We start from the raw sequence: 278,457 nt of genomic DNA, 5'->3' as shown, positions 1-278,457 counted from the left end.
GACAGAGTTTCTCTGTAGCTTTGGAGGCTGTCCTGGAACTAGCTCTTGTAGACCAGGCTGGTCTCAAACTCACAGAGATCTGCCTGCCTCTGCCTCCAGAGTGCTGGGTCTAAAGGCATGTGCCACCACCGCCTGGCCAAGGACACTTTTTAATGATTTTTTATTCTTTTTATGTATTTAAATTAGAAACAAGCTTACTTCACATGTCAATCCTAACTTCCTTTCCCTCCCCTCCTCCCCTGCCCTCAACCCCCTCTAACCCCCCACCCTATCCCCCCCTCCGCTCCCCAGGGAGGGTGAGGTCCTCCTTGGGGGATCTCCAAAGTCTGTCATATCATCCTGGGCAGGGTCTAGGCCCTCCCCCATGTGTCCAGGCTAAGAAAGCATCCCTTCATGTGGAATAGGCTTCCCAAGTTCATTTGTATGCCAGGGACCCAAGGCCCCAAAGATTGCAAGGCCTCCTCACTGACACCCACATTCAGGGGGTCTGGATCAGTCCCATGCTGGCCTCTCAGCCATCATTCTGGGATCCATGAGTTCCCCCTTGTTCAGGTCAGCTGTCTCTGTGGGTTTCACCAGCCCAGTCTTGACCCCTTTGCTCATCACTCTTCCCTCTCTGCAACTGGGTTCCAGGAGTTCAGTTCAGTGTTTAGCTGTGGGTATCTGCCTCTGCTTCATGGAGTAGGGGGCTCCCAGCCTACAATCCCACCACCAGAGAGTCTGGGAAACCGGGAGGACCCTAAGAGAGACATGCATGGTACCGGAGAAGGGGAATGGGACAGGATCTCCTGAGTAGATTTGAGAGCATGGGGGGGGAGAGGGAGCTGGGAGAAAGAGAGGGGGTAAGAGAAGGGGAGAAGAGGACATGGGGGAGCAGGAAGGTTGAGTCAGAGGAAGAAGAGAGGAGAGCAGGTTTGAGGCAAGATCTGGCACTAGTGAGATTTCCAGAGATCTGCAAGGATGGCACCAACTGGCAATCTAAGCAATAGTGGAGAGGCTCCTTTATAAATGTTCTTCCCTGATAATGGATAATGAGACTGATGACTACCTTATATGCCATCCTAGAGCCTTTATTTTTTATTCTATGTGCATGATTGTTTTACCTGCATGACATGTATGCAGTTCCCACAAAGCCCAGAAGAGGGCATTGGTTCCTCTAGAACAGAGTTAGAGATAGCTGTAAACTGTCTCCTGGAAATAGACTCCAGATCTTTTACAAGAGCAGCAAATATTCCTACCCACTGAGCCATCTCTCCAGCCCAGTCCTAGCTTTGAGACAATCTCTCATTGAACCTGGAGGTCAATGTTTCAGCTAGACTAGGTTATCATTGAACCCCTGGAATCCCCATTTCCATTTACTGCTCTAGGGTTACAGACACATAGTGCCAAGCCTGCCTTCTTTCTTTCCTTTTTTAAATTTTAATGTGGGTGCCAGACATCAGAGTTCAGGTCCTCAAGCTTGCCCAGCTTGCACACCATCACCCACTGAGCCATCTCCTAGCCCCTCAACGTGTATACTTTATTTTTTTTATTTTTTATTTTTTTGGTTTTTCGAGACAGGGTTTCTCTGTAGCTTTGGAGGCTGTCCTGGAACTCACTTTGTAGACCAGGCTGGCCTCGAACTCACAGAGATCTGCCTGCCTCTGCCTCCCAAGTGCTGGGATTAAAGGCGTGCGCCGCCAATGCCCGGCTCGTGTATACTTTAAACATATGAAGTTATTGGATATATTACCTAGATACCCATAAACTTCTTGACAAAGCCAGACAACATAAAAGTGCCTCATACTCTCCCCCCATAAAGAAAAAGGAAGGCACGATGCAAGTTCAGTCACAGGAAAATCAGTCATGGGTGGCACTAGGGATTATGTGGCGAAGCAAGGGACTGTTTGATCATTTCATGAACTCCAATGCAATCCACATGACCCCATTCAGCCACACACACCCCCAGTGTTGACAAGAGGGCCCACTCAGAAGTTGGAAGTCAACACTGTTGAGAACTGGTCCCTGGCCGGGCGTTGGTGGCGCACGCCTTTAATCCCAGCACTTGGGAGGCAGAGGCAGGCGGATCTCTGTGAGTTCGAGACCAGCCTGGACTACAGAGCTAGTTCCAGGACAGCCTCCAAAGCCACAGAGAAACCCTGTCTCAAAAAACCAAAAAAAAAAAAAAAAAAAAAAAAGGAAAAAAAAGAGAACTGGTCCCTGACTCCATAAGAGTACAGACTTAGGGACCATGATCCCCTAGAAAATACAGAATGTGACTTTTACTTTCAGTGCTAGGGATGGAATGCAGAGTCCAGGGCCTCTTGGGTGCTAAGGTACACCCCAGTCCTATGAATGTGGCTTGTGCAAAAGCTCACCTTCATTTGTGTGAGAAGTGCCTCTGCAGCAGAAGCCGTTGTGGTCTTAGCCTGCAAAGGAGCTGCTCTGTGCTTGGGCCCCATACAGATAGATGGTTCTTCAGGTAGATGGCCACTCACCTCTTACTACCAGCCAGCATGATATTAGGGCCACCAAAATGAGTAGGCTACTGAGGCTGTCTGTTCAGGAGCAGAATATATGTGGCCCCTTTGTATCTGGACGCCAGAGTCAACATACCACTGACATCACCTGATTCTTGGATGACTCAGTGTTCTCTCTCTGTGTGTGTCTCTCTTGTCTCTCTCATATAATTCAGGGTTGTTGCAGTTCTTCTGACGTTTCCATGGCAACTTTCACAAGGATTTCATAGAACATAAGGTGTTTGAGCAGGAAGGGCCCTTGGAGATCAACTCCTCCTCCACATTTCACAGAACAGGAAGTAGGTCCAGAGAGGCGATGCCAAATACATGGAGTCAAACAGCAAGAAAGAGACCTCTGCCCTACAGCTTTTAGACAGTCGAGTCCTGCAGCTGACTCCTCGTGAAGTGCTCTGAGAATGCAAGCTTTGGGGGCTCTGCCATTGCTTGCTAGAGAACCCCTGAAGCCCAGTCTAGCTTTCTGCTGCTTAATCACAGCCCATTCCCTTCGGTGCCAGTGAGGACAGGAGCAGGCAGCATAGGATCTATCCTGTCCTCAGAAGGTTTCTGGATGGGCACGGAGGCCACAGAACAATTTTCTAGAGAACCACTGGAGGGCGCTGCAACCATCCAGGGTGCAGGAAGTAGGGGCAGGACGAGCCTGAGAAGCAGGGAAAATGGAAACCCTGAGCCAGGCTGGGCTGGGGACTCATAGCACATGCCACACCAGGGCAATGGGCTCAGACTCCCAGAAGGACCAGTTACAGAAAGCCAGGCCTTTAATCCCAGCACTTGGGAGGCAGAGGTAGGTGGATCTCTGAGTTCGAGGCCAGTCAGGCCTGTTACACAAAGAAACCCTGTTCCTCGTTCAAATAAAAGTGTTAAACTAAAAAATGTTACAGGAACTGAGGGGCATGAGGACCAAAGGTCAGGACTGTAAGAGAACTCAAAGGCAAGATTTCAAGATCTGGGTGACCCCATTCATTTGGGGACAATGATATGTCACACATTCTTTTTTTTTAAGCATAGAGCCATCTTTGCATTCCAAGGTTGAGGGCTGAACCACACTCTTCCCAGGGGCATATAGCCAGTCCTAACTTCCTGCCTTGGGGGCTGATCAGCAGTGCTCTTTCCAAGAGACTGGGGGACTGACTCCTAGTCAGACTAAAGCCATTGTACCTATCCTCCTGACCCTTTCTCACCAAACTGGTCCCTTCCCTTAAGTTTGTTCTGAGCTGTCATTAGCTATTCATTGCTATGTAATAAACATCTCCCAAATGTATAGGAAACTAAGGTTTTAAAAGGCTCATCTCACTAGACGTTGGTGGCACACGCCTTTAATCCTAGCACTTGGGAGGCAGAGACAGGCCTGGTCTACAGAGCGAGTTCCAAGACAGACTCCAAAGCTACAGAGAAACCCTGTCTCAAAAAAGCTAAAAAATAAAAATAAAAAAAGACTCATCTCTAGAAGAGCATGGTGGCTCACTATAATCCCAGCACTTGGAAGGCTGTGATTTTAAGGCCGGTCTGGGCTACATAGCAAAATCTTATTTGACATAGCACCATCCACTGAGCTGTTTCTGTCAGCAATCCGGCTTATTCAGTTTCTGTCCATTGGCTGTGTGGGCGTTTTCTAGTCATGGCAGCCAGATTATGAAAACCACTGTCTCACTTCTGTTTTATCATTGCTATCGCCCAGATTCAAGGGCAGGGGACATAGACCCACTCACTCTATTACTGGAAAAAATAACAAAGAATTAGGCATCTTCTTTTGTTGTTGTTTTGCATTTCGAGATAGAGTCTCAATATAGCCTTGGCTGTCCTGGAACTCACTATGTAGGTCAGGCTGGCCTCAATCCACCTGCTTCTGCCTCCCCAAGTGCTGAGATTAAAGGCATGCCCCCAGCATACCCAACTCTTTATTTTAATTTTAATTATGTAATTAACTTCAAGACAGGGTTTGAGACAGGTTTCTTGGACTGCCAGCCCCTGAAATCATGACATGGAGACAATATTAATTGTAAATGCTTGGTCTTATGTTTGTCCCACTCGCTCTTATCACTTAATTTAACCTGTTTCTCTTCATCTACATTTTGCCTCAGTTTTTTTTTTTTACCTTTCTTTTGTTCTGTGTGTCCTACTTTTCCTGCTTTTTCCTGTTGTGGATGGTTCTTCCCACCAGCCTGGTCCCACAACCACATCAGACCCAAATAAACTCACAGATGCTATATTAATCAGGAAACTGTTGACCAACGACTAGGGCTTCTTATTGGCTAGCTCTGTCTTAATTATTAACTCATTTCTATCAATCTATGTATTGCCACGAGGCTGTGGCTTACCTGGTAATGCCCGGCATGGTTTTACTCCTCTGGCAGCATCGCAACTCTCTCCGGCATGCTCACTCTGCCTACCTTTCCCAGAATCCTCCTCCTCTGGTAGCCCTGCTTATCCTTCCTGCCTGGCCACTAGGCACACAGTATTTTATCCATCAACTAATAAGAAACATATACAGAGGGACATCCCCCATCATCTCCTCTTTTCTGTCTAAATAAAAAGGATTTCAACTTTAACATAGTTTAAAATTATATATAACAAAACAGTTATTAAGCAAGAACCATAATCACAATATTTAGTCTATTAAAATTTAGCAAGATTTGGGCTGGAGAGATGGCTCAGAGGCTAAGAGCACTGGTTGCTCTTCCAGAGGTCTTGAGTTCAATTCCCAGCAACCACATGGTGGCTCACAAACATCTGTAATGAGATCTGGTGCCCTCTTCTGGCCTGTAGGCAGAACATTATATCCATAATCAATAAATAGACCTTTAAAAAATTTAGCAAGATTTAAAGAAAATATTCTATCATCTATCTTATCTTTGTGAATCTGAAGTCTTTTCCAAGTCTGGCTGACTGGCCAGCTCCAGGCTTCTCCCTCTTTTTCTCTGTTCTCTCCTCTCTCTTGAGCCTGTTTATCCTCTGTCCTCCAGCCCCACCTACCCCTCTACTGCCTAGCTATTGGCCATTCAGTTTTTTAAAAGACCAATTAGGTGCTGTATAGACAGGCAAAGCAACACATCTTTACATCATTGAGCAAGTGTAGCATAAACAAATGTAATACACTTTTGCCAGCGATGGTGGTACATGCCTTTAATCCCAGTACTGAGGAGGCAGAGACAGGTGGGTCTCTGTGAGTTCGAAGCCAGCCTGGTCTACACAGTGAGTTCCACCACAGGCTTCAAAGGTGCAGAGAAACCCAGTCTTAAAAAACCAAACCAAACAAACAAAACAAAACGACAACAAAAAACCCAGACCCCCCCCAAAAAAAACAACTGTAATATACTTTTAAATTTTTTTGTTTGTTTGTTTTTTGGTTTTATGAGACGGGGTTTCTCTGTATTGTTTTGGAGGCTGTCAGTCCAGCCTCCTCTGCCTCCCGAGTGCTGGGATTAAAGGCATGTGCCACCACCACCCTGCTAACTTTTACATAGTTAACGAAATGAAATATTCTACAACACAAATAAATGTAACACATCTTTGTCTAAACAAATACCCCACAACAGAGTTTCATTATGTAGCCCTGACAGTCCTGAAACTTGCAATGTAGACCAGGCTCTCACTTTTAACTCACAGAGATCTGTCTACCTTGGCCTTATAAGTACTAGGATTAAAGGCGTGCACCACCATGCCTAGTTTCTAACTTACATTTCTTTCGCCAATTTAGTACTGCTCATTGAGGCAGGGAGCTGGCTGCCAGAGATATGGCAGTGACCAAGACAAGCTGCTTCCTGTGCCCAGAGAGCTTACATTCCGGGGTGAGAAACAGATGGGAACAGAAGAGCCATGAGATATAGTGATCAAAGATGAGAAGAGCTGTGGGGAGGAGAGAGCTGGGACTTGAGGTTTCTCAGGAGACAGCAGAGACCTGGATTTTATGTAAACCCTCGTCATTTTAAAGGCATGTCTGTCTCCTCTGTGCTGGGAGCTCCCTCCTCTGCTGCCCTCCCACCTTTCCTAGCTTGCCTGTTCCTTCTCTCTCTTCCTAATTGCCTGCCCTATTTTCATTACTCACATCCAAAATTCCGCACTCGCAGCCCCTGCCCCAGAGCATCTAAACTTAAACTCTTCGTTCTTATCCCACTTACTGGACACACTCTGGGCAGCAGCAGCTGGAAGGAGGATGTGTGATCTACTTCTTAGAGCAAGGAGGCGCAGCCTGTTGAGGTTCCCAGCTGAGTTCCTGGGCCAGTCATCCTGAGGTTGGCTTTGTGAGTGGGATGTCTGGCACCCTCAGGGGATGCAATGGTGGGGCCCAGTACTCCCACTCAGGGTCAGGACACACAGATCTTGGGACTGGCCTGAAAGAGGTAGGAGGGTCAGTGTAGGGAGTCAGGGAAAGGAGGTCTAAGGCTTTGCTGTGTTTGCTTTACAATAACAGGTCCCTGAGAGGTAAAGTTGTACCAGAGTTCCCAAGAGCAGCCTTATTGGGGCCATATACTAACCTGGTGATCATGGACAGTAGCTCCCTGTTGCCTTCCTGGGCCTCGGTTTTCCCATCTGACCATGGGGAGCAATAGCAATACCCACCACACAGACTAGCATACCTAGCACATGACAGCGGTCAGTGCAGGCCGCAGCAAGGCCCTGTCTAGGAAATACTCTAGACAGAATGCCTCCATCTGGGTCCTTCCAGGCCTTGAGCCCAGAGGCAGTGAATTAATTATTCATGCTCTGGTCATTGCCAGCTTAGAAGGTTCGGGAGGCCTCCAAGAGACCTAGAGTTTTGGTGACAGGAGGACAGCTAGCCACTCCAGAGGAACACCAAGAAATACCCTGTCCCAAGGGCACCCCCTGCACACACTGTCCTCACCTCTGATCACTGAAGTCTCATTCTCCAGACTGGAGTGTCTTGGGTGAGAGGCTTCGGCCAGAGCTCCTCCAGTCAGCGTAGGTCAGGCAATAGAGTCAGTTCCTGGAGGTAGGAAGACCAGGTCCTGGACCAGTTTGGGGTCTAGAGAATTAACACGGACACTTTTGCATGAGAAACTAGGATGGAAAGACTGTGGATCAGTCACTTCTGGGGAAGAAACCGCCTATCTGCTAGGCTCTCAGGTCAGGGGTCTTGCAAGGGCTATCTCAGAGGACCTGATGCTGGCTGTGATACCCACTTCCTTTCCTTCCTCAGATACCCATGCTTCAGCCCAGGTGACAAAGTCTGTGAGGAAAAGCAACATACCCACTATGCCTTTGATCAGCTGAGCCCAGAGTGCTCAGGCATAGCAGGGATTGTTTGTAAAGCCTGAGTGTGGGAGCTTCCTGGAACTGCCTGACTTGGAGGGTACAGCATTGAGAACAAGTGGGTCAGGTGGCTGGCATCTCTTGCTGAGAAGAAACGGAATCTCAGACTGCCTACTCAGCCTTCTGCCCCGTCTCTTCATCTCAGAACACACCCATGTCTCAGGTCTGGAGCTAGGTTACTAAGCTGGAACATTGAAGACTGGGGTATGGAGCAGTGCACCGAGAAGACACAGGATCCTGGGGCTTCTTCACACTAGACGCAGACAGTTGTGGTCCTTGAGTTTAGCAGAGAACCAGAGCACGTTCCTTGGGTGAACCTAGAGCCTTGCTGGGACTCCGCCCCCGGAGCGGCGGGCTTATTTGCAAGGCTCCGCCTCAGAGCGGCCATTGGTTGCGGCGGCGGGAGGCTGGGCCCGAGTGGCTGCACCGCCAAGGAGGCGGGGGCGGGGCGGGCGCTGAGAGCTGGAGATGCTGCTGCTGCTGCTGCTGCTGCTTCTGCTGCTGCTGCGGGACAGGTTCTGGTCCGAGTCTGGCTTGGCGGGCACCGGGCGTGGGACGGCCCAGGGCGCGGTGGCAGCAGCAGGAGCACACTGTGAGAACCATGTCTAGGAAGAAGACCCCCAAGAACAAGGGGGGCAGTGTGCCTGCTGCCTCTACGTTGCCCACCGCCGCCAATCGGTCCCGTCTGGCATGTTCCAGGACGGCGCGTCCCGGCCCTGAGGCGCTGCCCAAAGGGCCCCCGCAGTCCGGCCGGCCCTCACTTGGTGGCACTGGAGACTTCTACGACGTTGCTTTCAAGGTGAGCTAGACACCTCCCCGCCATGGGAGTGCAGCAGGTGGCGTTGGATACTAGACTACCGGGAGGGCCTCTGGGGAAGAGTGCAGGGCCGTGCGGACCTTTGCCGCTGAACTGGCCAGAGCAGCACCTAGCAGCTAGCCAGGCAGCACCTCAGATTGCCGCGCGCACGTGCACGCGCGCGCGTACACACTGACACAAACACACATATTAGGCTTGGGTTTGGGGTATTCAACAGCTGGCAGGGCCTGCCCCTACTCCACCTACTGTAAGACCAAGCAAGGACTTCAGAAAGCTGTCCTACCCCTGCTCCACTCTTGTCAGTTCCCATCCATATGCTGCCTTCCTTCTCCCTCAGGGGCTGTAAATCTCCTTTTTCTGGAAGGGATGAGAAAGTGGCCACCCCCAGACCAAAACTGAAGCTTGTGTGAATTTGACCTCTGAAGGCAGGGCCGTCATTGGGTTTTGGAGCTTTTGGCAGCAGGGCCGGTGGGGGGCAGGGAGAGACTTTGCCGGTCTGCCCCTCAGGCCCACAGATGATCCCTAGCCCCTCTTCACTTCAAACGCTGACTGCTTGGCACACCTCTACTGAGCCTTGCTGCTGAAATTTGTGTCTTTGCTGGAACTGAAGAAGCCCCTGGCACTGAGTCCCCACAGGTCTCTTAGGAGGTCCCAGCTGCCTTCTCATGCTCTGCTCCCCATAGGCCCCAAATGCTGCCCTCCCAGATCAAGCATGATGTCTATGGAGGAGGGGTAGGTAAGACCTTGGATGGGGACAGTGGTCCTCACTCCCCATTGATTAAGGTGGCATTGTTGGAGGGAGAGGTGACACGGGACTACCAGGGGCAGAGAAGCTGGGCATCCAAGCTATTGGGGACTATGGCTGCTGTGTTTCCCCAAGCTATGCTGAACCTACAGGCCTAGAACACTCATTTCCTCTCCTGCCCCTCCCCCATAGCTCAAGGCAGACCAGAAGCATCTCTAGGTGGGCAAGGACCTCAGACCCATACCTGACTCTTTGGACCCTCCTGTTTGCTCTAGGTCATGCTGGTGGGGGATTCCGGTGTGGGGAAGACCTGCCTGCTTGTGCGCTTCAAGGATGGAGCTTTCCTGGCTGGTACCTTCATTTCCACTGTGGGCATCGACTTCCGGGTGAGAATGGAGGCTGATGTCCTGAGCTCTGGCTCGGTGCAGCTGTACTATGGTTCTTATACGTAGTCTTCCCAGTACCCTGGCCAGCTGATTCTCCATCTCCCGATGTGTCCATAGGCTTAGCTGCCAAACCAGCTACCTCCCAACACTCAAGGGTCCTGGGGAAGCTCCTAACACCCAAGGTACCGCCATTCAGCTGCAGCAGAGAGTTCTGTTCTTACCACAGACTGATGCTCTGCTGAGCTACACCTGTGCCCTAGGGTAGTGACAGTGAGAGGGAACTCAAGACCTGTGCGTTCACTCAAAGAGGCCAGGGTTGCTCTCCCACCAAAGAGGGGACCCAAGGCTATGGGAGGTACTGGGAACTCTCTAGTTCCTATAATGCAGTGCAACTTGGAAGAGACCGCCTTAGGAACCCAGGCAGGGCCCTGGGAGCCCCAGCATCACAGCCCTCCCAACCCCCTTGCCCAGTCTGAATCTCATGTGCTGAGGTGCTGGTGTGTTCTTGGCAAATCCTGAATTTGCATTTTTCTCACCCTTTAATTAGACCCAGTTAGCAGGAGGTTGGGAGGAAGACCCACTCTGGGGACAGGAAAGGGGGGGTCCTTCTAGTGGGAAATTTTCTTTATTGAGGGTTGCAGGTCTCCTCAAGCCCTCTAGGTGCTAGAGTTCAGGATGAAGGAAAGGCTGAAGTGCCAGAGGAAGCAGGACAAACTCGACAGGTGTTCCTTGCCTACCCTGTCCCCCTTCCCCCTTCTCTTGGCTCCTGGGTGGAAGGTGAGGGAGGTAGGGCTGTGTGGTTTGCACCCCTGTTCAGGGTGCAGGAAAGGCAAAGTACCCTCCCTCACCAGGCAGATGGCTGAGCCTGGTTCCCTGGAGACCTAGAAGCACTGACAGCGGTTCAGCAGAAAGGGGAGCTAGACCTAGCCTCCCATGGCCCAGCCTGCAGTCAACCCTTCTCTGGGGTGACAGCTGGGTGGGCACTCCAGCCTGGTGTCTAACCTTGAAAGGGACAGGTCTAGATCTGCAGACAGCAAGTTTATGAATATACCCATGTGCCAGCATAGTTCTGGGCTCTGTGGGCACAGTAGAGTCAGTCCTAAATCCATCCCCTTAGAAATGGGTGTCCTAGTGGTGGTGGGGGATGAAATTAGCTTTCCCGGGCAGGATGTAGTTCTCAGTGTACACAGTAGCTCATTAAGTTAAAGTTGCCCTATCTATCCCTATTTACAGGTGGGGGAACTGAGGCATGGTATACCATTTGTACGTGGATGACTTTAAGCTAGTTGAAATCTTTAAGCAGGAGTAGTACACTAGCAGTGCTACTATACTCTTGGCAAGTGGGAACTTGGTGTGCGGGGGTGGGGGTTGTGGTAAGCAAGGCCTCAAAGTCCGGCCATGATAACCTAGTACCAGGCAGCCATCTGAGGAAGGGCCCAGGCAGGGTCATCTGGAGAGGATCCCCCGGGGGTTGATGCTGGCAGGGAGTGCCAGGCAGCTGCTTGGAGCATCTGATTTTAAGCATGTGACTTGTAGGCTGGTTTAAGTTCTCAGAGCAGAACCAGGAGGTGCTGTAGAAATGGAATAGGGATCCCCAACCTCCCGTCAGCAGGGGCTTAGTCATGGCTTGCAAGACTTCCTCTCCTAATTCAACCTCGGGAGCCCCCAGGCCAGAGGATGACAGGCGTCCTTCCTGTTGCCGGCTGGCTCTGTTTCAGAATAAAGTTCTGGATGTGGATGGCACGAAGGTGAAGCTGCAGGTGAGGTGGCAGGAGTGCAAGCTTGGGGCTGGAGACACCAGGGAGAGGTTGGGCAGTATGACCAGTGCCTGTTGCCACAGATCTGGGACACAGCTGGTCAAGAGCGGTTCCGGAGTGTCACCCATGCCTACTACCGGGATGCTCATGGTAAGCCCTTAGAGATGGGCACCAGTTCTCCATAGGGAGTCTGGGTGACCTACTGGCATGGAGGCAGGGGTTGAGCATAGGACAGGAGAGGGTGATGTCATATCCTGTGACTTGTAATGTCTAATTAAAAGTATGTGGGTAGTTAAGGAACCACTTGGGCCCCAGGGATGTCTCATTACTTTCTGTGTCCAGCACTGTTGCTGCTCTATGACATCACCAACAAGGACTCCTTCGACAACATCCAGGTCAGTGGCCTTCCTGGTGGGGGAATGGGCCCAGATTGTCTAGATGGCATCAAGGTCCCTAGAGTTCTAACCCTGCTAATAGTAAGGATAGGAACCGATAAACCTCTCTGAGCTCATGCTGGCCAAGTTGGTTTATTCACTAATCCATCCGGCCTGACATCTGACTCCATTTGCGGGATCACCTGAAGAAGGTACCAGCGAGGTGGGTACCTGTTCCACATGGGAGGGCTTCTAGGAAAAGGCACCCGAAGAGGTGTGGCATAAGAGGACAAGGACCAGCCTTGAAACTGGTCCCAGCTCTCCCCATACAGGCCTGGTTGACCGAGATCCAGGAGTATGCCCAGCAGGATGTGGTACTCATGCTGCTGGGAAACAAGGTGGGAAAGTGAACTTATTCTTTTCAGCCTGGCTTACAAGGGCAAGCCATGGACTGGCACTAACAAAACTTCTGTACCTGGGCCAGGTCGACTCTACCCAAGAACGTGTGGTAAAGAGGGAAGATGGGGAGAAATTAGCGAAGGTGAGTAAAAGCAGGGTGGGTGATGAGGGTGTCCTTAAGGCTGGAATGCTGGGGCTGCTCCCATTCGGCCGGCACCATGCTGGCAGCAGCTGTTTGCAGGAGTTTGGGCTGCCGTTCATGGAAACCAGCGCAAAGACCGGCCTCAACGTGGACTTGGCTTTCACAGCCATAGCTAAGTAAGTCCTGACAGTGAACAGAAATGCTGCCTTTATGTTCCAGGCCATGAAACTGAGGAGGTTGCTCATGCGCTCTATTGTCATCCCTGCTCTGCAGGGAGCTGAAACAGCGATCTACAAAGGTTCCCAGCGAGCCGCACTTCAGGCTGCACGAGTATGTCAAGAGGGAGGGTCGAGGGGTCTCATGCTGTCGACTCTGAATCTGGCTGATACCAGTTCCACTCTTGAGGAAGCAACACTGCCTCGGAGTTGTACCGGAAATCTATGCCCATTGCCAAGACTCTAGAGGCTAAACGCTATCACCCCCTTTGTCCCAGAGGCCGTCACAGAAGTGGTTTTGAAGCATACAAACCACGGCACTCTACTGCCCTCTCCTGGGAACTTGTAGCAGAGACGGCACCACAGAGCCCTGATAGGACCCCACCCAGGGTGTCATTATTGGTCGTTTGATAGTCTCCAGGCCACAGTAGCCTTCTTCCAGCCCTTACTGTGAGGCTTAGAGGAAACTAGCAGGCAGTGAGTGGGATCACAGGATGTCTCGACACGACCTAGTCACCACCCAGCAGGCTGCCCCATTCCTTTCCATGCTGTGCCATCAAGCCCCAAACTTGAGTGAAAACCTGTCGTCAAAATTCCCTATTAATAAAGGTGTTTTCTGGAGCTTCTGTCGTCTGTGGAAAAAAAAAACCACCTTCCAGGGCCAGCAGATTCCTGCGGCTTATTCTGACTTCCTCACCAAAATAAGCCCCCATAGAAACTGGCTGGAGAGATAGCTCAGCAGTTAAGGGCACCGGCTATTCTTCCAGAGGTCCCGAGTTCAATTCCCAGCAAGCACATGGTGGCTTACAAGCATCTGTAATGAGATCTGGTGCCCTCTTCTGGTCTGTTTGCATACATAACAAATATATCTTTAAAAACCAAAACAAGGCCGGGCGGTAGTGGCGCACGCCTTTAATCCCAGCACTCGGGAGGCAGAGGCAGGCGGATCTCTGTGAGTTCGAGGCCAGCCTGGTCTACAAAGTGAGTTCCAGGACAGCCTCCAAAGCCACAGAGAAACCCTGTCTCGAAAAATAAAAAAAAACTGGGTTATCAAATCAAGACCAGAATGCCCAAAACCTCTTACTGACACAGAACAGGCTAAAGGTTCACCCTGGAGCAGAGTTCTAAAAAAACTTTACTTTCATGACTCACGCCGTTACAGACCACGTGAGAAGTTAGGCCCTCGGCAGTACATGAAATAACGACATCTGAAAACGGAGTAAGACTGTACTTTCAATTTTATTCAGATAGATGCCCAGCTTACCAGCAAATCCTTCTGCCCATTGTTGACTGGATGCAAGTCAAGGCGTGCAGCACAACTCACCATGCCCTGAAAGTAAAACAGAAATCTTTACTTTCGGTAACTTTTCATCCTCAGTCCTTCAATTAAAGGTAGAGCTCCCAAGCCTCAGTCTTGCAATGTAATCAGACTGCACATGCAGTTTTCATACGAGGTGTCAGAAATTAAAGCAATTCATCACAGGCTTGGTGCTACAAAGGAAAGCCAGGCCCGACTTATCTTACCTCCAAAACAGGAGTCAGAAGACTGAAGGGATACGTTAAACAAAACGGCTAACGCAGAGCCCAGACTTCCGCAGCAGTCGAGGAAAGGCTGGCCTGCAGTTGAGCGGCCCTACGAATTCCATTTGGCGACCAATGCCGGCAAAAACGTGTCTCACAGACAGACACAAAAACGCCAGCCTGCAACACTCGCTCACTCCCAAAAGACCGGCTGCTGCCGAAGCTTAAGCGTTTATAGAACTGCCCCTTATGTGATTGGACAGTCTCTGAGGAAGTACCCACCTTCTTTCGCTGCTGATAGGTTTCTCAAGCTATCATGCGTTTTTCCACCAATCATACCGTAGACTTTCTTCTGGAGGCGGTATCTTGGATCGCTCGAAGATCCTTCCTTTTGTAGAGCCTTTGAGTACATGAGCGACAAGTGCATTTAGCCAATCAAGTTCCGACCTGCAACATAGAGTGATTCTGAAGCCACCAATTCGGTCCTTTAGTGCCGAGGTCGCCGGAAGTCGTAGTTTATGAAATTCTAAGTGTGAATCAGCCGCCGGAGTTCCAGGAGTCCGTAAACTACGAGTCCCGACGTGCGTAGCGCCCTAGCCCTTCCGGCTCCTGTATCCTGTACCTTTCCGGGCCGAGGGGGCAAGATGATGCCGGAGGGTGTACTCGCTGCTCCCAGGCAGCCGCGGGCAGGTGAGTGTTCTCGCGTCTCGTTCTTCCTGGGTCTCGTTCTTCCGTGCTGTGCGGCAGGGCGCGTGCTGGCATGGGAGCGTCACAAGCGGTCGTGGGCCTAGCCTGGGGGGCGGGACTGAGACAGCTGGGGTCCACTTGACTCTCCGCAGACCGGTCTGTCACTCCTTCCTTTACTCTCTTTCTCGTTCCTTTTGCTCTCCTACGTTTATTGAACGCTGCCTGTGTGCCAGAAAGTATCCTAAGCTCTGGAGAGTCCGCAGAGAGCAGGATTCCAAACTGATAAGCTCATCTGGTACGCGGTTTCGAGACAGAACATTCTGCCTCCAGGGTCCTGTGCATTGTAGGATGTTGAGCAGCATTTCTGGATTTATTCCCTGGATGGTGGTAGTACCCACAGCCATGTTTTGCTACAACAAAAATGTTCCAAGATTTTAATAAGTGTCTCCTTGTGGCAACTCACACTCCAGAACTGTTACTCTTAAAAGGAGCGAGCGACTGACAAAAGAGTTACAAAATCATGAGGAACTGTGATTAAATATTACGGAAAAAAAAAGTCCACAAAAGTGAAAGCAGGTAAAGTGCTTGTTGAGCGTTCTTAAATCGTTTAGTAGGGAGCGCTACAGTTAGCCAAAGACCTAATGGAGAAACAATCTTGAGACATTGCTGGAAGAGCAAGAGGGACAAAGGCCCTGTGAGAAAGGGCTTGGAGCAAGCTAGCAAATTCTATAGGTGAGGTAGGAGGCAGATCAGGGCAAAGTCTGAGAACCTTCTGGTATGCATAATGATGAACTTTATCGTTCATGTGAGTTGCAGGAAGGACTAGGAAGCTGAATCATTGCTTTCTAACCCTCACTTGGCCAGTTGTCCCAGCCTGGACATTTTGAAGCAGGCCAAGATGATCAGATGAGGCTGAGGTGTAGAGATGTCTGCCACTTCAGTCTCATCTCCCCTCAAGGCCCTCATGCGTGCACAGGTCCATTCCTTTGTTCACGCTGGCCTTCATTTAGTAACCATTCAGTCTTTTTCTTCAGTCTTCTTTGGGCCTTGCTGTGCCCAGATACCTTTTTTTTCCTGGGGGGGGGTGTTATGTGGCAGGAACTGTTTCAGTCACAAAGGTACTCCAGGAGACACTGGAGGAAACTCCAGTTCCTGTACCCTGAGGTTCCTGCATCTATTGGCTGGTGTTCCTTCAGGTAGTGAGAATCACTATGTGCAACCTGACCAAGGTGACCACAGACCAGGAAGGAGTGGCCAAGACTGGTGTCCAAGTCCGAGAAGTTCCTTGCTGTAACTTCTTGTAGCTGTATATCAGAGTCTTTCTGGAAATGAATCAAAATGGGCTCTTTAGTTCTGATCTGTGGTAGACAAACAGAAATAAATGGGGTTCTCTGTCATTGCTCCTCAGATTAAACAGTCTTTGGGTATAAATCGTGGATGAAGCAATGCCTGGCGTGGGAAGTAGGAAGAAGGTCAGCTGAAGGAGGGTCTAAGATGGGCTGCCTGGCCCAGCTTAGCAAGGGACTAGCCTGAGGGTGCACTGGGGCTCCTGGGCTCCTGATGGCAATGGAGGGAGCAGAAGGGACAAAGCTTGGGTCAGCTTTTGTGTGCCCACACACTCCCTGGCTTGTTGTGGGCTGGCCTTTTGGCCTTTTCCAGCCTTTACTCCAGTCTCTCAGAGGTACTGCTGCTGCTGGTGTATCTGTAGCTTCTGGTTATGTCTTATCTCTGGCAGCTCCTTTCAGACTTGGATCCATTACTGTGTTTTATAGTGACAAATCCAATCTCTTTCAAAGTCAAGCAACTTGTCCAGTGGTTCCTTTCTGGAGTGGTCAAAGTGGACTTTGAACCCAGGTCTGTCTGAGTTTGTGGCCCATGGTCATGATCACTGCCACAAGTACCATGTGTGTGAAGTGCCAGCCTGTGCCCACCTTTAAAACTGATCAGCTGGTTGTATCTTACTGTGGGCCAGGGTACCTGTAAGCAAGTGGGTACCTAGTACTTTATCAGTTCTCTGATTGGCTTGTTCACGAGGAATCCTTGGAGAGGAACCTACCAACTCCCCTTCAATAGATACTCCCAGTATCCCCAGAACACGAGTCCTAGGGAAGAGTCATATGGCTGAAGGGAAACAGACCACTAGGAATGAGCTGATAATGTAGGACTTGATACTTGAAAGTCCCAAGCAGAGAAAGGTCACAGGGCAGAAACCGAGAAATAGGGTCATCCAATCCCAAGAGATGCAGGGGGATACCTGTTGTTTGGGGAGTTACAAGAGGGAATAACCCTGAAGAAACCCAGGTTTGAGGGTTGGAGCTGCTGTGAGTACCAGAAACAGGGGTGTAGTATGGGATGGGGCTGGGCGGGTCAGTGCCCTCTACCTTCTGTCTCGTCAGGGAGTTAAGTGACTGTACCCCAGCTTCTGTGGGTGGGAAGAAGAATGCACCAGGGAATCAAAGCCACAAGAGAAGCAGGTAGTCACACCTGTTACAAGTTTGACAGCAGTTGAATTTGTTTGAGATAGCAGGACACTCAAATGAGATGACATATACCTCAGAAGTTCTGTCTGCTCTGGGTCTGGCCAGTCCTCTCCTCTGGGAACCTTTGCACTTCTAGACAGAGCCTCATCCCTTTACCACAGACGTGGGAAGGAAGGACAGTAGGTGAGACTAGTGCCACGGGCAGGAGGGGTGTTGCAGTTCACTCTCTGAACTCTGAAGAAGTTCAGCCCGGCCAGGGAAGGTGCAGAGGCTGGATTGTGGGGGGGAAGCAGGCACAATGCTGGGAAGGAAAAGCTAGATAAGGGCCCAATGCAGAGTTTGAGCAGCAGGAAAACTGAGGGTAGAAGTCAGGCTGGGGTGCAGGGAGGGAAGGAAGCAGAATGGGCTTCTGCCCAGGGCTTTTAGAGATTCTGGGAGGTCCTCACTGAGGCAAGTAAAGGCACTCGAGGGGCGCTGGCTGTCATAGCCTGCCTGTTTGGGATGGAAAAGATGTGCTAAGGGGACATCAAGGGAAAAACCAAGGGCTTTGCTATGGCAACCAAGTCTGTTTCTATAGGATTTGGCAGCCAGATCTGGTTTTGAGCCAGAGGGAGCTGACGTAGGGCCTGGACATTCTTCAGGTCCCTGCCCTGGCTTTCTTACACCAGGAGATATGCTTGTTACTCTGGCAAATATAACCAGAGGGAGCTCTGGCTGAAGTCCAGCCAGCTCAGACAAGCCTTGAGCTACTTGTAAAGCCAAGGTAGATAGTGCCCTCCCCCATTGAGAGAGAGAGAGAGAGAGAGAGAGAGAGAGAGAGAGAGAGAGAGTCTGTCTGTCTGTCTCCAAGACTCCAAGACTGAGAGTGTCACTGTGTATTGAAGGCTGACCTTAGCCTTAGAGCAATCCTCCTGCCACAAGCTCTCAACCTTTTTGTCTTTAAAAGGACTAAATTGGAGCTAGAGAGGCGGCTCAGCAGTTAAGAGCACCTGCTTTTGCAGGGGACCCAGGTTCCGTTCTCAGCTCGCAGCTCTTTGTAACTCCAGTTCTAGGGGACCCAATATTCTCTCTTGGCCTTTGTGAGGACTCTGTTTATGGTGCCCAGACATACATCTAGACAAAACATTCACACCCATAAAATTAAATAGTTTTTTTGTTTTTGTTTTTCAAGACAAGGTTTCTCCTCTGTATTGTTTTGGAGGCTGTCCTGGAACTCACTCTGTAGACCAGGCTGGTCTCAAACTCACAGAGATCCACCTGCCTCTGCCTCCCAAATGCTGGGATTAAAGGCATGAGCCACCAATGCCTGGCTAAAATTAGATAATTTTTAAAAAAAAAAGATAGAATCTTGGGATTTTGGTTAAGAGCACTTACTGTTCTGGGATTTTGGTTAAGAGCACTTACTGTTCTGGTAGCAGTCTGGAGTTCAGGTCCTCGTGTTTAGAGTGGGTGACTCACAACCAGCTAAAACTCCAGGGAATCCAACACTCTTCTTTTTTTGTTTCTGTATCAGTACACATGCACACTTACACACACGCACGCGCGCGTGATTTTTTTTTTCTTTTTAAGATAACTTTGGTGGGGGGCGGGGTTGGAGAGTTGGCTTAGTGGCTTAGAGCACATGTTGTTGTTACAAAGAACTGGGTTTGATACCCAGCACCCACATGGAGGCTTACCATCTCCTTAAGCACCAACATGAATGTGGTACACAGACACACATGTGGGCAAAACACTCATACACATACACATAAAATAATAAAAGTAAATCTAAACAAAGTTTTGTTTTGTTTTTAAGAAAAATCTTTGGCTGGTGAGATGGTTCAGCAGATAAGGGAACTTGCTACCAAAGGTGACCTGAGGTCAATTCCTGGTACCCAGATAATAGAAGGAAGAGAACCAGCCTGTCCAGGTTGTCTTCTGACCTCCACATGTGTGCCATAGCACATGCACTCGCACTCACACACACACAACAAACAAACAAACAAATAAATGCCATCTTGTGGGGTAGATGACAACCTGAGTGGAAGGAGCACCTACTTCTGTCTACACACTCATGGTAGGAACTGTGGCACATACATACAAATGCACAAACAGAAAAATAAGTGGGGTAAAAAAGAATCTGAAAATGGAAAACATTAAAGTAAGATTCTGTTTCTCAAGGGTTTATGTCGTGGCCTCCACAGACAAGCAGAGCCTTCTTGAGCTTGGGAAAGAGGCAAGGGCGCTTACGTGGCAAGTCCCGGCTTAACCCACAGCACATAACTTTTTCTAGCTTGAGAATGGGCTGCCAACCTTGTAGAAAGCTGTCCTTCCAACCCTGGGAATTAGAGGCCAGTCGTGATCAGGCTTCTAGGACACATAACCCCTAAGGAGTTCCTACTCGGGTTGACAGCTTTCTTCCAGAGTGCCTTGGCAGGGTGTAGTTTCCAGCTTCTGGTGTGTTTGGCCTGCGTGACACTTTCCCTGATGTCTCAGCCTGCCCCCACCAGCTGGGGAATCCTGTTATTGCAAAGCTCAGGCCCTGGGGAACTGACCTGAAGAGCGCCTTCAATGTGTTGCTCAATCCTGTAGTGGCTGCCTTGGGGGTGGTGCACAGATGGGGGCTCTGGACTCTAGCCTGAGGTTAGCTTATCCTCTGTCCCTGAAGGAGGCTGAACCCACATGAACTGGGAAGCTGCTTCTCAGGCCAGAGCAGTCTGCCTCCCTCCTTTCCAGCTCAGTTTAGGGCTATGCTTCTCGCTAGTTCTGATCCTCGTACTGCCTCTGTGGACTGGCCACTGATTTGCATGTGGCCAAGTATACTTTTTTGACCTTACAATAGAACCAGAGAGAAGCCAGGCACTGTGCTCCTGGGCTCACAACGCAAAGCAACAGGTGCTAGGAAACAACTCTGTGGAATGTAGTCCTGTCTCTTACTTCTACCCTGTGAGCCCACCTCCTGAGTTTCTCCAAAGGGTTACATCTTTCACACTGATGGAGCAAGTCTGAAGCCCCCACGTTTAGTCTGGTTGGAAGTCCCTGTGGCAAAGGTGTTTTCATCTAAGTTATTTGACAAGCAAGACCCTGGCAGCTATCAAGGACCTTCCTGCTCAGGGAAGAGACTGCTGGGGGAAGGGGTAGAAGATGCAGAGTTGCCTACAGGCCTACCTCCTCTGAGAACACACTCAGAAATACACAGAGCCAAACCCTGGCGCCACAGGTGGGCCTGGGGGTATCTGGCGGTTTTGAGGTGGGTGCGGTGGGAGGGAGGAGGTGACTACCATAGAAGCCTCTGGTTTGCATGGGCAACTGTCATGGCAGCTGTGTGGCATGAAGCTAAGGTCAGAAGAGGTAGGCCTTGGCCTGCCTTTTAGAGAATTCCGCCTACCTGTACCTGAGGATGTTTAGAGTGACAGCTGGCAAGTGCCTGACAGTACCAATCACGGGCCAGAATCGACCCTGACTTGTGAGGTGGAGGGTTGAGGCCTGAGGCCCAAAGGCTAAGTGGGTCCATGTCAGGTAGATGGAATTGCAGGTGGTAGGTAAGGCTGAGCAGAAACAGGAAAGGATCAGGGATCAGCAGGGGTTGTAGACAGGTTGGGAGCCACTGCTTCCTCGGGGCTCCCTGGGTGGGACTGAGCAACTCTGAGTAAAGCAGGACAGACTGTGGCCTTCTCGTGTTTGTATGGAAGAGACCACGTCAGGAGGACTGGTGGAGACAGTGGCAGAAGCCGCCCATGTGCAGTATTCCTAGGGAACTGGGATCTGTCTCACCTTGATCTAGGGCCTAGGTTAGCACATGATTCACCTGGACCCCTCTGCGCTCCCTCCCTTCCTGTCCCTTTTCTGTCCTCAACAGCCTTGGCACAAACCAAGCCACCCTGTGGTGTGGTCCTGGCATGTGGAATGGATACTCCCCTGCCATGTCTCCCTAGAAGATGGCTTCAAAGGCTCCACTTGGGCAATGAGCCTATGGTATGAATCACTAGGTGGCCTCATGATTGTGACCCATGTGGCAGGCTTTCTTGGAGTGCCAGCCCCCAAATCATGACATGGAGATTTATTAATCGTGAATGCTCAGCCTTATCTTGTTTCTAGCTGGCTTTCCTTAAATGTAAATTAACCCACTTCTATTCATCTCTGTGCTGCCCTGAGGCTTGTTTACATCATCTCTGTGCTGTCAATCCTGCTTTCCTGCTTCCTCCATGCCTAGCTGGCAGGCTCCCCTTTTCTCTCTGCCCACCAGCCCTGCCTGTTTCCCCTCTACCAAGCTATTGGCCGTTATTCGTTATTCTTATTAAACCAGTCAGGTGCCTTAGGCAGGCAAGGTAAAATAGCAACACATTAAATAAATACACAAACATTCTATTCCACAACAACCCTGCTCCTTGCAGGAAGCTCTCCGGGGCATAAGTAAGGCTGCTGCTTGCTTGTTTACTGAATAGTGGTGCCCTCTTTGCTCTATCCTTGCAGCATCCTGAGAAGGGGGAACCCCTGAGGGGATGCCTTCTGACATGGCTGTGTCCCTGCAATGTATAAAGCTGTAGTGTCGCAGGGTGGGTGTTGTCCTGGACCTGTCCTGAGTATGACCTGGTGACTGGGTCTCTTTCTAATCTTCCCTTTCCTGTAGACTCCAAATGCCCACCCTTTCTCTTGCCCCCTCTTCTGGGCAGAGCAGGGACACTGCCCTTGCATGCTTCATGCTTCCCTTGTGCCGTCTGCTACCCACAAGTTGGTATGGGTGACCACCGTTGGTTGAGATCTAGGGTTCTCTTTTTCCCGTGACTTGCCCTATATGACCACAGTTGGGAGACAGGCTCAAGTGACTTTGCCCATGGGTTCTTGGTGATCCTGGCTGGATCCTGATAGCATCTGCTGTGGCAGAGAACATATTCATGTTGCTCTGGTCCTCGTGTGATTAAATCCTGTCTAATGGATGGGTAGAAAGCAAGACCTAGCCTTAGCCAATAAGGACATTTGGCCTGCAAAGGGGCAGGCCTCAAAGTGATGAGCTGTGATCAGGACCAGCGGATCAGCCAATACAGATGGGGTTTTTCACATCAGTGCTAGAGCTGAGTGGGTTTCTCAGAAGGTCCAGGCCTGAAGGGATGGTACCACTAAAGGTCGCCTGTCCTCAGGGGCCTCCTTTCCTGTACCTGGGGCCTTTGCAACTTTAAATGAGGGGCAGAAACCCTCGCCCATTGCGCACCTACCAACAGAGGTGGGAAGAAGTTAACACCTGCCCTGTGATGGACTGGCTAGAGGGCCTACCAGGTGGGGATGCTGGGCTGACTTCTAGGTACCTAGGATGCCACCTCCGAAGTCCTTCATTTGTATTCTGCCTATAGGGGACACTGCCCAAGGAACCTGGATGCCTCTCTAGAGTATGAGCTCAGCCAAGAGTGCCCGCTACAACCGCTTCTCTGGGGGGCCTGCCAGCCTTTCCTCCCCAGACAGCAGTGGGGTAAGAGAGGTCCTGAGGGTGAGGGTCTGCCCTCTGCATACCATACCCAAGGCCCTCAGCATGCTATGTATATATAACCTGCAACTGAGGGCAGAGCTACTAGCAGTCCTTTTCTTCCCTGGAGGGTCCCCCAGGACAACCTGTGCCTGTTGATAGTGTGTCCCTGTATATGCGTGCAGGCGAGCCACCAGCAGGTAAGCATGTCAGTATATGTGACCCTGTGCAAATTGCATTAAGTCTTTTCCATTGTCTATTAGACCAGAATGGAAACGACCTTTGGGCCTACCTTTTCGACCGTCACCACCATCACCAAAGGTGAGCCTGTGATCAGGAGGAATCGGTATTCTACTGGGTTCTACGGGTACTTCCTGGTGGGTGCGCACTAGGTACTTTTGTTGGTGAAGGAGCATTGTTGTCTCCTGGCCTCTTTTTCTTGCCATGTTTCCACTACCAGCTGGGCAGAGTTAGGCAGTCCCGATCCTGTGCCTCACCTTAGTTATTAGCTGCCCCCACACCTCCTCCTTCCTGAAAGCTTACCCATCCCCTCTGGGGGCAGCTGTCCTGACTTCCCTGGCACCACCAGGTATACTTATATCTTACCACAGTGACTCATGCCTCATCCCAGCCATGGGGTCCTAGTGTTCAGGAGGGTGTGATTGGCATAGCATCTTTTCTAGGGTGGAATCTAGTGCTGTCAGACATTGTGCTTCAGAGATCATAGCCCAGGTTGGCAGTGGGGCAGCATCCTTGCTGAAGGCTGGGGACAGTCAGGGTTCTGGGGCGTTATGTTCTGCTTTTCAGTACTCACTCCACTGCAGGAGTGCACCACCTACTAATTGGTTTTTTAATTGCCTTCCCATGGCTGAAGGCACAGGCCTACCAAGTGCATACCAGTGTCTTTTAATTCTGGATGACCTGGGGGGGGGGCTCTGAAAGAGTCTCTTGTTCCACACAGCCTACCCAGGAAGCTGTTGCTTAATGTCTCATCTATCTTTAGAGACTACACAGTATCTGTCACTACTGTTGAGGGCTCCATGTGGTCTGTTGTGCCCTGGCTTCTGGTGGCTAGGGGTCATCAGCTAGGCAATGAGGTACCAGTACTTGCCTCGTCTGGCCTTTCTCATTACAGATGGAGAAACTGAGGCCCAATCACAGGACAGACATTCATATTCCTGGTCTTGAGTGGAGGCATTTAGGATTGTGGTTGCTTTGACATCTGGATCTGTTTGAACCTGGGCTAGTTGTAGCCTGTCCCCAGTGCTATAACCTATAGGGTCTATGAGTTGTTTCCCTGGTTCCCATGTGGACCCTTGACATTTATTCTCCAGGAACCCTTCCCTACCTTCTGGCCCAGACTGGGCAGGGTATTCTGTGGGCAAGAGGAGGGAGGCCAATAAGACTAGCTAGCCCTAGTTCCTGAATCTGATTGTGCCAGGGAGGAGGCAGGAGAACCAAGGCTACCATAAGCGGTATAGGATTGGCCATATATTAGCCAAGGTCCTTCAGTCTCTTTGTGCCTCAGTTTCCTTTTCTGAACCAAGGCTGTCAGAGAACTCAACCTTGCAGAGTTACCTTGAAGGTCAAAGGGATGTCCCCAAATGATCTACCCTAAAAAGATGCCATGCCACTCCTGCACAATTGGGGTTGATTATATACCCAGCTAGGCACAGAGGCCCCCTTGTCAGGCTGAAGAATAGAACCTTGCAGGGGCTCTGAAAGAAAGGTCTTAGCTTAAAAAGAAAGAAAGAAAGAAAGAAAGAAAGAAAGAAAGAAAGAAAGAAAGAAAGAAAGAAAGAAATAAAGGTATGCACTTGGTAGGCCTGTGCCTTCAGCCATGGGAAGGTCTTAGCTGAGTATGATGTTGCTTGCCTATCATCCTAGCACTCCAGAGATGGAGGCAGGAAAATAATGCATTTGAAGTAACCTTGAGCTACATGGAGAGATCCTGTCTTAAAACAAGGGTTGAGCCAGGCATGGTGATGTACACCACTAATTCCAGCCCTTTGGGAGACAGAGTCAGGTAGATCTCTTTTGAGTTCCAGGCCAGTCAAGGCTACATAGTGAGACTAGGTCTCAAAAAACAAACTCAGCAAGAGCTGGATCTAAAAAGATGTCTTAGGGGTTCTTCAAAGGACCCAGATTCAGTTCCTAGCACCCACATGGTATTACATGGCAACTAGCAACTCCAATTCTAGATCTGATACCATCTTCTGGCCTCCATGGGTACCAGCACATATGTGGTGCACAGATGTACATGTAGGCAAAACACTCACACACACAAAATTTAAAAGGAAAAACAAGGCTGAGGATGTATGCTCTTGCTTAGTATGAGCTGGTTTCTGGGTTCTCCACACCAGACAAGGGAAATAAACCATTTAAAAGTCTCCAGTTGGTAAGCAGGGTTGGGCAGCTAGCAGTACCCATCCTCAGTTATCTGCAGGACCAGGCTGATGAGCCAGTAAAGTACTGGTCTTACCTCGGGAGACAATCTCAGATACCATGACCCATTCCAGGACCCTCTTGCTGCTGGGGAAGCTGAAAACTAGAGAGAATCCAAAGGGTCCCATAGACGTAGACTCTGCCAGCAGAGCGCTGTTCCTCCAGTGACGGTCGTGTCACCAGCCTTCCCCTCTCTTTTAGCAGCCGATGGGAGCAGCACATACAAACAGCATCGCAGGACACCTTCCTCCTCTAGCACCCTTGCCTATTCACCACGGGATGAAGAGGACAGCATGGTAGGTCCTCGCCATGCAGGAACCCAGTACGAGTCCTAACCCTTCTACCAGGTCCTCCACTCTGACAGGAGAGCAGAGAAGTGGGAAGAGTGAACCCCTTGAGGCCTAAGCACTTGTCACATTCCTGAGACTAAGAGGAAGCTCTGTAGCTGGATGGTGGCAGGAAGCAGCCAGTTTGTGGGACTGGGCTTTAGAGCATGGCCCCTGAAGGCCAGGTCTGGCGGTTTTAGTTCTAAAGTGAAGTGGGAGCCACGAAGTGCTTTCTCAAGTGAGTCTGCCGTGGGACAGAGGGCAGCGGGTAGAATTGGAGTCCTTGCTTGGAGGGCAGGCCAGGCCAGGCAAGAGGCACCAGACTTTTTTCCCTTTTTGCTTTTACTTTTTTTACTTTTAGTAGTTTTTTGTTGTTGTTTGTTTGTTTTCATTTTTGTTTTTTGAGGCAGGGTCTTTCTACATTGCCCGCACTGTCCTAGAACTCACTGTGTAGACCAGGATGTCCATGAACTTAGAGATCTGCCTATCTTTCTCCCGAGTGCTGAGATTAAAGGCATGTGCTGCTATTCTCAGCCCCTTTCCCCTTTTCAATAGGAAGATAAATTCTGAATAGGCATATTATGGACCTGGCACAGCATTGAGCCCAAGGATGTACCTATCTCCTCTAACTGCAGCTATCCTGGGCCTTGGAAGTGAATTCTTTGTGCCTTGGTTTTGGATACTCTATTCTGGGGCATCTGACAGGTTACAGTATCTTTAAAGATGTACTGGAATCTTCTGTTTGCTGTGGGGTGATAGGCAGCCATGCCTACCCCATCTCACTAACCTGGCCTCAGTTCTTGTGATCAGGGTGGGAGCCTAAGAGCTGGCCTGGCCAGTAGGCAGAGGAGAGTGCAGCTCTGTACCTGCGTAGTGCTCCTTGCTCCACTGCCTACCACTACTACCTCTGGGGATGTTTGACTCACTTCCTTTAACTTTGCCCTCTGGGCCTCACATGGTATTCCCATGCAAGCTGTCACTTGGGACATCAGAGTTAAAGGAGATGGGCACTGACCTGGTGAATGAAATACATGTCCAGTCTCTGCCTCCTGTTTAGGGACACCCAGAACTGGGATTGGCTGCATCTCTGTTCTCTAGCACTCTTCTCTGTTCTGGACATAGGCTCAGGAGTGACAGGTGGGCCCAGGACATTGGGTCCAAGACAGATCATTGCTCACAAATGAGGCTGCAGGTGTCTGTCAGCCTGCAGGGAGGAGCTACAGCAGCGGCGACTCTTGGATACTGTGCCTCTCTCTCCCGGGGCCTCATCAAAATTTGCTTCCCTCCGGTCTCACGAGGCTAGGTCAGCCTCTGGTAGAACATTCCTGCTGGTACAATGAGCCTTCTTGGCTGGGGCTAGTGTCTCCTGGCCAAGAAGGCCACTTAGCCCATGGCCATGTCTCCTTGACCAGGCTTTTACTCTTTTCTGGTCAGTAATCTGGGGTCTTAACTGCTCCAGGATTGGCTGGTGGGTGCAGCCTCTCTGCAGCCCACATTCCCTCACGGGAAGCAGGAAGAAGCCTGAGCATGTCCTGTAGAATTGAATAGCAGGAAATCTCTCCATTTACACAAAGAAAATTGGCAAGCAGGAACGGGCAGCCCAGCACCAGAGGCCAGGGCTGGCCACCACAGTAGCAGGGACTGAGGCCACACCAGCCTCCCACACACAATCCACAGCCACAGCTTTGTGGGTTTGTTGGAAGTGGGGTGGCTTAGGGACACCCTGCCTGCACAGGGCTCAACCCCTGATAAGCTGCCTCCATCTACGCAGCCCCCTATCAGCACTCCTCGCCGCTCTGACTCAGCCATCTCTGTCCGCTCCCTACACTCCGAGTCCAGCATGTCCCTGCGCTCCACGTTCTCGCTGCCTGAGGAGGAGGAGGAGCTGGTAGGTGTGGTAGGCTTGACAGGAACCATCTTCCAGGATTGTCACTGCTGCTGTGGCATGGGCACTTTCCCCTCAGGCCACACCAACACAGCACACAGTGAGGGTAGGTCAGACCTGGTTAGGGCCTCTGGTCCACATTGAAGCTCAGGGTTCCATCTCCCACTCCTGTCTGAAGGCTGCCTGGGGATGAGTGGTGGGAGGGTGGGGCTCAGATAGGGTACTTTTCTAGTCTGTGTGCCAGGAAGAGGGCCCAGTAATGCTGGCTGAGACTATGTGCAGATGCTGTATGTGTGTTCGTCACTGCGTGCGGCCTGCCTGAGTCACACCCCTTGCTTTTGCTCCTCTCTTGGTTCTCTAGTTCAACAGCACCTTCAACATGATAAGCCCAGCCCTAGAGAGCAGCTCTGGACAGGGTGGGTGCGCAGGGAGCTTGGGCAGTTAATGTTACTGAGGGTTTGTTCCCCACCTCCTGATCATCTGACTTTGTTCTCTCTGTCTAGGAACCGTTGGTATTTGCTGAGCAGCCCTCAGTAAAACTGTGTTGCCAACTCTGCTGCAGTGTGTTCAAGGATCCTGTGATCACTACATGTGGGGTAAGGTCACAGACACTCCCCAATCCCAGGTGCTCCCCTTGACGCTCAGGCCAGCGAACTGCTGGCCTTGCTCATAGTCCTAAACTGGCTGTCAGGAACGTGCTCTTTGCACCTTGTGGGATGGTGTGAGCTCTGGGTTATCACAAACCTTGACTTAGAGGGAAGACAACTACAACATCCTCCAAGTCCACTTTTTGTCCCCACAGCACACGTTCTGTAGACGATGCGCCTTGAAGTCAGGTAGGTCTGTGCCTCTAATCCAGACCTGGGGAGGGCGGTAGGTGGTCCCCACCCTGCTACTTCCCAGGCTGCTCGCAGGGCTGAAATAGTGTTGCAAGGGCTCAAGCCCATCAGGCAAAGGCCTCTATAGCAAAGCAGACTGCAAATTCCTGATGTCTCTAGACTCAGAGCCTTTGCTGTGGTGGACATGGGATGGGTCCCAGGGTGAGAGCTTGGGCACCAACAGATGCTGTTGTTCCTGGCAACCCCTGCTTCTATCTCACACCAAGCTAGCTGCCTTTCCACTATCTGCCCACTCACCACCCCTTGACTCTGTCCAAGACTACTGGGTCACCTAAGAGGCCTCTGTCACCTGTTCACCCTCTGGGAGGTCTGCTGTGCAGCTTTCCTGTATAGGCACCTTGGGGCTGATGGAAGAATGGACACGGCACCTGCTGGGCTTCTGTTGACCTGTCCTGTCATTGCACCTCCCTTTCCCAAGACTTAGCTTCCCACTGGGCAAGGCTGCCAGGTTGAGAGGTGGCTGGGCAGGTGGTGGGCTCAGCATGTCCTCCTCTCCCAGAGAAGTGTCCTGTGGACAATGCCAAGCTGACAGTGGTGGTGAACAACATTGCAGTAGCTGAGCAGATCGGAGAGCTCTTCATACATTGTCGGCATGGTTGCCATGCAGTAGGCACTGGAAAGCCTGGCGTCTTTGAGGTAGACCCAAGGGGCTGCCCCTTCACCATCAAGCTTAGTGCCCGGAAGTGAGTACCTCCTGATTCTCCATCTCTGTGGGGTTGCTGACCATGTTTACCTCTCTGGGGCTACACTGTGGGACACTCAGCTCATCCTTATGTCCTGCATATGCACAGGGACCACGAGAGTAGCTGTGACTACAGGCCTGTGCGCTGCCCCAACAACCCCAGCTGCCCTCCCCTTCTCAAGATGAATCTAGAGGCCCACCTGAAAGAATGCGAGCACATCAAGTGTCCCCACTCTAAGTACGGGTGAGTGGGCGGGGGTGGGCTGTGGGCTGGTGGGTTTGAGTTCATCAGGTGAGGGCTTCTGGGAGCTGGTGCCTGGGAGATGGACCAGAGCTGGGAGCCACACCAATGACTGCCATCACAGCCCACATATCCAGTGCCTAGGAGAACACAGGACTGAACAGGTTGGAAGTGGGGTATCAGGGAAGGTGGGTAAAAGGCATAGACTTGAACAAATGGCTGAAATGGGAATGGAGGGGAGGCAGGGACAGAAGGAAAGGAATATTCTGCCTAGCTGTTAAGAGCAGGGAGGGTGTTGATGGGCAGAAATTTTATTCTGAGGGAGGGAGGGATCCTTGAGGCTTTCTGGAAGTATGTGATAAAATTTCATTGGCGAGGGGCTGGAAAGATAGCTCAGAAGTTAAGAACACTAGCTGGTCTTCCAGAGGTCCTGAGTTCAATTCCCTCACGACCAACTGTAATGAGATCTGGTGCTCTTTTCTGGCCTGCAGGGATATGTGCAGACAGAACACTGCATACATAATAAATAAATAAAATCTGGATCTGGGGGTAATGACTGTGATGACTTGAGAGATTTTTTTTGTTTGTTTGTTTGTTTGTTTTGTTTTTGTTTTTTGGCTTTTCGAGACAGGGTTTCTCTGTATTGTTTTGGAAGCTGTCCTGGATCTAGACTGTAGACCAGGCTGGCCTCGAACTCACAGAGATCCACCTGCCTCTGCCTCCTGAGTGCTGGGATTAAAGGTGTGCGCCACCAACGCCCGGCTTGTTTGTTTGTTTTTTCAAAACAGGATTTCTCTATGGCATTAGAGGGTGTCCTGGAACTAGCTTTTGTAGACCAGGCTGGTCTTGAACTCACAGAGATCCACCTGCCTCTGCCTCCTGAGTGCTGGGATTAAAGGCGTGTGCCACCAACGCCCGGCTGACTTGAGGGATTTAATTAGGTTAGGGAGGCTAAAGGTCAGTTTTGCCAGGCAGGCAAGTGGGCAGCTGTCCTGTTCCCCCAGGTGCACATTTATCGGGAATCAGGACACATATGAGACACACTTGGAAACATGCCGCTTTGAGGGCCTGAAGGAGTTCCTGCAGCAGACTGATGACCGCTTCCATGAGATGCATGTGGCGCTGGCCCAGAAAGACCAGGAGATCGCCTTCCTGCGCTCCATGCTGGGCAAGCTCTCAGAGAAGATCGACCAGCTGGAGAAGAGCCTTGAGCTCAAGTTTGGTAGGGTCTAGTCCAGAGAACCTGGGGTTCAGCACTGCTCTGGACCCCAGTAATACCTTTCTTTTCTTGTTTCTCAGATGTCCTGGATGAGAACCAGAGCAAGCTCAGTGAGGACCTCATGGAGTTCCGGAGGGATGCATCCATGTTGAATGTGAGTATGTGAGGGTTGCAGTGGTGAGACACAGGAGGGCAGATTCAGGTTCCTCCTCTGGCTGTTGGCTGTTGCCCTTAGTGCTCAGGGTTTAAGGCTCTATGTTCCAGTAAGAATTGACCTTATGCCTGGGGCTTCATAGTGTCACCAGAGGTCATCGTCTGTTCCACCCAACCATTCTCTACTCTGTTCTTGGCCTTGCAGGATGAGCTGTCTCACATCAATGCACGCCTGAACATGGGTATCCTTGGATGTGAGTATAGTCCACTGCTGCTAACATTGTCCCCAGAGCCCTACCAGTCCCTCACTAACTTCTTCCTTTGCAGCCTATGACCCTCAGCAAATCTTCAAGTGCAAAGGGACCTTTGTGGGCCACCAGGGCCCTGTCTGGTGTCTCTGTGTCTATTCCATGGGTGACCTGCTCTTCAGTGGTTCTTCTGACAAGACGATCAAAGTGAGTGGGGTTCTGGTCCACAATCTCTGCAGCATGACTGGGCTCAAGTGGGCACTGCATGCCAGCCTGTGCTGCCTCCTATCTATCCATAGTTGGGTCTTCTCCCTTAATGGCTGTTATCTTGTCATTTTGGCATCGGACTGACCCTGTGGGGACCTTGTCTGGCCTGATCTCTGCAGGTGTGGGACACATGTACCACTTACAAGTGCCAAAAGACACTGGAGGGCCATGATGGTATTGTGCTGGCGCTCTGCATCCAGGGGTGAGTCTTGATATTATACCCACTGACCACAGGGCCAGGGCCAGGATATGCTATACTGACACCCTGGCCTGTATTTGAGCCTGTGTAGCTTGTGTCTGTTCCACCTATGGAAAACTCACACCTGAGCAATACTTGGGTCCTAAATGACAGTCTATGAACACCTGCCCTAGTATGTCAGGTGGCTAGAAGCCAGAGGTGACACTCTTAGAGGGTAGGACAGCTCAACTGTCACCAGGATGACAAGTACCTTGGACTTAACTCTGGTTATAGTACATGTGGCAGCTTCTTAGTAGGCTCTTTCCTAGCCTGGCCCTCCTTTCTTGTGTTGTGTTGGGCTGTAGTCATGCTAGGTGTTGATGGCAAGGGCCATGCTCAACTTACTGGTGGTGGTAGCCTCCTTGGGACTTGGGATTCAAGATGGCTGAGCTTGCTCGGCTCAGCCATCAAATGTTTCCCAGACTGGTTGTTCATATCCAACTATGCAAACTGAGAATGGGCTCAGCAGTGGGGAAAAGCCATGCCCCTGGGACCAAGTCAGGTTGGTTCCTGGGCAGCCAGGGTATTGTGCCCAAGAATGGTAGCTTCTCTTGCGTCCATATGTTGACTTTGCTTCCCCAGGTGCAAACTATACAGTGGGTCTGCGGACTGCACCATCATTGTGAGTGGAGCACAGGAGTCGGGGTGGGGGGCAAAGAAAGCCCAGTGTTCTTCCTTTCCTCACCAACCCTGAGTCCTGGGGTTTACTGTTACCCCCTACAGGTGTGGGACATTCAGAACCTGCAGAAGGTAAACACCATCCGGGCCCATGACAACCCTGTGTGCACACTAGTATCCTCCCATAACATGCTCTTCAGCGGCTCCCTGAAGGCCATCAAGGTATGGGCAAGGGGTGCCCAAGTGTGTGGGGGTACTGGGGCAGTGGATTATTTCTAGCCCAGGCTCATGTCCATCCCTACAGGTTTGGGACATCGTGGGCACTGAGCTGAAGTTGAAGAAGGAGCTCACAGGCCTCAACCACTGGGTGCGGGCCCTGGTGGCAGCACAGAGCTATCTGTACAGTGGTTCTTACCAGACAATCAAGGTGTGCCGAGCCATCCCTCGTGGCAGGAACTTGCCCTCTGTTGCACTTCTTAGGGTGTTCTAGAGCTCCTTCTGCCCCTTTTCTACCCTCCTACATGTTCTGAGCCTGTCTCCTGAATTCTAGAGGCCCAAGGTAAGTAAGTGCCTGGCCTGAGATTAAGTGACGTACTTTTCCCTAGATATGGGACATTCGGACTCTCGACTGCATCCATGTCCTGCAGACATCTGGTGGCAGTGTTTATTCCATTGCTGTGACAAATCACCACATTGTCTGTGGCACCTATGAGAACCTCATTCATGTAAGGGCTAGGCAACCCTGTAGCAGGCCTCCATCTCTCCTGCCCTTGTTTTGGGTTCCTATCTCTTAACTTACTTAGGCCTGTCTCCTTCCAGGTATGGGACATTGAGTCCAAAGAGCAGGTGCGGACCCTAACGGGCCATGTGGGCACAGTATATGCCCTGGCAGTCATTTCAACACCAGACCAGACCAAAGTCTTCAGTGCATCCTATGATCGGTCCCTCAGGGTATGTGCTGCCCAGGAGCAGGAGGCGGCCTAGAAGTGGCTGGGCCAGGGTAGGTCCTTACAGCTCTCGTGTCTCCCTCCCCAGGTCTGGAGTATGGACAACATGATCTGCACACAGACGCTGCTGCGCCATCAGGGCAGTGTAACTGCACTAGCTGTCTCCCGGGGCCGGCTCTTCTCAGGGGCTGTGGATAGTACCGTGAAGGTCAGTGCCTGTGGCTCAGGCTGTTGACGGGTTGCATAGGATCGAGCTCTGAGAGTGGGTGAAGGGGAGGTGGCTGAGGCAGGTAGAGGATTGGGAGACCAGCCTGAAGGGGATCCTTGTGCCACAGGGGATCTGAAACAAAACCCTTTCTTTGCAGGTTTGGACATGCTAACAAAATCCAGACCAAGCTTTGACTCCCTTTGGGTCTGTCAGTCAGGCTGGTCCTACATGATGGCCTTGGAATTTCTGCCTGTCTTGTGGAGACAGACAGGCTCAAACAGCTAGGCAGTGTCATCTCTGCCCTATGGCTGGTGAGGGATCTTTCTTTAGGCCCTGCTCTTAACTTTTACCAGAGAAATGTCCATCCCTTCTCTGGGCGCCAGGTACGATGCTTGCCCGGCCCACCGTTCATTTCACTCCACAGAGTTTTGTTTTGAGACAGAGTCTCACTATGTAGCTCTGGCTGTCCTGGAACTCACCATGTCGACCAGGCTGGCCTCAAACTCACAGATCCACCTGCCTCCACCTCCCAAGTGCTGGGATTAAAGGCGTGCGCCAGCACTCCTGGCAGGACCCAGATGGACCATGGGTCTTTTTACTCCCCTTTTCTACTGGTTTTAGACTGTATATAGATTTTATTACTTCCCTGTTGAAATAAAAGCTTCACAGACTGTGCTTGTGAGTGGAGATAGCTTTTGGGATCATGATTCACATGGCCTCAAGCATGTGAACCTGGTGAGCCTGGGGAGGATGTGGGGAGGAAGGGAGGCTGGGTGGACTTTTCTCCCCTGCAGAGGCAGTTGTCATTCTTTGGCTCCCAGCTTCCAGTTTCTGAGCTTTGTTTTTCCCGCCACACATGCCCCCAAAGAGTGAGCCAGGCAGCTCTGTTTTCTGCTGTTTATTGACAGCTGACAGCAGCTCTCTGTCCAGACCCACCCTCCCCACTTCCTAGAGCCCTAGCCTGGGCTACCTGTACAGAGGCTGATAATGGCCAGCATGTTTACTGATAAGGAAGCGCCAGGAATGACAGCTGGAAGGGGCCCTGTGTCCACATTACCTTAATTGGCCCCCTCCACCAGCCTATACCACAGTTACAGTTTTGGCAAGTTATTTTTTGTTTTTTTTTGTGTTTTTTTTTAAGAAATGTCAATGTTATGCCCAACACTTGTGGATCAGCAAACACGAAAGAGGAGACCAGTCAGTATTTTTGTGGGGAGGAAAAGAGGGTGAGAAGTACTACACAACACAGCCTCAGACCATGAGCAGAGCTGTCCATGGGATTCAAGATGGGTAGGTTGGCTGCCTGTACAAGGCTGCCTTGGGAGAGGCGGGCAGACACAACCTTGAATACACATCTGCCCACAGTATGGCATGCATGCCCTTGCACTCACGCCCACGTTCACGCAGGGCTCACGCTGGGTGTACCCTCACACTAGCACCCCAAGGGCATGGTCACACCCAGAAGGAAGAAGCCCTCCCCACTGTGTATGGGGTATGGAGAGGAACAGGTGAGAGCAAGGCACATCCTTCAAGTTCTTCAGACTCTCAGAAGCTAGAAGACTGGAGGAGAGGCCCTGGGCAGAGCCGCCCCTCCAGACTGTGCCTCCCAGGTGTGTGTGCTCGTGATCAAGGGCAAGGCCATTCCTGGATGAAAGAAGAGAAGGGCAGACAGGTGGCCTCAGCTCCTGACAGCTTTAGCATCCAGCTGGACATGTGTCCTTTCTGTTGGTAAATGGTTTCTATAGAATCAATAATATTTCTTCTCTTTAAATATATATTTGTTAAAGTTATCTTTTTGTTTCTCTGGGGAAATCTGCCTCGGCTCATTCCCAATAAATTAATACTCTTGATAGCTTATATTCTGGGGTGCAGTGGGGCAAGCCCAACCTTGGCCCCCTGTCCCTTGTGCTGTGCCAGAGCGGCTGGCAGAGGTTCCCCAATGGGCAGTTCTGTGCTGGGCATAAGCCTGTGCTCTGCCACAGATTGGGGAGAGGGCCACAGTGGCCACCCCCCTCATCTTCCCTTGGTGCTCAGTCTGCCTAGGGCAAGGGAGGAACAGCCCTCTGAAAGCAGAGCAAAACCTGCAAGGGTAGGGCCCAGCAGTTGTTGCACAGGGAACAGCAGACAGGAATGGGCACCAGCGGACAGCACATCTGCCCAAAGCCCTTGGAGCATCCCCCACCCCCATGCCAGGAAGCTGACAACTGACCCGGGCCAGGAATGGGAGTTGTGCTTGTGCAGAGCTGGGCTGCCCCGCCCACTCGGCTCCCGCCCACCACTTGGAGGTGCCCGCCCTGAGGTAAAGGTCAAAGTGCGGGCCAGAGCTGCGAGTACGATGGGCCCATGTGGGTGGCCGTCTCACTCCAGCATGGCGTCCAGCTGGTCGGCCAGGTCGTCGAACATGCTGCCGATGTCTTCCAGGATGCTGCCAGTGCTCTTCTCCTCGATGGAGGAGGGGCTAAGAGTGGGCATGCATCAGTGGGGTGGGGCAGCACAGGCCCCCTTACTCTAGGTTAGGTGGCTCCACAGCAACCCACTCTTAAACCCGGTTGGATGGCTCCGCCTATCCCTACCAATCCACCCACAAGAGCCACGCCCTGTGCTGGACCAGAACGACCCATACCAGGCCCCGGGTACTTACCGAGGGCCTTGCCCATCTTCCTGCCGGATCTTCTCCTCCACTGCCTGCAATGCTGCAGCCAAACACGCACTAGTCTCCTCCAGCTTCTGCCGAGCACTGTCCCCGGGAGAAGCACAGTCTGTAGCTACTGGGGGTCCGGAAGCCACCGAAGCGGCAGCGCGAGGGGGCTTGGCGGGTACGTGCAGCGCAGGTGTCCCTGGGGAAGGGGGCTTGGCGGGGCTGGCACTCTGCGAGGGCGGGGAGCTGGCCGGCTTGACAAGGGCTGCTGGCGGCTGGCGTGCCGGCGAGGGCACAGGCGAGGTGGTGGCGCTGCTGGACTGTAGTCCCGCCACAGCCTTAGCTGGCTTGGGGGCTGTGGGTGGCGGCGGAGGCTTGGGGGACACAGGCGGTGGCGTGCCATGGGCACGCTTTACTTCTGCAGGAAAGAGGACAACGCTGGTACCCACGGAATAAAAGCATCCCTCCATCTAGCAGGACAGATGCTGTACTCGGCCCTATTCTCACCGCAGCCGCTAGGGTATGCACTTCCCTAGCATGTCATGCTTCCTAAACTCCTTGAGATGTGGCCTGAAGTCTCCAGCCACAATGGTTGTCTCAGCACCTTTGCACTGCTGTCCTCTCTGGAGAGCCGCCCTCTCCTGTATCAGGGGACTCCAGCTGGGTCTCCCTGCATCTGTGCCACTACTCTGGGTCTTCTGCACCTCCCTCATGAACAGAGGCTTGTCCACTATAGGGGGGAGAGTTGTCCCACAGCGGATAGATAGGAGATCTGTAGACAGTCTTATCCTACACCACATGGGATTCATCAAACCCAGAAGGGGAAATCAGACTATGAGATAGGGTAGCAGGCAAGGGGTCTGTCCTGAGATCCTGTGTTCTTTCTTAGCTGGCTCTCTGTACCTACCTGGGCTGCCAGGGCCTGGCAGTGGCACCTTCTTGGAGGCAGGTGTAGGTGAGCCCTGGATCTTAGTCACAGGCTGAGCCAGGATGGGCTTGGGAGAGACAGGTGGCTTCACAGGCTTCCGGGCATTGCCATCAGGCAGGGGCAGTGGAGGCAGCTGCATGAGGTCAGCAGGCGGGGGCTCGGCAGGTGGAGGAGGAGGGGGCAGCTCTGGGGGCCCAGCCTGTTCTGAGGCTGGCCGTCGGCGAACGGTGGCTGTGCCATTCTGATACACAGACAGTGGTGGGTGTGGTTCAGGCCCAGTGTCACGATCTTTAGCCTTAGGCCTGCGCTTGACTGTGTCGGATTCTGTCAGGATGAACTTGACATTTTCTTGCTGGCTCTGTTTGGCCCGGATGCGCCTCTTGAGTGTGGCACTGGCCTCTACCCGGGCAAGGGGAGGGCCCTCCACACTTGCCTCCCCCTTGGCTGGACCTCGAGGCCGCTGTCGGGCTGTGCCGTCCTCCATAAAATGACTCTGCTCAGCTGGTTCCCCAGGTCCCCGGCGAGCAGCAGCCAAAAGTCCAGTGACTGGGCCACTGAGTGTGCGGCGCCGGTTCACCACTTCACCATCGGGCCCAATGGCCTCTTTGTGCTTCACAGAGGCCAACACAGTAGCTACCCGACCCGGTTCTGGACTGGCAGGCCGAGGGGTGGGGTGACCTTCAGGGGGCCTGCGGATAGCCCGCCCCCCGCCCCCAATGGAAGACAGCTCCAACATGGCTGCAATGCTCTTTACGCTGCCAGCACTGCCTGTGTCCACACTGCCTGTCAGATCACTAGCCCGCCGGCGCTGTGCCCGTACCCCCAGCCGGCCATCTTCTGTCTCAGCATCTGGAGGCGGCTCATCAGCTAAGTTGGCACTGGCCATGGCTGAGCTGGAGCGCTTGGGTGGAGGTGGCGGGGGCCCCTTCTTACGTGGCCGCACAGCAAAAGACTGACTGCGGTTAACATTCTTGTCAGTGCCAGCAGGAGCCCTCACTGAATGGCTCCTGCCCACGCGCCGCTGGACTGTGGCATAGGGTCCAGCAGCGGCGGGCACCAGCAGCTCATCCCGCTCCGGCTCGCTGTCAGATGCTGCATAGCGATTCAGGCTGTGGGCACGTTTCTTGGGTCGCCCAGGCTCCACATCAGCTTCTGGGGGCAGGCAGAGTGTGGGCACAGCTGCTGGAACTGGTGGGAGGGCAGGTCCTGAAGCAGCTGCTCCTGCCTCACCCTCAACTGGCTGGGGCAGCACATAGGCAAAGCCACGGTGTGTGGGTGACTGAGGCAGGGAACGGGGCGACATGGGTCGGTCTGCTGGTGGCAGAAGCTGTGGGGTGGGCTTCACCTTGGCTGTGGCTGGACCGTGAGGTCCTCCGAGAGCCTGAGGGGAACCTGGCTGAGCTTTGGTGGGTGTCTGTGGGGGTGTGAAGTGACTAGCCCCTGATGGAAGGACCTGCCGTGGCTTGCCAGGCACAGGAGGCACACTGGCCCTCTTGACGCTGTGGCCATGGCGGCCAGACCGCACCTCCTTGGGTGGTGTGCCAGGGGCTGGTCCCTCATCCAGCAGGTATTCCTGACTTCGTGACATAGGGCTGCCAGGCCCTTGGGGACCGTCACCCAGCAGCTCCTGAGAGCTGCTAATGTGCCGAGCCCGTCCACCCAGGCTGGACTCCTGTCGCAAGGTGGCCCTTGAAATAGGTGGCAGGTGGTTGGAGGACTTCTCAGCAGCAGCTGCACCTGCTTCGGCTGGGCCAGACAGGGCAGCCTGCAGCTCGCCACTGAGTTCACTGTCCTGGAAGGTGGTCATCTTAGGAGATTGGCAATCTGCTGCAGCAGGCTCAGATGGGGGTGGTGACTCAATAGCCATCATTTCAAGTGACTGGGGTGCCTTTCGGCGCAGGGGCCCCCCCTCATACTTGGAATATTCTGCCTTTTGCAGCTCTGCCAGTTTCCTCACAGCCAGCATCAGCTTCTTTTGGTGTCCTGAGTCAGGGATAGGGAAGAGGCTGGTCAGGAGGACCTGTAGGTACAGGCAGATATGGAGGGGCAGGCTAGAACCTTACCCAGCTTGGTGATGCCAATCTCCTGAAGATCCTCCCAAGTGATATCAGTGATGAAATCAATGTTCTCATAGCCGTTGTCCACCAGCACCTTGTAATACTGTGCCAGACCGATCATGGACAGCCACACGGCCAGGTTAGCCTATAGAGAGGGGGACAGAGAGGGGCAGCCCAAGCCGGCTGCTCACACCATGACCACCTACTTGGAACTATTAGAAGATGGGCCTGTTGGTCACAGACAGACAGAGGACAAACAGACAGGCCTGAAATGTCAGTATTGCAGACAGCCTAGGCACAGCCTTGGTAGGAACTGAGGCCAGCTCCTCAACATGCCAACCGTACACTAGGATACACACAGGTTAACACATGCAAACATACTTGGGAGACCTATCATCTGGACACAGTTTCAGGTACAATAAAGTGCTTCTTTGCCTAATCAGGTGGCCACAGGCATTGTCCTGAGGAGACGCACCCATACACCAGACACAGATACACACACACAATGCCACATAAGATACATGTACACACACTGCACACCCTGCATGCTGCTGCCAGCTATACAAAACACAGGCACTCTCTCTTGATCACCCTGACAGTGCTTCCCACCCACAGCAGATGCATGGTCACGCACCTGTTACACATTCACCACACAGCCGTACCAGGAATGTGCAGATATGCAGTGTCCACCAAGAACTGCCCAATCGTCCCAAGCTCCCAGCTGATGCCACTCTTGCACCCACACTCAGCACCTTCAGTCATGCAGGTGACAGAGTGAGGCGAGGTCCATGAGACCCAAATGTGCTCCTGGGAGGATCCCTGAGCTGCTGACTGAACAGCAGGTGGGTAGATGAGTGCAGCCCTGCCTGCCGACAGATCCAGGGCCCTGAGAGGGCGGGCCTTGCACAGCCAGCAACACCTCTCCCGTGGACAGATGGGAGAGCAGAGCTAGCGTGCAACCCAAAGGGCCAGTATCAGCCCAGAAGCCCATATATAGGCATCTCCGCATAAGAGCAAAGGCCACTGTGTGCAGAAGCCATTAGAGGAGGGCTGTCAGCCATCAGCACACGCCAGCACATGCGGTGGGACCCGTGTGCATGCATGTGGCAAGCATGTTCGACAGCAGCCCATCTGCAGTCCACATGAGTAAAAGACAGTGCTATTGGGGTGCTTGCCATGAATTGAGAAGGCATACATCCTCCTGGCTTCAGGTTCCCCTCACAGCCCCTAGTCTTAGCCATGAGCCTCCCTAGGGAGTTTGCCCCCATAATGGACAAAGAGGCTCCAAACAGCTCCCTGCTAGTAGGCTACCTCACGATCCTCCTGCCTCAGCCTCCCCGAGTGCTGAATCCCTGTACCACCAGGCCTGGTTCCATCTCAACTCCACTTCCTAGGACGCCAGAAGGCAGATGAGGGTTATAGCCAGGGAGGCAGCCTGTCTGTCTGTCTGTCTGTCCATCTGCCTGTCGGTCCTGGCTCGGCCACCAGGGCACAAGGAGCCTTACGGGTTTGTGTTCAGGCAGCCAGTCAGGAATGTTCAGGCCGCTGATCTCTGCTGTGATCTTCTTACGATGGCCTGGCTTGGTAACACCAATGGCTGTGAGGTCCTAGGCAAAGAGGAGGCCCATTAACTAGCAGGTAGATGGAATCTGCCTTTTGAAAGGGAAGCAATTGGCAACAAGCCCATAGCAGCTCACCTCGGGGGTCATACGACTGATGGTGGGCAGGTCATAGCCAGCACTGGTGAAGTTGGGGGCATAGAGCTGTAGCTGGAATGTGGCAAGCCACTGACTGACCACCTCAGCACTCTGCAAGACACAAGGCACCAACTGCAGCCTGTCCACTACCGGGCTGTGCCCCAACCTCCACTGTGCCTCCTTCTCTGCTTGGTTCACGGCCAAAGTGCTGGGTCCGCCGTTGTGTCCACTGCACCAGTACTCCGTGATCTGTCATCCTGGATACAGCATCTGCAGCCCTCCAGCCTTCTTCTGTGAGCTCCACCAGGAAGGTCCTGCTGAGTCTGTGCCATGGCCTCCCCCCACCCCGTGTCTGCACCAAAGATACCCATACCACCTCAGAGATGCAGATGTGGTCCCATAGGAGGGGACTCTGGGGGAAGGGCTTCAGGTAGGGCTGCTCCCTGGAAGGTGGGCTCTGTGCCCTAGTCAGAAGTCCCTCGCCTCCTCTGCTGTGTGGAATTCAGCCGTCAGATCATGCCTCACACCCACACAGGTGCATACACACACGAGCCACTGCACCCACGTACCCATTATGTGTCTCACATCCATCTCCTTCCATCTGTGCAACCACACACATGTATGCCCAGCTCATAACTGACCATTCCACATCCACACAACACCCTGCATACTTCTACAAGTGTGCACACACTAGCTCACAGCCTACACGATAGACAACACCTGTACACTTGTGTGTGCGTGCACATATGACACAGAGACAGACAGAAGGACAGAGTCTGGTCTGTCAAGGCCTGCAGAAACTGCTGTGGCCAGGTATGCCTGTCAGACTGTTAGCCCCATCCCTCCCAAGTCCAGGCCTGGAGCTGACCAGGCCCTGTACCTTGCCCTCTGAGGCTGAGGCAGATTCCAGCTTCTTGGGAGGCTGCTCCCCATATACTTGCCCAGCATGGGCTGCTGGAGGCTGGGACCGAGCAGCACCTGGTGATGAAACGGAATGCAAGGACAAGGGCTATATAGGGGCCACCTGCCTGCCAGACTAGCATAGCTGGGTCCTTGCTCTTACCTGTAGAGCCCTCTGGAGGCTTGACGGGGCTATCTCCTGGGCTGGAATCAGAGGCTGACTTCTGAGAAAGCACTGTTGCCAGGAGCTGGAACCCAGAAAGGCCACTTGCTATCACTGCTCCAGGTCTGACCAGCCCAACCTGACCAGCCCTCCCTGGTCACTCACCTTCACTCCTTCAGAGCCTGCATGCAGGGCATGGCCCCCACCACTTCTGCCCCCAGCCACATTGCTCAAGCTGCCACTGCGATCTCCACCTGCCAGGACAGAGATCATGAAGTATGCTGGCCCCGTAGAGGAATCCAGCAGCAAAACTACTGCTCCAGTGCTCTGGAGGGCCCTGGCCTACCTGCAAAAGGCTTCCTCAGTACCCAGATCTCCTCCGAGGGTGCAGAGGGCCCCAAGGAGCCACTTCCCTGGGGTGGGCTTGGCTCACTGCCTGTTCGGGAACCTGCAGGCCAGACACAGTCTTCCTGAACCCTGGGTAGCCCAGGCACAGTCATACACAGAAAGGAAGCAGTATAGAGGTCATTCCACCTCCTTCTGCCTTGCTATCTCCAGTAACCTGAGAGACCCTGAATGCCTGAGACCAGGTCAGAGCAGCAGAGACCCGGGGTCCTATAGGCAAAGGGGCTGTGGATAACTGAAGGCTTGACTTGCTCTGTGCTAAGGGACAGGTAAGGAGCCACGCAATGGCCTGAGACCAAATCTATCCTAGGAACCAGAAGACCACAGGCTCTACCAAGCTGGCCTCCTCACCATAGAGGTGCTGAGATCCTGCCCCACTGTCCTTGCACGTATGCTTCGTGTTGCCCGGACTGTGTTGCTCATGACCCAGCCTCTACCATCCTTCAGAGCCTCCTCTGGTCTCACTGACGAAGGTGAGCCTTGCTTCGCTTTCTCTGTGAGATGGTTTGTTCAGTGGTTGGTTCTTCTCCTGTGTTAACGTTAATGATCCCTGCTCCTTTCCACCTCAGGACTAGACCACTGTCTGTTCTGACCCTGTGTGTTTAGTGGCTACCTAAGAATTGGTGGCACATGCCTTTAATTCCAACTCAGGAGGCAGTCAGTGGCAGGTGAATCTGAATTTGAGGACAACCTGATCTACAAAGCAAGTTCCAGGACAGCCACGGCTATACAGAGAAACCCTGTCTCAAGATACACACACTCGCACACTCATACACTCATACACACACACACACACACACACACACACACACACACACACACACAAAAGGCGGTGGGCAAAATGCAGGCATGCACATGGTACTCGGCTGAGAGGGGCCAGAAGGAGGGGTTACTGGATGCCAGTCTGACTCTGCCACCAACTGAAGTATACTTCTTTCCAGTTCCCAATCTCAGGCTGACTGACCCTTGATTGCTTCCCTCCAGGGGGTAGGGAGTGAACCTACCTGCTCGTTTGACAATAGCCTCGCCCAGGGAGGATGGAAAGTAGCCCACCCTGTCATTGCCTGTCCGGTTGTCATGGATACAGCCTTTCCACCGGCCATCTGGATGCTGTTCAAGTACCTGACCAAACAAATGAGGTGTGTTCAGGGAGACACCTCCTCAGGTGAGGCCTGCTGCCCTGCACCCTCCCCCAACTGCTGCAGGATGATGGTCAAAGCATGCCAGAGTCCCTCGCATCCCCGCCACAGCACCTAGGAACTGTCCTTACCGTGATAATGTCCCCAGCCTTCACATTGAGACTGGTCAGGTCATAATTGTTACAGTAATCCTTGGTCGCCCGGACCTGCAGAGCTGCTGAGGCCTCTGGAGATACAGGGAGTAGATCCCCAGTCCTGGGAGCTGCCCTCCCTGGCCCTATCCCAGCCCTCAGCCTCACCCAGGCCCACCTCGAAGCAGTTGCTTGATCTCCTTGCTGGCCTGGGATGTAGTAAACTGGTGTACAATGTCCAGTGCTGTCTGGCTGTAGGTATTCCTCACCTGGGCATTGATCCCACTCTGCATACACCAAAGGTCTTGTCAGGGGTTCCCATGCCCCCCACTTGGTCCCAACATTCCTTTCTGTGTCCTGGGTCACCAGACTCACATCCAACAGCAGCCGAACCACTTCTGTCTTCCCACAGAGTGCAGCCTCATGGAGGGCCGTGCCAGACTTGGTCTGGCGGTTAATGTCAATGCCAGCCTGAAGAAGGAGTCTAGTGCAAAGGCAGAGAGAGCAGGCAAGGCCCTTTAGCCGAAGCCCCTCCCCTCAGTACCCTCAAACCAGACATTGGTTCTAACTAACTGTCTGGGCTGGATGGCAAGTCTCCCCGCCCTTGTGTAATGATATGATGTCCAGTATTTCTGACACTTTGTAGCAGGCCTGTCCACAACTGAATTTTCACAGCTGTTAGCTGAAGCTTGGGGAAGTTAAATGCGGCTACAAGATTTCAGCAGTCAAGGCCAAGACTGAGGAGGTACAGAAGCATCTTCCCCAGCCACTCTGGTCTTTCCTTTCTCTGGGCACACTCAGGTGACCACAGCTCTGCACCTCCCTTCAGGTATCATGTGTGTACGTGCATGCATGCATGCGTGTGTGCGTATGTGCATGCATGCGTGGGTGTGTTTGCTAGGGATCGAACCTAGGGCCTCATGCATGCTAGGCAAGCACTCCACCAGAGCTATAGTCCCGCCACTTTTTGGTGTCCATACATGTCCACTTGTAATGTGCAAGCGTATGAGTGCACATTCACACGTGTGCACATGTGTGTAGAGACCAGAGATTGATGCTGGGTGTCCCCAATCACTCTTCATCCTTTAAAGTTTTTTTTAAATTTATATGTATGTGTGCATGTATCTGCAAATGAGTATGTGCAAGTGCGTGAGTGCGTGCTTGTGAGTGTAGCGGGGTTCCCTGGAGCTGGACTTAAAGGTTGTAAGCTGCCCAAAATTGGGTATTCTGGAGGAGTAGCAAGTCTCTTAACTGCTGAACTATCTCTCTAGTCCCTCCACCTTATTGTTGGAGACAGGATCTTTCACAGAAACCTGAGCTCTCTGGTTCAGCTACACTGGCTGACCAGCAAAAGCCTGAGAGATCCTCTTGTCTCTCCCTCCCCAGTAATGAGATTATAGGCATGGGATGTCATGTCTGGCTTTTACATGGAAAACTCAAGTCTTCGCGATTGCATGACAAGCACCTTACTGTAGAGCCACCTCACCAGCATAGCAACCCCCATTTAGACAGAGTCTCATGAAGCTCAAGCTGCCAACAAACTCATTATGTAGCAGAGGATGACCCTGAACCTTGGATCTTTCTGGCTCCACCCCCCACCTTAGTGCTGGGATTAGAGATATGCACCTGACTCAAGGCCTTTATTTTTCATTTTTAGGCAGGATGTTGCTATGTTGCCTAGGTTAGCTTTGAACTCTCTATCCTCCTGCCTCAGGTGACGGGCATGACAGACCTGTGCCACCATCCTGGAGGCTCCGTTCTTATTCCCAAGCCAAGAACAGGAGTCTTGTGCCCCTGGATACCGCTATGCCCCAGAGGCCTGAGGCTGGCCCCATTCCTGTTCCTGGCTGTACCTGATGATGTCGATGTGGCCATTCTTGGCTGCCAGGTGCAGGGGGCTGGTGCCGTTGGGGTCAGTGGTGTCCCCTGGTCGGGGCTCCAGCAAGGCTGCACACATGTTGCTACTTAGTAGCAGCTGGACCACCTTGAAGGAAGGATCAGGGTAGGGTGGCACTGGCTTGGAACTGTCCCTGGCCCCACCACAAAGTGAGGACAGGCAGGAAGTGCCCCACCCATCTCTGGGGGAAACTTACCCCTACTCGGCCGAACTCACAGGCCAGGTCCAGAGGTGTCTTTCCAGAGTTGTCTACCATGCAAGGGTTGGACTGATGCTGCAATAGCATCTCTGACTGCAGGACAAGGGTCTGGTTATCCCTGGGACTACCCAACCCTCTGCCTGACTGCCCACCCAGACTCCCCATGAGGCCTCACCACATCGTAGTGACCATGCTGGGCAGCCAAATGCAGGGGTATGTGGCCCTCGTCGGATGGGACATTTACTGCTGAGCCTGCCTTCAGCACCAGCTTCATGGGCTCCTTCCGGCCCTGCCAGGCTGCATAGTGCAATGGCCGCATGCCTGGGGACAGGTATAGTTCGTTGGGAACTAAGTCCTGACCCTGAATCCAACCCTCACTAAGAATATGTCACCATCTCCAAGGTTCTGTCTTAACCCAGTTGGATACCTTAGGCTGAAGGCTGCCAGGATTCTCTACCTTTGGTCTTGTCCCCTGCCCTTGGCTTCAACGCCCCCCAGACCAGGCTTGCCTTTGTTGTCCTTGATGTCTACAGCAGCCTGAGCCTCCAGCAGAAGAGAGATCAATTCTGTGTTGCCATTCAGGGCAGCATGGTGCAGAGCTGAGAAGCTGGGTAGATGAAGGACAGGTCTAGGAGTGAAGCCAATGCCCAGCCGTCCCTGGGGCCCACCTACACTTGGGATCCATGCTGCTACTGCCCAAACTGATAACTCACCCGTCTGGGTCCTGGAAGTTGACATTGATCTTCTTGGTAGAGCCCAGGAGCTCTGTGGAGGGAGGGAGACCCATTGAGGACAGGTGGTCCAGACCCTCTTAAGAGCAGGGAAGGGTGGTAGTGATCTGCCTGCCTGTTGAAGCAAGGTCTTAGTCTATAGTCATGCATCCAGCTCAGCAGGGACTCAGCTCTAGGTGCTCAACCAATCCACATCTGGGAATGCGAGGTCAGACCATGCACACACATGTGCACATGCACCCCTCCCTTGGGACGCTGGCTCAGCACCTGCCATTGGTGGGAGGGAGAGAGCCGGCCCCATCTGTCTCTCAGAAGGACCCAGATGGGACCGGGGGTGGTTGAGGAGGCTGGAACACCCGGAAATGGGGTATTTCTGGGGGAAAGGACTACATCTTCAAGTCCTCTGCTGCCAGCTCTGGCTGACATGTGGATAAACCCCACAGCCCTGCAAGGAGAGGGAGAGGTTGGCTTGTGGGCAAGGGCCTCCAGGTGACCCATGCCAATGGCCACCTTACCCACAAAAGCCATGTTCAGACTCCATGTTCAGACTGACTAGAGCACCAGGGTGCATCCTGTGTTCTCCCTCACCATGGCCTTCTCTAGAGCTTTCAGAAGAGGGAGCCCACCAAAGCCATCCCAGTGGGCCCTTGTCCACCGGACTCTTGCCAACCCCCTGCCTGTCTGGGCCATGGTTATATAACCCATTTGTGGGTCAGTCACTCTGTGAGGGGAGGGGGCTAGAAGGACAGAAGCCCCTTTGTCCAGGCTCAGGACAGGGGCGGGGGTGGCGGACGGGGACCCAAAGGCAGGGGAGCCAAGAGAGTAGAGTCACAGTGGGCTGGCTGTAGGGCTCAGCTTGGATTGGCTCAGCCTCAGTCACTGGGCACAGCATGTGGGTCTCTTGACAATCCCTGAAGCCCAGGAAGCCAGCTGCACCTAAATTTGAATCTTTGTTCTGACACTTCCTATCCCTGTGGCCTTGGCCACTTGTCTCTTCCCTGAGATAGAGAAGGTGGTATCACCTGAGCGGGTGAGACAGGGAGTATTACTTGAACACTAGGCCCTACTAACACCAGCTGAGCAGGCCCCCCCCATATTGCAGTCTCTCCTGGCTAGAGTGAAGGTACTGCCACCTACTGGTTGCTCCCATGTTCTCAGATACTACTGGTAGCAGTTCATCAACTGTATACCATTTGCCCAGTGGTCAGCCAGACCAAGCCTTGGCATCAAGAGTCAGCCCCGGGAGCCAGTTGTAGTGGCACATGCCTTTCTTTAAGCGCTTGGGAGGCAGAATCAAGCGGATCCCTGTGAGTTTGAGGCCAACATGGTCTACAGAGTGAGTTCTTGGACAGCCAGAGCCACATAGTGAGATCCTGTCTCCAAAAGTAAAAAAATAAAAAATAAAAAAAAGAGTCAACCCTGGGGGTCTTTCTCATGGACTTAAGTCGTGTTCTCAGGCAAATCCCCCTGACTCTACCTGGAGATACACTCAAAACACATCCAGGTTCCATGCTTTTCACCATGCCATGGTTGTCACCATGGGTCTGACTGGCACTTTAGGCAGGAGCCCCGTCGTTGCATTTCCATTACTGTCACCACTGACTCCTTGCACCCCTTGGTTTGTTCTTTGCACAAATAAGTCAGAGCACTGTTAAAATGCAGGTCACAGCCAAACATAGCGGCATACGCTTTTAATCTCAGCACTCAGGAGATAAAGAGAGGAGAATCAAGAGTTCAAGGCCAAACTTGACTACACAGTAAGTTTTAGGCTGACATGGGCTATGTAAGACGCTGTAACAAGAAAGGGAAAAAGGGAGAAGGGAAAGCAGGCAAAACAAAACTTCCAAACCCACAAGTTACAGCCAGATAGATGTACTTCGTGTGCCTGTCACCGCAGCACTTTGGCGGGGACGGGCAGAAGGGTTCCGAGTTCCAGCTAACCTGGAGCTGCAGATGAGATCATGTCTCAAAAAAAGAAAAAAAGAAAACAAACTCTGGGGTGTGGGGTCACACCAGTGAGATGGCTCACTAGGTAAAGGTGCTTGCCAGCAAGGCTAACAACTTGAATTCAGCCTCGAAACCCACCTGGCATAGAATGAAAATTGATTCATGCAAACTGTCCTATGACAAATGATGACAAATGCACCATGGGACACGCATGCACACATAAATAAATAGTACATACATACAAACATGAATGCTTTTTAAAAAACAAAAACAAAAAAGGAGCCAGATATGATGGTACCTGCCTTTAATCCCAGTACGTGGGAGCAAGGGCAGCTGGAGCTCTGCAAGTCTAGCCTGGTCCAGTGAGACAGTGAGCCCCTGTCTCAAAGCAAAACCCCACAAACAAATGACCACCAAAGTGGGAAACAACAGCACAGACCTCCTGGAAACCCTCCAGTGCTATTTCCCTGGGGTGGAGGCTGAGGCTGCAGTGTCTCACGTGACTGGGCCCTTGGTTTTGCTCTGACCTCCTCTTCCCTCTCCTCTGTTCTCATCATCCCTGCTACAGCTGCACAGCCTCCTTGATTATAGGCCACCATGGCCACAGGACCTTTGCACAACACCCTCCTTCACACACTTCAGGGCTGTTCAGATGCAGTCTATTCTCCAAGGTCTTGCACCCAGAATTCTGCCCTTCCCTTCCTGGATTAGTTGTGTTTTTCTCCCTAGCCCTCTTCACCACTGTTTCCTTCACGGTTTTGGTGGCTAAACAATTGCCATCTCCGTCCTACATGCTGTCTGTCCACCTTCAGGGCCAGCTGCATGGGTAGGTGACCTGTGCAGTTACTCAGAAAGGTACCCTATTTAAATACTTGGATTTCAGATAAGGGTCCTACATTATCATCTTACACAAGGCCCTGAAAACTACATTGACTGGAACTGATGCAGCCCCTGCTATGAATTGATGTCATAGCCTCCCGGGCCATGCTCAAGACCCTTTACCCCATTCTTCTCAACTGTAGTGCAGTCAGGTCTCAGAGTCTCCGAGGCGTCCCAAATTCCTGTTCTCCCTCCACCATGGGGCTTCCAGGCAGCTACAGAGTCAGGCTTAGGGAATGGAAGCCCCAGGCAAGCTGCTCCGAGGTCAGAGAAGCAGAAGCCAATGTTTTAGAGGGGTATAGAGGTCAAGACTCAAAAGACTCAAGGGAGGAGGGAGGGCTCCATCCAGAATGGGACTGCCATCAGGGCGTAATGTTGTACACCTTTAATTCTAGCACTTAGGAAGCAGAAGTAGATAGATCTCTGTGAGTTCAAGGCTAGCTTGATCTTGATCTATGTAGCCAGCTAGCCAGTCAAGATTACACAGTGAGAGTGTTTCAAAAGAAAGTTAGTTAATTTTTTTTTTGTTTTTTTTGTTTTTTCGGTTTTTCGAGACAGGGTTTCTCTGTGGCTTTGGAGGCTGTCCCTGAACTCACTCTGTAGACCAGGCTGGCCTCGAACTCACAGAGATCCGCCTGCCTCTGCCTCCCGAGTGCTGGGATTAAAGGCGTGCGCCACCAACGCCCGGCTGAAAGTTAGTTAATTTTATTTAAAAAAAAAAAAAACAAGGAGGGGGAACTGCTCCCCTTGTGGGGAGGGTTACCTTCCCAAGGACACAAACTCACAGTCCCATAGGGAGGGGAGTAGTGTAAACTGCTTGGAAGGCAGTTTGAGGCCTCAGGGCATCCCCAGTGCCTGCCAGAGATACAGAAGAAGGTATAGGGCTGGGGTGGCCATCAAACAGCAGGACAGGCTCTCAGAAAGAATGAGGAGCAAAAGGCAGCTGGAGGAGGCCTGGGAACTGAGGAGGGGGCAAGTGGTGACCAAGCTGACAGCCTCAGGAGCCCCTTTCACTTTTTGTTTGTTTTGGTTTTTGAGACAAGGTTTCTCTGTATTGTTTTGGAGGCTGTCCTGGAACTCACTCTGTAGACCAGGCCGGCCTCAAACTCACAGAGATCCGCCTGCCTCTGCCCCCACCTCCACCCCCAGTGCTAGGATTAAAGGTGTGGGCACTGCCCTGCCCCTTTCCCTTTTAATAGGTGTCTGCACTGGTACAGAACATGGCATGGGATGTGGCTTCCTGGCAGAGAGCTTACTTAGCATTCATGAAGCCCTGGATTCCATCCCAGGTGCCACACACAAACACAAATAGTGCACAAACCTTGCCCCTGTTTCTTGTGACCCCAGACCTCAAGTTGCTCTCCAGAGACCAGCCTGAGGCCAGATCCACACCTGGGCTGGAAGGATTTTTTTTAAAAAACACATATCTCGCTGGGCGGTGGTGCCGCATGCATTTAATCCCAGCACTTGGGAGGCAGAGGCAGGTGGATCTCTGTGAGTTCGAGACCAGGCCTGGTCTACCGAGTGAGTTCCAGGACAGGCTCCAAAACAATACAGAGAAACCCTGTCTCGAGAAAAAACAAAAAAACAAGAAAACACATATCTCACTATGCTACCTTGGTTAGCCTGGAACTCACTATGTAGATGAGTGTGGCCTAGAACTCACAGAGAATCTCCTGACTTGGTCTCCAAAGTACTGGGATTAAAGGCATGTGCCACACACCCTGCCAGAAGGGAATTCTTAGTGGGCCAAGGAGAGGGGTCGAGGGGCAGGCTCTGGGAATTCCTACTGGTGTCCTCAGCCTGCCTTGGGGAGGGAGGCTATGCCACAAAACTAGACAGGACCCCTTCTCAGTAGCGGGACAGCCCTTACCAACATTTTCCCTGCAAAGCTGTCTCTTTTTCCCTCAAGGACAGTGCTGCATGTGCATGCATGTGCAGGCTCCCTTGGAGGTGAGGTGAGGTGAGGGTGGGGCTAACAGAGCCATGGGCTGGGGGGAAGAGCTGAGCACCCAAAAAGGCTCAAGACCAAAACTGTGGGAAAGTCTCCAGGCTGGGTTGGGGACACTCCCTTTTTGTTTCATTTTTGTTTATTGAGACAGGGTCTCTAGAACGGTAGACCAGGCTGGCCTTGAACTCACAGAGATCTGCCTGTCTCTGCCTCCCAAACACTAGAGGATCAAGGATGTGAGCCACTATGCCTGGCTGGTGTGTGAGGGAACACATTCTTGAGGATGCTTATGGACACCCCTCACCCTATGGCCCAAACTCCAGCTGTACTTTGCTAAATCAAAATACATCTTACTCCAAAGCAGGCCAGCGTTGCCATGACAACCGAGCTAATTCATGGAGGGATTCTCTGTCTGATTTATTACACCGCCCCTCTGACTCAGAGAGTACAGACATTAAGGGCCAAGACAGGTGCCTCTGCTGTCTCTGAGGCCACACCAGTCAGAGGCAGAGGTGGAGACCCAGGTACCTCTCACCTCCCCACAACAGCCAAATAAGGGAAGAGGAACCCCGTATTTGTGGTTCCCACTGGCTGGCAGCAGAAAAAAAGCCAGCACCATTAGCAATTACTGAAGTGTCTCCTCTTCATCAGTGACTTCTTACTGTTTTCATGATGTTGTGGGGTGACAGGGATCACAGCTATTCCATCCCACAGAAAAGGTCATTAAGGTCTAGAGAGTCAGTATGACCAAGGACACCAGGCCACTAGGTGGAAAGTGGTGCCTAACCCTCTTCCATCTGCCTCTCCCCAGAAGCTCTTCCACTCCACCTTGAGGTCCTAAAGCCAGCCCTAGTAAATGGAGCTTCCCAGCCAGACCATGCCCTGGAGCAAAGTGGCCATTCCAGACAGTCCAAGTCTCAGCAGCCCCCTGGAGAAATGGGATTCCCCTTCCCCCAGCTAATACACAGTCTCGGTGGTGGGTAGGGAGTGAAGGCACCCATGTCCCAAGTGCTGACCTACAGAGCCCGGTTCGTGTCTGCACAGGTGCCCTGACACACTGACACGGTCATACGTGCGCAGCTGCACACTCGGCGAGTTCACTCACCCCTCCATCCATCTCCAGAGGCCCCTAGGGAGGCTCCAGGATGAGCAGGGTTGAGAGCTGGAATCAAAGCTCCTAGCTCCCAGTCCTTCCTTCCCTGGACCCCAGGGCAAAAGCTAGGGATGTGTGCAAGCTCCTTTACTGATCCTTGGCCCCCTTTCCTAGCAGAGAAGCCAGGGATGACCAAGGTCTATAGAAACCTGCATAAGCAGTGAGTCCAGAGTTCTTATCCCCCAGGCTATCCCTGCCTGAAGCCCAGCCTGCCCCAGGGCTGGGCGACCTTGGGCCTCTGCTGCACTCCCTCATCAGTAAATGGCCCCCGCTGGCCATGCCTGGGCAGCCACACCCCCAGCGTGGTCCTGTCCCCCACCCCCCTTCACTGCAAAGCCTGTTATTAAACATAGGGTGGGGAGGAGAGGTCTGACAGAGATTGTTAGCCTCTGGGTCGCCCCTTACTGTAAGGGCCCCTCCCTCTCTCCACAGTGTGTCTTGGGGGGGAAGGGGGAATCTGCCTCGCCCTTAAAAAGCCCAAGTAGAAATCAGCAGCCCGCAGCCTGGGAAGGGAGGGGGTCCGAGAGAAGAGGTGATCGCCAGCGGCCTCAAGGGACCGTGGGTGCTGCAGGTGCCCGCAGGGGGCTGGGCGGAGGGTCGGGCGCTCGTTGCCGCCCCTCCTCCAGAGCTGGGGCGAGAAGGGGGGGGCGCGGACCAAGGGTCTGGGCGCTCCTGGCCCCGCCCCACCCCCGGAGACCCACAGCATCCCTTCCCCGCCCTGCACCCCGGCGGTGGGGGCCCCGCCCGCGCCCCGCACTCACTGGCCTTCCCCGGCCGCGGCCTCTGCAGCAGCCTCTGCGCGGTCCCCACGTCCTCCGCCTTCACCGCCTGCACCAGCTCCTGCTCCTTCCCCATGGCGCCGCCGGGCCCGCAGCGACGCGGCGCTCGGTGCTCTCGGCGGTTCAGACGCAGCGGCAGCCCCGCGTCTCCGATCGCATCCTTTCCAGCCCGCGCTGCCTGCGCCGCCCGCCGCCCGCCGCCCAGCGCCGTCCGCGGGTTCGGGTTCGGGCTCGGACTCGGGCTCGGGCTGGGGTTTCGGGCTCGGACTGGGGCTGGGGCTCCGACGCGGAGGGACGGATAGCGCGTCACGGGCGGGGGGCGGCCCGGGGGCGGGAGCCGGCGACGGTGGCGGGCACCCGGTGGCGCGCCGCGTCTGAGCCGCCTCCCGGACGCCTGGGTCCGCTCCCGCGGCCGCTGACCTCCGTCAGCCCGCGCCGGCCGCGCGCCCGGCTCCGAGGCTCCGCCCCCGCATTGGCCCTACCCCCTCCCGACGCCCCCTCCCCACGTTTGGGTGCGCGGGTCAGGCTAGGCCTCTGCGGACAGCGGGGTACCGAGGACGACCGCCGGGGACAGAGGACAGTGCGCCGGGGGGCGGAAGGGGGGCTGGCCACGGAGCACCGACACGGCGGCGACGCAAGGCTAAACCTAGGAGAGGTTTCTCGAGGCTGCGGGACCTGAGGGGGAGGGACTCGAGACAGTGGGCGGGCGGGGAGCCGGGCACCAGTGCCACCGGTGCCGGCCCTCCAGAGGCTGTCAGACATTTCTGGCCCGTGGATCCTGTGGGAGGTGTTGAGGGATTGCGAAGAGGAATCTCCCAATAATGAATTCGGTGTCAGGGATCCCGTACCCCCTCCCCCCCAACTACACCTTCTTCCCTGGCAGCCTCTGGCTTCTCTCTACAACAATGCAGGATGACAGTTCTCCTTCGAGGACAGCCTGGAAGGGAGCTTGACTTCGCCACTCTCAGTAATTCTGTGTTCACCAAGAAGGAAATTAGCCTCCCATCCTCCGCACCACCTAAGGCCCAGCCCTGCCCCGTACCATTCTATCCCAACCTAAACAATCTCCAGCCACAGGTTCCCAGTCAGGATCTTCCTGCTTGGCCAACACCTCAAGGGGTCTCACCTTTCTCCTGCCTGCCAGAGGCCTCTCCTTATCTTGCCTGCATCATTGTGAACACACATCAGTTGAGCTCCATATCTTGGCTGAGGTACTACTGCTGCCTCGGCTTCCTTATTTACAAGCAGGAGCAGAGCATCATCCCAACCCAGCAAGACAGTAGAGAGAATGCGCTGAGGATTCACATATGCACACCTGACACAATGTTCTTGTGGTTCTGGACCATGCAGCAGGTCCAGAAGGGCAGGGGAGAAGGGAGAAGCAGCAGGTACAAGGATTTCCGGGATCATGTAACTCTGATCATGGTAGAATCTCTCGTGAGGTTCAGGGAATGTGCCTGGGTCTTATATGTGCTATGCTCTCAGAATACAAAAATCCTTCCCTTCATCCTTTACAGTGACCAATTTGAGGTTACTCGAAGGGTCAGGTGCTGTGCTGCTCATCTGGGATAAAGCTGAATTACTGTCCCCATTTACAGAAAAGAAACAACAAAGCTTTAGAAATGCTATGAATTCCTGAGTGTGTACTACAAGGGCCCTGGGTCTCAAGGTCATGAGTCTGGACTTGGAACCTACATTGATTCCTGTCTCAGTTTTTCTTACTGGTTTTGTCATCTTGAACTGGTCACAGTCTTTCTGAGTCTGTTATCTACCCTCCCTGTCAAAGATGTTTTTTTTGTTGTTGTTGGTTTTTTTGTTTTGTTTTGTTTTGTTTGGCTTTTTGAGACAGGGTTTCTCTGTATTGTTTTGGAGGCTGTCCTGGACCTCACTCTGTAGACCAGGCTGGCCTTGAACTCACAGAGATCTGCCTGCCTCTGCCTCCTGAGTGCTGGGATTAAAGGCGTGCACCACCAATGCCCGGCTTCCCTGTCAAAGATGGGTTAGCAGCGTGTCCCCTCTACCTACTACAGGGTTAATTGTGATGCTGTCCCCGCAATTAATCTTGGATATAGTAAAGGCTCAGCAGATAGCTGCTGTGAGTATTGTGACGTTCTTGGGCCTCCCTGCAGGGACTGCAGCTGTATTAGTATTAGATTCATCTTCACATGATACAGTGCCAAGCACACAGGAAGCACTGCAAAAATAAGTAAACATGTAAAAAGAAAACGACTATTATCATGACTATTATTGCTATGTTTGGAGCTTCTAAGGTAAATAATCTTTGTAGGACCTGGGGCAAAAATACAAACAGAAGCCCACTCACCAAATGTCTATTTCAATGTTGTAACTCATACTAATAACCTGTTAATAAAATATGTTCTAGCCTCCCACCTTAACAAATATACCTTCACCAAGACCTGAAAGGGCAAGTTTAAATTTAGAATCCCTGAACTGCTTTTGGGTAATGAACTGGTTCTTGTCTGTAGCTGTCATTCCTGTTCTCTGTCCAGCTCCAGCATCAGCTCACCCCATAAACAAGCATCCCTGGACACTCCTCAGGCCAGGGGTGGACATCCCATTGTGTAGCCACCCAGGAGGAGGGATGTGCAGACCAGAAGAATGAACTAGATCCTTTTGGACAGGAAATCCAAGGGTCCCAGGTAAATATGCCTATTGTAGTCTGGACGGGGCATCTGGACTCTAGGTGGGCTTCTGGATCCACGATTCCTTACTTCAAATGGTTGGTAGTAGCAGAAGGAAAGCCAGAGGCTTCCCCTGCTAGGTCAGACTAGAGCCCAGAGGGGGTTCCAGAGACCAAAGTACTGCTAACGAGTGACCATGTTGGACAAGCTCCTGACACTCAGCTGCTTCATCTGTGAAATGGGATAGCAATTCTCTCAGGAGGGACGATGGGAAGGTCTGCATGGATACAAAGATGTTCACCTGCTTGGGTCCCCTCCCCATGCACCTGGGGATGAGGGCAACATAGCAGACTGTCATCTATCCCTGCTGAGGCAAAGGATGCAGATTTGCGGGTCTGGGGCAGCCCTCCAGGGTGTCAGGCTTCTGAAGAAGATCCTGGGAGGAGGAGCCGCTGAGCCAGCAGAATTGCTGAGCTGATGGCAGCCTCACTGCAGCCCTGACTGGCTTTCTTCCCGGATGCTTAGCTGCCACCAGCCCGCCAGCCCACAGCCCCTGCCTCTGCCTATCAGCTGTGTACCTGCTCTGGGCATTCCCCAAGCACTGGTACCCAGCCCTCATGAATACAATGTCGATGTTGAATGTGCCTTCCCATGGGTTGTTGGGAGCATATGTCAAGTGTCATTTCTGTGAGCACCATCTCTGTAAAGTGCTGTGCTGGTGAGTAGTATCTCACAAAGGCTCAAAAGCCACACGTGTGCTCCAGATTTCTTCCACCCCCACAGAGATGCTGGAGCTGCTCAGAATGCTCAGGGCCACGCCCAGTTTAACAGCTATCTCTGAGCTGAACCATCTGCAGCATCCCAGTCTTTAGCTCCTGGCCCCACCCAAAGTCCCAAAGAAAGGGCAACAGCTCAGGAAACAGGTGACACACATCTGGCCACTCTTCTGTGTTCTTAGGTCCCATCATGATTACTACTGATTTAAACATCCTTTTTTTTTTTTTTTTTTTTTTTTGGTTTTTACGAGACAGGGTTTCTCTGTATTGTTTTGGAGGCTGTCGGTCCAGCCTGGCCTCGAACTCACAGAGATCCACCTGCCTCTGCCTCCCGAGTGCTGGGATTAAGGGTGTGTGCCATCACTGCCCGGCTTAAACATCCTTCTTATGCTGTCTCTCCTCTTCACCCAGCACGCCCAGGACTCTGAGCCTTGAGTAGAACTGCTTTTGGGGGAGCTTATGCTTCATCAAAAGGAAGATAAATAAGGTGCAGGGTACTTGTGCATCAGTCTCCTCAGCTGGCCAGAAAGGATGAGGTCAGGAGAGAGTGGGGTCTTAACTGCAGCTGGGTCAAACTGGGATCCACCATCTAGCTCTAAGCTTTCAATGGCAGTTCTGCAGCTCTGAGCCTGTTTTCTGACAAGATGTCCCCAGATAGAGACTGATCCTCCTGAGCAAACTCCCTGCAGAACACTAAGATTGATGCAGTGAAAACACTCATGATGTTTTGGCAGTTCCTCAAAAAATTGAACATAGCAGGCTAGAGAAATGGCTCAGTGGCTGAACACAGAGTGAACGTGACCCAGTAATTCCATTCCTAAGGTAGTTCTAAGTCAAATTAAAACACGCATGCAAATAAATGCTTGTACATAAACATTTATAGTAGTAGCACTATGTCACAATATAGAAGGAAATAACTCAGATGCCCATCATGAATGAACAAATAAAATGAAGTCCATGCATACAATGGGACACTGTTAGCCACAGAAAGGAATGACATAGTGACCCATACCACTGAATAAACCTTGAAATCACAATACTAAGTAGAGAAACAAAATACAAAAGGCTATAAATTTGTAATCCCATTGATATTAAATGTCCAGCCAAGGCCAATAAAAGATAAGATTAGTGGTTTCCAGGGCCTGGGTTGGGGAAGGAGGGTGGGGAATAACTACCTAGTCCCCCTCCCTTTAAATCAAGGTTTCTCTGGGTAGCCCTGGCTAACTTGGAACTCACTCTGTAGGCTGGGCTGTCCTAACTTGGAACTCACTCTGTAGGCTGGGCTGTCCTCGAACTCACAGAGATCTGCCTGCCTCTGCCTCTCAGATGCTGGGATTATTTCAAGAGCTGCTGGGCGGTCGTGCACGCCTTTAATCCTGGCACTCTTGGGAGGCAGAGGCAGGTGGATCTCTGTGAGTTCAAGGCCAGAGCCTGGTCTACAGAGCGAGTGCCAGAATAGGCCCCAAAGCTACAGAGAAACCCTATCTTGGGGAAAAAAAAAAACCCAAAAAACAAAAACACTGCCCATCCCCCAAAGAGTAAAAGTCACCATACCCTGCTCTGCCTATCTGCCTGGTCTCTCTGTCTCTGTCTCTGTCTCTGTCTCTCTCTGTCTCTACCAGGACCGCCTGCCTCTGCCTCCTGAGTGCTGGGATCGAGGGTTGCACTGCTGCTGCCATGCCAGCCAGCTCTGTTCAGTCTCTTAAGAGGAGGATGTAAACATCTGGGTAGCCACAAAGAGGTAGTAGTTGCACAATGTCAATGCACTAAATGTCACTGTGCCATTGAGTTGATTCTTTTTCTTTCTTCCTTCCTTTCTTTCTTTTTTTTAAGATTCCTGCAGGCCAGACGAGGGCATCAGATCTCATTATAGAGGGTTGTGAGCTGCCATGTGGGTGCTGGCATTTGAACCTGGGTCTTCTGGAAGAGCAGCCAGTGCTCTTAACTGCTGAGCCATCTCATCTCTCCAGTCCCGATTCTTTTTTAAATACAGGATCTCATTATGTAGCTAAGTGAGACTGGTCTTGAACTCAAGATCCTCCTGACTCAGGATCCCAAGTGCCAGGATTATAGATGTGTCATATTGACTAAATTGTTCACTCTGTTTTTATTTATGTATTCCTGGGCCAGCCTAGAATGTACCAGGCAGTCTCTCTACTACTGATCTGCATCCCTTGTCTGAACTGTTCAATTTAAATTGCCAATTGTGGGACTAGAGAGATGGCTCATTAGTTAGGAGCAATTCTGTTTTTATAGAGAATCTGAGTTCCCAGCACCCATATCAGGTAGCTCACAACCACCTGTAACCCCCAGAGACAGAGACGGGCAGATCTCTGAGTCTAAGGCCAGCCTGGTCTACAGAGTGAGTTCCAGGACAGCCAGGGCTACACAGAGAAACCCTGATTTGAAAAACAACAAACAAAAAAGATGTGAGGAGGTGGGTTATCAGGTGAAAGTATTGGCTAAAAATGACAAGGATGAGGGATGTACGCAGATTCTAGCCAGTTATTACATGTAGCTGAACACTGCTCACACAGGGGCATCTGATGGTCAGTGAGGAATTACCTTAGGCAGGAAAAGTGTGGTCCTCTGTGAGGCAATTTGTGTGCCATATATATATATATATATATATATATATATATATATATATATATATATTTTTTTTTTTTTTTTTTTGGTTTTTACAAGACAGGGTTTCTCTGTATTGTTTTGGAGGCTGTCGGTCCAGCCCGGCCTTGAACTCACAGAGATCCACCTGCCTCTGCCTCCCGAGAGCTGGGATTAAAGGCGTGCACCACATCTGCCCGGCTTTGTGTTCCATATTTAACAGAGAGCTGAACGTGCTTTGAGGGCCCGGGAATTGGAGATGAGAGTGGCGAAACACCAGAGCAAAGAGAGCATGGGAAGCCACAGAGCCTCTGGGTAAGACGAAGAGTAAAGGGAGAGTCTCAGGAGGGGACCGGGGAGAGAGCCCATTGAGGTCATCTGCTACTGGCACTAGGGCACAAAGGAAGAAATGAGATTTTCTGCCATCCACAGCACACAAGGGTCAAGAGGTAGAAAGAAAGTATCTATTGGGTTTGGCAGATTAAGCTGGGCAGTGGCCTTGAGGAATTTCCCCAGAGAACTTGGGTAAAGCTGAGGAATGAGGGGGGAAGTGGACGGTGAGGACAGCTCTTTGGGGGAGAGAGGTTAGCTGGGAAGAGAGTATTGGGGTTGTTTTTTTGGTTTTAAAACCCAAAGGGGAGGCTGGAGTCAGCACTGAAGCTCAGATGTAGTGTACTTGCCTAGTGTGTACAAAGCCCTGACATCTTCAAGTGTCAGAGACAGGGGACTTGAAGTTCAAGGTCATCCTTGCCTACATAATAAGTTTGAAGGCTCTGTAGAATACCAAACCAATCCCAGTTGAAAAAATTAAGTCGGTCGGTGGTGGTGCACACCTGTAGTCCCCGGAGGCAGAGGCAGGCTGATCTCTGAGTTCAAGGCCAGCCCATTCTACAGCATGCTTTCCAGGATAGCCAGAGCAACACAGAGAAACCTTGTCTCTAAAAACAACCCCCCCAAAAAAAGGAAAAAGACAAACCAAACAACAAAAATACACTAAGGAGGTAAAGATAAAGAGGGCCTGGGGGAAGGTTCCGGGGAGAGGGGTGTCTATGATCAAGGACCCGGGTGCATGGACAGGAACTGGCCTTGGTCAAGGATCTGGACTCACCTTCTCTGTGACCAGAGGAAAAAGGGGTTTGCAGTGGGAAGAAATCATGGGAAAACAAGACTAACTTTGTGAAGTTCGGAGGGCTGTAATAAAAAATGGAGGCGCGAGAATCTGCAGTTTTTAAAAACCTTTTTTTTTTTTTTTTTTTTTTTTTTTTTTGGTTTTTCGAGACAGGGTTTCTCTGTAGCTTTGGAGGCTGTCCTGGAACTCACTTTGTAGACCAGGCTGGTCTTGAAGTCACAGAGATCCGCCTGCCTCTGCCTCCCGAATGCTGGGATTAAAGGCGTGCGCCATAAAAACCTTTTTTAAAAAGTATTTATTATGCATACAGCTTTTTTTTAATTTTTATTTTTTACGAGACAGGGTTTCTCTGATTGTTTTGGAGGCTGTCGTCCAGCCTCTGCCTCCCGAGTGCTGAGATTAAAGGCGTGCGCCCGGCGCATAGAGTTTTTTTGTTGTTGTTTTTTTTTTGTTTTTCGAGACAGGGTTTCTCTGTAGCTTTGGAGGCTGTCCTGGAACTCACTTTGTAGACCAGGCTGGCCTCGAACTCGCAGAGATCTGCCTGGCTCTGCCTCCCGAGTGCTTGCGCATACAGTTTTTTATCTGTATACATGCATGTACCCCAGGAGAAGGCATCAGACCTCATTATAGATGGTTGTTGTGAGCAACCACATGGCTGGGAATTGAACTCAGGTCCTCCGGAAGAACATGCAGTGCTCTTAACCTCTGAGCCGATCATCTCTGCAGCCCTGAGAATCGGCAGGGTTTTTTTTTGTTTGTTTGTTTTTTTTTGTTTTTTTTTTGTTTTTTCGAGACAGGGTTTCTCTGTATTGTCTTGGAGGCTGTCCTGGAACTCGCTCGGTAGACTAGGCTGGCCTCGAACTCACAGAGATCCGCCTGCCTCTGCCTCCCAAGCGCTGGGATTAAAGGCATGCGCCACCAACACCCGGCGAGAATCTGCAGTTTTAAAGTGGTTTCTAGGCTAACTTGTGTGCACTGTGGATCAGGCTGGGGCTGGACAGGTCTGAAAGGGCCCAGACTAGACTAGGGTTACCAGATAAAACAAATCGGCTTTAATCCCAGCACTGGGGAAGCAGAGGCTCTATGAGTTCGAGGCCAGCTTGGTCAACAGAGCGAGTTCCAGGACAGCCTCCAAAGCTACACAGAGAAGCCCTGTCTCGAAAACAAAACAAAACAAAAACCAAAAAAAAAAAAAAAAACTAACAAAAAAACCCCCAAAACAAATAGGAGAGAATGCCTAGTTGCATTTGAACTTCTTGTAAGAAAGTAATTCTTTTAGTGCAACGTTTGAGATATGCTATACAAAAACAACAAGAACAACTGCCCCCACCACCACCACTTTAAAAAAATCTGTAAATTTTGTATTTGCTGGAATTCTAGCTTGGTAGGTAGGGTAGGGTACTGTGTATGTGTGCAGGGGTGGGGGGGACAACGACAATGCAAACCTTCCTAGGAATCAAGTCTGGAAAATAGGCAGCCGCACAATGTCTGTCCAGTGAGGACAAGGCTGGGGTCGCGGCTGACGCCCACTCCGCGCGGGACCGCTTCTGCAGTTCCACCTCTCAGAACTTTGGAATCACTGCAAACTCACTCCCCCACTCACCGGACTCATGGTCTCGCCCTGAGCGGCTATCGATAACTCTACACTCGGCCCGGCTTCTATCGATTCGCTCCTACTCGCCTCGCCGTCCTGGACCAAGGCAGAGTGCTGAGCGTGTGTAAGGTACGGAGGCCGCGGGATAAGGGCTGTATATCAGCTGCTGGGTGGCTAGAAGGATGCGGTCGGGGTAATCAGGTTGGTAGGACAGAGCCAAGTCGGTCTGCAGAACACAGGGGACCTCGGGGGTCCTGCCACACAGCGCCCCCACCCATCAGATCTCAATGCCGGGCAGCCACGCATGCGCAGCAGCATTGGTGCCCGGCTTTCCCCAATCGCCTTGCGCATGCGTTGCCTACCCTTGCGGCAGATGGCGCCCCTGTGATTGCCCTCTGTGTGTTACTGCCTCCTGCTGACTGCAGGCGGGGTGGCGTCTCCGTCGGTGCTGGTGAAGCTGAAGGAACAGGTGCCTGGAAGCAGAGGCGCTGAGTCGCCTTTCATGTGACTGCCAGCGTGACCCTAAAGACTCATTTTTCTTATCTTTAAAGTGATGCTACTCAGCGTAGTGTGGATTGTTTTCTCATACATCCGTTTTTTCCTCTAGATGTTTTGACCTTTGGACCTTGCGTATCACCTAGCTCTTGTCCCAGTGCAGGCCTCATTTTTCCCAGCCGTCAGACAATGAACACCACCCCAGGCACAGTGGGCAGTGACCCTGTCATCTTGGCAACTGCAGGCTATGACCACACTGTGCGCTTTTGGCAGGCGCACAGTGGCATCTGCACCCGAACCGTGCAGCATCAGGACTCTGTATCCTCCACTTGGGAGCAGGCAGGGTGGTGCTGGCCAGGATGAAGTATGAATGACAAGTGCCCTGGGAAAGTCAGGCCAGGTGGTGTCGGTCCTGATGGCCCGTGGCCCCAAGGCCTTCCTTTCCAGGGTTCACTTCCCATCATCCTTAACAGATTCAGCAGGTGAATGCCTTGGAGATCACACCAGACCGAAGCATGATTGCTGCCGCAGGTACCTGAGACTCTGACCTTTGCCCTTGACTGGTGGCAGGACTACCTGGCCCCCATGCTTTATCTGTATTTATTTATTTATTTTTGGTGTTTTCGAGACACGGTTTCTCTGTATTGTTTTGGAGGCTGTCCTGGAACTAGCTGTTAGACCAGGCTTGGTCTCGAACTCACAGAGATCCGACTGCCTCTGCCTCTTGAGTGCTGGGATCAAAGGCGTGCGCCACCACTGCCTGGTCCCCCCATGCTTTAATTCAGCCTGTGTCCCTAGGTTACCAGCATATCCGCATGTATGATCTCAACTCCAATAACCCCAACCCCATCATCAGTTACGACGGAGTCAATAAGAACATTGCATCTGTGGGCTTTCATGAGGATGGCCGATGGATGTACACGGGCGGGGAAGACTGCACAGCTCGCATATGGGACCTCAGGTGTTGAGTGCTGGGCTGGAGAGGAGGCTGCCTGGGGAGAGGGCAGCCAGGGAAATGTGTGTGTGTGGGGGGGGTTGAGTGGGTATTTAGAGGAAGGAGGAAAGCAGCAGGATTTACATCAAAGCCACCCCGCCTTGAGGCCTGGGGCCAGACTTTCATTCCCTTTTAATGACCTAACACTGCCACCTGTGGGGAAGAGCCAACCTCTACAAGCTCCTAAGGTAGAAGCAACTCTTATTAGCAGAGAATGGGAGCTTTTTGTGGGATACCAGTAGCATACATTAGACACCATGTGTGACCCTAACTCCCCACAGATCCCGGAACCTGCAGTGTCAGCGCATCTTCCAGGTGAATGCACCCATTAATTGTGTGTGTCTGCATCCCAACCAGGTGAGGAGGACTCCTGGGGCCAGGTACCTGGGGGCCTTGGAAGGCAGAGGTACTGCCACATCTTACTCTCACTATATCCCAGGCAGAACTCATTGTGGGTGACCAGAGTGGTGCCATCCACATCTGGGACCTGAAGACAGACCACAATGAGCAGCTGATCCCTGAGCCTGAGGTTTCCATCACATCTGCCCACATCGACCCTGATGCCAGCTACATGGCAGCAGTCAATAGTGCTGTGAGTACAGGGACTGGGTCCAGGGGCATGTCAGCTCCTAGCCCCCTATCTTCCGCAGATGCCCTGGTTGTTCCTCAGGCCTCTCTAAGTTTCCATCCAGCTCCCAAAGTCAGGCACTTGAGTATCACTCCTCATGTCCACCTTGCTGTCTGCCATGGCCCACCCATCAGACTGAGCACCTAGCCAGGATTTCTCAGGGCCAGTTATTTCCTCCTTTTCTTTCATGTTCTAGTCCATGACTGATCTTCCCTGATATTGACAAACTTCTCTGTGGCCTTCCTGGAATGCCTGATCTATTCTCCTCCAACTGTACAAGTACCCTTTAGCCTTATGGCAGGCTGCGCTCTTCTGAGACCTTAAGATGCTCTGGCTCCTTTTCTTTTCTTCTTTTTTTTTTTTTTTCTTTTTTGGTTTTTTGAGACAGGGTTTCTCTGTATTATTTTGGAGGCTGTCCTGGAACTCACTCCTAGACCAGGCTGGCCTTGAACTTACAGAGATCCGCCTGCCTCTGCCTCCCGAGTGCGCCACCAATGCCCTGCCTGCTCTGGCTCCTTTTCATGGACTGTAGGATGCTTCAGTTTGGTCCCTGCTTTCATCTCTAGTCTCATTTTCTCCTTTTAAATCTTAGAATATCACTTGTTCTACATACTTGCATTCCCTCCTTCCAGCCTTCGGTTGTTACATCGTCTGTCTGGGTACCCTCCTTACCACCTCCCTTCCTGCACATCTCTATTGGCCAACAGCAGCCTCTAGGGAGCTGTATTTGAGTCCCTGGCCAGTGTGGTCTCCTGCTTTTGGCTGGCTGGGCATGGTTCCGTGTTAGGGCCAAGCTTCCTATAGACATGACCCCAAGATGCCAGCCTTCCTGCCCTGGCTCAGGTGTCCTTGGGTCTAGGTTTTAAATGACTGCCCTCCTGTTCTATAGGGGAACTGCTATGTCTGGAATCTGACTGGGGGCATTGGTGACGAGGTGACTCAGCTTATTCCCAAGACCAAGATCCCAGCCCACACACGCTATGCCCTGCAATGCCGCTTCAGCCCTGACTCCACGTGAGTGTTAGGGTCCTGCCGGAAGAGGGCATCTTCAGGGGCTGGGGGCACTACCTGGTGTGTGTTAAGCAGATACAAGGTAGTAGTAGCTGCTGAGATACCCATTGTCCAACCCCAGGCTCCTTGCTACCTGTTCAGCTGACCAGACATGTAAAATCTGGAGGACATCCAACTTCTCCCTGATGACAGAGCTCAGCATCAAGAGTAGTAACCCTGGAGAGTCATCCCGTGGTTGGATGTGGGGCTGTGCCTTCTCAGGGGACTCCCAGTACATAGTCACAGGTGAGCCCTATCTCCTATCTCTTCTACATTGCCTAGGCCTCTAGAGAGGCCATTCATGGGCTGCTTCTCTTCTGCCTGATCCCTCCTGCAGCTTCCTCTGACAACCTGGCCCGGCTTTGGTGTGTAGAGACTGGAGAGATCAAGAGAGAGTATGGTGGCCATCAGAAGGCTGTCATCTGCTTGGCCTTCAATGACAGCGTGCTGGGTTAGCCTCTACCCGTTGAGGCTGCATTGGGCAGTCAGGACTGCCTGGTATAGTGGCTCTAAGTGGACATACCTCAACAATATCCTGGCCTAAGTGACTCTCAGGTCAGCCTCTGCATGCCAGGCCAGCTGGACCTGACCAGACTGCCATGGCCCCTGTACTTTGGGACTTTCTTCATTGTCAGAAGGCTCACTAAGCCAGGGACATGTGCCTGGGCTGGGAGTCATTTCTCAGTTCAGAAAGGCTAGACCCAGAGGGATTGAACTGTTGAGGTTTCCCAAGTATGTTATCCCCACTTGCCCCTCTTTACCCCTGTACAGGTACTGAGGCCCCCCAAAAATTACCACTATGGCCAGGTAATATGGGTTTATTTGTCCCTACTGTCAGCTGCCCTTTATTGGTGCTGGTGACCTGACCAGCTTGCTGACCTGTGGGGACAGGACTGGCCTGTGGGACCAAAGGCAGGTCAGTAGGGGACTTAGTCTGGAAGGTAATAAAAGCAGACAGACACACAGATGTTGCTCGGGAAGCAGATGTCAATGCAGAGGTAGATCAGCCGCTGTCTCTGGGGCCCTGGGGAGAAGGGTACTCATGAATCATAAGGGCTCCCACCTAGTACTGTCCTGCATGAGCCACAGGCCTCTTCACTCAACCTACCCCAACTCACCCTCTGCCCGTTGGGCCCAGTAGATGGGAGTGTCCATGCAAAGGTGTCGCACCGAAGCTCCTGCTTGGGCAGGGTCCACAGTATGACCCCCCAAAACTGCCAGCAGCTCCTGAATATAGTGGGTGTCTTGGCCAGGTACATGGGACTCTTGGGCCTGCAGAAAGACTCTGGTGGGCCACCATATAGTACTTCCTGGATCCTGGCTGGGTAGGGCATTCATGTCCCACCCCAGCCTGATGGCCCTTCCACCTGCTCTTGTCAACAGCCTTAGTCAGGAGAAGATAGAGCTTTCTGTTCCCCTGAAACCAGAGCCTTGGCTGGCCCAGCTGGGCTGCACAGAAGACCTTTTGTTTTTCCCCTGGCCTTGGGGGGGTGGGGGTGATTGGCAAGCCAAGTAGTACCGCTCACCCTGGAAGTGTTCACCAGCAGCCGTAAGGTCTCCCAATCTTGGGCTTCCATCAGACGGAGGAAGCAGGCCTGGTGCTCTGCCGGTCGGTAACAGATGTAGCCCTGGGGAGGCAGATGGGTAAGTCAAGGCCACCCCTGATACTTCCACTCTGCCCTGCTCCCAAGCTCACTCACATTTTGTCCGTCAAACAGTACGGCCCAGCTGTGGTTGCTCTGAAGTGGAGTCACCATGATAGTTGCCGTGTTCTGGGCCACGTCCACTAGAGTGGTTTGGTTGGACCAGGGTACCCTGGAGCTTGAGGTCTTTCGGAGCATCTGCAGCAATGTCTAAGGGGTATTGGAATTCCGCCCTGATATCTGTATTTGCTTATCACCATAGTAGGCTTTGTTCCTTCTGGTTCTCTGGCTATCTGATGAAGGCCAGCGTTAAGGCCTGGCCCCGTGGGAGGGCTAACAGGTACTAGCTTTCCTACCCCCTTCCCACTCTGTATATCCCTGGGCTTGAGGAGCAGCTCACCTTGGGGGGGGGCTGTACATGAAGCCAAGAAGCCCTCCAGCCACGGCCCCAGCAGTGACCAGTGTAAGCAGCAGGCCTGCTGCTCTCCAGCCCCTATGGCAGGGTTTGGTCTTCACCTAGGGGCATATTACTGTCAGTGGGGCTTCTGGGTTAGAGAGCTGACTTGCTCAGGGAAGGGGCTGATGGCAGGTGGTGACACTCCGGACTCTTGTATCCCTGTGTTCTTTGGGGGGGGGGGGAGCAGGAAGAGAGACCTTACCTCAACAGGCCTGGACCTGAGGCGCTCAGTGTGGACGTGCCCTTGTTCCATGCTGCAGCCCCTGCTGACAATGCACTGATTGTCTACAGCCCCTTGGAGGAGTCAGCCAGGGAAACCTCAGGATGCCTTTGATGAGTCAAACTGTATCCTCCCCCTCCCAATCCCACTGCTTCCTTCCCAGCCAGTATCTGATATCCAGGGTCAGAGCCAGGACAGCCTTCTCCCCCACTGTGATTACTCGGCACCAGGCATGTCTCTGGACAGTTGACCTGTGCAGAACAGTTTCTGGGAGCAAGTAAAAACAGGACCTTGGTGGGAAGTCAGAACTGGGTAGGTCTTAGCCAGGATAATTTTGTCTGGTTGGGCATTTTTTTCTTGGAGTCTTTTATCTCTAGACTCCTGAACTAGACACAGGAACCATCAATAAATGTTCAGTGAACCATCAGTGTGAGGCCAATTGCTTTTTTACTTTCCCTGCAAACTCCCAAGCCTCTTTCTAGACCCCATTAACACTAGATGAGGCTATGGATATTTCCATGTGCACCAAGAGGGCTTCAGCTGGACTGGACAAACCAGCTTGCTGGATGGCTAAGCTAGCCTGTACCCTAGCTTGTTTTTTTCTAACCAAGCTGTTAACTTCTCTGGTCTCTGACATGGTAGCTCAGCTATACTCACATCCACATATTTTACCCAGTAGCTTTATTCTCTGGTTTTATGCTACATACTTCCTGTTTCTTAGGACCTGTTCCTCTCAAGGGTGGGGCAGCAGTGGTCACACCACTGTGTTAAGATTTTGGAACTGGAATCCCAGCCTGCCTTGTATATACTCTTGCCTTGCCCCCCACCCATAGCTAGACAGCTGCTACTCAAAGTATAGAGGAAGGCAGACCTAGTCACTGTGGTTTGAGAGTTTAATGTGCATTTGAGTTCACACAATCAAACAAGCTGGAAATGTAACACACAGGTTCTCGGGCTACTGCCCGGTAGAAGAGGGGGCATCCCTTGCTGCTGCAACTGCAAAGTACTCCTATGTGGGTGATAGTGCCAAAACAGGTCTGTTCATTATCCAGACTCAGAGGATCAACATCACCAGTGTCACAGGCACTGCCACCTTCATGGTGAATTATGGCACCATTCCACTCCCAGCTACCCCTGGCCTGGGAGCAGCTTCAGGCATGGGATACATTTTATTGCTCTGAGAATCTGAACAGGTGAAGTGCTGCGACCACAAGAGTAGCCACTTGGTACAGGGCAAGGTGCCAGGAAGGAAGGAGTCAGCTAAAAGCAATAGCTTCCTGGTTTTGACCCATGAATACTGCTGCTAAAGGTCAGAGCAGAGCAAAACGCCAGAGATGCTTAGAAGCCAACTGTTTGGCAGGGTGGACCTTCCGTCTGGCCACCAACAAGGAAGTCCAGGATGGAAATAGATGGCTTCATGGAGCACCAACATATGACCCAGCCACAAATGCAAAGGACATAGGCAAGGGAGGTTAGATGTGTTGTTAGAAACAATTATTTTCAGGACTCCTCTTTCCTTCCATACCCAGAGGGTACTCTGGGAAACAAGGCAATCCTTAGCTTGCACATTGGCTATACTGCTGACAGGAGCAATGGGTTTCTTCCGTAGGGTTTATCCTTAAGACAGCACAGCTATAAATCCATACCCTTTAAAGTTCCAATTCCACACTTGACAATTTTGTTCAGTAGTTTTAAGATTTTTTTTTAAATAAACACTGTTCTAAGGTCCCTGTACAGCAGTATGGAGTTCATACCCACTCTGCTGCTCAGCAGACCACTCAGTGAAACACATAGGTTTCAATTCACACAAGGAAGCCCAAGTTTATCTAGGCTGTTGGTGTGCATGAGGGGCTGTAGTGCTGGGCATCTGAAACAGAACAGACAATTGTGACATCAAAGTGGCTTTCAAGGAAGCGGGATGAGTGGAAGTTGTCAAGGGCAGTATTCTAAACCCCAACAACAGAAATCCCACCTGGGAGTGGCCTCCTCCACTCATACCCTATAGGTAAGGAACACATAGCAGGCTTCTCTGCTGTATGATCACACCGGGGGAAACCCTGGGTTTTGGTCTGCACAAGTGTCTCGTAACAGCCCTTCCTTTCCTCGAGCCCAACCGAGGGTCTGATCCCTGAATACATCTTTTCAGTAAAAAGCATGACACACAACCCTTGACCCACTTCAGGCTCATCAACAGGGCCTAAGGTTACCTGAATCCTGGGCAGATGCTATGCCCATCCCTGTAAACACATACAAAGCCCATGGCCCACCCCATAATGCCTTCCAAGTTTAAAAGTGCATCTTAAAATATAATCATCTGTAAACAGCACCCCCCAACGTTTACGTACAAGGTTAACTACTGCCTTTGCTTAACTCCAATTAACCTGCAGCCACCTAACTGAGCCCCACCTATTAATTTAGGTAACTGATTTTCATTTTTTTATTCCAGAGATTAAAGACACTAAATCTTTAACCTTGAAGGGCAGGCAAAAGGTCGGCTATACTGTCAACATAAAAGTCAGGGACCATTTTCTTCTTGTACATGCAGTCACTTTCCTGATTAATCTTCACATCCTCAAGAGTGGAGACTCCGGTGAGGGTCAGGATAGTCTTCAGGCTACAGGTGGCGCCCAGAAGGATGTCTGTGTCCAGGCGGTCTCCCACCATAACGGTGCGCTCCGGGTTGATACCATACTCTTGGGACACGCAGTCGAAGATGAAGCGGCTAGGCTTCCCGATGATATCCGCCTGGCGCTGGGTGGCCATCTCCACGGCTCGCACCAGACAGCCGGTACCTGCGGGGCGAGGGAGGGAAGGGGACGCTGGGAGTCAGAAGACACGGAAGGGCTGAGCCCGCCCTCCAACCTCCAGCCCCTAGGCGCACGGACCCGCAATGAAACGGCCGTTCTCTAGCGGGAGCCGGTTGTCCATGTTGGTGCCCACGAGCAGGCAGTCGGGCTGCTGCAGGTACCGCACGGCCTTGGTGAGTTTCATGTAGCTGAAGTGTGGGTCGAAGCCCACCACTACCGCGCGCACGCCGGGTTCGAGCGGCACCGCCAGCCAGTCGCTCGGGCCTTCGCCGCACAACGCCTCCGGACCCACACCCACACTGGCGACACCCACGGCCTCCAGCTCGGCGGCTAAGGCCGGACTGCCCAGCACGTAGGCCTTGGGGTCCGGCACGCCGGCCAGGCGCTGGCGCAGATAGAGCGCGCTGCAGTAGGCCGTGCCGAAGACCTCGAGGCCCGCGTCGGGCCCCACCGGACCGCCGAAACCCAAGCGCCTTAGCTTCTCCGCGTAGGCCGTGCGAGTCTTGCTGCTGTTGTTGGTGATGAAGCCCAGTCGCTTGCCGCGGGCCCGCAGCGCCCGTAGAGTCTCCGGCGCCCCCGGCACAGCCGTCTCACCGCGCCACAGCACACCATCGCAGTCGAACAGCAGCGTGTCCACATCGGCCAGCAGCACCTTGGCCCGCTCGGCACTCAGTCGCACGCAGCGGGCTTCGTCGCCGCCGGCCTCTGCCTCCGCCATGGTCGACCGCTGACCGCTGCAGCCACCCACCGGCGCCACCGCCACTACCGGCCGATCCTCACAGCCGCCCGCCGCGGCGCCCGCCCCGCCTCTGGGACGCTCATTGGACCCGCTCCTCGCGCGCACCGCCCATTGGCTCCTGCTTGCGCCAATCCATCTCCGTTTCCCGCGAGCTGCAAGGCGCACAGCTGCAACTGTCGCGAGCCCGGCGCGCGGAGGCGGGCAGCCATTGGCCGTCTGGTCGGGATACGCCAATGATTGGCTGGCAGAGCTCCAACCGGCAAGGGTAAAGCGTACGCTGCGGAAACGCTGCGGGCCGCGAAAGGCACGGGACGTAAGGCGGCTGATCATGGATGGCAGCGGGGGTAGCTCGCTCATTGGAAACTGGTGGTCAGCCTAGGTGTCGGAGACTCCAGGTCAGTGACCCCGGGCCAGGCCGGCTGCTGATTGGCTACCTCTTCTGGAGGCCTTGGTTGGGCGGGGCTATCTGCAGGAGCACGGCGGGAGGGGCCACCAGCACCGCAGTCACGTAAGCATCTTAGATGTGATGAATTTGGCGGCGCTTGAACCGTGTACCTTTCAGTCTTTGAAACCAGCCCGGAACTTCCTTTGCCTGGTACTTGAATTCTCACCTTCAGTTCTTCCAAACGGTTTCCCAGGACCACCAAGTGACATGAACACATAATGGCAAAGCAGGGGCACATTGTCTCCGGTATGATATTGCAGCAATTGGTTGCGCTTACCGTCCTCATCAACTATTAACACTTTTATTGAGGCATAGTATACAATGATGGGCTTAAGTCTTAAGTATAGATCAATGCAGTTTTTGCACAGTAATATCGTCATATATCAAATATCAGTTATACCGTAATTCCAACATTTCACAAAAAATTCGCTTATATTAATATCCGGCCAATAGGGGCTGGAGAGATAGCTCAGAGGTTAAGAGCACTGATTGCTCTTCCAGGGGTCCTGAGTTCAATTCCCAGCAACCACATGGTGGCTCACAACCATCTACAATTCAATCTGGTGCCCTCTTCTGGCATGTAGGCAGAACACTGTATATGTAATAAATAAATAAATCTTTAAAAAAAATATCCGGCCACTAACGGATATCCATCCCTCCCCAACCACGTTTCTGGCCTTGATTATACATTCACTCTAATTTGCTTGTTCTAATCTTCTTAAAATTCTCACCTCTGGGCCGGGCGGTGGTTGCGCACGCCTTTAATCTCAGCACTCGGGAGGTAGAGGCAGATGGATCTTGGTGAGTTCGAGGCCAGCCTGGTCTACAAAGAGAGTTCCAGGACAACCTCCAAGACAATACAGAGAAACCCTGTTTCGAAAAACAAAACAAAACAAAATTCTCACTTTTGGACTAGAGGAATTTCTATTGAAAATCTTACTCTGTTAATCCCAGAGACGGGAAGAGACAGACCACCGACCCAAATCATCATGGCCCAATTAATTAAAGCAAACAATTAAACCGAGTAGTTTTGTTTTGATTCATGTACATGTGCTGCCTCCTCCCAAGCTGAGGTTCAGAGGTCAGCATTGGCTGTGAGGAAAACGAAGTTTTTATAAAGTTCAGGGGCAGGTGGCTTCTAAATGGAGGCGTTTGGGCAGGCAATAGGAGCAGAACATAAGGTCGAATGACCGCCTGAAACAAAGACATGGTTGCAAGGTGGGCATAACAAGGTAGTTAAAGTGGTCATATAGCCTTTTGAAACAAAGGTAGGTTTGCAAGATGGTTATAAATAACTTTTTGAAACAAAGACTTGATTACCATTCCTGGAACAGGTAGTACAGAACCATTTGTAGTTAAGGTCACAGGCAGGGCATAGCTCAATCCTTGAGAGGTTTAATCATGAACAAGAATGAACCTTGTTTTTCTTTAAGATGGCTTTTAAGCCTAAGATGGAGGCAGGCTGGTTTTTCACTCCTGCAAACCTCCCTGGTGAGTTCATATCCTAAGCACTCAAGTTGGGCAGTTCACAAGTGCCTGTAACTCCAGCTCCACGGGAGTTTCTTCTGACCTCTGTGGATACCTACATACACATGCACATACCCACATGTACTTTAAAATAATATTTTTAAATATTTCTTTTTTATTTTATGCGTAAGAGTATTTGCTTGCATTTGTGGTGACCTTGGAGACCAGGAGTGAGATCCTCTGAAACTGGAGTTACGGGCTGTTGTGAACTCTCACTTGTGTACTAAGAAAGGAATGGCCAGTATGGTGACCCACACCTTTAATCCCAGCACTCAGAGGCAGAGGTAGATGGATCTCTGAGAGTTTGAGGTCATTCTGGTCTACAAAGCAAGTTTCAGAAAAGCCAGGGCTGTTACACAGAGAAACCCTGTCTCCACAAACATAATAATGTGATGTGTGTAAAATCTTTTGAAAACTTATCATTCTTTTCTTTTCTTTTTTATTTGGTTCATGTGTGCCTGTGTCATGGCATGTGGAGGTCTGAGCACACCTTGCAGGAGTCAGTTCTCTCCTCCTACCCAGTGGGCCCTAGAAATCCAACTCAGGTTGACAGGCTTGGCAACAAGTGCCATCTCACTGGCCCTGTTTGTTTGTTCGTTTTGAGGCAGGGTTTTATAAATTGAGGCCATCCTCAATTCAATATGAAACTGAGGATGACCTTGGTTTATTTTGTGTCTCCCAAGTATTGAGATCACAGATAATGTACCACCATGTCCAATCTGTTTATGCTAGGCAAACAAACCTCTATTCATGAGCTACTTCCCCAGATGACTTTTGTTTGATTGTTTTTTCAAGACAGACTTTTTACTCTGTATTCTGGGCTGGCCTGGAACTTTTGGCACACCTCCTGCCTCAGCTTTCTAAGTGCTGGGATTACAGGCATGAGCTTCCGTGATCACTGTAGGACCATCTTATAAACGAGACCCTTGCTTATCATGCTTCCTTAACATAATGCCTGTGAAATCCATCCTCAGTTTATTTTTTTTATTTTTTATTTTTTGGTTTTTCTGTGTAGTTTTGGAGCCTGTTTTGGCACTCCTTCTGTAGATCAGGCTGGCCTCAAATCCCCAAGTGCTGGGATTAAAGGCGTTTGCCACCAATGTCTGACTTGAATGATCTCTTGCTGATGAACACTGGGCCATTTCTAGTTTAAGACTCTTGTAATGTCCATGTGAAGATTCTTGTTCTTATGTATGAATATATGGACATTTGCTCCCACATCTGGGGTGTATCATTTGGAGTGGAATTGCTAGGACATAGGGGAGGTGTGTGTTTATCAGTATCATTTTGACTAGAGCTAGGTGTCAGAATAACAGTAGTTCCCAGTTTTCTGACAGCCTACCCTGTGCCATGTAGACACCAAATTCCCAATGTGTTATTCTCTTGTTTTGCTTTTGAACCCCAGTTCTCCATAAAGTTTTTTTTTATCATTTCTACCTTCAAACTCATCAGACAAACCCAATGACCTCAATATCCTTTTTTTTTTTTTTTTTTTTTTTTTGTGGATACAGTCTTCTTCTGCCTGCGTGCCAACAGAGGGCACCACATCTCACTCAAGGTGGTTGTGAGCCACCATGTGGTTGCTGGGAATTAAACTCAGGACCTCTGGAATAACAGTCAGTGCTCTTAACCCCTGAGCCATCTCTCCAGCCCCGACCTCAATATTCTTAAGGGTCCTATTTATGGAACATCCCCTCTCCACTGACTTGGAAAACCTGAAGGACAAGGACCACAGCCTTGGAGAGCAGGGACTGCAGGGTTCCTGCTTGGATTACATACTGCCTAGGAGAATTCCTTCATTTCCCTGACTTCATATTTAGTTTGGGGAACTGAGCTGAGTTTGAGAGGACCTGCACTTGAGAAAAAATTACAAATGCTGATTTTATCACTTAGCAACTAGGAGTTGACTTGGTATACAGGCCACAATGGAGAATGCCAGTTGTGTTCAGATGTGACCAGACTTCTGAAACCTGACCTGATTGTCTTGGTTTACACTTGGTACTCAGTAAGTATACAGACAACAACATCACTCCTGTTGTGAGACTCACAGGACCATCCTGAGAAGGAGGTATGGTTAGTACACCTGTGTTACAGTGAGGACATTGACCTGCAAAGAGTAGATAACGAAGAACAGGGATGAAACTCATTTTCTCCAGAACTGAACACTGCCACATCTGCTGAGGGCACTGGTGTGTCTGTTGTTGAAAGGGACAGCCTTCGTAGTGGGAGAAGTACAAAGGAGAGAAGATGGCTGTGGATAAGGTCCTGGAGGCATCTTAAGGGGACAGTGGCATTCATGGTGGAGTGGGCCTGTGGATGGGCAGGAACCCATTTTGATATGTTCCTCATGCACAGTTGGCACTTAGTATATATCTTCTAGTAGGTGGCACTAGTGTCATGTCTTCCCAAATGAGGAACGTCCTGTAAGTGGCTCAGTCAATGGTACGGGATACACTGTGGTTGATCTTCATTGTCATTGCTGGGTTTTAGTTTTTTCTTTTTCTTTTTTTTTTTAAAGATTTTTATTTATTTATCATATATACAGTGTTCTGCCTACACGCCAGAAGAGGACACCAGATTGAATTGTAGATGGTTGTAAGCCATCATGTGGTTGCTGGGAATTGAACTCAGGACCCCTGGAAGAGCAATCAGTGCTCTTAACCTCTGAGCCATCTCTCCAGCCCCCTCTTTTTTTTTTTTTTTTTTTGAGACAGGGTTTCTCTGTGTAGCCCTGGCTGTCCTGGAACTCACTCTGTAGACCAGGCTGGCCTCAAACTCACAGAGATACACCTGCCTCTGCCTCCCAAGTGCTGGGATTAAAGGCATGCACCACTACTGCCTGGCTCTTGTTTTTTATGTTTTTGTTTTGTTTTGTTTGTTTGTTTGTTTGTTTTGAGACAGGGTTTCTCTGTGGCTTTGGAGGCTGTCCTGGAACTAGCTCTTGTAGACCAGGCTGGTCTCAACTCACAGAGATCCACCTGCCTTTGCCTACTGAGTGCTGGGATTAAAGGCATGCGCCACTACCGCCCAACTGTTTTTTATGTTTTTGAGACAGGGTTTCTCTGTGTAGCCCTGGCTGTCCTAGAACACGCTCTATAGACCAGGCTAGGCTTGAACTCCTAGAGATCCACTTGCCTCTTCCTTCTGAGGGTTGGTATTCAAGGCTTTCAGCACTACATGAGCTGGTTTTATTTTAGACAGAATCTCATGTATCTAAGGCTGTTTTAGAGCTTACTACATAGCTGAGGATAATCTTCAGTTTCTGATCCTCTTGCCTTCCTGCCTCATTTTCCTACTGCTAAAATTGCCGGCATATGACAGCATGCCTGGTTTACCCAATGTTGGATATTGAATCCAGGGCTTTTGCATTCTAGGAAAGCATTCTACCAACTGAACTATACCACCAACCATTTCTGCTGCTATTCCCTTCCTTTTTTAAAATATTTATTATTTATTATGGATATAGTATTTTGTCTGCATGTATCTGTGCAGGCCAGAAGAGGGCACCAGATCTCATTATGGATGGTAGTGAGCCAGTGATTGCTGGGAATTGAACTCAAGACCTTTGGAAGAGCAGCCAGTGCTCTTAACCTCTGAGCCATCTCTTCAGCCTCCAAAGTAAACCCTTTTTACCGTAAATTATGCTAGTCAGGTATTGATCACAGTGATGAAATTAAGTACTAGTATAGAGATATTAATTGTTTTGGTTTTTGTTGTCGTGTTTTTTGATTTTTTGAGACAGGGTTTTTCTGTATAGTCCTGGCCGTCCTGGAACTCACTTTGTAGACCAGACTGGCTTTAAACTCACAAAGATCCACCTGCCTCTGCCTCCCAAGTGCTGGGATTAAAGGCTTTTGCCACCACCACCCAGCTTCAAGGCCCTCCCAATTGTTTTTTGTTTCTTTTGTGAGATAGGGGCTTCCTATATAACCCAAGTGCTAGAATTATAGGTGGGCACCCCCATGCCCCACTCACCCTCTCTCTCTCTACAGTTTTCCCTCCTATATTCAGTACATCTTTGAGGAAAATAGTCCATGATTCTGGGCTCATCACCAAACCAAACCATACCAACCACCCATCCATATCCACCCATCCTACCAACTAACTGAACGAAAACAAATATAAACCCAGCCCAACCTGCTACTTCTCTCACTTGCCCTTCTCAGATAGATCTGATGTCCTGAGCTCAGTTCCTCCGTTGGCTAGGCCCTAAAATCCTTTGGGTGGCAGGCAGACATCCTTCCGAAATGCACACTCTGGTAAAATGTAACAATGGTGAGTGATTTGCCTGCCAAAGGCAGCTCCACCATTAGTCTATCGCCTTAGCTGTTTCTTTTTTTCTTTTTTCTTTCTTTTTTTTTTTTTTTTTGGTTTTTCGAGACAGGGTTTCTCTGTATTGTTTTGGAGGCTGTCCTGGAACTCTGTAGACCAGGCTGGTCTCGAACTCACAGTGATCCGCCTGTCTCTGCCTCCCGAGTGCTGGGATTAAAGGCGTGCGCCACCAACGCCCGGCTTCTTTCTTTCTTTTTTAATTTACTTATGAATCTAGTGTTCCTGCCTGTACAACAAAAGAGGGCACCAGATCTGATTATTTCATCATTGATGGTTGTGAGCCCCCATGCAGTTGCTGGAATTTGAAGAGCAGCCAGTGCTCTTAATCTCAGCCATGTCTCCAGCCTCACCTTAACTTTCTTTTTGTTTGTTTTGTTTTTTCGAGACAGTGTTTCTCTGTGGTTTTGGAGGCTGTCCTGGAACTCGATCTGTAGACCAGGCTGGCCTCGAACTCACAGAGATCTGCCTGTCTCTGCCTCCTGAGTGCTGGGATTAAAGGCATGGTGGCTTGGGCTTCTTATTGGCTAGCTCTGTCTTAATTATTAGCCCATAACTACTAACCTATGTATTTTCATGTGGTCCTGGCTTACTGGAGAATGCCAGACTTGTAACTCCTTTGCCTGCTACATGATGAGTACTCAGTGTCTCTGCAGAGAAGAGAGTGATTTCCTGTTTGTCCCTGTCTATATCCTGCTTCTGCCCAGCTATGCCACTTCCTGTCTGACCAATCAGCCAATCAGTGTTTTATTCATTATCCAGTAAGAAAAACATATATACAGAAGAACATTTCCCATCATATTCCTCCTCCTGGGAATGTGGGTGTTGCGTTCTCTAGACTGCTTCCTGTTATCTGGGGGTACTGGCATCTTCGGGGACTCTGAGAAAGTTAGGATAATGGTCAAGTCTTGGCTAGAAGAGTCTGTGAGGCTGGATCATCTCAGCCAGCAGCCTGGAAGCTGTTCTGGATGCAGAACTCCGAGGAAACTGCAACAGAGGCTCTCTGAGAGGCTAGATAACCGGAGCCACCCGTTTTCATTGGTGTCTGGTCTCCTTCCCGGACAACATGGACTTTCAAAGGTAACATACACATCTACATTAACATTGTGCATAAGCCAGCCAAAGATGATTTTTATTTGTTTTATGTTTGATCTACCTTGTAGTTTTTCTAGGTTTGTTTATGTCTGTAGCCAGGATTTTCAGTGAGCCTCCCTTGATCAAACATGATCCTCTTTAACTTTGAATGAAACCACAGCCTTTGTTTTCTGTGGAAACAAAAACATAACCGCTTCTCCAACACACACACACACACACACACACACACACACGGATTTTCAGGACAGGGTTTCTCTGTATAATAACATTGGCTATCATGGAACTCACTCTGTAGACCAGGCTGGCCTGGAACTCACAGAGATCAGCCTGCCTCTGCCTCCCCAGTGCTGGGATTAAAGGTCTGCACCGTTGGTGGTGCTGGCGCAGCTGTTGCCACTGCCACAGCCACTACCACCTGGCCACTTCCATTTTGAAGTTAAGACTTTTTAAAAATATATAGGTTGTATGTAGCCGGGTAGTGGTGATGCACACCTTTAATCTTGCAGCCAGGAGGCAGAGGCAGGTAGATCTCTGTGAGTTTGAGGTCAGCCTGGTCTACAGAGTGAGTTCCATGGCAGGCTCTAAAGATACAGAGAAACCCTGTCTTGAAAAACCAATCTCTGTAAACAATGTCCGGATTGGGGTTAGAGACAGTTGTGAACTGCCATGTTTGTGCTGCGAATTGAACTCAGGTCCTCTGGAAGAGTAGCCCATGTTCTTAACCATTGAGCTATCTCTCCAGCCCCTAATACTATATGTTTCTTCTTCTTTTTTATATTATATGCTTACATTTTTGTTTTTTGTTTTGTTTTTGAGACAGGGTTCCTTTGTGTAGTCTTGACTGTCCTGGAATTCGCTCTGTAGACCAGGCTGTCCTTGAACTCACAGAGATCCACCTGCCTCTGACTCTTGAGTGCTAGGATTAAAGGTGTGCCCCACCAATGCCTGGATCTTCTTAAGTTTTTAAAAATTACATTTATTTATTTACTTATTTGTGTGTTTGTATATATGTGTGGGCCTGAGTCCCATGACACGTGTGGAGGTCAGAGTATAACTTGTGGCCTTTGGTTCTCTCCTTCTATCATATGGGTCCCAAAGATTGAATACAAATGTTCAGTCTAGGAGGGACATACTTGATGAGCCCTCTGATAATTGGTATCTTAAAACAAACAAACGAAAAGCTTAACATGTTATTTTTGTGTGTATGTGTGTTCATGTGCAAGTGAGTGTTGTATATTTATTTGTATGGGTATCTGTGCACCTCAGGGTGTGTGTGAAGTTAAGAAGCCCAACTCCTCTTTGTTGGTCCTGGGGATCAAATTCAGGTTCTTAGGCTTGGTGGCAGGTAGCAGGTGGCAGATATCTTGCCAGCCCAATGACTGCTAACTTAAAAGGATTAATCCAATAAAAATAGTTTCATGAGGCTACTCAAATATCTTATAAAAATAAAAGGAACTAGGAAACAAAACAAAAATATAAAAAAGGAACTTATTTAAGAATGTTCAGAGCATCAACCAATGACTGATGGAAGCAGAGGCAGACACTCACAGCTAAACACTGAACTGAACCCATGGAACCCAGTGACAGAGAGGGAGGACAGGTGAGCAAAGGGGTCAAGACTGGGCTGGTTTTACCCACAGAAACAGCTGACCTGAACAAGGGGGAGCTCTTAGACCCCAGATTGATGGCTGGGAGGCCAGCATGGGACTGACCCAGACCCCGAATGTGAGTGTCAGTGAGGAATCCTAGGCAATCTACGGGGCTTTGGGTAGTGGGTCAGTATTTGTCCCTGGCATACAAATGGATTTTGGGTGCCCCTCCCACAATGATGGATACTGTCTCAGCCTGGACTCTTGCGGGTAGGGTCTAGGCCCTGTCCTGAACAAAATGACAGACTCTGGAGATCCCCCACGAAGGGACTCACTCTCCCTGGTTTAAGGAGTGGGGATTGGGTGGGGAATTGGAGGGGGTGTTGAGAGGATGTGAGAGGAGGGGAGGGGAGGGAGAGGGAGCTGGGATTGACATGTGAAGCTATCTTGTTTCTAATTTAAATAAAAAGTTAAATAAAAAAGAAGTGTTTAAAAAAAAAAGAATGTGGGGCTGGAAAGATGGCTCATCGGTTAAGAGCACTGTCTGCTCTTCCAGAGGTCCTGAGTTCAATTCCTGGCAACCACATGGTGGCTCACAACCACCTTGAATGAGATCTGGTGCCTTCTGCTGGCATGCAGGCAGAGGACTGCATACACAATAAATAATAAAATAAAAAAAATGTTCAGAACAGCCGGGCGGTGGTGGTGCACGACTTTAGTCCCAGCACTTGGGAGGCAGAGGCAGGCGAATCTCTGTGAGTTCGAGGCCAACATGGTCTACAATGTGAATTCCAGGATAGCTAGGGCTACACAAAGGAACCCTGTCTCCAAAAAAATAAAAAAACAAGTCTATTGTGATGAATGAAATATAAATACATTGTCATACAGTCAGTAATTTTATGAATTTGTTGAGACAGTCTCAGGTGTCCCAAGATGGCCTTGAACTCTCTAGTCAGCCAACAGTGATTGTGAACTTCTGATCCTCTTTCCTCTGCTTCCCCCCAATTACCTGAATTAAAGGCCTGAGGCACTCTGCTCATTTTTTTTTTAATTTCTTTTCGAGACAGGGTTTCTCTGTATTGTTTTGGAGGCTGTCCTGGAACTAGCTCTGTAGACCAGGCTGGCCTCGAACTCACAGAGATCCACCTGCCTCTGCCTCCCAAGTGCTGGGATTCAAGGCATGCACCACCACTGTCCGGCTTTAGGTGTACTTTTCAAAACTTAAAAACTATATGAAAGAATGAAAGTCATTGGAAAGTGGCACATGAATTATCTCCAACTGAAGTTCTTTTTTCATGACCAGAGTAATCACCAGGGAATTCAACCCAGGATTCCCTAATCCTAAAGAGTCTGGAGAGATGGCACAGAGGCTAAAAGTGCACTGTCTCTTAGCCAGAGGACCCAGGTTCAATTTCCAACTCCTACACGTAACTCCATCTGTAATTCCAGTTCCAGGAGATCAGACACTTCTTCCGGTCTCCGCGGGCGCCAGGCATGCACATGGTGCAGACACACATGCAGACAGTGTGTACACGCAGGGTTCGAGGTCTACAGAGCAAGTTCCAGGACAGGCTTCAGAGCTACAGAGAAACCCTGCTCGAAAACAGCACACCACACACCAAAAATCCATACACATTTTTTTTAAGAAAGAGAGGGAAGTAATTCAAACTCTTTAGTCCACGGCTAGCAACCTCCCCACCCCCAATGTCCAGCCAACGAAACACAACACGCCACGCCCATTTCCGCTCTTAACAAAGTCCGGCTCTCGCGGTTCTGAGAGCCAGGCTCCACCTCTACCGAATGAAGCTCTATGTCGCAACCTGCAGCTCCCACCCCCTCTGCCTGTCTGTCAAACTCATCCAGGTCCCGCCCTCTGCCTATGCTCCACGCAGACCTCGGTGCGGCCCGTTGTTATGACGACACGGTCGTAAATCCGCCATCTTCCTGCGGCGCGTTGCGACATGGAGGGCGCGATGGCAGTGCGGGTGACGGCCGCTCATACGGCAGAAGCCCGGGCCGAAGCCGGGCGTGAAGCGGGCGAGGGCGGGGTTGCGGCGGCGGCGGTGGCCTTGTCCTCCGGCGGCTTTCTTGGCCTCCCAGCACCCTTCAGCGAGGAAGGTAACGAGGCCACGGAAGCCTGGAGCGGCCAGGGTACGGGAGGCTCTGCCCGGGCTGCGGGGTGCAGACTCACCAGAATCCAGGCTTCTCGAGTGTCTGCAAACCTTCACAACTCTCACGGGCTTCCCTGAGGGCCACCTCTAACTCGCTGGGCCCAGTATAGGGCCTCACAGGGAGCCCATTTCTCCAGCCCGTTGGAGTAGACCTGGCTAAACATCGCTCGCACCTCGTAAGCGCTCACCAGCCCTAGCTCCAGGGTCCCCTCCTTTGCCACTGGGGCCTTGCTAGCCCTGGGAGGAGCTGGAGACTGGGGGCGGGGTCGTCGGGCTCTGCCAGAAAGGGACCCGACTAGGGGCGGCAGCACCGCCCCACTGAGGACCTGGATCTCCCCTACAGGGTGGAGCAACGACTCCAGGGATGTGCAGGACACTCCCGACTTTTACCATTGCTTAAACCAACCTCGAAAGGCGAACTATTATTACTACTCTTCACTTCAGAGATGGAAATAATTGGGGTCCAAGGATTGTAAAATGGTTGAATCACTCATCTCGATCAGATTGGAGCCGGGACTGTGTAACTCCTCCTAAACCCTTTAATTTCTCCTAGGAGGACGGGGAAGAGTTAAAAGCATGTCTGTATGCCGAAGGCTGTGTTGGGTACAGTAAGGATTACTGGGTACTGATCTGATGGTTCAGGTATCTACTCTGAGTTCCATGGAGCTGTAGATTTGATCAGACAGGAAGTGGTTTGGCAAGTAATATTGTCATCAGGGTGCTGTTCTTTATTCCCATAGGATTCAGTTTCACTGTAATCGTTTTTTCTCCCTTATTCCAGTTTGGAGAGGATCAGTTACAGTCTCAGAGTGAGCACTCTAGAGATTCTGGTTTTTTTTTTTTTTTTTTTGAGGCAGGGTTTCTCTGTGGCTTTGAAGGCTGTCCTGGAACTAGCTCTTGTAGACCAGGCTGGCCTCGAGCTCACAGAGATCCGCCTGCCTCTGCCTCCCGAGTGCTGGAATTAAAGGCGTGCGCCACCAACGCTGCGCTCTCTTTCTGTAATTTGATTATTTGAGACAAGATCTCAATAGAGGACTGGCTGTCCTGGAATTCTCTCTGTAGACCAGGCTGGCCTTGAACTCACATCGATCCACCTGTCTCTGCCTCCCCAGTGCTGGGATTAATGGCATTTGCCACCATATCTGGTTTATAGATTCTTGGGTTCGTTTATAGCAGTGGTTCTCAACCTCCTTAATTCTGCAACCCTTTAATACAGTTCCTTGTGTTGTGGTGACTCCCACCATAAGATTTCGTTAGGGCCGGGCGTTGGTGGCGCACACCTTTAATTCCAGCACTCGGGAGGCAGAGGCAGGCGGATCTCTGTGAGTTCGAGGCCAGCCTGGTCTACAAGAGCTAGTTCCAGGACAGCCTTCAAAGCCACAGAGAGAGACCCTGTCGGGGGGGGGGGGGGGGGAGATTTCGTTATTATGGGCGGTGGTGGCGCACGCCTATAATCCCAGCACTGGGGAGGCAGAGGCAGGTGGATCGATGTGAGCTCGAGGCCGGCCTGGTCTACAGAGCGAGTTCCAGGACAGCCAGGGCTACACAGAAAAACCCTGTCTTGAGCCCCCCCCCCAAATTATTTCTTTGTTACTTCACAATTGTAATTTTGCCACTGTTATGAATTGTAATGTGAGTATCTGATAGCTAAGCCCAGAGGGGTCATGACCCACATGTTGAGAACCCCCCTGGTAAGCTCTGGTATGGCCTTTTCTCTGTGAAATGGGGTAGGTGTGCCCTTTTCTGGGTCAGGGGCTCTTTCAGTAGCAATATGTTTTTTTTTAATTTTTTTTTTGAGACAGGGTTTCTCTGTGTAGCTTTGGCTATCCTGAAACTCACTCTGTAGATCAGGCTGGCCTTGAACTCACAGAAATCCAACCGCCTTTGACTCCTGAGTGCTGGGATAAAAGGTATGTGCTTCCACTGCCTGGCCACTAGCAATATTTTGTTGCTGAGTCAGACTGTAAATGAGAAGGATAAAACTTCAGTGTTTGCTTGTGACTGTGAGCCATGTGCAGGACACCACCCTCTTACAGGTGGCCTGTGTGCCAGTCATAGCTTGGGTTTCCCCTTTTATTTGATGGTTAATTTGTGATTGACTTTACTCCTCCCTTTGTACCAGGCTGGGTTTGACTTTGATGTGGGGCTGAGTGTAAGATAGTGGAAATAGCAGACTGTTTTGGAACCTGAGTCTGGCTGGTTCAGCTGCGTGACCTTGAACCTTAGTAATTTTTTTAGGATGGACTTAGTCATATCTTTCCCCAGGTGCTGGAATGAATTGATTAAATTCTTAGGGGCCTGAGCTGAAAGGAAGGCTCAGTGGTTAAGAGTACCTGTTGTAGCTAGGTGGGGGTGAGTTCACAAGCATACATACAGGTGAAACATGCACACTTGAAGTAAAACTAAACAAATCTAAGAGAAAAAAATGGCGGGGGTGGTGGTGCACACCTGCACTGGGGAGGCAGAGGCAGGTGGATCGCTCTGAGTTCGAAGTCAATTTGGTTCTCAATAGTGAGTTGCAGGACAATCAGGGCTGTGTAGAGAGACCCTGGAGAGGGAGAGAGGAAGAGAGGAGAGAAGGAAAAATGAAAAACAGTTATTTTTTTTTTCTTTTTTGGATTTTTAGAGACAGGGTTTCTCGGTGTAGCCTTGTAGACCAGTGCTGGGATTAAAGAAAGGCATGTGCTATACCACTGCCTGGCCTTACTTATTTTTAATTTTGTTATTATTTTTTTGCTGTTGTTTTTTCTGTATAGCTTTGGAACCTGTCCTGGAACTCACTCTGTAGATCAGGCCGGCTTGGAACTCACAGCCTCCCAAATGCTGGGATTAAAGGCGTGTGCTACCAATGCCCTGGAAAAGCATCGTGTAACTCCTGCAGGTCTAGGAACAGATGCAGTGATAGTGAGGGGCCCAGATGCAGTATATGGGAAGTGTAACCTCTCTTTACACTTTATCTTTGGAGTATGCTCTGGGTCAGGATGCTACCAATGGGGTCCATCTATCCCACTGGTAGAATATTTGCTTAGCATGTTCAAGGCTCATTTTTAGCACTGTATACACATGTGCACAAAATTGTAAGATTGGTTGGAGTGAGGGTTCCTGTTATTCTGCTCCACCCTCTGAGCCCCTGTTGTGTTCTAGATGGATATACATAACTAGTTAGCCCGTTTATCTTTCTCAAGATGGATATGCATAACTAGTTAGCCCGTTTATCTTTCTCAAGATGGATATACATAACTAGTTAGCCCGTTTATCTTTCTCTAGATGGATATACATAACTAGTTAGCCCGTTTATCTTTCTCTAGATGGATATACATAACTAGTTAGCCCGTTTATCTTTCTCTAGATGGATATACATAACTAGTTAGCCCGTTTATCTTTCTCAAGATATGAAAGTAACTTTGAGGTGGCAGTTGAGATGCTTGCACATTAAATCACCAGCAGGCTTAAAATTTTTTTTCAGATTTTGGGGATCTAAACTCAGTGGTCTAACGGATGGTAGGCAAGTGTTTTACCACTGAGCTACATCCCCAACTTCCCAGTAATCTTCAATTTGAGTCATTCATTTGTTGCCCCAAAATTTGCTTATGTGAGTTCCTGTCTCCCAGCCTCTCTCCCCAGTTCTGGCATGTAGGGACTTTGGATATGACAGCTTCAGTTCGCCCTTGCAGGATAAGTGTGTGGTCAGGGTAGCCCTATGCAGAATGCTGGTCTTCTTAGTAGGCCTTGCTTCTGTAGACCTCTAAAAGATGAGGTTAGACCTTAGGATATACTCCAGTATGTTCTCAGCAGCTCCCGGGTGAGCAGTCATCCTTGGGTATCTCTTGTCTCAGCCTTCAAGGGAGGCTGGGTGAGACCCTGACTGCCTTTAGTTCCCTTGACTTGAGGCTTATTGCAGATGAGGATGACGTGCACAGATGTGGCCGCTGCCAGGTGGAATTCACTGCCTTGGAGGACTTTGTTCAGCACAAGATTCAGAAGACCTGCCAGCGGGCCCCTCAAGAGGCCCTGCCCGCCACCTCTGCTGCCACTGCACTGCTGGGCCAGGAGGTGAGCCCCCACTAGCTCCTACCACCCACACTCCTCTAGTTTGGCTTATCTTCCAGAAGGAACCGGAAACTGTGTTGAGCAGCCTGATTAGCTGGTTTATGGCATGTGGCCAGTTAGAAGGCAGATATGGCTGTAGGTGAAGGAAGACTAAGCTATACCACCTGGAGTGGAGTTGTGCTTTGGATGGCCTGGGGTAGCTCAACCTCAGCAGCCTACATAGTTTGGGGGTGGGGGTCCTTCTTGTGTGTGAGGGGTATCTTAGCTTAGATCATAGCAACTTGTGTCTTTTTTCTTATTTGCTGTCCTGTACACGTGGTTCCTAGGGCTCTCTTGAAGTAGGGCCTACTGTTTTCTGGGACCTATGTGAAAATGGCCCACTTGATTGAATCCCAGTGATGAGCTTTGGGATGTACTCACATAGTTTTAGTAAATGCTGTCACAAACAGCATTCCTATGGGTCTTAGTGGGTAGAATTAAGAAGAGACAATGGCCAGGCTTGGAAATATAGGCCTGTAATTCCAGCTACAGAGGAGGCTAAGGCAGAAGGATTTCAAATTCAAGGCCAGCTTGGGCTACAATATAAGTTTGAGGCTACCTTAGATGACTTAGACTCAAAATAACATTTTAAAGGAGGCTGGAGAGATGGCTCAGTCGTTAAGAGCATTTGTTGCTCTTGCAGAGGACTCAGGTTAAGTTCCTAGCACTTGTTGGTAGCTCACAACCATCTATTACTCCAGTTCTTGGGATTTTGATGCCCTTTTCCTGGCTTCTGTTGGTGCTTAGCATGCATGTGGTATGTATACATACATACATGCATGCAAAACACTCATACATAAAATAAAAATAAATGCATCTTTTATATCTTTATTAATGAAAAGAGGCCTAGGAATATAGTTCAGTAGTGGAATGTTTACTTACCTGCACGAAGGTTCAGTCTCTAGTACCTTTGCTCCAAGAGAGGAGAAACTTCTAGGACAGTGGTTCTCAACCTGTGGATGGTAACCCCTTTGGATTGTCGAACATCTTTACAGGAGTCACCTAAGACCATCAGAAAACACCAATATTTACATTATGATTCATAACAATGGCAAAATTATAGTCATGAAGTAGCAAGGAAAATAATTTTATGGTTGGGGGGGTCACCACAACATGAGGAACAGTATTAAAGGGTTGCAGCATTAGGAGGGTTGAGAACCACTGCTCTAGGAAAAGTCAGTGGTCTCAGGCCACCAGCCTTGAATGATTCAGGTGACATTAGAAAGGGATTCACTTTCCAGCTTTGCACTTACTACTTGCCCCCTCACTGAGTGCCCTCCAGGAAAGTCTATCACACAGCCCTGGGGTCCTTTCACTCCTTCATAGGCCTAGCTTTATGCCTGTTATGAGTCCCTTGCTGTATATGTTCTCAGCTGTGTCCAGGCCGTGGTGGTCAGAGACTGATGGGGCTGACCCTGACTCTGGGGCCAGGCTGTGAATCAGACTTAGAGTCATGTTCCTTGAGGGAAGAAGAGAGCTCCCCCCAACCCCCCATAGCCTTTCTGTAGGACATGGACCAGGCCTGTGTTTCCCAAGTCCCCTTCTTCCACAGAGGGTAGTTCCTCTCTGTAAATTCCAGAATCCACAGATGCATGCCATTTGTCTTTTGACCCCATTGATAGGTGGTGCCAACTGCAGCAGAGGGAGGTCCAGAAGAGCCCATCACTGTGGCCCACATCGTGGTGGAAGCCACCTCTCTGGCAGCAGACATGAGCCATGCTCCTGACCTTGTTGGTAAGCCAGTTGTCCATGGGTCACCCTCAGCTCTGAGGCATTGGCTTGATGGCTGATTGTAGTCAGGACTGGAGGGTCTGCATTGCACATCCTCCACTCTCCAGGAGCAAGGCCTGTCCACAGAGCGTCTAAGGCCTGTGTGAGCCTCCTCCTGGGCAGGCCCCTCAGGAGGAGGGTCAGTAGACACTAGTCTCTTTCAGGAAGGGGAGCTAGGACAGTCCTTACTGCCCTGGAGTACACGGAGGCATTTGGGGATCTTCAGTCTTTGCACCACCATGAACTTGTTCCTCTTATGTGTTTTTGCAGGCTGTTTCTGTCCCTGTCCTCAGCATCTTCTCCACTTCTGTCACCCCAATTTGTCCTCCCTGCCCCTAGGCAGCACCCATCAGTATACCTCATCACGGTTCCTTGCCCCAGCAGTTGCCTTCGTAGGGTCATTGGGGTGGACAAGGTGGTGTTGATGCTTCAGCTGTCCCTGACTTGAGGCTTGGCCTTGGTTTGCATCCCTTTGCTTGTTTACACTGGTGTGGATTGTTGCCCTGATTCTTGATGGGCTTTTATGAGCATATAACGCCAAGCCTCTTTGATGGCTAATGCTTTCAATTTAAGTACTCGTTGATGTGCTTTGGGAAGAGAGGCTACTGAGAGGCCTGGATTGGGTCAAGTGCTTATTAATTGGAGACTGCTGAGTATGCAGGGAGCATTCAAAGGGCACTCTGGGCTTGAACAGGTGAAGGGAGCCAGGGACTGAGTTCAGGGAAATGATACGTGGTTGAATGTTTAAAAGCCATTGAAGGGTAATAGGGTTGAGTCCAGTGTGGTTGGATGTTGGGAAGGAAATGATCATCGCACTGCAGGGACCAAAACAGATGGGTGAATGGGCAGGTGGACAGGAAGTGATTGGGACAATGGATAGAACTTGACATTGAGACGCTATGAGAATCAATTGGGGCAGGAAGAGGGAGGTTCTGTTGACAAAGCCAACCTTGGCTAGGGAAGGGAGCCTCTGAGCACATTACCCTTCCCAAGGAGGCACCTGGACACTGCCTTTCTCAATGTTCCTGCCACAGGAAGACTCACCCCTTGCCAGTCAGACTTAGGAATGTTGCCATGTGGGGGTGGGGCCCTGCTTCTGCCCTGGCACAGAGTTTAGTTTCTGTGGTGGGAGGTGTTATTTGGAAAAACAAGTTCACTGGGTTCTGGTGTATAACCAAGCTCTGCCAGCTGGGTCCTTTTCTACCCACTCCAGCCTCCCGTAGTTTCAAGCTTTTGCTCAGCACAACAGTCCTTACTTCAGGGACCCTCTGCTTCTCCTGTACCGTCTGTAGTCATCTCAAGGGGAGGGGAGCCAGGAGCCACCAGAATTTCTGATGGTCTGGGTAAAGAAAAGGCAGTAAAGGAGATGGGCTGGTCAGCAGGGGTTGCTTGGAGTGACTGTATCAGCTCTAGGCTCTTTGCATCTGGCCTAACAAACGAGTTTCCTCTTGGTGTACCTGCATTCATCACCCATCAGGTCTCTGTCCTTTGGGATGGTACTTTTGGAGCACTGGGCTGGGAGCACGGGTGAGAAATGCCCTTAATTGTTTCTGAGTCATGGCGCACATTCATTCTGTTTTGAGAGAATGGCTTGTAAAAACAAGACCAGCTGGATGGAGATGGTTTCTAAGAAGTAGTTTCACAGCTAGTTCCCACTCATGACTTTTTGTTTTGTTTTGTTTTGTTTTTTTGGTTTTTCGAGACAGGGTTTCTCTGTGGCTTTGGAGGCTGTCCTGGAACTCGCTTGGTAGTCCAGGCTGGTCTCGAACTCACAGAGATCCGCCTGCCTCTGCCTCCCGAGTGCTGGGATTAAAGGCGTGCGCCACCAACACCCGGCTCCCACTCATGACTTTTATGAGTAGAAGATGTGAAGTATGTTTATAATATGACTTTGCACATTGTCAGATTCTCAGCATCCTGTGAGAAGTGCAAAAACCTGACTTCCTTTTTTCTAGCCACCTCAGGTGTCTGGTTTCTCCAGTCAGTTCTAGGCAGGGACCCACTGGGAGCCCAAGCCCTTGAGCAGCACTCAGAAGTATCTTTCCTTGAAATCGGTGGGACTTGAGTCATCCGGCAGAAAATATGTAGGAAACTGAACTAGGGTGTCCACTGCCCACTTACCTGGGCACTCTGTTTTAAGACCCCTGGGTCTCTTGGTGTAGGGGATGGGGTAGCTCCTCAGGGAGTGTCCATATTGGGCACAGTCTGGGGACTCTGAATGTCAGGGCAGCTCTACTGAGTTGAAAATGACCTATACACATGTCAGACTGCCTCTAATGGTGCTGCATTGATTTCTCTCAGTGCAAATTAGATCCAGGGTCTAGGCCCTAGGACAGGGGTGGTGTGTGGTCTAGATAGTTCTGTAGCTTCCAGTGGTCTCCTGTGGAGGGATCCTTATGGGCAGAGCCTATAGTAGTGATAGGTCTTGAGGCTTACATTAACTTGCCTCTCCTCAGGAAGTGGGCACATCAAAGAGGTCATTGTGGCTGCTGAGGCAGAGCCAGGGGATGGCGAGATGGCAGAGGCTCCAGGCAGTCCTAACCATCAGGAACTTGGGCTTATTGGGGAGGGCGAGCAGGCCCAAGTCAAGCTGCTGGTGAACAAGGAAGGCCGCTACGTGTGCATGCTATGTCACAAGACCTTCAAAACGGTGAGCCCCTGGGGCCAAGGGCCCACTGGCTCCCCTGCCTACTCTTATCCAGTGAGGTGCCTTGAGCCTTACTGCCCCTCCCCCACAGGGAAGCATCCTTAAGGCCCACATGGTAACGCACAGCAGCCGCAAGGACCATGAGTGCAAGCTCTGTGGTGCCTCCTTTCGGACCAAGGGCTCACTTATCCGGCACCACAGGCGACACACTGGTAAGTGAAATGGGGTTAGAGCTACACAAAATAGATTGCTGCCTGGCTCTGGGGCACCTGCAGCTGGCCTGTGTCCCCTCAACACAGGATATGGTCCATCCCCCACTGGGGGTGATTGTTTTTACAGATGAGCGCCCCTATAGATGTGCCAAGTGTGGAAAGAGCTTCAGGGAGTCAGGTGCGCTGACTCGGCACCTTAAATCTCTCACCCCATGCACAGAGAAGATCCGCCTCAGCGTGAGCAAGGCCACAGTTGTGGGCAAAGAGGAAGTGCCTGCAGGTTAGCTTGGTGGGGAGGTTGCCTGAGTTCCTGGGGTAGGTATTGCCCTGTTGCCAGGCTCTTCAAGGACTCATTGAACTCTGCCTTAAAGGGTCTAGTGCCTCCACTGTGGGGACAGTTACATCATCAGTGACAGGAGAACCCATGGAAACATCACCTGTGATTCACCTGGTAACAGATGCCAAGGGCACTGTCATCCATGAAGTCCATGTCCAGATGCAGGAGCTTCCTCTGGGCATGAAAGCCCTGGCCCCTGAGGTAGGTGCTGCTCTGCATTTGATCACACAGTGCCAGCCAGGCTGGGTTCAGAAACTGCCTTCGGCAGGCCTGGGACAGAGTTACACCCCACCCCGCATCATGGTGTAGGGAGAACTCCTTAGTAGATGGCATATCAAGGCAGGGAAGCTGCCAGGGAGTGAGTGAAGTCTAGGGAGAATGGGATGGAATTTACTCAGAACAGGGGCAGCTGGCAGTGCACCATGGGGCTCCAAGGATGGGCCTGTCATGAGTGCATGTGGAGTGGGTGAGAAGGATGCCCTGTGCTGGGCAGCTGGCAGGCTTCCCTTCTTTCCCTCTGCCTCCCTTACAGTCCCCAGACCCTGAGGAGCTCCCGTGTTCCAGTGAGAACAGCCGTGAGAACCTGCTGCATCAGGCCATGCAGAATTCTGGCATTGTCCTCGAGCGGGTTGCTGGGGAGGAGAGTGCTCTGGAGCCAGCCCCTCCCTCTGTGTCCAGTCCCCAGTCCCTGGGAGAGGGACCCCCAGAACTGCCACTGCTGGAGGTGGAACAGATAGAGACAGTAGGTTTCTGTTATTGGCATGATCCTTCTGGTGAGGTTAACTTAGTGCCTGCTTATCATGCTAGGGGGAGGCTCCTACCTCCTCATGCATTTAACTTTAGGTTTTGTTATCTGTGTAGACACACAGTCTAATATAACCTAGGGTGGCCCAGATTTACAATGGAGCCAGTGTTGGTCTCAATTCTTGTTCTTCCTGCTTCTTAGTACTGGAAATATAGATGTGCCCCACTGTGCATGGCTTGAAAAGTAGCATTGCTCTCTGCTGTCACTTTGTCTTGTTAATTTCCTTACCAAAGGCCAAGAGAAAAGAGGGCTGTTTCTTGTTTTTGGCACCTTTGGAGCATAGCTTACAGTAGGTGCTGGAGCTTGGTCTGTGGTCCCCCGGCAGGTGGCCAGTGAAGCTTCAATGGTGCTCAGGGCACACCCGTGCCCTCAGTGCAGTGAGACTTTCCCAACAGCAGCCACCTTGGAGGCCCACAAGAGAGGGCATATAGGTGGGTAGTAGGGAGGTAGGCGGGTGGCCTATGGGATGGCAGCTGGTGGGCTTGGGGGTGGTGAAAATGGCCTAACATTGGGTGTGGCTTCAGGGCCGAGGCCATTCACCTGCACACAGTGTGGCAAGGCCTTCCCTAAAGCCTACCTGCTCAAGAAGCATCAGGAGGTGCATGTGCACGAGCGCCGCTTCCGTTGTGGAGAGTGTGGGAAGCTTTATAAGACCATTGCCCATGTGCGGGGCCACCGACGTGTCCACTCAGATGAGAGGCCTTTCCCTTGTCCCCAGTGTGGCAAGCGTTACAAAACCAAGGTAGGCTGTTGGTCTTGGAATCCTTATGCCTGAACCCACCCTCCATTGTTTAGCTGGGGGCCTGCTGTGTCCTCTGTTACCCTCTCCCAGCCATCCCTGGGGGTGGGGGCTATGGTTGAGAACAGGCTGTTACAGAAGGGTCTCCCTAGAATGCCCAGCAGGTGCACTTCCGGACACATCTGGAAGAGAAGCCCCACGTGTGCCAGTTCTGCAGCCGAGGCTTCCGAGAGAAGGGCTCACTGGTGCGGCATGTGAGGCACCACACAGGCGAGAAGCCTTTCAAGTGCTACAAGTGTGGCCGTGGCTTTGCAGAGCATGGCACACTCAACCGGCACCTGCGCACCAAAGGTCTGGGCCACAGATGGCAGGAGAGGGTGAGGGCTGGGGTCAGCTGGCCCTCACTGAGCTGAGCTTCCCTGTTGGCAGGGGGTTGCCTGCTGGAAGTGGAGGAGGTGGTGGTATCTGAGGAGAGCCCCTCTGCGGCTGCCACTGTGCTTACAGAAGACCCCCACACCGTGCTGGTGGAGTTCTCATCTGTGGTGGCTGATACCCAAGAGTATATTATTGAGGTGGGTATAGGGCTGGGGGTGCACGTTTGGACTCAGGACAGCCCGGGCTGACCTAATTGACTTTCCAGGCTACTGCAGATGACACAGAGACCAGTGAAGCCACTGAGATCATTGAGGGCACCCAGACAGAGGTGAGAGGCTGGGTGAGGTATGGGAGGGTCATCAGGCTGCTGAGCAGCCCATCAAGCTGACCCATGGTTCCTGCATGCAGGTGGACAGTCACATCATGAAGGTGGTACAGCAGATTGTGCACCAGGCTGGTGCTGGGCACCAGATCATCGTGCAGAATGTGACCATGGACCAGGAGGCAGCACTAGGTTCAGAGGCAGCAGCTGCTGACACTATCACCATTGCCACTCCTGAGAGTCTTACTGAGCAGGTGGCCATGACACTGGCTTCCGCAATTAGTGAAGGCACTGTGCTCACAGCCCGCGCAGGTCCAAACAGTACTGAACAGGCCACTGTGACAATGGTGTCATCAGAGGACATAGAGATCCTTGAGCATGGAGGAGAGCTGGTCATTGCTTCACCAGAGGGCCCACTTGAAGTGCAGACAGTCATCGTATAGCTGGAGCGCCTCTACTGTGGTAGGAGGAGGACCCTGAGTGCCTGTCCACACTTGCCTGGTCAGAAGACAGTGAAGTTCAGGCACCCAAAGGAGATAAGAGTGTGAATATGCAGCCTTTTGTTTGTGTTTTGCTTTATAATAAAGCATGGAAACCTGCAGCTTGTGATGTTGAGGTGGAGGTAGCCTCTGGGGCTGGCACCCACTGCCTTCACAGGCGCCCTCTGGACACACCTGCCTGCTTTAGCCACACACTTGGCTTCCGGCCCTTGTGGCGCCTCAAGGCGCGTGGGTGTCTCTGGCATGTTGACAGACAACCTCTTGATGCTGCCCTACCTAGATCCATGACTCTAGCTTTCACAGGCTTGCTAGGGTGTGAGGTGTTCCTTCTCACTTACCAAATCTAGGACTGCCAGGGGTTAGCGGGTTGGGTCTAAAGATCTAGGACCTTGGATCAGCCTGAGTAGCTGATGCTTTCCTTAGTGATGGAGAAGGGCTGGAGAAGCAGCAGGAGGTGCCTGAGCAGGCCAGGGCTGGTCTTTCCTGTTTCCCTGATGGGATACTGCTCAAGGCGGCTTATTCTGGGTCATCTCGTTTCTGGAGAGGTGGAGACAAGAACAAGAGGCTGTCCGAGGGCATGGTTATCCCTTATTGTAGTGTTGAGATTCTTCTGGGGGGCTGCCAGGAACTTCAGCCATGATTCTAAGTCAGTGGAACTGGTTTAGCATGTGTCCTGTCTCTTACACTCTTGGGTCTCTGGAATGGGAGCCAGTTCTGGAATCCACTCCATGGAAGGGGCGGTTCCCATTAGAGTCCAGCCCCTTCCTGGTCCAGGGCTTCAAATACCTGTGGGTGCTTTGGAATCAGAGCTACTCTAGATCCAAGACTAAGTTCACCTTGGGCTACATGAGGCCCCCATTCTGAACTGAATCACACTGACTCGGGACCTTTGAGTTTTTGATACCACCTTCTTCATAGCCCAGGTAAGTCTAGGGGCTGGACTGGGCTGTGCTGGAGGCTGGGTGGGAATAGAATCCATCTATCCTTGCAAAGAGAGATCATCACCCCCCACCCCCATACTACACACTGAAAAAACATGGGGAGTGTAGGGACACAGGCCAATATGGATACCAGACCTAATTGGATATTGCTATGGTATGGGTTTGTGTTATTCTTGGGACATTCCTGTCCCTAGGCTTTCTGCTTTGCCATGGGTTGGCCCTGGGCTTTGCTGACAGCACTTTGGGCACTGGGGGCCATGGGGGCCACAGCACTGCGCATTGGAGCCTTCAATATTCAGAGCTTTGGTGACAACAAAGTGTCAGATCCAGACTGCGGCAGTGTCATAGCCCAGGTGAGGCCCAGTAGGGTGGTGGAGGAACTGGATGAGGGCAATGGGGAGGGGTTGGAAGGTGGGGAGCAGACGGGATTAGGAGCTAGGCTCTGGGCAATTAGGCTGATTGAGACAGTGTACCTGTGGGTTCTTCCTTCAGATCCTGGCTGGCTATGATATTGCCCTGGTGCAGGAGGTGCGAGATCCAGACCTGAGTGCAGTGTCTTTGCTCATGGAGCAAATTAACAGGTATGGCAGGGCCCGGCACCACAACCCCAGCCACAGCCACAAGCTTGGTTTGGTGCCTTGACCCAGGGACTGTCGGATCTCTCCACAGAGTGTCCAAGCACGACTACAGTTTTGTGAGCAGCAAGCCACTTGGACGTGACCAATATAAGGAAATGTATCTGTTTGTCTACAGGTGAGGGGTGGGATGAAGGGAGGGGATACAGGGACAGAGGTGACCAGCTCCACAGACCCCTTGGTCCTCTGCTCCCAGGAAAGATGCTGTGTCGGTTGTAAGCACATACCAGTATCCAGATCCAGAGGATGCCTTCAGCCGGGAGCCTTTTGTGGTCAAATTTTCAGTTCCTAGTTCTGGTGAGTTTGATACTGCCCTCTCCCAGACCTACCAATGTCAGGCTCTCCTTGACGCTCACACGCCCACCTTCCACAGCTGCCCGGGAGCTAGTGCTGATCCCCCTGCATGCAGCACCACACCAGGCAGCAGCAGAGATCGATGCCCTCTACGATGTGTACCTTGATGTCATTGACAAGTGGAACACTGATGTAGGTAACCTCCACGCCCATCTCCTAACTCGCATCCTGGAACACTGAAGGTGTGTTCAGTTCTGGATCACTGAGCACTGCTAAGATTTACCTGCTTTGCTTACCCACAGGACATGGTGTTTCTGGGTGACTTTAATGCTGATTGCAAGTATGTAAAGGCACATGACTGGGTATCAATCCGCCTGCGCAGTAGTGAGGTGTTTAAATGGCTCATTCCAGACACTGCGGACACCACAGTGGGCAACTCAGACTGTGCCTACGACCGGATTGTAGTGAGTGGTGCTCACCTGCGTAAGAGCCTGAAGGCCCAGTCAGCCTCTGTTCACAACTTTCAGGAGGAATTTGGCCTAGATCAGACCCAGGTGAGTGTGGGATAGGGTTGGTGAAGATGGATCCAGCAGACACTGGCCCACTAGGGGAGGACTCACAGAAATGCTTGCTGTGCACTTCCATGGTGCTCCCTCCAGTGGAGGCAGTTATAGCCAAGAGTTCTCAGAGTGCCAGTCCCCCAGGAAGGGCCTGTTGGCATATTTCTGTTCCTTTGCACATGCGGGCACTATGAGGCCCAACGTTGGCCATCCAGACTTCACCCCACTTCTCAGCTGAAGACAGCTACAGGACATGCTGTTCTGCAGAGCTGACGAGGCTCCATTCTCCTTCCAGGCTCTTGCCATCAGTGACCATTTTCCTGTGGAAGTGACCTTCAAGTCTCACTGACAGCTATGGCCTAGCCAGGATATGCCACCTGCAGACTCTGGCCTCATGGAATGGCCCCACAATGGATCACTGGGTGGCGGGCCACCCACCATTCAGGGTAGGGCCAGTGGTGTGGACAAAGGCTATGGACATAAGAGGATTATTTAGAGCCCCTGTTTCCTCGTGTAAAGTGTGCTAACATCACCTACCTCATAGGGCTGATGTGAGGAGTACCCATGAAAGGAACCAGAGTAGCATCAAGCACGTAGCTGCATGCTTAATAAACAAGCCACTCTTTCTTGGCCAGGACTATCCCCAGGTCAGATGAGGCCACTATGCTTTCTGAGACCTCTTTCCTAGGCTGCAAAACTTGGCCTTAATGCCCATTAGGTCTGTGTTTCCATTGCTCTCAGGGAACCAGATGGCTTAGCTCATGCACTTCTCAGCCTGGTAGAAGCTGTGCCAGCTCCGTCTTTATTTCCTTTACATAAACTTTAAATGCTTCCATGAGCCATAACCCCAAGTGCAGCTTGGATTTAATGTCTTTCTGGACCCTACGGGATTTCTGCCTTCAGGGATCCTAAAACATTCATTTGAAACAGAGGCTGGGCTCTTACCTAGCACTGCAGGAGCAAGGGGGCTTCACTTGCCCCAGTGAGCAGTTTCTAGAAGGAACCCACAGCAAAACAAGGGCAATTGCTGGCACTAAAGTTCTGTCCCGAGCCTGCACCCTTACTTGGGTTGAGGCCTTCAAAGGAATCTTATGTCACTTTTCCCCTCAAGTCCTGGGCTAGGCAAGGCCCTGAGAGGATGGAGGTTTTGGTCCCTTCGGGAGCAGGAAATAGTTCTGGGGACATATGGCTGTCATGAGGTTTCTGGTTATTCAAACTTCTTGTGTGCATGTGTGTATTTATTTCTGTGTGTGCCTGTGGAGGTCAATAAAACATCTTTAGAGGTGTTAGAGAAATAGGTCTGAACCACATGGAAAAAACTCCTTGTGATGGATTAGAAAAGTTTGGCTCTGTTTGTTTTGGCATTTCTGGGATTGAACCAAGGGCCTAGAGCATGCTAGGTAGGTGCTCTATTTATTAAGCCTTATTCTCAACCTACAAATCTGGTTCTTGCAAAATCTAATGTAAGATTCAGGGCCATGCACTGAATAAGCAGTACTGGGCTGGGGATGCAGCTCAGTGGGTAGAGTATGAAGCCGTGGGTTTGGTCCCCAGCACCACATAAGCCAGCAGTGGTGGTGACCATCAGTAATGCCAGCACACAGGAGGCAGAGGCAGGAGACTCTGATTTAAGGCAGTCCTCAGCTAAGTAGTTGGAAAGTCATCTTGGGGACATGAGACCCTGACTGGGGCAGGAATGGGGGCATGACCAGGGGAAGGTATTAACCTTTTAGTCACCATCCTTCATATTCCTGTTCCCCAGGTTCCTCTTACAGTTGTCTACTCTTTCTAAATGAAAATATGTGGCCACAGGATTTTTTTCTGGAGATCCTGGAGGGCGACAGAGATGGTCTGGTCTTAAAGGTTCCAAAAAGACATCCAGTAAAGGCCAGGGACAAGTCAACCTGCAGATGGTTCACAAGATGGACATGCAGCGTGGCCTTGTAAGATTCAGAGGGACTTTTGTGCTCACCAAGCAAAAAGGTTCTTGTGGTTGGGGCTGTAAACCCTAGGCTTCAAGGAACTGCTTTTGAATAAGCCAGAGGTCAAGGAAGTACTATCTTGTTTTGAGACAAAGTGTCTCACTGGCACTCACTAATTAGGCTAGACTGGCTGGCCAGAGGATCCCAGAGACCTGCCTGTTCCTGTCTATCCAGTACTAGATTACAAGCGCATCCACTATGTCTTGCTTTTACCAAGCTCTCAGGATAGTTGGTGAGACCTTACTGACAGACCTATCCCCCCAGCTAACAGAACTGTTAAAAAAAATTGTGTGTGTGTATATAAAAGTGAATGTGTCTGGGTATTTTGCCTGCATGTGTGTATGTACACCATGTGCATACAGAGCACAGAAGGCATTGGATTCCTGGGACTGGAGTTACAGATGATTATGAGCCACATATCAGTGCTGGAATTTGAATCTGGGTTCTGTACAAGAGCAGCCAGTGGTCTTAACCCCAGAGCCACCTCTACATCCAGGAACAGGACATTTTAAGGTCAAGAACACAAGAGCTAAGTTTTAAGTTGAAAAACACCTTGTATATGACCCTTGGGCTGAGTGGGTCCCCAGAAGGCACGTGTGACTGAACGCCTGTGGCAGCCGTGCTTTAGCCCCTCTTTTGCTTGAGCTTCTCCAAGTACACGTGCAGGGACTTCTGGATAGAGTCTCGGGAAATGAAGCTGACGAAATTCTGGATGTCAGCTTCCCGCTGCTTGAGCAGGTTGTCTGCGGTGGCCTTTCGCATCATGCTCTTGGTCAGCTGTCGAGAGTGGTCTGAAGAAAATGGGGTTACTCGTGACACTCACCTTCAGAGACTGTGGGGCTAGTCCTGGCTGTGCTACACTTCAAGTATTGAAATATACTCTCCTAGAGAGTTCAGAAAATCACAAAGAAAGCTGTGTGTCTTAGCATTTGGGTAGCTAAGGTGGAACAGGGGGTTCAAGGCCAGCCTGAAATGAACTAAATAGCCCCACATAAATAAAATGTAGGAGCAGACAGGAGGGTACTGCAAGAGTTTTTGTTATTGCCGTTGCTGAGACAGCTCTGTAGCCCAGGATGGTCTTTAACTTGTAGGTCTTCTTTTTGGAGATAGGATTACAGGCACATGCCACTATGCCTGCCTCTTAATTTGCTTGCTATTTAATGTCATTTTTAGGGCTGGGCACACAGGTCAGTGATAGAACACATGCACAAGATCTTGAGTTCCATTTCCAGCACCTCAAATAACCAACATGCCATTTTCTTTGAATTGTAATACTGGCCACATTTTCCATTATCAGTAGATTCTTTCTTGTGCATGTAGGGACTTACTACTTGCTCCCTAAGAGAAGAGGGCTCCTTTTAGAGCAATTAAAAAGGATACTTTGTGACATTTGGGAAGTACATGACATTCACAGTTTAGTGTCTTAACTGGTACATGCCTGTATCTCAACATTGGAGAAGCGAAGACATGGGTTAAGTAGGTTGTTTCAGGGAAATCTTAACTACACAGTGAGACCCTGTCTCAAAAAAGTCAAACACCAGAGTCTTGGTGTTCCTGCAGTTTCACAGGGTGCAGCTGTGTTCCTGATGGCTTCCCAGCTCCTGTAAGAGCTTTCTGTAAGTACTCTCACAGAATTCCACTTGTGTGAACTGTCACTTTCATCATGATGGATCACCAGAATGGGAAAGGTGGTCCATCTCCCTTAATCACGTGCCCCAAAGCTACCTGCTGCTGCTCCTCACCTGGGACGGCCAACCACTTGACCATCACTGAGCGAACCTTGCTGTGTATCTGGTCCTCAGGTACCACTTCGTCCACCACACCCAGCTTGAGGGCCTCTGCTGGTGGGAAGAGCATCCCCAGCTGAAGGGCACGCTCTGCTGCTCGGTGTCCAATGGTGTTCACAAAGTTGTCTTTCAACCTGGAATGAAGACATCATCCTTCACCTTGCTAGGAGGGAGGATGTCAAGTAGAGTTTGAATACAGCCCCTGTCTTACCAGAAAGGGGCAACGATGCCAAGCAGGCTCTCATTCAGTCCTATGGTGTACTTGGGGTTGTCAGCCATAATCCTGTAGTCACAGGTAAGAGCCATGAGGCAGCCTCCAGCTGGAGAGGCACCCTGTAGAGAAGCAAGAGACTCAATCTGTAGGTGCTCCAGTTTCCAGTAATATTCCTTGGACAGGGCAGAGTTGGGCATGAAGTCTTGGCACTGCAGTGGCATCTGGACCAAGTATGCCAGATGGGTACATGAACTGAGATTGGCCACCCAGGGATCAGCAGCTGAGGTCTTAACAGACTCAAGCTTTTTCATGGGCTCAAAAGGGCCTTGGCATGTGGCTTTTTAGCTTTTAGGGGCCAACAATGACTCTTGGGACAGCAAGTTCTGTGTCCTTTCGTAGCTTTTATCTGATGCTAATGCTCACAGTAAGTATTTAGACAGAGCCATTAGGCCATGGAACTGTTACCACCCCTGGCAACCAGTCTCACCAGGATGCCTGGGAATCCTAAAAATGACAGTGTCTACATTGCATGCACCCTAATACTCCATATTGAGACAGGTCACTAGTGTCTCTTCTCCAGGTCCCTACATTCTCTATCACCTAACTTTCTGTCTTCAATTCTTCCTTTATGCTCCCATGGCTCTGATCCTCAGAGCTGTCTTCTCAGAGAATCCTGCTTTTTCCTTGTCTTTTTGTTTTTCTCCCCAGCAGGGCTTCCTGCATAGCCCTGACTGCTCAGGGTTAATTGTAGCCAAGGTTCATTGCCAGCCAGCCAGGTCCCGGTCCCACCCACTGGCATTTCTTCTGCCTTGTCTGACTGGCCTAGGAAGGTCAAAGTCTTAGTGTCCCCTGCTTCTGGGCAGGCCCTGGAGAACTGTGGGTGGGGACACTCACATTGATGGCAGACACTAACACCAGCTTGGACAAGTAGAGCCTCAGCCACAGCTCCTGCACTGCCTTCCAGTACTCTGTGTAATGGGCTGGGTTCCGGCCATACATCTCCCGCAAGTCCAGGCCAGCTGAGAAAATACCCGGGAGGTCCTGCCAAGAGAAGCCAGGGTCATGTTTGGCTAGTAAGATGGGTCTTCCATGGAATCCAGAACTGAGGGTGTCAAGGACCCTCCCCTGGACTGACTCTACTTTCTGGAATATCTGTCCTTTTTCTGGCTTCAAAATGGAAAGGACAGAAGAGGTTAAGAGTGGGCACTGCTCAGAGACATCTATGCACCAGCCAGGCTGATACCTGGGCACACCTCTTTGTACTCAGTTCTGTCTTTGAGGCACAGGGCACACAGTTCTGGGGCAGAAGGAAGATCTAGATCTGCATAGTTACATATGCAGTTTGATGTCTCAGGCCTGACAGCCACCAGAGCAGGTATGAGGGGAATACAGGTGGAGGAAGAGCCGACGGCTACAGGACAGCCTTGTCAGAGTCAGCACCAAATCCTGGGAAATGGGTCAGGAGCTGCCAGGTGGAAAAAAACCTCCACCTGAGGCTTTCCCCTCTGCATAGTTTCTTAGTCAGGATTCGAGTCTATGGGTGGTAGATTTGGTGCAGGGCAGCAAGGAGATGTTTTGTTTGTCCAACGGCATCCCGTGTCAGGAGCTGAGGGAGTGGACAGACATCCATCCTCTGTGATCTTGGAGTCACAGTGAAGGTTGAGTCCATCTTTTTTGGACATGAACTATTAAGCCATGGTGGGCTCATGTGATTGAAATGCCTGATGCTAGAAGGAGTGATGTATCAAGTATGGGGACTTCGAGTGGCTTAAGTGGAACAATTCCTGTAGGTGGTCAGCATCCACCTAGGTCACCTAGCCACAAGGCTCAAGTGATAGGAAGCTCTGAAAAAACCTGAGGTTGAGGGGGTTGGGGAGAAAAGACCAGCTACAATAAATGATTCCATAAGGAAGGTCTTTCTGTACAATCAGGGTGCAGTGGCCATGGTATGTCACATCATCATTGATATCTGTTATACAGCCTAAGGACAGTAAGATAGAAGAGTTAAAATGGAATCACACTAGTAGTCCAGAAGTCAGACGAAAGCAGAGAGGGCTCCAGTTAGTGGTATTGGGCTTGAGTTAACTATGTGGTATATGTGTGCTTGGTGGGTCATTATGTGTTATCACATGAATAAAGACTGACTAGGAGTATAAAAACATAGGCTTGAGTAAGGGCTAAAGCAAATTCCAGGACAATTAATAGGATAAGAATAATGAATGTAAGCTGGGCGTTGGTGGCGCACGCCTTTAATCCCAGCACTCGGGAGGCAGAGGCAGGTGGATCTTTGTGAGTTCGAGACCAGCCTGGTCTACAGAGCTAGTTCCAGGACAGCCTCCAAAACAATACAGAGAAACCCTGTCTCGAAAACAAAACCAAAAAAAAAAAAAAAAAAAAAAAAAAAAAAAAGAATGTAATTGTAGCAGTTGGTAGACTAATGCTTTTTTTGTTGTTATGTTGGATGTTTTATTGGGGGAAGGGAAGGGAGAGAGGGGAGAAGAAAGAGAGGAAGAGAGAGAGAGAGAGAGAGAGCAGTCTAATGCTTATTGGTCTACTGTAGCACCACCAATTAGATGCATTAAAAGGTAGCCTGCAGTGATATTAGCTGTGAGACAACTGTTAAGGCTATGGGCTGAATAAATAATAGTTTCAATGATGCCAGGCAGTGGTGGCACACACCTCTAATCCCAGCACTCAAGATGCAGAGGCTGGTGGATATCTGTGAGTTCAGAGGCCAGCCTGGTTTACAAAGTGAGTTCTAAGATAGGCTCCAAAGCTACACAGAGAAACGCTATCTTGAAAACAAACAAACAAACAAAAAAACCTAATAGTTTTAATGACAATAAGCAATTAATGAGAGATGAGTCTGGTGGCCATTGTCCAGGGTAGTGATTGTTCCCCTACTGGGCAGCCTGGCCCTTTGGGACTTGATGACTATTAGCTTCCTGTACCTTTACTGACCATGATGCTAAGATGTGTTATAGTTCAATGGTCCTGTCTGGTCTCTGTATTGCTATAGCACATGGCACAGGGAGACACGTATACTTTGCACCTACTCTTTTTTTTTTTTTTTTTTTTTGGTTTTTCGAGACAGGGTTTCTCTGTGGCTTTGGAGACTGTCCTGGAACTAGCTCTTGTAGACCAGGCTGGCCTCGAACTCACAGAGATCCGCCTGCCTCTGCCTCCCAAGTGCTGGGATTAAAGGCGTGCGCCACCAACGCCCGGCTTGCACCTACTCTTAAAGAGAGCAGCACTGTCATTGCACCTTACCAAGGAGACGAAGAAGTTGTACAGTGGCAGAACACTTGCCCAATATTCAGATGGCCCTGGGTTCAATCTCTAGCATCATCCCCCAAGAAGGAACAAAAAAGCCCCCAAATCATTATTTATCAGGAGTTGGAGATATAGATCAGTGGTAGAGCACTTGCCTAGCATCCACAAAGGCCTGGGCTTGCTTCTCAGCACCTCACAGACTGGCACAGCAACACTGTGACCTTGACTACACTACAAGTTGGAGGCTAGTCTGGGATATAGGAACCTAACTCCAAATAACAAGAATAAAGGGGCTAAAATGAACTAGCTGCACATCTTACTTTGTGTCCTGGCATTGACTTCCTTACCACTGTACCACCTCCCCTCAATGGTCATTTACTGACTTCAGGGACACTGCTGTCACCAGTGCTGTTCCTGGTATTTGCTAGCACTTGCAGGCAATGTCCAGACTCCCCTCAAGAATTCAGATGGCAGAAGAATTTGCCCTGATACCTGACCTAAGATGGTCCAAAGGCAAGCAGAGAACAGGCTCTCAAGATAGGTATTCTGCTGGAACTAGCCCAGGGAACCAGCAGCTCCTGTGGAGGGGTGGGATGGGAGGGAGAGGTACCCTGGGAGCCCCGGGCCGGCGACATTTGCTAACTGACTAGATGGCAGCTCCCGGGAAGACAAAGTTCCCACAGAGACTGCTCAGCAGGTTCCTGAGGGTAGTCCAGGCCTGGTACATGCCTGGGAACCTGCTCTCCTGGAAACTGTGTTCTAGAGGCCCCTCATGGTGTCAGGTTTGCTGGTGACAACATAACCCATGATGAAAGGCTCCAGATTTTCCAGGTTACCACTCTTGACCACAGTCAGGGCTGGAGGTGTGTGTGGCTTGAGCAGGCACCTACCGAAGTGAGGATGACACCACGGAAGGTCTTGTCATTCTCTAGCTTCTCCAGGCTGATGACAAACTCTGTCAGAAACTCCAAGCTGAGGGAGTTCACTGGGGGGTTCTTGAACTTCATCACCGCGATTCCTAGTTTAAAAAAGAGTGGAGTCCTCGAAAAGCACCCAGGCCAGGCCACCCCTGGCCACCCCTGGTCCTCAGTCTGTCTATGAGAGCTGCAGAATTTGCAGTTTCAAAAGTTCAGGCAGACCATGGTGGTACACACCTTAATCTCAGCACTTGGGAGGCAGAGGCAGGCAGATTTGTGAGTTCGAGGCCAGCCTGGTCTACAGAGGAAGTTCCAGGACAGCCTCCAGAATTACAGAGAAACCCTGTGTGTGTGTGTGGGGGGGGTTAGGCAGGCCTTGAGGTGGTGGCACATGCCTTTAATCCCAACACTCAGGAAGTAGAGGCAGGATCTCTGCAGTTGAGGCCACCCTGGGCTACAGAGCAAGTTCCATAACAGCTAAGGCTACATAGAGAAACCCTGTCTCGAAAAGAAAACAAAAAACCAAAAGACCAAAAAAACAAACAAACAAACCAAACAACCAAACAAAAAAATACCCCATGCAACAAGAATAACAACAAAAAGGTTAGACAGGAGCCTGATGTGCTGGTGAGCACACTTTAATTCAGGAGCCTGATGTGCTGGTGAGCACACTTTAATTCAGGAGCCTGATGTGCTGGTGAGCACACTTTGATTCAGTCTCGGGAAAAAGAGGTGAACAGATCTCTGACTTTTAGGCCAGCCTGGTCTTCAGAGAAAGTTCCAAGATTCAAGGACTATACAGAGAAACCCTGTCTTGGAAAAACAAAACAACAACAACAACAACAACAACAAAAGCAAGTTAAAACAAGGGCTAGTAAGATGTCTCAAACAGGCAAAGCATTCAATTTGGGAATTCTGGTTTCCCATAAGCTTGTAGATGGTGAGTCCTGTGTACCCTTAGACAGCCCCAATCTGCTACTGATTGGACAGCCTAGATCTGCTGTCTTAGCTTCTCGGAGATCTCAAGTCTCCTACATAATCTCACTAGACTGGAGGATCATGGTTAAGAGCTGTCTCAAGTACCTAGGACAATGCCACTGGTCCTCTTGTTTAGTTTCTCTTTCCGGTCCACTCCTGTTTGTTTGTTTGTTTGTTTGACAGGGCTTCTCTTGTAGCCCTGGCTGTCCTAGAACTCACCCCGTATACAAGCTGACCTCAAACTCAGAGATCCTCCTGCCTCTGCCTCTGCTGGGACTAACAGTACATGCCACCACTGCCTGGTCTGAAATTTTAACTTTTTAAAAAATTTGTAACTTAAAAAAAAAATTTATCGTGTATACAGTGTTCCACGTGCATGTACCCCTACAGGCCAGAAGAGGGCACCAGATCTTATTACACTTGTTGTGAGGTACCATGTGGTTGCTGGGAATTGAACTCAGGACCTCTGGAAGCCCGGTTAGTGTTCTTGACACTGAGCCATCTGTTAGCCCAAAATTATAACTCTTTTTTTTTGAGATTTATTTATCTATCACATGCAATGTCTTGCCTGCACGCCAGAAGAGGGCACCAGATTGAATTATAGATGGCTGTGAGCCACCATGTAGTTGCTGGGAATTGAACTCAGAACCCCTGGGAGAGCAGTCAGTGCTCTTAACCTCTGAGCCATCTCTCCAGCCCCCAAAATTATAACTCTTAAAAGAGCAGTAAGAGCTTAGTTCTAGGTCAGCCAGGGTTACATAGCGAGATCCTGCCTCAAAAACAAAACAACAAAAACCCCAAAGAAAACTCCAAATAGGGAATGTGCTCTCATTTCTATAAAGAAAACTGAAAACAAAACAAGCAAAAAAAAAAAAAAACCCCAGCCAGGAATGGTGTTGCACACCTTTTGCACTTGGGAGACAGAGGCAAAAAGATCGAAGTGAGTTCTGTAAGCATTGTGAGGGCTCGGATGGTATGGACAGGGATTCTGGCACCCAGGAGCCAAAGGATACTGAGTGTTACACGTTGGATGGCCAGACCATGCAGGGGGACTCTCCCCTGGGGCTTCAGAGAACCACAGTCCTTCCCATCCCTGCCTTTGGACTTCTGTTCTTTACAAATGTGATGTCATTTCATCAGTTCAGGGTGCTGTAACCTGTGCCCACAGATTCAGCAAACACTTGGATTGTTATTATCATAAACTTCCATTTTCAGGTAGAAGCCAAGCAGTCCTGAGGGCCCAGGACACACAAGGTCTTCGAGAATGGCATCTGACTTTCGGGGTCCTGAATGTTTCCCATCTTTCTAGCATTAGCACCAGATGTCCATCTGATTTTGAAGGTGGCTCACCTGCCTGGAGATAGATGCAGTTCTGGCAAGGAACCTACTTTAGTTAGAAGTAAAGGTTTTCTCTTGATATGTGCCAAAACTGACAACACTAGCTGCCAGTCATTTCCACTTTCAGCAGAATGCCCTAGGCTCCAAGCCTCAAGGACACCAAGAAGTTGACAGCAGAGGTGGTTCTCTGCCATGATTTTAACGTCTGGAAAGATGACAGCGGCCAGAGTTCTACTGGCTGCTCATCAGCCTGTCTTCTGATTTCCCTGACTTTAATTTATTAGCTTGTGAAATTCTCTTGTTCTTCTGTACCAGATTTCAGAGGAAGAGAGAGCATCAGAGCCAGACATACCAGGAGGCTTCCAGTGGGGCTGAGCTCACAGTTCTCTAGCAACTGCAGCTGAGAACGCAGGCATCAGGTGCCCTTCCGTCCTTGGTTCCTCATGGATTCTGTTTACAGCAGAAGTGCAAAACACAAGGGTGTATCTCGGGGCACTGTAGCCACTAACTACTGCTGACGTCATATCATCTGGTATTGCCTTAAGGGCTTCCAAAATAAGAGACTTTTCTAGCTGAGAACCTGAGTGTCTAGGTGTCAACTGAAAACCCTTCTCCAGGCCAGACAGTGGTGGTGCACGCTTTTAATAATCCTAGCACTTGGGGGGCAGAGGCAGGAGGATCTCTGTGAGTTCGAGGCCAGTCAGGTGTACAGAGCTAGTTCAGGACAGCTACATAAAGAAATCCTGTCTTGAGAAAAACAAAACAACAAAAAAACCCTTCTCTTGAGAATGAGGGCCAAGTCTTGGTGCCCACTGGGTTCTTTTATGACCTTTGACTTAAGTGGAAGAGGTAACTGTGACCCAATTACAGATCTACATAAAACAGAAACCTCAAACTTAGCTGAGAGGAACATATCTGAAAATTCCAGTTTGGCAGAGGACACGAGGGAAAAGGTAAGGAGGCAAAAGGTGAACATGAGCTAAGAGAAGTTAGATGACCTTAGTAAGCATGGGCTAAGTAACCAAATTCCTGGAGCAGGGTGACTATTAGATAAAACCTTGATGCCCCGACTTTGGCGCAACTGATCTCAGAAATTTGCCAATCTGAAGTGCCTGCTAAGCAACACTGGAGAAATCATGAAACAAGTCAAAGAGCCCGTCTTCAAACGAGATGAATTTTGCAGAAAGACCTTGCATCACCTCTGAAAGAAACTATTATCTGTGCCAGCAAAGTACACACACTTTAGGTTGTTTATGTACTGGGGGCTTAAAGGTGTGAGCTGGGGGGGGGCTGGATAGATGGATGGCTCAGTGGTTAAAAAAACTGGTTGCTGGGCTGGGTGGCCCACACCTTTAATCCCAGCACTTCGGAGGCAGAGGCAGGTGGATATATATCTCACGTTACTCAACATATACTAAGGTTGTGATAAAATATACATGATATTAAGCTCTAATCACTTTTGCATTCCAGAGCAGCAAGGGCTGTGACACAGAGACAGACCCTTTATAGCCCAGTGACCATGGCGTGGTATAGAGTTGTTGCCTCTACCCATTCTAATATGTTTATGTTTATTTATTCATTTTTGTGGTACTGGGATTAAACCCAAGGCCTGTCCAATGCCAGGTAAATGTTCTACCACTAAGGTACCTCTCCAGTCCTCTAGTGTTTTAAAATGTGTGTCTCTGTGGTATTTGGTATGTATTAAAATCTGTCACAGAAGTGATCATTTCAACATCTCCACCTTCTGTTGGAATCATCAGGTTTGGGCACACGACCCTCCTCATAGCATTCAGGCAGCACTCTCACACGGGGAACCCAGACCTTGACCTGCAAGTCTACCTGGGATGCTTCCTCCCCTGCAGGTGCCAACACTTGTTGTTGAGGACAGGGTGAGGTTAGAGTGTGACCCTAAGCTCTGGGTCTAGCTGTGTTCACGTTCTCAGGTTTCTCTTCCATAAATACATTATTTATTTGTCCTGGAAAATTCTACCTTTTCATCCTGCATCCTCACTCTAAGAAACAAACCAAACCACAGGAAAAACAGGCACTCCATGCAGCCCAGGAAAAACAGGCACTCCATGCAGCCCAGGCTGATCCCAACTTCACCATCCATCCTTCTGCTTCATTCAGCCTTGGGAAGGGAGGTGCTTCCTAGGTGTTCTGACCGGATTGGGGTGTGGGGAGAGACCCTACTTGCAGTTCCCAACTTTAACTAGGAAAATAGTTGCAAAATATTAAAAAGTACTTCCAATCATTTTGACGTCAGGATTTTTGTTTTGAAAGAAAGCCAGGAGTGATGGCACTTTATTATTTCCTTTCTCTCTTTTCCTTTCTTCTTTTAAAAAATAATTTTATTTTATTTTACGTGCATTGGTGTGAAGTTATCAGATCTCCTGGAACTGAAGTAACATAACAGACAGTTCTGAGCTGCTATGTGGGTGCTGGGAATTGAACCTGCGTTCCAGGGCAGGTGGGTTGTCTTAACTGCTGAGCCATCTCTCCAGTCCTGGCGTATTTTTGAGAGCCTGTCTCATGGTGATGAGACTGACCTAGAACTCTAAGCTTCAGGTAAGTTTACAAGCACGAGCACCCACAGCAGGCTGCAATCATTTTTAACTAATAGTTTAGGTAACAGATCATAATGTTGGTGTGAACTTAAGAAACTAAGTTTACATGAGTTTTTTTTCCTCACTGCTTTTGGCAATTCAAAGCTCTCAACATCTGCCTGACTTCACAACTGACTGGTGGCCTTGGGTCTGGAGGACATTAACTGATCACATGCCGGGTTGTCACAGCCCGAGCACTCCCTTACCTGAAGTGTCCTCAGTCTCCACCAGCACCCGCTTGTTAGCGAAGCGCCGCGCGCCGTCTACGACCTCTCGGCGCCCGAGGCGGGACCCTGCGGAGCCCGGAGCACCGTTAGCAGGCACGCCACTCTCGCCACCGCCGCCCGCGAACCCACCCTCTCTGAGGCCGTACACCAGCTCCCCCGCCCTGGCCACGAACCCGCGTGCAGCAGCCCGCGACTAGCAGCAGCCAGCGCCATCTTGTCTGTCGGCTGGGCCTGGGTAGCCACCAGCCGGGCGCTGCAGACTCCGCCTCCCCGCCCCGCCCCCTAAGGTCAGAGGCAGCCAGCCATTCAGCAGCCTCCTGAGGACTGGGCGCGGCCTCCTGGGCCAGTAACTTGGCTTTTGGCGAGACCCCCCCATGCGGACTCACAGCTGCGGCAGCCCTAGGCTATGAATAAGCTCGTGTCGGAGTGGGGCAAAGGGAGGCAGCGGTCGGTGGGGGTTCCTGGCAGCTCACTGCTGGAAGTCTGCCAAGTCTCATCGACGCAGTGCAGACATGCATGCCAGAGGAGCTGTGATTGTAAGCATAAATTAAGGCTGGTAGAATGGCTGCAGGGTGAACCGAATTGCTTTGCCAACACAGGAACAAGCCGGGAAGGCTGTCACTCAGGGTTAAAATATACCCTCAAGAGTGTATTTTTATTTGTGTCAATACTAAAGGCCACAAAAGCAGGCACCTGTGTGGCACATGCATTGCAGAGGGGTAACCTCAATGTTTGCTCTCATTGTAAACGTTTTTTTGTTTGTTTGTTTTTACGAGACAGGGTTTCTCTGTATTGTTTGAGGCTGACGGTCCAGCCCAGCCTCGAACTCACACAGATCCGCCTGCCTCTGCCTCCCGAGTGCTGGGATTAAAGGTGTGCGCCGCCGCCACCACCACCCGGCTCATTGTAAACGTTTTTAAGTCTTTCTTCTGGCATAGATTTTTTTTCTGTGCTGCTGAGTATGGAATCAGAAATTGGCCCACACAGCCAGGTCAGAACTAGTGTGAGATGGAAAAGAAAATTATCAGGCTCCACTCTTGAAATAATAAATGCCATTCTCCTTGTAAGAATGAGCCACTGTCTTGGGCTGGAGAGATGGCTCAGAGGTTAAGAGCACTGACTGCTCTTCCAGAGGTCATGAGTTCAATTCCCAGCAACCACATGGTGGCTCACAACCATCTGTAATGAGATCTGGTGCCCTCTTCTGGTGTATAGATGGAGGCAGGGTGTTGTGTTTGTAATAAATAAATCTTTAAAAAGAGAAAATTATCTCCACATTTTCCCAATGTAGCGGCAGCAGCCTCAGGCAGAATCAGCTTCTCACCCACAGAACTGATCTCGCCCCAAACACAGGTGGCCCTGGCTGAGAGCTGTTAGAAAAGCCACTTTTAGAATTAACCCTAAAATGAGCTCTTAATTGGGTGGACACCACGAAGCTTGGTTACTGTGGACTAAGAAACAAGTACTCAATTGCGTTCTAATCCTAGTTTATTCAACACAGTCCTTTCACTCTATACAAGTACAAACACAACCTTATCTAAAATGCTACAAAGTTATAAAACTCAAAACAAATTTTATAGTACTGACTGTACAATAAAAGCAAAAAGAGGCAATGTATACATTGCCAAGGTTAACCTGCCACATCATCATGAATGGCAGGCGATAATGGGGTGGTGGTAGGTTCCATGAGGCCTGTAGAACTAACTGGCTCACCGATTTCAGAGAGTAACAGAGACATGGGGACAGGAAAAGATACATGGTCAGAACTAACAACACAGCCGCTTGATCCCGTCTGCAGATGTGGCACACCGACAGCAAGGGCATGGCTAGGCCATCTGACTGGTCCTCGATCATCTGTGGAAAATGGTGTGATGCGTTATAGAGGTTCGCCTGTGCCAGCTACCAACTGAACTTTCAAGAACTGGAAGGGGTGAATTTTCTAGCCAGAAAACTACAGGGTACCTCTATGGGCACAGTCCTGAATCAACAGTACCTCTGCAGCCAGAATCCTCATGAAGAGGAAATATCTCAACTGCTGTCTTCAAAGACCACCCTGGTATGGGATCCTTCCCTACAGATCCACATTTGGCTAGAGAAAGGACAAAACTGAGTTGGGGGAACATAAGTTACAGAGGTACGAATCAATGTCCCTGCTTATCGGGAGGAGTTAGAGCTGGAGCGGCTCCTATGGCGGCGGCGGCCGGGAGATCGAGACCTCCTACGCACAGGAGACCTGCGTCTTGGGGATCGAGACCTGCAAGAAGAGAAATCAAGTCAGCCAAAAGCAAAAACTCCAAACAGCACAGCTATGGAGGCAAATTGGCTTTTTCTAAGACAATCATAATTTTGTTTACAACCATATGAACTGTGGCTTCTGCTATGTCTGACCCTAAAGCTTCTCTTTTAACCCTTCTTGAAGTTTTTGTTTTTCCAAACAGGGTTTCACCTCGGATGTCCTTGACGTCAAAGATCCACTTGCCTCTACATCCTGTGTGTTGGGATTAAAGGCATGTGCCACCATGCCAGAAGGCAACCCAAAGTGGCTTGCATCTCATTTCATGGGGTCTGTGCTAGCGCAGCCTTTTATAGAGATGGTTCCTTGAAAGGGCCTCATCTGCCTGTCAGTAACACTGCCTGTCAATTTTTTTTTTTTCAAGACAGGGTTTCTCTGTACTGTTTTGGAGGCTGTCTTGGACCTCGCTCTGTAGACCAGGCTGACCTCGAACTCACAGAGATTTGCCTGCCTCTGCCTCCCGGTCAATATTTTGACTGTCCTTTCTCTGACCAGTTCTCAAGTGCTACATGCTGACCTACTTTCTGCATTTAACCTCAAAAGAATGGACAACAATGAAGAACCCCAAAATCATCACAGCCATTTAGGTGTATAATTCACATGAAGAAGCCAAATGGGTCAAGGATAATTCCAAATTAACTCACCTCCTCCTCATCCGTGGGGGTGACCTGCGCCACATGGGAGGCGGTGGAAGCATTCTCCTGGGTGGGCTGAATCGCCGTGGGGGTGGCCGAGGCCAGGGTGCCAACACAGCAGTAGCAGTGATCTCTTGGCCATCAATTTGTCCTGTAGAAAAAAGGGACAAAAGCATAAAAGCTCTAATATTAAATACTTAACATACTCACACCTGTGATGGTGTGGTGACACATGCCTGAAATCTCAGCACGCAGGAAGTAAAGTACCCTTAATTAGCTTCATCAAAGTGAAACAGGTAGGTATGACGACCAAGCCTTTAATCCCAGCATTTGAGAAGACAGAACAGGTGGATCTCGTGAGAATTTGTACTAGCCTGGTCTACAATGTAAGGTCCAGGTAAGACCAGAGAGAGGAGTACATAGGGAGATCCTGCATCAAATACAAAACAAAAATCCTACCTACCCCAGGCAAACAGGCAGGTGAGGTGGATCTGTGTGAGTTTGAGGTCAGCCTGCACGTGCACGCACGCACGCACGCGTGCACACACACACACCAGGAACATGAGATCTAAGAGACACTTAGATACAACGTCCCAGAAGACAGACAACCCACACAAAATTCTGAAGAATGTGTCAAATTCTGCTAGGTAAAGACACAGAAGGAAAAGCAGGGGATTAAGTGACAAGACAGCACAGGGTTCAAGGGCAGGAAGGCGACACCAGTAGCTGAGTTTCCTTTTTTAGCCAGGGTCTCTCTACATAGCCCTGGCTATCCTGGAACTCACTAGGTAGACCAGACCAAACTTGAACTCACAAACTGCTTCCCTCTGCCTCCCGAGTGCTGGGATTAAAGGCATGCGCTACCATGCCCGGCTCAAATTTCCTTTTTAAAGGACAGCAGGAAGCTCAGGCTGGGTTTAAGGTGGGAGAAGATTTCTTCAGCCATCTGCACGAACTAATTTCCAAATAAAAGGGAGAAAAGGACAAATTGAGGGACAATTTCAAAAGCAGAGAGGCAGCAAGCACTGCAGGACACAAAGCTCAGGAACACACAGGGTCTCAGAGAGGGAAAAAAGCAAAGAGCACTGAGGGGCAGACTTGGGAACACCTAACTCTTGCAGACTGTCTCCACATCTAGGGTCCCTAGAGCCCAAACCTAGTTCCTTCATGTCAACAATGGACACAACTCTTCTTACCTTGCAGTACCCAGAGGCTAATTCAGACACATCCATTTAACTCTAGAGATTAAACATAACTAAGTCCAGCCTAAGCCAGGTGCTGGCCCACAGGCAAACCAGCTCCAATGAAGAATGTCACTGCAGTAACTGAATAGATAAGACACACCTGTCATCTAGCCAGTTGCCAGTAAGGCCACTCTAGATGTCTCTAGTTGCCTCAATTTTTTAACCGATTAGCAAATGCTCACTCTGGCAATACCAGATGATAAGCAGACTTTGAAAGTGATTCACAAGATCTGAGCAGACATTAATAACACAGGTAGCTTATACCGAACTCCTGAAACACTTGAGGGAGCCTAAAGTGAATTAAAAGAAGTGGCACAGGGGGATAGAGAGATGGCTCAGAGATTAAGAGCACTGGCTGCTCTTCCAGAGGTCCTGAGTTCAATTCCCAGCAACCACATAGTGGCTTACAAACACCTGCAATGCAACACGGTGCCATCTTTTGGTATGTAGGCAGAACACTGCATACATAATAAATTAATCTTAAAAAAAAAAGTGGCTAAGCATCAAAGAATATCCACACTCAAAGGCAGTCATTGAAAAACAACAACAAAACCCATTTGTAAGGCTGCCAGTTCCTCTGTCTCAGCTGCCTATAACCTAGAGCTAGACACAAACTGTGTTCTCTAAAACACTGATTTGAAGACAAAATGGAAACTGACCACCAAAAATCATTCCTAAGCAACACTCTACCTGGCCAGTCGGTGGTGGCGCACACCTTTAATCCCAGCACCAGGGAGGCAGAGGCAGGAGGATCTCTGTGAGTTCAAGGCCAGCCTGCTTTATACAGCTAGAGTGGTTACACAGAGAAAGCTTGTCTCAAATCTTCCCGCCCCAAACCCTAAACCAAATTAAACAAACACAAAACAAAAATCCCACTCCATCAATATAGTTATTTTAAAAAAGTCTTAAGAGATATGTACTATGCAGCAATCCCCAAAAATGCTGAAATGTTGGCAAAATAGAAAAGGATTTTCAAAATGATAAAAGAAAAAATATTCCTATGCAAAAGCCAAATATATTCTTTGTAAGAAAAGCTTCATTTGACCAACAAGTTTTTAACAGATTGAAAAATTCTTAAAATGCTAATATATTCATATTTGCTGACTTTTTCTTTTCAGGAATCATGAGAGCTTCAAAAAACATGTTCTTGGTAAATATAGCCCACTGAGCAAAAACCTGAACCTGCCAAAGGCTCTGCTGAGACTCAGAAGCACCTGGGTTGGAAATCTACTCCAATGGTCCCACACCAACCAGGTCTCTATGAGGACAGAGCTGACAGAGCTGAGGGTGGCCAAGGGGTCACTCACCTCCATCCATGTGTTTCAGTGCCTTCTCTGCTTCATCTGGATTCTCAAACTCCACATATGCATAGCCTTTGGATAGATGAGGATGCATTCTTTCTACAGGCATGTCAATCATTTTAATTTTCCCATAAGTAGAAAATATTTCCATGATATGATCCTAGAGAAAGAAGATCACATCCTTGCTTACACAGTTATTACTTAATTGTCAAAGGGAATTCACTAAATGCTGAATAAATCCCCAGTAGTGTTAAAAACACTCTGCCACTTGACAAGATGTGTCACTGGGGGCCAGTCTCTTCAGCAGAAGTCTAAAAGGTTAAGTCCATTAAAAAGGATTAAGTAGCGTTCCAATCAAGCCATGGACTATGTCTTTGAAAGAAGGACTACATTCTAGGTGCACCAGTTGCCAGATAGCAGCTTGTTTATAGGCCAAGCCACACACCCCAATCTTCATGGACCTGTGATTCTTACCTTGGTCACATTCCTGGTAAGCCTCCCAATGTGCACTTTGGTGGGTTTAGGTGAAGGGCTCCGCCTTTTCCTCTCCTTTTCATCTCTTTTAGGTGGCTTGGATCTGAAAATAAAATAAAAATTTCAATTTCTATCAACTATAGTGGGTCTGGCGGTGGAGTTCACGACAAGGTCCCAGATTTGGTCCCCAGCACTGAAAAAGGAAAAATATCAGCTGGGTGTGGTGGTATATGCCTAAAATCCCGGCACCCAGGAGGCCACATGGGGATGAGGACTAAAACTCTGAAACTGTAAGCCAGCTCCAATTAAATGCTTTTCCTTAGTTGGGTGTTGGTGGTGCATGCCTTTAATCCCCGCACTCTGGAGGCAGAGGCAGGCGGATCTCTGCGAGTTCGTGGCCAGCCTGGTCTACAGAGTGAGTTCCAGGACAGCCTCCAAAGCAATACAGAGAAACCTTGTCTCGAAAAACAAACAAACAAAAAACCCTTCAAATTAAAACCGCTCACCCCCACCTTTTATTCTGTGTGGGCATGTACCAGGGCAACACGTGTGGAGATTAGAGGATAACTTGTAGGAGTTGGGTCTCTCAGCTTCTTCCAAGTGTATTCCAGGGTTGAGCATGTTTATTGAGACACCCTGCCAACACTCTTAACTCCTTTGATCACTTTTTTTCTTTGAGACAGGTTCACATGCAACTCAGGATGGCCTCAAACTTCTGACCATCCTGCTACAAATATGGAGTACTGGGATTATAGGGATGCACCACACTTCCCTCTGATATACTTAAAAGATTCCCATTTACTATATACTTGTGTGCTGCAGTGCGTACGTGGAGGTGAGAAGACAACTTGCAGGAGTCATCACACACCACCATGTGGACCCTGGAGACTGAACTCAGGCTGTCTTAAGTTTACCTGCTGAGCCATCTTAGCCCCTGATCTACTTTTCTAATAGCTGGGGCAATGAGCAGGCTAACCACACCAGACTCACTTGGAGCGGGAACGCCGCCTGTTGTCATGCCTGCGCCGAGAAGGGCTTGGGGAGCCGGAAGAGCTGCTAGAACTGGAGCTTCGGGATGTGCTGGAGCTTCCTGAGCGGCTGGATGCAGAGGAGGAGCTAGAGCCACTGCTTGAACCTGTGCTAGTGCTGGAGCCCGAGCTGGAGGTCGAGCTGGATCGAGACCTAAGGAAAAGGTGGGAGTATTACAGAGTCAATGAGTGAGAGTCACAGTTCTACACAGAAGACGGCCTCATAGAAGAGAGGGCCTCATTGCTTTCATCAGCAATGACATCTGGCAGGCCCCAACATCGTGTGGTGACAGAAAGTAAAGGCAGGCTATTGTCATCACCTATACAGAACCCCTAACTTTACCAATGGAGAAAAGGCAGGAGTCTAGCAAAAGTCAGATCACCACCTCAGCTTGCAACAGGACTGTAGATAGGTAGGCTTTCAATTTCCAAAAAAATAAGCTCTAGGGGCTGAAAATAGAACTCAGCAGGTAAGAGCACTTCCAGAAGACCCACATTTGGCTTCCAACACCCACACGGCAGGTCACAACTGCCTGTGACTACAGCTTCAGGGGACTTCTCAGTAGTATCATAGAAGAGTTCATATTTATAAACAACATACATGTCAAGACTATATATCACGTATAACGAGATGATGAAACTCAAAACCACATGCCATAACTTAGGGTATTGTCAACAATCCTAGGGTCTGGTTGCTTTCAGGCACCAATGAAACCCTGTCTCAAAAGACAAGGTAGGGGAATGACACCTGTTATACAGGATTATCTCCTCCCAGCCAAACTGCTGTCACTCAGTTCAACAGGGACAGCTCACCAAAGATCATCCCTCCTCCCAACCAGCTGTAGCATGTAATTCCTTCCCTAATTGCACACGGCCTCAGGCAGATGCTTTAAGCAGGGGATTTTCAGGGGGCGGGAACTCCATCTATATAACTACAGGAGAGTTAATCAACAATACTCCTGCCAGTAATCCAGCACTCCCTGCACTGTAAGTACTCCTGATAAACTCAACAGTTCCCTGGAGTGAATTTTGGTGAAGTGCACCTTGGTTTGTTCGTGGGAACAGAGGAAGAACAAATGTTCTTTACATTTCACCAAAGGAAGGAATTTAACACCCCAGGCTGATCTCTGGTCTTCGTAACACACAGATGTGCCACCCTTCCCAGTAAGAGGCAGTCCTTGGTGGGCTTCATGGCGAAGGGAGACAGGGCTGTAGCAATGACCCCTCTGCCCCACCTGGTGCTGCTGCTTCCACTTGAAGCACTGCGTCTCTTCCGAGTCTTATCCCTGCCACGATCCTTCTCACTTGACTCTTTAGTGGCCCCTTTATCTTTAGAGCGATCCTTGGACTTCTCGTCAGAGCGGTCCTTGCGCTTGGTAGGAGAAGGAGCCCTGCATGGTGAAGAAGAATGTGAGGTTGCAAGCTCCCCTGATCAAACCCTGAAATAGAACAACCCAACAGTGGGGTCCAAAGGGAATCCTAAGACCCCAGGTAATCACAGAGCAAAACAATATTTGGATTAGGACACTCACTGTAGAACACAAAATCGCCCCTCTCTGAGGGTCCCTAAACAGCAAGCACCCCCAAAATAGCACTAGAAAAATCTTACAGAAGGATTACCTAGTGCTGGACTTTTTATTATTTTCTTTGACTCCTAGCAAGCTCTTCTTTTTCACTCCTGATAAATCCATTCTCCCCTTCTGAGGTGTTCAAAGCAGCAATGTCGGCCTCACTTATCTGAACTCTCACTTCTAACTCGAGTCTGAGAAACGATCCCTAATCGATTGCAATTTACGCCAAAGAGCAGCCTAGTAACAAGATAAAAGGATTGAAATAGAGTAAACGAATTGACAAGGCAACAAATCCACTTTGCAACAAAAAGTTGAGTACACAAGAAGAGGGCAAGGGAACACAGCAAACAGTGAGTGTGCACACAGCTTGTACGCTCAGAGGACAGCCCGTATTTCCTCATTGAGGTTTTCCCTATCCCCACAAAAGGCACAAATGGAATGGTCACCTTAGTTTGTCTTTTTTTTAAATAGGAAGAAATTTATCACATGTCTTAAGGTATAGGATTATTAAGATTCTTCACTGTTTTAATTAATGAGAGGGGGATGGTAAACTGTACCTATCATTGTTATTTTAGAGCCTGCACAACACTAGAGTTCACTGGTAAGCTTGATGATGAACCACCAGCAGATGGCTTCAGAAAAGAAAAACCCAATTTGTGTATCAACTGACAGGCTCAGATTTGTCTTATTGCCACAATTCCCTTTGTGGATACACTGAGTGATGACTAGGTCATTTTGAGAGTCACAAGCACCAAAACATTAAATATTCACACAAATAGACAAAACATCACAGAAGAACATAAAAAAGGGTCCTAAAGCTGGGCAGTGGTGGCACACGCCTTTGATCCCAGCACTCTGGAGACAGAGAAGGCAAAGAGATTGAGGCTAGCCTGTTCTACCGAGCTAGTTCCAGGACAGCTAAGAAACCCTGTTAAGGTAGAGGAAAAGCAAGAAAAATTTAGACCATCAGGTGGGTAAACTATAAAGCAAATATAGGGAAAATGTGACTTGTTGAATCTAGGCAGCAGACAGGTAGGCACAAATACTTAATTCTTTCTGAACCTTGAAACTTGGAATGGGGTGAGATCTTACAGGCCATGTGAAGATTTATTAGCAATACACTAAATAACAGTAACAATAACTGAAATACAAACTGCTTCCTGTGCCTTCTTCTCTGGGAGAAATAAGCAAAGTCCTCAGGATGTGTCTTAACTCTCACTTTCCTCAAGTGTAACACAAGAGAAAGAATACACCACTGGAGTTTGGTTTCAGAGACAGGGCATTTCTAGATGCTGCTGAACAATATTACAGCCCCGAAGAGAAGAGTCCTTGGCTTTGGACAAATAAATGGAAGACAGCAAATGGTTACCTATACAGCTCCTTTCCAAGGCCCTAAAACATACTACACCCACCCAACAGGGAGCACAAGCAATTCATGGTCTGGAGTAAGCAAGTATGCCTGTGATTTCATGCCTCAGTATCTTCATCTTGGTCATGGCACTCATTCCACAGCTCTGGCTGTCTGGGAACTCACTCTGTAGGCCAGGCTTGCCTTGATCAGAGATCCTCTTGCCTCTGCTTCCAGAGTTCTGGGATTACAGGCGTGTGCCACCCACTGTCATTCTCATAATCTTTTTTGAGACAAAATCTCTTTATTATGTAGCTCTGACTGTTCTGGAACTCTATGCAAACTAGGTTGACCTCTGCCTGAGTACAAGGATTAAAAGGCTTATTTTATTAAAGATTAAGATCTCTAGCCCAAGCGGATCTCTGTGAGTTCGAGACCAGCCTGGTCTACAGAGCGAATTCCAGGACAGCCTCCAAAGCCATAGAGAAACCCTGTCTCGAAAAACCAAAAAAAGATCTCTAGCCCAGGCTGGCCTCAAATGTTCTATGCAAGAAAGTTTGACTGTTGCGTCTCTTGCCTCCACTGGGTATATATAGGCTTTTATATGGGGCTGGAGACTGAAACGGGGCTTCACGCAGGCAGGCAAAAGCATACTACCAACTGAACTACTGCCAGAGCTTCACCTTTCCCAATTATTAGTTCCCAAAGGCCTTAGCTGAATCAGTTTGAATCTGATGTGGCACCCAACTCAGCAATAAATGACAGCTGTCTGTTCACGTTTGGAGACTACATCCACTTTTACCTCATGACACATGATTTCTGAATGCTTAATAAAGTCCGTTGACAGCTCACCTTAAGATCACTTTTGGAGCCGGGCGTTGGTGGCACACGCCTTTAATCCCAGCACTCGGGAGGCAGAGGCAGGTGGATCTCTGTGAGTTCGAGGCCAGCCTGGTCTACAAAGTGAGTTCCAGGACAGCCTCCAAAGCTACAGAGAAACCCTGTCTTGAAAAAACAAAACAAAACAAAAAAAGATCACTTTTGGCCAAAAAAAGACAGCCAGGCAGTGGTGGCGTACGCCTTTAATCCCAACACCTGGGAGGCCAAGGCCGGCGATCTCTGAGTTCAGGGCCAGCTTGGTCTACAGAGCTGGCTAGTACCGGGACAGCCAGGGTTACACAGAGAAACTCTCGTTTCAAAAAAGCCAAACCAAACCCCCTTCACTTAACAAGGACTCCACTACTGACATAGATTGACAGTACAAAATTAATAGCTTTTTCTTTCTTTCTTGAGAGAGCTGGGATCGAAAGTGGTGGTGGGCCCCAAAATTAGTTTTTAATAAGATAGCACTACCTTTATAACATATAACCAATATTAAAATACTAAATATTTGTGGTTTTTCCATACTAAATTATGTACTTTAACATTTTAGTTTGGGTCGCTATGCAAGTGCTCCACAGCTATCAGTGTGGATCTCGCTTGTGCACCCCACCCCAACCTGTCGGAATATGCTTTATGAAAGAACCAGAACCCGTTATCCTAAAGCAGTCCACAAAGTATGAGCTATAGAGTAAGCGAACACCTTGCTGGTGTGGTCAGGTGCTAAAATAGAAGCAAAGGCGAGGTTCTCTGCTCACACAAGTTCAGGTGACAGCTCAGGACCTTGGTCACCTCCCCATCCTCCGGAAAGGTGTGCGTCCAACAGCCAGAGAGGAGAAAACAATTAGCAAAATCTAGAGCAGAGGCCGTTTCGGCAGCCTTCAAATTACTCTCTACACATCAAAGCACATTTGAGACGCCGTGCCTAGGAAGTAAGGTAGGCACGTCTCCCAACCACCAAACATAACCTTCCAATATTCTCCCTTTGAGCTCGGGAACCGTGCTCAGTCCACCCCGAGCCGGATCCTCAAGGCCCAGGGCTAACAAGTACACACAGGAGTCCCATAAACACTCGTGGAAGAGATCTAGAAGAAAGCCAACCTTTTAGGTCGGTTCACAAACGGCACCGTCCGCTCCGGCCACATATATCGACCTCGCCTCCCACCCTTTCTCCACTCACAACTCAGGTAGGGCCTGGCGTGGCGAGCCTATGTCTCCAGCTAGACAAAAAAAAAAAAAAAACACAAAAAGAAAAAAAAGAGAGAGACAAGAGGCGGCGCTCGCAGCAGTCGGGAGTCCTGCAAGCTAAGCTGGGCGCCGCCAAGCTAACGATGCGGGATCGCCCTTCCGTCTGCGACCGCTTCGACCACTTCCGGGCCGCGGCCTCGACGCCTCCCACTCCGCCCGACCTGAACCACTCTTTCCCTTCGGGTTCTGCGCGTCGCCAGCAGGCCTCTACCGCACTGAGGGACTGCGAAACGCAACCGGCTCCACGATGCGCCCCATCGAGCCTGGCAGAAGGCCCCTGAAGTTCGGATGCGGCCGGATTCCTTCCCAACTTACATCTTCCCGAGGCCGCCACCTCCTCCCGCTCTCCTCAGACCCGGAGGCCGGCGCAACTCTGTCGTCAGAGTTGAGAAGCGGGAAGACACCGCGTCGTCGCGCAACGATGACGTAAAGCCTCTCAGCCAATGCACGCGAGAGGTGGAGACTTAAAGGCCGCGGCTGCTTATAGGAGGAGCGTCGTGCCGGGACTCGTTTTGCGCAGCCTGGAGCGCGCGGGTGATTGGCTGGCCGGCACCGGAGGGCTGCACCCTTTGGTGTCTAGTGGGTATGTGCGGAAGGAGATACTCTGGTTGTCTCTCTTATCGACTCTTCCTGTTATCATTGACTCTCTTACTGAGTGCTTGGGCTACGGTATGGTAATGCCCCCTGCAGGAAGTGGTGCGCCTCACAGCCGAGGCGGCCGAGGATCAGAGCAAAGCCGCGCTATTCTAAAGGGTCAGGCTGATATAGATGATGGGTTCGTGCCGTCAAAACTCTGGTAGTGTAGTGGTGATCGCGGAGACACGGTCTCTGTGTTGGTGGGATTCAGCCGACTGAGTGCAAAGAAAGGCGCTCGGGTTCGCTGGGAGAAGAAAAGGAACGCCAGCCTGAGTGAGGGTCATTGTCGGGACACAGAGGTCCAGGCACAAGGCTATAGAGTACCGCCCGCTGTGGTGTCGTCGTCCGCCCCCCCCCCCCAAACTCTGCTTGGCGTGTTCCTTGCTCTGTGATTATTTGCGGAAGGAATGGATATGCACACAGTCCCTGCGGTTATCTAAACAGGTTTGAGGCAGCAAGGAAGAGAGAGGAACGGATCTAAGGTGAGCTTTAGGAGGAAGAACAAAGGTGACTTGGATTTGGATTTCACATTGCAATGAAAAACAGGAAAGAGGCCAATGTGCAGCTTGGTGACCCATGGAGAGATGGAGGGAGGAGATAGAATTCAAGGAGCTGGGCACAGGCCAGGAAAAGGAGCCTGCCTCTGGAGTCTGCTCCCCTGAGCCACCAGTTCATTCTTGGGCGAGAGTTAGCAGATCCAGTCAGTCTGACCTGGTTCCCCAGTTGGACTTAAGATTGGATGTGTGGGACATTTAACATAAGCTGATTTTCCTGTATTATTGTTATATCTGCTGTGGCCAGGCATGAGTGGTAAGTGAATGCATTAGCTCTTCTCTAGAGGAACAACTGATAAAATGAAAATAAATATATATTGTTGACTTACATGATTCAGTCTGGGTCATCCAGCTGTGGCTGTCTGCACCCTGAAAAGGTGGAGAACCAGTAGCTTCAAAGTCTAAGAAACTGGATACCTTTGTAGTCTTAATCTAGTGCTGAAAGCATGGAGGATTCCTGGCCTTCGTCACATGTTGGAAGACTGAAGAAGTTGAGTTCTGATGTAAGTGAAAGATGGCCGCAAAAAGGTAGTCAGGTTTGCCAGAGAGAAGCAACAAAAGCAAATCTTGGACCTCCTCATATCTGGGCAGCCCCTGGAAAGTGCTGCACACGTTTAGGGTGGGCCTTCTCATTTTACTTAACAATCACAAAAATCCTTCACTGGTTAATTCTAAATTCAGTCGGGTTTACAACCAAGATTAACAGTCTCAGAAGAGCAGTGTCCCAGGGGCTTCAAGCTGTTTCTATGTAGAAAGGGCTCTTGAGGCTCTGAGATGGGGTGGCGATGGTCAAGCAGGCAGCACGTGCAGTCAGTTCTCTGAAGATTACTGGAGCCTGATTAGAGAGGTGTCTGGGGCCAGCAGACCCAGAGCTGTGAGTCTAGAGCAGCACTGACACCCTAGAAGCGGGAGGCAGCTAGGGGACCCCAGCATGGCAGGTAGGGCGAGTCCAGAGCAAGTTGGACTAACACCCTCTCCCCTGCTTTTTTTCCTGATGTTCAAAGTAATTTAATTTGGTGTTTGTGTAAGCTTTAACACATTTTATATTAAATCTAAAAGCATGATTTACTCAGATGTTTTGATAAAGTTTGTTGCTAAATATTATGAATTTTTATGATCAAATGTACCATCAGCTGTTGAGCTCTGAAAGCTGAGCAGCCAGCCTTAACCATTTTGAGGTATGCAGAAACATTCTGAAGGGTTGTAAGAACGGACTTGATGTGCTAGTTGTTGGTGTCGAATGCCTTTAATCCCAGCACTAGGGAGGCAGAGGCAGGTGGATCTCTGTGAGTTCGAGGCCAGCCTGGTCTACAAGAGCTACTTCCAGGACAGCCTCCAAAGCCACAAAGAAACCCTGTCTCAAAAAACAAAACAAAACAACAAAAACAAAACAACAACAAAAAACGGACTTGATAGCCAGGTGGTGGTGGCAGCTTGGCATTGATGGCATATACCTTTAATCCCAGCAGTCAAGAGGTAGAGGCAGGTGGTTTTCTGTGAGTTCAAGGCCAGTCTGGTCTATAGAGCTAGTTCCAGGACAGCTAGGGAAACCCTGTCTTAAAAAAACAGATAGGTTGGGTGGTGGTGGCACATGCCTTTGATCCCATGACTCAGGAGGCAGAGACAGGCGGATCTCTGAGAGTTCAAGGCCAGCCTGGTGTACAGAGCAAGTGCCAGGATGGGCTCCAAAGCTACATAGAGAAACCCTACCTCAAAAAACAAAACAGACAAAAAAAAAAAAAAACCCTAAAAATAAAAGAACTGAATCTCTGAACCTTTTTTTCTTTCTTTTTCTTTCCCTCCCTCCCTCCCTCTCTTTGTCTCTCTCTTTCTTTCTTGAGTCCTAGAATCCCATACATATCCAGCCTGTTGCTAACCTACTGAGGCCAAGGTGGTGAAAGGCCACTGAGCCGGGGTGGGATGGGGTGGGAGGGGGGCTGGGGGGGGTGTTCCAGGAACCCAGGGCATCCGTGGCCCTGGTTGGCTGGAGGAAACATGAGTAGGTGGCCACAGTTCAGGATCGATGTAAGCCCTGGTCAGTATTCTGAACTCTCTCTCCTCCCTTCTCAAGGTTTAAAGTCACTGCTGATGATACCAAGGCCATTTCTAACTTGGAGAGTGTACTCATATTAAGGCAGAGCATTTTCCCAGACTGGATGACCTCTGAAATGACCAACCTTGAAGGCAGCTTCAAAACTGCTAAGGTCAGGGCCAACCTGGGCTGCAGTGGAGGTTTGGTCAGCTTTGGACAGGCCCAAGTTGTATCAAGGGAGTGCCATGCCAAGATGGAAAACAGGGAGATGACTGGTGACAGGCAGACAGAAGAAGACTCGCCAAGGCCTAGTACCTGACTTAGGAAGACTAGAGTAGGGAAAGATAAGGGAAAGTCCTTCTTGGTAGCCAGAAGTAGCTGAAAAGCTACCAGGCAGTTGACCTAGGTGAGCTTGAAGTCTGTATTTGTGAGCAACCACCACAGTTCATGGTTTTCATTGTAAGGGGTGACTCCAAACACCTGAGCCCTCTTTAGTGGATCCTTCTGGATTCTTAAACAGGATGCCTTCTGGAATAGCCCATGTGTTCCAAACTGGAGGTTTGGGATCCTGTTTATCTTCATAGTAAGGTCACATGTTCATGTCTTCCAAGAATTCAAAGACATATCTGAGCTTCCTTTCCAAGGTGTTCTCATGGGGTGCGGTGGATGTGACCTGGTCAGCCTGCAGCTGCATACAAAGCCTTGAGCTTATGTTTCAACTGAGCCTGGAACAAGGCATCAGTGACAAATGGCCTAGATGGCCTGTGCCAGTCATAGCCAGGTAATAAGGGAGGCATTGGATACAGGAGCCCCAGTGCCCCAGGAGCAGAGCCTGGGCAGTTCTGTGTGTTGAGAAGGGTCAACTGAGTGTGCCTTCTTCCGAACTCCTAGTCCCTATTTCCTGCAGATTCTAGACCAGAGGAGGCAAATTAAGAGAAGGAGGCTCTCACTAGGATGGCAGTTATGGTGGATGGATGGAGCCTTGCCCAAGATCCTGAAGGTGACAGCCTAGCACTGCCTTCTTCATATTTCATGAATGGCTAAAAATAAACTTCTGTTTTAAACCAGTGGTCTGTAATTTCTGATACTTATAACCTTGATGTTAGGATGGGGACAGTTCCTGCTGTTTATGATCTATTATTTACTTTTAGACAGGATCTTGCTATGTAGCCCTGGCTGTCATGACATTCACAATGTAGCCAAGGGTGGCTTCAAATGAATGGGGATCATCCTTCTTCTGCTTTCCAAGTGGTGTAATAACAGGTGTTACTATACCAACAACTACATGCAGTGTTGCAGTTGAGTCACTTCCTTGGGCACAGGATGAAATGACTGTCCCACAGGACTTGGTCTTGGACCAGTGGACACTGGGTCAGGCCATGGGGAGCAGAGGGAACAGCCTTGTGTCCTGGGTCCCTAGGACGAGCTAGGCAGCCAGGTACAGCAACCACCTGAAAACATCTTGAACCTTACTGGTCTGGAAGGGAATGAACATGAAAGGGACAGTCTAGACTACTGTCTCAGCAGTCCACAGCTCCTTTCTTTGCTAGTCCTCAAAAAAAAAAAAAAAGGAAAGGGAGGTGTGTTCCTGAGGCCTGCTCTTGACTCTGCTGTTGATACTCCTGTATTGAGCACCCAGCCTTGGGCAGAGGAAGCTCATCAACGGGGCCACGTGCTGAGTGCCCATCACTCTCCAGCCCCTGGGAAGGTCTGAGACTGGGGCCTCCTACGGCCCTAACCGGGCCCTCCCCTAGCGGGGAGGTGAGTTCCCAGAGAGCACCCAACCTTGTTTGTAAGACAGGGTTTCTTTGTATAGCCCTGACTGTCCTGAAACTCACTGTGTAGACCGGACTGGCCTTGAATTCACAGAGATTTACATGCATCTGTCTCCAGAGTGCTGGGATTAAAGATGTGTGATGCCACAACATGGCTCACCTATGATTTTTTTTTATTTTTTTATTTTTTTGGAGACAGGGTTTCTCTGTGGAACAGCCCAAACTGTCCTAGAACTAGCTCTGTAGACAAGGCTGGCCTCGAACTCAGAGATCCACCTGCCTTTGTGTCCCAAGTGCTGGAATTAAAGGCTGGTCGTTCACACCTTTAATCCCAGCACTGGTGAAGCAAAGACAGGCAAGATGTCTGATTTCCAGGCCAGCTTGGTCTACAAAATGAGTTCCAGGGCATCCAGAACTACACAAAGAGAATTCTATCTAAAAAAGACCACCCACCCCCAAAAGAAGTCCTAATGAAGGTGGCCACACGATGGGATTAGGATTGACTCCCACAGGCTGAGTCTCACTCCCACATGTGTACTATGGCATGTTTGTACTTACACACATGCAAATCAACCTATTTTTAAAGTATCAACAGTCTAGTCTACATAGTGAGTTCCAGGACAGCTAGAGAGGCCCATAACAGAGAGATCCTGTCTCAAACAAACAAACAAAACAAAGCAAGATCCAGGTGGTGACTCCTGCCATTGATCCCAGCACTTGGAAGGCAAAGGCAGGAGGATCTCTGTTTTTCTTTTCCTTTTTTTCAGTTTTCAAGACAGGGTTACTCTATATAGCCTTAGCTGTCCTGGAACTGCCTGCCCCTGCCTCCCAAGTGCTGGAATTTGCACCACTACCACCACCTGTTGATATCTGTAATTTAAGGCTAGCCTGATTTACAGAGTAAATTTCAGGACAGTCAATGCAACATAGAGAAATCCTGTCCTTTCTTCTTTCTTTTTTTTCTTTTAAGACAGGGTTTCTGTGTATTGTTTTGGAGGCTGTCCTGGAACTCGCTCTGTAGACCAGGCTGGCCTCTAACTCTCAGAGATCGGCCTGCTTCTGCCTCCCGAGTGCTGGGATTAAAGGCGTGCGCCACCAATGCCCGTGGAGAAATCCTGTCTTGAAACAAACAAACAACAAACAAAAGCCCCCCAAATGTCATCATGATATCTAATTCCATATATGTTATTTTTTTTTCCAGACAGGGTCTCTCTACATAGTCTTGGTTCACAATGTAGATCAGGCTAGGCCTTGAATTTACAGAGATCCAACTGCCTTTTGCCTCCCAAGTGCTGGGATTAAAGAATTACACCACCACTAGGCTGTTGACTGTTTTTGTTTTGCCTTCAGTCCCAGCACTCGGGAGGCAGAGGCAGGTGGATCTCTGGGAGTTCGAGGCCAGCCTGGTCTACAAGAGTTAGTTCCAGGACAGGCTCCAAAGCCATAGAGAAACCCTGCCTTGAAAAACCAAAAAGAAGAAAAAAAAGGAAAAAAAAAAAAAAGAAACAAGAGTTTTGTTGTGTAACGGCCTCCAACCCACCCAGCTCTGAATGCCTCAAGTGGGATTAAGGGCATGAGCTCACAGGGTTCTGATCTGGATCCTGAGGTGGGAAGACAGCACATTTTAGACTACACCTTCCGCTGGAAGCATGTATAACCACACGGAAGAAGGCTGTGCCCTTGCCCTTTCCGCATACCCATTCCTTCACTGGCATCAGAGTCCACTTCCTTGGAATCCCAGCATATACAGGAGAGCAGCTGAGATATCTAGCCTTGTACACCAAGCAACTGCTGGATTCTTGGACTTTCTGTTCACAGAGAGAGAGAGAGGGAGGGAGGAAGGGAGGGAGGAGGGGGAGGGGGAGGGGAGGAGAGGAGAGGAGAGGAGAAGAGAGGAGAAGAGAGGAGAAGAGAAGAGAAGAGAGGAGAAGAGATTCAATCCATAAATTCAGTGACTCTAGAGAACCCTGACTACAACCGGCATGCCTGGCTGCCCAGCTTTGAAGACTTCTTTAAAGTGCTAAAAATGTTCAGAGACTGGTTAAAATCATTGTTGCTTAATATGGTAGCCCTTGCCTTTAATCCTAGGATTTGGGAGACAGAAGCAGGGGGATCTCTGAGTTGGAAGGCAACTTAATTTCCAGAGAGTTCCAGGCTAGCCAGGGCTACATAGTGAAATCTTGTCTCAAAACCATAGTGGGACTGGAGAGGTGGCTCAGTGGCTAAGAGCACTTATTCTTTTGGAGGGTCGTGTTTGGTTTCCAGCACCCACATGGTGGCTCACAGCCATCCATAACTCCAGTTCCAGGGATTGCAGTGCCCTCTTCTGACCTCTGAGGGAATCAAATACCCAATGATGTGCATAGGTATTCATTTGGGTAAACCCATGCACATAAATTAAAACAGCCACAAAAAAACAACAACCAATCTGTCCCAAAGTGATGAGACGGCATGGTTAATCTCTGTAGTGGTGTGAATGGGATGGCTCCACAGACTCATGTGTTTGAATGCTCGGCCCATAGGGAGTGGCACTATTAGGAGATGTGGCCTTGTGGGAGTAAATGTGTCACTGTGGAGGTAGGTTTTGAGGTCTTATATGCTCAAGCTATACCCAGTGTTGTACAAAGCCTCCTTCAGCTGCTTGTGGATGAAGATGTAGAACTCCCAGCTTCTTCTCCAGCATCATGTCTGCCTGCCTGCCACCATGTCCCCTGCCATGATGATAATGGACTAAAGCTCTGAAATGGTAAGCCCATCCCAATTAAATGTTTTCCTTTATAAGATTTGCCTTAGTCTGGGCTAGAGAGATGGCTCTGAGGTTAAGAGCACTGACTGCTCTTCCAGAGGTCATGAGTTCAATTCCCAGCAACCACATGGGGGCTCACAACCATCCACAATGAGATCTGGTGCCCTCTTCTGATGTGCAGACATACATGGAGGCAGGATGTTGTATTCATAATAAGTAAATAAATCTTAAAAAAAATTTGCCTTAGTCTAGCTGTGGGAGGTGATGGAAGTGCCTTTAATTCCAGCACTTGAGAGGCAGAAGCAGGCAGATCTTAAGGTTTAGAAAACCTTAAGAAGAAATAGCACATAAATGAAAAGGGACTCTTGAAGAAACTTCTGTACTTTTTCTTTTTGATATTGAACTATGCGTGTCTTGCATCAGCCCATATTGCTTTCTTGGATGTAGATAGGACCTGATAGGGGAAGTCCTTCTATGTATATGTTTGTCTTTTTTTTTTATTGTGTATACAGTCTTCTACCATCATGCCAGTGGAGGACACCAGATCTCATTATAGATGGTTGAGAGCCACCATGTGGTTGCCGGGAATTGAACTCAGGACCTCTGGAAGAGCAGACAGTGCTCTTAACTTCTGAGCCATCTCTCCAGCCCGTATATGTTTGTCTTATTGGTTGTTAATAATGCACTGTTGAACCAGGTGTTAGTGGTGTGGCGTACACCTTTAATCCCAGAACTCTGGAGGCAGAGGCAGGTGGATCTCTGTGGGTTTGAGGCCAGTCTGGTCTACAGAGTGAGTTCCAGGGCAGCCTCCAAAACAATACAGAGAAACCCTGTCTTGAAACAACCAAAAAAAAAAAAAAAAAAGCACTGTTGACCAATAGGGAAGCAAGATAGGTGGGACTAGTTGAGGAGGATTCTGGGAAACAGGCAGAGTCAGTCACCATGTAGGACCAGACCCTTTTTCCTCTCGTGTCCTCACAAAGATAATATAGATGATATTTTCTTTAAATCTTGCTAAATGTTAATGGACTAAATATTGCATTTATAGTTCTTGCTTAATAACTACCTTGTTATATATTTTATTATGTTAAAGTTAAAACCTTTATTTAGACAGAAGAGAGGAGATGATGGGGGAAGTCCTTCTGTGTGTATGTTTGTCTTATTGGTTGATAAAAGCACTGTTGGCCAATAGGGAGGCAAGATAGGTGGGACTAGGAGTCAAGGAGGATTCTGGGAAACAGAGGCACAGTCATGTAGGATGCCAGAGAAGAGGTCTGGACTCTTTCTCTGGTAAGAGAAGATCACGTGGAAATATTCAGATTAGCAGTTATGGGTTAATAATTAAGTCAGAGCTAGCCAATGAGAAACCATAGCAAATGGTCAATAGCTTTGTAATTAATATAGTGTCCTGCGTGCTCATTTGGGACTGACGTGACTCAGGAACCAGGCTGGTGGGAAGAATGCATGTTACAAGGACCCACTTTTCATTTGCCTTTGGGCTTTGTGATGCCTGACGTTTATCAACTTGGTGGAATTTAGAAGAACCACAGCAGCGAATGTTTGGGCACGTGAGAGAGTTTCTAGATTGTGTTAATGTGGGAAGACTGACCTCATCTGCCATTTACCTTTCTCATCTAGGCCCATTGCCTGTCTACTCCTTGGCAGAATGAGCTACAAGAGACGTGGGTGGTGGCATTCCACTCGCCAGGTCCTGGGTTGGAAAGACGGAGGCAAAGTGACAAGCACCAGTCAGCATTCCTGCCTGGAGATATGGTATGACGATCATCACTCCAAGTTCCCAGCACCACGACTGCCTCTCCATGATACTGCACCCTGGAGCCAGGAGCCACAATACGCCCTCCCTTAAGTTGCCTTTTTCAGGTATTTCATCCCACAGAAAGTAACTAATACATGCCTACTCCTTCACCTACAGCAGCAGTGAGTCCTGTGAGCCTCCTGTTAGGAAAAGCCAATTCCTGCTTTGTTGGAAACTTGATATGAGAGCCGTATTTGAAGATGGGCTGTGGGGAGTGTTGTCCTCTGACCCCTCTTTATATCATATTTATGACTCAAAGACTAACCATGTCCCCATAGCCTTTATTTTCTATAGAATCACAATTGTGTAAGTGTATCCTCAGGAGATCACATCACTCAGCCCTGTAGTTTCCCCGACTCTCCTGTGACCAGTAACTTCTCGAAGGCACAGAGCTGGGGATGGAGGACTCTGCTTTGAGTGTGGCCACATCTCTTGTGCTGCAGATGCTCTGTGGGACGACATCTGGCTCAGGCTCAGTTCAGCCTGGTGCAGTGTCCGTATGTGAAGGAACACTGACACCCAAGGATGCCTCCACCACTGCACTGGGAGTCAAGATCTCAGCACCTACTCACAGCCATTATCTTCCCTTCATGAAGTTGTCGTCAATTTCCCTGCTCATTCATGGCAGCCAGCATGTCCTTGTGGATGCCCAAGCCTGCTGGCTTTCTCTTTCCTCCCCAGGGAGCTTATTATCATATGTAAACATGGGCGGGTCCCTGGGGGCTCTCTGGAAAGACGTTCAGCCCCCAGGTTAGCTGCAGCACCACCTGGGACGGCTCTGCTGCACGCAAAGACCAAGGCCTGTCTGTGTGCACTGGGGGATGGGCTCTGGGTCTGGGATATGGCTGCAGAGTCTGCTCGGGAGTGGAAAGCCGCATGCTGATCCCTGCCTGCAGCTCCTGACAGACACACTTGGTCCATTTTGTGCATATCTCCTTGATTTCCTTTTTGTGTCCATCGTAGAAAAGAGTGATTAAAAATGAAAGAAAAGAGGAACTAGAAGGGAGCGGATGTACAGCTGAGCACTGACTCGCCCCTTCATGCCTGCTGCTTGGAAAGCAGCAGTGAGCTCCTCATCGCCCATCCTCAGTGGTGGGGGGCTGCAGGTGGGCAAAGCTCAGAAAGACTTGCTCCAGCGAGATCTGGCTCACAGAGTAGTCATCCACTCCATACTTCTCCTTGGCTTTCTCCAGGATTCCAAATACCTGTTGAAACAGAAAAGCTACTGGTAAGGGAGCCCAGGACCCAGATAGTGAGTCTTCTGGTAAGGGGAGGTTGGACCTCACCCTACCATTCCCCAGTGTTGTCCTAGAACCCCTGGATAAGTCAGTCCCACGAGGTCAGCAATGCTTGGGGAGAAGACACTGGTGAGCAGGGGCAGCAAGGTGGAAGCCAAAGCTTTGCTTTCATCTCAAAGCTTGACCTTGAGCAACTGTGTCCCATCTCTAGGACCAGTTTCCTTTCATGCAAACATTCCTTTCTCCCACCTCAAATGTTTTACATATAACAACTCAAACCCAACTGACATGAAGGTGACTCTACCTGGAAGAGAGCCTGAAATTACCATAGAATGAGGAGTCCTAGAAGGCCCTCCTTAGTCACTACTAGCACCCTGTGGGATTCTGGGACCTGCACTCACCTTGGCCCAGCTGAGGTCACAGCCAGGCAGATGATAATGGACCATGTCTTGGTGTTCATCTTCTAGGATGCTGCCTGTACAGAAGAAAGCATATTCTCTTTCGGACCAGGCTGAAGAGTTTGGCCGGGGGTCTTTGTTGAGGGGTCAGGCATGTGGGATAAATTCTGGCAGCAGTTAACATGCCCAGACAGGGGCCCAGGCCCCATCCACACACCTGGGAAGGTCAGGTCCACAAATGCCTTGAACTCCTCTAGTACTTCTTGCTTCCCTTCACTCCGGACCTTGGCCTGCAGGGAGTAGCCACTGCCAAACTTGCTCTTGAGGTGTTGTGGGCTGCCCAGGCACTTGAACTGGCCCTGAACCATGATGGCCAGCCGGGTACATAAGGCTTCACACTCCTCCATACTGGGGAAAAGGAGAAAGCCTGAGACAGTGCTGAGGAGGCTGATGCCCACCCTGAATGTCAAAGGCTTGTGCAGACAGGAGGGTATCTATGTCCAGATCAGGCCATTCCTGATTCCCCATGCTGGATGTACCCACATGCAGAGACTCGGAAATGTCCCGGCAGACCCTTGCTAGCTGCTGTCATATCTTCTGTTCACCTGGTTCCACCCACACCACCCGTTCTGGCTCTGCCCCTGACCCACCGATGCCCAAGTTCTACCTGTGGGAGGTGATGACAATGGCCTTGCCAGACTCCCGGGCCCGGGCCACGGTGTCCCAGAGCAGGCGCCGGGCCACAGGGTCCATGCCAGTGGATGGCTCATCCAGGAAGATGACTGCGGGCTCTCCAATGAGGGCGATGCCAGTGCTCAGCATGCGCTTGTTACCGCCACTGGAGGTGGATGGGCGACAGGTGGGAGGCAGGATCATTAATTAACATAAATACACTGGCTTCCAGCAAAGGCTCACACCCTGTGACTCTAGAGCATCCCAGGTGAGAGGATTTAGAAAGCCCACTGTACAGGGCTGGAGGCCCTGGAGGGAGCTGTGCCCATGGGTCCTTGCCTTGGCAGGAAATGACAGGAAGGTCCTCTCATATCGTAAGGTCTAAGTCATGCTATCAAGTCCAGTCTGATTCTGGAGTCATTGACCTTGAGCTCTACAATAAGGAGACCCTAAACTACCTAGAAAGCACCAGGGCTAATCTCATAGGAAAGGATGCTAAGTGTTGTGGCTCGCACCTGTAAGTCTTGACTAGTTTGTTGGCGTGTGGCTCCAGGAGCAGGCCCCGCAGAGTATTCTCCACACAGGCGCTGATGAGGCGCTCTGGGATGCCTCGGAGTCGTGCATACATGACCAGCATTTCTCTGCCAGTCATGTGATCTAGCAGTGCATCAAACTGGGGGCAATAGCCCATCCGCTGCCGTACCTATATTAGAATATGGCATGGGAGGGAATGGGTTAGAGAGGTCATTTCCTCTCAGAGGACCATAGTGACCCCCTGGCCTTGGTGCCTGCTTCTCTCCAGTCCTTCATCTACATCCCAATGAGTCTGTCCAGGGTGGTCTAAAAGAGCAGGAATCAGGTCCTGGTGGTTGACTACAGCTGAAGCTCTCTGAGCATCACCCACGTGGGATCACAGGAAGGACTTGGCTGTCTTAGGGAGGCTCCCAAAGGGAACAGATAGGATAGCAAGTGTTCTAGCCAGGAGTGTGACCCATGACAGACAACTGTGGGGGCAGTTAGCATAAGAATGTTTTCATTAGCTGGGTGTAGTGGCACATGCCTTTAATCCTAGTACTCAGGTGAGTTCAAGGCCAGCCTGGGCTACAGAGTATGTTCAAGTACAGTCAGCTACACAGGGAAGCCTCATCTCAAAAAAAAAAAAAAAAAAAAAAAGAATGGTTTCATTATTATACAAGTGGTCACCACAAACTTTATAGGTGATATGTGATCATACACTTCCTCATCATCAGATTTTATCAGATATTAACAGACATCTAATGCTCTAGGGTCTTTCTTGTAATAAGAGTCATTCATTGTTGTAATACTCTTGTGGGCATCACTCCTCAGAGGTGGCTCAGCAAGTGTTCATATGCAACAAGCCAGGATGCAGCAGGCCTCTCCTGGCGCTGGTGTCACTGTGGGCTGGGTGCTGTTTACCCTACCACCTTGTGCAATAACGTTCCAGAGAGTCTGATTTTTCTTGATTTGGCATAGCTCTCACATACTGTCTCTGTTTCCTCTGGACCCCAGGTTAAATGTGTTTAGCACCACCTCTCACCCTTCCCTTCATTTTCAGATCAGACGTGGATCACTGCAAGATCACTCCTGCAAACACTGCAAGACCACTCCTGCAAAAATTCCTGTTGTTTTTCAGATTTATTTATTATGTATACAGTGTTCTGCCTGTATGTGTCCCTGCAGGTCATAAGAGGGCATCAGATCTCATTACAGATGGTTTCGAGCCACCATGTGGTTGCTGGGAATTGAACTTAGGACATCTGGAAGAGCAGTCAGTGTTCTTAACCACTGAGCCATTTCTCCAGCCCTTGCGCATAAGTTTCTAATCTTTTAAAAAAATTCTTTTTGGTTTTTGAGATGGTCTCTCTATGTAGCTGACTGTCTTGAAACTTACTACCTGCCTCTGCCGCTTGAGTGCTGGGATTAAAGGTGTGAACCACCATATTCAGCCATTTCTAAATATTAAGTTATTTTTATAATTTTGGTCAGACAACTGAAAATCTTTTTTTTTTTTTTTTTGCTTTTTGAAACAGGGTTTCTCTGTGTAGCTTTGGAGCCTATCCTGGCACTTGCTCTGTAGCCCAGGCTGGCCTGGAACTCACAGAGATCTGACTGACTCTGCCTCCTGAGTGCTGGGATTAAAGGCGTGCCCCACCAACGTCTGAGGACAACTGAAAATCTTAAATTTAAGTTTGGGGGTTGGAGAGATAGCCCAGTGGTTAAGAGCACTTGTTGCCTTTCTAGAGAGCCTGGTTTGGTTCCCAGCACCCACATGGTGGTTCAAACTCCAGATCCAGGGGGTCCAACACCCTCTTTTGACCTCCTTGGGACCAGGCACACACATAGTATACATACATACAGGCAAAACACTCACACACATAAAATAAGTAAATCTAGGGGAAAAAAGAAATCTTAATCTCTTTAGTGCTGTGCCTGCAAATTCTGGTCATACCTGGTTGCTTGCTCTGTTTATATTCGTGGACATAGTATTCAGATCTCAGAAGCCTGGGATGAGCCTTTCCTCCAGTCCAGCACTCCCTGCTATCAGCTCAGGATAGGAGTCCACTGAAAGGCTTATATTCACCCCCTTCCCCTTTTCAGCTCTGGCATACAGGGGCCTTCTATACTGTCCCTAGGAATTAGGGAACATGTGGGATATACCTGGTCTGTCCTCCCTTTGGTTTCACCTTAATGAGTGAGAACCTGGATGGGCCCTGGGCCTTCCTGTCCTTTCATGTTTCTAGGCCTTCAAAGAACATTTGTGTCCTAGACACAGAGCAGTGTTGGGTGGACACAGACAGCTGAGTTGTTTCTTTGACCGTCATTTCCTTCCCCTCTACCTGTTTGGCCATGTCCTGATGTCCAAATATTGCTATGCCTACTGTGAGTCAGAGACAAGTCTATCTGGTCTCTCAGGTAGCCCTTGTCTTGCCTGGTTCAGACCAGTAGGGTATTCTTGCTGCACCCACCTTCCCAATATCAGAACTGATGCTGTAACCCCCAACAAAGGCATCCCCTGAGGTGATGGTCTCCTCCCCAGTCAGCATTTTGAATGTTGTGGTTTTTCCAGCTCCATTGAAACCCAAAAGGCCAAAGCACTCCCCTTTCTGGACTGCAAGGGAGATCCTGTCCACAGCAAGGAGTGGTGCTCGCTGATCATACACCTGTAAGATGCCGGTGAGAAAGCCCCAGGTGAGGAGGTCAGAAGATAATCCAGACCCTCTGGCCGCTAGCCCCTGCTAACTTCTGGGGCACTAGGGCCAGCTGGGTGGACGGCAGAGCTTGTATTACCTTGGAGAGCTCATTGATGATGAGAGGTGTGTCGAGCATGGAGTCCAAGCTGGGGACCAGGACTCGGCTCCTCTCGTCCGCTACATCTTGGTCCTCAGGAAGTACTGATGTCCGGTTCTGCAATTCTGCCTGATGATTTAAGATGAAGACTACTCATGTGAATTCCAGCCCCACGGAAGGAAGGACAAGAACCGGTGTCCACATGGGAAATGATGGGAATCCTCACCCCTGCCCTTCACATACACACTTTTCCACAAGAGGCAGGAGGTCCTAGAGGCTGAACTCAACACCTAGGGATCAGGTCTAGCACAAAACCTGAGTGTGGAACTCTAGGAGAAGCCAATAGCTAGAGTGACGTTAATGAAGAGATTTTTTCGTTTATTTCTATTATGTGTATAGTTATTTGTTTTCATGTGTGTCTATGCACCATGTATTTGTTGTTTGTATGTGTCTGTGCAAGTCAGAAGAGGGCACCAAATCAAACGGAACTGGAGTCACTGGTATTTTTTTAAACAGTTTTTTAAAATGCATTTTAGTTCCAGGACAGCCTCCAAAACAATACAGAGAAACCCTGTCTCGAAAAACTGCCCCCCCCAAAATGCATTTTATATGTATGCATTTTGTTTTGACTGCATGTATATCCATGTACCATACAAGAGCAGTACCTGCAAAGGCCAAAAGAGGGAGATGAATCCCTTGGAAATTGTGAGCCACCATAAAGGTGTTGGTAATCGAAGCTGGGTCCTCTGAAAGAGCAGCAAGTGCTCATTATCACTGAACCATCTCCCCAGCCATTTTTTGTTTTGGTTTTTTGAGACAGGGTTTCTTTGTATTGTTTTGTATTGTTTTAGAGGCTGTCCTGGAGCTCCCTCTGTAGACCAGGCTGGCCTCGAACTCACAGAGATCCGCCTGCCTCTGCCTCCCGAGTGCTGGGATTAAAGGTGTGCGCCACCAACGCCCCACCATTTTTTCATTTTTAAAATTAAAATTTTAACTGTGTGTGTGTGTGTGTACATGGGTGAAGAGCCCATAAAGGTGTGAGGTGTCAGGTAGTCCTGGAGCTACAGATATGGGTAGTTAGTTGTTAGACATCTAATGTAGGTGCCAGAAATCAACTTTAGTTAGTTTCAAGAGCAGTATGTGTTCTTAACTGCTAAGCTATTTTTCCAGTCCAAAGGAATTGGTTCTCTCTTCCAGCATGAGTTCCAGGGATCAAATTCAAGCTGTCAGGTTTATATGGCAAGCACTTTTACCCTCTGAAATTCTTGCCAGATCATTATTTCATTTTCTTTAAAGAGATGTGTATTGCTATGTTGTCCAGGCTGGCCTCAACTACTGAGCTCAAGTAATTCCTGCTCTGTATTCCTGAGTAGCTAAGACTATAGGTATGTACCATCACATCTGTCTGAGAAGACTTTACCATTGGGAAAACTCATTTGGGAGAAGTTGTAATGTTTTTGAGAAGTCAGTTCGACTCAGGCTTATCTGAATACCCAGTATGATCCTAACAGAATTCGTTCTTGTTTGTTTATGTGAAGGAAGAAATGAAGCATGGAGTACATCTGAAAAGCTGAATGTGTGGGGTCAGTGAGATGGCTAAGTGAGTAAAGGCACCAAACCTGACAGCCAAGTTCCACTCCTGGGAGTCACATGGCGGGGCAGAATCAGTTGCCACAAGTGGTCTTCTGACCTCCACATTCACACAGCTACATACTGATTAATTAAAATGAATATATGGCATACACTTTTAATCCCAGCACTCAGGAGCCAGAGGCAGGTGGATCTCTGAGTTTGAGGCCAGCTTACTCTACAGAATGAGTTCCAGGACAACCAGGGCTACATAGAGAAACCTGTCTCAAAATAAAAAAAGAATATATGTGTTTATGTGACAACATGTGGAGCAAATTCCTATCTAGCTGGGCACCTCAAGTGACTCAGGCGCTGCCTCTGCTAGGCTGCCACAGCACCAGGATCTCAGGCTTTATGGCAGATCTTGAAAATAATGAGTGCTGAGACCCCTCCCTGTGCTGTGACAGTGTTCTTGGATCTGGCCATGCTGGCAGCCAACACTATGTGCTGACCATGAGGCAGAATGATAAATGGGAGGGATGCTCAAGGTACATGAGCTTCAAGGTTGGGCTCACAGGGAGGCAGTCCTTCCCTGTCCATGGTGTATGTGGGGAGCATCCATCAGCATTCCTGAGCTTCCAGGAGCCACTCACCAGAGTCCACCTCCTCTGGAAGGCACAGATGAAGGTCCTCAGTCTCCACAGCAGGTTGGTTTCGATGAGGAAGAGCAGGGAGAGATAGATGCACCCCGATGCAGCCATGGAGGTCACAAACTTGCCAACCCCTGGGGTGCTCCAAGCATAGAAGTTCTCCTGGTATTGGATGTCTGTGCAGGGCAAGGAACGAGGCTGGGCCATCTGCCGAGTACCCTCTCCCTTCCCAGTCCCCAGTGCTGTCCTTAGCTCCCCAGGTCACACAAACGCCCAGACCCTCCACTGAGGCTCCATGCTCCAATTCTTAAGGGCATGCTCTGTGTTTGCCAATGCCAAACAAGAGTCTAGGGACTTTCCAGCTCTGGAAGAATTCCGCCACCTGAGATGTACCTTGCACCCCTGTGACAAGGTACCGACCACAAATTACAACCTTGTTTTCTACTCACACTACCTTGAGTTGAGACTGGACAGAGATGCGAAGACTCTCTAACCACACCCTCTCCAGGCATTCAAGTTTAGAGAGTGGACAGGCATTCATAAGCCCTGTCTTAGGGAAGAGACTGCACCTTTGCCTGAGGGTGTGCAGGGCTCTGTAGATGTGACTGCTGATCTCCCTGCTAATGTAGAAAGGAGACCATTCCAGGTATAAAAAGCTCCTACCCCCAAACAGGTCTAACTCTTAATCTGTGAACGTGACTTTGTTAAGAAATGAAACAGTTGGAGATGTCACTAGTTAGAGACCTAAGGGGGAGATACTGGATTTAGGGTTGGCCCCACATCCAGTGACATGCCCTTGTAAGGGAAAGGCGGGGAGTGTGAGACCCAGGGACACAGGGGAGGAGGCTGTGCACAGACAGACATGAAAGCTATAGTCAAGGAACCTGTGGATCATGGAGAGCTGACAGAGGCAGGATGGATCCTCCTCTGAGCCTCTGGAGGGGGCATCCATCGCTCACACCTTAACTATGGACTCTGGCTTCCAGTCTCATGAGAAGAAATGTGCCTGTTGATTATACCACAGGCTGTGGTACTCTGACTGGAAGCTGCAGGGCACCAGGACACGTGGGAAAATCAGATGCCCAGATGCAGGCCCAGAACATGTAAGTAGGAGTAAGGGGCAGTGAGGATAACGTGTCTATGTTGTGGAGCTGGAATGCAATCCCTATCTCGAGGTGCCAAAAAGGAGGAAATCTGGGGCTGGGAGAGACGATGCAGCAGAGGAAGATTCAATTCCAAGTTCAATTCCCAGTAACAACATGGTGTCTCACAACCAATTTTTCTGGCCTCTGGGGACCAAGCATGAAGTGGTACACAGTCAATACATATAGGCAAAACACCCTTACATATAGTTTTTTTTTTTTTGGTTTTTCGAGACAGAGTTTCTCTGTATTGTTTTGGAGGCTGTCCTGGAACTCACTCTGTAGACCAGGCTGGCCTCGAACTCACAGAGATCCGCCTGCCTCTGCCTCCCGAGTGCTGGGATTAAAGGCGTGCGCCACCAATGCCCGGCTACATATAGTTTTTTTTAATGTGGAAATTTAACTGTGGTATTCAAAGGTAGAGCCTCTGAAAGGTGACAGCACTAAATACGTTCTATGGGGCAAAGCTTCATAACCAAAGTCTGGTGGCTTTCTAAGAGGCCAGAGGACACAAGTCAACTCATCTCAGGTCACATGAAGCCTTGTGCATCTTTGGGATTCTGTGAGCAAGATGACCAGTGCCAGAGTGGGACTTTGTCCTTGGAGGGCTGCAGGTCAGTAGGAACCTCTTTGATCTAAAAGTTACTCAGCCTCTGATACTGTGTTACAGGGAGTAGAAAAAGGATTAATAAAAGCCTCTTAGCTGGGGGAGCCCTGGGGAAGCTCTGACTGCCAAGGGCGAGAGTGGTAAGAGGGGCGGGTCCACTTGGACACTCACTGTACTTCTTGCAGTAGCAGGTAGCAACCCACGAGGAAGTGCAGTACCGCCGAGTCTCATAGTTCTCATAGAAGCTACTGACTGCCATGCCCAGGCAGTGGTTTGGCAGCACCAAGAACACATGATCCAAGGTTCTGGAAAGTTCTTCTAATTTCACAGCTGTGAAGAGGTACAGACAAGTCAGTGGTGGCAGACGCAATACACTTGCCTGAGGACAGATCCAGGAAAGGAAGGTCAAGTCTCAGGTATCCCTGTAGCTTAGGCTGGGCCAAGGAAAGTGGTCCCTCCTCGTGTGGGCCCTGGGGGAATACTGCAGACACCCTCCCACCATTGTGACTGTCGAGGCAGGGTCTCCTTGCACAAAATGGTTAAGTGGGTGGCCAGTGGCTCAGGGTGTTACTCAGTTCCCACCTGGGATGCGCATGATAGTGACTATGATGAAGGTGGCAATGCCCGACAGGATGTTGAATATGGTCAGCCTGGTATAAGCCGTGGACGCGGCCGAGAAGAAGAAGCTCGTGAGGTACATGAGGGGGATGATGGCCCAGCCGTACAGCATGAGCAGCAGCAGCAGGTCAGCCAGGTGGCCATTCCTCGTGAAGGCTTGCACATCAAAGGCTTGGAACACCACCTGCAGCAGCACAGATGAGGCTGGCCAGTGCACGGGCTGATGGGAAGCTCCCCGGGGTCAGGGAACGAGAATGTTGGGAGCACCAGTGGTTTTTAGGCTTTGACTGGCTATGTCACACCTAATGGCTCCACCGTGGCTGTCACCCTGGGACCTCTCTAGGAAGTAGTTTCCTGGTTACTGGAGCAGGAACCAGGACAGCTAGCCCAGATCCTGCCTATCAAAGGGCAGGGAAGAAAAAACCCGGTGTTTCCAACTGTCCTCTGGACCAGAACCAGATGCTAGATGGGCTTCCCTGCTGGTCCTGGTTTTGCAAGGGGACCCCAGGTGTGCTTCCTGGATGTGCAGGGCATGGTCCAGCACACCCAGCACTCACCAGAAGTAGGAGACTAGGAATGAGGAAGGAGATGAGGTCCCACAGCAGAGCAGAAAGCCAGAAGGTAGCCACACGGACACCGCTCACGAACTGAACGTGCTTGGCCTGGACAGCCCTCTCACTGACTGCCAGGATAGAAAACGTGCTGGCCAGAAATGCCATGGCGATGAGCAAATTGAGGGCGATGTCAAATCCCTTCCGGCCCCTGGGGAGGGCAGAGCACAGTGCGTCTGGGTAGTGGGAAAGATTGAGCCCTTGGTCATTACCATCCAAATCCAAGGACAGCAGCCAAACCACTCAGTGGGGATAAGAAAGAACCTTAAAGATGGTAAAATCCCCACTCCCTAAGGATGACTACTCTGTGTCATGAATGAACGAGGGCAGCATTCTCCCCTAGGCTTCTTCTGTAAATTTCTAAACCATTGTCCCTGTGCACTCAGGGACACTTGCATTTCTGTATGTCACTGTGTCTGCTGGGAATTCCTTCCCTGCTCTCTGATCACTCTAGATCTCACTGTTAACTTCCGGGGCCTCTGTTGTAGATAAATTCTCCTTCCTATAACATCCTGTGTTCTATAGCTAGTTGACAGCAATACCTTCTAGAAATGGGCTCTTAACAAATGGTACTGGGATGAAGAGTAGTATTAAGCTGGGTGTGGTGGCGCACACCTTTAATCCCAGCACTCGGGAGGCAGAGGCAGGTTAGATCTCTGTGAGTTCAAGCCCAGCCTGGTCTACAGACCAAGTTTCAGGATAGTCAGGGCCAATACATAGAGAAGCCCTGTTTTGAAAAAAAGAACTCCCTAAGACCCCCCCAAAACTAAAAAGTATTTGACAAGAAAAAGAAAGGGACAGCAGGGGAAGGAGGCCAGAACATGGACAAACCTTAGACACACCATGCTGATATATTATGAGCTATACAATTCTATTTCTATGAAATAACCACAACAGGAAGCCCTACAGAAACAGCAGATAAGCAGTTTTGAGGGCTGAGAGTTGGGAGGATGAGTGACTGCTTGAGAGTTCAGTACTGTTGGGAGACAATGAGAGTTACCAAATGATACTGAGGTGAAGGGGTCACCTCTAGCTACCCAAAAAGCACCTGACTGTGTGCTGTGGGTGGCATTTTCATGAACAACTTGTATCCTCATAATAGTCTGTGCCCCTTAGCCTGCTTGTTGGACCTCCCAGTCTTTGCCTAATAGGTGTGATTGCTCTTCTTCATCTCTAAGCACAGCCCCTAGCCTACTGCCAAGGACCCTGCCAGGAAAAGAAGGCAAAGATCCCCAGACCACAGCCCCTGTGGGAAGGGTTCTGATTTGCTGACATAGGAAAGTCTGAGGGGCTGAAGTGGTCTCTGCCAAGGAGCAGCAGCATCTACGAGTAAATACACTACCACTCTTCCATTTACAAAGCCTTATTTCTGGCACTGTCACAATGGCAGTCCACCTGAATGGGTATGTGGGCTGTACACGTACTCGCTGAACTGGTCCTTGGCAACTTGCAGGGTGCTCCGGGGCTGGGGATAGTTCGAGATCTCAATGGAGGCCTGAGGGCCACACAGCAGCTTGAATAGAAGATTGTCCACAATGGCCAGGGCAGTAGCTGGGGAGTGGTATGCCTGGTTGTTGAATAAGGCAGTGACCTCTGTCTTCTCTCCTGTATCTTTGAAGGATGTTGCTACCAGGCACCGCTCATTAAAGCCGCCCCCTTCCACTGAGGCCCTGAAAACCAGGAACTCCTCTAGGTCACCTGTGGAGTAATGCAGTGTCAGGGTACCGGGTGGGACAAATAGGAACACCATTATCATCCCAGTGACTCTCAGGGATTCGGCACAGGCACAGGTGAGATGGGACCCTGGGCTCCTGGAACCTCCACTGGGCCAGCAGTGCCCACCACGGTGCTGACAACTTCTCAACTGCTGATATAATCACCCATTCACTAAGAAGGAACTCCGTCATTTTGTCATCAATCTGCCCACAGAACCTCAGGGTTGCTGTTCACAATGTGGGAGAGTGGGAAGGAGAAAACCTTCCAGGACACTCCAGAACATGGCAGTTTAAGCCTGGGACCAGAGACTCAAGGTGCTGGATGAAAACTCTACATCACATGACAGCACACTATCAGCAGCTAGCCTATAAACAAAGGCAAGTTATGCAGAGATCACTGAGCTTCTGACTTTGGTTCTGCCTGCATATATGTCTGTGTGAGGGAGTTACAGACAGTTGTGAGTTGCCGTGAGTGCTGGGAACTGAATCCAGGTTCTCTGGAAGAACAGTCAGTATTCTTAACTGCTGAGCCACCTCTCCAGCCTCTGCATTTTGCTCATAAAAGGTCCTGAAGAATGGGTATGTCCAAGTCCTAGGAGTGTGACTGTACCTCCGGTATCCCAGGAATATTCCTGACTTAGTATCATGAGCTTTAGCCCAAGGGACATCTGGTAATATCCAAAGGCAAATTTGATTGTCATGATATGCAGTGGGCCATACCACCAATGCTGCTAAATGTGTTCTAAAGGCAAAGGACAATAAAGGACGATCTAACCCAGATACAGCACCAACACTGTCAGTTCCCCTGGGCCCCCCGCCCAGCTACTCCTTACCCAGAACTTCACGGGGCTCCTGCCTCTCAGCCTGCAGCATGTCTTTCAGATGCTCAGACAGCTGCTGATCCAGCTGAGAGGCGCCTGAGACTGTGAAGGGCACAACTGTTCTACCGTACTCGTCCAGGCTTAGCTTCAGAGGAGGGTCATCAAGGATCTCTGAGGTGTAGTTGATAGCCAGGAGGGCCAGGGTGATGCAGGTCAGGGGGACCAGGACCTGAGCCGCTACCATCTTCCATTCCCGCCAGCTGTAAGTAGCCTTCTTCAGGAACATGGCCCAGAACTGCTGGCAGTGGAGGGGGAGCTGCAGCAGAGGTGAGGCAGGGGACATGGCTGTTCACGGGGACTGGCAGCAGACCGATCGCTGATCTAAGTCACACCACATTCTCCCAGGCAGCTACACCAAGAACCGTTTGTGGTGATATGGAGCCATGGGTGGAAGGAAAAAGTGGGAAAGTACATGTGCCTGCAGGTCCCTGCATGGGTCTGTGAGGTCTCACTATTAGCCACGGAAGCTTGGCAGATACTTTTATCAGAGTATTGCGGGGCTGGCTGGGGCTCCCTGCCTTTCTTCTGCCCTTCACTGGAGGTGAAGACAAGGTTCTGGCCTAGTTTATACATAGCAGACAGACAACTCCCCACACCTGCCTCCTGGGATTCCCTGCACTACATCTCTCCTTCATGATCTTACCTCAGGACCTAGGGGCCAAGCTCCCAGGCCCAGACTCTGCATATGCACACGTTGGATATTTAAATTTTGGTTCGATGTTGGTTTTCTGGCTATAAAACGGGAGAGGGTCCTTCCTGCTGTCCTCTTAAGGGCAGGTTAGCACAGAGCTTGGCATAAGGCAGGCCCCTCCAACAAGGAAATTTCATTGTTAAAAGAAAATATACAGTGTGTGCCCAAGTTTGAACATCAAGATATTTCAGGCAGGTATGGCAGAGCACGCCTGTAATCCCAGCACTTGGAAGCAGAACCAGGATGCTCATAACAAGTTTGAGGCCAGCCTGGACTACATACTGAGTTCTAGGTCAACTTAGACAGCAGAGTGAGCTCTTTTCTAAAAAAATATCAAATAAAAAGCCATCTGAATGTTTTCTCTTCCTGCTGATCCACGCAGCACAAGCTGCAATCTTCCCTCCACTCTCCAATGACGCTCCTGACGCATGGACTGCCCCCTGCCTCCCTTATATGAAGAGTTGGGAGGATGATAACCTTCCCAAGATGGCCTTGTCTGGTCCCAGCTTGAGGTGCTCACCCCTGTGTTGAGCTTGAGAATGGCTTCGTCTTCCTCTATGAGGGCTCCAATGCTGTTCGTTGGGTCCATCACCCCACACAAGTTACTATCTAAAGCCCAGTCACTTGCCCGCCTCTCATGCTGGTACTGAAGAGCAGGAAGCTGGATGGCTTGAATGTCCATGCTGGAGTCCACCAGCTTACCAACCCTGCACCAGAATACAGTCATCAGTCACAACTCAGCTCGCTGGCAGGGGAATGAAGTGACTGTTCCACCAAGCCATCGGCACAGAAAGAGGACTTCTTAAAGAGGCTCTGGAGCAGCAGAACAAGGTGGCAGCTTGTCCTCTCACTCACTCACCCATTCAACAGTACGTAACTCCAGAACATCATCTCTGTGTAGCCAGATGCCACGCCCATGGGAAAGAGACAACCAGTTGGGGCTCTAGTGCATAGGGCCCTGTTCCCAAAGGGAACGACCTAGAGTCAGCATTTATAACCAGGGTGCTCAAGGGTGAAAGAAGAGATGTACGGCACCAAGGCCTCGCCATGTGTGAAGAGGGCTCATCACACAACCTGTGCTGGGTCCCGAGAAAACAAAGGTCAGGGGTGTGCCTGCCAAAGCTCAGCCTCGGAGGTAGACAACTATGTGCAGAAGAGCATGACAGGGTTAGACACAGGAGAGGGAGGGCAGGTGGTGGGGCTGGCAAGTCCTGCAGCGGGTGCTTGGGGTCAGGATGCGCTATGGTTGCATTTTAACCTGCTCCAGGCTGTCACAATCGTTGGAGTTATAAGTTCACAGGCACCACTCTCTTCGGGCTCTGGCTAGGAATATGAACTTTAGTCAGTCTCCCTGCACACCTACAAAGTTCTCAGAGGCAGTGTCCTCTCTGGTTTTCCTTTCTGGCATTTGTTTGGCTGTGCCCATGGTATCCCTAGCTAGTCACTGAGTAGAGAGACGACAGGATAGATGAATGAATAAAAATGGTGAAGGCCATGACATTCTTTTCTATTTAGTACTTCTGACAGAAACTTCTGAATGACAGATACGTGTCCACTAATGGAATGACAAAAACTGCTGCATGATCCACTCCCAGGCATTTATCCAATGCATGGATAAATAAATGTATGTAACCACACAGAAACCTGTACACAAAATGTTCACAGCAACACGGTTCATAAAAGTAAAAAAAGATCTGGGCGGTGGTGGCACACACCTTTAATCCCAGCCCTTGGGAGGCTGAGGCAGGTGGATCTCTGTGAATTTGAGGCCAGCCTGGTCTACAGAGTGAATTCCAGGACAGACTCCAAAGCTACACAGAGAAACTCTGTCTTGAAAAAAAAATAGGTCACCCACCATCTAAGTATCTGCTGTGCTGACTGCCTTTATTGCTAACAGGATCCTGGCAGGCTGGCAGAGACTCCAGATATTTTTCTCCTGAGATAAGTCACTCAGATAAACCACTGACCTGAGCTGAGCTAAAATGACAAAGTCAGAGGTTGGCTGGGGCCATATGCTGAATGTAAATGGGCGACCAAGTAGACTGGGGGCTAACAGGCACTGTATTTCAGGAAACACAAAAATGCAGAGGCCTACAGCTTCTGAGAGAAACCTGGAACTGAGCCCACAGGTACAGCTGACAGCGGATTGGTATGTAGCTTTTTTATTCAACTAAGATGCACCAAAATCGGCTCTGATTTTCCCTCCTCCCCTCCCTCGGCTGTTCTGTTTCAAGGTGCACAGACTCTTTCTGTGTCTGGCTGTACCCACTGGTCTCCCTACAGTAATGCTGGCCTTCCTGTTGGTCTCCACAGCTCCTGAGAACATAGCACAAGATCTTATAACTTCTAGTCAGCTATTATGCTGCTCCTTCTGACCATGATTTCCTCAGGAAGAAAAAATTATTTCATAAATACATATTTTACTTTCAGCTATTAGCACTATGTCAGCCAGACCAGCACTCAAGAAACTCCTAAGAAATATGGCAATGTTCTAGTACTCTAAGGACCTGAGAGCTAACAACCTTCACCTTTCTGTATAACAGCATAAGTCCTCTGTGATGACCCATGCCTCAGGGAGCCATCTGACTTCGGCTGACCTGTGTTGGGGTGGTTGTCTCAGGAAGGATCCTGGGTAGCCCAGGCACATTCGCCATACAGAGGCCATGGCTCTGTAAGTATTCAGGTGTCGGGAAAACTCACGTCTGAACTCTGGCTCTGAGCCCCTGCCCTGCTCGGTTCACATCTTCATCTCTGACAGTGCCCCAGGGCATAACACTTTTAACAAAATCATCCCAAGTGAAGGTCTGGGAGAGATGGAAGCCCACATCTACTGACCGAAGGAAGACTTCCTCCATGGTGGTGACAGAGGCTCCGAAGCTGGCAATGCCCAATTCCTTCTGCTTCTTTTCCAGTTTAGCAAACAGACTTTCAAACCTGAAAAAAGTGGTAAGGCTTTCTCAGACACTTTCGAAATACTCTGTTTCTAAATAATCACCTCTATATACAATGTGGAAAATTGAGGGTAGAATTGTGTCTTGCAATGCCATTTTTTCTTCCTTAAAAATGGATGAAAAACTTTTCACAGGCAGTGGTGTGGCGCATGCCTTTAATCCCAGCACCCAGGAGGCAGAGGCAGGTGTATCTCTGTGAGTTCGAGGTTAGACTGGACTAAAAGAGCTAGTTCCAGGACAACCTCCAAAGCTACACAGAGAAACCCTGTCTTAAAAACCAAAAAGGAAAAAAAAATCTGCTTTCTTACAGGACTGGAGAGATGGCTCAGCAATTGAGAGCACTGGCTGTTCCTCCAGAGGTCCTGAGTTCAATTCCCAGCACCCACATGGTGGCCCACAACTATCTATAGTGCAATCTGATGCCCTCTTCTGGCAGATAGAGGACTCACATATATTAAATAAATCTTAAAAAAAAATCTTTTTGGTGGTCAAACCTGAGGCCTTGCTTGTTATGTAAGTGTTCTACTACTGAGACATAGCTACACTCCCCAGCCCAAGTTCTTATTTTTCTTAGAGAGGTTTTAGGTTCATGGAAAAATTTAGAGGAGGGGATAGGGATTTATTATGTTATCCTACTCATATTTTTCCCTCTGAGCACTTGGACTTGGGCTCTAAGACCACAAAGGAACCACAAACAACATGAAAAACAAACAAACGAACAGAACCCTTCTGATGACTACTACTTGGTTGTAGAGCAGGGGAACACTCTGAGAATAAAAATGGAGGAGTCACAGCAGAATAGATGTGATGCAGGAAACATAAACCTCTCTCTAGAAAAAACTCCACAAAAATCAAACGCACACATAAACCATGCAACCATTCAAAAGTTGCAACAAAGTGGTTCTGAAATGGTTCTGGGGCTCAAACATAGCTAGATATGAACAGCTAAAAGTGACCCATAATAGAGCTAAAAATACTACCTAGATGTAACACTCCTGAAGCCACTCCAAACCTGGCTGGCAGAATGCAGAAAGGTGATAATCAAGTATTTGTGTGCTTTCCCAGGCATTCAATTAATGTTAAAAAATAAATATACAAACAAGAAAACCTTACTCAATGCAAGCAACCATGGAAAAAGGTACAGGCTTTCAGCTGGGCGTGGTGTCTCACACTTTTGATCCCAGAGCACTTGGAGGCAGAGCCAGGCAGATAACTGAGTTCAAGGCTAGTGTGGTCTTACAGAGTGAATTCCAGGTCAGTCAGAGCTACACAGAGAAACCCTGCCTCAACTCCCACCTCCAGCACACACGCCAAAAAAAAAGGTGCATGTTCTCTTATCCTGATGATGGAGAAGTGACGCAGCTCTTTTTTCCAGAAGATCTGGTAGCAACTGCTTTGCTATTTGGGATCTGTCCAGAGGCAGTCACTGATACTAGAGACAAGGAGTTTCCTGAGATGATATTTATTAACACAGCTTTTGGGGAAATGTGAAATGAGTGAAGATTAGTTTTTAAACTAAGGTACACCTAAGTCATTGAACATCATGTTACTATAAAACTGCATTACTGGGCTGGAGAGCAATTATTGTTCTTGCAGAGGACCTGGGTTCAGGTTCCAGCATCCTCTTCTGGCCTTTGTGGGCACTGAAGACATGTCACACAGGCGCACATACACACAAAATAAAAATGAAAACAAGCCCACATTACATGGACAGTTGGGTGTAGCTTAGTGGTAGAGCAGTTGTCTAGCATGCAAGAGGCCCTGGGTTTGAGCCCCCGTTACAAAAAAATGAACATTAGAAAACCTTTTCAAAACTTTACACAATCATACTTGATGTCCTGGCTAGTTTTATGTCAACTTGGCACAAGCTATAGGCATTTGAGAGGAGGGAACCTCAATTAAGATGCCTCCATAAGCCGGGCAGTGGTGGTGCATGCCTTTAATCCCAGCACTCGGGAGGCACAGGCAGGTGGATCTCTGTGAGTTCGAGGTCGGGCTGGACCGACAGCCTCCAAAACAATACAGAGAAACCCTGTCTTGTAAAAAAACAAACAAACAAAAAAGATGTCTCCATAAGATCAGGCTGCAGACAAGCCTGTAAGGCATTTTCTTAATTAGTCATTGATGTGAGGAGGCCCAGTCATTGTGGGTGGGGACACCCCAGCTGGTGGTTCTGGGTTCTACAAGAAAGTGGGCTGAGCAAGCCATGATGAGCAAGCCAGTAAGCAGCTCCTCCATGGCCTCTGCATCAGCTCCTGCCTCCAGGTTCCTATCCTGTTTGAGTTCATGTCCTGACTTCCTTCAGTGATGAACAGTGATATGAAGGTGTAAGCCAAACAAATCCTCTCCTTCCCAACTTGTTTTTGGATGTGGTGTTATATCACATTAATAGCAATCCTGTACTTTTCAGAGGATTGTGGAAGGACTTTGGAACTAGAAAAGCCACTAAGTGTTCAAATCTTGGTGAGCTGTTCTGCAGGAGCTAGAAGATAAGTGCTAAGAGAAATGTAGATGAAGGGGGTCTGGCTTGTGAAGTTCCAGAGGGAAGGTGGAGTCACTTAAAGACTCTGCTGAGGCCACTGCATTTTTTGAGTTAATCTGTGGCTCTGGTCACTGGGGGTGAAGAATCAGCTGTGATTAACAACATACCAAAACTACTAAAGTGAAACTTTTGCTTTGCTGGGATAATCAGTGCTGGCTAACTAGAGCTGAGAAATTATCCGTGATTAAGAAGAGACCAGCATCACTAGGGTGAAATATTCTGGGAAGTGTTTCCTCTGGGTCAGCACACAGAAGCTGTGGTCCAGAGGTGGCCATGGTTGTACCTCATTCTGGGAGTCAAACTCAGTCATGTATAAGAGTTTCCCAGGTGGTACTAGTACTGAAGGCATAAGGAGTCATGGAGAGCAGTTGAGGCCTGACACTGTGTGGCAGGACTGGAGTCCCGGAAGAGAGCCCAGGAGAAGCTGTTGGTGGAAGTGCAGTCCAGTTGCAGCAGAGACTCCAGCATCTTGGAGATGCCAGGACCATGGGCAGCCACCAAGGATAGTAGTAGCAGTGGCGTGGAGCCAGCCTGTCACTAGGAGACAATCTGTGTGTGCTGCAGAGGGCAGAGTCAGAGAAGTGGTCCAAGTCCTGCTGAGGATGCCAGAAGATCATGAGTGAATCCTAGACATTGGAATACTGCCTTATTTACACAGGTGGAGTTTGGCTTTGGTATGATTGTGACTCTATCCTGGTTCTTTCCTCTTTTTTTTTTTTTTCGAGACAGGGTTTCTCTATGGCTTTGGAGGTTGTCCTGGAACTAGCTCTTGTAGACCAGGCTGGTCTCAAACTCACAGAGATCCACCTGCCTCTGCCTCCCGAGTGCTGGGATTAAAGGCGTGCGCCACCACCACTGGCTGAGACTGGACATTTATTTATTTATTTATTTGTTGTGTGCACAGTGTTCTGCCTGCATATATTCCTGTATCTCATTATAGATGGTTGTGAGCCACCATGTGGTTGCTGGAAATTGAAATCAGGTCCTTTGGAAGAGCTGCTGGTGCTCTTAACTGTTGAGCCATTTCTCCAGTCAGAGACTGAATTTTTAAAGCATTAGAATTTTAAGACTGTGGGACTTTTTTTTGTTTGTTTGTTTGTTTTTAAAGATTTATTTATTACATATACAGTGTTCTGCCTACAAGCCGGAAGAGGGCACCAGATTGAATTGTAGATGGTTGTGAGCCACCATGTGGTTGCTGGGAATTGAACTCAGGACCCCTGGAAGAGCAGTCAGTGCTCTTAACCTCCGAGCCATCTCTCCAGCCCCCTGTGGGACTTTTTTTTATGGTTTGTTTCTCTGTGGCTTTGGAGGCTGTCCTGGAACTCGCTTGGTAGTCCAGGCTGGTCTCGAACTCACAGAGATCCGCCTGCCTCTGCCTCCCAAGTGCTGGGATTAAAGGCATGCGCCACCAACGCCCGGCTTGTGGGACTTTTTTTAAGCTTGTAAAATGTTTTATGTTTTTGAATAAAAAAAAAAGAAAAAGGAAAGGAACATGACTGGTCTCGGGTTTCTGCACCAAATGAATGGGAAAAAAAATAAAAGGAAAGAACATGACTGCTCCTAGGTATGGTGGAAGAGAAAGTTTATTGTAGACATTGGGAGAGAGCATAGGTAGTGGCAGGGACATCTGGGAGAGTCCAGAGTGGACATGACCAGACTGAGAGAGGAGTGGGGAGGGATCATCAGGTATAGTGCCCAGGAGAGGCCCAAAGGTAACCAAAATGGCTGGATTATACAGTCCGAGCTGAAGAGTTCAGGGTAGGAGGCTGGGTATGCCAGCCAGGAGGGCCCTGTAACAGGTAGGGGCTGAAGGATTGCAGGGAGAACCTGGCAGCCAGTGTCTGCTTTGCTAAGTAGGGAATCTCAATTAAGAGAATGCCTCCCTAAGATCAGGCTACAAGCAAACCTGTAAGGCATTTTCTTAATTGTTGGTGGGGCTACCCCTGGGCTAATGGTCCTGGGTTCCATAAGAAAGGGGACTGAGCAAGCCAGTAAGTAGCACCCTTCCATGGATCCGCATCAGCTCCTGCCCCCAGGATCCTGCCCTGCTTGAGTTCCTGTCCTGACGTCCTTCAATGGCAGACTATGATGTGGAAGTGTAAGCAGAGTAAACCCTTCCCTTCCTAACTTGCTTTGGTCATGGTGTTTCATCACAGCAACGATGGCCCTAAGACGTGTGACTAAATGTACTATAATTGTTTATTTCATTTATCTGTTCATGTGTGTGCATGTATGGATCATATGCAACGGTCAGAGAACAACTGTGGGAGATGGTTCTCTACCACATAGGTCTTAGGGAGCAAACTCAGGTGATCAGGAAGGGCAACTAATGCTCTTAGCCATCTTGACATGCTGTCCATCGCCTACACTTTGGTATAAACTGCAGGCAGGATAGATGGCTCGGTAGTTGAGAGCATGTAGTGCTCATGCAGAGGACCCACGTCAGGTGACTCACAACTCTGCCTGTGACACCTCGAGCCTCCACCCGCACTCGAGTGCACATACTCAGACAGACACAGACACAGACAGCACACATACACACTCTACAGTTTCCAAATATAATCAAGATCTGGGCTTCTGCCAGGCAGTGCTGGTGTACACTCTTAATCCTAGCACTTGTGGGAGGCACAGGAGGGCAGATCTCTGTGAGTTCAAGCCAGCCTGGTCTACAGAACGAGTTCAAGGACAGGCTCCAAAACAGAGAAACCCTGTCTCAAAAAAAAAAAAAAAAAAAAAAAAAAAGATCTGGGCTTCTTGCATGCTGTCTGGTGTAGGTAACTTAGTGATGTGAATGACTGAATCTCACAAGTTATGAACACTCACAATTTGTCTGCAAATGCATGGTAGCTCCACAAATAACTGTGTGTGTACCTACTACATATGCTTGTTTATTTATTTACTTATTTTTGGAGGGAGGTTGAGATAGGGTCTCATGTAACCTATACCGGCTTTGAACTCACTATATGGTTGAGGATAATCTTGAAATGATCCTCTTGCCTCTATTTCCCAAGTATTTGGGTTACAGGTATGCACCACCGTGCCTGGTAATGGCTTCTATATGTTCAAGCTGGTGTTAGAAGTGTCCTGTGTGGGTATGCAAGCAGACAAGAAGTGAACCCTTTTTAAACCTGTCTGGTGTGTGTCTGTCCTACTCAGGTAAAAGCATTATCTCTCTCTGCAGTAATAAGCAATAAGCAGTAAGTAAGAAATACAAGCTCAGTGGATGCTTCGGGGCCCCCATCCCTGGCCCAAACAGTCATAACAGTGAGGGCACAGAGCCCTCACAGCCCCGGGACCTTCCTGGGTCTGCACCTGCGCACTCTCTAGGACACGTACCTGTGTGTGCTTTCCTTGGGAAGAATAAAGGACAGCTCAGCACCAGCATGGCTCTCCAGCATGGCATTGGGGACATGGTGGTGTACCAGCTGAGAGATACCTTCAGGGTTGCAGTGTGGCTCTTTCACTAGTGTCATGTGGTAGCCGGCTCCTGGAACACAGGGACCAAGAGTTAGGCCCCTGGGTGGTCTCACTTCTGCCATGCCACACTCTGTGGCTCAAATCAGGTGGATCATGGGACAAGCATCTGCACACTGGGTACAACTGAGCCAGACAGGTGCACCTCAGGCTCTTCCACGCAGTGCAAAGTGTCACCTCCCACAACCTATTTGGGGAAAAGATCTGGGGAAGCTGGGTCCCTGAATGTAGCCGGGTGCACCTACTGGAAACCAGAGCCTTCCTGAGGATAAAAACCACCAGCAGCAATCTAAACGAGTGAGTGTGTCTGCATAGTAGGATTCATGCTAATCACGGTTGCAAGGAAGAGGCACAGTAGGAGCCATGGGGCTATACTGCACACATTGAGCTCTTGTCTGACTTCCTGTCCAATACTACTTTGCAGGAAATGCCCCTTTCTTGTTCCCTTCAGGGACTAGGGTGTTGGACCAGGACAATCGATGACTTGGCTAACTGGGCAGACAGGTAAGAACAAGCAAAACTCTCGAGGCCCTAGTGGAGATGAACAGAAGGCACTCCTTCTTGGTAAAGGAACCCCATTATCTTCACTAGGACAAGGCCACTTAGGAGACAGGGCCCCTCTCTAGCCTGCTCTGGCTATCCTGGGGAATCCCTAGGGGCGTGTGCTTGGCACAGGAGAGGTAAGGTGTAAACCAACGGGCATTTTGTGGGGAGGAGTACTCCTGTATGAGGGAGGAGTCAGGCATATGTTAGACCAGGAGGTGTCAACAGAAAGCCAAGTGTTCCACACAGCAAGGTGGCTGAGTCCTGGCTTATGATTCCACCTGCTGGACTGGGTTATGCAATGAATAATGCTCTTAGTAAGATCAACACATAGGAAAGCACCGGGGGCCACTCATGGGGCCCCTGCCTGTTCCACAGATTTCTGCTCTGGGCAGTTCTGTTGCGGTTTGACGAGAGCCCCACCTCTCAAGACACTCTGCTTTACTAGTCCCACCTCTGCGTGGACTAGAGAAGGTTTAAAGATAGCTTTGCCCAGCTACTATCTGGGCCCTTCATGGGGTAGACGCCCTGGCCCTATCATGAGATGGAGGCTGACCTGGACTCCTCCTTCATACTTCTCACCATATTTCTGCTTGAGGAACAGTGATGACCCACAGCACTGTAGCTCCCCCTTGGCCAAGATGGCGATGCGGTCTCCCAGCAGGTCGGCTTCATCCATGAAGTGAGTAGTCAGCAGGATGGTGCGGTCACTCTTCTGCTGCTGAAGAAGGTCCCAGATGGCCCTCCTGGATACTGCATCCATGCCTGAGGTGGGTTCATCTAACATCAATACCTGGAGGGCAGAGGTGAAGCCTTGTGACAATGACTCAGGCTCAGGATGGCTGTGCTGTGTGGCTTTCTCTGCAGTTTGATTTGGGGTTTTGTAAGATGTCCTCACCACCCCTGGGTTTGTCCTTGTGTGGGAGCCTGTCTTGGCTGCATCAAGAGGTCAGACCCCCTGCCCTATACCTTGGAACCAGCTATGAGGGCGATGCCAATGGAGAGTTTGCGCTTCATCCCCCCACTCAGGAATTTGGACCGCAAATCCCGCTTGTCCTCCAGACTGAGGATGTGCAGCATCTGCTTGACTTCTTCAGGACACTTCTGGAGAGACATGCCTTTCAACTGAAAGAAAGGCAGGGGATGAGAAGACATGAGGCAGCTGGTGTTGATAGGAGTTAAACCATCCAGCAAGTTCTCTGGCCCAAGAGGTGTCTTCCCTTGGCATTGCTGGACTCTGCTCATCCTTCCAAGATTACCCTTGCTTTTATGGAACAGTCCCTCAGAACAGACTTCTGTGAGGCTAATGAAATACTGGGACAGTTGCAGAATCCTTGGTATATTAGCAAGGAGCAGTCACCACCCACATGTCTCTGTCACCCAAACTCACCTGTGCATAGAAGTAAAGATGTTCTGCAACTGTCAGGTTGTCAAATAGGACATCATGCTGGGGACACAGGCCCAAACTTTTCCGGATTTGAATCATGTCTTGGGAAATTTCGTACCCATGAATATATGCATGGCCACTGGTAGGGGGAAAGAGACCTGCAGCCAAATCAAAGACCCCCAATTTCATCATGAAAATCCTGTTCACTTGTGCAAGGTACAAGACCTCCTTGACGCACTTAACCCACTGTCCTCATTTTACTGAGGATTCTATCCATAGGAGAGTATCTGGACCCCTGCACTCTTCCGCGTTAGGCTCTGTCCTGAAGAGCAGTAGGAGACAGAAGGATGGAGCCTCAGCTCTGTTATAGGGTACACCACTTTGTCATAAACAAAAAACCCATTCTCTCTGGCTCTGTGTGTCTCTTTTACACAAGTGTGTGTAGACACTGAATTCATCATCATCACAAGTCCTGCTCTCAGCATCACGGTGTGTGCTACTGACAAGCATTCTTGGTGTTTCAGGAAGACGAGGAATACTTTCAAATGGGTGAAGCACAGTAGGGACGCAGAGTCCCCTCCTCTCCTCCTTTACTCCCTTACTCTTTCCCATGGGCACTGGGACTGAACACAGGGCTCACAGAATGCCAGACAATCACTCCACCACCGACTCATGTCCCTAGCCCAGCACAGGGGCTGGGGTGGGTGGGCCTGTTCCTTTGTGGCTGGAGAATTAGCCTTACTCGTCTTTACTGATCTCACCAGGTTTGCATGTCCATAGATGGAGGCTGAGAGTAGGCTCTCATGTAAAGGCTCCCCATATGTTCCCCTGGGCCATGGGGCTATAAACAGTTCACTTCTCACAGGGAAGGACTGAAAGCCATGTGGGAAATGTGGTGGATGTAAGGGGGCCAGAGGGGAAGGGCCTGTCAGTTGTAGATGGACATGGAGCTACCCCTCACCTGTCAGCATGGACATAGTCGTGGTCTTGCCAGCACCGTTGTGGCCCAGTAGGACTGTTATTTGTCCTTCATACAGGTTCAGGTTTAGGTCTCTGATGCCCACCTTGTCCTTGTTACTTGCTTGGAACACCTGTGGGTAAGTCAGAGGTTGCCTTGACTTCCTGTGGCCCTCGGGGCCCTCCTTTCCTTTTGGAACATGACCCTAACATCTCAGGGCACTAAAGCAGGCCCCATGAATCAACACCTAGAAGAGAATTGTGGGGCAGAGGCTACATCCCTCTGTCAGTCCCTACATGACCTTCTTGTTACTGTGTATCCTTTGTAGCATGCACTGAGAAGCTAGTGAGAGGGCCCAGGGCCATATGGTCACAATGCTACAACAGCACAATGCTAGCCAACATGGAGCAGATGTGGAGGGATGGTCCGTGCCCTGGAGAGTGGGTCCAGAGCAGTTCTGGGGATCCTATCCTCCTCTCTCAGGTGCTCAGGATAGCTGGAGGGAGCCAGGCCTAGAGACAGCACCTGTAGCTGACCTGCCTGTCTTCAAGGCCTCACCTTGGACAGATGCTTGATTTTGATGCCAGCTACCAGGTCCTCCGGCTCAGCTTCAAAGTATTCTGTTCTGAGAGTTTTTTCTGGGTCACTGTCTTCTTCCTCTTTCCCTACGACAGTTCTTGGGTTCCCACACCAGTAGGAGGGCTGGGATAGAGGCACATGGGTACCAGAGTCATTAAAATCAGTCAATTTTATTTGTGATCAGCAAAGTAACTATCATCAACACATTAAACATACATAACAACATTACCTGAGCCTTAACCACAGGGTGTATGACTGAAGAGACAAAACCGTCTTAGACTGAGTTCCAGCATGTTTCCTGATTTGATTATACCTGAGAAAGCTCTATTTCTTGCCTTCCTAATCTGGTAAATGGGCACAAGAGTGGACTGTTTTGAAATTCAGATTTAACAGAGAGAAAAGGGAATTTGTCAGTGTTATGAAGAGACATCACTGAACACCCCTGTCCAGAGCACTATCACAGCCTAAGAGGAAAGGGTGTATTTCTGCCCTCTCTCTGTTCACCACAGTGACCGACTCCATGAAGAAGGACCAGGGGACACTAGAGGGTGAGCTGCCTGCCGAGGACCTGTCCTCAGCACCGATGGGCACACTGCACTGGTATTACTGGACACATCTCACATTTAAGTGACTGTGAGGTCAGAATAGATTTCACATAACAAAAGGCCATAGTTAAATGGTGGCATTTCCCCTCCAAAGCTATAGATAAGAGTAATGTCTGTCTTCTCTAACAATAGGTGTCACCTTGCATTTGATGAAACATAACAGCTGACACTTGACAAATACTTGCTGATCAAAAAATAAAAAAAGAACTGGGCGTAATTATCAATTGGAAATTGCTAGTGTATGATGGGGATAATGACAACATGGGGATACTATGTTGTCATTACAAATGAAGTTCACTCATAAAAAAGCTATATATTTAAATAGAAATACATTTCTAAATTAACAATCCATTTATAAATATGGTTAGATAAAAGTCTAAAAAAGTATAAATAGAGGTACAGGTATATGTACTTAAAATAACAGAAATGCTGTAGAATAATAAAAAAGTTTCAGGTCTGGTTTATAATATGATCCACTTTTATCGAGCAAATTGTCTACAGGGACTAGGTAGGAAGGGCACAGGACAAGTGTGAAAAGGCTATAAAGGTTAGCATTGTCAACCCAACAGCATCTAGAGGCATCTAGGAGAAACTTCTGGGTATGCCTATGAGTGAGTTTCTAGACTGGGTACTGGGGTGGGAAGACCCACATTGAATATAGTTTGTATCATTCATTTCATGACGGAAGAAACAGGAGAAAATGAGCTGAGCACCAGCATTCAGGACATCTATTGCCTGAAAAGAGCCGCTATGTGACACTATGTTCCTGTTGCCATGCCTTCCCTGTTCGAATAGAGCTGTAAATCAGAATAAAACCATCTTTCCTCTGGGCAGTGGTGGCACATGCCTCTAATCCCAGCACTCGGGAGGCAGAGGCAGGTGGATCTCTGTGAGTTCGAGGCCAGCCTGGTCTACAGATCGAGTTCCAGGACAGCCAGGAATACACAGAGAAACCCAGTCTTGAAATACCAAAAAACAAAACAATTCTTTCCTTAAGATGCTTTTGATAGGTGTTTGTCAATGAGAAAAATACTACAAAGGCACCACCTGTTAACAGTGCTCCTTTCTGGCAGTGGAAAGTGCTATCTATTTCAAAAGTGTGTTTCCCACCCTGACCAAAAAACAAAACAAAACAAAACAAAACAAAAAAAAGCTTCATTGTTTTGTAGGCAGAAAATCCAGTAAGATATTTGCTTTTATACTGGTGATATGGGCTGGAGAGATGGCTAGCCATTAAAGGCTAGGCTCACAACCAAAAATATTACACTGGGGATACAGCTCAGTGTTAGAGTGCTTGCCTAGTATAAGCAAGGCCCTGGGCTTAAACCTTGGTGTTATAGTTAAACATTAGAAGATTTTTCATGGACAAAGAAATGAGTTTGGGGTCAGCAGAGGCTATGTGCATCATTCTCTGTGTCCCCTCCTCTCAGACGCTGAGGATGAGGCAGGCCTTCATCCTAGGAACAAATCCTAAGGGCCCTCAGACACATACATGCACAGGTTAGAGTTTCCTAAGCCAGGCCTATACAGCTGTCATTCACTGGGACTTGAAGAGGTCCCACATGAATTCTGGGGATACCTCTGTCTCCCAAAGAAGTGGCCTGCTTGATGAACAGGGGCATCAGCACTCACCATAAGGAAGAAGTACCAGGGCTGGGGCACGCCAAACTGGCCTGGGAAGACAGCCTCCACGTACCAGGTCACCAAGCCATAGAGAACCGAGTCCAGCAGCATCATCCCCAGCACTTGTCCAAAGCAGAAATCATCATCCACATTGACAGGGTTCAGGAGGTCACGCCACTGGATGCCAGTGCCTGGAGGATGTATCAGGAAAATAGAGCAGAACTGTCTGGGGTGGACCAGAGGGGTGAGACCCTGGGTGGCACATGTATTCAGGCTTGTATTCACCCCTGTGCTGTCACCATAAAGTCAGCACGCCTGTTTCTGTCTGGGATTTGCAACAAATCTGATACCTTCCAAGTCTTTTATTTATTTATTTTGAAACAGAGTCACATGTATTCCAGGCTGACCTCAAACTTCCTGTGTTGCTTAGAATGACCTTGAACTTCTTTTTTTTGGGGAGGGGGGAATGGGGTTTCTAGACAGGGTTTCTCTATGGCTTTGGAGGCTGTCCTGGAACTCACTCTGTAGACCAGACTGGTCTCGAACTCACAGAGATCCACCTGCCTCTGCCTCCTGAGTGCTGGGATTAAAGGCGCGCGCCACCACTGCCTGGCGATCTTGAACTTCGAATCCTTTTGGTGCCACCTCCAATATGCTGGTATTACGCGTGTACCATCATCCTTGGCTTATGCTGAGTTAGGGATCGAACCCTAGGTAAGCACTACCAGCTGAGCTACATTCCACCCTTAGACAACTTTCTTCAATTCTTGAAGATAACAGTAAGTTAAAAAAAATTAGGCAATTGCAGTATTATCAAAAGTTCATGAACTGGATCTGAGGAGATGGTTCAGAGGTTAAGTTAAGCAATGACACTTCTTCGAGAGGATCTGGGTTTGATGCCTAGCACAATCTTGGTGACTAACAACTCTCTGTAACTCTAGTTCCAGGGAATCCAACTCTCTCTTCTGGCCTCTGCAGGTAATGCATGCATATGGTGCATAGAAACAAATGAAGGCAAAGTATCACACAACTCTCACTCAATACATCTTTGATTTTTAAAATTTATTTTCACTTTATTAGATTTTTCTTTTCTTTTCTTTTTTTTTTCGAGACAGAGTTTCTCTGTATTGTCTTGGAGGCTGTCCTGGGACTCAATCTGTAGACCAGGCTGGCCTCGAACTCACAGAGATCCGCCTGCCTCTGCCTCCCGAGTGCTGGGATTAAAGGCGTGCATCACCAATGCCCCGCACTTTACTAGGTTTTCAAGACAGGGTTTCCCTGTATAGTCCTGGTTGTCCTGGAATTCCCTCTGTAGACCAAGCTGGTCTTGAATTCAGAGATTTGTCTACCTCTGCCTCATGAATGCTAGGACTAAAGTCCTGCATTGCTATTGCCCGGCTATCTTCAAAATTTTTAAAACTCATAACTGACTAGATGGGTTTGCATTTCATTAGTTACATGTATACATACACATACATATATGCACATATATACATATGTACACAAATGCACACATATATGAGATATGTTGTTAGGTCAATATGAATCAATAAAACTGAGAGGTTTTATTGCTGCAAAGGCACATCAATGTCACAGCCCATGAAAGCTTGTATCAAAGTGACTAAAAGTCTTCTGTTGGCAGGAGGACCCTGGATTAAATGTTTTGACGAATACTTACTCTCAAACAACCAGAGATTTGTCTGTTTTAAGAAAAGTCACCTGCATATATATGACAGTGTGTAGCTTGGTATTCTTGTGGAACTCTTAACAGTGGGAACAGATGCTGTCTCCGACTCTTTCACTGACTTTTGGGACCCTTTTCTTCATACTGGCTTTCCCTGCTCAGCCTTAATAGGAGCGAGGTGCTTAGTCTTACTGCAACTTAATAGACCATGTTTTGTTGATATCCATGAGAGGCCTGCCCTTTTCTGAATAAACAGAGGAGGAGTGGATGGGGGAGGCAGCAGAAGGGAGGTGGATAGAAAGAACTGGAGAGGAAATTGCAGCCAAGATTAATATAAAGAAATAAATAAAAAAGAAATTCACTATACAACTTTGAAAAAAAGAGAAGTCATATGTTAATATTCCTCTTTAGAAACGGTCTTCTAGTTTTTAAAAATTATTATTAAATTATGTGTAGGTAGATATGTGGTATGTACATGTGAATTCTGGTGCCTGAGGAGGCCGGAGGTGTCAGATCCCCTGTAGCTGGATTACAGACAGCCTGTAACAGCTGTGGGTGTTGAGAACTGAAGTCAGGTCCTCTGAAAGAGCAGCAAGTGCTCTTAAGTAATGAGCCATCCCTCCAACCCTGGAAAAGGCCTTTTAAAAAGTACTAGAGGCCTTGGAAGTGTCTGCTAGTTTACAAAGTGTACACTCTATCAATGGGCTACTAATGCTGCAAACATACAAACGTCCTGTTTCGACCTCTTGATCTTCCTGCCCTCATCTCCTTGGTGCTGGGGTTACAGACATAACTGCATTACCATGTCTGGTTTCATACAGTGCTAGGCAACAAATCCAGGCCTTCATAAATGTCAGCTGTTTTGTTGATGTTTGTTTGCGTGTTGTTGTTTTGTTTTAGAAGACAGAGTTTCGCTCTAGACCAGGTATGGAACTCACTATGTGTCCAGGGTGGCCTCAAACTCATAATAATCCTGCTGTGACTTCCTTAGTGCTAGGATTACCTTGCACAGTGGTATGGTTTGAATGCATGGCTTTAAATTCATTTGTTCCCAGTTAATAGTGTGGGAAATAGCATTTACAAATGGACCAAAGCTACTGAGCTGTAGTGGCACATGTTTTTAATCCCAGCACTCCGGAGGCAGAGGCAGGCAGATTCTATGAGTTCACGGCCAGCCTGGTCTACAGAGTGAGTTCCAGGACAGACAGGACTATACAAAGAAAACCTGTCTTGAAAACCAAACCAAACCAAACAAAGGACCAAAGATGTCATAATAACGTCCTACAGGAATGGTTTTTCTCCTCCAGTTCCCTGCTCTGTGATGCCACCTTGGAAGCAGCCACTGGGCTCTTATCAGGTATCATATCTTAGTACTTTCCAGCTTCTAGAACTGTGAGAAATAAATTCATTTTCTTCACAAATTACCCAGTCCCAGGTACTCTGTGAGAGCAATACAGACAGACAAAGGCATCTGACTGGAAGAAGGAACTCACATAATGAAGGGAGAATGACCCTGGCAGTCATCTGCCGACCACACATGCCCTGTGGCACATACATGTTTTTGTGTGCATACACATACTCACAATGACCCTGGCAGTCGTCTGCTGACCACACACGCTCTGTGGCACATACATGTTTTTGTGTGCATACACATACTCACAATGAAAAATGCAATAAAAAAGTTTTTTAAAGGAGATGGTGAGACAGCTTAAAAGCACTTGCTGCTCTCTCCAGAGGACTGGATTCTCAGCACCCACATCAGGTGATTGATTCACAATCCCTTGTAACTAGCTCCAAGGGATCTGACACCTTCTTCTTGGCTCTGTGGCACCTTTACTCACAAGTGCACACCACCTACACACACACACACACATACACACACACACACACAGTTGAAAGTAAAAATACATTTAGAAAGCTTTAAAACATAAGTAGAAAGAGACTCAATTGGCAAAATCTAGTCATCGGACAGAGCAAGTGGGGTGACCAACACCTCTGGGCACTTAAGCCCTTAGTTGTGCAACACCTCTGGACGTTTTAGCCCTTAGTTGTGTTTCGCTCCTAGTGGCCTTATCTGAACTACTTCCCCATCAGTCTGGAGCCAAGACTCAGGACCTGTCTGCTAAGGCAGTCCCTAGCTCAGGTGTTCTAATTAGCTTGCTTTCACCTGAGGTGAGTCTAACTATTGGAAACACTTTTGACAAGACGTTCCCTAAGCTGTAAGAACCAGTAAGTCATGGTTTGAGGACTTTCTGAGGACAATACTTACCTTTGGCTTCAAATTTTCCTATGAGCTGAGCTCCCATTGCCATGGCAACATTAGATAGGAGACAGGATAAGAGCTTTTGGCTCAGTGTCATCCAGTTGTACCGAGGAGCCACGAAAAAGTAGGGACTGAAGGTGAAGTAGTACAGGAAACCACCCACGGCTGCTGCTATGTTGGCTGTGGGGAGAAAGAGCATTGAGTGCTATGAACTTGCCAGGAGACTGGCACAATCGACAGTGGGTCAGACAGAGCCCGCCTCTCCCAGCACTGGGGGACTCCAGCTTCTTCTGGCCCTCATGCAGGTCTTCTGCCCATCTGAAGCAGTACACATACAAATGTGTACACACAGACAGGCCAGCAACCGCTTGAATGTAAAATAGCAACTACGGTAACGGTACTATTTCCCATACTTTTTTGTTTTTGTTTTTGTTTTTTGTTTTTTCGAGACAGGGTTTCTCTGTGTAGCTTTGGAGCCTGTTCTTCAACCCACTTTGTAGACCAGGCTGGTCTCGAACACACAGAGATCTGCCTGCCTCTGCCTCCCGAGTGCTGGGATTAAAGGCGTGTGCCACCACCACCACCACTACTACTACTACCACCACCACTGCCCGGCCCATACTTCTTTTTAAACAATAAAATTACTTAATAGGGAGCTTGGCAATTCACAGTGTGGTATGGATTGACCTGAGGCATACTCATTTTTGGGAAAGACTTAAAAGTATTTAAGCTTAAAACTAAAGATAGTTACTAAGAGAAATGTTGTTTGTATATTCCAAGCCATCAGAGGTCCAAAAACTATTGTAAACTTTCTCTGTCCAACAGAAGGCAGCAAGGAAGAAATCTAAGCACAAGATGACAATAAGCTGAACATAACATTCAGAGAGCAGAAACAACCTTGAATGTATCAGCAGGGCAGGCAGGTAAAGCTTTTATTTCTAGTATTCTTAGCAGTGCACAGTTACACTTGCCTTCTGCCAATTCCCCTTTCCCTAAACACCCTGCCTCTGTGCTCTCTGTGCTCTACTCATCAATTAGCTCCTTCCTGGGGAATTCTAAGAGGCTCTGTTATGGGCTTTACTGTATCCTTTCCGACTTCCCCCTCAAACAGTTATGTTAAGGCTCAGCCTTGCAGGAGTTCTCCCTTCCAACAACTCAGCTTCTGGGTCATCAAAATGCACACACTTTGGCCCCGTAACCATGCACAAATCCCCTTAGTTTTGCTAGACTTGTGTTACCCTCTAGCCTAAAGGAACAACAGGACTCACCTTTACTGAAGAAGGTGCTGACCATGAAGCTGAAGGAGATGGAGGAGATTGCAAAACACAGCAGGAAGGCCAGCACCAGGGATGGGTCGCTGTTCGACAGTACTGCTATGTCCTTCTTCACCTGCAGGACAGGCCGTCCCAAGCCAGAGTGGTAGGGTGAGGCAGGGAAGGCGGAAAGGGAGGAGCCTAAAGGTCCAGGTCACAGGGACACTGCTGGATGGGAAGGGACCCTTGCCTCAGCCAGTGGGAAGCCCAGCTTATTGTCTCAAGCAGGGGAAAGACTTGCCCTGAGGTCAGTGGCCATGAATGTTCATTGGCCTAAGTGCTGGGATCTCTAGTCTTTTTGTGCCAGAGCCCTCACAGAAGCTACACTTACTTTGACACAGAACAGCAGGGTCATGAAGGAGACCATGATGAGGAAGAACAGGAAGAACATGAGGAACCAAGCACTCCAGTGCAGCCAGCTACTGAGCCCCATCATGCGCATGTACTCCTGTGAATGGGGGAAGGCGGCACAGTCAGGCTGTTATCTTGTCTGCATGCTAGTAGCTTTTCCCCGGAGCCTTACATGTGCCAGTCTGCTTTCAAAAATACAGTGCCGCCATAGAGCAGGACGGTAGACCAGGATACCTTTGCTGCAGAGCACAGGCAGGAATTATCCAGCATACATGAGGGAAAGAGAAGGCTGTGGTCTGTCATGCTAGTTCTTGTCCAACAGCTCTTATCCCTGTGGTGTAAGAATCTAGCCCTTCTCTACCTTTCATCAGGGTTACATGCCACCCTATCTGGGAGACGACGCCTGATATTCAAAGCAGCATTAACTTCCCTTTCTTCCTAAGTCATGACGGCCTGCCCCACTCCCCAGCCCACTACTCAGCATGGCCCGGTCTGTTCTGCATCATGAGAGCCAAGTCCCCTGGGTCCAGGAAACCCCCTTCTCTGCTTGTGCCTCATTTAGGCCTGATACAGATACCCAGCAGATGTTAAGCTGGTGAATTCTCTGAGTCTTTCAGGGAAGTGCTGTGGAGCAATTCCAAACTCCCAAGCTATGCTCCCAAGTCTTCACATTACTTGAGTAGATTCTGAGAAGCCAGGGGTATCAGCTGGCATTAAGTCGCCCAGCCTGGCCCCCTCCTAAGGTTGAAAAGACTCTGCAGGCCACTGACCACACTGACAGCAGTCTCCTGGGCTGTGAGCCTTGACCAGTTGGTGGCTGAGGACATGTATTAAGAGACCTGGGCATCGTTCATTTGCCTTCCCATTTTGAAGGAGAAGCCTAAATCCCTTTTAGGGTAAAGCGCATCCTGTCTCTGTGGAAGAAGAAGGTAAGGTGATCTGGGGCAGCTCTGCCCACACCTTCCTTTCTTGTCTGTTTATCAAGTTTTATCAAGTGGTTGGGCCAGCTCCTCCACTGACCAGTGCTGCCAGTGTGTTCTGGGAATCTAAGACTGCACAGCCAGGGGCAGAGTGAAGTGAAAATTCAGCTCTTTGCTGGCAGTGTGGCTCAGTGGTAGAGCACTTACATTATTGAGACCCTGAGTTCCATTCCCAACACTGAAAACCAAAATAAACAAAACAAAAACACCAGGAGGATCTTGGAGAAGTCAGGGGCAGAGGAAAACATGATCAAAATACATTATTTGACAAGAACTTTTTGAAAGAAACAAAAAGTTGTAAAGACAACGTTAAAAAAAACAAGAAAAACAAAACAAACAAACAAAAACCCAAAGTCTAGTGGTGGTGGCAGGTGGATCTTGAGTTTGAGGACAGCCTGATCTACAGAATGAGCTCTAGGACAGCTAGGGCTACACAGAGGAAACCCTGTTTTAAAAAACAAAAAACCCAAAACAAACCAATCAAACAAAAAACCCCCACAAACCAAAACAAAATAAAACTCAGCTCCTCAAGTGATGCATGGAGATTGCAGGCGGAGGGCATGCCCACTGTCAGAATCTACGATAGCAGCCTGATCTCAAAGAACTTGTGCCACAGTGGGTATCTAGACTGCATCCTGGCTCTGATGGTTCCAGCACACAAGACGGAGCCTTGGCTGATGGCAGCAGCCTCAAGACACACCAATTCTTTTGAGGGAGTCCTAGTACCCACCACTGTGACTGTACCATTCTCAAACTGACTTGCCAATACATTGCCAAGCCACACACGGAAGGTTACCTTAAGTTTCTTCTCCTTCTCCTGCACCACAGCCCGGATGATGCTGAGGGAGGTGTAGGTGAAGCTTAGCATGAGCAGCAGAGGAAGCTGGTACTGGATGGCAATGAGGAATGGATCTGAGATGTATGGTGGGAACGGGAACCTCTTGGTGGTCACCGTGAGCTTCTGGAACAGCTGGTGTGCAGAGGCGTTGGCATGGTAATGCATGATGGCTTTGTCTACAGCATGTTGCACTGCCAGGAAGCCTTCATGGATGTACCCTGAGTCCAAAAACAGAGGACAGCTGTGTCATGGTGCTGCTCATTAGAGAGGGATGAGCTTTGAACAGACAGGACTTTCCTGGGTCCACAGAGGTAGGGTCAGAGGAGGCAGAAGGTAACTTCATCTGATACCCCACTCTGTGAACCACTAATAGCATCATCTGACACCATTCATTGATCCCACAGAAAAGAGAATGCTTGCCACATATTTCCAGGTGACACTTCTACTTCATAATTAAGACAACTCACACAAAATCATTAACATGATCATATTTTAAAACAGCTTGATATAGGACTGGAGAGACAGTACAGTGGGTGAGAGCACATACTACATAAGCACGAGAACCCTCATAAAAGCCTACCGTGTGCATGCCTATATATTCCAGCATTTCAGGGTTGAGTCAGGTAGATCCTGGGAGCCTACTGGCTAGCCATCTTGGTCAAAATGGTGAACTACAAGTTCAGTGATAGATGTTGTGTCAAAGGTGCCAAGTGACATTCATCACTGGCCTACCCATGAGCATGGCTGCACTCACACCCCCTCATACATTAGGTACATGCATGCACTAAACATATCACATACACCACACACGCACCACACTATATACATGCACACACTAAACACATCACATACACCACACACACACACACACACACACACACCACATACACCCAATACACTAAACACATACAACCTGATATAAACTTAGTGGGAGAGAGACCCTGCATGCCTCAAATGGGTCAACTGAAAAGATAAAACTTAGGCTAAATAGACACCAGGCAAGTACCACCACTTAATTTTGCTGCCTTGAATGCGTTGATCAGCAGTATGTCTGTGCACCACGATTGCTCAGTATCTGCCGAGGCCAGAGGACATTGAATCCCTGGAACTGGAGCTACAGATAGTTATCAGACACCATGTGGGTGCTGGGTATTCACCCCAGTCCTCTGGAAGAGTAGCGCCATCTCTCCATCCCCAGGCTTTTTGTTTGTTTTTTGTTTTTGAGACAGGATCTCTCAGCTGTCCTGAAACTTACTAGGTAGAGCAGGCTGACCTCTGACTCACAGAGATCTGCCTGTCTCTGCCTCCCGAGTACTGGGATTCAAGGCATGCAATTACTGTTCCTGGCTTAAGAGATTTTTTTTCTAAAACTTTCAAGAAACAAGACAGCCTCAGCATCTGTCAGCCAGAATGTCCAGCTGGTTGACACAGGCAACTGGTATGATAGCTGGCTGCAGCTTCTCCTGAGCCCCAGGTCTACAGACTAGAGTAGAAAGAACCTCTCTCATCCCATACCTCTCCTTGTTCATTTTAGCTCATTTTCCAGATTTAAAACCCCAACCTAGACCATTATTAGTCTTTGGATGGGTCCTAGAGCCAGTGACATGCATCTCTAAATGCTGCTGGTCAGATGCCTGCTGCCTGCCAGGCGTACACGCTGAGTCTTGCTCCACAGAGAGACCTATAGAAGACAGTGTTCTCCAGAACTTCTGGCAGCGTGGTTGGACTGGGCTGTATCTCACCCCAGATCATCAGTCCTAGCCACCCCTTCCGTCTCTAGCTTGGGTTCAAGCTGTGTCCGTGCTTCGGAACAGACAAACTTGTGAGCTGCAGATGAAAGCTCCATCTCACAGACCACAGCATATAGAGGCCAGGAACTGTACTGGCCAACATGAACTTCTCTGTAAGTTACTGAGTTAAATGACGACGCTGCAGACTTTCAAAACGCAACACAGAGAAGGCCAGGGAAGGGAAGCATGGGAACAAGCCTGAAAGGGTTGGTCAAAATGAGGCTTTTAATAACCTGAGTGATGAATGTTCCTCTCAAGGCCACATGTCTTCTGAAGTGGGGGGGGGGGGGGTTCTAATCTTCCTAAGGCTGACTCTTACCTTTAGGAGCCAGTTATTTTGGGTATTTTATTTTTTTTCTTTCACAATTGAGAAATTTATAAACAGAATTACTTGGCTGAGCAGTGGTGGCACACGCCTTTAATTCCAGTCCTCAGGAGGCAGAGGCAGGCAGATGTCTGTGAGTTTGAGGCCAGTCTGGTCTACAGAGTGAGTTATAGGACAGCCAGGACTACACAGAGAAACCCTGTCTGAACACACCCATCCCTCCCCACCATTTTTTTTTTCTATAGAGAAAGCAAGGTGATTTTGACTCCTTACAATTATCAGAAGTTAGCAATTTTTGGTTAGCTGAAAGTGTTTCTCACCTGGTTCACCGCCATCAGGTGATGAAGGTTCCCTTGGCCCTGGGCTTGGGAAAAGCGGAAAAAGAGAAGTGGTGTGCCAGCCTTCAGTCTCTCTTAGAAAAATACCTCCTGTTTGGGTCCACATGTAGTTTCTTCGTGTGTAACTGAAGCGTAGGTGGTATTTCACCTGTGGAAACAGAAGAGAAAACCAACCATTCTGAAAGATTCAGACTGAAGAGGAGATGCCCGAGTGCAGGATGGTGTTTCCTCACTAGGAGCTCACCACGCCCTGCCCTGAAATCACCCGTTGCCTCAAAACATCAGAGGGAGACTTTTTAAAAAATGATTCATCTATTTTTACTTTATGTGCATTGGTGTTTTACCTACATGTATGTCTGTGTGAGGGTGTTGGGTCCTCTGGGACTGTAATTACAGACAGTTGTAAGCTGCCATGTGGGTGCTGGGAATTGAACCTGGGTCCTTCAGAAGAGCAGCCAGTGCTCTTAACTGCTGAGCCATCTCTCCATCCCCAGAGGGTGTTATTCCTCCCAGCAGGGGCAGAGGGACACACAAAGGGTACTTTTGGGATGTTGCAGCTACTTCTCTTTTGTTACCTAGCAACATGAATACTTTTTTTTTTCAAGACAGGGTCTCACTGTGTATCTCTGGCTGGCCTAGAATTTGTTATATAGAGCAGGACAGCCTGAACTCACAGAGACTCACCTGCATTTGTCTCTCATGTTGCTGGGATTAAAGGCCTGTACCACCAAGCCCAGCAATATCATATCTTCAGTGCCAGGTATGCAAGATCAATGGAAGGCCACCACCATTGTGTGAGACAGTTGCTCCCGAGATGGGGTTGCTCTGTAGAGCACTGGCTGTTCTAGAACCTGCTTTGTAGACCAGGCTGGCATTGAACTCACAAAGATCCATCTGCCTCTGCCTTCTAAGTGCTGAGATTAAAGGCATTCACCGGCCCACTAGTTATTCAGATTTAAAAGGAAGCAAAGGGCTTCCTTTATGTATTTTTTTAAGATATATTTAAAACCCAAATGCCTGCTATTTTCTTCCCTATCCTTGTTTGTTTTATCTAAAGAGGCCCAGAGGCCTTTTATAAAATCCCAAAATTAAGTGGTTGTCCATGGTTGGTAGATTTTAAAAAACTCTTCTGGGATGATAGGGTAACATCACCAAGCTCCCTCAGTAGGGACTAAATATCATACTGGTCCCAAGGGGCAGTTTAATGTTTACTCGTAGACAGGCGGAGGCTAAGGAAAAGCATCCATATTTGCAAGTACAGCAAGTTGTGAGGGGACACGAGGTTGAGCACAGTGTGTGTGTGTGTGTGTGTGTGTGTGTGTGTGTGTGTGTGTGTGTGTGGTGGGGATGGCGTCAAACTCTCACCGCCAGCGGCAGGGGGTCCTTGCTGTGGTTGAAGGTGTGCTCAAATACCACCGCTGCCAGCACGTTGGAGGAGCGGTTGTCATAACGAATGTAGTCCTCGAAGTCCTTCTCAGAGGAAAAGCCATGCACTGTGGACAAAGCAGCAAATCACACATTGCCCAATCATCCCTGCTCCTTGAAAAGCCTGGGAATGTCAGGACACTTCAGATAAAAGACAGCATACTGACAAGGTTGTCGAAAGCTCTGGAAACCCTTAAGACTAAAGTGGCGTTTGTCTTGGCAGAGACTTAGGCCGCTGTGGACAGCAGAACTGCTCAGTCAGAGCTAAGCCTTGGATAGCACTTAGTCCTGCTGCAGTTTGAATCAGGCCAGGATACCACGCCAGCAGCACGGCCAAGTCACAGAAAGCTGTAACAAAACAGGGCCAGGGGCTGCAGTGTGCTGTTCTCCCCGCCCCCACTCTCTCTACCGATCATCCCGAGTCTTATTTTTCTTTCTTTTATTTGATTTACTTATCTTTAAGACAGGGTTTCTGAACAAGGGGGAGCTCTTGGACTCCAGACTGATGGCTGTGTGGAAAGCATGGGACTGATCCAGACCCCCTGAATCTGGGTGTCAGTGAGGAGGCCTGGGGAATCTACAGGGCCTTGGGTACTATTTACCTCTGGCGTACAAATAGACTTTGAGTGCCCATGCCACAATATGGGAGGCTCTCTCAGCCAGGACTCTTGGGGGGAGGGCCTAGGCCCTGCCCTGGATGAAATGACAGTTACTGGAGATCTACCATGGAGGGCCTCACCCTCCTTGGTGGTCAGAGTGGAGATTGGGTGGGGAACTAGGGGACCTGGTGGGAAGGGTGGGGGAGGAGGGAAGGGAGAGGGAGCTGGGATTGACATGTGAAACAAGATTGTTTCTAACCTAAAGAAAAAAAAAAAGAATTTAAAAATATTTTTAAAAAAAAGACAGGGTTTCTCTGTGTAACAGCCCTGGCTGTCCTGGACTCACTATGTAGACTAGGCTAGTCTTGAACTCACAGAGATTCACCTGCCTCTGCTTTCCAAGTTCTGGTATTAAAGGTGTGCACCACCATGCCCAGCATGGCAAGCTTTAAAAATTGGGGTTGCTCAAATGGCCTCTGTCCCCTGGCCTCCTTTTATGTACAGGGCATTGCTGTAATCATTTTGTGGGTTAAAATAAGCTATAGGAAGTCTATGCCAACAGGAAGAGGGAAAGGGACAATAGTTTTATCTTGGAAGCAAAGATGCAGAAGAGAAGGCCAGCACACATTACCTGGGCGGCTCCTTCCACAGGCCTCCTGTGACTTTATTCAGAGCTGTCCCCTAAAGCCCCTCCCAGGAAGGCTGTTTGTACTATGTACTCAAACTGAGCTCTGCTCTCAGAATTAAAAGGCTTTCCTGGACTGAACCCCTCAGCTCCCACTTTTATCACTAGGTGTGACTATGGAGCCTGGTATGACTAACTCTGCCATGTGTTTCTTCATTGGATTCCTCAGCATTGGATAGATAGGAGGCCAGGATCCTGAGTCTCATTTGTACTGAAATAAGGTAGCCCAGGTATTCATAAAGGTATACAGCCAACATGATGACTGCTGAGTGTGGGCTCAGCTTTTCCTGTGTCCTGGAGTCTGAATTCTATGCACAACCAGAGACAATACAGGGAGCCAAACCACAAGAACCCTGCTAAGTGCCCTGGGTCTCACCTCTCATGTTGATCACTAGTTCTCTTCTCACTGTCTCTGTGATGGTCCTGGCAGCGTCGCTGTGGGAAGGGATGAAGGCGAGTTCCCAGCTATCCCCAGGTGGAGGTAATGAAAAGAACAGTGGCAGCTGCTGGATGGACTGGCCTGGGTAAACTGTGGCATTGGGCACATTCTCCGACTGGATCTTCAAGCGAAGCCAAATCAGGATCCCAGAAAACAGCAGGGGCAGGAAGAGTTCCAAGATTGTCACTAGAACTTTCCGCTTCTACAAAAGAAATGACCACCCTGTTGACAGCGACAAGTATGCCATCCTTGAGGGCTTTCCCTGGGCATCAGCTGGATGACGGCCACCCTTCCTTAGGCTTGGACTCACCTTCAGGGTATAGTTCTTCCAGAGTAGAAGTGCCAGCTGCCGCAGCACTGCCATCTTCCTCCAGGGACAGTGCCAAAACCAACCAGAGACCAAAGGCGTAAAGATGGAAAACTAAAGTGCCATGAAAACACAGACCATGGTTACCCTGGGAATTGCTACAAGCTCTTTTCCTCCGTATTTTCTTACCTTCATTTCTGCCACCTTAACCCTAAATACTCTCTTAGTGGAAAGCATGCCATCCTGATGCTCAAAACACACCATGTCCAGAGAGAATGCACATGCCTTGGGGCAACTACCATGTTTTTCAACAATGCAGTCTATTAATTTTATTTATTTTTATGTGTATGCATATGTGCACATACAAGTACCATGGGGGTACATGTGGAGTTCAGAGGATGACCTGTCAGAGTTTCTATCATTTGGATTTGGAGAAGCAAACTCAGGTCATCAGGCTTGGAGGCAAACGCCTTTACCCACTGAGCTCTCTCACCCACCCCTCAAGTTTTTTATATGCTCTACAACTGCTGTTGTGGTATTTATTATTACTCAGATGCTTTAGTTACTATGCATGTTCCATTTAATTGCAAAAATACTGCTTTTTATTTAACCAATAGAGAACCAGTAGGAGAAAATCCACGGCTAGAGAGGTGGTTAGCAGGTAAAAATCCTTGCAGCCAAGCTTGACACCGGAGTTTGGTTTCTGGGACACAGGTAAAGGTGGAAGGAGAGAACTGACGCCTGAAAATTATCCTCTGACTCTCACATATGTTCCATGACACGTGTGCACCCATACACTAAATCAGCCAACTAAAAAGAAAACTCAACTTAATGTCCTGACTACAGATAGTTTTTAAGACTTGAGAGGACTGTGGGGAAGTTTTTAGTGTTTTGGGTTTTTTTTTTTTTTTTTTTTTTGTCTTTTGAGACATGGTTTCTCTGTATTGTTCTGGAGGCTGTCCTGGAACTTGCTCTGTAGACCAGGCTGGCCTCGAACTCACAGAGATCCTTCTGCCTCTACCTCCTGAGTGCTGAAATTAAAGGCGTGCACCACCAATGCCCGGATTTTTTGCTTTTTATTTTTTTATTTTTTTTTGGATTGTGGGGAGGAAGAGAAAAGCAGAGGCCTAGGACTGGGGTCCTCAGTGGCCTTGCTGACCCAGGAGCCGGATGGGTTAGTAGTTGTGTAAGTGATCAGTCACGCTCTCTTGAATCTAAAGACCGATTTTTTCCAATTGCTATTACAAATACTGAAATCCAAGTCTTCACTACATACGACCAGTCCTCTCTCTCACACCCCCCTTATTGAGATAGGGTCTTGCTATGTAGCTCAGGTTGGTCTGAAATTCACTACTTAGCCCCAGGATGCTCTCAACTGGGTGACCCTCTGCCTTAGCCTCCTGACAGAATTACAGGCACATGCCATCACACTCGGCATTAGAAAATGCATCCTGAAAGTATCTCTCCTATATTACATATACATGTGACTTTGATTCGGGCACCTACAACCAGAGGGAAAATTTGTGAAGAGTTTATCAAACACAAGTGACAGCAAAAACAATTTAGATAAAATTTACTGAATTTCAACTATCAGAAGCAGAGACATTTAGTAGCAAACCTGGAGAAGTAGATGGTCTAAATAAGCTCAGGTAAAGCCAGCAACACCCACGGTCAGGGGATCCCATTCAGCAAACAGAAGGCATGGAGATCCAGCCGCGAGAACCTGAAAAGGAGGGAAGGAGAGCAGCAGCAAGGCTCCTGAGAGCTGCAAGAAGAGAGACTTTGCACTTCCTAGCTCAGAGTCTCCAAATGGGGAAAAGCCTTGGTGACTCAGTGGGGAGGTTAGTTCAGTTAGTCAGCTCTAAGTTCATGGCCAATATTAACAGAACACCAATTCTTAGTCAGACAAAGGCAAAACAGGGCATATAGATAATTCATGAATCACTCAATAATGAGCAAAAGCTTGTATGCTTCTAACATGAATACCTGGAAATTATAGAATATATGGGATAAAGAGGCTTTTTCTTTTTTTCTTTTTCCTTTTTTTTTTTTTTTTTTTTTTGGTTTTTACGAGAGAGGGTTTCTCTGTATTGTTTTGGAGGCTGTCGGTCCAGCCTGGCCTCGAACTCACAGAGATCCGCCTGCCTCTGCCTCCCGAGTGCTGGGATTAAAGGCGTGCGCCACCACCGCCCGGCTAAAGAGGCTTTTTGTTTATTTATTTGTTTGTTTGTTTTTAAAGAAACCCTAGCAAGGCAAGTGGTTTCACATGCTTTTAATCCCAGCACCCAGGAGGCAGAGGAAAGTGGATCTCTATGAGTTCCAGGACAGCTTGCTCTACACAGAGTTCCAGAACAGCCAAGGCTATACAGAGAAACTCTGTCTTGAAACAATCAAACAATGCCCCCCCAAACCAAAAAAAAATCCCTGTTTTTACTTCTACAATTAGAAATAATTTTCATGAAGAATCTTTTTAGGGCTGGAGGTTAAGACTGCATGCTGTTCTTAGAGAGGACCAAGTTCGATCCCCAGCATGTACATCAGGCAGCTTACAACTGCCTAGACTCCAGGTACAGGGGATCAATACCTGGGACCACCATGGGCACTTGTACTCAAGCACACAGACCCTCACACAAACACACACACATAATTTAAAAGAGAAAGAGATCTAAAAGACTTTATTTTAAAAACTAAACACCTTGCCCTCTTAAAACAGATATTAAACAGCACTAAACATATTGCCTTCCTAAAACATAAACTCAAAATTTATGCATTGAAGGTGGTAGAGAAATTTCACAAATGAATTTAAAATATGGATTGTTTTTGAGAAAGAGTCTTGCAGTTAGCTCAGCTTGGCCTCAAAATTGTGGTATCAGCCTCCTGAGTGAACATGAGCTACCATACCCACTTTTAAAATATGACTTTTAATGACAAGGAAGGACTATCAAGTGAAAAAAAGCTATGACAATACAAAGTATCATTAACTGGCAACTTAATAAATTAATAAATCTTAAAACTTTTATAATTTTAATTTACAAAGGCTGCAGGCAGCAGTTTGTGTGGCATGTATGAGTTGAGTGTTCTACCCACAACAATAAATGGATGAATATATATATTCTAAATAAATTTATTTAGAACAAGTATATATATACACATATATATGCATATACATACATACATACATATACATATATATACATATATATATATATTTGTTTTTCGAGATTGTTTTGGAGGCTGTCCTGGAACTCGCTCTGTAGATCAGGTTGACCTCAAACTCACAGAGATCCACCTGCCTCTGCCTCCTGAGTGCTAGGATTAAAGGCATGCGCCACCAATGCCTGGCAAACTAGTATATTTTTAAAACACCAAAGTCAGGCATGGTGACACATACCTTTAATCCCAGCACTTAGGAGGCAGAGCAGGTGGATCTCTGAGTCTGAGACTAGTCTGGTTTACAGAGTGAGCTCTGGGATGGCCAGGGCTACATAGGGAAACCCTGTGTCGAAAAAAACAAAAACAAAAATAAAACCTTCAGCAGGCCAGGAGTAGTGATACATGCCTTTAATCTCAGCACTTATGGGGTGGAGACAGAAGCAGGTAGATCTCTGAATTTCAGGCCAGGCAGGGCTACATAGTGAGACCATGTCTAAAAAATAAGAACCTACAATCACCAACCACCAAAATCCAAATAACAGCAAATAAAATCTCCTTCCAATAAAGTCTTAAAAGCAATTATAGATGATTGATAAAGGTGCAGCGATTTAAAGACATGTTAAAGCCTGTGATTATTTTTTAATGTTAATACATTTTTAGTTATTTATTCTATGTGTGTGTTGTTTGTGGGTGTTGGTCAGAAGACAATTTATGGAGTCAATTCTTTCCTTCTATTCGAGCTCTAGAGAGAGATCAAGTCAGGTTATCGGGTTTAACATCAGTGTCTCTACTCACTGAGTAATCTCACCATCCCAGATATGTGTTTATGAAAGGTTTCCATAAACAGTCCAGCTGAAAGGGGGACCAGGTGGCTCTGGTCAAAGCCAATCTAGATCTGCAGCTAGTTTGACCTATATGAGCTTTCTCCCTCCACCAGAAAGTTCATGGTTCCGAAAGGCTTTGGGGCTCAGGATGTAGCTGGGCAGCTATTTGCCTACCAAGCATATAGAGCAACCTGGGTTTAATCCCAAGTACTATATAAACTGAGCATGATGGCAAATGCCTGGAATCTTAGCATCTAGTAGGCGGGATGATCAAAAGCTCAAGTTCAACCTCCTCCACCACACAGCAAGTTCAAGGCCAGCCTGAGCTATAGGAGACCCCATCTCAAAAAGGAAATAAAATGATTTTTCTGGTTAAAGTAGTAGATGGTTTCATCTTTTGGCTACTGTCCAAGAAAATAAACACTCTGTTGCTTATTCCCATTCATTTCAGGCCCAGAGCAGCAAAGGACATAGTTTATACACCTAGGCAGACTGCAGAGACAGCACCAGAAACTGACCTCAGTCCCAGGTAAGGTTGGCTGAAGGTGTTCCTCCCAGGTTACAGGTGAAGAGGCCTGGTGGCAGCGGTGCTACGCAGATGACTATGGGGTAGAGCCAGTGGGCCCCTGGAGAGACGCAGTAACCCTGGGGAACAGGAATGCTGAGATCTCGAGGGACATCTGGAGGGACTTGGGACTCACAGACATGACTTTCTGGCACCTTTGGGAAGATGAAGGGTGCTTAAGCATAATTTGAAGAATAATCAACCTTTACCAAATTAGAAAGTAAGAGAGCAAAATGTGTTCCAAGTATGATTCTTAGGGGCTAGGGAATGCAGATCAGTGGCAGAGCATTCACCTAACATTAACAGGAGCCTGGTTTAATTGCCCCAGCAGCACACAAAAAAGGAGACTACTAAAACAGAATAGCTCTGACAATGGAGAGGTACAGATTTACAGTATGAACATTCACAGTGGTGCCTGGCACTTTATGTTGATGGCCTCCTAATGTGGCTCAGGTTCCTAGTATTTCCATCCTTGACAGATGGAGACCAAAAGGAAGTACCAGTTAGCCAGGCCTAACTGCATGTAAGCTGTGTCAGCGCTTGAACCTCAGCTTGTCTTAGCCTTTAAATCTGAGCTCTTGGCCCCTGCACACCTCTATCTTTTACACACTGAATATATATTGTATATACATTACCTATTTATATATAAGTATAAATATGTATATATAAATCTTTTATATTCTAGACAGAGTGGACATCTTTTTTGTTGTTGTTGTTTTGTTTTGTTTTGATTTTGGTTTTTGGTTTTTCTAGACAGGGTTTCTCTGTGGCTTTGGAGGCTGTCCTGGAACTAGCTCTTGTAGACCAGGCTGGCCTCAAACTCACAGAGATCTGCCTGCCTCTGCCTCTCGAGTGCTGGGATTAAAGGCATGTGCCACCAATGCCTGGCATGTGGACATCTTTCTTACATTTTCATATCTCACTCCTAGAATTCAACATTAGAGTCAGTGTCACCACCTCTTTGGTGATTTAATTTGTTTCCATCCCCCTCCAATACCCTGCTTACTGCTTTGTCCTTGCTAAGTCTTATCTGAAGTCTCAGTGAAGGCTACATTCACACTTGTGCATGTTCTGTTTGAGCAAAGGCATTTAAAGGAGGAGATCCTGGAATTACAAAATCTGGAACACTTTCTGGTTACGAAAGCCAATGTCTGCAAGGGAAGGAAGTTAAAGTTCCTTAACACACTTAACACTTCAGTGGCACTGAAGAGTACTCAGAAATGGTGATGGCTGAGAACTGAGACCAACGTCAGGGGAGGTATCAACTGCCAGCTACTCTAAGGCAAACACAAGACCTGGTCACTTGAGCCTCCCCACCCCCTGCAAGAATCCTCTGAGCATGTCCCACTGAAGAGGGCTCAGTTTGCTCCTGAGGAAAGAGGAGGTAGCCCCCACACTCCCAAAGGCTTGTTTGCTTCCTGTTAAAATATCAAACATTGCACAAGGCAATGAGTATTTCAGTGTTTGCATTTGAAGGGAACAAGCAAATGGCTATGTATAAAGCAAGTGCTGGTTTCTGAGAACTCTGCTGGCAGATCATAGGAGGACTGTCAAATGGTCTTTCTCACAATTGCTCTTAGCTTAGAGACTATGGCTCGTGCCCGACCATGAGCACTATACCATGGTGCCTCTGCTCAGCAGCAAGCTAGAAGAGTCTCAACCAGTGCCAGGATTGAAACTAGCGCCTCGTTCACCCCAGGCAAGAACTCCACCACTAAGCCACCATGGCAGCTACACCAAGCCCTGCCATCTGATTTCTTTGTGCGATATAAATATCTGCAAGCACTGAGCAGAAGGGTGTCAGTGCTCCGGAGAGTGCTGAGGGGCCTTCAAAACCAGCAAATCTCGACAGGGACCCGGTGTCCGGCAGAAATCCCTTTGTGCCATGCATTTGTCATGTCCCCAGCACTGGTGCATCTCCCTCTATGGAGTCACAGGCCTCGGGAAGAAAGGAACCTCAATAAAGCCATAAATAGGCCTGTTGAGGCTGCTCAAAGAGAGCTGGTGGCCATGGTGTTTCACATCCTATATAGGTGTGTGACACAAAGGTGTCCCTGTGGGTAGCCCTGGTCACACTTAGTGCTCCTCCTTCAGCATGAGGAACTGCTTTGCCCTACTTGAGATGCTTTTAGGAAAGCTTTTTATTACCAATCTGGAGACTTCCCAGCAGCCAGCCAGGACCAGAGCTGTGTGTGTGTGTGCATACTGCATATGCTTAATATTTGCTTACAGAATCTGTGGCTTTTTAAGATACACAAAACAGAAAGCATTTACTCATTCAGCCAACATTTGCCAAATGCTTACTGTGATGGGTATTTGTACAGCATGCTAAAGACTTTCTAATGGACACAATAATGCTCTTACAGTTTACTAAAATGCTAGTCTCTTTTTTAGCTGTTGGAAATTAAGCTAAGACCGCTAGTTAGGGTTTCCATTGCTGGGAAGAGACACCATGACCATGGCAACTCTTATAAAGGAAAACATTTCATTGGGGCTGGTTTACAGTTCAGAGGTTTAGTCCACTATCATAGAGGAGAACATGGTGGCATGCAGGCAGACATGGTGCTGGAGAAGGAGCCAAGAAGAGTTCTACATCTGGATCAGCTGGCAGTAGAAGGGAGAGTGACTCGCTGGGCCTGGCTTGAGCGGACACCTCAAAGTCCACCCACTTCCTCCAACAAGGCCGCACCTGCTCCATTAAGGTCCTTTCAAATAATGCCACTCTCTGTGAGCCTATGGGGGCCATTTTCATTCAAAGCACCACAAACAGTATCACAGAATCTAGAGCAGACAGGAATTAACTGTGTGTATGTAGACAGCAAGTAAGACAGACAGAGGGCTGGGAGACCATGGTGCTCTAGTTGATTCATCCCTAGGTGTTCCTGGAGGATCATGGAGAAATGAAAGGATATTTGTGAAAAAGTTACCCTGAAACCTGAACATGGGCATGACAGTAGCAAGCAATGAGATGGGGATGAAAGCAAACCCCCAGGCTTTAAAAATTTTCTTTTCAAAGACATGATCTGTCTAGTACACAGCCCTGACTATTAGAACTTGCTATGCTGACTAGGCTAGCCTCAAGCCTCCTGAATGCCACCATGCCCAGCAGACACAAGGTTTTGGATTCTGCCCCAAAAAAGAGTTGAGGGGTATATTCCAGCTGCTAAAGAATGTGTGTCTTACTTCTAGTCTGACTTCGTTCATGACCTTTTTCTGAGGCTATTTAAACATTGGAAAATGTCAAATGCAATGGGTTCTGCAGATGGAATACACATTACAAAATAAAATGGAGAATAACAGGCACATTTTTAGGGTATGGCCCTCATTTGTGAACTTTACAAGTTGTTTTCAAGTGGGGTGAACAAGACAATGCATGACAGTGGAGGAATTTTCTTTTATTCCCTAAAATAAAAAAAGAAGCTCCAGTTGTGATGAAGAGCCTATAACATGGGTGGTGGGGCCTCTCTCGGGAGTTTATTTAAGCATCTCAGACATAAAGTTTATATGTTTTAAGATATCATTAAAAAAATCATCTATTCCATGGCCTATCTGCATGTACACCTGCAGGCCAGAAGAGGGCACCAGATCTCATTTTTGCTGGTTGTAAGCCAACATGTGGTTGCTGGGAATTGAACTCAGGGCCTCTGGAAGAGCAGGCAGTGCTCTTAAACTCTGAGCCATATCTCCAGCCCTCAAGATATCATTTAAAAAAAAGGTGTCATGAAAGTGGTTTTAAAAAGAGACAGGGCCAGTGAGATGGTACAGTATGTAAAGGCACTTGCTGCCACTCCTGGTGACCTGCTCAATCCCTGGAAACCACAGGGTAGACGGAGAGAACTGACTCTCATTAAGTTGTCCTTTGATCTCCCTATACATTTGCTCGAGTGAGTGCCCGTGTGCTTGCACATGCGCTTGTGCGTGCACACGCTAAACAAACATGTAATAAAAGGCTTAACAGAGACTAACTGAAGCTTTACAAAATCTTGTAGTTATCTGGGAAGTGACAACAATCACCTTCAGAGCTCACTGCTTAGTGCAGGCCTTACTGGGTGATTTAAAGAAGAGGGGTATGGATTTCTTTCATGAAATTTCCAATCCTTGAGACCTTTAAAACTTTAAGCAACAAGTAACTGCGACAGTGTGTAAAATAGCCTAAAGGGGGCGCCCCCCGGCCCCCCGCAGAGAGGTGGCTTGGCAGTTCCCAGCACCAATGTGGCAGCTCACGATGTTCTGTAACTCTAGTCTAGTTCTAGGGGGTCTGGATGCCTGTTGCTGGCTCACGTGGGCACCAGCTCCATACATCGTGCACATGCATATGTGTAAGACAAACATTCATACATATTAAATCAAAATAAATCTTAAAAAAGAAATAAACACATTCAGGCTGAGCAGATGTTATTGGGTAAACTGCCTGCTATGTAAACAGAAGGACCTGAGTTCAGATCCCCAGCAACTATGTGAAAAGCAGGACATGAGAATGTGTGTCTGCAACCCGGATTGCTGGAGTGGGAGCCAGTGCAGGACGGGTGTGCAGACACAGGAAACTGCTGGAGCTTGCTGGACAGCCAATCCAGCCAAATAAATGCACTCCAGGCTCAGTGAAAGAGCCTGTCTCAAAAAATAAGGTGGAGCCGGGCGTTGGTGGCACACGCCTTTAATCCCAGCACTTGGGAGGCAGAGGCAGGCGGATCTCTGTGAGTTCGAGGCCAGCCTGATCTACAAGAGCTAGTTCCAGGACAGCCTCCAAAGCCACAGAGAAACCCTGTCTAGAAAAACCAAAAAAAAAAAAAAAAAAAACTCACATGCAAACCGGTCCCTTCAAGGAAAAGGTGACAAGATATGAGAATTAAGACTTTCAAACAATCCATGTCAAGAATAGAATCCTAGTGAACATGAATGTGTGAACACAGGTGTGCTGTGGTTTGGATCTTGTGTGTCATGTGAAGGCCCATATGTCAAAAGCAGGGTGCCTAGCTTGATACTATTGGCAGAACTTTAAAAGGTGGGGCCTGGTAGGAGGTCTCAGACCACTAACACCTTTGAGAACTCTTTTTGGACCCAACCATGATGTCTGTAGCATTCATGTCCCCTACCATGGTGTACTGCCTTACTGTAGGCCTCAAAGCTATGGGCCAAATGACCATGGACTGAAACCTCTAAAACTATGAGCCCAAATAAGCATTTTTGTAAAAAGTTGCCTCGACTATTTGTCATAGCAATTAAAAAGCTGATAAGCATAACACAGTTAATAATTACATCACACTTCCACAGTTGCTATATGAGTGCCACATATACAGGTATATGCCAAAAAACACTCAAGACCAGAATTTGCATCTTTTCTTTTTACCTGCAAACACACATCAGCCCAAATCCATCCAGAGCATTTGCATGGCAGGCAAATGAGCTCAGGCACAGGAGCACAGTATCTGTGCCTACACAAGGTATATCATGTTTATCTGTAAGTTCAACAAGAACTTGTTCCTGAAATAAACAGACTGAGAACCAGCATGTTCACAAAGCAATGTGAGCCTGATCTCATGGCTTTTGTTTTACAAGGCATGTTTATGCTATAATTTTTGTTCTATTAATATGTTGGAAAATTTTTCATCATGTTAATTTTACCTCATTTTTTTGTTTGTTTGTTTTTTGAGGCAGGGTCTCTCGGTGTAGCCCTAACTGTCCTGGAACTTGCTCTGTAGACCAGGCTGGCCTCAAACTCAGAGATCCACCTACCTCTGCTTCCCAAGTGCTCAGATTAAAGACGTGCACCACCACTGCCCAGCCTCACCTTGTATCTCTTTAAAAGGTCCATATTCATCTATATTTCTAGATTCATTTGTCAGGGTTTATTATTTGACTATACATGGACACTCTTAAATTCTTTTCTATAAAGCAGTACACTAGGAAAGGGTTTGGGGATGACTTGCTTACACAGTGGTCTTTATATGGATGAGGTGATCATGGTCTGCAAGCCAGAGCCCCTGTTTCAGAGCTCTAGGAGGCCAGGTCTGAGATTGGGAGATTTGTTCTAGAGGCCCAGGTAGATAAAGAACTGCAGCTTCTGAAACACGTTCTCCTGCTCTGTCCAGAGCTGGTGGCAGGGTATATTTTAGGCCAAATATGTGCCCCAAAGAAGGTTCTATGAAAAGAATTCTACAAAATTTCTGCTGCTGCTTGCTTTCCTGCCTGCTTCCCAGACTGCAGTCTTTGTCTCGTTCCCTGGATAGCTGGCTTTTCTGTCTTCTTAGGCATGGGAAATGAGGTAATGAGGCAGCAGGAGTCTCCAGGGAGGCAACCATGGATCTTCTGTAACAAGCAAAGCAGCAAGGAGCACATTATGGCTTCTGTAAAGGTGACCACTGACCTGTTAACTCCAGGCCTTGTGCCATTCAAGGGGAGTGGGCATCAGTGCAGGAATGGCCCACAGCCCTTCTCTCCACACCTGGTGTGGACCTCCAGCACCTCAGTCTGCTTAGAACATCACACCATATACTGCTCTACCTGGTGAAACCCTGCCGTTTCCTGGCCTGCTTCGATGCCAGGCCCACTGTAATGCTGCCTCTGGTAAACAGGACTTCTTCATCTTGGATACAAAGCAGACTCTCCCAAGGATGTTTTCTGACAGAAACTGATGTGGAGGCCTACCCATGAAGATTGTAGGCTCTGGTCTGGGCATAGGAACATTTCTCTGTGCAATTCTAAAATGCAGCCTCAGTTAGGATCCCCTGCTCCTAGTTGAAACCACTCCTTTGGACACCCGTGGCACCTATTCTGAATGTGCCATGTGCCACTTACCTCATTCTTTAATAAAAATACAGTATTTATTTATTTATCTGTGCTGTGGTGGGGGAATGCTTCACCATGGCGTCTATATGGAGGTCAAGGGAAACTTGAAGGAGTTGGTTCTCTCCTACCACATGGGTCACCACTGACACATTCTGCCAGTCCTTATTCTGGTTGTTTTTTTTTTTTTTTTGGCCAGTTTCTCATGAGTAAATTAGTGCAGTCCTAAGATCTCCAAGACCAGGGACAATGTCCAGTGACTCAGAATCCTTCCTGGAGCCTTGCTAATTAGAAGAGTGATAGGCATACCTAAGAATTCTAGAATGTAGTCCAGACAGACTCAATAGCAAAGGAGCCTCCTGCCAAGTACCAGAAGCAGGGCTGGAGGAGAAGCCATAAACTCCATAAAACCCAAACTAAGCTTTCCCAGTTAAGAATAAGTCAAAAATAGTTTCCATGAGACTACCTGGTCAATATAACATGAAAAGTTAGTAATTATTAAAACAATTACAACTACCTTGTCATGCTCCAAAAGGCTGTTCTGTCAGATTGATGGTGCAGCACCTTAGAGGAAGATGTTATCTGTTTGCAAGGGCTCAGTTCAAACCAATGTGAGTGAGGGAGATTCCCATGGCATCCATTTTTTTCAACTTTTCCTCTTCCTATCCCCACCCCGACTTCCCATGAGGCAAGCTTTCCAAAATGGTTTCAGTCTTTTCAATCTTAACAACAGCAACACAAAAACTTTCTGAACGAAATAAGGCTGCTTAGGAGACAAGGGTGGAACTCATTTCCTTAAACCTCGCCTGGGTCGCCACAGTTACTACAGAGCCTCTGTCAATCATTCTGGGAGCATTTCCCGAGTCCTATCCATGATTCAAGAACCTTCCCGGTCTGGAGGCAAAGGGCAGACAGAAATACCCTCTAAGACAAGGCCCGGATGGGCCACACTCAGGGAAAGCAGGTTCTCTCAAGCATGCAGTGCCAGGAACACCTGCACTGGACACAGGCTCAGAAGGCGACCCTACTCCTCAGGAGCTGGCTGAAGTTCTGAGCACCAACACCGTGACACCTGACCCTGGGCACCGTTGCTGCAGGACCATAGCCCACACCGGTGGTTCACCCTTCCCTGTCCTGCCCCTCACACTGGGGGCTTCGCCAACTTCAACCCTTATCAAAGCACCCCCTGGAACCCTGAGCCGAAGTTCATGAAAATGCGAGGGTGGAGCTTGTAGGACTCTGGGGCTGGGAGGAATCCCACGCAGCAGCACCAGCCCTGGCTGGGTGCGCCGGGAGCACTCGGCCGGCCTGCTATCCCGCAGCCAGGAACGTGCCGGAGGGCGCGGCTGTCTGTCCATCTACTAGGCTCGCACAATGGACTCCATAACGACCCTGGCTGTCTGAGCTGGTTCCTGAGCGCCCAGCGGTCCCACTATAGCGGGGACACACCCAGTCTCGAGGACGCTGCTAAAGCAACACCTGCGGCAACACGCGTCGACAGTCCCGGCGCGAGGCAGGGACCCGGAGGCCCCAGGCTGGGGCGCTGCCCGCTGGCAGAGTGCAGACACGGGCAAGGACCGGCAACCTCAGAACCCGGAGCTAACGCGCGAGTGTTGGATCCTAGTGGCACTCACCGACCCTCAGCGCCAGGGTGGCGGCGGTCGGCGTAGCTGTCTCTCCAGGATCCCTCCCTTAGAATCCCGGTTCCGCTCCAGCCTCGCAGGGGCGGCTGCAGCCGGCGCTGACACCCCTGCGGGGAGGAAGCACCGGAGACCGGCGCGGGTGGAAGAACACACCAGGAAGCACCGGCTCCTACAGGGGGCGCGTCGGATCGCGCGTGCGCAGTGGGCCACCCCTGCAGGTGCCGGGGCTTTGCTCCCGGCCCCTTAGCCTCGCCTAGGCTTTGGATTCAGCGTCTGCGCAGTCCCTCGCACATGCTGCCCACCTCCGACAGAGGGCGCTCCACGTCGCGCGCACACACACCCCCCCCCCCCAGTTCAACATTCCGAATCCTGCGTCTGCGTAGTACTCACGCAGATCGCACCTCCTGTGGGGCTGCGCGTGTGGGTGGGGTGGGTGGGGCTGTATTGCGCGTGCGTGATGGGTTGCCCCTGCGGGTTTTAGTTCACACGCCCGCGACTGAGCATGCAGCGCGCCCTTGTCTGTGTCCAGCAGGGGGCGTTAGTCTGGGTTTCTGCTCCCGAGACTTAAGCGTGCGACGAGGGGGGATGGAGCCCCGGGGCCGTGTGCCTGAGGTTAATCTCTGGACAAACGTGTTTCAAAGCAGTCGAAGCTGGAACATTTAAGTATTTTACTTTCGCGTCGTGTTTTACTATTTCAAGTTCCTCTTTCTCCTCAGGGCCCTCGCCCCACCTCACCCCTGTCACCAAGGACAGGGGCAACTTTCTGCTCCTGCCTGAGTAGAAGGAACCCAAGCCTAGCGAGGTTAGGTTGAGGAACCTTCCAGAGGCGACAGCCGGCAGCAAGTAAAGCGAGAGTCACGACCCAGCCCCCAGCAAAACCTCTAGGAGGACAGAGTCGGAGTAGCCGGAGGTGGGGTGGGGCTGGGAGGGGGCTATTAGGGTTCTGGGTCCCCTCGGCCAGGATTCTGCGGGCATTAGGGTGCCCTCAGGTAGGAGACTGGGCCGTTGGGATCTCTTCGGGCAGGAGACCGAGGCGCGGAGGCACTCTCAGGGGAGAGGGTTGGAAGTCGTGGTTCTTCAGACAGGGCGCGAGCGTCCGCGTGCCCTCAAGCAGTTCTGGTCGCCTCGGGCCAGAGGGAGTGGCGGTGAAATCACAGGTTCCTGGGGCCAGGTCTGTGCCGCCGCGCGGTCGGCCCGTGAGAAGTGGGTCACCGGGTGGAGCGTGGGCGACCGCATCGCGGGGCCAACAGTCGTCGCGGGCGGTCCAGCGGGTCTCTGAGTGCCCGCGGCCACTGGCTAGGTGCGGGCGGTGAGTGAAGCTCAGCCTTCCCTGGCTTCCGGGCTGCTGAGGGCGGGCCGCGGCAGGTGCCATAAGGTAACCCCGGGATCCTGACTTCCGAGTCAAAAGATGCCAGTTTCACTGTGGTGATAACCTCTCGCTCTCTGGGGTCCGATATGGTTAACCCAGAGGGTGGGCTCCTTGAGGAAAGAGCCCTTTCCTGGCACACGGTCAGTTTCCTGGCAGCTTTGGCCAAGTTTGCTGAATAAAGGAGCACAAAGACCTGGCTTCAGGTCTTGAATCCTTCACTAGTGTATTCAAATCATTTTACTTTTCAGAATCTTAATTTCCTATTCCTAAAACTCAAATGATAACAATAGCAAATTCAAAGGTTGTTGTTCCTTCCCACCCACCGCTTTTTTTGAAAGTGAAATGAGAGAAATGCATGTTTAAGTGATTTTAACGCATGGCACTTAAATGCTAATTAATGGTACTAGGATGCATACCGCTAATGAGGGGAGGGGCGCAATTAAAGCAAGATGGGGATTTGATTATTAATGTGCTGCAAACATCTCCAAAAGATTTTCTCTCCATCATTCCTCCAAACAAAATGTCTTTCCCATCCTTCGTGCCAGAAAATTTTGTGAGCCTGGCTGACTAAAACTTTAGCTTGCTTCTTCCTTTATTGCTTTTCTTTCAAACCAGTGCTTGCCATTTCCAGCTTCAAATTGACTAGAGCCTGCAACCCTTTAGTCCTTTCCAAACCGAATCCTAGTTCTGCAGAACTAAATCTAGGAACAGAGCTGGATGACTTAGTACGTTCCCAAATTTAAAATTTAACAAGTATTATATAGATATACATTCTTGTTAAAAAATTGAAACACCCTATTGATGTGGGTGCAGGTAAAAGGAGCAGAGAACTTGAGCGTTGGAGATGTAGTTTGTCCCCAAGGGGTGAGTGCTGATGTTGAGGTGATAGGACCTTTAAAAGGTGAGGCTTGTCAATAAGTCCTTAGGTTATTGGGAGACCCTTGGAAAAGAGTAACCTCAGTTAGTTCAGTCACCCCCTGGCATCCTGTCTTATGATGCAATTTTTCGTATCTGTGTGTTTCTACAAATGTGGTGCAATCTGCCCTGAGTTGATGAAGCCACAAAAGCCATTGCCAGAGCTTGGTACTATGTTGGTCTTTCAGCTTCCAAAACTGTAAGCCTCTTTTTTTCATAAATACTCATTCTCATGTAGTTCATGTGCGTTTCTTTAAATGTGGGTATAGCTGGTTATCGTGGCACCTTCTAAGTAATGCATGGTATTTTTTAGTATTTATTTTATTATTTATGTGTATTTGTGTTTTTGTCTGTTTCTCTCTCTCTTGCTCCCACCTCCTGCCCACCGTGTGTGTGTGTGTGTGTGTGTGTGTGTGTGTGTGTGTGTGTGTAATCATAGACAATTGTCAGCTGCCCCATATGGATGCTAAGAACTGAACTTGCATCCTCTGGAAAGCAGGATGGACTCTTAAATGCTAAGCCAGCTAGCTCTCTAGCCTATGCATCTTATTTTTAAGGCAGGGTCTATCGCTGAACTTAAGGCTCAATGTTTCAGCTAAACTATCTGTTCAGTGAGCCCCCAAGATCTGCCTGTCCCTGCTCTGATAGTGCTGGGGTTACAGGCATGTGCTGCCATTCTTGACTTTTACATGAATGTTGGGGACTGAACTTGGGTCCAGCAAGCATTTTGTGCAGCAAATATTTTACCTACTGAGCCATTTCTTGAACCATCTCCTCAGTCCTGAAATAAAAAGCACTTCTTTGCTTAAATATGCTAAGAAGAAAAATAAACATAAAAAGTAGATGTGGATGTTTTGAAAGGTTGAAAAAATTTTGGGGGGTTCAAGGCAGGGTTTCTCTGTGGCTTTGGAGACTGCCCTGAACTAGTTCTTGTAGACCAGGCTGGCCTTGAACTCAGAGATCCGCCTGCCTCTGCCTCCTGAGTGCTGGGATTAAAGGTGTGTACCACCACCGCCCCACAAGAGATTGAAATTTTATTTAGAATGCTCAATTTATTTCTACAAAATAAATTGTAGAATTCTCCATGTAAAGACATGAAGGAATTGTGTACTTGGCAAAAGAAATCCAAATGTTGGTGTAGTAGTGTGTTTATTGTGTTTTGGAAGAATAGCTAGGGCTGTGATGTAGTAGCAGGAACAGTAAAGTAGATGGGTGAAGGATAAAATAACAGAAACTATATACTGCAGAACTTTGTAGGTCATTGTAAGGCAAGGCCTTTTCGCAGAGAGAGATGAGAGCCATTAGAGTTTGTGGTGGAAGAGTAGAGGTAATCTGACTTGAACTTGGTTGCTCTTGCCATTGCATAGAAAATGAGTTGCAAGATGACAAGATCAGATGCAGTAGCTATTGCAAACTTTAGGCAAGGCAAGGGATGATAAGAATTGAGGTGGTGAAAGGTGTCAAATTCCGGGAATATTTCAAAGGTTGGACCAAGGGGTTAGTGATAATCTGCATTTAGGCTTCAAAAGAGAAGGCAGTAATGACTCTTAACTTGGAGAACGGGACTGATATGAGCTGAGTGAAGAAGGCCATAGATGACTTGTTTTAGGAGGACCATGAATAGACCAAGTCAGTTTGAGATAAAACAAAGTGGAGCAGGGGCAGATATCCTACAGTTGAATATTTGTGAAAAGAGCTTGAGGCAAAGCCCAGGCTAGAGAAATCAAAGCAGACATTGTGGATCCTGTCATGGCTATCTGAGGTCACACGTTGGCATGAAAAGGAGTTCAGAGACTGAGCCCTGTAGCATTTTAATGTTTACAGGCTTCTGAGAGGAGGAAGAATCAGCTCAAAAAGATGGAGGATTAACAATAGAAAAGAAGAAAAGAAATTTGACAGTGTTCTGAGTGCCCATAAGAACAAAACTATCCAGGGATGAAAAGAATACTTTTGTTTTTGATTGTTTGTTTTTTTTTTCAGGTTAGGGTCTCACTGTGTAGCCTTGGCTGTCCTGGAACTCACTCTGTAGGTCAGGCTGGCCTTGAACTCACAGAGATCTGCCTGCCTCTGCCTCCAGGGTGCTGGAATCAAAGGTGTGAACCACTACATGTGACTGAAAGAATACTTCTAAACATTTTTTGTTATACATATTATTTTCTCAATTTGTCTCCTGACTAGTGGTGAACATCTTCAGCTGTGAGAAAATGGCAGTGTTCAAGAAGTTAAAACTTCTTCTCTGGAAGAATTTCATCTTAAAGGTACAGGCATGCTTATCTGTGGGGAAGACAGGTCCTGGGGAGCAACCGCAAGCTTAAGTTAAATAAGTTCCAGTCATAGTTTCTCTTCCTGAGGCTGTTATAAACACCCTGACAAAAGCAACCTAGGGGAGAGGGTTTATTCTGACTTACAGCTTAAAGGTATAGTTATCCCAGTGGGGAAGTTGTTGTGTCCCCCTTGAAGCAGGTGGAGACATCACATCCACAGCCAGGGAGCAGAGGACAGTGAATGCATACTGTTGTTCTGTTCCCCTTTTCCACTTACACAGTCTGAGATCCTAGCTACAGAATGGTGGCACTCACGCTAAGCAAGTCTTATCACCTCAGTTAATACAAGTTAATCCCCACAGGCATGCCCGGAGGCCTGTCTCCCAAGTGATTTTAGATTCTGTCAAATTAACATCACAATCACTAATAATGAGTTGAAGAACAATTAAGAACTTTATTTCTAAAAATTCATACTCTCACCATAATTCTGTTAACTCTCATTGTTTTTTATTGAAATTATTATTTTTAATAGTAATAAGAATATAGTGGCCCAGAGGAAAACATTGTATTTTCATTCTCAAAAATATTTTTTTTTGCTTTTTATTTTTTTATTATTTTAATTTTAAATAGCTTGTTTTACATGTCAATCCCAGTTGATTTCTAGTCATTGATGATTTTTTTTTCGAGACAGAGTTTCTCTGTATTGTTTTGGAGGCTGTCCTGAAACTCACTCTGTAAACCAGGCTGGCCTCGAACTCACAGAGATCCTCCTGCCTTTGCCTCCCGAGTGCTGGGACTAAAGGTGTGCACCACCAACGCCGGGCCATTGATGATTTTGAAGTAGTATTAAGTGGAGATGCTTAACTAGCTCTCATCCTATCTTTTCATATGTGTGTGTGTGTGTGTGTGTGTAGGCTAGAAGAAATAAAGTTTTTCATATTTTTGTTTTTGTTTGTTTTGCAACAAGGTCTCAAAGGTATATCAAAGGATGGGCTCGAACTTCTTAAGAAGCCAAGGATAACCTTGAATTTCTGATCTCTCTGCCTTCAAACCTCTTAAGTGCTAGGATTAAAGATGTGACTCACCACATTTGGTTTATTCAGTACTGGGGATCATGCTTCATACATGCTAAGAAAGTACTTAGAAGATGTCTCCACTCTCAGGGGTTTAAATAGAATAATGCTTGCCATGTAGAAATTTACACTTGGGTTTTTCTGGTATTAACACACAGCTGTTGTTTCTATTTTAGAAGCGGAAGACTCTGATAACACTTCTCGAAATCTTGATGCCTTTAATATTTTCTGCAATTGTATTGTATCTTCGTTTCAATAGTATGTCAAAACATGTAGCGTCTACTAACTACCAAACGGTTGATATCAGTTTACTGCCAGTGTATTTCTATAATTATCCTCTGAAAAGTAAATTTCAGTTGGTTTATATCCCTTCCAAAAGCGAGACTTTGAAAGCGGTTACTGAAATGGTGGAACAAACCTTTGCTGTTGACTTTGAAGGTCAGATATAAGATGGGATAGGGAGGGCATTTCACTTTTTATTGTACTGACATGTTTTATTACACTTATTTATTGTGGGTGTGGGTATAGGTGTGTGTATGTGTATGTGCCATGTCACACAAGTGGAAGTCGGGACAACTTGCTTGTTTCTAACTAGCTCCTATAACTTTTAAATTAACCCATATTTTTAATCTACATTTTTCCACATGCTTGTTACATCATCTCCATTATGCCCTTCCCAGTTAATTCCATGGTGACTGCATGCATTTCTTCTTCTCAGCATCCTCTCTTCCTCCAAAATCCTGCCTAGCTATTGGGCATTCAGTTTTTTTTTTTCCGAGGCAGGGTTTCTCTGTGGCTTTGGAGGCTGTCCTGGAACTCACTCTTGTAGACCAGGATGGCCACAAACTCACAGAGATCCATCTGCCTCTGCCTCCCGAGTGCTGGGACTAAAGGCCTGCGCCACCAGCACCTGGCAAAATCATGCCTTTTAACTAGTCTTATTCTCTGTCTCTCTGTCTCTGTCTCTGTCTCTCTGTCTCTGTCTCTGTCTCTGTCTCTCTGTCTCTGTCTCTCTGTCTCTGTCTCTCTGTCTCTGTCTCTGTCTCTCTCTCTCTGCTCATATGTTTGCAGAATGACCGAGTGAGTGAATGGAGAAGTAAGCTGGAATCTTAAATCTCCTTAGGTAGATGGTTGATGGCATCACTTGTTTTCATGTCCAGCTATTCACTGACTGTTTTTTCTCTTTGTAGTTCTCGGCTTTCCTTCGGTGCCTTTATTTGAAAACTATATAATTAAGGATCCCAAGTCTTTCTACATACTGGTAGGAATTGTTTTTGACCATAGCTTCAATAGCAGCAATGAACCTTTGCCACTTGTGGTAAGAAAATCTTTTGTTTAACAATCTTAATATGTGACTACACCCTGAGTGTGGTCAATCAGGATCTCTACCCCCCAGCTTTCTTCTGTGGCAGCTTTGTCCTCTTATTACCAAAGGAAATGAGTGGATATTCCAAATTCTTATCTTACAGTCCACTTCACTGTTTTCAGACTGTTTAAAAGAGATCTGTTCTGAGCAAGTCCCTATCCTCAGTACAGGATGGAGTGCGTTCAGCTGTTTGGGTACAGAAGCTGACTTGACCACTTGACCAAAGAAACTTGAATCCCAGCTCTGCAATTTAGCAGCAGTGTATCCATGGGAAAGTTATTAACATTTCTGAGTTAAATTTCTGTTTTGTTACCTGTGTAGTTGAGTTTAAATTAGTGCCTGGATTATGAGTTGGTTTTCAGGTTTATGCATGTAAAGTGCTTAGAACAGAGCAGTTGGGTAGATGGGGAGCAAGAATTTTCTGGTTGTATTAGTTAACTATCATTACTACTTGTCACACAGATTTAGATATGATAGCTCTGCATGTGTATTTAAAGAAAGAGCATTATGCTAAACAAGAATATTTGATTTGTGTTTGCAATGGGTAAAACACCTAATGACTTTTAGAACTTGCACTGTGATTAATAAAAATCAACAATATTTTGCAAGCATGTGTTAATGTCACCTACATGTCAGATACCACATTATGTAATCCTCCAGGCCTCTAACCAGTCAGAGACTATCATTGTCATCCCCCTTTCACTGTGAAGGAGCTGAGGCATAATGATTAGGTGATTAACTTGCTAAGGGTGACAGCACTAAAATAAGAAATTTGGGGCTGAGGTCAAGGTGACCTTGTTCCAGAGTATTCTACAGTACATTGCTCTTTTCCCAAGGTGGTCACAGGGATAACTTGCAGAGAAATACAGGGAAGACCATTGTGTGGCTCCAGGAGGGACACTTGCCTGTGTGGGTCTTAAAGAGTTAAAGTCAAATAGTTTTGCTGTGTCCTGTACCATTGCTGAGTTCCAGGAACTCATGGCCAAATGTTTTCTCCTTGTTTTTCATAGGTTAAGTATGACTTGCGCTTCAGTTATGTTCAGAGGAACTTTGCACCATCACTGAAGCATTTATTTTTTCCAGATGAGATAGAAGGCTGGTGCACAGCATTTCTTTATCCTCCTAATCTAAGCCAAGAACCCCGGGAATTTGTATACGCTGATGGGGGAAACCCTGGTGAGCAAACTCTGAAGCCTGTAACTTTACCATGAGCACAGCCACATTTGCCCTCCACTACATATTTGTGTCACTAGTTGTGATACTGTTTTGCTAACTGAATGTTTGCCTAAGATTAGCATTTCAGTAGAGGTCCAAGGAGCTGCCTTTGGAAAAGTGGCATTCAATAAAATGGTTATATTCCAGTGTAAGTTAAAACAGCAGGTATGCATTTTTATTGTTTATAATGACTTTGAATTGCTTGAAAGAATGAAAGCATTTTACTAGAACAAGGAGTGTGAGTTTCTACAATTGTAACGTTTTGCTTTTTAAAGTATGTTTGCTACTGTTCTCTACAAACTACAACTTAAGTGACTTTCTTTAATTTGTTGAAACCCTATAAAATAATGATTCCTTTACCTTTTCCTTTTCATTTTAGGAAAGTTACTACTGGACTGGGGGTGTGCCTCAGTGGCGCTTGCCTAACATGCATAAAACCTCGTGCTCAGTCAAGTCTCTAGTACTACTAAAACATACATGCACTGCTGACTGTTAGGGATGCTGTGTGGGAATTCATCTTGGTGTAATGGTTTCTTCCAAAGACACTGACAGGAAAGGCCTCCCATAGGCTAGACAGAGAGCACAGCATTCACAGACTGTTTTTTGCCACACTAGCCTCTGCCTGATGGTGTAGTTAGGGAGCAGAACTCAGCCAGAGAACTGGGCAGACAGCAGTGCATTTACCTTGAGCACAGCCACCCTGTTGTTCTCAAGTAGCCTGCTGAGAACCCATGGGCATTTCTGTGTTTCTTGGGCAGCACACATGCAGGACCAGAGTGGAACCACAATAACAAAAATGGCCAGTTACTTAGGGAAGATGTAACTTACATTTGGTGACTGCGTAATGTTTATGTGACCTCCCTTTTCCACCTGTAAGTAACACTCTCCTTTTCTTCCCCTTTCCCAAATCCTATAGTTTTGGGGATCAAACCCATGACTTTGCACATAATAGGCCAACGTTCTACTACTGAGCTATACCTCTAGCCCTGTTCTGTTGTTTGTTTCCCTTTACAGCACTGGGGTCAGAGCTTAGCATCTTACATATACAAGCCAAGTATTCTATCACTAAACTGTCTCCCAAGACCTGTCCTGTTGTTTTAGCTTCCCTCCCTCCCTCCCTTCCTTTTTTCTTTCTAGCTAGGATCACATGGAGCCCAAGCTGACCTCAAACTCACTTCAAAGTCAAGGATAAGTTTGAATTATTGATGTTCCTGCCACCACCTTCCAAGTACTGGGATTACAAGATTGTGTCATCACACCCAGTCTTGTTATGTTGTTTTGAACACCCATCCTATTCAACATGTATGTTCCTTTTATCCATGTTTTGCATGTCTCATTCATTCTTCACTAAAAATACTACTTGTATTATCTATTTTCCTTTTCATTTGACGAAGGAGGGACAGACAACTGTTAACACTTCTGCAGGGCTCCCTGCCTGACTGCCTGTGTTGTTTTAAAGATTCTGCTCCTGATTTGAAGGACATCTCCAGGCTCTGCCTCCAGAATTCCTGGAATTTGGGGCTAGGGAGATAGTTTAGTTTGTATAGTGTTACCACACAAGCTGAGAACCTGAGTCCAATCTCCAGGATTTATGTAAAAGACTGGGAATGATATCACATGTTTATAATCTCCATGCTAGAAGGCAGAGATAGGCTGATTCCTAGGGCTCACTGAGCAGCCTAGCCTAATTAGCAAAACCCAGGTCCCAGTGAGAGAACCTGTCTCAAAAAATAAGGCCGATGGCTCTTCAGGAATAACACCCAAGGTTGGCCTTTATCCTCTACACACAAGCTCATGTGCACACATGGGGGTGGTAAGGGCAGGGGTGGGGCAGGTATGGGGTGGGTTCTGAACACCTGACCTCTGCATTGGCTAATGTTTCCTTTGAATTTACTTGCTCTTTCTGAATCTTTACATCTCTCTTTGATTCCAATTCCATCTACTTTGCTGATCCACAACTAGCTGGAGAATACTAGCTGCCTCTTTTTCCAGATCTCACGGTCTCAGCTGGCTATGCCAAGCTCCACTCTTTTGTCTTCTACTCTGGAATCACAGCCTGAGAAGGTGCCCTTCCCCTCACTGTTTCACTCAGGATAAATAGATAACTTTAAAATCAGAAGCCTAGGAGTTCCTATGCGCTAAGGCATAGCACGTGGCTCTGAAGCTGGATGTAATTCCAGGGACCACAATCCTTCTCTGCAGGGAACACTGCTGGCTGCGAGTTCTTCTTAGTATCTTCGTTCTGTCATTTTGTTCTCTGCTATGGGAAGGGACACAACTGTATCTAACAGTGCAGACATCCCTACTTGGCACCCAGTTTCCTGGACCTGCCCATTCCATGACAATTTCCCGTTTCTGATCTGGCAATTCCAGACTTATGGAAAAGTGATCGCACATACTCTCTAACTCATTTTAGGGTTCTTGTTTTCCCCATTTGTGAGAGGTTGGACATGAACACCAATTAAGCAACTGTTCTTCCACAATTGATCATCAACCGGGCAGTAGTGGCACATGCCTTTAATCCCAGCACTCGGGAGGCAGAGACAGGTGGATCTCTATGCGTTCAAGGCCAGCCTGATGTATAAAGGGAGTTCCAGGACCGCCAGGGCTACACAGAGAAACCCTGTCTCGAAAAACCAAAAAAAAAAAAATTCAAAACTGATCATCAACCACTCATTATAGGATGACCACACAATTGTCTTTCAGTCTTGGGCCTGCATGCCTATCAACTGGAATTCAAGTCTGAGTAACCAAATATTTACTCTGCTTCTAGACAGTATCCTATAATTGTTTAGTGAAAACACTCCTACAAAACAAACACGAATGCATAACAATATCCAGGACTACTTGCCAGCAATTTTCCCTTCCATTTTCTAGCTTGACAGATCTGGAGGTCTGCCTATGTCTAGACAATAGGACACAGTGGTCACCTCTACTGCAGGGCTCTGTACTACACTCTACTACCCCTCCACCGAGGCTGGTTACTCTTGCTTGGAACTAGATACCACTCAGCGGATCCTTACCTTGCAACCTGTTTTTATTGAAAGTTGATCCTGGTACACCAGCTACACTACAGAAATGACGGTTGCTTATGCTAAGGACAGTGTTTGTGGCTTACCAGCAAAACACAGAAACTTAGCCCTCAGGCTATGCAGCAGTCACAGCACAATCAGGAAATCTTTGTATTTTTAACTATCCTGTATTTATTGTATAATCAAAACTACAGAACAGGTGCTCTGTTCACAGAAGCAGAGAAGGAAGACCCCTGTATAGAACATGCCTTGATTTTCTGCCAGAACTCATTTTCTGATCAATGCTTCATTTCCATGGCTCTCCAAAGTGACTCCTCTCTGTCGTCTAAGAATCCCTTCTGGCTGTTGTCTGTCTTAATGACTAGCCAGGATCCACCTGAATTTTCAGTCATTTCGATCTTCAGTCTTTACTTTCTTATGCTTGATATTCTGGTTTCTTGCAGGATACAACAAAGAAGGCTTCCTGGCAATACAGCATGCAGTAGACAAAGCCATTATGCGGCACCATGCTCCCAACGCAACTCTCAACATGTTCAAGAATCTCCGTGTACTGCTGCAGAGATTCCCACTTGGGCCCCATATCCGGGACCCGTTCTTAATGATCCTTCAGAATGAGTTCCCTCTGCTCCTCGTGCTCAACTTCATTTGTGTTGAGCTCATAGTCATCAATTCCATTTTACTGGAGAAGGAGAAGAAACTGAAGGTAGCTCTTTCTACTCAGATGGAAAGTGCAGGGCGATGGGGAGGCTGCTAATGAAATGTCTACAGTGTGACTGAGGCCCAAGCAGGTGGGAGGATTCACCAGCCTCTCTGGTGCATTGGAAATCAGAAGTACTTTCATATTTTTATCCCGCTTGCAGTCTAGGGAGCCTTATCTCTTGTTAGCACACATATCCCAACATAGTCAGCCCGTTAGGTTATCACACAGTCGCCAATAAGGCAGGCATTCAATATTCACACAGAGGGGATTTTTATCCACAATAAACTTACTCCCATTTTGTGGGAAGATGGTTGAGAAACGTGTTCTAGGAAAATGCAACCTAAGACAGGGTCTTTCCCCTCTGAGTTGGTTCCAAAACTAGCTTCAATGTTTACTGTCTGTGCTCTTCTATCTACATAACCTCTATTACTTCCTTTCTCACTTTCTTTCCTTTAAAAAATACCTTGTATTACTTAGGTGTTTATTTCTCAGACATGGTCTCCTTCTGTAGCCAATAGTGACCTGGAATCCAATGTGTTATTCAGACTGACCATGAACTTATGTACCATTTGCTTCAACCTCCCCTGCGCTAGAGATACATCTAGCTAAAATCTTCTCACTTTGAGAAGTATTTTTAAAATACTTTTTTAATGTATGTATTTTATGTATAGGCTGTTTTCATCTGCATATGCATTGGCACACCAGAAGAGGGCACTGGATCCCATGGGCCTTCAGTTAGAGATGGTTGTGAGTCAGAATATGGGTGCTGGTAATTGACAGAGATGATGTGCACCATGTGGGTGCTGGGAATTGAACTCAGGAACTCTGGAAGAGCAGCCAGTGCTTTTACCATTGAACCATTTTTCCAGCCCCGATTTTCTTGTCTTTTTAATTGATTCTTATGATTGCATATTAAAATCCTTTGAGGCTTTTCTTGACCTCATTGATGACATCTGTGGCTATAGAGCTGTTTTCCCTGGCCTACTTTGTCTTGTGCAATCAGTTGGAAAAGGCCGACTGACAGGGCTGCTTCTTGAGACTGCCTATTGGGATGGATGACAGTGGGACAATGGCTGACAGGTAGATCTGCTCTATCCAATTTTATACTCACTGAAAAACCCCAGGAAACTAGGAGCTTCTGGCATGTGGCTCGGATACCCTCTTAGTTTCCACTTGTGTGATGAAATTGGGCCTTCCCTATTTTTTTACTTCAACAACAAACTTGTATAGACACTGGTAGGTATAAAATGTCTACACTTTGGTCATGTTTTTCTTCTTGATACTTGAATCTTCTTTTCAGATGAATTTAACACTGTAGAAGTTAGGCTTGAAGGCATATGGTAAATATGCTGTTGGTTCATTCATTTACTGAATGTCTCCTGTAAGTAAATGGCCCTGAGAATAAAGTCCAAACTTTTCTTTTTTGTGACAAGGTCTCAATATAGAACCCCTAACCGGCCTGGAACATGCTCTATAGACTGGCATTGTGCTTCTGATAAATTTTGTTGCCTCTGTCTCAAAAATGCTGGGATTATAGGCATAGACTACTCTACTCTGCTTTAACGTCTAAACTCCTTATGTGTCCTACTTTTAAATTCTCCCAGCAGTTTTTTAATGTTCATACAGTGCATACTCCATTCACAGTTAGACCAAGTACTACTCCATTTTATTCTCTTGCCTTCTAGCTGCTGGGTACCCAGCACTGCCTCTACTCAGTCCACATAACCTGTCATCCTGACCCACTGAGTTTCAGTAACACACTCCCAGATTGTACCTAGGACAAGTAGATTAACACTTGGCTCTTTCCCTTTTTTCTAGGAATATATGTGTATGATGGGATTGGAGAGCTGGCTGCACTGGGTTGCTTGGTTCATTACATTCTTCATTTCTGTCTTAATTGCTGTTTCTGTTATGACCATTCTTTTATGCACAAAGGTATGCTCTGTTCTTTAAAATATGGTGAGCTATGAATGGATAGGAAAGAACCTGGTATGGTATGGGTGCTACAGTTATTGATGACCATTTGGGAAAACTCTGATGAATATCCAGTCGTATTTGTTGAAATTCTGGGGAATTGAGCATTTTTTTCCTCCCCCCTTTTCTTGTTTTTCTTTTTGAGACAGAGGCTCATTATGGACTCCTGGCTACCCTAGAATTCCCTATGTAGACCAGTATGACCTTGTATTTGTGTTAATCCTCAACCTTACCCCCAAAGTACTAGGATTTCATGTGCTATGATACCTAATTTAGTACTAAGGAACTTAAGGATCACAAAAATGCATTTTTATAAACTTTAAAAGATAAAATTCATATGGTACATTAGTTGAAAATAGTTACTCTAAAACATTATTTTATAAGTAGTTTGCGTCACAGGACCAGACTGTGAAGAATAGTAAGCAGAATGAATACTTCCCTGGAACAGAGTGGCTGCTACAGTAACAGAGAAACACTTTTGAGGTGCAGTGATGCACAGAGGGAGCCAGAGCTTGCTATTGGTGGAGTACTCCAGGCTGGACAGCAAAATAAAGATAACTCATGAGAGGTAAAAGCTCAGATTCACAGTTGCATACGTAGCCATCTAGAAGGCCTCCAGAGTTGTGAGGTGTGGCTCAATGAACAGGTAGACCTCATCTATCGGCGTAAAGAGGAGACACTTCGGCAACAGGCGCAGCAGCCTTATTGGCTAATGGGCCAATTCAATTGTCTTTTTTTTTTTTTTTTTTTTTGGTTTTTCGAGACAGGGTTTCTCTGTGGCTTTGGAGCCTGTCCTGGAACTCGCTTGGTAGTCCAGGCTGGTCTCGAACTCACAGAGATCCGCCTGCCTCTGCCTCCCGAGTGCTGGGATTAAAGGCGTGCGCCACCAACGCCCGGCCAATTCAGTTGTCTTATTCATCAACTGGAGCACACCCAGAACAAAGGTCTCACCAATCAAGTATCTCTGTGCCTGGAGAGACTGGGCATTTTGGCCCTTATGCCTGAAGATTTGACTATCTTACTCTTCGAAGCAGACACATCTGCTCTGCGCCAGACCATCCCCACATATGGATCCCTTAAGACAATTCAGATTCTTGAACGCCTGATGGCTTATGCTAGCTCTTCAAATATTGGGCCTTTCCTAGAGAAAAGAGGCCATATCCAGGTGCCAGAGCAGAAGTCAGCATCTAACAGCGCAGCTGTTTCTCTCAGCAAATGGTTCTTGTAAGTAAACCTGCCATTGGTCATCAGGCTCCTTATGTACCCAGTACCAACCCACAGGACTGGCTTACCCCAAAACAGACCTTGGAGAGTAGCCAGACTTCTGCCAGAGCCTGCAGTTTCTTCAGCAATGCCTGGGTCAATATAAAGGGCTTAGAAAACTGGCTCCTTAACAGTCATCAACAAGTTATTCCTGGGAAACCAAGTTCCTCAAAGTGTAACAGCCACTGTAGCACCAGCTCTTTCTCTACTAAGTAGAAAAGGTCAAAGATGTAGAGCTCCTTGATCAAGATGAGCTAGACCTGTGTGATTGGTTGGTGACTCCCCAAGAATCCTGTGCACTGGAGAAGCCCGAGAATGGCAGCTGTGAAACCAGTGAGAAGTTTAAACTCTTATTCCAGGTATTCAAGGAGCCCTACATTGGGAATGATTGGCTTGTCAAGCCTGACTCCTGTACCAACTGTCAGGGTAACCAACCCAGAGGTGTGGAGATTGAGAACCTGGGCAATCTGAAGCACCTGAATGACCACTTGGAGGCTAAAAAAAAAAAAAAAAAAAACACTGTCAGTACCCAGCATGACCACTGAGGGTTGGCTTGTCCAGAACCATCAAGACCCATGTAAAGCCGAGGAAGTATGCAAAGCCAGTGAGCCCTGCACAAGCTTTGCAGACTGTGTGTGTGATGACAACGGTGAGAAGGAAGCAGTGTGTAAATGGCTTCTGAAGAAATAAGGAAAGGATAAGAATAAAATGCCTATGGAACCCAAACCTGAGCCTGAGAAACACAAAGAGTCCCTGAATCTATGCCTCTACCCTTCCAGAAATGAACTAACAGAACAAGCTAAGGCAATAGCTCCTGCTAAAATTGCTGATTCCTTCCAAGTCATAAGGAACAGTTCCTTGTCAGAGTGGCTATTGGGCCCTAATAAGGAGGAGGTCCTAAGGAAGTGCCTAGTACTGAAGACAGAGCTGGCAAAGAAATGCACAAGGTCCTATTGCCACTTCCTGGTGTCCTTTTAATGCTGCTGACTAGGTCTTACCGGGAAAGAACGTGGGAAACCTCAGCCAGTTGACCTCTGGAGAAGATAAGTGGCTACTTTGACAAAAGGGCCAGGAATTATGTCTTAATTCACCCCTACAAGAAGATCTTAACTTCCATGGCCTCCCAGCAGTTTGTGATCTCTTTGCCTGTATGCAGCTTAAAGTTGATAAAGACAAATGACTGTATAGAACTCTAATTATGTGAAGCAATGGACTACTAGAATTAAGCAACTTTCCTGAATCCTTGAGCTGAGTGACTGTGTCTTGCCAAACCATGCTTATTCCAAGGCCTGACTAGTCAGCTTAATTCCTCTCCTGCTTAGTTTTGAACTAGTAAACAGAAATCATCAGATTATGATTTAGTGTGTGAATGAGGCTTGATGCTACAGTGTGATTTGGTTCCTTCTTACAGAAGCACTAACTTAACCGAAAAAGCATCTCGGTACACTGGCCTTGAGTAACACCCATGGCAAACACTAGTTTTAAAAGTAAATTATTTCTATATACTGTGTTAATGTGTTCTAAAACTAGTAAACTTCCCTGACTTTTGATTGTCTTTTAGCTGTTTCTCTTGCTATGAGCTTCTAGTGGTTTGAAATTTTTCTGTTTAGTTGATATATAGAGTATTTCACACAATTAACCTTGCCTATATATTTTTCCCTAAATGTCTATTCATTACATTGCAATTTTTGATATAAAAATTTAGCCTACATGTCATTTCTAACATTTTTCATTTGAAAGAATCTAAGCCTACTGCACTTGTTGCCTTTATTCCTTTCTAAGTATCCAGTGAGCTCTTTGAAAAGGACTCTATTGGCCGGGCGTTGGTGGCTCACGCCTTTAATCCCAGCACTCGGGAGGCAGAGGCAGGCGGATCTCTGTGAGTTCGAGGCCATCCTGGTCTACAAAGCGAGTTCCAGGAAAGCCTCCAAAACAATACAGAGAAATGCTGCCTCGAAAAACCAAAAAAAAAAAAAAAAAAAAAAAAAAAGGACTCTATTGCTTCAAGACCACTTTTAGGGAAGTCAGAATCCCCAAAGTCCTACAGACTTTGTCTTTGAATGTAGTACTTGACCACTCATCACCCTAAGGATTTGTTGGTGCATCCTGTGTAAATGGAAGCTGAGCTTGACACCCTGTGCTCTCAACTAGGGATAAAGTCAATGTCCTGCTACTTCAAGCACAGCACCCGAAACCTCCAAAAAGTATGGTGCAGTGACATTTTTGATTAACAGGCTGTGCTCAACACTTGTGCATTGGAGTGTTTATTGAATGGAGTGATATGGCGTCCTTGAGTTACACCTATATTTTAGAAAGTTTCTCTGTAGGAGAGTAACAGGATTTATGTTCTGCAGTTCTCTAGGATAGCTTAGCTGCTTTCTATGCTCTGAACTATGAAGCCTCTGAGCTGCCTATGCTATTGGAAGTACTTGCGGGAAAATTTTATGGTCCCATAGTGACATTACCATACAGCTTTGCTAAACTCTGAATCACAGCTGAAAAGAGCCTTATATTTTCTTATGTCTCCCCAGATGTTACTGAGTATTATAAAGTTGGTGAGTAAAAACAATTTAAGGAGCCTTCCCAAAATCTTAGGTTGCAGGGAACTTTGTAGTTTCTCTTTTGAGGGCTAACAAACTGTATTTTACATTATTAAAATATAATTTAAGTTAATCACTATGCTAATGATATAGTAAACATTATTCTGCATTTCTAAGTTTTATAACTCAATTAAAACCATATTGGCCACATAAAAAAACCCACATTATTTTACTTCCTTGTTATCACGCTTTTCTTTTATGCTGTCAATGGAGTTTGATATTAACATTTGCCGGCTTTCATTTAATAACCCACTACTTAGATAAATAATAACTTACTTTCTAAGTTGTTAATGTTGTGTCAGTGTGGTGAAAGGAAGGAAGAAGCCCTAGACTAAACAGGAAAATATTTCAAACAAAGGAAATATCCAGAAAGCATTAAAACAGAAGACACGAGGTAACAAAAGGAACACCAAATACATGGCATAGTGATAATGTAACCACGAGTTGAACTTATGCTGGGGGCATAGCTCAGTGTAGAATATATGTCTAGTGTATTTAAGACCCTTAGTTCAATACCCAAGATAACCCCCTCAAAAGAAAATATAATAATCCACATTAGATCAAAAATTGAATCCAAACTTTTTTCCTGAGAAATACTCATAGCATAATTTATAAATGATATCAGATGGCAGATCAGATGTCTACCTTAAAAAATCTGGGAGAAACGGCTCAGTGGTTGGGAGCACAGGCTGTTCTTCCAGAGGATCTGGGTTCAATTCCCAGAACCCCCATGGCTGCTCATAACTGCCTGTAACTCCAGTTCCAGGGGATCTGACACTCTGACACAGATATACATGCAGGTAAAACCCAAATGCACAGGAAATAAAAATAAAAAACAGACTATAAAAATATATTGCAATTCTAAATTAAGAATATTTTCTACAGTGTTTTATGGGTTCTTCATGCTTTCTTCACATCTACGATTGTTTTGTAGGTAAACAATGTGGCTGTGTTCAGGAACAGTAACCCTACCTTGATATTTATTTTTCTAATGTGTTTTGCCACTGCCACAATTTTCTTTGCATTCATGATGAGCACATTCTTTCAAAGAGGTGAGTACTGATGTCATTTTCTGTTGGGGGATGTTAATGATTATTTTCTGAAAGCATTGTCATTCCTGTTACTTAGAGCATTTAGTATTATTCCTCCACAGCTAAGTTTTCAGTTTCATAGTTATTTCAGCAATGGGAGAATTCTGCTCTCTATTAAAGCCCTGTTAAAACACATAAGATATATATATATATTTTTTTTTATTTGGTCCTGTTGGAGGTCTTACATCTGAAATATTTATACATGACTTGATGAATCATAGAAGATAGAAATGATAGGAGAATTGAAGTGAGTTAGTTACCCTCACTTCATTAAGAGAAAAATGAGCTCAGCAGTTGCCCCAAAAGACAGTGTTTACAAGAACCAGGAAAGAGAAATGTATTATTCATATTTACGAATGTTTTTATATCAAATAGCACGCTGTAATATGTGATTCCTGGAAAAATACTGACTTTGCCAAGATGGAGGAGGATTCAAACTTTGAATTCCACTTCCCCTCCATAGTTTCATAGCAAGCATAAAGGGGCACTAGTCAAGTTAGGGAATTTAGAAAGAGTATGAGCATGGAAGGATGTCTACAATTGAGGTTTAAGAGTGCTCAAGGTGCTGGGTGGTGGCGGTGCATACCTTTAACCCAGCACTCAGGAGGCAGAGGCAGGTGGATCTCTGTGAGTTCAGGTGCAGCCTGGTCTACAGAGCGAGTTCCAGGACAGCCAGGGCTATGCAGAGAAACACTGTCTCAAAAAAAAAAAAAGAGCTAAGGTTAAAACTTTGAAAGTTAGGCCGGGTGGTGGTAGTGCACACCTTCAATCCTAGTACTCAGGAGGCTGAGGCAGGAGGATCTCCGTGAGTTCAAGAACAGCCTGGTCTACATCATAGTAAGTTCCAGAATAGCCAGAGCTACATGATAGAGAGACCATGCATCACTATCAACAACAAAAAGTGTTGGCTCATGTCTGCAACTCCAGTACCTGGGCTGCTGAGACAAGACAATTGCTCTGAATTCAAGACCAATCTTTGTTACAAAAAACCAGACCAATGAGTACAACATAGCAAATATGTAGGGAAGAATAAAGTAAAAAGATAATCTATATCCTTGGGGAAACATTTTAGAAATTATGAATAATATAAAAGACATGTATCCAGAATAAATAAAATAACCCATGCAACTAAAAAAAAATCCTATCTCACACCAAACTCATAAAAGACATCACAGTAAGACTATATAGACCAGGAGGCTGGAGATATGGCTCAATGAGTTAAGAGCACTCAGTGTTCTGGCTAAAGACCCAGGTTTAACTCTAGTTCCCAGGGATCTTCTATGTTCTGCAGACACCTGTACAATGTGGTGCATAGAAGCACACAGAGACACACATTTTTAAAGTCTTTTTTAAAAGGGGGAGTGGTTGAAGAGCTGGTTCAGCAGTTAAGAGCACTTGGTGCTCTTTTTTTCTGAAATTATAATTATAACATCATTTTTCCTTTTCTTGCTCTCTCAAATTTATGATCCCGCTTTTAACTGTTGTTACATATACATGTATTCCTAAATATATAAATACAACCTGATCAATCAGTATAATGTTACTTGTATGTGTACGATTTCAAGGCTAATCACTTGGTATTCAATAAAGAACTGGAGAGCTCTTCCCTGGGGAAAAATATTTCTCCCACTCCAGTATTCCTTACTTGCATGTAATTCATTTTTTAGGGTTGGGGTCCCATAAGATTTCCTGCTTCCATGTTAATATGTCTATCGGGTCATCTTTGTTCAGGTCTTGTTTAGGTAGAGATGCTGGCGAGATTTCTTGAGTATAGCTTTCGGATATTTTCAGAAGATGCAATACCGCAGAAAACTTCTTTGTCCTTTGCATCTTAAGATTTTTACCGCCTCTTCCACTATGACTCTTGAGCTTCAGTGCTGTGTTGTAGATGTATCAGTTGGGGCTGGCATTACATGATCACTTGTTCTTCTGTAATGGTCTCTATTTTGTTGTTCCTTTAGTGAAGGATGAGACATATATATTTACATATATGTATATGCATACACAAATATGGATAAATACTTAGAATGAAATTAGGGATTATGATAGTTTAGTGAAGTGACAGTTCTTTCCCAAGATCCGTGACTTTCCCTGCCCTGGGAAGTTGGCTAGGCATAGTTTCCTTCCTGTTGAGTGGGCCTTAAATCCGATGAGAGGAATGTTGGTCATTACCAAGGTATCCGTGCCACCATTGTACCCTTAGGACTATGTGTCATGCTCATCATTGTAGCTCATAGGCATCATAGCTGTGTAGCAACATTGGTTGCTCTCCTAATTTGGTGTTATAGTGTGGCCCTGGCTGACCTGAAACTCACTTTGTAGACCAGGATGGCCTCGGATTTAAAAATCCATCTGCCTCTGCCTCTGCTTCTGCCTCCCAAGTGGTGGAATTAAAGGAGTGTGCCACCACACCCAGTTACTTTCATTTTATTAAAGTGCTGTAAATGTTTTCATATTTTACTAGTAAGAGTGCAAATATAAAAAGAGGTTGTTTCCCTTCAGAAATGATGGAACAGTCACAGAGACACTTCCTTTCATGGCAGGGAAACAAGGTGTATATCACAGTAACTTGCATGTTACTGATGAAATGCTTCATCTTTTCCCCTCTGAATCTGCAGCGCATGTAGGAACTGTGATAAGTGGCATCGTCTTCTTCTTGACTTACCTCCCCTACCTGTACATCACTTTCAGTTACCACCAGAGGACCTATGTCCAAAAGATAGCCTTTTGCCTCTTCTCAAATGTTGCCATGGCAATAGGAGTCCGATTCATCTCTCTGTTTGAAGCAAAAGGTAAGGTTTATTTTTCTTAAACTCTATTTAGGATGCCTACATGCTTTGAGCTGAGCAAGCCTGCCCTTCATTTCCAACTATGCATAAGTGACATATTTGTTTCATTTAGTGTTTGAGCATTTACATTATAATAGTTACTCTGTGGTCTGCTAAAGAGATTTATAATATGCTTCACAAACCTTACAGCATAAGCTGGGTGGTGGTGTCACATTCTTTAATCCCAACACTTGGGAGGCAGATCTCTTGGAGGCCAAGTTCCAGGACAGTCAGGTTTACACAGAGAAACCCTGCCTCAAAAAACAAAAACAAACAAACAAAAAGCTTACAGCATAGATATGGATATGGGAAGGGAAACTAAAGCATAGAAAATTGGAGCCAAACAGGTTGGCATGGGCCTATAGTCCCAGCTACTTGGAAGACTGAAGCAGGAAGGTTACTGGAGCCCAGGAATTCCATCCAGACAGCTTGGGCAACAGAGTGACTCTGTTTGAAAAAAAATGATTAGAAAGTATATGCTTATTTAATTCTATAGATATGAAATATATAACTTTATGATTAGAAGCTCAGAAAATAGTGAACATTACTGGTAATGTAGTTTCCACATATATTAGTCTCATTGCTTTTGGTGTCCCCTCTTTTAAAAATTTGTCTAGAAATAAATAACTTGTAAAGAGAAAGACTTACTTTGATTTACATATCTGTAGTTTCTAGTTGAAGAATAGGTAGCCTCCTTATGTTGGACTTCTGGGTGTCCAGCCCTTCATGAGAGATGTACACAGCAAAGCAAACTACCAGGGAATGAACAAGAAAACAAAGGGATACAAGTCTCATATTCTCTTCAAATACTCCCCCAATAACATAAAGACCTTCTGCTAAGCCCCACCTCCTCCTAAGCCCCACCTCCTCCTAAGCCACACCTCCTGGTTTTGTCCAACCTCCCTGGTGACCAAACCTTTTAACATATTCTGTTAGCTTTCCATCACTGTAGTAGATACCTGAGATGGTTAGCATTGAAAGATCCCAGCCTTAATTTGTTTTAAAAGTCTGCAAGGTTTCAGTCTATGGTTTGTTAATCCAGTGGAGGGAAAAATAACAAAATATTATCATTAAATTCAGATACATGAGAAAAGGGAAAAGACATGTTAGAATAAGAGACAACACATATGATACTAGCAAGCAGTTTATGTTCGGAATGTTTACAGAACTCATTCACATCATTAGAAATTTGCTCTTGTAATTTAAAATAACGAAGCAAAAACACTTGTCACTTTATGGGGAAAGAGACATTCAGAAGACTAACAAACATATAGGTGGTGGGAATCAAACCTGGGTCCTCTGGAGAAGCAACCAGTGTTCTTAACTGCTGAGCCATCTCTCCAGCCCAACTACATTTCTTTTTAAAAGATACTAATAAATCAAGAGAGGAGATGAAGTGAAACCAGGACTGTGAGATGGCTTAGTGGTTAAAGCAGCCTACCTTCGTGCCCGATGGCCAGAGTCTGGTCCTCAGAAACTGTGCGGTAGAAGAGGCAGAAAGCTGACCTCCTCTGTGTTGTCTTTTGACCTCCACACATGTACCATGGTACACATGCACACATACACATATAAATAAACAAATGCATGAAAAACAGAAATCAAAAATTCTCCATTAATTGGGCATGGTGGCATGTACCAGTAATTCCAGCTCCTAGAGAGGCTGAGGCTGGAGGAATGAAAGCTCATGGTCAGCCTGGAAAACTCAGAGACCTTGTCTATTAAACAAAAAAAATTAAAGGACTGGAAATACAGTTTGGTGGCACAGTGCTTGCTAATTGCATTAGGTCCAATTCTGAGTACTATTATAATAATATTAAAAGTCTGTGAAGGTTAGTGTTGGTTATCAACTTAATTGGAGCTGGCATCAACTAAGCAACATGTCTTTGTATATACTGGAAAGGATTAGCTGCAGGAAGAAGGACCTCTCATCCAGGGTAGGGAGCACACTCTAACGGTGGCTCAAGTTTGAAGATATTTGAGGGGAGTTGGTACCTTCCCACCCTGTTGGTAAGTGAACTGCTGCTGCTGCTGCCACCTTTTGCTAACATCAGAAACCAGCTTGGTTGCCTTTCCAATGTGGGATGAAGACCCGCACTCCAGGAATTCCCCAGGTCCTGATATCTGGATTAGGACTGCTGAGTGTTGTGGAATGAGCAGACTTCCCAACATGCAGAAAGCACCGTCCCCTGCCCCCTTCCTCACAGGCACGGGCATCCAGTGGAGGAACATAGGGAGTGTCCAAGGAGACTTTAGCTTCGCTCAGGTGCTGCTGCTGCTCCTGTGGGACTCACTCTTGTACTGTCTGATCGCCTTCATGGTGGAGTCTGTCTTCTCAGGGAAGTTTGCAATACCTAAATTTTGGTACTTCCTTGCCAAGGTAAGTTCTGATTCTGTTTTAGAGATGACAGATATTAGGATTTTTATATTTGTCATCTGTGTTCCTCCATCTCCCAATGATGTACTAATTAAGATCTCAAACACCTCCTAACTTCCAGCTTGTGGCTGGCTGTGGAGCATAGTTAACAGAGTCTCGGTTTCTCTGAACTTGTCCCACAGCTGATGCAATGGGCTTGAAGGTGAGACAGGGAGGATAACTTCACGCAGTGTACCTGGCAGTACCTTCAGATTCCTATATATGCCTGTGAATGCCAGACTCTGCATTATCCCATGGAACTAACTCACTCCCCAACATGCAGAGTTCCCACACACCCTTTCTCCATGGAGCTGCATGGATAGAGGGCCCTTTGAAACCTCTGTGATCACCGCAGTATGCCAATAGTAGTGTCACAACTCCAAAAATTCACAGCCTAAATTTTTCTTACAAATATGAGCCTTTTGGGCTTACCTTAGCCTCTCCCAGTGGCCTGTGGTGGTCTGCTCAGGCCTGGGACCTCTGCAGCATGTGTTCTGCCTCCTTCTTGGGATATGGAGAAACAAATACGCTATGACACCAGCAGCATCCCCATCTATGTGCCACACCCCACCCCGAGAACATGACTGTTGGTAAGGCAGCTTTCCAAGGACAGTCAGTTCCTGGAGATAAGACCACTTCCTTAGATTCTCTCTCAGTGCTGGGGAATCACAGGCTGAAATGCTGTTGACCTGTAATGCATCCATCACTGAGCTGATAACTTCTCCAGGTGCCACTAAACAGTTGATCTAACAAGTAACTGCCTGTGAGGCAGTCATCTGATTTGAGAGAAGAACCGCATAAACAGTGTGTAAGTTGACCTCTCCTGCAGTGCCTGCCCTGCCTCAAGAAGAATGCTCCAGTAGCACTGCCACTTCTAGACATTGGGGACCCTGAGAGACCTTCAAGAAGAGAGTTCATGCAGGATGGGCCTCCAGATCAAATGAAAGCAATTGAAATCCAACATCTGTATAAGGTATTGGCTTCAAACCTCCTTATAGGGACTTGAGAAACAACCCTTTTAGGTTTGTGTTTTTCTCTAAGAGTACTTACAGGATACTCTTTAGAATCAAGAATTGTAATTCCCTATGTGATCCTACAAAATTAGAATCATGGCTTAACATGCCCTGTTTCCCATCATGAAGTTAAATGGGAAAGTATGTTGATCTTTGTTTTGTTTTGTTTTTTGAAACAGTGTCCTCCCAACCTCCAGGCCAAGAATCTCCTTTGGAGATAGGCCAGACTTCAGCCATTTGGTAGCTGAAATATTTACCAAATCAAAATGTAAAACAAATCTCACTGTTAGCTTGGAAATATAGGAACGGGCAGTTGTTCTTCCATAGGTACTTGCAAAGACTTGCTCCAAACAGGGCCCTGTTTACTAAGGGTTTCTGCAACACGGTGTAATCTCAGGGCATTCAGTGTCCACAGAGTGGTGTTGTCTGTTTGAACTCTCTGGTCTTCAGCTATAAAAGAAAGCAGTGGGGCCTTCTCTGATCTTTGGCATTGTCACCTTACAACTCTAACTGAACTGAGTTTTGTGGCACAAGTCTTTAATCCCAGCACTTAGTAGGCAGAGGCACATAGATCTAAGTTTGAGGTCAGCCTGGCCTACAGAGGGAGTTCTAGGCCAGTCAGAGATATTTAGTTAAAACTGTCTCAAAAGAAAAACAAAAACAAACAAACCACTTTGCCTTGCGTTGCCTTCTACCTGGGGGAGTAGACTTGTGACATGTGTCCAGGTCCTCTATAACAGTAATTAGGCGGCTCCCTAACTTTCTACGGGGATTCTCTCTTGTTCTTTCACTCTTCTACTAGCTCTAACTCTTCAAGTAAGGGCTGGAGAGATGGCTCATCAGTTAGGAGCACTGGCTGCACTTTGGGAGGTCCTGAGTTCAATTCCCAGTAACCACATGGCAACTCACAACTGTCTGTAGTTCCAGTTCCAGGGGATCTAACACCCTCACACAGACATGCATGCCCAGCAAAACATCAATGCATATAAAATAAAGGTAAATAAATCATTAAAAAAGAAAACTGATCTCTTCATAATATGCAGTCTTGGGGCAGATGTGTGATTTCAGCTGATCTGCAGAGCCAGCTCACAACTCTTTCTTTCTTTTTTTTTTTTTTTTTTTTTTTTTGGTTTTTCGAGACAGGGTTTCTCTGTGGCTTTGGAGGCTGTCCTGGAACTCGCTCTGTAGACCAGGCTGGTCTCGAACTCACAGTGATCCGCCTGCCTCTGCCTCCCGAGTGCTGGGATTAAAGGCGTGCGCCACCAACGCCCGGCTCACAACTCTTTCTGACTGAGTATCATTTAATAATTGCTTTTCCATACCATGAGCTTTTATGATTGCAAGATGGCTGAAGTAGCTCATTTGTGGTGAAAGACCAGGCTAGAACGCTTCCTTTGCCATTCCTTTTCCTTCTTTTCTCCCTTACTTCCCTTGACTTCCTCTTAGCAAACTACCTCTTATCCTTGTTCAGAATTTGGCCACATGGGCACCTATACAGAAAAAGAGACAGAAGTCAGAGAACAAGACTGTCACACTTGCTTCAAAACAATAGAGACCAAACAGGTCAGGGGGAGTGTGCCAATTCCTTTTTTAATTCCTATTCCAGGCACCATTGGGTAACTTGTGGAAAGTGACATCTAAGTCACAGCCTGCCAACAGGGTCTGCATTTTCCATACCCAAAGCACAACCCAAATGTCATTAGATGGGACAGAAATAGTCTAAATAAGACACTAAAATGCAATTGCTGTTTCTGGTGTGACACTATAGGTGATTTTTCTTTTTTTCCTTATTCTTTTTTGGGGGGAGTTGTTTGTTTGTGTGTTTGTGGTTTGTTTGTTTGTTCATTTATTATTTATTTAATGTATATGAGTGCTTGCTGCAGACCAGAGGCAGCATTATAAATGATTGTAAGCCACTGTGCCACCTTAAGGTTGTTGGGAGTAGAATTTGGGACAGCTAGAAAAGCAGCCAGTGCTCCTTTCTTTCCAGTCCTCTCCCTGCTTGATGAACTTTCAAAGGAAGTTGATATGGATACGAAGTTTGCCATACTCCTCAGAAATGCCTCTTTGTGTGGTGTTACCCTGTCAGTCACACCCTGACTTTCCCACAGGTGTTTTATAGGGGAAGGAGTAAATGCATAGCAGTCAAAGATGTGAGCATGAACCTGTATAAGGGACAGATCACTGTTCTCCTGGGACACAATGGAGCAGGGAAAACCACGATCTGCTCCATTCTCACAGGTACCTGTGTGGGTCACTTCACAGATTTTGGACTTCTCTGTTAAACTTCATTGACATTCCACTATTAAACATGGTTTGTTACTAATTGTGCCCATCTTGGTAGCATCTGGTTGTATATAGCTAGAGTTCAATAACTGTGCTAAGAAAAGGAAATTGTCACCTCTTTCATTCAGTATGCAGAACTCAGTTTCATTCACTATGACAAGACACGAACGTTCCTTTCTAGATAGAACTTTCCTGTTCAATGTGAGACACTGTGAATCTTTCAACATCTCAAATCCCTCAACAAAAACAACTTTGGATTTTGATTGCCACGGGTACTTTTAGAATGATACCCATGAGTTATTCTAAAATAACCATCCAGAATAATTTTTATGCTTAAATATTTATTTCACAACCTGTTAACTAAAATGATATTCTATGAACTTTGAAGCCTCACCCAAGAAACATTTATTGGAGGTTTAACATGTGTAAATCAAAGGGTGCACATCCAGCCTTGAAGAACCTCCAAAACCAACCAGTTCTTACACACAGGATACCACAGGGCTGGGTAGCTGTCGGCACCTCGGTCAGTTCAGGGGAAGGTAGCAGCCGTTGCTCTCTTCATCCTGGTCTTCCACATTGAGCCTAGTTTTGCAGATTTTCTTATAATGAGAAGTTTATGCCGTTTGTTCTTTCTGGAGAGCTAGGGGTGTAAAATGAATGACTGAATACTTTCCTAGCAAAGGGCTCAAGGTCTGGGATGCACATGTAGAGGGCTGTAGAGGGGTCCCTGAGTCATCAGTGCACATGTGTGTACTGCACCTGTTGCAGCAACCAGGGCCCCAGAGTGCCAGGCTCCTGAGGACACACTGGCATTTCAAGGGAGCTTGATATTTTGAGTTTGGGATCTTTTCTCTTGTTGGCTGAAGTGTTAAGCTGACCAACTCTAGAAGGCCCTTAGTTTAGTCTCAGTTCCATGTGTTGGGGAACTCAGTGCACTCTGGTTTTGTCCTCACAGTTGGAGTTGCTTCACCTGATACAGTAGGTATTTGAAGCAGTTCTACTGGTAGATTAATTAATAATATCAGGAATGGAAACAACTTCCCTTGGTCTTGAGATGAGTTCTTAGGATCTGAGGAGGTAGCTCCATTGGTAACGTAAGCAAGTGCCATGCAAGCATGATTACTTAATTCAACCCCCAACACACATTGCAATCCCAGCGCTGGGGAGGGACAGACAGGCGAATCCCTGGACCTCACTGGCCAGCCAGCCCACCCTAATCAGCTCTAGTCCCTGTAAGTGAGCTTGCCTCACAAATCAAGGTTGACAGTTCCTGAGGAATGACACTTGAGGTTGACCTTTGGCTTCAGCATGCATGTGCTCAAGATATGCATTAACAATCACCACAGAGGCCAAGGAAGGTCTTGGATCTCTTGGAGCTGAAGTTACAGCTAGTCGTAAGCCACCTTATGTGGGTACTGTAAGTGTTACAGCTCTGAGGGGAAAGGTTTCCTGGCACTCAGGAGCTAAGGAATACCACAAAGTCATACTACACAACAAATGTCACACAAGAGATTTACTGGGAAAGAGGGTGACTTCCTCTTCTCTGTTGAGAATCAGCAGAGAACTGAGAGAGAGGTGGGTTTTATATAGGGTTTGGGGTTTATATAGGCTTTATATAGGGCAGAGCTTTCCAGGATGGGGATTGGTGGGATTTCAAGCCCTGAGTTTGGGCTTTTTATGCTGCAGGACAAAGCTTGGTCACCTACATCTTGAGAGACTGAGTCAGGTCATTGTGGACTTCAGAGTGTTTTGTGGGCAGAGCCTAGTGGTTGGAGGTCCTCAGGGGTGGGGCTTGGCCACTTGCTTGACTTGAGGGCCTTATAGGTAATAGGAACGGAATTTAGGTCCTCTACAAAAGCGTTAAGTGCTCTTAAATGCTGATCTCTCTCTTCAGCCCTATCCTTTACCGTCCATTCCTCAGATAATTATGTATACTTTATTAGAAACAGCCAAAGTGGAAGATCTAATTTGGAAGAGAGTATCAAAACCTTTTAAAATGTTGTCTCCCAAGGGTGGAGGCTGGAGAGATGGACTAGTGCTTAAGAGCACTTGTTGGTCTTCCAGAGGACACAGGTTTAATACCCAGCACCACGGAGGCTAACAACTGTCTGTAACTACAATTCCAACAAACCTATGCCCTCTTCTGGTTTCCATGTGTACTGCACACAGATGGCACACAGACTGTCAGGCAGGCAAAACAGCTGTACACATTAAAAATACAAACAAACAAACAAACCCCAACATCTTTTTTAAAAGTAAAATAGTAGCCAGGAGTGGTGGCACACCCCTTTGATCCCAGCACTTGGGACGCAGAGGCAGGCAGATCTCAGTGAGTTCGAGACCAGCCTGGTCTACAAGAGCTAATTGCAGGACAGCCTCCAAAACCACAGAGAAATCCTTCCTCGAAATACTCCCGCCCCCAAAATGCTACAGGTCTGGCCTGGTAAAAGCATTTGCCATCAAGACTGAAGAGATAGATTCAATCTCTGTGGTAGAGGGAGAGAACTCACCTAAGTCTTTCTCTGGCCTCTACATGTAGTAAGCACCCCCTACAACAGAGATATATACATAGATGAATGTGTTTTTACAAACGATGCGTTTCTAGCCATGCATAGTGACACATACCTATAAAGCTGGCAGTCAGGAGTTTAGCCAACATAATCAAACTTTGTCTCAAAACAAAAAAGATACATTTTTTTGTAGAAAAATTGCCTGAATACATTGCTATACTAAAAAACAGACAACAACAACAACAAACAAACAGGAAACAGTTAAGCAGAGCTTCTTAATGCATGCCTTGAAGGCCAGACTGGTCTGTAAGGGATAGTTTAAGTCAGTATATGTTGTACAGCAAAGCAAAGGTCAACCTAGCATGCATAGAGACTTTGTCTCAAACAACTAGGTACCCACAAAACAGAAAAGAAAAAGTTATTAAAAAAAAAACAGACTAGGGTCTGGAGACCAGGCTAGCCTAGAGCTCACAGAGATCTACATGCTTCTTTGCTTCCCCACTGCTGGGATTGAAATGTTATAAAACCACCACCTTCAGCACCACCACGTAGTTTAAGATTTTTTTTCTGTGTATGTGAGTGTTTTGCAGAGGCCCAGAAGAGGGTGCTAGACCTCCTGGACCTGGAGTTACTGACAGTGTAACCCACCATGTGAGTTCTGGGGACTGAGCCCCAGTTCTTCAGTGACAAACAATCCTAACCACTGGACCATCTCTCCAGACTGTTTCTTTGGCGATAAATTTTCCTCCTTCTTCTGAAACTTTTGTGATTAGAATGTATCATTCTTGTCCAAGAATAAAGATAAAGATAGTATGTAGGAAGTCAGGCTGTCAAGTTCTGCACTGGCATACATTTGTTAGTAACTTCACTCGTTAATTTATTCATTCATCCAGAGAACAAACATTTATTGGCAATAAGAATAAAATCATACCTTGCCTTTGAGGATCATATTTCAAAACTATTATATTCCCAAAGTGCTTTTTTCTTCACAATATTTACTAAGCATACAAATTTACTAAGATCCCTGCAGTAATGTGATTTGCTTTACAAATGTCTGTATTATTAAATTCATTGAACCAGACTGGAATTGCTCAAAAACAGGAAGGGTTTTTCCTGTCTCTGTTCCTTCTTGCATGTCCCCAAGCACATATTCCGGGATGCTGCTGGTTGACTCATGGCGGCAAAGGAGAATAAGGACAGTCTACGGGAGAGCAAACAGAGCAAGGGTGATTGTTTAGTCTTCATACTCTTGCAGCCTCTGCCTGAAAATGACTTTAGGGTGTCTTTTCTGTTTGGTTTTAGGTCTTATTTCTCCTTCAAAGGGACAGGCATATGTCCATGGATATGAAGTTTCAAAAGACATGGTTCAAATTAGGAAGAACCTGGGCTGGTGCCCACAACATGACATTTTATTTGATAACTTTACAGTAACTGACCATCTTTCTTTCTATGGGCAGGTGAGTTGGTGGATAATGGGTGTGTGTCCATTAATAGGAATGGTGAGAGAGACTACAGCTCCCTGATTCATTTGGGGGGAGTCCTTTTAAGAGAACATGCATACATTATTCAATATTCTCACACTAAATTCTCATCCAGTCCAATTCTCTACACACTGACTGGGCGTCCTGTATAATAATACCTGGAGTTAGAATAACTCTCCCTTCCAGTTCAAGCACCCACACAAGACTTCATGCCACTTCAGATGTCACTGTAAATCCCAAGTTGCTTCCATAGCCCACTTCTCAGGCTCAATGTTTTCTGCGACTGCTCACAAAACTCAGGGAAACATTTATTTATAGTGACCATCTCATTGCACAAAAAACAAGGATACAATGAAGCAAACAAAGTAAGGTCCTTGGGAAGGGTAGCTCCATGCTCCTTAGGAGCCCAGACCCTTCCCGCTCTTTGGTGCCTTTGCCCCCAAAACCCAAGCTTAGCAGCTTGGGAATTTTTATCCAAGATTTATTATGTAGGCATGATGGATTGCTTATCCAGTTTCTCTGGAAGATAGGGAGAAGAGCTTTGGACCGTGACTTAGTCTTTCTGAGCTCCAGCTCCTAAAGCTCTCCAATGGCGTGCTGAGAGTCACCCCATTAGAACAAGAGACCAGCCTTTCACTCAGACAATCATAGGGAATTAAGGCTCTCTCTGTAGCAAGAAAAATCAAGTATAAGATTAAAAATCAAAATATTAGTACAAAAGAGAATTCTAGAATCCTTATCAATGTTTTGTATTTAAGTATTTAGCTTCTATCAAGATAAAATGCACATCACATAAAATTTGATTTCATTTCATTTTTGTTTGTTTGTTTTGAGACAGAGTCTCACTATGTAGAATTTGGCTGGCCTGGAACTTGCTGGTAGACCAGGCTGAACTCAAACTCACAGAGATCTACCTGCCTCTGCCTCATAAGTGCTAAGATTAATGATGTTTGCTACCATGCCCAGAAATATTTCTATTAAATCTTTGACATGTAAGTGCTGACATATACAAGGTGGGTGCAAGCTAAAGCTAGACAAAATCCCGGCACAGAGTTTGGGAGGCAGGCACGAAATCCCACTACTTGGTTTTTCTGACATCCTTTCTATGATGTGTCATGGAGACATTCTTCTCAGGTAATGTCTATTTGAAGTTCTATGTACCTCTTGTGGTTGGATGTCTACTTCTGCTTAGAAAGTTTTCTGCTATAATTTCATTAAATAGTCTGTTTATTACATTTGATTTATCTCTGTTCCTTCTTCTATACCATGAATTATGGTTGACTTTTTTAATGTACCCCAGATTGCTTGGAAATTTTATACATGTTCTTTAGTCTCCCCACCTTATGGTCTCTACTTGGTCCTCCATCACTGGAATTCATCCTTATATGTGGTCTTGTATGTTAATGATGGCATCTGTTGTGATTTTTCTTTGATTATCTCCTTCATTTCTCTATTGGTATCTCTATTGGGTTCTTTTTTTAATGTTTTAATCTCTTTCTGCGTTTTTCTCCATATTTTGGACTTTTCCTATCTCATTCACTTTGAAGACTGTATTGTTAAGATCTTGGATAGATTTTCTTAGTTCATGCATCTGTTTGAGTCTTTTGTATTGTCATTAATTCTTTTAAAAAGTAAGGCTCTGAATTCTTTCTCAGACATTTCAGCTATGTCTGTAGTTTTGGGTCCCTTTACAGGGGAGCTGGCTGATTGGGAATGGGTTATGCTGGCGGTTGGATTATATTCTTTGTTTTGTCTTCTGCATATGTTAGAGTGGGATTGTCTTTAAGTTTTGCCTTCCCCTTCTTCCAAGTTTATCTGGATGTTTTATTTTTCTGTGACTCTCCCTAGAGGGATATCTACTTGGGATTTTCTGTTGATTGTTGGATGGAGTTGCTGAGGCAATTTCGTCTTGGCTGTCTGCCAACAGGACCAAGGGTGCAGCTGCACACTAAGCCACAAGACAACCAGATGTAGTCAAAACCTTGGCCATCCCTTGAATTCTGTGAACCCACTGGATAGCAAACATCAAACTCACTGAAACCTATGTACTCTCTGGAGGCTGTGGTTAGTGCCCCAGGCCTGAAGTAACTTCTAGAACCACAGCAATAATATTCCCCAAGTCCTGCAATGAGCACCGGAGTCTCAGAAGTCAAAACCACACACTCACACCGACTAAAGGGACTGCTGGAACCAAATTCCTAGTATCTCAGGAACCCTGAGCACCCTGGAGTTGAAGCTCATACCCTGCACTGGCCTATAAGGCCACTGGGACTGGAGGACTGTCCCTCTATTGCTTCCAGGTCTCCCTGCTAGAGCCGGGTATCTAGCCTCTAGGTGCTCTCAGGGCCCTCTGGAGAAGAAGGTCTGTTCTTCAACACCCTTGGATCCCACAGAAGCCAGAGGCCTGGTCCCTTAGAGTGTAGAGGATATTTGTATACTTCTTTGAAGAAATCTTCTCTCATTTTTCAGTTGTCTGCACAGCAAATACCAGGCTATAAGAGATACATAGGAAGTGTTTATCTTTAAAAAAGTTTATTCTTCTTTTGTCCTTGAATGGGCATCACTGTTCTCAGAGTCTCAGTTCTATTCCATTTTTCTGTATGTCTTTGTAAAACTACCTTAATGTATTACTGTAGCTTTATAGTAAGTGCTGAAATCAGAAATCATGATTTCAGAAAGTCTTCCAACTTGATTCTTGTCTTCAAGACTGTTTTCATTATTTTGACTTCATTGAATTTCCATATGTGTTTAGGAATATGAGTTTTACCCATTTCTACAAAAAATTAAGATTTTAAGGGCTATCAGAATTTTGATAGGAATTGAATTTGTACTGTTCTTGGAATAATAATGACATCTTTTTTTTTTTTTTTTTGGTTTTTACGAGACAGGGTTTCTCTGTATTGTTTTGGAGGTTGTCGGTCCAGCATGGCCTTGAACTCACGCGATCCGCCTGTCTCTGCCTCCCGAGTGCTGGGGGAATAATAATGACATCTTAACATTACTAATAATATTAAAGTTTCCAATACTTGAATGTGAATGTTTCTATATATTTGGTCTCCTTTAACTTCTTTCAATACTGTTTTATAGTTTTCCATGTACAGTTTTGCTTTTACATGGTTAAATTTATTCCTAAATATTTTTATGATGCTAATGTAAACAGAATGATTTTAGTTGTTTATTGCTAGTATAAAAAAAACACAAATTGTGGGTGAGAGATGTAGCGTTGCTGATAGAGTGCTTGCCTAGCATGCATGAGGCCAGGCGTTCAATCCCCCAGCACCACGGAAAATCAAGTGTTGTGGTACAAACCTGTAATCTCAGTACTCTGAGAGATAGAGACGTGGAGATCAGTAATTCAAGATCATGCATAACACAGTGTACTCAAGATCAGGCTGAACTACATTCCTCAAAAAACCAAAATATGGACTGGGAGATAGCTCAGTTGGTAAAGTATTGGAAAGCCTCTCATAAAAGTTGAGCACAATCTGTTACACAGGCCTGGGGTGAGGTGGGGAAGGCTAGGGGTGGTTTTGTAAGTGAAATGTGATAGGTGGATCCCTGGTGCCCACTGATTTGCCAGTCTAGCCAATGGGTGAGCTCTAGATTTAATGAGAGACCTTGTCTCAAAAGATAATGCGGCGCCAGCAGCTGTGCTGGTGCTGCAGATAAGATGGAAAAACAAAGCAGAAAGGGAACAAAATGCACAGAAATATAAGGTGGAAGGCAATAGTAGAAGACACCAGCATCAGCCTCTAGCCTACATGCATACATGCACATGTGTACATGCATGCATTCACATATATGCATATATGTTAAACACATGTGCAAGTACATGTGCTTGCACACACAGGAACAGGCATACAGATACACAGATAGACACATAGATGGATAGACAGACAGGCAGACACAAACACACAGTGACAGAAATACAAACTTGTACAAAGCTGGCTTTTCAGAGCTGACCATCTCCTTTGTGTGACCTCTAATATGACCTGAGGACCTAGTGACAACAAAGATACTCCTGTCACTTGGGAAGTTCCAAAACTCAGAGAGTCCTTGCCAGGAATCAGGGACAAAGGTTATATAAATTAATTACTATAAGACAGTGATTTTTAAACTATGTGGTGATTGCAAATGCCTTTAATTCCAACACTCAGGAGGTAGAGGCAGGCAGATCTCTGAGTTCAAGGCCAGCCTGGTCTACAAAGTAAATTCCAGGACAGCCAGACCTGTTACACAGGGAAACCCTGTCTCAAAAAACCAAACCAAAATAAAAAACAGTGATTTTTAAAAACATATGTTGAAAAATCCCACTTAGTCATAATGTGGGTTTTTTTGTTTGTTTTTAGAGTTTTGTTTGTTTTTTATTTAAATTAGCAACAAGTTTGCTTCACATGTCAACTAAGACAGTTTCTCTGTGTAGCACTGGCTGTCCTAGAACTCAGATTTGCCTGCCTGTGCCTTCCAAGGGCTGGAATTAAAGGTGTGTGGATCTCTGTGAGTTCAAGAACAGCCTGGTCTACAGAGTGAGTCCCTAGACAGCCAGGGCTACATAGTGAGATCCTGTCTGAAAATATAGGGGTGGAAGGGGAAGTGACGTGATTCTGCAGAGGAATTTTTGCAAGATGAATCTTTATAGATTTCTTTAAAGATGGGATTTCCATTGTCTCATTTAACCCTTCGATAGAAAAGAGTGGATTTCCTACATTTATTTATTCACTTGCATAGTTGTCTGTTTCCCTGAACACAATGTTTATTTTTCTTTTTTTCTTTTATTATTTTAATTTTAAATAGCTTGTTTCACATGTCAATCCCAGTTCCCTCTCCCTCCCCTCCTCCCGCATGCCACCCACCATCCCCCCCAGCCTCCCACCCTATCGCCACTTCCTTCCACATAGGGAATATCTAGAGTCTGTCATTTTACTCAGGGCAGGGTCCAGGCACTCCCCTAAGAGTCCAGGCTGAGAGAGCATCCCTCTTTGTATTATGGACACACAAAGTCTGTTTGTATGCCAGGGATAGACACTGATTCACTGCCCAGGGCCCCATAGGTAGCCCAGGCCTCCTCATTGTCTCTCATATTCAGGGGGTCTGGATCAGTCCCATGCTGGCCTCCCCGCTGTCGGTCTGGGGTCCAAGAGCTCTCCCCTGTTCAGATCAGCTGTCTCTGCTGGTTTTGCCAGCCCATTCTTTGCCAATTTGCTCATTGCTCCTCTCTCTCTGGCACTGGGTTCCTTGGGTTCAGTTCAGTGTTTAACTGTGGATGTTTGCCTCTGTTTCCATCAGTCACTGGATGAAGGCTCCAGGATGGTTATAGACATCAAGTTCATTATCAGGAATGGGCATTTGAGGTGATCTCTACACTATTGCTTAGCTTGTCAATTGGTGTCATCCCTTTAGATCACTAGAGGTCTCACTGGTGTCTTCTAACCTATGATTCCCTCTTCCCCCTATTAACCCCCCCACTCAACCTTCCTGTTCCCCCATGACTTACTCTCTCTTCCTCTTCTCCCCCTCTCTTCTTCCCAGCTCCCACTCCCCTCCACCTCTTGCCGTGTTCCCAATCTGTTCAGAAGATCTTTCCTCATTCCTCTTCTCTGGGGTACCATGGATATCTCTCTCATGTTTCCCAGACTCACTGTCAGTGGAAATGCAGACTGGCACTATCCTGATCCATGTTTAAAATCCATGTATGAGTGTGTACATATCATGTTTGTCTTTTTGTGACTGGATTACCTCACTCAGGATGGTTTCTTCTAGTGCCATCCATTTACCTGCGAATTTCAAGATTCCATTGTTTTTTATCTGCTGAGTAATACTCCATTGTGTAAATGTACCACATTTTCTCTATCCACTCTTCAGTTGAGGGGCATCTAGGTTGCTTCCAGGTTCTGGTTATTACAAATAATGCTACTATGAACATAGTGGAGCAGATGCCCTTGTTGTATGAATTTGCCTCTTTTGGATATATGCCTAAGAGTGGAATTGGTGGGTCTTGTGGTAGATTGATTCCCATTTTCCTGAGGAATCTCCATACTGATTTCCAAAGTGGCTGTATGAGTTGACATTCCCACCAGCAGTGGAGGAGTGTTCCCCTCTCTCCACATCATCTCCAGCATAAATTGTCTTTAGTGTTTTTTATTTTAGCCATTCTGACAGGAGTAAGATGGTATCTCAGAGTTGTTTTGATTTGCATTTCCCTGATGGCTAAGGATGTTGAGCACTTTCTTAAGTGTCTCTCAGTCATTTTAGACTCCTCTATTGAGAATTCTCTATTTAGTTCTGTACCCCACCTTTTAATTGGATCCTTTAGTGTTTTGGAGACTTGCTTCTTGAGTTCTTCGTAAACTTTGGAGATTAGCCCTCTGTCAGAAGTGGGCTAGTGAATATCTTTTCCAATTCTGTGGGCTGCCTTTTTGTCTTGTTGACTGTGTCCTTACAGAAGCTTCTGTGTCCGTTTCCCTGAACACAATGTTTATTTTTCTTGTCCATATTTTTTGTGTATACGAGCAAAATGTTGATTAGACATCTCAGCTCCCATCAGTATCACTTGCTTCATAGCCTCTCATTTCCTGCCTTTCAGTTGAAAGGCCTGTCTCACCAGAAGTGTTGTGAAGAAATAGAGGAGCTGCTGCATCTCCTCAGTCTGAAGGACAAACGGAACTGCAGGTCCAGGTCCCTGAGCTGCGGGATGAAACGAAAGCTCTCCCTTGGCATCGCCCTCATAGCCGATTCTAAGGTATAGAGCAGGGGTCTGGCTTCTTGATGCAGACAAGTCAGGCTCCCATCCAAGGACAAAGACAAGGTGGTGAGGACATCTTGTCAACCCCCCAGCTGCAGCTGCACAGAGTACCACAGCATGGCCAGCCTGGGCCTGGGATGTGGCTCCACCCATGTTAAAAGGCTTCCCCTCTGCCCTTGTAGGTACTGATCCTGGATGAACCCACCTCAGGCATGGACTCCACCTCCAGGAGGGCCATTTGGGACATCCTTCAGCAGCAGAAGAGTGATCACACTATCCTACTGACCACCCACTTCATGGACGAAGCTGACCTGCTGGGGGACTGCATTGCCATCGTGTCCAAGGGGGAGCTACAGTGTTGTGGGTCGCCACCATTCCTCAAGCAAAAGTATGGTGAGTAGTGGGTAGCAGGAGCTCAGGTCAGCATCTGTCCTGTGACGGGGTCAGTGCCACTCTCCACTGCCCTTGCGAAGGGCCCTGACCCTAGTTGGGCACAGCTTTCCCTAGTCCTCCTGTTCTGTCATTTCAGTGGAAGCTCTGTCCATCCATCCATCCATCCGTCCGTCCATCTGTCCGTCCATCCATCCATCCAATTATCTATCTATAGGTTCTATCTATCTATCTATATTGGCTCTATCTGTCTATCTATCACAATTCTGGCTACACTCTAGCATTCTGGGTCACCCTTTCCTCCTACCTGGATTATTACAGATGCCTCCTAGCCTATCTCTGTCTCTAATCTTACATCTTCTCACTCTGTTGTCAACCTAGCTGTCCAAGTGAGCACTGACATCGTATAGCATTCTTATGTTCAGAATTCCCTGGGTCACCCTACTGCCACCTTTACTGTGGTCCTTTATCACTGCTGAGCACTTATTTTTGCCACCATTCCATCTCCTAATTATGAAACAGAAGGGAAGACTCTAGAATAGAATTGAAGAGCTTCTTAAGCCAGGTCATTATGGTTTAAGTGGACCTTGCAAGATTTCTTTCTCTTTGCCCTAAATCTGCCATTCTGAGATACAGAAAACTAAATATGCCCAATAACAGTATAAAGAATAAGATGACTTCATAGCCTTTTACATGGTATTTCAGGTGCAGGGTATTATATGACTTTGATAAAAACACCTCTCTGTGATACAACGAAGCTTTCTAGTGTGGTTTATCATCACATACCAAATGCAGTTTTGGAGTCCAGCATTGGAGAAGAAATGATATTCATACTTCCTAAGAAGAACATACCCAGGTATGGATTGAGATACTAACACAGTTCACCACGGCCACAAAATGCCACATCCTTCACACATGCCCACATACAAAGTATAGTCTCTACTGTTGCAGGCTCAGCATAGGATTCAGGATCCCATTATCTGATGTACGTCTAGCATAAAACTTGGGTTCAACTCGTTGGGTATGATTCTTCTTGAAGACTTGTGAAATAGAGATGTTATCTAACCCACATACACTCAAGTGAGCTGAGCATGTAATGGCAATCACAAGAGACATCATTCCGAAACAAAAATAAAGGCAAATAACACATAGTACTCTTCAGCAATTCTAAATTCTGGGTGTACATGAGTGTCTAATTTCTACTTTTTCTGGAACAGGGAATGCACATTGATGGTTTTGCTTCATAAGAGTAGGTTTTTTTTTTCTTGCTTTTGTTTTTCAAGACAGAGTTTCTCTGTAGCATTGGAGCCTGTCCTGGAACTTACTCTGTAGACCAGGCTGGCCTTGAACTCACAGAGTTCCACTAGCCTCTCCCTCTGGAGTGCTGGGTTTAAAGGTGTGTGCCAACACCACCTGGCTTCATAAGAATAGTTTTTTTTTTTTTTTTGGTTTTTCGAGACAGGGTTTCTCTGAGCTTTGGAGACTGTCCTGGAACTCACTTTGTAGACCAGGCTGGCCTCGAACTCACAGAGATCCGCCTGCCTCTGCCTCCCGAGTGCTAGGATTAAAGGCGTGTGCCACCAACGCCCGGCTCATAAGAATAGTTTTAATCAGCCTTCCACGTCATCCACTGGCTGTCCATGCTGTCTTTTGAATAATTATGTCTTCCTACAAACTGGTTGATACAGGATTCGCCTGATTCTTGACTATAGAAGAGTACCCAAGCTGGAATAAGTACTTTGTAGGTGTCCTCTGTATCAAGTTATGAAACACACCCTTTTTAGACTAAAGCCATACTCACTCACAGTCTTTAAAACATATCCTGCCATGTCACACTTATTCACAAATATACTGTCTTTCTTGTTACTACAACTGAAAGTGTTACCAAAACTTCTGCCACTAAATAACAACCTCCTCCCTATTCTTCCAGCCTCTGTCTAGACCTGAAGCCCCTCTTGCCTTCACCTCACTGTCTCCTCCCAAAAACACGACTCATGTTCTAGAATTTAGAGGGCTTTTTATAGTGCCATAGCGCTTCTAGTTTCAGATTCTGGATCAGTTGTATATTATTGAATAACAACTTAACTCAAAAAATTCTGGCTTAAAGTGGCAACTATTTTTGTGGGTTTTTTTCCCCTAGTACTGGAGATTCAGTCCTGGGTCTTGCACATAAAAAGCAGGGGCTATAACTCTTGCCAACCTCTGCGCCCAGCAGTTTCTGTCTGTTGGATGTGCTGCATTGGGATGGATATTTTATGCTCCACATTAATTTTTTTCTGGGCCTAGAATGATCTGGAATATCCAAGATGGCTTATTCTCACATCTGGGAAAACAGTGCTGGGAGCTTGCTGGAGCTGCTAAGTGTAGCATCCAGTGCTCCTCTAGGTGACTCTCAAATGATTTGGGCTTCTCATAACATGTCAGGTAGAATCCAAGAAGAGGCATCCCAAGAGGGACTGAAAGAGGGGACAGTCATGCGTCTTTAGGCCTGGGCTCAGAAATACCAAAACTTCACTTTTGTATTAGATATATTTTAGATTTAGTACCATAGAAACCTTCCAAAGTAAATATTATTACACATTTACAAGCTATAGTTATGAGACTAAGTGATTAAGTTGAGATTTGAACACATATCTGGACAGCAAACCCCATGTCTTCTCCGCTATGGAGAGTGCAGGATGGTAAAGGATTCATCCCTCTTCAGAAATAATACCTTTTTCTCTTAGCTTTGAAGCTCTATTTACTGACTTGGAACAGAGACAGATAGAGCTGGGAATCTCCACTTTGGGAGCCTCTGTCACTACAATGGAGGAAGTGTTCATACGGTAAGCAAAAATAAAATAACCGGAAGGCTGGGGAGGTGTCTCAAGTGGGTAAGAACATTTGCTGTGCAGGCATGAGATGGGTTTGCTGGCTGACCAGCCTAGCAAAAACCCCAGTGGTCATCAGGTTCAGTGAGAGAGACCTGTCTCACAGGGCAAGATGGAAAGCAATAGAAGAAGACACTAGACATCTTTCTCTGTTATCGAAAGTATCTGTACACACACATACACACACACACACACACACACACACACACACACATAAAATAAACAAACAAAAAACCTGGCAGCTCCAAAGATCTTAGTGTTGGAAGGGATCTTACATACTTACATATCATTCATCTAAACATTACCCAATGCTTGAATTCTTTTCCTAATTGTCTTACTGGATGGCCTCTTAAAGTACTTTTGATCTAATAGGATATTAGATAATGAGAGATTGTGTTAAGTATATTATCATTCAACAGAGATATTTTTGGGGAGTGTTGAGACAGGGTCTCTCAATGTATGACTGTCCGAGACCTCACTATTTAGACCAGGCTGGCCTAGAGCTTACAAAGATTTACTTGCCTCTGCCTCCTGAGTTATGGAATTAAAATTGTGTGTCACCACATCTGTCCTAACATTTGTTTTTTACTTTTTTATGTTCTACTTTTGACAAGTATATGTTGTTTGTGATTTTTTTTCTCTCCTCTTTTTTGTGGGACACATGTGAATTTATGGTCCTGGTATTTTCTAAGAGCAAACTAAAGATTCCAATTTCTTTGAGCCATTGACAAAGATATTGTATCTCAATATCTAGACTGATTATTAAAATAACACAATTGTAGTACATCATTTCCAAAAAGTATGTATGTACCAGACTAGAACTTGGTAAGGAGCATGAGTGATTTTATCCAGTCTGACAATGTTTGTCTTTTGATGTGAATATGTAGCTGTTTATGATTATGCATAAAGTATTCAAATTTATAACTATTCTTTCACTTGATATGTTCTACTATTGGCAAGTATATATTGTATATGATTTTTTCTTTCTCATTTTTTCTTTTTTCCCCTATTCTGTTTTCATCCATCCACAAATACTTGTTGGAAATGATGTACTACAATTGTGTTATTTTAATGAGCAGCCTAGATGTGGAGATACATACACTATCTTTGTCAAAGGCTCAAAGAAATTGGACTCTTTAGCCTGCTCTTGGAAAATACCAGAACCTTTAATTCACATGTGTCCCACCATTGTCAACTCACATATTATTGTGCATTTTAATTCTGTATCTATTTAGCCTTAACAAAACATTGTTATTGTTGTCTGAGATACAAAATGAGTTAGATTCTCAGACATTTATCAGGGTTGTTCCTCTGCCTTATGAATGCTCCACCACTGACCTACACCCCCAACATTCCTGTAGTAGTTTTATTCTGGTGCCACACACTAGGTGTTTTGTTATTGTTTTTCAAGACAGGGAACTTTTTTTTTGAGACAGGGTCTCACTATGCTGCCCTGGCTGGCCTCGGGTTCCTGTATGTAGACTAGAATGACCTTAAATTCACAGAGATCCCCTGTCTCTACCTCTGGAGTGCTGGGATTAAAGGCATGTGCTATCATGCATAGCAGAAAAGCCATTTTGAAATAAATAATTTCATCTCTTTCCCATTTTGTGGTACTAGGGATTGTCTAGGATCTCTCATATGTTAGGTGAATGCACTATCATTGTGTGTGTGTGTGTGTGTGTGTGTGTGTGTGTGTGTGTGTGTGTGTGTGTTGGGGACTGAATTTAGGATGTCATTTATACTAGGCAAGCATTATACCATTAAGCTTGCCTAGTATAAATGTCAGCCCTCTCTCTATTTTAGTGTGAAGTAGAGTTTTACTAAATTGAGTAGGCCGACCTTGAATTTATCCCAAGGCCTTTGAATTTATGTTCCCCTTCTCCAGATTCCCAAGCAGCTGGGATTACACCCATGCCTGGTTCACTAGTGGGTTTTTGTTTGATTTTGGTTCTTGGTTTTTGGAGACAGGGTTTCTCTGTTATAGCCCTGGCTGTCCTGGAACTTTCTCTAACGACCAGACTGGTTTTGAACTCAGAGATCCACCTGCCTCTGCATCCTGAGTGCTGGGATTAAAAGCAAGTACCCACCACCTGGCACTACCAGGTTTTTTTTGAGACAGGGTTTCTTTGTATTGTTTTGGAGGCTGCCCTGGCACTCACTCTGTAGACCAGGCTGGCCTCGAACTCACAGAGATCCGCCTGCCTCTGTCTCCTTAGTGCTGGGATTAAAGCACCAATGCCCGCCCAGTTTTTTTGGTTTTTGTTTTTTTATGTATTCAGTGTTCTGTCTGCATGTATGCCTGCAGGCCAGAAGAGGGCACCAGATCTCATTACAGATGGTTGTGAGCCACCATGTAGCTGCTAGGAATTGAACTCAGGTCCCCTGGAAGAACAGCCAGTGCTCTTAACCTCTAAGCCATTTCTCCAGCCCCACTACCAGTTGTTGTTTTGTTTTTTTGTTTTTTGTTTTTTTTTTTGTTTTTTGGTTTTACGAGACAGGGTTTCTCTGTATTGTTTTGGAGGCTGTCGGTCCAGCCTCCTGGCCTTGAACTCACAGAGATCCGCCTGCCTCTGCCTCTCGAGTGCTGGTATTAAAGACGTGCGCCACCACTGCCCGGCTACTACCAGTTTTTAATGAAAACTTTTTCATTTCTATGGAAGTTAATTTATACGTTTCTGTCTTTCATGGATTTTTAAAATGTATTCTATTTTTTAAAATATTTACCTTAGGTAATCACAAATATTTCCCCCCATATTTTCTTCTGGGAATTTTATTATTTTAATTTTAAATTAAGTATATAATTCAACTAGTGATTATTTTGGGATGTGACTTGTCAAAGTGTCAGTGTTCATTTTCTTCTACATAGTTATCTAGTTGGTATACAAGTATTTGTGGAAAAGATTTTCTTTCCACATTGAATTATTTGACTTCATCACCAAAAGTCAATAGACTTTAATTTTTATACATTCCCAGTTCTGTTTCAAGGATCTAGTTTTTCCTAGATGGCAGTACCTCATTGTTGGGACTGCTGTAGCTTTGCAGTGTGTCTTGGAAGCAGGTAGCCTATAGTTTCTCCAGCTTTATTCTGTCTTTTCAGATTGTTTTAGTTATTATAGGTACTTTGATGTCAGCTTGTCAGTTTCTATTTTTTTAACAATCTGTTGGAATGTCAGTTGGTTATTTTTAACAATGTAGCACATCAATACAAGTTGTTAATCACAGGGAAGAAGGGCTCTCTGTGCTTCCTGCTCTTAGAAGTGGATCCAACAGTCTCAGTCCAATCCCTAGGTGCATGCAGCCTTGGCCAGTATCTAGAAAATGTGCAGTCTATGAAAAGCCTGAAGATAGCTGGCACACACCTTTAATCCCAGCACTAGGGAGGCAGAGGCAGGCGGATCTTTGTGAGTTCAAGGTCAGCCTGGTCTACGGAGTGAGTTCCAGGACAGCCTCCAAAACAATACAGAGAAACCCTGTCTTGAAAACCCAAAAAAAAGCCATAAGACAAAAAAAAAAATACAGTTGATTCGCTCTCCATTTCTTCACCCACAGAAACTGAGATAACAAATGTTTACAGTGATTTTAAGATGCCCAACTTTGATGATAATCTGTGTTGCAGTAATAAATAACAAATGTGCCACCTTTTATAAAACTGCTAAAAGAAAAATTAGCTACAACTAATTATGTCTTTTGTTGGAACAAATTCCCAGGAATAAAAAAGTGACTCAAGGGTTATAAACAGAAATACATTACCTGGAAATGAACACCTTACTCCAAAAATGGGCTTATCTTTTTACTTAGAGCAGGTGTCAGCAAACTCTTCTTAAAAAGCCAGATAGTTTGTGTGGCAGGCAGAGGCAGGAGAATTTCTGTGAGTTCAAGGCCAGCCTGATCTACAAAGTGAGTTCCAGGACAGTCAGGGTCACACAGAAAAACCCTCTCAAGAAATGGAGGGGGGGAGGGAAGACCCAGATAGCATTTTATACTATGTAAACTTAGAAAATCAGGAAATTATATAGATACTTATGTAAGTACCCAATCATGTAACCATTTCAAAAATGCAAAACCATTCTAAGTTCAGGACCAGGAAAAAAGTACGCCCTGGCTGCTCTGAACCACTACCCAGCCCTTTTTGTTTTGTTTTTGAGACAGGGTTTCTTTGTGTAGCTTTGGAGTCTATCCTAGAACTACCTCTTTTAGACCAGGTTGGTCTCGAACGCCTCCCAAGTGCAGAGGCCACCACCACCACCACCCAGTTAACAGCCAGCAGTTATTAAGCTCCTGGTCTGTAATCTTTTTTTTTTTTTTTATCTTGTTTGGTTTTTGAAAGCAGGTTTTCTCTGTGTAGCTCTGGCTTTTCTGGAACTTGCTCTGTAGACCAGGCTGGCTTCAAACTTAGAAATTTGCCTGCCTCTGCCTCCTGAGTGCTGGAATTAAAGGCAGGGCCGAACCCAGGGCCTTGTGCTTGATAGGCAAGCGCTCTACCACTGAGCTAAATCCCCAACCCCGGTCTGTAACCTTAATAGTGTAATATTTGTAAATTTTTAGTTTTGCTTATAAGATTAGATAATATATTATTTGGTTTTAATTTTCACACAGTGCTTTTCAAAACAAAATAACAAAATCTAATTATGATAGGATTGCATAGTGTTTTTGGAGAAGACAATGGCTAGTTAATGCAAAGCTCAGTGCTTATGAAGGACCATGCTACCCATTATACAAGTTAGACATAGCTTCTTTTGCCATCATTATTTTTATTCTAGTTTACTACTTTTTCCAAATATTATATGAGTTTCATTGTTAAAACACAAACAGAATGAAATGTATTGTGATTTTGAGACTTTGTATTTGTTTTGACTTAGAGTTTGTAAGCTGGCTGACTCCACTGCAAATATCTTAACTGAGAAGCGACCCTCTATTCATCCTCATCCCCGAATTCACAGAGTTCCTGTTGACAGAATTAAATACCTTCACTCAAGGATCTTCTCAATGCAGACTGACCTGCCAATTAAACCAAATACTGGAGTAAGCAGCATATTTCAAATGCATGCAACAATGTGATTTAATAAATGGAATCATGATACCATTCTATCAAGATGTGGGTTTAGGCTGGGTGTAGTGGTGCACACCTTTAATCTCCGCACTCAGGAGACAAAGGCAGATAGATCTTTGTGAGTTTGAGGCTAACCTGGTCTATAGAGTGAGTTCTAGGATAGCCAAGGCTATGTAGAGAGACCCTGTATCAAAGAAACAAAAAAACAGAGCTGGGCTTAGTAACACATGCCTGTAATCCCAGTGCTTGAAAGGCTAAAGCAGGAAGATGATGAGTTTATGACCAACCTTGGCTACCTGTAGAGATCCTGTGCCAACAAAATAAGATAAAGAATGGATCTATCAGGCTTCAGCAGTATTACACAGCCTGCTCTAGTTCAAAGGCAGAAAGGTCGTTACTATTGCTGTGATGAAACCCCATGACCAAGGCAGCTCATAAAGAAAGCATTTAACTCATAGGAGACCTGCCCTTTCCTGGATAGAGACAGAAAAAGGGGGACTGGGTGGGAGGGGGGGAGAGAGACTGGGAGGGGAGGATGAGTGGGGAGGCTGCGGCTGGGATGTAAAATAAATAGAAGAGTTTTTTAAAAAAAGCATTTAGTTGGGGGCTTGCATACAGTTTCAGAGGATTAGTTCATTTCCAACATAGCAGAGAGCATGGCAGCAGCAGGCAGGCATGGCTCTGGAGTAGTAGCTGAGAGCTTACATCTCAATCTGGAGGCAGAGGCAGAAAGGGGGGGAGGGAGGGAGGGAGTGAAGGAGAGACTAGGCTTGGTGTAGGCTTTTGAAAGCTCAAAGCCCACCTCAGTGACACACACACAAGGCCACACCTCCTAATCCTTCCTAAGCAGTCCACCATCTAGGAACCAAACATTCAAATATATTGAGCCTATGGAAGCCATTTTCATTCAATCCACCACAATTGGTAATTAACCCAATAAAAGAACAATATCCAAAAACATCCTAGCAGAGGTCTAGCCATTCTTCAACAGGTATGAGATTGAAAGAACTCCTTGTACTGGCCAGAATTCATAGCCTTTGCACTGTGCAACAAGTCCCGTGTTGTACCATCTAGAATTTAGAATTTAAGTTTTAAAAAGTGTATTTATAATCCCAGCTTGTGTGAGGATGACAGAGATGGAGTCTAAGTCTGAGACTAACATGGACTTTCTAGAGAGACCTTTTGTAAAAAAAGTATTACTTGTATACATACACGTATACTTATGAAAAACATGAGAAATCTATGATGTTTTCTTAATATTGGAAAGTAATATTGATAAACAATTTGTTAGGTATTTTTCACTTAACTCAGCAGTGTTAGTGTAAGACAAAATTATTATAGATTAAAGATTTATTTCCTTGTTTCACAGTCTTGATCACATAGTAATGGGGATGTCATTATCCATAAAGCCAGTGTCTGGGGTTGGGGTCAACCATCTGCCTCTTAAAATCCTTAGCAAGGCATTATGTGGTGCCATATGGCCATGGTATGCTTTTGAAGGCAACTCCCTAGAGCTTCTTACAAAGTACTTCTATGTCTGCCCTCAGATTAGTTGTAACAGACCTTTGGAGAACTTTGAAGGTAAGTGTCCATCACATCAAGGGTAGAAAACTCAAATAATGTTTGATTGAGACCTCCAGTGTCAGCTCCTTGGACTTTGGAGCATATAACTGTATATTTTGATTTTGACTATCACTGCCACAAGGACATGCTTATAGGTCCTTCATATCTATACAAATTGTCTGACTAGAAGTGGAACATGTAAGTTAAATATTACATCCAAATTAAGTTGTATTCATCTAGAGAATTTTTTTGAGGTAAGGTTCCACTCTACAGCCCTGGTTGGCCTGGAATTCACTGTGCAGAACAGGATGGCCTTGAACACACAGAGATAACTCCTGCCTTTCCCTCCTGAATGCTGGAATTAAAAGTGTGTGTTACCCTGCAGGAATTTTTTAAAGAGTTATTAATTCATTTTTATGTGTATGATGTTTTGCCTGCATGCATGTATGTGGAGGTCAGAAGAGAGTATTAGATTCCCTGGAACTGGAGTTACAGCTGGTTGTGAGCCACCATGTGGGTGTTGAGAACTGAACTTGGATCTTCTGGAAGAGCTACCAGTGCTCTTAAGTAATGAGCCCACTTTCCAGCCCCCAATGATTATTTTTTTAAGTTGTAGCAAATGAAATATCCACCAGTCCGCCATATTCTCATCAAATTTGCTTTTTTACAAGTCAGGGGGAAACACTACCACTTATATCTGGTATCTGAAGTGCCTTAGGTTCTGCCTCCAGAAGTGTTCCAGTTTGAACTTCGTCTTGCTGCTAGTCAGCAGGATGAAGTCATCAAGCATCATAACCTGAAGCAAACTCTGAGCACACAGAAAAGTGGCTGTACAGTGAGCGTGAGCAGAAAGAAGCCTCTTGATGCTTCCCCTTCTCTCTGTGTTGACGTGGCGCCTGCCTTCTCTTTTAACCGTAGCTCTGCCTTCTCTGCCAGCAATTCTATGCCATGCTGCTGAAAAAGGTCACATACTCTTGGCGCAACCGGATGCTGATGTTGTTTGTGCAGATTCTGCTGCCTCTGTTGATCATTATGTTAAGCCTCACTTTTTTTGACTTCAAATTAAATAAAATGAAAAATGTACCCTTGGAGCTGACTTTAAAAACATACGGTCAGACGATTGTTCCATTTTTTGTTTCTGAGAATTCCCACTTGGATCCTCAACTTGCAGATAATTTTATAAATTTGCTTGTGGCTGCAGGACAGATTCCTTTGCGTGTTCGCAGTAAGTACCAGGATGAGGGAGCTGAGGGGAGTAGGCCTGCTTTTCTTCTCAGGGAAACTGTGTCTTTCTGGACCACATAGTGCTCTTTGAAGTCAGACTGGATATCTGGAACCTCAGGAAACGTCATTTAGACTCTGGATAACAGGAAGCAGAGCACTTCTGGAGATGAGACCATTGTCTCTCTCCAAAGGTTATGGAGTCTTTGTTTACTTGTTTTGTTTTTTCAAGACAGTTTCTCTGTCTGTCCTGGAACTCATTCTGTAGAGCAGGCTAAACGCAAACTTAGACATCCACCTGCCTCTGCCTCTGCCTCCTGAGGGCTGCAATTAAAGGTGTGCACTCCTGCTGCCTGGCTGAGGCTGTGGAGTCCTTAAGAAACTGATCATAGCCGAAGGTCTTCAGGTTATTGACGGCATGTCCCTGAAGGGGATGGAGATATCCCAGGCCCTTCCTCATTCTTTTCCACTTCCCATCCATCCGGAGACTAGTTTTCACTTCCATACTCTTCATGATATTCCACCACAGGCCTCAATGCAACAGGTCCAACTGACCATGAATTGAGCTATTAACCAAAACAAACCTTTTCTCTCGGATATTTGTTAGAGAGTGACAGAAAGTTGGCCTAACACACTGTGTGTCTCAAAGCTTCAGTTTCTTCATACATCAAATTGGGAGAACCCTGTTTTGCAGTATTGCTGGGACAGTTTTATAATGAACATTTTGTATAGTTGTTGTCCAATGTGATAATGTCATCATTATTGTTTTAAGATCACTAAAGACCTTTTTCAGCTTTAAAAGTTCTAAAAGTATAAGTAAGTTGTATATGAGGTGAGGCACTATGTACTGAAAATATAGTAGTGAACAGAATTACTACCACCCTACAAGGAACTTCTAAGCAAGAGGCCTATTGATAACTGATACATAGCTACAGAACTGGTAGTAGACTACAATGGATGTATTTCAGTTTAGAAGGATCCAAGGAAACCCCACAGTCAGCCTGCCAACTGAGTAGGATTGGCTAGTAGGAAGGGAAGCGAACCAGAATACCTTCCAAATAACATGAAGACCTGCAAGCTTAAGGAACTCATAGGTGTAGAGAGAATCTAAAGGCAGGAAGCAAGAGTCTGAGTAGTGATGCACCAGGATGCACCAGGAAAGAAAACAGAGGCTTATTCTGAAACACGGTGCTGAGTTGAGAAGTTCAAGAGTGAGGTGTTGTCTGTTCAGCTTCTGAGGAGAGCTTCATGTTGTGTGTTGGAACATGATGGACAGAAGGAAGGAATTTCACAGTAGGAAAAGGAAGTTGAATCCACTGTCATAATAGCCCACTGTTGCCATAACTAACCATCTCCAAAGAGAAGTAACCCACTCCTACTAGAGCAGCAATAACCTCTAGGGGTGAAGCATCCAGCACACACAGTCATCCACATCAAAGTTCTCACCACCCTTCTGTGCTATTACACTAGTACTGACTTTCTATATAACTTTTATAGGGAACAAACTACATCCAAAACATAACATAGAAAATGGGTTTTAAGCCAGGCATGGTGGTGCATGCTTTTAATCCCAGCACTTAGGAGGCAGAGGCAGGTCAATCTCTATGAATTTCAGGCCAGCCTGAGACCTTGTTTCAAAAACAAACAACAGCTGGGCAGTGGTGGTGCACGCCTTTAATCCCAGCACTCAGAAGGCAGAGACAGGTGGATCTCTGTGTGTTTGAGGCCAGTCTGGTCTACAGAGTGAGTTCCAGGACAGCCTCCAAAACAATACAGAGAAACCCTGTCTCTAAAAAACAACAACAAAAACCCCACAAAACAAAACAAACAAACAAAAACAAACGGGGGGGCAGGGGAGGAGAGGAGGGAAAGGGAGCTGGGATTGACATGTATAGCAAGCTTATTTCTAATTTAAATAAAATATGAAACAAAAACAAAAAACGAAACAACAAAAAAACACAGAAAGTGCTTTTTACAATATGTGGATACGTGGCTTTGACTAGAGTTCAGAGCTACTGCAAGTTGGTAGGTCTGAATATACTATTATTAGGTGTGTCCTTTTGCACCAATGAATGCATTGTGTGCCACGGGGCCTGGTGTGATATTTTCTCAGCAGTTCTTACTGCCCAATGTTCCTTTGGCTCCCTTATAGGTCGTGTAGAGGACTTCCTACTGAAAAAGTCAAAAGACGCTCCTGAGGACTTTGACAAGCTCTATGTGGTGGCAGTTTCTTTTGAAGATGTGACTAACCACACCACAGTGAAGGCACTGTTCAACAACCAGGCATACCATTCTCCTGGCATGGCTCTGGCTCTGGTGGACAATTTTCTCTTCAAGTTGCTTTCTGGTGCCAATGCTTCCATTACCACAACCAACTACCCCCAGCCTCAGACAGCCGAAGAGCTCTCAGAGAGCATCTTGTACCAGTACGTGTGGCTTCCCTCCTCCCAGCTTCAACCTTACACATCTGTAGGGACTCTTGCTTTCCCACCTATTTCTTTCTTTGTCTCATTTTAATTCCGAATGATTGTGTTGGAAGAAAGCTGCTAGTCACATTTTTACTTAAACTGCTGCCTCGTGTTCTAATTTTTATAGGGGCCCTAAAGGACATTACCTTGTTATCAACTTTCTTTTTGGGATAGCGTTCCTGTCGAGCTCTTTCTGCATCTTGACAGTCACAGAGAAGAACATTAAGTCTAAGCACATGCAGTTTGTGAGCGGCGTCAGTGCAGTTGCTTTCTGGCTCTCCGCTCTGCTATGGGATCTCATTTCTTTCCTTGTCCCTACTCTCCTGCTCGTGGTGAGTACTGGGTGGTGCTGGGGTCATTCCCTGTGAACCAGGCGCTCCCCCTTAAAGCCCTGTATGGGGAACCAGAACCAGCTGGCAAGTTCTCCTGGGAGCCAGCCCCGACTGGAAAGGTGGATACGAAAGGTCTTTCATCACTAACCCTGGTATCTTCAGGAAGGGGGTTCCTTGCTCTGTGGTGTTTATGTAGCACCCATAGAGTTGTGGCCTCCAGTCAACAAGAAGCAGTGTTTTGGAGACATGTATGCATTATTCAGAAGCAGATAATCAGAGAACAGGGGTCGAAGTGTTTGATTGTGATAGAAACAAGTAGTCCAACGAGTTCCCTGATTATTATGTGCAGAGTGGGTCGTCCTCTGCTTTGTTCCATGTGTTTTGTAAATGTCTCTTCATCCTTTATTGTACTTCACTGAGGTGCTGATACTCAGGGCGACTCCCTGAGAGTTTGCCCTTTAGTTCGTGAGTGAATGCTCGTGAAGTATTGTTAACACCTTGCTTTAAAACCTGAGATTATGGGCCTCTGAGATGGCTCAGTCAGTAAAAGTATTTGCTCACAGTCCTTATGATCTCAGGAAGAACTACCTCTAGAGAGTTGTCCTCTGTCACACAGCAGTAACTCCACCCTACCCCCACAAATGCATACATCAATTAAAGCTGAAATTACTGGATTCTTAGCACTTGGAACAAACACTGACTTTTCCAACATTTTCCCTCTCCCCTTTCTTAAGTTGCTGTTTCTGTGGTATAAGGAAGAAGCTTTTGCACATCATGAGAACACCCCAGCAGTGGTCTGGATAATGATGCTCTACGGCTGGGCTGTCATCCCCTTCATCTACACAGTCAGCTTCTCTTTTAAAACTCCTGGTAATGCGTGTGTTAAGCTTGTAATAATGCTCACCTTTTTGAGCATCAGCCCCAACGTGCTTGTCACGGTCACAAGTGATAAAGGTGAGATCACATCTATGTTTTGCATAAAACACTAATCTTTCCTCTAGCAGCCCCAGTAGTTACACCCTCAAAAACATGTCTACTAAAGACCTGTGAGACAGTGTTCACAGATACCATGGGCTGGAGATTCCCAACTGGAGTGCACCAAACACATCTCCATAGTGGATGGAGAAACAATTCAATCATGCTCACTCGGTAGATTATTGCTCAGCTTTAAAAAGGGACTACATTGAGCAAAGTGTCTGCTATGTCTTGTGTGAAGTCCATGGACAGACAAAGTGAATCCTGGAAACAGAATCAGAAAGAGGGTTGCCTCTGGGTTGTAGGGAAAGGGACGACTAAAGGAACAACACACTAGGGAACTTTGGGAATGAACAGATCTTCTTGATCTTGAACTGGGCACTAGTGTACATGGACTTACATATTCACTAATCATTGTTTACCTGTGATCTATGCATTTCACTAAAATGTAGTGTTTTTCACTTTAAAAAAAGATGAGTAAATTAATAACTCACCATTGGAGGAAGGGTTCCTGGTAAGTAAAAGAAGGGTTCACATGGAGGTCAGAAGAGGGCATCAGATCCTCTGGAACTACAGTGACAAGTGATTGGGAGTGGTCTGACATAATTTCTGGGAACCAACTCCAGTCCTCTGTGAGAGCAGAAGGTTCGTAACTGCTGACCATCTCTCCAGCCCCTACAATGCTCCTTTTCATTTGCATTTATGCCTCACAACTCCTTCAGTTCAACTTTTCTTCCCTTCTTCTTTTTTCTTTATTTTAAAAGTAATTTTTATTTGGGGGGGGTCGGTGAGATGAGTCAGCAGTTAAAAACACTGGCTGCTCTTCCAGAGAACCCAGGTTTTATTCCCAGCACCCACATGATGGCTCACAAATGTCTGTATGTCCAGTTACAGAAGGTCAAGGGTACTGCACACATGGTGTACAGAAATACATGCAGGCAAAACACTTATACAATAAACATTAAGAAAATTATTTTATGTGTGTAAGTGTTTGCCTAAAAGTCTGTATGTACATCTTGCATGCCTGTTACTCACAAAGGCCAGAAAAGCATGTCAGATCCCTTGGAATTGGAGTTAGGATGCTGTGAGCTGTCATATGGGTGCTGGGAACCAAATCCAGATCCCCTGTAAAAGCAGCAAGTGCTCTTAATCATTGAACTATATCTCTAGTTCTCATCCTGATTTACAATTTCCCTTTTCTTTTATTTGGGAACTTTTTCTCTCTCCCAAGGGACCCTTCATGACAGCGTAGTCTTCATAAATTATGGAGGAATGGACCATATGCTCCTTGTCTGACTGCAAGACGACGCTCGAGAGCTGGGGATATACTAGAGTGTTTGCCTGGCATGAGTGAGACCCTCGGTTCAATCCTCAGTACAGGGGAAAATAAAACAACTCCAGAGCTGGCTCCTATGCCCTGTTCTGTCTGTCTCAGCTCACCGCCAACCTGCACCCCTCTGCCTTTCCACCTCTCTTCACACACACAATGTGCTCTTCAGGTTCACCTACAAGAACAAGGATATGAAAGTAAAGTGATAGATTCAAGGAACTAAGCAAAGAAAAGTACTCATGGCTTGTGGGCTGAATGAGTAGAGGGAAGGTCAACACTAGGAGTGAGGGAAACCAGACTTCTGGTGGAGACCTGAGAGTATGATGGTCTGGACCAAGGAAATGAGTTAGGAGGGATGGTGGCATGTGCTCTTTGACTCATGCAAGTAAAAATCAGTGCTTTCTGTTCTCTTTGCAGACCTTGGCTATGCAGAACTCTCAAACTCCTTGGATCACATGTTCCTAATACTTCCTGGACATTGCCTGGGAATGGCTTTTTCCAACTTGTACTATAACTTTGAGCTAAAAAAGTTTTGCAGTGCTAAGAACTTGAGTGATATTGACTGCAATGATGTTTGTAAGTATTATAAATGAAACTTGCTGATAACAGTTTTGTTTATTTTTATTTCATATGCATAGGTAGGTGCTTTGCAAATATGTCTGTACAAGGATATTGGATGCCATAGAACTGGAGATACAGATAGTTGTGAGCTGCCATGTGGATGCTGGGAATTGAACCCAGGTCCTCTGGAAGAGCAGCCAGTGCTCTTAACCACTGAGTCATCTCTCCAGTCCCCATGCTGTTAACATTTTTATCCTGATATGATTTATATAATATGGTTTGATTTTTTTTTTTTGGTTTTTCGAGACAGGGTTTCTCTGTATTGCTTTGGAGGCTGTCCTGGAACTCACTCTGTAGACCAGGCTGGCCTCGAACTCACAGAGATCCGCCTGCTTCTGCCTCCTCAGTGCTGGGATTAAAGGTGTGCACTACTGCTGCCCAGATGATTTGTCTTTTTTGAGACAAAGTCTCTCTATGTACTCCTAGCTGTAAGTGGACCTTTCTCTCCCACCCACCAGTTCCCAAATAACCAGTGAGAGACTTAATATTTTTTTAATGCTTGGTCAATAGCTGAGACTTATTACTAGCTAACTCTTACCCTTAAATTAACCTATATTCCTTACTTACACTCTGCCACGTGGCAGTGCCTTTATTATCATGGTATGTTCATCTCCTGCTCCCTCTGAGTTTGCCTGGCAACTCTCTAACTCCCCTTTCCCTCCCAGAATTCTCTCAGGCTGTCTCTCCTAACCTCTTCCTTCCCAGCTATTGGCTAATCAGCTTCTTTATTAACCAATGAGAGTAATACATAGTCACAGGGTACAGAAGGATTATTCCACAGCACCTGGCTGTCCAGGAACTCACTATTTAGACCAGGCTAGCCTTGAACTTCAAAGATTTACCTAATTACAGGCATGTGTCACCCCACCAAGGTATAATTTATTGCAGCATTCACCTTTTTTATGAAAAGATATGGTATTTGCATGTAAGTTATACATATCTGCACATTTTCCTCACACCGTGTGTGTGTGTGTGTGTGTGTGTGTGTGTGTGTGTGTGTGTGTGTGTGTGTTGCCTGGAATCTAACACAGAACACAGAGCCTCATACATACTAGGCAAGTGTTCTACCGCTGATCTATACCCTAGTCTGCTCCCACATATTTTAAATTATCTTTAAATTTCTTAAAACAGTTAATATAGTGTAAATGCTATGTAAATAGTAGTTATACTATATTTAAGAGTAATGACAAGGAGAAAACTATAGATATTTAGTAGAGATACAGTTTTCATTTTCTGAAGTTTTGATATCCCCAATTTCTCATTGGTTGAACCCATGGATACAGAACCTAGGAATAACAGAGTGATGACTGTACTATGCCATTTTGTATGAGACTCGAGAATCTGTAGATTTTTGTGCTGATGTGAACTACTGCCATGCTAAGGGAAGACAGTAACCTACATGTATACCAAAAAGAGACTAGTTAACAAATTGTGATACACCTACACAATAGAAAATGATACAAGTATCAAAAGTGTCATTGTCTGTATATTCTTATGCAGTCGGTGTCCATTATATAGTAAGTGAAGCCAGTTCATTGGTGAAAGATAATGCATAGTATTGTTACATTTTCATTTAAAAGATAGTATCTGGGCCAGTGAGATCTGGGCCAGTGAGATGGACCAGTGCTTGCTGATGACCCAAGGATGATCCCTAGGACTCACATAGTGGAAGGAGAGGACAGACTGCCACAACTTGTCTACCCTCCAAACATGCTATAGCACATGTGCCCCCCTCCCTATGCATACACACATACACACAAATAAGTAAGTAAATAGATGTAATTTTACAAATTAAGGGCTAGAGAGGTGGCTCAGCTGTTAAGAGCACTGGCTGCTCTTCCAGAAGCCCTGGGTTCAATGACCAAGATCCACATAGTGACTAGTAATTATTTGTAATTCCAATTCTGGGGCTCCACTGTTTTCTTTAGACCTCTGTTGGGTACTAAGCACATGCATGATCATATACAGATACACATGCAGGCAAAACATCTATACACATAAAATAATAAAAAAATTTAACAAGATAATATCTAATTTGACTAACATGTGTGATACTCTGGGTTGGAACATTAATACTGAACAATAAATATAAATAAAAGTATGAAAGAATTATGCACAAAACTATGCAATCATTACAATATTCAAGGAAATGAAAAGTAGTTTCATTGCCTACCTAATTCTTTTTATTTTCCCCAATGAGCATATATTTATTGCATAATTTTTAAATATACATATTTGGGCTGGAGAGATGGCTCAGAGGTTAAGAGCACTGACTACTCTTCCAGAACTCCTGAGTTCAATTCCCAGAACCCACATGGTGGCTCACAACCATCTACAATTCAATCTGGTGCCCTTTTCTGGCATGTAGGCAGAACACTGTATATGTGATAAATAAATAAATCTTTTAAAAAAATAAATAAATATACATATTTACAAAAATTTAAGGCAGATCAGATTTTAAAAAGAGGATAGAGCCCTTCAGAGCTGGTTTGGTTTGGTTTGGTTTGGTTTGCAGTGTTGGATGAAACTCATAGGGTCTCCTGCATGCTAAACAAGTACTTTCCACTGAGCTAACCCCCAAGTCTCTCCTGAGATTTCTACATGAGTGGTCAGTTCACTTGTAGGGGATTGATGATTGAAAGGACAATCAAACACATAAGTATTTTGTGTTTTATATAAATGTCTATAAACAATGAAAACTCTTTTATTATTATTAATTTTTTGCCTCAAGTATGATAAGCATGTTTTACTGCTGAGCTAATTTTCCAAGCCCTTTTATTTCTTTTTTAAAAAATACTTGTTATATTTATTTGGTTTTTAAATGTATTTTATGTGCATTGGTGTTTTGACTGCATGTCTGCCTGTCTAAGGGGATCAGATCCCCTGGAATTAAAGCTAGAGATAGTTGTGAGCTGCCATGTGGATGCTGAGAATTGAACTCAGATCCTCTGGAAGAGCAGCCAGTGATTTTAACTGCTGAGCCATCTGTCCAACGCCCTTTTACTTCCTTTTTTTATTTTTTTATTTTTGGTTTTATAAGACAGGGTTTCTCTGTATTGTTTTGGAGGCTGTCAGTCTAGCCTGGCCTTGAACTTACAGAGATCTGCCTGCCTCTGCCTCCCGAGTGCTGGGATTAAAGGCATGTGCCACCAGCGCCCGGCCCCCTTTTACTTCTTAATTGACAAAAAATATATGTACTTAAATGATACAGCATGAGAAAAGTCCTTTATTATATTCTTTTTAAATAATGTTTTTATTTGCTCTTTGAGAATTTCATGAAATATTTTGATCGTATTCTTTCCCTTCCCCTAATTCCTTCCAGGTCTTCCCCTATAGTCCTATCCACCCAACTTCAAGTTCTTTCTGTCTTAAAAACAACAATATCAACAAACAAGTATAGAGCCCAGTTTGTGTAAGCAGGTTACTTCTGAGCATGGAGCCTGCCCTGAGTGTGGTTGATGTGCCCAGTGTCACTCCATTGAAGAACACTCATGTTCCCTCTCCCCACAGTTATCTACTGCAGACAGCTCCTGAGTTAGGGGTGGAAGGAACTTCATGCCCACTTTTCCTCCTCTTGTTGGGATTTTGTCTGGCTTGAACTTGTGAAGATTTTATGCATACTATCCCAGCATCTTCCCCATTGTGTCACCACCTCTAGGTCCTACTATCTTTCTGCCCCTTCTTTTGCATAGTTTTGCATAGATCACTGAGCCTTGAGGAGAAGGGTGTAATATAGGGCTGAGTCTCCCAATGTCTCTTATTTTCTACAGAGAACATAATAGGCTTCTCTGCTAATTATTATCTACTGCAAAAAGAACCTTTTCTGATGAGGGTTGAGCATTGCATTTATCAATGGGGAGAAGAATATGTCATTAGAAATCATTTGATTGCTACATTCACTTAACAGAATAATAGTAGTATGCTTTCCCCTAGGGCTTATGACCCTATTTAGTTGCAAGTTCTTGGATGTTGTTTTGTGTGTGTGTGTGTGTGTGTGTGTGTGTGTGTGTGTGTGTGTGTGTGTGTTGGTTGGTTTTTTGATTCGGGGTTTCTCTGTAGCTTTGGAGCCTGTCCTAGAACTCACTCTGTAAACCAGGCTGGCCCCAAACTCACAGAGGTCTGCCTGCCTCTACCTCCTGAGTGCTTGGTTTAAAGGTGTGAGCCACCACCACCCGGATTGTTTGGTTTTTTTTAAGACCATCTCTCAGCCGGGCGTTGGTGGCACATGCCTTTAATCCCAGCACTTAGGAGGCAGAAGCAGGCCGATCTCTGTGAGTTCGAGACCAGCTGGGCTATAGAGCAAGTGCCAGGATAGGCTCCAAAGCTACACAGAGAAAGCCTGTCTTGAAAAACAAAAACAAAAAAAGACCATCCCTCACATATGTCACAGAACTCCCTAGAAATGCTAAATAGTCCTGACCACTCTCATATTTATGGCAGTCTTCCCACCTTAGACTCCTTAGTACTGTGATTACAATGCTCAGCTATTACATTGTTTTTTATAGAACATTGGTTACAGCAAGGAAAACTTTTCTTGCTTACTATTCCCTAGGATGTGGTGATAGCACTGATAGCAACGATGCTTCTTTTATTAATATTTGTTACTATGGGAATTGACTTGCTATCTATAAAGAGGAGGAAGAGCTTTGAAAATCTCCAGAAAGGTGTGCTAGCATCTGTTTATTTCATATTAGCAGAAGGATATGTGGTCCAAGAGAACATCTATGCCTGGGAATCTCTGGGGATAGGGAAATACCTGACAGCCCTGGCTATCTTGGGACCTGTGTACATCACCCTGCTCTTCCTCATTGAAGCCAATACATTCTGCATACTGAAATCCAAGCTTTGTGGCTTTTCTAGGAAGGAAAACATGGTGAGTAAATAGAGGTGAAAGTCATGCAAAAACAGGTCAAGGTCTGCGACCCTTTAATACGGTTCCTCATGCTGTGGTGACCCCACCCATAAAATTATTTTCTTTGCTACTTCATAACTGTAATTTTGCTACTGTTATGAATCATAATATAAGCATCTGATATGCGGCCCCGATGAGAGGCTGAGAACCGCTGCTCTACAGTTTCCTTCCTGTGTTGTTTAGCGCCCTTGATTCTCTGTGTTAGAGGGATCCCAGAGGCCACCTGTTCAATCCCAGGGCAGACAGGTGGCAGCCTATGCACAGGGACCTCTAGAGGAGAAGAACCTGATTTGGCCCCTGAGACCCTGGTCCACATATGGGGTATTTTAAGGGCCAGCCCCTCAGCTGAACAGGAATAAGACCCCGGCTTGCTAGAACAACTCAGCTTGTGAAACCCCTCCTCTGCCATCAGCTATGAGCAGACTAGAGAAAGTTCTGCTCTGTAAGGAGACAGGCTTTTGTTACATCTTCACTTGCCTGGGCTTTACCCTTGTTTTCTTCAAAAGCTGATGCTTTGTGCTTGGCATGCCCACCTCATCATGGTCATGAGAACGGTGTGGTAGTGTGTACATGAGCACTGTGCTCAGACACAGAGTACCTTCAGGATGTACCAGAGAGACTCAGTCACTTCTAACTCCAGTCAAGCTCTACCTTCTACCCTTGTAAATATGAACAGTTACATGTCTACCCTTGTCTTGGGAATGTAGGAAATGTTCCTTGATGAGATGGAAGATGAAGATGTACTAGAAGAGGCAGAAACCATCAAGTTTGGTTTTGAAACATTAATACAGAAAACTCCACTTATTGTTAAAGAAGTCTCCAAGGTAAAGTTAAATTCACCTTTGCTCCTGTTTGTCTGTTTGATTTGGGACAGGGACCTGCTGTGCGGTTTACACAGAAGTCATGATCCTACTACCTCTGCCTCCGGAATACTCTGATTACAAGTATATGTCATGCCTGGCCCTCATAGTTAGTTGGCTTTAGAGAGCGAAGGATGGTTTGCTTGTGGACGTTTTACACACAGAATCAGCCTTATGCTGGGCTTGTGGCCTGTGCACAGCAGTAGATGGGCTTCCAGGGAAGACAGACTTAGAGAGGTTTCTCTGTCTGAGAATGAAGCCCACCTAAGTTCATGTTTACTCCCAGAGACTGTTGTACATTTATTGTCTCTTCTGTGGTCACCTGGATAAAGGGAGGGCCTTAGATAGTAGGGAATGGGAACCATGCTTACTAAAAACCCGAGAAAGAACAGAAGGAGACATGTAACCTGCTTGACCTCTCCTGTATCCAAATAACAAATGTGGAGGTGCCAAGTGGGATAAGGGCTCTGGAAACTAAATGGAGCCTCCCAAGTTTCTCTGAGACTCCTAGGAAGAATTTCAAAAGCTCTTCCAAACATCCAGGTATTTCATAGCCTTTCCCCATGGTTTGTCAGTCATGTTGTTTTCCTTAGTATCCAGTGGTTAAAAAAACTAAAAACAGCCCAGCAGTGGTGGAGCACGCCTTTGATCCCAGTACTGGGGCGCTGTGGAACAATCTTTGTACAATGTAAATATGCATTGCGGTCATTGTTATTAAAAAGCTGATTGACTGATGGCTAGGCAGGATTTTCAGGGCAGAGAGAATGCTAGGAAGAAGGGTGGAGTCAGAGGAGTCACCAGCCAGAAGGAAACAGGACATGCAGGAAAGGTGCCTTCAGGCAGCACATGGATGAAGAGAAATATGTTAATTTAAGTTGTAAGAGTTAGTAACAAGCCTAAGCTATTGGCCAAGAGTTTATAAATATGAAGTCTCTGCATGGTTATTTGGGAAGCAGCTGGAAGAACAGAACTCATCTCACCCCAAACAACAAAAAGTCTGCCTACATTGGGGAGACAGAGGCAGGTGCATCTCTGAATTTGAAGCCAGCCTATTCTACAGAGTGAGTTCCAGGACAACCAGAGTTATATGAAGAAACCCTGTCCTGAAAAACAAAATAAAAACAAACAAACAAAAAAGACAAACCAAAAAAGAATAACCCTTCAGCAACATCAAAGAGTTTTATTTGCTCAGGGACAAACAGAAATGGCTTACATCCAAGAACTAAGTTTACAGTGTGTAGGGGTTAGAGGAAGAGAGGAACTTTGTGGAGCAGTAACTGGAAGGAAAAGGTCATCTGGGCTTGGGACCTGCTAGGTTGACAGTGCAGTGGCTGCTAGCTGCTGTCCTCCTCTCTGCATCTCTGCCTTGTGTCTCTCAGGTCTATAACAAGAAGGTGCCTCTGCTGGCTGTGAACAAAGTGTCTTTCACAGTTAAAGAAAAAGAATGCTTTGGCCTTCTTGGCCTCAATGGAGCTGGGAAGACTTCCATTTTCAATATGATGACTGGGGAGCAGCCCATCACTTCAGGGGATGTCTTTGTCAAGGGTTTTAACATCAAGTCTGACCTAGTGAAGGTGGGTATGTCTGCAACAAATCTTGGGGATTGATACAAGATTCAGAGTCATGAAGTTTGGAGCTTGATCTCAAAAAGTCCATGTATTTATTTCATTTGTACCCCCCACCCCAGGTCAAAATGATTCCTAGATGCTTCTCTGAACTCTAGGTCAGATGTCTAGCTACTTATATAACACACTCTCTCAAGTGCCTACAGGAACCATAGTGAGCCCCATAGTGTCTCTACTCCCTTATCTTCCCCTTTCCTGTCCTTCCATAGCAATGAGAGAACATACATTCACCTGTCATTCAAGGTACCATTCAAGTTATCTGGTTTGCAGCCATGGTCCATGTAGGTTCCCACCAAAATCCCCGCAGATCTGTTCTCTTGAACCCATTTCTACTATAGTCACCCTAGTCTGTATCTTCCTTATCTCTGTAGAACTTGGTAATGCTGGCTTTTCTAACTTCAAGCCTAAGCTTTCTTTTCCTTACTCAACAGCTTTCTTCTCTCTTTGTTCATCTCTATCACTAACAATTCTTTCTCAGACTCTTAAGAAATGTTTTGTTTCACTCTGAGAATGGGTCTCATGATGTAATCTAGACTGATCTCGAGCATGTGATCCCAAGAGTTGGGATTACAGGAATGTGCCACCATACCTAGCTCCTTTGATAGACTGTTGTCTGTTCCTGAATATTGTAGTGTTCCTAATTGCTGTACACACCTCCCACTGTCCCCACACTCTCTCCCTGCTTGGTCCTTTGATTTCTCTGGCTCCGTTACTATCCGTTTGAAGATGCTTCCCAAGTAGCCACATGTGCACCCAACCCTAGTCCTGTGTCAAATTGTAGAACTCTCCCTCCATAACTATACAAGCCAATCCCTATGGCCTCTCTTTACCTATCTACACATACATTATATATAAAAGCATACACTGAGAAGATTTTTGTTTTGTTTCTTCTTTTGGTTTTTCCAGACAGACTTTCTCTGTGTAGCCCTGACTGTCCTGAAACTCACTCTGTAGACCAAGCTGGTCTGGAACTCACAGAGATCTGCCTGCCTCTGTCTCCTGAGTGCTGGACTTAAAGGTGTGTGCCAACTGTTTGTTTGTTTTGGGGACAGTGACTCATTATGTAACTCTGACTGGCATGGTACCCTCTAAACAGATATCCTCCTGCCTCTGCCTTCTAGTTCTGGGATTAAAGGTATGTGCGACAACACCTGACAGTGCAACTGCTTAATATGTCTGTGTTTGAAACCTATAATGAAGGAAGACAAAACAATAACTGAAGTGCACAGCTAAAATTTATCCAACGTTGTAAAAGAAATAGATTGTAAATGAATTAAGCTCTGCTGGCCCATAAGCAGGATAAATAAAAAAGGAATTAGCTCCAAGGAATATTGATACAGTAAAACTTCTGTAAACCAATCAATAAAAGTTGGGGGCTGGGTGTGGTGGCTCACACCTTTAATCCCAGCCCTTGGGAAGCAGTGGCTGGTGGATCTTTATGAGTTCCAAGCCAGCCTGGTCTACAAAGCAAGTTCCAGGACTTCCTGGTTGATTACACAGTGAGACCCTGTCTCAAAAAAAAAGGTGGGTTACCTTAAGAACAGCATTTAGGCTGTCATTAGACTTTTGAACAGAAACAAGAGCCCAGAGAACATGCTATATGAATTCCACCTCCAGCATCACACATACAGAATTTGATTTTCATTGCCATTGGGTGTGATTTACTTATTTATTTTTTGGTATGGGTGTGTTTTATTTTCATTAATCATATGAATAATTTTCTACAACATCCTAGGGCAAACTGGTGAAATCTGACAGTCTGATTGATTCCCTTTCAGAGACCCCCCACTGGTTGCATTGGTACCGAGTGCCCAGTCTTGCAGTGTAGTTTGTGTCTGGGGTCTGTCTTGTAGGTGGATCATGAGGGAGTCTTAGAGATGACAGGGTGGTGTGGGGACTCCTCCATTCAAGGTTTTCAGAAAAATTACTGCCTTTCCTGATCAGTGGTCTCTTTGGTAGACAAGGTGTTCTCCTGCATTGTCCATTTTCTTCAGTTTGGCGTAATTGAAGCTGTCGATTTTAGTCAAGAACTGGAGTGTCTGCCTTTTTTTTTTTTTTTTTGAGTGTCTGCCTTTTTAAATGCTCCGTGGAGACTTGTCTGAGCCCACACTTCTGGAGCTCCCCCTTGAGCTGCTGCAGCAAAAGACCACACAAGAAACCTCACAGCAATTTTTCTTTCTGTTGTTGTTTTGTTTTTTGCTGTTGTTATTGTTTGTTTTTCTTTTGGTTTTTTATTTGTTTGGTTGGGTTTTGGTTTTTTGAGACAGGGATTCTCTGTATTGCTTTGGAGGTTGTCCTGGAACTAGCTCTGTAGACCAGGCTGGCCTCGAACTCACAGAGATCTGCCTGCTTCTGCCTCCCAAATGCTGGGATTACTTTGTGTCTTTGAAGAAAGAAATCAAAGAAGATACCAGAAAATGGAAAGATCTCCCATGCTCTTGGATTGGTAGGATCAACATAATAAAAATGGCAATCTTGCCAAAAGCAGTCTATAGATTCAATGCAATCCCTATCAAAATTCCATCACAATTTTTCAAGGACCTGGAAAGAACATTAATCAACTTTATATGGAAAAACAAAAGGCCCAGGATAGCCAAAACATCCCTATACAATAAAGGAACTTCAGGAGGCATCACCATACCTGACTTCAAGCTCTATTATAGAGCTATAGTCCTGAAAACAGCTTGGTATTGGCACAAAAATAGGCAGGTAGACCAATGGAACCGAATCGAAAGCCCTAATTTTAACCCACACACCTATGAACACCTGATTTTTGACAAAGAAGCTAAAACTGTACAGTGGAAAAAAGAAAGCATCTTCAACAAATGGTGCTGGCATAACTGGGTAGTGGTATGCAGAAGACTGCAGATAGATCCATGTTTATCGCCTTGTACAAAACTTAAGTCCAAATGGATCAAAGATCTCAACATACATCCAGCCACACTGAAACTTTTAGAAGAGAAAGTGGGAGATACTCTTCAACGAGTTGGTACAGGAGACCACTTCCTAAACATAACACCAGTGGCACAGGCACTGAGATCAACAATTAACAAATGGGACCTTCTGAAACTAAAAAGCTTCTGTAAGGCAAAGGACACAATCAAAAAGACAAAAAGGCAGGCCACAGAATGGGAAAAGATATTCACTAACCCTACATCTGACAGAGGGCTAATCTCCAAAATTTACAAAGAACTCAAGAAACAAGTCTCCAAAACACCAAAGGATCCACTTGAAAGGTGGGGTACAGAGCTAAATAGAGAATTCTCAGTAGAGGAGGCTAAAATGGCCAAGAGACACTTAAGAAAGTGCTCAACATCCTTAGCCATCAGGGAAATGCAAATCAAAACAACTCTGAGATACCATCTTACTCCTGTCAGAATGGCTAGAATCAAAAACACCGAAGACAATTTATGCTGGAGGGGATGTGGAGAGAGAGGAACACTCCTCCACTGCTGGTGGGAATGCCAACTCATACAGCCTCTTTGGAAATCAGTATGGAGATTCCTCAGGAAAATGGGAATTAATCTACCACTAGACCCAGCAATTCCACTCTTAGGCATTTATCCAAATGAGGCAGGTTCATACAACAAGGGCATCTGCTCCACTATGTTCATAGCAGCATTGTTTGTAATAGCCAGAACCTGGAAGCAACCTAGATGCCCCTCAACTGAAGAGTGGATAGAGAAAATGTGGTACATTTACACAATGGAGTATTACTCAGCAGAAAAAAACAATGGAATCTTGAAATTCGCAGGGAAATGGATAGCACTGGAAGAAACCATCCTGAGTGAGGTAACCCAGTCGCAAAAAGACAAACATGGTATGTACTCACTCATATATGGATTTTAGATATGGATCAGGATAGTGCCAGTCTGCACTTCCACAGATAGAGAGTCTGGGAAACAGGAAAGAACCTAAAAGATATGCATATATGCATAGTACCCAAGAGAAGAGGATGGAGACAAGATCCTCTGAATGGATGGGGAACAGGGCGAGGGGGTAGTGGGACCTGGGAAGAATAGAGGGGGTAAAGAGGAAGGGAGTTGGTCATGGGGGAACAGGAAGCTGAGGGGGTGGGGGTAGAATAGGGGGAAGAGGGAATCATAGGATCGAAGACAGATCAGGCACCAGAGTGACCTCGAGTGATCTAAAGGTATAACATCAATTGGCAAGCTAAGCAATAGTGGAAGGACCACCTCGAATGCCCATTCCTGATAATGAACTTGATGTCTATAACTATCCGGGAGCCTTCATCCTGGGACTGATGGAAGCAGAGGCAAACACACAATTAATCACTGAACTGAACCCAAGGAACCCAGTGACAGAGAGAGAGGAATGATGAGCAAATTGGCAAAGAATGGGCTGGCAAAACCAGCAGAGACAGCTGATCTGAACAGGGGAGTGCTCTTGGACCCCAGACAGACAGTGGGGAGGCCAGAATGGGACTGATCTGGACCCCCCAAATGTGAGTGTCAGTGAGAAGGCCTGGACAACCTATGGGGCTCTGAGTTGTGGATCAGTGTCTATCCCTGGTATACAATCTGTCTTCATGTGCCTATAGCACAAAGAGAGATGCTCTCTCAGCCTGGACTCTTAGGGGAGTGCCTTGACCCTACCAAGAGTAAAATGATAGACTCTAGACATCCCCTATGTGGAAGGATTTGGCAATAGGGTGGGAGGGAGGGTGGAAGGGGAGTGCGGGAGGAGGGGAGGGAGAGGGAACTGGGATTGACATGTAAAACAAGCTATTTGAAATTAAAATAAAAAAAATTTCCTTTGTAACAGAAAAAAAAAAAAGGTGTGCGCCACCAATGCCTGGTTTTTGTTGTTATTGTTTTGAGACAGGTTTTTTATATGTAGACCTGGCTGTCTTGGAACTCTCTCTCTCTCTGTGTGTAGACCAGGCTGGCCTCAAACTCAGAGATCTGCTTGCTCCTGCCTCCTGGGTGCTGGGATTAAAGGCGTGCGTCTTTCTGGTGGTTGGTGAGACCATTCGGTGAGAGAAGTACCTCAAACATTCCTCTCAGCACTGCCTTTGCTGTGCCCCACAGATTTTGGTCTGTTGTGATTTCATTTCCATTCAATTCTAGGAAGTTTTTAACTTCCTCCTTGACCAAAGTTTCATTCATATGTGTCATTTATATTCCATAATTGCGTACATTTTGCCATTTCTATTGTTGTTGGTGTGCAGCTTAATGGTCAGATGAAATGCAGATGCCATTGCAATGTTTTTATAGATGTTTGATGGGGGAGTATGTTGTAAATATATGTTTCTCGTATTGGTTGATGAATAAATGCTGATTGGCCAGTAGCCAGGCAGGAAGTATCAGCAGGGCTACCGCAGTAGGAGAATTCTGGAAAGAGGGAGAGAGAGTTGCCAGGGAGATGCCATGTAGCCGCCAAAGGAGAAACATGCCAGAGCATTATGGATAAGCCACAGCCTTGTGGCAATACATAATTTAATAGAAATTGGCTAATAATTAAGAGAAAGCTAACCAATAAGAAGCCTGAGCCATCAGTCAAGCAGTTTATAATTAATATAAGCCCCAGTGTGTTTATTTGGGACTAAACAGCTGTGGGACCAAGCAGAACAGAAAATTACACCTGCATTTGTTGCATCTTTTTTTCTTTTTCTTTTCCTCCAAAACAGGGTTTCTCTGTAGCTTTGGAGGCTGTCCTGGAACTCTCTCTGTAGACCAGGCTGGCCTCAAACACACAGAGATCCGCCTGCCTCTGCAGTGCTGGGTGTAAAGGTGTGAGCCACCACCTCCTGGCTATTTGTTGCATTTTTCTTTTGTCCTACTATGTGGTCAATTTTGGAGAGAGTTCCATAGATTACTGAGAAGAAAATGTATTATTTTGTGTAGGGATAGAATATTCTGTAGATGTGTTATGATCTTTTGATTTATGGTATTAATTCCCAGAGTTTATTTAGTTTGTCCAGATGACTGTAATAGGTTTTCTGTCCCTCTATAATAGATTTATCCCCAGACACAGTAAGCCAGATCAGGCCATATTGAAAAAGTGTAATAACAAGTTTATTTGAGCAAAGCAACTTCCTGGGTGAGTTCTCCAGCCCCAGGGATCTAGGCTGAAGAAGCTGCACCCACAAACAAAACCAGGGAGACTTTATAGGTTGTAGGTGAGGGGTGATGATGTCTCTTGTGTTTGTGCCTAAGTATGGTCAAAAGCTGAGCACTTAGGCAGGGACTTAGATGACTGACAATTTCAAGGAAGGAAGCTGCAGTAGCTGCCAAGAATGCAGAACTGGTCTTTTTGGTACCTTTCCTTTGTTCGGAGGCTCTCTGAGTAGGTGGAGTTTGGAGGGAGAGACAGGAATGGGGCTTTCCTGATCATTCAGGCTCAAGCTGGCAATTACAACCCAACATACCTGTCTATAAGGAGTGTGCAGTACTGAAGTCATACACTATTACTCTTAAGGTCTATGTATGATTTTTTGTTTTTATTTAAATTAGAAACATGAATACTTCAAATGTCAATCCCAGTTCCCTCTCCCACCCCTCCTCCCTTGTCCCTCCACCAGCCCCCCCCCCAGCCCAATCCCCACATCATTCCCCAGGGAGGGTGAGGCCCTCCTTGGGGGGGAGTCTCCAGAGACTGTCATTTCATCTAGGGCAGGACCTAGGCCCTTCCACATGTGTCCAAGCTGAGAGAGCATCCCTCCATGTGGAATGGGCTCCCAAAGTTCATTTGTATGCCATGGTGAACATTAATCTACTACCCAAGGCCCCAGAGATTTCTGAGGCCTCCTCACTGACACTACATTCATGGAGTCTGGATCAGTCCCCTGTTGGCCTCTCAGCCATCAGCCTGGGGTTCAAGAGCTCCCCTTGTCCAGTCAGCTGTCTTTGTGGGTTTCACCAGCATGGTCTTGACCCCTTTGCTCATCACTCCTCCATCTCTGTCACTGGGTTCCAAGGGGTCAGTTCAGTGTTTAGCTGTGGGTATCTGTCTCTGCTTCCATTAGTCACTGGATGAAGGCTCTAGGATGGCATATAATGTAGTCATCAACCTTATCATCAGGTAGGGGCTATTAATGTAGTCTCTCCACTGTTGCTTAGTTTTCCAGTTAGTGTTATCCTTGTAGATCTCTGGAAAGCTCTTTCCTCAAAGCTATAATGACTTCATATATTATGGTATCTCTCATCCTGCTCTCCTCTATTCTTACCCCGACTCAACCTTCCTGCTCCTCCATGTCTTCTTCTCCCCTCCTCTTATCCCCCTCTCTTTTTCCTGGTTCCCTCTCCTGTCCCCCAATGTTTCCAATCTGCTCAAGAGATCTTGCCTTATTCCACTTCTCTGGGATATAATGAATATCTCTTGGGTACCTCCCTGTTTCCCAGACTCACTGGCCCTGGGATTGTAGGCTGAAACTCCCATGATCCATGTCTAAAATCCATATATGAGTGAGTACATACCATGTTTGTCTTTTTGTGACTGGGTTACCTCACTCATGATGGTTTCTTCTAGTGCTGTCCATTTGCCTGCAAATTTTAAGATTCCATTGTTTTTATCCACTGAGTAGTACTCCAATGTGTAAATGTACCACATTTTCTCTATCCACTCTTCAGTTGTGGGGCATCTAGGTTGCTTCCAGGATCTAGCTATTACAAATAATGCTGCTATGAGCATAGTGGAACAGACATCCTTGTTATATGAATGGGCATTTTTGGGGTATATGTCTAAGAGTGGAATTGCTGGGTCTTGTGGTAGACTGATTCCCATTTTCCTGAGGAATCTCCTTACTGATTTCCAAAACAGCTGTACAAGTTTGCATTCCCACCAGCAATGGACGAGTGTTCCCCTTTCTCCACATCCTCTCCATCATAAACTGTCATTGGTGTTTTTGATTTTAGCCATTCTGACAGGAGTAAGATGTTATCTCAGGGTTGTTTGGATTTGCATTTCCCTAATGGCTAAGGATGTTGAGCACTTTCTTAAGTGTCTCTCAGCCATTTTAGACTCCTCTATTGAGAATACTCTATTTAGTTCTGTACCCAATTTTTAACTGGATTATTTGGTGTTTTGGTGACTAGCTTCTTGAGTTCTTTGTATATTTTGGAAATCAGCCCTCTGTCAGATTTTGGGTTGGTAAAGATCTTTTCCCATTCTGTAGGCTGCCCTTTTTGTCCTAAGGGATCCAATGCCCTCTTCTGACCTTCGTGGGCACCAGGCATGCAAATACATACAGGCAAAACACCCATGTCACACTGTGTGAAAATGTGCCTTTGTGATTGGTTTAATAAGAGCTGTATGGACAATAGCTATGCAGGAGAGAACAGGGGGGACTTCAGGGAGAGGGAGGAACTGGGGAAGAACCTGAGGTGCACAGATTTTCACCAGCCAGACATGGAGGGAGATGGACAAGCAGAATGGAGGAGAGGTAAAGAGCCATGTGGTAGAATGTAGATGAATGGGGGGCTGGAGAGATGGCTCAGAGGTTAAGAGCACTGACTGCTCTTCCAGAGGTCCTGAGTTCAATTCCCAGCCACCACATGGTGGCTCACAGCCATCTATAATGAAATCTGGTGTCCTTCTGGCTTGCAGACAGACATGGAGGCAGGATTATTCATAATAAATAAACAAATCTTTAAAAAAGAATGTAGATGAATGGAAACAGGTTAGTGTAAGTTGTAAGAACGAGTTGGGAACAAGCTTAAACTAAAGGCCCTAAGTTATGATCTTTTTGAGCTGCCTTGCTTTTTCGCCTTTCTTGTTCCTTCTCCTTTTAGCCCACTTTCTACCCACTAGCAGTGCCCATTCTACTTTCATGTCATTCATTCATAGATGATGGATAAGTAGATAACCCTGAATAAGATGGTAGACTTAAGTCCACACATAATAATTGCATTAAATAAAAATGGACTCTAGTTGGATGTGGTGGCATACGCATATAATCCTAACACTGGAAGGTAGCAGCTTAAGATCTCTGCAACTTCCAATCAGTCTGGTCAGCATAGCAAGTTACAGACACAATAATATAGTGAGCATAGTCTCAAAAATATGTAAATAAATAAATAAATAGCCCTTGAGAGATTGGTCAACAGTTAAGAGTATTTGCTGCTCTTGCAGAGGACCCAAGTTTGGCTCCCAGCATCCACATGGAAGCTCACAACAACGTGTAATTCCCAGTTACATGTAATCCAACACCCTTTTCTGGTCTTCATAGGCACCTGCATGAATGTGGTGCACATGCATACACCCAGACATACACATAAGATAAAAAATACAAGTCTAGGTCTGGAGAGATGGCTCTGCAGTGAAGAGCCCTGGCTGCTCTTCCAGACGATCCAGGTTCAATTACCAGCACCCACATGATGATTCATAAACATCTCAGTGCAGGTCTGACACTTTCTTGTGGCTTCTGTGGGCACTACACCAATGTGGGGCACAGACATACATGCAGGCAAAACACCCATATATATAAAAGTAAATTTTTAAATTAAAAGTAAGATAAATAAATAAATCTTTAAAAAATATTTAGAGTTGGGTGGTGGTGGTGGTGGTGGTGGTGGTGGTGGTGGCACACGCCTTTAATCCCAGCACTCGGGAGGCAGAGGCAAGCGGATCTCTGTGAGTTTGAGACCAGCCTGGTCTACAGAGCGAGTTCCAGGACAGTCTTCAAAACAATACAGAGAAACCCTGTCTCGAAAAATAAAACAAACATTTAGAACAAATGGATAATATAAATTATGTAAATTAAAAGATTAATCCATTCAATTAAATGATTTAAATGATCATAGAAGATAATAAAAATGTTAAGCATAGCCGGGCGTTGGTGGCGCACGCCTTTAATCCCAGCACTCGGGAGGCAGAGACAGGCGGATCTCTGTGAGTTCGAGGCCAGGCTGGACCGACAGCCTCCAAAACAGAGAAACCCTGTCTCGTAAAAACCAAAAAAAAAAAAAAATGTTAAGCATATAATGAGTGACTCCAAACAACTGAAAAAATACCTACAAGAGCATTCACGGAAACATTATTCTAAAAGACAAGATGGAAATAAATCAAATGTCCATTAACAGACAAATAAACATGAGATTTTAGAAATCAGTGGGGTATTTATTACCCATAAAAAGAAATGAAGCATGCCGGGCGGTAGTGGCACATGCCTTTAGTCCCAGCACTTGGGAGGCAGAGGCAGGTGAATTTCTCTGAGTTCCAGGCCGGCCTGGTCTACAAGAGCTAGTTCCAGAACAGCCTCAAAGCTACACAGAGAAACCCATCTCGAAAAACAAACAAACAAAAAGTAGCTGTTCTAGTTTTATTTCTGTTGCAACGACAAATACCCTGACAAAAAGCAGCTCAGGGGGGAACTTACAATTCCAGGTTATGCCCAATATTACAGGGACTTAAAGGCAGGAACTTAAATTAATACATCCATAGTCAAGAGCGGAGAGAGGATAAACAAGGATCCTTGCATCCTGGCTTGCACTCTTCTCTATAGGTCAGGAACCCCTGCCCAGAGAATGGTGCCCCAAAACAGGTTGGGTCTGCCTGGATCAATTAACAATCACCACACAAACCCAGACATAACCTAAAAGCCAACCTGATCTAAATTATCTTCATAAAATTACGCCCAAGTGATTCTGGGTTGTGTCAAGTTGACAGAAGCTACAGTGGGTGGCCTGGGGAGATGGCTCGGGTTAAGAGCACATGCTGTTCTTGTAGAGGACCTGGTTTTGATTCCCGGCATCCACATTATGGTTCACAGCCATCCATAATTCCAGTTCCTGGGGAAATTATGCCCTCTTCTGACCTCTGTGGTCACCAAGAGCACACATGGTGCACATAAATACATGCAGAGAAGACACACATAAAATGAAAAAGAAGAAAGTGCTTAAGATCAATGACCCTAAAACACACTCAGTGGAGCTAGGCATTGTGTGTGCACCTGTAACCCCCATACTTGGGAGGTAGATGATCCTGCGCTAAATAGCAAGACCCTGCCTGAAAAACAGAAATAGTGTTCCTTGGCAATTCTAGATTAGTCACCTCATGTGATAGGTGTAGCTTCTACTCTGGACTCAGGTGTGTGAGAAATTTAAGAAATTACACACCTGTAATACCAGCTGAGGCAAGAGGATGACATTTGAAACCAGTCCTGTGAGATTGTTTCGAAACAAAACAAATGTCACACTCTTCTGTTTTCTTTAAGTTAATTTACCACATTTATAAGCCTTCTAGCCCCAAATTGCTTCAAAAAATGGAAAACATGTACAGACTAAAATGGGGTGTAAAATCTAAATGATAGCGAAGATCTACTGTTTGACTGAAAGGGACCAGTATATAAGCCTACCAACCTTCACTGAACAGATCATTTCCCTCTTGTAAAACGGGAGAAGCTGGGACACGTCCAACTCATGAATTAGTAAAAGCATACAGAAAGGACACCCAGGAGGAGTCCAGGGCAGCTTCACTCAGGAACTCAATATCTCGAATGTTAACAGACAAATGTAGCAGGTATTAAACGGATAAAACAGATAATCAAGTCAATTTTAACCCATAAATATAATTAAGGCCCAATGGTTCCACCAACACAGGTCAATTGTTAATAAAGGACGATGCTTATCCAAAGATACTTAAACAACACTTATCAGAAACTCATGATTTTAAAACTTCTCAGCATGGGGTTGGCCCTTTATTGTGTGTCTGTAATCAGCACTCAGAACATGAAAATGAGGGATTAGTGAGTTGAAGGCTAAGTAAATGAGCTGTCCCGAAAAACCAAAACTCAGCCATTTTCTTGGAAACCAAAGATAGACCTGGTCAGAGGGTTCATCAGCCTGGCCAGTATTTAATCAAAGATTGCTTCAAATTAGATTCTAAAAAAAAAACAACAAAATTCAAAACATCTGTATTACCTTATTTTAGTGTCTTCTACGGGAATGCTTGAACATATCATAAAGCAAGGTGGTGAGCTCTATGTTTATATTAACAAAAGACAGAAGTCAGGCTGGAGAGATGGCTCAGAGGTTAAGAACACTGGCTGTTCTTCTATAGGTCCTGAGTTCAATTCCCAGCAACCACATGGTGGTTCACAACCATCTGTAGTGAGATCTACTGCCCTCTTCTGGCATGTAGGCATACATACAGACAGAACACTGTGTACATAATAAGTAAATAAATAAATCTTTAAAAAAAAGTTTTAAAAAAGTTCTAACAAAAGACAGAAGTAACTCAAATATGTCTAAAAACCCAAGTTAGTTATTTTCTAAATGAAACCTAAGAAACTTCCCTGGCCTTACCCATTCCTGTTAACTATTTATTCATGATACATTCTGGGGAAGGGGAAGCCATTGTCTTCAGCTGTATAGGTATCAGTAAGCCCACCAAGCTCCATGGCTAGTTCTAAACCCGAGTTTACACAGGCAGCCCTGGTTAAACTCAGTGTGTCACAAAACAAAACAGAAAGGCATGCATATGGAAAAGGTATTTTTAGAAAGGAGGTGAGAGAAGTTACAGGTGAGAGTAATTAGAATGCATTATATACCATATAGAATTATCAAAGAACAAATTTAATTAATTTTAAAAGAATATTTTTAAAACCTCTGGGTGGCTAAACTGAGTTGGGAGTAGGACTGTATTCGACAACATAAGATCTATAGAATATAATATGCAGTTAGAAAAGCACATTAAGCAATGGTAAATATGGGATGATGTCATTTGACAAACTTCATACATGCAGTCTTGTTCTAGGAGAACATGTGTGTAGGACCTGCATTAGCATAGAAGTCTGGAGGATACATACCAACCAGACCACAGGCCCTGGTGGAGACTCCAGTGATCTTCATGTTAATGTTTCATGAAGAAAGTCTACTTATAGATTGCATGTCTAATAGAAAATATTTCTAAAGAGGACATCTAAGGGCCAGTGAGATGATTTTATGGGTAAAGGCATGCTGCAAAAGTCTGAGTTCCATCTCTGAAACCCATCTAAAGGTATAAGGTATAAAAGAACCAACTCCACAAAGTTGTCCTCTGGTCTCCAGTTATGAATCCTAGCATTCGTGAACAAATTCCTCCCCCTACACATACACACACCATAAAATGATAATAGTGATAATAATAATATTAAGTAACTTTTAAAAAAGAGGATAAGTGAAAGCCAAGATGCTTCTCCTGACTCCTAAAGTGGGGGGCACTGAGTGCCTCTGTTTTCAAGACATGTGGGCAGGAGGAGGAACTGAGGCTCCCCCTCCTTCTCCATCCTTTAGAAGCCTGTTCACCAACACTACCAGCAAAGGCTCCCCCACATTGCCGTCATCCCACTCAAGGCTCCTTCGTGCTGCATGTCTTTTCCTATTGTAGACATGGATATTAACAAGAGTCAAGATGAGGCACAAGGCCAAGGGAGCATCCTGGAACTGCTGGGTTGGCAGTAGGGGGAAACTAGCCAGAAGAGGCTTCACTCTGATGTGCCTCCCTCCCCCAGGTGCGACACTGGATTGGTTACTGTCCTGAATTTGATGCCCTGCTAAACTTCATGACCGGAAGAGAGATGCTGGTCATGTATGCCCGTATCCGGGGCATCCCTGAGCGCCACATCAAAACCTGTATAGACCAGATCATTGAGGACTTACTCATGCGAGTGTATGCAGACAAGCTGGTAAAGACCTACAGGTGAGATCTGGGATTCCCTCACCCTTCCCACCTCTATTTGCAAGATAATCCCAGTTCTCAGTACTGGAGTGTAGGGTAAAGCCTATCAGCTCAGGCATGGTGGAGGAGCTGTGCAGTCCATGCCACTGAAGATGGGGATAGGGGCAAGCTGACCTCTATCCCAAGACAGAGGCAGTTTTTATACTGAGAACAGGTATATTTTATCATGTGTGGCTATAATAACAGGGTAGGTGGGTCTTTGTGTCTGCTACTTCATGTCAAGCTTCCTGTTTTTGGTAGATTTGCATATTAGATGCATAGTTGCCTCATCCTGATGTTTCCCAAGAAGTCTTAGGTGGTTTCTCATGGTTGCCAGTAAAAGCATCCTCACTGAGGTTAGCTTAATCAAAGCAAGGCACTGACAGTTAGTTCACATTCCCAGGCTCTTCTCCACTCACACTGTACACTGTCCTTGTAGGCAGGTGTCTGGCTGTACTCTATGTTTGGAACTGGAAAGTGGAGAGATGCCTCTGACTGGCCAAATAGATCCAGGTGTCAGATAAAGAGTCCCTATCTTGCCAGGTGTTGGTGGTGCACGCCTTTAACCCCAGCACTGGGAGGCAGAGGCAGACGAATCTCTGTGAGTTGGAGACCAGCCTGGTCTACAGATCAAGTTCCAGGACAGCCTCCAAAGCTACACAGAGAAACCCTGTCTAAAAAAACGTAAAGTTTAGATGCTATGCGAGTTTAATGTGGCGGGCCTGGAAAGATGGCTCAGCAGTTAAGAGTGCTTACTGCTCTTGCAGAGGACCCTGGTTTAGTTCCCAGCACCCACACAGCAGCTTGGAACCACTTGTAATTCCAGTTCTAGAGGATTTAATGCCTTCTGGCTGTCATGAGCACCTGCATGCAGGCACACACACATATACATAAATTTTTTAAATTAAGAAAAATGAATAAATAAAGCCAGCATAATTAGTGTGCACCCATAGTCCCAGTGCTTCTTGAGAGGCTGGGTCAAGAGGATGGAGAAATCGAGGCCAGCTGGGCCTACATAGTGAGCATCTTAAGAACAGTTAGCTAAAATGGCCCTATACCCTTACGCTCAGATGGGCAGTGCCCTACCCCCAGCACTCATAGAGATCCTTGAAGACTCTCATGACCACATGCTCAGCCTGGACATCTAGGTCCATTTAGGCCCTCAGTGAACAAACCAAGTCACAACTCAACCTGAGTGAAGATGACGCGGCGGTCTTTAAAAGCCCCACCAGAGTAGGGATCACCTCAGAGAAGGAAGGAGTCAGGTGCTGAACCAGTGGGTTTCACCACTCTTCACGTCCCACCTGTTGCCCATCCACCTCCAGTGGCGGTAACAAGCGCATGCTGAGCACTGCCATCGCCCTCATTGGAGAGCCCGCAGTCATCTTCCTGGATGAGCCATCCACTGGCATGGACCCTGTGGCCCGGCGCCTGCTCTGGGACACCGTGGCCCGGGCCCGGGAGTCTGGCAAGGCCATTGTCATCACCTCCCACAGGTAGAACTTGGGCATCGGTGGGTCAGGGGCAGAGCCAGAACAGGTGGTGTGGGTGGAACCAGGTGAACAGAAGATATGACAGCAGCTAGCAAGGGTCTGCCGGGACATTTTCGAGTCTCTGCATGTGGGTACATCCAGCATGGGGAATCAGGAATGGCCTGATCTGGACATAGATACCCTCCTGTCTGCACAAGCCTTTGACATTCAGGGTGGGCATCAGCCTCCTCAGCACTGTCTCAGGCTTTCTCCTTTTCCCCAGTATGGAGGAGTGTGAAGCCTTATGTACCCGGCTGGCCATCATGGTTCAGGGCCAGTTCAAGTGCCTGGGCAGCCCACAACACCTCAAGAGCAAGTTTGGCAGTGGCTACTCCCTGCAGGCCAGAGTCCAGAGGGAATTGCAACAGGAGGTGCTAAAGAAGTTCAAGGAATTTGTGGAAATGACCTTCCCAGGTGTGTGATAATGCTGGATATCCTGCCTGGACCTGTTAGCTGTCACACAGTCTGTCCCTAGGGATTCTGGGCACTTGTCTGCCCTTTCTAGCCCTCCAGGTCAGCTCTCACAGAAACAGTCTCTGTTTCGTACAGGCAGCAATCTGGAAGATGAGCACCGAGGCATGGTTCAGTACTACCTGCCTGACCACAACCTCAGTTGGGCAAAGGTGAGTGTACCTCTTATTTCACCTACTATCAATAAATGGCATTCATGCGTCCTCTGCTAACACCATGGAAATGTTTGTGTGGAAGGCAGAGCATTAGGTGTGAACTAGAAGGAGCCTCAGAAGCCAGCTAGTTCCACCCCCAGATTTCAGAGAGCAGGGAGCAGGCCTACAGAGGAGCCACATGCCCAGTGTCACATAGCCAGCCAGAGACCCAGCAGAAACCGGCTTCCTGCCACCATTCCCATCAGGAGAGCAGACAGGCTTAACTCCTCTGAAGGTACTCTGTAGCAGTTGAGCAAGACCAGCACTCTGTGCCTTGTCACAAGCTCTCAGAGGGCGGTTCTCTCTGCACTTTCCCAAATCACTGTCCCTCTGCCCACAACATCACCTACGGGTGAACTTATCTGCAGCAACTGCCTTCCCTCTTCTACAGGTGTTCAGCATTATGGAACAAGCCAAAAACGATTATATGTTGGAAGACTACTCCATCAACCAGGTCTCTCTGGAGGACATCTTCCTGAGCTTTACCAGCCCTATGTTCTCCACTAAAGGAAAATTACAGCAAGGGCAAGTTGTCCTAGCCAGCCCCTTATCACCCTCTCTCTCTAAGCCTATCCTACTTTCTCCCTCACACTCTTCTTCTCAGCCCCCCATACCACCTCCCTCAGAGCCTGTACGACTGTAATAAAGATCCTAGTGCAGGGTAGCCTTTGTGTTCATAGCCTGCTGTGTTAGTCACCCTATCTGTGACAAATTCTCTAACAAAAGCAACTTAAGGACAAAGGGGTTTATTTCAGCACACAGTTCAGTGATACAGTTCATCGTGGTATGACTGTCAGCTGGTCACATGACATCCACAGTCAGGAAGCACAGAGCAATGAATGCATGTGTTTGGCTCTCTTTCCCCATTTTATACATTCCAGGACCCCACCCAGGGAATGATACCACCCACAGAGGGCGACTCTCCCTCTTCAAGCTAATCAAGACAATCCCCCATAGGCATACTCAGAGGCCTGTCTATCAAGTGATTCTAGGTCTCACCAAGTTGACAAGTGAGACTGACACCAAAGCACATCATTTAAATCATAACCTTTTCTCCTTGTTCTCAAATCTCATGCTCATCTCATAGTGCAAAATAGAAAACAACTTCAAAAGTCCTCATAGTCTTTAACAATTTCAACAGCTGAAAAGTCCAAAGCTCACATCTCATCTGAGATTCAAGGCAACCTCTTAACTGTTAAATTCTATAAAACCCAAAACAAGTTATATACTTACAACATACAATGGCACAGAACAATCCTTCTCTTTCCAGACTGGAAATAAGAGCGTTGTAAGGAATGATCAGGCTAAAACAACACCAAAATTCACAGCTTAAACACCAAATCCTGTAGCTAGATCCATGACGGACATCTGGAGCTCATGATGTAATTTCTTGAGCCCCACCTCTCCAGCTCTGCTGGCTGTAACTCATACAGCTTGTTTAGTTCTGGTTTTTCCCCCCTCAGGCTTTCCTGGAACTTACTATGTAGACCAGGATGGCCTCGAACTCAGAGATCCACCTGCCTCTGCTTTTGTGACTAAAAAAACCAGAACTATCTGGACAACGCTGCCAAGTTCTGCTGTGGGCTGAAGCTGCAGTCAAGCCTCCTGACCACAGCAGTGTCAGCTTCTCCATGCTGACCCTGGGGCACTGTCCTAGGCAGTTTCTTTTGAAGAGCCAGGAACCCCTTCAGTTCATTCACCTTCAAATAAATTTGGATCTTGACAAGATAGATGGGGGATTACCCTGAGACAACTTTCTTACTGCCTCAGCCCAGTGCAGGAGGCTTCTCTTCAGTGGTGCTAACCTCCTTAACAGTTGTATTTGTTGTCTCTGAACTACTTTGAATACTGTCTTGAAATTCCCTCTTCCTAACAAATTAGTACATTACCTTAAATTCTCCTTCACTCTAATTCTCAGGGTATGGGCAGAATGAAACTAGATTCTTAGTGGAAATATCATGTGAAGGGCGCCTGTTCCAGTGCCTGATAGAGTCCTTGTCTGAAATTCCATGACCTGAGCTTCCACGGCCCAAAGAAGCCAGACGGTTCATTAAGCTCTGCTTCCAGCGTTCAAGAGCATTTCTGGCCCAAAGTTTCAAACTCTTCTCCACTTCTCCCCCTTGCAAAGGTCCAGTTTATTACAGCAACATCAGTGCTTCTTGTCTGTATTAATTGTTTTTGGTTATTTTCCTTTTGCTGTGATAAAATGTCTTCGAAGCAACTTCGAAGTCAACTCAGACTCACAGCTTCAGGTCACTGCTATGGTGGAAACGTCAAATTGGCAAAAGTTTGAAGCAGCTGGTCTCATCACACCCACAGTGAGGAAGCAGAGATGACCAATACCTGTTCTCGCTTCACTTCCTTCTTTGTAAACATTCCAAGACTCCCAGTGGAATGGTGCCTCCCACGGTGGGTGGGTCTTCTCATCTCAGCCAAGATAAACAAGCGTGTTCATCAAACTGACAAGTGAGCTTAGCCATCATGCCTCCCACGGCTTCAAGGCTAGCCCACAGCCCAGTAAACCAATACAGGGATCATCCCAAACTGCTTTTGTAGGGCGAGTGGTACAAGTGCTTCAGAGGCCTGGTGCAGAACCGGGGAGCATTTCAGCGGCAGTGAATGCCCCAGAGCTGCATCTGATGACCTGTGGCCTCATCAGGACCTGGCTATGGGAACTTACTAAGCTAGGGGCCATCACTACAGGAAAGCAGGTGTGAGAACTGAGAATCAGACCCCACATTTGAGTCCTCTGGAACTGACGTTGCACTGGCCAAGTCAAGCTGTCTGGGAGAGAGTGGTAGAAACTGTCTTTATCTCCTAATTCCATCCCATCTCCTAAATGATTTTAGAGCTATCTCTTCAGAGGGAAGAAATGTACAGTTACACTGAAGGGCCATTAAGGAAAAGCTATTACCTCCTAGCCAAATGATTGGAATCTCTCTCTGGGTACAAATATGCCATTGTCTCCTCCCTTAAGAGTTAGTTCTAGTCAGCATGATGGTGCATGTCTTTAATCCCAACTCTTGGGATGGAAGGGATAAGCTGATCTCTAAGTTCAAGACCAGTCTGGTCTACAGAGTGAGTTCCAGGGCAGCCAGGGCTACACAGTTAAACCTTGCCTCAAAATAAAACAAAACAAAAAGTTAATTCAGTTGGGAAGGTCAGTTACCTGACCAAGGCATAACCACTCAGGAAGGCACATTCACCTAAAGTCATGCTAAAGAGATGGGAGATGTCTTAGTTACTTTTCTATTGCCTTGAAACAATATGACCAAGGCAGCTTATGAAAGAAAGCATTTAACTGGGGCCTTACTTAAAATATCAGAGGGTGAGTCCATGACCAACGTGGTGAGGAGCAAAGCAGTAAGCAGGGAGGCATGGGCCGGAACAGCAGCTGACAGCTCACATCAGGCCATAACCACTAGGCAGAGAGAACTAACTGGAATGGTGTTGCTTTTGAAACCTCAAAGTCCATTCCCAGAGACACACCTCTTCCAACAAGGTCATACCTCCTAATCCTAACCAAGCAGTTCCACCAACTGGAGACAAAGCATCCAAACATATGGGACCATGTTCCACCACAGGAGAAATGATTATTCCTTTAGTGAAATAATATACTTTTCTCTCTCAGAATATTAGCCATCTTCAATTTGCTTACATGTCTCAGTAGTTATGATGTGGGTGTGGGTTCACTTGGGTCTGTCAAAAGAAGATTCAGAGTCACTGTCATTTTCTTTTCTTTTTTTTTTTATTGTTTTTCGAGACAGGATTTCCCTGTGGCTTTGGAGGCTGTCCTGGAACTCGCTCGGTAGACCAGGCTGGTCTCAAACTCACAGTGATCCGCCTGCCTCTACCTCCCGAGTGCTGGGATTAAAGGCGTGCGCCACCAACGCCCAGCCTGTCACTGTCATTTTCAAGAATGAATTTAGCCTTTCTCAGCTGCAGGCAGGGTTCCCCAGCCTCAAAAGACTGGAGCGTTTTCCCTATGCCCAGAGAATTTTTATTTTTCTCAATACACTCTAGCGAGTTGATTACCATATGCTCAGAACAACCTGAATGAGGCTTCCAAAACTGCTACACCAAGTCCCAGTTTTCTGGGTTTCCTAAACCAAGTTCTGCATGGGCTTTTGTATCCTGGGAAACTCTCAGACAAGGTTCACATAGGAGAACAAGAAGAATATGCTCAACAAAGGATGGATTAGGTAAGTGTAGCTCTCAGGAGCTAGACCAGGTGTGACCCAGGTGTGGTGGTGGGGTGTTGGGGAAGTCCTGTGTATATGTCAATAAAACACTGTTGGCCAATAGGAAAGCAAGATAGGTGGGACTAGGAGTCCAGGAGGACTCTGGGTAGGAGAAACACAGGAAGTCTAGATGTAACCGCCATGGAGTAGGAAGCCCGGGAATTTCTCCGGTAAGAGAAATACTTAGATTAACAATTATGGGGTAAATACTTAAGTCAGACCTAGCCAGTAAGAAACAAGTAAGGCCAACAGCTTCATAATTAATAGAGCCTCCTGTGTGTTATTTGGGACTGATGTGGCTCTAGAACCAGGATGGCGGGAAGGCTTCACTTTACAGTGAGGGGTTAGGGCTAGTTGATAAGTCTGTGACGCCAGGCCAGCAGGGTTCTACTACACTGACAGAACCACAGCCATGCAGCTTTGTAGCCTGCCTGGTGTTCTCAATCACTCAGAGAGGCATAACCATCTTTTCTACCTCTTTTCTTAGCATGCTTTGGATGTCCCCACTCTGGCTCTAAAGCTCCAACAGCCCCACTTTTGTCCTGTGGCTGCTTCCTGTGATGTTGCTGCCTGCTGGCCAAACTTCCGATCCTAACTCAAAAGGCCATAGCTTTCTGTCTTCATCTTGCCCATCTCTCTCCTCTGGGCAGCTTCAGATATTTATGATTTACCTGCACCGAGGTTTTTCTTTTAAATGCTAATAAAATTGTGAGCTTCAAAAAGAAAAAAAACTTGAAGGGAAGTGCAGCTGCTCACATACGCTGGACCTGCGGGAACAGAGCAAACCTCAAGAGGAGCCCAGGGGTCAAGGGAACTGTTGAACACAGGGGCTGCTCAGCTCTCCCACACATAACACCCAATGGAGTCTGCAAGAACCAGAAGAGTCTGAGAAGCCCATCTCTTGACCGATGTGCCAGCAACTCATTTCCTAAGTATGCTTTTTATTTCTTACTTTCCATTATTTATCTCCACTCTTGCATGTATGTGTCATAATGGTTTTTCTTTAGTTTGTATATTGCTCAGATTTTACAATTGTTCTGTATGTTTCTCCCTCTGGTCTTCTAAGGCATTCTTTACTAACACTCTTTCCCTTGACAGGGTCTCTTCACATAGCCCTGGCTGTTCTGGAACTTGCCCTGTTGACCAGATTGGCCTCGAACTCAAACCATCTGCCTGCCTTGGACTCCTGAGTGCTTTTTACTATACTTTTCATCCATATCTCATACACTTTCTTATTTCTGTGTCTTTCCCCTTCCAGCCTTTTCCTTTCATTGTTTTTACTTTTTAGTTGTAATTTTCTATAGGTTTAACAGTTCCTAGAATATGTGGGCTCTAACAATATCCCAACAACCCCCATTCCTTACTTCCTCAATTTTTATACCTTTTCAAAAATCTATACCCCGTTTTTAAATTGGATTATTTGGTATTTTGATATCTAGTTTTTTTGCTTTGTTTTTTGAGGCAGGGTTTCTCTGTGCAAGTCCTGGCTATCCTAGAACTTGCTCTGAGACCTGACAGCCTCTGTTTCCTAAGTGCTGGGATTAAAGGAGTGTGCCACCTGGCTGCTGTCTAGTTTCTTGAGTTCTTTATATACTTTGGAGGTCAGCCTTCTGTCAGATGTGGGGTTGGTGAAGATCTTTCCCCATTCTGTAGGCTGCTGTTTTGTCTTGTTGACCATGCCCTTTGCTTTTCAGAAGCTTCTCAGTTTCAGGAGACCCCATTTATTTATTGTCGATCTCAGTGTCTGCTACTGGTGTTATATTCAGGTAGTAGTTTCCTGTACCAACGCATTCAGTAATACTTCCTACTTTCTCTTCTATCAGGTTCAATGTAATTGGATTTATATTGAAGTCTTTGATCAACTTGGACTTGGTTTTTGTGCAGGGTGATGGATATGGATCTATTTGCATTCTTCTACATGCAAACATCCAGTTATTCCAGCACCATTTGTTGAAGGTGTTTTCTTTTTTCCATTGTATAACTTTGGCTTCTTTTTCAAAAATCAGGTGTTCACAAGTATGTGGATTTATATCAGGGTTTTCAATTTTATTCCATTGATCTACCTGTCTATTTTTATGCCGATAGCAAGTTGTTTTTGTTGCTATGGCTCTATAGTGGAGCTTGAAGTCGGGGATGGTGATACCTTTAGTATACAAGACTGTTTTAACTATCCTGGGTTTTTTGTTTTTCCATAGGAAGTTGAATATGATTCTTTCAAGGTCTGTGAAAAATTGTGTTGTAATTTTTATGGGTGATTACACTGAATCTGTAGATTACTTTTGGTAAGATTGCCATTTTTACTATGTTAATCCTACAGATCCATGAGCATGGGAGATCTTTCCATTTTGTGATATCTTCTTCAATTTCTTTGTTCAAAGACTTGTCATACAGTTCTTGTCATACAGGTCTTTCACTTGTTTGATTAGAGTTATCCCAAGATATTATATATATTTGTGGCTATTGTAAAGGATATTGTTTCTCTGATTTCTTTCTCAGCCCATTTATCATTTGTCAACATGCCTTGTTGACTCCCATGGGAGGCCTGCCCCTTTCTGAAGTGGATGGAGGGGATAGAAGGAAGGTGGATGGAGGGGACAGGAAGAGAGGAGGGAGGGGAAACTGTGGTTTTTATGTAAAATAAATGGATGAATTTAATAAAAGAAATGGAAAATTTCACACACACCCACAAAATCAAACTAAGCTGCTGGTGGTGGTGGTGGTGGTGGTGGTGGTGGTGGTGGTGAACTCCTTTAATCCCAGCACTCAGGAGGCAGAGACAGGTGGATCTTTGTCAATTCAAGGTTAGCCTGACCTACAAAGCAAGTTCCAGGACAGCCAGAACTGTTACACAGAAAAAAAATCAATCTTCTATCTACCCCATCCTGACCCACCACATATTCCTCCTACTCCTAACTTATTAATTAAAATACCATTGTACTCTGTACTGTCCTAGGGTGTGTATCCTCCAATAGTTATGGAAACCACATGGGCTATTCTGTTAGCTAGCTAGTGTGCTTGCACAATGGTGGTACTCTTCAGCTATGGTTGCTCTCACAATTACTAGTCTACTCAGGGAATAACATGGAGATGACACCAGGCACCCCGAACTGTTTGCTGGACTAAGGAACTGATTTCTGAATTTCTGCCACATCTTAGACCCTCTTGACTGAAAGGATACAGCTGATGTTTTAAGAAAACAACAAAAGTAGAGTGGTAGTGGCACACACCTTTGATCCTGGCACTGGGGAGGCAGAGGCAGGTGGATCTCAATGAGTTTGAGGCCAGCCTGGTCTATAGAGTGAGTTCCACAACAGGCTCCAAAACTACAGAGAATTCCTGCCTCAAAAATAAATAACTAAACAAATAAATAAATAGATGGATAAAACAAAAGAAAAGAAAGAAGACTGGGCATTAGTGGCACACACCTTTAATCCCAGCACTCAGGAGGCAGAGGCAGGTGGATCTCTGTGAGTTTGAGGCCAGCCTGGTCTACAGAGTGAGTTCCAGGACAGCCTCCAAAAGTACAGAGAAACCATGTTTGGGGGGAAAAAAGAAAAAAAGAGAAAGAACAAGAGAACAGCGAGTGAGCGAGCTAGCAGGCTGAGGAAGCTGTGGGGACCAAGCCAGTGAGTAGCACCCACCACAGTCCCTGCTTCAGTTCCTGCCTCCAGGCTCCTGGCTTGTGCCCCTCCCCTGACTTCCTTTCACGCTGAACTGTGACCTGCAAGCTGAGTATACAAGCCCTTTCCTTCATAAATTGCTTTTGGTCACTGTCCTTACCACAGTTATAGATAGTAAAGTAAGACATTTCGTAAGCCCCCCAAAAAAGCTCTGTGGGAAGTCTCAACAATAGGTTAGATCAAAGAGAGGACAAAATAGCTGAGCTTGAAAACAAGATCAGATCCAACAAGATCAAAGAGAAAATAATAAGAAGGTATGGATACGAATTCCAAGATACACAAAACATTGTGAAAAGACTAAATAGAAGGAGAGAATTTTGTGCTCAGGGCACTGAAACATTTTCAAAACAATCATGGTAAAATTTCCCAGAGTTAGAGAGACACCAGTCCAGACACAGAATGTATTTAGAGCATCAAACCAACAAGACCTCCTCTAAAAAAAGACCCTCCATCATCATATTAAGACACTAAATATACAGTACAAAGCATGTTGAAATACCAAAACACATATCACACAAGCCCATTATAGTTCCCAAAGTCAATAGCTGACTTAACTGCCATAGATACTAGAGTCCAGTCCATGAAATAAAAGGATCCAGAGTGCCTCTTACATTGAGCTTTTATTAGGAATAACTACAAGCAAAGATATTCATTAGAAAAATCATTAAACCATATTTACAAGGAACAGATGTTTTGCTTAAAAGATCACCAGGGAGAACAAAGAAAAAAAGACAAGGAAGTAGGGATAGAAAAACATGGGGACTTGCAAGTCAGCATGTCTTAAGAACTGCACATTGCCAGATCCCTGAGGCAGAAACTTGTATTGCGTAGATAGTTCCCCTTGACTTAGTGAGTCAAGGGCCAGAGCACTCTTAGACACACAGTGTGTTTCTTTCTCAGACAAGGCAGTTGGCAACAACTTACAAGTAAAACTTTAAAACACAGTTTTAAATACAGCCTGGAAGGATGTATTTCAATTCTGAAAGTCAAGAATTTACAATCCAGAATATACCCAGCTATATTCAGCCAATCGATCTGTCATAATTGAAAAAGAAACAAACACTTTTTAATTTAAAAAAAAAAAAGCAGGCTAGAGGACTTTATGATTTCTAAGCTATTAAAAAGATAGCTGAAGGAATTCTTAGGCTTCAGGGGGAAAAATCATCCACAAGGTTGTAAAAAAGAATAAACTGGGGCTGGAGAGATGACTCATCAGTTAAGAGCACTTGTTCTTGCAGAGGACCTGGTTTTGGTTCCCAAAACCCACATGGTAGCTCACAACCATCCATACTCCAGTTCCAGGGTTGACTCTCTTCTGACCTCGGAGGGCACCAGCTATACATGTGGTTCATATACATACATGTAGGCAAAGTACTCATACACATGAAAATAAAATACTTTTTGTTTTGTTTTGTTTTGGGGGGTTTTTTGAGACAGGGTTTCTCTGTAGATTTGGAACTTGTCCTGGAACTCACTCTGTTGACCAGACTGGCCTCGAACTCATAGAGATCTGCCTACCTCTGCTGCCCCAGTACTGGTATTAAAGGCATGCCCCACCACTGCCTGGCTCGAAAATAAAATATTTTTAAAAGAAATAATAAATTATGGTAGAGTAATAATTAAAAACAAGAGGAGGGAAAAAAACCCAAACACTGCAAAATGACAGAAATCAACACACACCTTTCAATAACAACTCTAAGTATCAGAGACACAGAGCAGTAGATAGGATCTGAAAAAAAGGAATCATCTATTTGTTGCCTCTGAGAAACTCATCTCACCACAGAAGACAGAAGTTACTTTACAGTGAGAGGATCAAAAATGTATTTCAAAGGCATATGCCTAGGAAGCCAGCAGGTGTAACAGAGTTCTTAATTGGTATAAACAATAAAAGCCCAGAGTCAGACATAGAGGAAAATGTTGAGATATCAGAGTGACGAAGGAGCAAGCCAAAGCCACCTTTACCTCATTAGCTTTCCAGCAGGGGGAAAATTGAGTTCCCGTACATCGTCTCTCTGCCCAGTCACCTCACTTCCTGTCTATCTGTGGAGACCTCCACATCTATGGTTAGCTAGTGGAAAGCTCCATCCTCCCATCTTCAAACAAGTGAAGGCAGGGTTTAAATGAGTTTATCAGACCCAAGATAAATGATAAATAGGTGTTTATTAGGGAAGAACTTACACAGATAAGAGTAAATAATCGCTACAGTCTTCCTGCTCCAGAAGATGCAGTCTCTGCCCTTCCGATGCTCTCCACAACCCAAGAGATCACAAGCCAGCCCCTCCTCTACCTTAATGGGCCATGTCTGCACCTGAAACCACGCCCAAGGGGTGTGGTTACCACTACAAGTTCACTGGCAAGGCAGGATGACACTACAGACAAGCTTTATTTGTGCAAGCAAGATATCACCACAAGCAGCTGTTGCTGTTCTAACAACTGATAAAATAGACTTTAAAAGAACAAGCCACTTCTTACTGATTAAGGGCCATCAAAAGAACTTTACAGTTCTAAACATCTGTCCCACAGATACACCTAACCCCATAAAACAAATACTATTAAATGTAAAGTCCAGCACTCGGGAGGCGGATCTCTGTGAGTTTGAAGCCAGCCTGATCTACAGAGCAAGTGCCAGGATAGGCTCCAAAGCTACACAGAGAAATGCTGTCTCGAAAAACAAAACAAACAAAAAATGTAAAGTCACAGATGAACTCCAGAATCATAGTAGTGGGTGAATTATAAACTCTGTTCACACCAACTGACATAAAGAGACATATCTGCACTAAATGACAGCATACATAAAATGGACTTGACAGGCATCTATAGAACATTCAACCAGTGCAGAGTAAACATTCTTCTCGTCAGACTTTGCTATGTCTCTAAACAAATGTAGGAAGAGGGAAGTAATTCCTTGTATTCTATCTGATCACATTGGAACAAGAGAAACCCTAGACTATACACAATCTCCGGGAGATTAAACAACACACTACTGGGACTGGAGTTGGCTTCTCATGTAATGTCACACTGAGTTCTTAATTCAGTCTTGGACCAATACTGGGATAGGGATGACACTTCTTCCAAAGGTAAGAACAACATTATTAACCCATTTGCTAACCTAAGTCACAGTTTTCAATACTTATATGTTGGAGTATGTGGGCATTTATTTATTCTTTTCCCTGTTTCCTACATGTTAAGGGTGAGCCAGTATGTGACTTCCATCAGCATACAAAGTGGACATACTATGGCCTCATTTCCCAGTTATGTAAGCTGAGACCTAGAGACATTCAGCTTTGCAGTGTGCTATGCCCAGATTGAACTCAGGCAGAATTCTCAATATGGGATCCCCATCTAGTAGCAGGAGCAGTAGTGGCTTCTGAAAACTTGATAGAAATTTAGATTTCCTAGGGTTAAGGTCTTTGCTCAGTGACACACCCTGCGCTTAGTGTGTGAAGGATCTGGGCTAAATTTCTGTTTTGTTTTTTGTTTGTTTGGGTTTTTTTGGTTTTTCAAGACAGGGTTTTTTAATGTAGCTTTGGAGGCTGTCCTGGAACTCGATTTGTAGACCAGGTTGGCTTCGAACTCACAGAGATCCGTCTGCCTCTGAATCCTGAGTGCTGGGACGAAAGCTGTGCAACACCACTGTCTGGCAGTGATTAAATTCTAACACCTTCCCTGCAAAAAAAGGAAAAACTAATGTAGATTCTTAGGCCTTGTCTTAGTTATTTTCTGTTGTCATAATAAGAGACCATGACCAAGAAAACTTGTAAAAGAAAGTGTTTAATTTGGGGCTCACAATTTCAAGGATTAAAGTCTATGACCATCATAGTAGGGAGCATGATAACAGGCATGGTTGGCATATTAGCCAGATTTTTCTTTGAGCTGACAGCTCACAAATAATGACAGAGACTTATTGTGAAAGTTCAGCCTTAGCTTAAGCTTGTCCCTCTAGCTCTTATAACTTCAATTTACCAATCCTCCTGAATGCCCTGCTCCCTCTGTGTCAGGCTGAGCTCTCTCTGTCCAGAAGTCCCGCCTATACCTCCTGCCTAGCTATTGATCATTTAACATTTTATTTATTTTATGTGTGTGATTGTTCTATCTACATGTATGCCTGCATGTCAGAATAGGGTATCAGATCCCATTATGAGCCACCATCTGGTTGCTGGGACCTCTGCAAGAGCAGCCAGTGCTTTTAACCACTAAGCCATCTTTCCAGCTGCTGGCCATTTAGCATTTCATTTTACTTTATTTATAACAATCACAGTGATACATCTTCACACAATGTAAAGGAATATCCCACAACATGGCATGGCTCTGGAGCAGCAGCCAAGCCCTTACATCTTAATCCACAATCAGGAAACAGAGAGAGCAAACTGGGAAAGGCATGTGCTTTTAAAACTTCAGAGCCCACCCCCACTGACACACCTCCTCCAACAAGACAACATCTCCTAACCCTTCCCAAAGAGTTTCACCAAATGGGAGGATGAAATAGTCAAACATGAGACTGTGGGAGCCATTCTCACCTAAACCACTACAGCCCACTCAAGGCCTGCTGAGTCAGCAGCTAGGCCTTGAGTGGCCTCTGCATTGGAGCCCAGGCAAGCTGTGGGTTATTAGCGTCGTCCCAGGTGTTCAGGCACAGCTAAGACAATTGCTGTGGCCACACTCATGGGTGGACTCGTCTGTGTACATCTGTCATGTGGAGGATGTCTTCTATCAAAGAGCCTGGCTGTGGAAGTCACCTTGGCCCTTTGCTCCCCTACCCTAAGGCAGATGTTCGTTCTCACAGTCCCTGCAGCTCCTTCCCCAAAGCAGCAGCAACAGCACACCCCTGGCTGCCATACCAGATGGTTTCTTGGTCTTGTTTCAGGTGACTGTTGTGTAGAATTTCACAGTAATTCCTTGATCCTTTATCATGGAAAACTCCTTAGGTTTTACCACATTTCACGCTCCCCTGTCTCCTCTCAGGGCTCCTCTCCCTCTTTCTAATTGGTGAGGTCCCTCAGGATCCCATAATTCATACCTTTTGCTTCTGTAACCTGCAATTCTTCAGTCTATCCTCATCCACCACCCTTGCCCCCAAGCCTTCAACTAATATTTTATTAAACCAAGAGTGATCTTTGCAGGGCTCTAGCAGGCCGGAACATGGCAAACATGACACCAACAGGTTTTGGCATTTTCCTTTTCTTCTCCCTTGCTAAAATCATTAGATTACATTAGATTGCATTCCTAAAGCCAGCCCCAAGGTCCATTCCCTTAGTTGGCCACTACTCATTCCTGAAACTGATCACTAAGGTCCAACTATCAAAACTCCAAGGTCCAGCAATCAAAATTCATCTGATTAACCTATTAAAATACCCAGTCAGAACTTACCAACCACACGCCTTAGCTCATTCTAACACAGACCTCCCCCTTTTCTCTCTTGAAATTAACAGGTATTTGCAGCAGTTTCTTCCCAATTCAGATTCAGCCAACATGTTTCTTTGCCTTGCTTAATAAAGGTTATTTGTGTGTCTGTGTGTGTGTGTGTGTGTGTGTTTGGAAATTGGTGTTTGAATGTGGTCTGTGTCTGGGGTCCAGAGGGGAGTACCCTACAGTAATGGGTCCCTTCAATCCTCAGTTCCCACAAACAGACTTTCCTGCTCATCCCTCAAAGTCCAATGGGAATGGGTATATCTCACACTCTGTAGGAATAGCTCTTAGGCTAGGTTACCCCTAGGGCCTCAATTGCATTGGTACCAGGAGGAAAGGCTATAGCATGATTAGATCTACAGCAGAGAGAACATTTTGGCCAGGTGAAGTACACAACTGTAATCCAACATTCAGGAAACTGAAGCAGGACAAACCTCAAGTTGTAGGTATCGTGGGCTACATGGGGTGGGGGAACTATACTAGTTTGCTTTCTGTTGCTGTAACAAACACCATGACCAAAAGCAACTTATTTATTTTACACTTCTAGGTCACGATCCATCATTGAAGGAAGTCAGAGAAGAGCTCAAGGCAGGATCAAAAACTGTTGGCTCTATCTCTGGCTTGTTTGTTCCCTGGCTGATGTCCCATACCTTTCTTTTTCTTTCTTTTTTTTTTTTTAAAGATTTATTATGTATACAGTGTTCTGTCTGCATGTATGCCTACAGGCCAGAAGAGGGCACCAAACCTCACTACAGATGGCCATGAACCAATATGTTGTTGCTGTTGCTGGGAATTGAACTCAGGACCCCTGGACGAGCAGTCAGTGCTCCTAACCTCTGAGCCATCTCTCCAGCCCTCCATTCCATCACTTTTTAAAAAAGGAGGCAAGAAGAGGGCACCAGATCTCATTACAGATGGTTGTAAATCACCATGTGGTTGTTGGGAATTGAACTCAGGACCTTTGAAAAAGCAGGCACTGCTCCTAACCACTGAGCCATCTCTCCAGCCCTCCCTAGCTTTCTTATACATACAGCCCAGGTCCACCTACCTATGAATTGTGCTACTC

General features: G+C 47.1%; 12 protein-coding genes, 3 long non-coding RNA genes, 1 other non-coding gene and 1 pseudogene across 45 annotated transcripts; 8 read left to right on the top strand and 9 right to left on the bottom strand.

Annotated features, from left to right (window-relative positions):
- The first annotated feature begins 8,229 nt into the window (after window positions 1-8,229).
- Window positions 8,230-13,243, top strand: Rab26 (RAB26, member RAS oncogene family). 5 transcript variants are annotated; one of them, XM_013121573.3, is made up of 9 exons: window positions 8,230-8,586; window positions 9,625-9,735; window positions 11,454-11,495; window positions 11,576-11,642; window positions 11,835-11,887; window positions 12,199-12,264; window positions 12,351-12,407; window positions 12,497-12,583; window positions 12,681-12,823. In XM_013121573.3, the coding sequence occupies exons 1-8, from the start codon at window positions 8,389-8,391 to the stop codon at window positions 12,581-12,583; spliced, it is 681 nt and encodes a 226-aa protein (XP_012977027.1). In that variant the 5' UTR covers window positions 8,230-8,388; the 3' UTR covers window positions 12,681-12,823. The 5 variants fall into 5 exon arrangements, with proteins under 5 accessions (XP_012977027.1, XP_012977026.1, XP_005081671.1 ...); XM_005081614.4 differs by having other exon boundaries at window positions 8,231-8,586; window positions 12,507-12,583; window positions 12,681-13,243; XM_040748251.1 differs by lacking the exon at window positions 12,497-12,583 and having other exon boundaries at window positions 8,235-8,379; window positions 8,487-8,586; window positions 12,627-13,243.
- A 599-nt stretch (window positions 13,244-13,842) lies between these two features.
- On the bottom strand, window positions 13,843-14,840 carry LOC106022083. The gene is made up of 3 exons (XR_001197144.3): window positions 14,766-14,840; window positions 14,147-14,590; window positions 13,843-13,952 (listed from the first exon to the last, which is right to left on the bottom strand). It is a non-coding gene; the product is annotated as an uncharacterized LOC106022083 (long non-coding RNA).
- Window positions 14,026-14,108, bottom strand: LOC121141652. The gene has a single exon (XR_005878616.1). It is a non-coding gene; the product is annotated as a small nucleolar RNA SNORD60 (small nucleolar RNA).
- Window positions 14,685-33,798, top strand: Traf7 (TNF receptor associated factor 7). Of its 10 annotated transcripts, none has more exons than XM_021233849.2 (21): window positions 14,685-14,833; window positions 22,638-22,753; window positions 23,011-23,068; window positions 25,394-25,488; window positions 27,290-27,406; window positions 27,907-27,999; window positions 28,206-28,239; window positions 28,802-28,985; window positions 29,094-29,222; window positions 30,230-30,447; window positions 30,525-30,598; window positions 30,803-30,851; window positions 30,925-31,052; window positions 31,232-31,314; window positions 31,933-31,972; window positions 32,074-32,190; window positions 32,273-32,395; window positions 32,574-32,693; window positions 32,788-32,919; window positions 33,004-33,123; window positions 33,281-33,798. In XM_021233849.2, the coding sequence occupies exons 2-21, from the start codon at window positions 22,676-22,678 to the stop codon at window positions 33,293-33,295; spliced, it is 2,007 nt and encodes a 668-aa protein (XP_021089508.1). In that variant the 5' UTR covers window positions 14,685-14,833; window positions 22,638-22,675; the 3' UTR covers window positions 33,296-33,798. The 10 variants fall into 10 exon arrangements, with proteins under 10 accessions (XP_021089508.1, XP_040604178.1, XP_005081675.1 ...); XM_005081618.4 differs by having other exon boundaries at window positions 14,686-14,833; window positions 25,397-25,488; window positions 29,094-29,228; XM_013121695.3 differs by having other exon boundaries at window positions 14,686-14,833; window positions 29,094-29,228.
- Window positions 33,799-34,006: 208 nt separating this feature from the next.
- Caskin1 (CASK interacting protein 1) lies at window positions 34,007-53,089 on the bottom strand. Of its 4 annotated transcripts, none has more exons than XM_013121694.3 (20): window positions 52,700-53,089; window positions 45,991-46,123; window positions 45,787-45,884; window positions 45,453-45,598; window positions 45,275-45,370; window positions 45,035-45,165; window positions 43,557-43,665; window positions 43,360-43,468; window positions 43,182-43,276; window positions 42,916-43,033; window positions 41,853-41,954; window positions 41,672-41,760; window positions 41,507-41,591; window positions 41,324-41,421; window positions 40,444-40,554; window positions 40,252-40,353; window positions 38,753-38,891; window positions 36,669-38,672; window positions 35,765-36,179; window positions 34,007-35,581 (listed from the first exon to the last, which is right to left on the bottom strand). In XM_013121694.3, the coding sequence occupies exons 2-20, from the start codon at window positions 46,062-46,064 to the stop codon at window positions 35,482-35,484; spliced, it is 4,221 nt and encodes a 1,406-aa protein (XP_012977148.1). In that variant the 5' UTR covers window positions 46,065-46,123; window positions 52,700-53,089; the 3' UTR covers window positions 34,007-35,481. The 4 variants fall into 4 exon arrangements, with proteins under 4 accessions (XP_012977148.1, XP_005081672.1, XP_040604175.1 ...); XM_005081615.4 differs by having other exon boundaries at window positions 45,991-46,042; XM_040748241.1 differs by lacking the exon at window positions 52,700-53,089 and adding an exon at window positions 46,524-46,551 and having other exon boundaries at window positions 45,991-46,042.
- Window positions 53,090-61,459: 8,370 nt separating this feature from the next.
- Mlst8 (MTOR associated protein, LST8 homolog) lies at window positions 61,460-67,379 on the top strand. 4 transcript variants are annotated; one of them, XM_005081621.4, is made up of 9 exons: window positions 61,460-61,594; window positions 62,073-62,278; window positions 62,443-62,491; window positions 62,759-62,921; window positions 63,236-63,311; window positions 63,394-63,546; window positions 64,472-64,596; window positions 64,715-64,878; window positions 64,970-67,379. In XM_005081621.4, the coding sequence occupies exons 2-9, from the start codon at window positions 62,150-62,152 to the stop codon at window positions 65,086-65,088; spliced, it is 978 nt and encodes a 325-aa protein (XP_005081678.1). In that variant the 5' UTR covers window positions 61,460-61,594; window positions 62,073-62,149; the 3' UTR covers window positions 65,089-67,379. The 4 variants fall into 4 exon arrangements, with proteins under 4 accessions (XP_005081678.1, XP_005081677.1, XP_012977124.1 ...); XM_005081620.4 differs by having other exon boundaries at window positions 61,461-61,594; window positions 62,440-62,491; XM_013121670.3 differs by having other exon boundaries at window positions 61,481-61,594; window positions 62,124-62,278; window positions 62,440-62,491.
- On the bottom strand, window positions 65,435-67,061 carry Bricd5 (BRICHOS domain containing 5). The gene is made up of 5 exons (XM_040748249.1): window positions 66,935-67,061; window positions 66,333-66,485; window positions 66,159-66,260; window positions 65,751-65,904; window positions 65,435-65,656 (listed from the first exon to the last, which is right to left on the bottom strand). Exons 1-5 carry the CDS (start codon window positions 66,983-66,985, stop codon window positions 65,562-65,564), a joined length of 555 nt encoding a protein of 184 aa, XP_040604183.1. The 5' UTR covers window positions 66,986-67,061; the 3' UTR covers window positions 65,435-65,561.
- A 452-nt stretch (window positions 67,380-67,831) lies between the features above and the next one.
- Window positions 67,832-71,120, bottom strand: LOC101832397 (phosphoglycolate phosphatase). Its single transcript, XM_005081623.4, has 2 exons — window positions 69,838-71,120; window positions 67,832-69,744 (listed from the first exon to the last, which is right to left on the bottom strand). The coding sequence occupies exons 1-2, from the start codon at window positions 70,853-70,855 to the stop codon at window positions 69,419-69,421; spliced, it is 1,344 nt and encodes a 447-aa protein (XP_005081680.2). The 5' UTR covers window positions 70,856-71,120; the 3' UTR covers window positions 67,832-69,418.
- Window positions 71,121-81,225: 10,105 nt separating this feature from the next.
- On the top strand, window positions 81,226-93,551 carry E4f1 (E4F transcription factor 1). 2 transcript variants are annotated; one of them, XM_013121668.3, is made up of 14 exons: window positions 81,226-81,634; window positions 85,556-85,707; window positions 87,366-87,477; window positions 89,970-90,163; window positions 90,252-90,372; window positions 90,500-90,652; window positions 90,744-90,910; window positions 91,242-91,451; window positions 91,840-91,945; window positions 92,039-92,256; window positions 92,406-92,604; window positions 92,683-92,825; window positions 92,894-92,956; window positions 93,037-93,551. In XM_013121668.3, exons 1-14 carry the CDS (start codon window positions 81,445-81,447, stop codon window positions 93,391-93,393), a joined length of 2,385 nt encoding a protein of 794 aa, XP_012977122.1. In that variant the 5' UTR covers window positions 81,226-81,444; the 3' UTR covers window positions 93,394-93,551. The 2 variants fall into 2 exon arrangements, with proteins under 2 accessions (XP_012977122.1, XP_012977123.1); XM_013121669.3 differs by having other exon boundaries at window positions 81,229-81,601.
- A 154-nt stretch (window positions 93,552-93,705) lies between these two features.
- On the top strand, window positions 93,706-99,251 carry Dnase1l2 (deoxyribonuclease 1 like 2). 2 transcript variants are annotated; one of them, XR_005878130.1, is made up of 8 exons: window positions 93,706-94,744; window positions 94,884-94,972; window positions 95,061-95,144; window positions 95,223-95,323; window positions 95,400-95,512; window positions 95,623-95,874; window positions 96,176-96,326; window positions 97,643-99,251. XR_005878130.1 is itself a non-coding variant. In XM_040748248.1 (8 exons), exons 2-8 carry the CDS (start codon window positions 94,601-94,603, stop codon window positions 96,227-96,229), a joined length of 837 nt encoding a protein of 278 aa, XP_040604182.1. In that variant the 5' UTR covers window positions 93,706-94,373; window positions 94,586-94,600; the 3' UTR covers window positions 96,230-97,175. The 2 variants fall into 2 exon arrangements, 1 of the variants encoding a protein (XP_040604182.1); XM_040748248.1 differs by lacking the exon at window positions 97,643-99,251 and having other exon boundaries at window positions 93,706-94,373; window positions 94,586-94,744; window positions 96,176-97,175.
- Window positions 98,397-109,487, bottom strand: Eci1 (enoyl-CoA delta isomerase 1). Its single transcript, XM_013121671.3, has 7 exons — window positions 109,376-109,487; window positions 109,182-109,268; window positions 104,027-104,154; window positions 100,758-100,904; window positions 99,861-99,982; window positions 99,605-99,783; window positions 98,397-98,653 (listed from the first exon to the last, which is right to left on the bottom strand). The coding sequence occupies exons 1-7, from the start codon at window positions 109,413-109,415 to the stop codon at window positions 98,487-98,489; spliced, it is 870 nt and encodes a 289-aa protein (XP_012977125.1). The 5' UTR covers window positions 109,416-109,487; the 3' UTR covers window positions 98,397-98,486.
- A 1,185-nt stretch (window positions 109,488-110,672) lies between these two features.
- Rnps1 (RNA binding protein with serine rich domain 1) lies at window positions 110,673-121,665 on the bottom strand. 5 transcript variants are annotated; one of them, XM_040748235.1, is made up of 8 exons: window positions 121,539-121,649; window positions 117,798-117,985; window positions 117,413-117,568; window positions 116,140-116,331; window positions 115,150-115,252; window positions 114,682-114,835; window positions 112,140-112,281; window positions 110,673-111,456 (listed from the first exon to the last, which is right to left on the bottom strand). In XM_040748235.1, the coding sequence occupies exons 2-8, from the start codon at window positions 117,866-117,868 to the stop codon at window positions 111,357-111,359; spliced, it is 918 nt and encodes a 305-aa protein (XP_040604169.1). In that variant the 5' UTR covers window positions 117,869-117,985; window positions 121,539-121,649; the 3' UTR covers window positions 110,673-111,356. The 5 variants fall into 5 exon arrangements, with proteins under 5 accessions (XP_040604169.1, XP_040604172.1, XP_040604170.1 ...); XM_040748238.1 differs by lacking the exon at window positions 117,798-117,985 and adding an exon at window positions 121,077-121,195 and having other exon boundaries at window positions 121,539-121,626; XM_040748236.1 differs by lacking the exon at window positions 121,539-121,649 and adding an exon at window positions 121,077-121,195.
- Window positions 121,666-121,699: 34 nt separating this feature from the next.
- On the top strand, window positions 121,700-131,774 carry LOC121141261. 2 transcript variants are annotated; one of them, XR_005878129.1, is made up of 2 exons: window positions 121,700-121,806; window positions 130,605-131,774. It is a non-coding gene; the product is annotated as an uncharacterized LOC121141261 (long non-coding RNA). The 2 variants fall into 2 exon arrangements; XR_005878128.1 differs by lacking the exon at window positions 121,700-121,806 and adding an exon at window positions 121,816-122,341.
- On the bottom strand, window positions 131,044-186,041 carry LOC101837628 (ATP-binding cassette sub-family A member 3). 3 transcript variants are annotated; one of them, XM_040748233.1, is made up of 34 exons: window positions 185,845-186,041; window positions 184,728-184,774; window positions 177,381-177,582; window positions 174,504-174,608; window positions 172,889-172,999; window positions 172,516-172,780; window positions 170,796-170,923; window positions 169,413-169,578; window positions 166,936-167,195; window positions 165,140-165,256; window positions 164,764-164,884; window positions 163,502-163,675; window positions 159,558-159,739; window positions 157,300-157,443; window positions 156,745-156,874; window positions 155,787-155,941; window positions 155,366-155,521; window positions 154,979-155,189; window positions 153,716-153,866; window positions 147,719-147,817; window positions 145,404-145,590; window positions 144,145-144,448; window positions 143,021-143,294; window positions 141,543-141,747; window positions 140,950-141,169; window positions 140,539-140,697; window positions 138,622-138,794; window positions 136,400-136,528; window positions 136,078-136,272; window positions 133,606-133,793; window positions 133,086-133,256; window positions 132,636-132,826; window positions 132,422-132,495; window positions 131,044-131,987 (listed from the first exon to the last, which is right to left on the bottom strand). In XM_040748233.1, the coding sequence occupies exons 5-34, from the start codon at window positions 172,940-172,942 to the stop codon at window positions 131,856-131,858; spliced, it is 5,115 nt and encodes a 1,704-aa protein (XP_040604167.1). In that variant the 5' UTR covers window positions 172,943-172,999; window positions 174,504-174,608; window positions 177,381-177,582; window positions 184,728-184,774; window positions 185,845-186,041; the 3' UTR covers window positions 131,044-131,855. The 3 variants fall into 3 exon arrangements, with proteins under 3 accessions (XP_040604167.1, XP_040604166.1, XP_040604168.1); XM_040748232.1 differs by lacking the exon at window positions 184,728-184,774; XM_040748234.1 differs by lacking the exons at window positions 174,504-174,608; window positions 184,728-184,774.
- Window positions 186,042-187,147: 1,106 nt separating this feature from the next.
- LOC101837898 (ATP-binding cassette sub-family A member 17) lies at window positions 187,148-264,728 on the top strand. Of its 2 annotated transcripts, XM_040748229.1 has the most exons (31): window positions 187,148-187,162; window positions 190,316-190,395; window positions 191,651-191,912; window positions 192,665-192,792; window positions 193,851-194,016; window positions 197,531-197,790; window positions 199,606-199,722; window positions 204,559-204,676; window positions 207,334-207,507; window positions 209,748-209,920; window positions 210,786-210,929; window positions 213,081-213,210; window positions 217,068-217,222; window positions 223,830-223,985; window positions 224,171-224,381; window positions 225,084-225,234; window positions 227,105-227,203; window positions 232,111-232,273; window positions 234,783-235,089; window positions 237,238-237,511; window positions 237,681-237,885; window positions 238,620-238,839; window positions 240,608-240,766; window positions 245,506-245,684; window positions 246,431-246,547; window positions 247,963-248,157; window positions 261,662-261,849; window positions 263,193-263,363; window positions 263,623-263,813; window positions 263,949-264,022; window positions 264,456-264,728. In XM_040748229.1, the coding sequence occupies exons 2-31, from the start codon at window positions 190,342-190,344 to the stop codon at window positions 264,705-264,707; spliced, it is 5,193 nt and encodes a 1,730-aa protein (XP_040604163.1). In that variant the 5' UTR covers window positions 187,148-187,162; window positions 190,316-190,341; the 3' UTR covers window positions 264,708-264,728. The 2 variants fall into 2 exon arrangements, with proteins under 2 accessions (XP_040604163.1, XP_040604164.1); XM_040748230.1 differs by lacking the exons at window positions 187,148-187,162; window positions 247,963-248,157 and having other exon boundaries at window positions 190,264-190,395.
- On the top strand, window positions 199,736-202,572 carry LOC106022075 (annotated as a pseudogene).
- Window positions 204,878-210,518, bottom strand: LOC121141260. The gene is made up of 5 exons (XR_005878127.1): window positions 210,389-210,518; window positions 209,746-209,933; window positions 207,687-208,295; window positions 207,381-207,491; window positions 204,878-206,670 (listed from the first exon to the last, which is right to left on the bottom strand). It is a non-coding gene; the product is annotated as an uncharacterized LOC121141260 (long non-coding RNA).
- Window positions 264,729-278,457: the final 13,729 nt, after the last annotated feature.

This window comes from Mesocricetus auratus, unplaced genomic scaffold (assembly GCF_017639785.1).
Source record: "Mesocricetus auratus isolate SY011 unplaced genomic scaffold, BCM_Maur_2.0 Super-Scaffold_100007, whole genome shotgun sequence".
NCBI classification, from domain to species: domain Eukaryota; kingdom Metazoa; phylum Chordata; class Mammalia; order Rodentia; family Cricetidae; genus Mesocricetus; species Mesocricetus auratus.
Note: the sequence above shows the minus strand (reverse complement) of the source record. Positions and strands in the feature narration are given on the sequence as shown.

What these genes read in the sequence shown, in the direction of transcription:
- Caskin1 (XM_005081615.4), bottom strand. Translation starts at nt 52,793, where the DNA reads ATGGGGAAGGAGCAGGAGCTGGTGCAGGCGGTGAAGGCGGAGGACGTG. An exon ending in GTGAGTTCGGCCGAGTAGGG is followed by an intron (nt 45,166 to 45,274) that starts GTAAGTTTCCCC and finishes CCTTCCTTCAAG; the next exon opens with GTGGTCCAGCTGCTACTAAG. An exon ending in GGCTGCCTGAACACAAACCC is followed by an intron (nt 38,892 to 40,251) that starts GTAAGGCTCCTT and finishes CCCTCTCTATAG; the next exon opens with GCTAACCTGGCCGTGTGGCT.
- Eci1 (XM_013121671.3), bottom strand. Translation starts at nt 109,415, where the DNA reads ATGGCGCTGGCTGCTGCTAGTCGCGGGCTGCTGCACGCGG. An exon ending in GGAGACTGAGGACACTTCAG is followed by an intron (nt 104,155 to 109,181) that starts GTAAGGGAGTGC and finishes TTTTTAAACTAG; the next exon opens with GAATCGCGGTGATGAAGTTC. An exon ending in GTGGTGTCATCCTCACTTCG is followed by an intron (nt 100,905 to 104,026) that starts GTAGGTGCCTGC and finishes TTCTCTTGGCAG; the next exon opens with GACCTCCCGGGTATTTTCTC.
- Traf7 (XM_013121695.3), top strand. Translation starts at nt 22,676, where the DNA reads ATGAGCTCAGCCAAGAGTGCCCGCTACAACCGCTTCTCTGGGGGGCCT. An exon ending in CTGTGATCACTACATGTGGG is followed by an intron (nt 28,000 to 28,205) that starts GTAAGGTCACAG and finishes TTGTCCCCACAG; the next exon opens with CACACGTTCTGTAGACGATG. An exon ending in CCTATGATCGGTCCCTCAGG is followed by an intron (nt 32,920 to 33,003) that starts GTATGTGCTGCC and finishes CTCCCTCCCCAG; the next exon opens with GTCTGGAGTATGGACAACAT.
- Rnps1 (XM_040748235.1), bottom strand. Translation starts at nt 117,868, where the DNA reads ATGGATTTATCAGGAGTGAAAAAGAAGAGCTTGCTAGGAGTCAAAGAA. An exon ending in AGTGGAAGCAGCAGCACCAG is followed by an intron (nt 116,332 to 117,412) that starts GTGGGGCAGAGG and finishes CCTTTTCCTTAG; the next exon opens with GTCTCGATCCAGCTCGACCT. An exon ending in CCCCCACGGATGAGGAGGAG is followed by an intron (nt 111,457 to 112,139) that starts GTGAGTTAATTT and finishes CTCTTCTTGCAG; the next exon opens with GTCTCGATCCCCAAGACGCA.
- LOC101832397 (XM_005081623.4), bottom strand. Translation starts at nt 70,855, where the DNA reads ATGAGCGAGCTACCCCCGCTGCCATCCATGATCAGCCGCCTTACGTCC. An exon ending in GAACGGCCGTTTCATTGCGG is followed by an intron (nt 69,745 to 69,837) that starts GTCCGTGCGCCT and finishes CTCGCCCCGCAG; the next exon opens with GTACCGGCTGTCTGGTGCGA.
- E4f1 (XM_013121668.3), top strand. Translation starts at nt 81,445, where the DNA reads ATGGAGGGCGCGATGGCAGTGCGGGTGACGGCCGCTCATACGGCAGAA. An exon ending in GGAAGCCTGGAGCGGCCAGG is followed by an intron (nt 81,635 to 85,555) that starts GTACGGGAGGCT and finishes GGCTTATTGCAG; the next exon opens with ATGAGGATGACGTGCACAGA. An exon ending in GTCACAAGACCTTCAAAACG is followed by an intron (nt 90,164 to 90,251) that starts GTGAGCCCCTGG and finishes CCTCCCCCACAG; the next exon opens with GGAAGCATCCTTAAGGCCCA.
- LOC101837898 (XM_040748229.1), top strand. Translation starts at nt 190,342, where the DNA reads ATGGCAGTGTTCAAGAAGTTAAAACTTCTTCTCTGGAAGAATTTCATC. An exon ending in GAGCACATTCTTTCAAAGAG is followed by an intron (nt 204,677 to 207,333) that starts GTGAGTACTGAT and finishes CTGAATCTGCAG; the next exon opens with CGCATGTAGGAACTGTGATA. An exon ending in ATTGTCATCACCTCCCACAG is followed by an intron (nt 263,364 to 263,622) that starts GTAGAACTTGGG and finishes CCTTTTCCCCAG; the next exon opens with TATGGAGGAGTGTGAAGCCT.
- Rab26 (XM_013121572.3), top strand. Translation starts at nt 8,389, where the DNA reads ATGTCTAGGAAGAAGACCCCCAAGAACAAGGGGGGCAGTGTGCCTGCT. An exon ending in CTGTGGGCATCGACTTCCGG is followed by an intron (nt 9,736 to 11,453) that starts GTGAGAATGGAG and finishes GCTCTGTTTCAG; the next exon opens with AATAAAGTTCTGGATGTGGA. An exon ending in TCATGCTGCTGGGAAACAAG is followed by an intron (nt 12,265 to 12,350) that starts GTGGGAAAGTGA and finishes TACCTGGGCCAG; the next exon opens with GTCGACTCTACCCAAGAACG.
- LOC101837628 (XM_040748233.1), bottom strand. Translation starts at nt 172,942, where the DNA reads ATGGCAGTGCTGCGGCAGCTGGCACTTCTACTCTGGAAGAACTATACC. An exon ending in ACCTGATGGCGGTGAACCAG is followed by an intron (nt 167,196 to 169,412) that starts GTGAGAAACACT and finishes TTTTGGACTCAG; the next exon opens with GGTACATCCATGAAGGCTTC. An exon ending in CACTATCATGCGCATCCCAG is followed by an intron (nt 140,698 to 140,949) that starts GTGGGAACTGAG and finishes ACCTCTTCACAG; the next exon opens with CTGTGAAATTAGAAGAACTT.
- Dnase1l2 (XM_040748248.1), top strand. Translation starts at nt 94,601, where the DNA reads ATGGGTTGGCCCTGGGCTTTGCTGACAGCACTTTGGGCACTGGGGGCC. An exon ending in CTCATGGAGCAAATTAACAG is followed by an intron (nt 94,973 to 95,060) that starts GTATGGCAGGGC and finishes ATCTCTCCACAG; the next exon opens with AGTGTCCAAGCACGACTACA. An exon ending in TTGGCCTAGATCAGACCCAG is followed by an intron (nt 95,875 to 96,175) that starts GTGAGTGTGGGA and finishes TTCTCCTTCCAG; the next exon opens with GCTCTTGCCATCAGTGACCA.
- Bricd5 (XM_040748249.1), bottom strand. Translation starts at nt 66,985, where the DNA reads ATGGAACAAGGGCACGTCCACACTGAGCGCCTCAGGTCCAGGCCTGTT. An exon ending in TCAGGTCCAGGCCTGTTGAG is followed by an intron (nt 66,486 to 66,934) that starts GTAAGGTCTCTC and finishes AATACCCCTTAG; the next exon opens with ACATTGCTGCAGATGCTCCG. An exon ending in TACTGTTTGACGGACAAAAT is followed by an intron (nt 66,261 to 66,332) that starts GTGAGTGAGCTT and finishes CTGCCTCCCCAG; the next exon opens with GGCTACATCTGTTACCGACC.
- Mlst8 (XM_005081620.4), top strand. Translation starts at nt 62,150, where the DNA reads ATGAACACCACCCCAGGCACAGTGGGCAGTGACCCTGTCATCTTGGCA. An exon ending in AAGCATGATTGCTGCCGCAG is followed by an intron (nt 62,492 to 62,758) that starts GTACCTGAGACT and finishes CTGTGTCCCTAG; the next exon opens with GTTACCAGCATATCCGCATG. An exon ending in GCTCGCATATGGGACCTCAG is followed by an intron (nt 62,922 to 63,235) that starts GTGTTGAGTGCT and finishes AACTCCCCACAG; the next exon opens with ATCCCGGAACCTGCAGTGTC.